The sequence below is a fragment of the Stigmatopora nigra genome, chromosome 8 (genome assembly GCF_051989575.1).
Source record: "Stigmatopora nigra isolate UIUO_SnigA chromosome 8, RoL_Snig_1.1, whole genome shotgun sequence".
NCBI classification, from domain to species: Eukaryota; Metazoa; Chordata; class Actinopteri; order Syngnathiformes; family Syngnathidae; genus Stigmatopora; species Stigmatopora nigra.
In genome coordinates, this window is record NC_135515.1 from 9210155 (window position 1) to 9474659 (window position 264505).

The 264505-nt window shown below is 37.3% G+C and overlaps 6 protein-coding genes and 2 long non-coding RNA genes across 15 annotated transcripts; 4 read left to right on the top strand and 4 right to left on the bottom strand.

Annotated features, from left to right (window-relative positions):
* The first annotated feature begins 21509 nt into the window (after positions 1-21509).
* On the top strand, positions 21510-25548 carry mrps22 (mitochondrial ribosomal protein S22). Its single transcript, XM_077723262.1, has 8 exons — positions 21510-21671; positions 22053-22207; positions 22278-22442; positions 22695-22838; positions 23128-23211; positions 23307-23452; positions 24201-24309; positions 25225-25548. Exons 1-8 carry the CDS (start codon positions 21545-21547, stop codon positions 25315-25317), a joined length of 1023 nt encoding a protein of 340 aa, XP_077579388.1. The 5' UTR covers positions 21510-21544; the 3' UTR covers positions 25318-25548.
* A 187-nt stretch (positions 25549-25735) lies between these two features.
* rbp2a (retinol binding protein 2a, cellular) lies at positions 25736-27897 on the bottom strand. Its single transcript, XM_077723265.1, has 4 exons — positions 27711-27897; positions 26379-26557; positions 26153-26254; positions 25736-25876 (listed from the first exon to the last, which is right to left on the bottom strand). The coding sequence occupies exons 1-4, from the start codon at positions 27781-27783 to the stop codon at positions 25823-25825; spliced, it is 408 nt and encodes a 135-aa protein (XP_077579391.1). The 5' UTR covers positions 27784-27897; the 3' UTR covers positions 25736-25822.
* A 22627-nt stretch (positions 27898-50524) lies between these two features.
* Positions 50525-156069, top strand: LOC144200886 (calsyntenin-2-like). 3 transcript variants are annotated; one of them, XM_077723259.1, is made up of 18 exons: positions 50525-50659; positions 55444-55637; positions 105252-105374; positions 119982-120177; positions 122932-123140; positions 123534-123683; positions 128782-128967; positions 130377-130634; positions 131457-131578; positions 140951-141113; positions 144882-145048; positions 147126-147274; positions 147804-148012; positions 150019-150189; positions 150365-150510; positions 151568-151691; positions 153413-153597; positions 153712-156069. In XM_077723259.1, the coding sequence occupies exons 2-18, from the start codon at positions 55574-55576 to the stop codon at positions 153904-153906; spliced, it is 2817 nt and encodes a 938-aa protein (XP_077579385.1). In that variant the 5' UTR covers positions 50525-50659; positions 55444-55573; the 3' UTR covers positions 153907-156069. The 3 variants fall into 3 exon arrangements, with proteins under 3 accessions (XP_077579385.1, XP_077579387.1, XP_077579386.1); XM_077723260.1 differs by lacking the exon at positions 50525-50659 and adding an exon at positions 55246-55358; XM_077723261.1 differs by lacking the exon at positions 50525-50659 and having other exon boundaries at positions 55235-55637; positions 153721-156069.
* Positions 155872-162326, bottom strand: LOC144200889 (SPRY domain-containing SOCS box protein 4-like). Its single transcript, XM_077723264.1, has 4 exons — positions 162118-162326; positions 161426-161490; positions 157344-158194; positions 155872-156783 (listed from the first exon to the last, which is right to left on the bottom strand). Exons 3-4 carry the CDS (start codon positions 158050-158052, stop codon positions 156656-156658), a joined length of 837 nt encoding a protein of 278 aa, XP_077579390.1. The 5' UTR covers positions 158053-158194; positions 161426-161490; positions 162118-162326; the 3' UTR covers positions 155872-156655.
* Positions 162327-163691: 1365 nt separating this feature from the next.
* LOC144200888 (solute carrier family 25 member 36-A) lies at positions 163692-170577 on the bottom strand. The gene is made up of 7 exons (XM_077723263.1): positions 170122-170577; positions 168610-168774; positions 168318-168395; positions 167337-167437; positions 166070-166136; positions 165427-165716; positions 163692-165331 (listed from the first exon to the last, which is right to left on the bottom strand). Exons 1-7 carry the CDS (start codon positions 170160-170162, stop codon positions 165138-165140), a joined length of 936 nt encoding a protein of 311 aa, XP_077579389.1. The 5' UTR covers positions 170163-170577; the 3' UTR covers positions 163692-165137.
* A 1176-nt stretch (positions 170578-171753) lies between these two features.
* Positions 171754-177361, top strand: pxylp1 (2-phosphoxylose phosphatase 1). 4 transcript variants are annotated; one of them, XM_077723372.1, is made up of 8 exons: positions 171754-171844; positions 171963-172161; positions 172451-172613; positions 172758-172904; positions 174031-174219; positions 174777-174903; positions 175492-175631; positions 175900-177361. In XM_077723372.1, exons 4-8 carry the CDS (start codon positions 172823-172825, stop codon positions 176925-176927), a joined length of 1566 nt encoding a protein of 521 aa, XP_077579498.1. In that variant the 5' UTR covers positions 171754-171844; positions 171963-172161; positions 172451-172613; positions 172758-172822; the 3' UTR covers positions 176928-177361. The 4 variants fall into 4 exon arrangements, with proteins under 4 accessions (XP_077579498.1, XP_077579496.1, XP_077579497.1 ...); XM_077723370.1 differs by having other exon boundaries at positions 171963-172074; XM_077723371.1 differs by having other exon boundaries at positions 171759-171840; positions 171963-172074.
* A 48037-nt stretch (positions 177362-225398) lies between these two features.
* LOC144201070 (uncharacterized) lies at positions 225399-244144 on the bottom strand. Of its 3 annotated transcripts, none has more exons than XR_013327267.1 (5): positions 244020-244144; positions 236960-237026; positions 236771-236867; positions 231989-232088; positions 225399-227427 (listed from the first exon to the last, which is right to left on the bottom strand). It is a non-coding gene; the product is annotated as an uncharacterized LOC144201070 (long non-coding RNA). The 3 variants fall into 3 exon arrangements; XR_013327265.1 differs by having other exon boundaries at positions 225399-227604; XR_013327266.1 differs by lacking the exon at positions 225399-227427 and adding an exon at positions 228901-229716.
* A 170-nt stretch (positions 244145-244314) lies between these two features.
* On the top strand, positions 244315-250346 carry LOC144200589 (uncharacterized). Its single transcript, XR_013327149.1, has 3 exons — positions 244315-244555; positions 246068-246141; positions 249617-250346. It is a non-coding gene; the product is annotated as an uncharacterized LOC144200589 (long non-coding RNA).
* The last annotated feature ends 14159 nt before the right edge of the window (positions 250347-264505 follow it).

Genomic DNA, 264505 nt, shown 5'->3' on the forward strand with positions numbered 1-264505 from the left:
ACTAACTACAAAAATAATGCAGATTTGTATTTGCTATATACAGTAGAGATGTATTTCTCACCTTGTAAGTGCGACAATGTTTTGTCTGCTATGACTGCCCCCTCCTCACACTGAGCCAGAGTGTGATTATTTTCTTAGTGCTCCTGATCACCCATGATGACAGACGACAGACTGTCAAGAGGGTCTCTGATTGCACAAACAATTTCTGCAGGACACTTTCACTTATTGTTAAAATCACATTTTGTATGCTGTTTGACTGTGTGACTACAAGATCTAAAGTCTTTTTTAAAGTTGTTTTTGTTTTCTCTTTTTTTAGAAAACACATGCAGAGTATATATATTATATATATATATATATATATATATATATATATATATATATATATATATATATATATATATATATATATATATATATATATATATATATATATATATATATATATATATATATATATATATATATATATATATATATATATATATATATATATATATATATATATATATATATATATATATATATATATATATATATATATATATATATATATATATATATATATATATATATATATATATATATATATATATATATATATATATATATATATATATATATATATATATATATATATATATATATATATATATATATATATATATATATATATATATATATATATATATATGGATGAAATTTGTTTTAACTTGTCATGTTCAGCTGCTTGTACATGCAGAATGGTACATTTCAAAACATTTTAATGTTGAGAGTTTTGCGAGGCCTTGGGTTGGTTATGAAATACTCTCCTATTATCCAAGGAAGCACGAGTAAATATACAAACAGATTAATACATCGTTGAAAAAAAACAGAATAAATAATAAACCTCCCCAACTAAATTGAAAGCATTTTTCTGTTTCTATTGGAAAATGCATGCAATTACTTTCCATTTATAATTGGAAATTTCTTTGATAGGCTGCTTTATAGTATATAAAGAAGAGGTTAGTTATCTAATATTCACTTGGTTGAGTTAGAAGTGGTGGTCCTCTAGTTCAATTTTATGATTTGACCTTTGTACTTCATGGTGTTGTTTTACACTTAAGGTTAATTGGTATCCCTGTCATTGTGTGTGTGCCAGTATGTAACTGTGTGTGTCGCCTGCCTTTTCTCAGTCTTACATTCAGACAATCCATCAGTCAGACAGACAGTCATTCAGTCAGTCAGTCAGTCAGTCATTGACCCTGTCTGCCTGTCTGTGTGTCTTTCTGTGTGTCTCTTTTTCGCTGTCTCCCTCTTTCTCTTTCTCACCAGGTGCACTACAGCATTAGAGAGCTTTTATCCCAGGCATATCCCTGAGAATGTAGGGAATTTCTTCCAGACCGTGCTGGTCACACTGCCCTGGCAGCTTCTTCTCACTTCCACCCACACCCACACACACACACACATCGAACACACACATGCATCCAACTGCAACACACACGCACCGGTTACACCAGCCCTTGCTCCCGTAACACAATTGATAGACACAGCCCAAAGAGCAGACACCTGGTTTTACATGCACACACACCCACACACACACCCTGGGGAACTGCAGGGATCAGCAGAAACACTCTAGAGAAACAGGAGAAGACAGAAGACACCAGATGCGAGATAGCACTCAACAGAACTGACTGAGTAGGGGCCGAAAAAGGGGTGTGCATTTTGGCGTGGGCAAATTGTGACAGAAACATAGAACTTGAAATGTCATTGTGTTAAAAAGCAAACAGTTTAAATGGTTAACATTGTTTCAATCGTTTGAAGAGGATTTCATCTTTTTTTCTCAAGTTGATGAAATAAACATTATGCAAAGATTATGGCATAAGAAATAAACTACATTTGCAAACATCCCACCCCGAGAGTCAAACCATGAAAGTGTTAACAGTTTATCCATGCTGTCAGCAAAGGCACAGCTTACCTGTCATTCATGAGTTAACACCACCTGAGTGTTCCGTCAGCTTCACTTCCTTTTCTTTCTACTGCTTGCCAATCAAACTCCCACTTAATAACGTGTGTATATTTAACCAGTGTGCATGTTGCATGCTTGTTTTCTGCCACTGATCACGTCACTGAAAAATACATACTATACTAAATCTACACACATTTGAGAACTTACATGCATTTAAATCTGGCACATATTCTCTGTTTCCAATGGTATTGGCAAACTAAATTTTCATTTTCAGGCAGGTTCAATAAATGTATGTTTCTATTGTTGAATACCCCATTAAATATTGGCAATGGAATGAAATAAATCTCTGACTATAATTGTATATGTAAAAATAAAAAAAGCCATTTAGCTGATACATGTAAGCCAATTAATGGTGTAGATGCTCACTCGCTTGCAATCAAGATTGGGATCAATTCCTTGTGGGAGGTTGGTATGATTGGGTGTATGAATGATTGTCTACCGCTAACTGCCGACCAGTCTAGGGTGTAGTCTGCCTTTTGCCGTAAATCTGCTGGGATAGGCTCTAGCAACCAACCAAACCCTTGCAAATATACACAGAATGAAAGTTGAATGAATGAAAAACAATGTGGTTGATAATGCCATGACATTCGGAAGTGTATTTCATTCACCTAAAAAATAAAGAAAAGCCCTAACCATTTTTCAATTGAATTTATTATTGGGGTTGATTTTGGAATTGACTTTTTTTTTTAAATTCCGTCACAACACAATCAGCCTGAATGCATTTAAAATGCATCATCTTGCATGCATGGACAAAGCTAAATCTGTTCAACTATTCTTGGGCAAACATTGCAAAATCTTTTCTCCACAAGATATGCATATGCGGGAGTTGCCTACATAAGATTGACAAACTATAACAACCCCATTAATCTGAATTAATGACTCCCACGGTCTTAGCCTCATATCTAAATAAAAAGTAATTGCGCTGGATAGACTGAATGGAAGCAAGTGTGTATGCGAGCAGGGGTCCTCCTGTCTAGTATTTGCGGAACGCATTTCACTTCCAAGTATCTCGATAGCTGCTGCTTGCTCGTTTTATTTCATTTTTTTATTTCTCCGCTGGCGGCCCGGCTCAGAAAAAAATAACTAAAAAGAAAAACAAGAATTCAAAATGCAACTAAAGAAAATGAACTATTTCAAAAATCACAGTTTAAAAATAATTAATTATCTATAATAAGACCTCTATATCCTTTTGGCATATTAGATTTGAATTAAAAACAACTTCAACAAGATACAGGTATTGGTTGATGTGGAATTTTTAACTTGTTAAATTTCATCAGAAACCTGCCTGCATGGCGGTCTATATGTCATGTGACAATGTCGCTATGCAGCTGTGTGGCGTCTCTGTCAGTCTCCGGTTCTGTATTTCACAGAGAATTCCTCTGTGGCTCACTAATAGACTGAAGAACCGACCGCCCCCTCCCCCATTCGTTTCAACCTTATAATTCTGACTTGCTATTGGTTCTTTGGCGTACTAAATCCTCCTACATATTCACTTAAGGTAGTCATTCAAAAGTGAAAAATGTTGAATGGTTTAAATAAATGTGTGACGCAGAAAATCTGAATGAAAAGTCATCCATCAAACATTTGTTTGTATTTAGCTTGTATTTAGATGTATATAGCCTAATTTGTAAACAGAAAGAAAGGTCAAAGAGTGCATTGAAAATAATGGTTGTATTCTGAACTGGACAATCTGTCATGTTTTATGCAGTGGTCTCATTCTGTGTCTATAATTAGCTCATCTTTCAAAATGGTTCTGCATGTGAAGTTGTTTAAATCCGTGAATAAAAATTATTTAGGGGGAGTATTCTCTTGACCTCGGATACCCCTGTTTAACTGTTCACGCCCCTAAATGACACGTCCAAATTTCTTTCCTAAGTACAAGCCCGGTCAGAAAATTGCAGATTTTGATTTAGACAGTTTACAAAAGCAATGTTTACTTATGTACAGTATTAGTAGCCCAGTTCTTGTATCTATTTTGGCGTGTATCAACATCTCCATCAAATTGTATGGAATTAATACATACTTATTGTCAAGTAAAACACATATAAATAAACATGGATGACTGCTGCCATGTATGTTTTTCCATACCCAAGTGGAATTGCTAAAATATTGTCAAATTGTAATACATCCATCCATCTTCTCCCATTTATCTGAGGTCGAATCAATAATAAGCAACAAGCCAAATCAGGAGAATTAAGTCCCAGATAGAATCAAATCAATATACATTTACAATATACTTTTGCAACTTTGCTACACAACTTCTATTCATCCATTTTCTTTTGCATATCTGAGGCCGAGTCAGGGGGGGCAGCAGCTGCATCAAGGAAGCCAAGGCCCCAGTGACTTCGACCAGTTCCTCCAGGGGGATCCTGAGGTATTTCAAGGCCAGCCCTGGGAGACCTAGTCTCCCTTCGTGTATTGGTCAACCCCGGGGCCTCCTCCCTGGGGGTCTTGCCTGGAACACCTCACCAGATGGAAGACCTCTTGATTCAGAGGAGCAGCAGCCGCGCCACTCTTGGATAACCGAGCTGTTCAGTCTATCCTTAGGGGAACTCATTTAATAAATATACATAAAGAGGAAACATAATATTTATCATTGTAACATGCATTGATATAATATTGTTGTGCCTGTACCTGGCAAGTCATTTCCAGTACACAATGAGGCCTGCTGGTGGTTATTTTGGTCCACGTAAAACAGGAAACCTGTGTTGACCCTTCCATCCCAGCCAGAAGTAATAATGTGACCACCTATAGAAAAATGTTCTGGGACCTCTGTTCTAAATTGTTCTTGAGTGGAAACATTATTCTCTGCAATACGTACATGTTATTGACCAGGGACTATTCCTAGTAAGCTCAAAGTCAGCTAGATCAGGCTCACCTCACTAAAATCTAAAGGTACTTTAAATACAAGTGGCATTGAAAATGGATGATTACATGCTTTGTAGAGTTCCAGAAGAAAGTGAAGAAAGAATGGGTTTGTGGGAGGTTAGAGAATAAAAGACAGTGCTCCATCACATAGATTTTTAATGGCAGCATTCAGACAGGAGCTCTTACAACATGAAGAGAGAAGGGCACACAAGGAAGTCCAAGTCAGCCAATCTAAAGCATCAATCACCTTATGTGGTGCTGACAGTAATTGTTCACAGACAAAGGGATACCAGTTGCTGGATACCAGTGGCATGAGCATTTTGGTTTGGAAGCAAAACTGGGAAATCACAGTAACATAATACTTTCCTTCATTTTCTTCAAAAAAAAATCATTTTATTTCTTTTTTTTCTTTCCTTTATCTCAGATAGGACTAATAACTGCCATGTGAAATCTAAAAAATTCTGAATATGTGAACAGATTTTAATTCACTCTTGAAAATAAACAGGCGGACACATGAACACATTAAGGCAGACATCCTGCTTTGTTGTAACACGTATAATGTTGCTGATCCTACTTAAAAATATGCCTTTGTTAATTCTGTTTTTTGGTTTGTTAAAAAACTATTTTCTACAAGGATGAAAACTGTGACACTCTGATATTTAACTGTAATACACACACATTGAGGGTAATCCGTCATTCATAAATCTCCTGCTCAGCTGATCCTTATTCATTTATTTAAAAAACAAAACTGCATTTTACTGCTACCAATGCTAAAACATCAAGTCAACCTCCCCTGGGATGTAGTTGACTTATATGACTACAGTATTTTACATCTATACTTTATTTTAAGGTTTAGTTTTTACATCTGGTGTAAAATAAACATGCTGCTCATTTTATGAACATATGTGTAGATTACTATATGAAGGCAAGCAATAATGTGTAATACCAAAACAGTAAAAAAACATATATAATTTATCTAAATACATATTAGTATAAAAGTTCAAATTACAGTTTATTTTTACTCTCCCAAAAGGTTCGTTGGAAACCGTTCTACACACACACACACACACACACACACACACACACACACACACACACACACACACACACACACACACACACACACACACACACACACACACACACACAGAAAAAGATTGATGAGAGGAACGGTGGGGTCAAAGAAGGGAGCTCCAGGACTTTGACTCCGCACAGAGTGCTTAACAATATTTCCATCATCATCATGTCATCACTCAATTAAAAGGTTAGGCATGTTTATTCTTTCTATTAGTAAAAATTTCAAAGCATCAACAAGCACCTATTACTGTGACTCATTGCCTACAGGCAGTCCTCATTGATTGTGGCGCTTATGTAACAGTCTGTGTTAGTGGTTTTGCATTCTCTGGAGATTAGACAATTGACATTTTAACTGTTGGTGAAATTAGGAAGGCCCTTGGGGACCTGTTTTAGGATGTAAAAGTGGCGTGGGCGAGAGCACAGTAGAAAATTAATGTAAAATAATGTGACGAACAATAATTTAGTGTTTCAGTGTTAAAATCGTTCATCACACCCAGGCGCCAGTACAAATTTCTTGCACCACTGGTCCTTCCCACCGTCGTGTTCTTGCATGTGTGGGCATATAGTAAAAACAGGCACTCCCTCTATTGTCTCCCATGTTTTATTCTTCACACATGTACATACACAGGCTTCTGTGAGAGTACCCCTGTAATCAAATAATGTGAATTAAAATGATTATAAAGATTGACATAATATAGATTAATTTAAAAAATGTATTTGTAGGTGTGTGTGGGAGTCAAGCAGGATATGAGCCACTCTCAAGCATGATTTTTGCGATAATGGCACGTGTGTGAACTTGCGAGTTCCTTTTCTTTCTGTGTCCATACACGAGTTATATGGGAGGTGGGACTGGGTTCAGTGGTAGGACAATCTCAGCAATGCTGGTATGCGTGAGAGGCTCCCAAATCCTGTGGTGGTATGGGGAGGGCCCACAGAGTGGGATGGTAGTGGCAGGGATGTGATCAAATCTTGGTATTTTATCTCTTCAAGATCAAAATAAGTCTACCGTTGTAATACTCTCACAGGATTGCTTCCACTGCATATTGTTGTACAATATATCCTGTTTATACAGCACTGCATTATTTGAGCACATCTTCAATATATAGAATGGCATAATTTTAATCTTATCTCATCTCATTTTGTGAATGGCTTTATCCTGACTAGGGTCGCGGGGGTGCTGGAGCCTATTCCAGCTGACTTCGGGGCAGAGGCAGGGGACACCCTGAATTGGTGGCCAGTCAAACACAAGGCACAAGGAGACAAACAACCATTCACACACACACTAATACCTCGGGGCAATTTATAGCGACCAATCAGCCTACCATGCATGTCTTTGGAATGTGGGAGGAAACCGGGGACCCGGAGAAAACCCACGTAGGCCCAAGATAACATGCAAAATGCTCACTGCACACAGCTGTGAGCCAACTCGCTAACTACTCGCGCCACAGGGCCAATGTCACAATCTTAATATGGAAATTAATTCCACTGGTTATAGTAATAATGATAAAAATAAGCCGGCTGGAGACTGATTTAGGGTGTCCCCGCCTCTTGCCCGGAGTCAGCTGGGATAGGCTCCATCACCTAATAAGGATAAAGCGTTTCCAAAAATGAATGAATTAATTTACCTTTGACTGAGTGATCCTCATTTGTTGATTTGTGGCAGTATTCATGAGGAGAAGTTGACAGAAGAATGAGCAGGGTAAAAAATAAATATTTTGTCAAAGTAAAGTGGTGGTGTTTAGATTGGCAGAGGCAACCCTGTTTGTCTAAATTGTTTGTCCTTTTCCTGTGTATAAAGTTACTGCAGCTACTAGGTAAAGAGTCTGTTCACGTCTTAGAGATGAAGAAAAAAAATGAGGGCTGGATGTCAAAACAAATACCAAGTAAATAGAAGGTATCACCCGAAGCTCCTATTCTATTGGAAAATGTATTGTTTTAAATAATCAGGTAAATAGAAGTAAGTGTAAGTGTAAATAAAGAGAAGAAAACGGTAAAGTGATAGATAATAAAAAAGAATATGGTTGAATCATTCTTTTCAAATATTTATGTAGCCAAAAATGAAATGAATGAAAAAAAATGGAGTCAGAATATGTAGACTAAGAAAAAAATGAGTCGAAGACACCTAGATGTAAGGATAAGTAGCTGCCAAAAAAATGGAAAGAGGTATAGACGGGCCAAAGATGGTAAGATAACTAACTAATAAGATTTTGAGTGTGAAGAAAGAGACTTTTCTTTACAATTCAGCTTTTAGGTTGTCAACCCAAAACATCACACATGCCAACGGAATGTTGATTCAACATACTATGCGCTACGATCTAAATAGAAGTAAAACTGGGATGAACTTGACAAGTCATTTATATATATATATATATATATATATATATATATATATATATATATATATATATATATATATATATATATATATATATATATATATATATATATATATATATATATATATATATATATATATATATATATATATATATATATATATATATATATATATATATATATATATATATATATATATATATATATATATATATATATATATATATAATTTAGTTATTTATATAGTTATTATTATAATCATGCTTCTTCATAATTTTAATTTCTAGCTCATTTGTCCCCTAAGGGCAAAAATAGAAAGAATAGACCCACCAGTGCAGTCAGCGTTTGATGCCAGGAAGTGTCCATTCTTTGGGGAAGCAGCTTTAAAATATAATAACACACTGCATTGCATTTAGCTGGAAGTGTATTTGGCACGAGACCTCAGGATAACCCCACGTGACCGCGCGAGCCGTTGAACTGCGGCGCCATCAAAACAAGGCCTCACCAGTTGACGCGCTCTTCCCACTTATTTGTTCAGTATGTAGTACAAATTCCCCCATGTTGCAGGCATATTAGGATCAGCAGAGCGAACTGCGCCCAACCTCGGTTTACCTTTTGGAGTGGGTTACAATGCCGTAGAGTTCATGTCTGACAGATCCAATAACTCCTCCTCTGTTGTTCTCGAAGAAATTGCTCCAAGCAACCCACTTTGGGGAAAAAAAAAATAAAACGCTTGCCTTTCCCAACGTTAAAGGTTATGATCGTTATCATAATTAATTCAATAAAGGGGTAATGTGCTGCAAACCCGGCACCCACCCGCCTTGTCCAGTGTTCAGGGCCATATAAGCTTTCAGGTCCAGGTTCTCTCGGTGACTTCAGTGTCAGAGGTAATATGGAGCAGACAGGAGTTAGACAGCGATAGGCATGTCTGCACTGGTGCGCGTAAAGAGCCTTAATTGAATTTGTTTAAGACTTTCAAAAGGTACGTTCAAGGGTTTGTGTTAATAACCTAATAATAATAATAATTGGAAAGCCGATCCATGGTCAACAGTGGAAGGAGGTCATTTCTAATTGGAAAAACTAGAGCAAGCTTCAAATAATTTGTGTGAGATGAACGCACACTAGATTTAAGGGTTGGCACAGCATCAAAGAGACACTTTATTCAGGAACTGAAAAATAATTGGATTGGCATTAAAAGATGATTTTCAATGGAAAATATATAGAACAGTAACTACTGTACATTACAGTGCCTTTTGATTTTTTTCTAAATAGTCGATTCACCACTAAAATAAAAAATTGATGAAAATACTAATACATATGTAACATTTTTAACATGATCTAAAATTTAGTACAGGCCTGATACTCATAGTTGGGTGGGATAGGCGTCAGCACCCCCTGCAACCCTTGTGACCCTTGGAAATGAACACAATTTAAATGCCTCCTGAAAAAGTCTTTCTCCCCGATCAAGACATTTTTTCACATAACACAAGAAATGTTGCTTTAAAATGTATAAATATTGTCAGTAAAAACACAGACCTGGTAATCACAACATTTTAACATAATTGGGGGCACGACCTGGCTTTAGATCAAGCATAATAGCCCCTTGTATATATATTTCATTTATCGCCGGCAAGCCTTTATTATTTCTACAGATATGAGTAACACTTAAACAGTGATGCCATTTTTTTTTGCTATGTAAAAATAAACATGGTCTCATTTTTTATGTGGCATTTTTGTTCGATGAGTAAATACTGGAACATTATTGGAACGTATAGAATACACAGGTAATATATTAACATCACTGTGGATATTTCAAGCAAAGTGTGGTGGAGTTTTTCTTTAATACAGTTTTATTGAAGCCTTTTTCAGTTGTTGATTGTGCATGAAATTAATCTATTCTTTGTAATCTCAGGGCTTATTTATTTTGGTGAATACTATTAACCTCAGCTAGTTCAAGATCAGACCTAAAAAATGTGGTGGTAAAAAATGGACCTTGCTCGTCAGAAAATAAATGAGTGAAAAAACAATTAAATACACACATAAAAATAATAATATATCTCCCACTTAAACCTTTAATGGTAGGAGACTGTAGTATTTTACATTTTAATAAACAATTTTATAAAAGGGAAACATTTCAACAAAAAAGTGGAACAAGTATACAGTCCATTTATAAAATAGCAAAATGTAAAATACAACTCTAAGCGCCTCTCAGTAATCATTCGCTTCTGCTCTATCTTTTTTTAGGACTATCGAGTATATCTTAAGGATTTCCTTAGTAGTCCACATTTGGTGTGATAGAATACTCAGGGATTTCCTTTTAAATCCTAGCTCAGCCAAAAGAGGAAACTGATGGAGATAGCAGCATGCAGCCACTCCAAAATGAACTAAAGAACTTGTACTTGTGTGTTTATGGAGTGACAGTGGTTGTGGTCTCAACTTACTTCTTAGTCAGATCAGGTTAACTGACCAACGTTTGCACCCTCACACCACTCCAACCCTTCCCTCACTCCTAAATTGGATCAAGATGACACCAATAATTGGCTCAAGCTGGGGCCGGTGCGCAGAACCAATGATGCATATCTAACTCCTTTTGTTGCAATGGTGTCCCTTTTCCCGTGCCGTACTCCATTTGGAACGGTTTACCTTGGCTCCCTCACAAGCGTTTTAGCCCAATCCCCCGCTGAACACAACAGCCAACTGACATCATGAGAGCAACGGAAAGGTTACATTTTTCACAGATGTCTGGGAAATTATCGGCATGCTTGGTTTTTGATGGTCACACAATGATTCCCTTTTGTTCAATATCTCATGGGGAGCACACAGAGAGAGAGGATGAGGTGTTTTGGTATAAAATGTCCGGCCTTGATATCAATATCTATGACCTTTGGGGTGAAAATAGACTCAGAACCACATGGAGAATTCTGATGACTAAAAACCATTGACTGGAATTTCTTGCCACATAAACATATTAGAAATGCAAAAATAAACAAGAGATTGCGCCCCATTCTTTTTAAACTATAAAAACATAATCATTTAATTATTGTTTAGAAAAAATTGCTTGCAGTTCAGTCCTTAAAAAAGCGCCTTCATTCATTCCTTCCATGAGGCTAATTTATTGTTTTATGGATATGACAAAGTTAACTGTTTGAAACTTGAATACATTTAAAGTAAATTGTGAGAAAGTGTGGTGTGGAAGATGTTACAAAGTCTAATTAATAATAATATACACATCACGGCATCAGCTAGCAACATGAATTAAATCAAATGGAGATGACATGTTTGTTATGCTTGGACATTCCTGACTACTGGAATCCACTTACAGTCTTCAGGCTGCTGGGTTTCCTGAACACAGAACTGGGTTGGCCTCGATCTTTTCCACACTTTATAAGTAAACTCTAAGAACAGCAAATTGTTTGATATTTGATAGCTACACTCGCAGCACTTTTGCAAAAATCGGACTTTTAATAGTGTGTCAGAATGATAATAACTATTTGACAACTATGCAAATTATCAATAAAAAATCCGAGGTTTTTACCTTTGGCTGCAGCATTAAACTTGGCGCGCTGGTCTAAAAAATAGTCACCCTATCAAATACAAAGGATGCAAAGCCTCATAAATCCGGTCGCTTCGTTACCACGGTTTTTAATCAGATTTCCGCCTAGTAGAGTGCACAAAGGATTTTCTGATCAAACGCTGCGACTTGACCAAAGCGGCTGGTCGGATTCATTATCTAACATGTTTTCTATGTACGTGGGGTCAAGCACAGTGTAAAGCTCAGAGAGAAACACTACACCTATCTTTGGGGAGCAAGCTGTGGGTAAAGCCACTAGTTGGATAAAAGGCAAGAAATTGATCTCAAGAGGGTCAAAGTCAGGACTCAGCCTAGTTTTGAAAACTCACATCAGGGGACAAATGCAACGTTATCCTGAAATTTATTAAGGTCTGGTTCAATTTGATGAATCTAAAGTGAGCTGCTTCCTTTGTCAAAACAGGTTGAGTAGGTTCATAATACGATATTAATTGTGAGTAGGAATTATGATTATCTGCTTTGATTGCTTGCGCTGACACATTGATAATTATGCTTATGCAGTAGTTGATCAATTTAGGGCTAGAAGTGTGGCTTTAATACCGTCAAAGAGGGCTACAGTAATGCTTTCAGGCAGAGTGAAGCCAATCACTTGCTCCTCTGTTTATTGACACACAACTGACCTTGGAACCCAGGTTGTGCGTGCCAAGATGTACGATATTAGTCATGGTAAGAAAGTGTGCACGTGTCTGTGTGTGTCTGTGTGTGTGTTCTTGTGCAATGGTGAATATAGAGGACATTTGTGTGCTTGGTAAGTTGGCTGAAAAATACTGGTCAAAGCCAATACCGCACAAATTCCCCATATGATAGTTTTAAGTGGTATAAACAAGCAGAAACTAAACTGTTACACATTTTTAGCGTCATAAGAAAAAATATTTATTTAACTTACAGAATTTGCTTGATAAAATTTGGCTGCTGACCTACTGTTGATTAGTGGAGTAGTCAAATAACCACAAGTGATTAATTTGATAAGTAAATAAACATAATTATTTTTGTGATTTTTCTCTTGTAATACTATCAGAAGCTTACTGCTATGGCATAGGTTACTACAAGCTGTATAATATATCATATGGAATTAAATTGATTGGACAATTATGTATTAATGTCTTTATATAGATATAAGGACCATCTGAGGGAAACCATGAATTTGTGAGGACAGGAGAAATAGAGAATGGAACTGACAAGGTTTTTAATTTATTTATAATGGCTTGACCTGGTGGACATTCCTTGTCTTAATAGTGCTAACATCATCATTTATCAAAAGGTGTAGCTTGGTAATTGAAAAATGTGTTAAAGGGCCATGCAAACCACATTGATGTTGCAAAATCTCTGTTCATGGAAAGAGGATTGAGAGAAAAATGCAGCCAAATTGTTGGGATGGAATCGAAGAATGAGACATAGCTTGTTGAGTAGTGCGAGTTAGACTGATTCTATTTCACTTAATGTAACCATGGAGTGCTCAGAGGCCCAGTGCTGCCCGCTCAGGGCTCTTTAATGTAAATAGCCGTCACTGGCCCAACGTTCAGACACATGTGAATGCACCTTAGCCGTGTTATATGACTCTGTCTAACCAAACAGCACTCACAGACACAAAAATTCTTGCTCCTGCTCCTTTCCCATCACCGCCACAGAGGTGGAAAGAAGGGAGGCAGACAGGGACAGAACGAGAGAGAGAGATTATGGTGGTGAAGGAGGAAGAAGTTCTTTGGCATGGAGCAAAATGCAATTACTAGGGAGACAGACTTTTCCAAGACAGAAAAAATCCCAAAACAATTTTTGGGAGCAGACAAGGAAGCAAAGATCTCCTGGGGTGAAAGGTTCACTATTATGCTTCTACATAGAGTTTAGTGCTCCCACAGGGTTCTGAAATGCCACTATTTGATTGGCTGGAGTCCTGAGATTAAGGCTCTTAATTGGCCATCACACATCCCTTAATATGTCCCAGGTCAAATGCCATTTTTAATAATGTACTGTATCAGTGTATACATATACTGTAAGTCATTTAGAACATACTAGTTTAGTGGTGGCCTCCCTTTAAAGCATTTTATTTTTAATTTCATTCACATAATAGTTACTATTATAATTGCTTTTTCCATTATTATAATAAAAAAACAATGTATAGATAGAATTTAAAAGTTCAAGTTAATGGCTCAAAATCCCGTCAGTCATCGACATAATCACGTGACCATGACGTTTGCCTCTTGTAGTTCCCGCACTCCTACAAGTTAAAACAATAGACACATCCTTCCATTGTGTACTGATGCCGAAGCATCAGAGTAACAGGGCCCCCAGTAATGTGGGCATCTATGTGGGTGCCCATCCTGTCGCCAGGCGTTATGCCTAGCCACGTGTGTCTACCTCCGCTGGACCTACCGTTAAGGGAAGTGGACGTTCACACATGCAAGCATAAGAGGGAATCCATTAAGTTGAATGATAAACAAACGCAAAGCGTGCCACTTCCTTTTCCTATAATAGAGATTTTTTATTTACTTTGGCCAAAAGCTAACAGCGAGAGGCCCTGAGGCAGTGCATTGAGTTGAAAGAGAGGCCAAAGACTGTAGGGTGAGAGGTCAAATATAATTCAAACGATCATGCTTGTTAAAACGATGTGCCTGTGAAGGGAGATTCAGTGCCTCTTCCTACCAAAAAATATTAAACTACAATAATCCGAATTGTATCTAATGTCTTCTGTCTGACATTAGTCATGTCCTTTTGTTTGTATTAATTCAGTTATGGAGTTTTTTTCGCAGTTAATACAAAAAAAACCCCTTCCAAAACCCCAAATATCAGACATTGTCGCTTATGCTGAAAAACTGGCAGACCACCAAAAGTAACTTTTCAAATGGAGGAAGGCCGACTACAGAGGTGAATCCATGTAACAACGTCTCCAGAAAGAATGACATCTGGGGTCACTTTCTGTCAACCTTTGCTTAACAAAAGGTTATTCTTCACTTGAAATTATGATGAGAATCGGAAGAGCTTCAGTACACCCTTCTGCAAATGGAAACAAATAAAAAGCTAAAAGAAATGAAATGCTTTCCACCACACACTCCAATAAATACTTCAACCCACCAGTGCAAACATCCCCATCACACAATCAAGTGCACATTGCACAAGTGGATATTATTCATAACAGTAACAGCAGGCCCAGCCTCTGCAGTGCAGTAAACTGAGCAAGAAATTTCCAAAACTTTTATGTCTCTTATCTGTATTTAGACTCCCGCTCTTCGTTTTATAGACACGCATCTGAAATGGTCAAATGGATCATATTACGATTGCATGTCATTCGATCAACCACATTAACACACCATTTAAAACAGATTTTTCCTTCCCGATTTCAACCCCCCCACCCTACACACACACTCGCACAAACACACGCACACACACACACCCCCAGTGTGGTTCTAGTGCTGTCTCCATCGAAACTTGAGACTGGAAAGGACTTTTCAAAGGAAAGCAGCTCAAAGCTAAGTGAGAGCAGCTGATGTTGCATCATACTTCAAACATTCTTCAATTTAACAATATGTCAAAGGCTATGGAGTGTTCCTTGGGGTGCAAGCATGCATTCACACGCACACACACACACACGCGCACACAACCTTTAAGATCTCATTTAAGATTAGAAATAACCCTGCCACCTTTACAAATACATTCACTCTGTGCATCAAGAGTATTGATTCCGGTGAAGGATTTGCACAAAAGACATATGAAATATTCAGATGAAAAAAAAATAAAAAAATAAAAAAGGTGTTCTTTCCGTATTGCTAACCAATTCTGTTATCACAGGGGTATGTTCTTAAGCAGCAGGGGGGAAGATTCTCACCAGTGGTGGACATTGCAGATGTTTCTGGGATCTTCTGAAGCCATCTGTTGCACTGTTTTTCAGACCACATGAAGAGGCAAGGCCAACATCAGTAACAACTGCCCCACTGTGTCACGTGACCCACTTCATGTGACCAACGAAAGACTGTATGATGACCGTCATTGCAGCGGTCATCTCAACCGGGTCGGCCCACGCGGGCCCGGGCCACTGATCTGAGGCGAGTTAGGGAGAGGAGGCAACTGTCAGCAACATCAAACATATGAAACCTCCCACTCACAAAGCATTATGCTGGCCTGCAGATACTGCACAGATTCAGGTCATCTGCACAACTGGACATGATATAACAACATGGCTGTATCAATGCATGTACACCGGATTCAACCTGCCGAATAGTTAAGTCTTGTTTTGCACAATGTATTTACATATTTATGAGTTACCTCATGAGTGCGTCTTTCGCTCTGTCTGATCCGTATCATGGCTACCTAGCATTTATAGGTGACCAAAAGGTTGTAAGTATGAGTAACATATATTTATTTCACTATTTTAAAAACTTTTCCTTGGACCAATCATTTTCCAGGAACTAAATATATGTGTATATGTATATATATCGAACCCAGACTTTCTGCACCAAAGGCAACCAAGCGGAAGAAACACTGCACCATCAGGTGGCATTAAATAAGCCCTTCATCTTAAAAATATTTATTTATTCTAAAACATGCACTGTTAATTTGAAGTGCATATTAAGTAATCCCTTAATCATAATTCATACCACTACAAAAACCAATACCTGGCAGTTAATGTCATCATGACAAATAACAATTTGATTAAACATAAATTACATACATTGGTACAACATACTTTCCAATCTCTTTTGTCAAGTGGCAGTTAATGGGTAGATGGGTGATTCTGCGAATATTTCAGAACAAACACACAGTTGAGACGCATTTTCCGGCAAATTTTCAAAACAATCGCTTTTAGCATCTCGCGTGTAACTGAATTTCCTCCTTTGCATCAGCACCACAGCATCTTCCGTCTTGTGCGTAATTCTGCCGTGACAACCATGACAGTTATAAATGACCTTTTCTTCCGCTAGTTTCCTTCTGGTGAGAGGATGTAAAGCTGGGGCCCTCTGACTAAACATGGAGACTGGCTCAATCAACAGCCTAATTAGGAAGCTAGAATGTGTGTGTGTGTGTGTGTGTTTGTGGAGGGAGCGGGGTGGTCGTGAATGTGTGTGTGCGTAAGGACTACTGTGTTTCTGTGCAGCATTTCCTCTAATGGGGCAAGGCAATGTTAAAAAAAATGCCCTCCCCTTGTTTTAGGGTATTTATGCCGATATAAACACATTATATAATTGCAGCATCCTTATCCCTCCCAATAATTACGGCTTCTGAAAACATCCCAAGCATTCCCCAGTGGAGCAAATGTGACCTTTAACCTTCTAGAAAGCAGTGTATTAGTTTTCTTATCAGTGCCACGCTCCTCCTGTCACTTCATCCCTTGGTCCAAGCAATCTTAAATTATAAAAATAACAAAGTTAGCAGTAGGGAGGGGTCCTTGGGCTGGCAGCCAGCCTCTCGTGTTGCATGCAAACCTGTTAATTCAGCCAATTGTGAGTTTAGCTGGAAGCAAATACAATGTTGAGATTTTTCTGTTGTGGGCTCTTCCATGATGGTGTGATTTCCAGTTTGCAACAAGGGTGAGCATAAGGTCCGCTTATTGTGTGGGTTTTCATGGTTTGCGATTATTTAATAGCAAATATGGAGGAGAAACTCACATACTAAAGCTGCCCCCAGAAACACAATATGGTGCAAAATCTGATGGAACATAATTTATATTTAGTTAGTTTTCCACAACAGATTAAAATCCAAATTATGTTACGCTCACAAAGACCAGAAATAAATAGATTTTTTTTATTACTGCAAAATTTAAAGGCTAAAGGGTACAGATAAGACAAATAATATGAAAAAGAAAGACTCAAGCTCAAACCATCTCAAGTTGGCCACTTACTGGTTCTTAACTGAACTCCACCAAGCATACAATTTATAAATACACTTTTCAACTCTATTCATTTGAATTCGTCGTGGTTTACTACAGATTTTTGTCGCACGGCCACTTCCCGTCTTTGTCACCCTACATTATACTCTAAAATGCCAATGTGCTAATAATGAAATGCCCTCAGAAGGATCTTTTGGCGGGCAGATGTACTATACAGTAATGTCACTGTGCCCCATGGTACACCCATACTATCACCCCGCTCTCCCCCTCACTGCTTCTATCATTGTGCCTCCTCTAACCTTCAGTCTGCTCCTTCCCCATCCTCATTCTTCCTCCTCTATGGGGGAGGAGGAGGTTGGGAAAATGACTGGCCTTGAATGTTCACTCCCAAGCCACAACTTCTCACATGCAGGTGCACACACGCACACACACACACACACACACACACACACACACACACACACACACACACACACACACACACACACACACACACACACACACACTTTTCAACTTATATACCCGCGTTACAACTAGTGGCAAAAGCAAGACTTAATCACTGCTCACTGTCACAGTCCCTCAGTGAAACCACACCTCCATGGATGAGAGACATCAACATATTATGAAATGCTCTTCCACATAAAATGCATTCCATCCTCCAAGCATGTATAGCAGGTTAATTAATGACTCAAATTTGTCTCTAGGGTTTGGATGCAAGTTTACCACTTGCACCCTGTGATTGGCTGGCAAACAGTTCACACGGGACAGAAGATGAATGAATGGAAATGCTTATTGTTCTATTTTTAAATGATTTATTTCAAAATGGAGAACTGTTCTTAACCACACATGTCTCTGGGGAGTCAAACTTACAAGGCATTGATATTTTCATATTGCACGTTATATCTATTTGTTTCATTAGTTGGGCTTACAATTTATTTGGAAGTTCACTGTATTGTTTTGAGTAACTTTGTTGCTTTCCCTCTAAAAACACAATTTTACCACCTTAAATATTATAAGTATTCCTCTACTCAACTGGTTTGTTTGAGGAATAGTTGAAATGAGTGATGAATCCAATCCCATTTGGCACCTTATGCACAATTTTCTCATCCAATTCATTTTCCTCTCTTTCTTGTTCTCTCCCTTTATTCCTCATCCTTCTCTCTCTCAAGCACACACACACACAGGCGCACCCTCACGCACACGCAAATACACACGACACCTTTCCGTTTCACCCCTTTCTGAACCTGTTCTCTGTTCAAGATGAAGAAAGCTAAATAAACAAAGGAGCTGAGTCAATGCCCCGCTACCACCACTGCCGTTGACTGGGCTGCCTGCCCACCTACATCCACTCCCTTCCTTCTATGTTCCCTGGACCCCCATCCACTCTCTTCAACACCCAGATTTCACCTATCACCTCCCTGGCGCTCCTAGTAATGTTAACACATGCATTTTCCCTCTGTTCTGCAGCACACGCGGCTATGTAGTATGTATACCATAAGGATTATCATTCTATTTTTTAATCCTAGAGTCAATATACAGCCCACAGTTGTATCTAGATTAACCTGTCATAACAATAACCTTATTGTATTACATTTCCCTGTTTTCCCATTAATTTTCTGAGTCGCTTATCCCCACGAGAGTCGAGGGGGGTGCTAGAGACTATCTCAACTGACTTCGAGCACACTACTTAATTTGTGGCCAGCCAAACGCAGGCGCTTTTGCCACCATATATATATATATATATATATATATATATATATATATATATATATATATATATATATATATATATATATATATATATATATATATATATATATATATATATATATATATATATATATATATATATATATATATATATATATATATATATATATATATATATATATATATATATATATATATATATATATATATATATAAACATGTTGGTGGCAAAAGCGCCTGCGTTTGGCTGTTAATTTAGTATGTTCGCGCTTGCTATTTAATTTTTATAATAGATTTTAGACATCAATATTTAAAGGGATCTCCATTGATGAGGGTGATATATGCAGATTACACACATATTCAGTGCTTCATCCTGTTGGAATTTATAAGAATTCAGAGTGTTATTGCTTCAGTCATAATTATTATCAGTCATGTATTATTATTATTTACAAATGGAATACAGTATAGCATCCTGCTACATCTAGTGTGAGTCTTTATGTCCTTGGTTTTGATTAATATTTGAGCACAGTTAATAAGTACTTAACACAATTAAAAACTAAAAAGAGACTGTTGCTACTTTACCCCAGAGTTAAAAAAAATTCTTGGTCATTTTTAAAATATATGGAAACAAATAGAAAAAAAACAAGAGTCAGCTTCTTAACATCTGTTTTTTACTTTGTCAATCGTAATATTCAGTCAATGAATATGCCAGTGTCATCAAAATTCAACTCTTTTTGTGGCATGCTGTATAAAACTGCCAATTTACTCTGTAAACTTTATGGAATATTTGCTCACCTTAGATCATTTAAAATCTTATCTGAGAAATTTTGCAAAGCCAATGAAATACATATTAACAAATTCTGATTACAAATTCTATTTTTGGGTAGCTATTTTGTCTTGCCACATTTTTTCATCACTTGCAACGAAAAGACAAAATATCCCCCCTAGTAGTAAATAGTAAAACTTAATGTAAAAATTAAGTCATTTAAAAATGTCCATCCCGTCAATAGCAGTGTTAAAACATATATTTATATTTTCATGTCATTTGTCAATGGATATTTTATTAAACAAATCAGTAATATACATTGTCAATGTGGTTTAAAAAAACATCAACAACAAGCGAAACAAGTTGAAATAAAAATCATAATAACAAAAGGAATAAACACACGAGTTCCAAAGACAGACAAACTGATTTTGGGGTCACATGATTACTTGTCTTCTTCCATCAACAGTGTGACAGCTGCTTGCATCTGGTAGTGTAGTAGGGGCCTCTTGCAGGTCAATCAACACATTATTGCACTGGTGTCTATACTGGTCTTACTCCCACAAACTATTCACCTCATTAACCACAAAAACCATACATTCATCTGTCACATTAATGTACAATTCTCAAGGTCAATGAAGTAATGAAGAGTAGTTATCATTTTTAGGAGTAACATAATTCTCGAAAATGAACCCTATCCCTAGTTTTTTTCAATGCTGCATAAATTTGATGTTAGATTCTATAATTGTCACGGCTTACAAAAACATGAAAATATTTTTGTTTAAATTCAGATAAGTGCTCACTCACTCATGCATCCACTCACTGCCTATTCACCTGCTGCCATTCAGACAGCAGAAGTTATTTATTCATTCATTTTCTGTTCTGTTTATCCTCACAAGGGTCGCAGGAGGTGCTGGAGCCTATCCCAGCCGCTTTGGGCACAAGGTAGGGGACATCAAGAATAGGTGGCCGGCCAATCACAGGGCAAATGATAATGTGAAAATGTATTCACCAGTAAGTGATGGATAACTCTAGGAAGATATAACTAATTGAACATTCAAATATAGTATGTAGTACTACAATATTTAGCTGTTATGCCCAGCCGTAACATCATACTGCCCTCCTGTGGATAGAGTAAAAAGAATTGGGGTTCATTCGGTGTTTTGGTAAGTAAGTTTAAATATAATTTGTTTATTTTCCATATGATCTTTTATTTACTTGTTTATCATTTCATTTTTAAACATCTTTTGTTTCCATGAATCAAAGTCTACACAGTTGTTCTGCTCCACAACAGAAGGTGACAGTGATGGTTTCTCATTCATGTTTAAGAAACATCAGCGAAGAAGAAGATAAACGTTCGAAGAAGAAAGAAAAAACATGGCAGCGCTCGGCAGGGCACGGTGCTTACTTCGAGGATTCTCCTGGCTACAAAACGTTCAAATAAATAAAAACGGGCTTGTAAAATGTAGCGTTAGGACATTTTGCAGCGATGTCCAAGACACAGGTATGTGCATCACTATGATCTCTATATAAATTGAAAAAATCCATATCAAGCTGACCTTGTGTTGCGTTGCAAGTAGAAATCCTTCCCATTTTGATTATTTCTACTAATTATTTTGTTTCCGCCAACATCTTCTGCCATAGTGTCTGTTGAAAATTATACGCTGTTAAATAGGGATGCATCTTTTTACAGCATCTTTACTGTGTACGCGTTTACAAGAAAATTAAAAGACAAAACAATTCTAAGGGTACTGCTGCAATTATGATGATGATGATGCCTGGAAATAAACACTGATCAGATTAGATTTAAAAGTTCTTTAAATGAAATATCACTTTGGCTTGTCAGTATGTGACGAAATAATAGTTCCTATTTTATTCTCTTCAGTGCAAAACAATACAAAGCCGCAGTTCACAGATCCAGTCGTGCAGGACATCCTTACCAGGATAACAGGCCTGAACTTGAAGAAGATTTTCCAACCACTTAAACAAGAACTGAAGCCGCCAGTGTACAAACTCATGACTGACGAACAACTAGAGCAGGTGCCTTTAGTCACAATGACCCTTCTCTCAAGCAAACTATTAAATGATGTGTTACTCAATGTGCTTCTAGGCGGTGAATTTGGCCAAACAGAAGGCTCAGAAACTGTTGCAGATGCCCCCTATTTTACCTGAAAGGAAGCCCATCAGTGATGTAATCTCTGTCGACAAGATTCTGGATGGCATGGAAACAGCCAAATATGTTTTCACAGACATTACCTACAACACTCCACACCGGGTAAGTTGTCTTAATTAGGTAGACCAGGAGTCTCCAAACTGGTCCTCAAGAGCCACTGTGGGTCATGTTTTTTGTTCCAAGCAATCCGGCAGAGATAAACAAATCAGGTTTCTGCTTAAATAAGCAGCAGTGACATTTGTATTTCCCTATTATTAAAGAAAGAGATTTGTCAGTGTTATTAAATTGCGTAAAATGTATTTTCTTTTTCACATTGTCTTGACTCAGTGTGAATATTCTGTTTATTTCCCTCAGGAAAGGTTCATTGTTGTTAGGGAGACTGACGGCACTCTGAGAAAAGCAAACTGGGAGGAAAGAGATCGGCTTATTCAGGTGTACTTCCCAAAGGATGGTCGGAAAATCACACCACCTCTTCTCTTCAAAGAGGAAAACCTTAAGGTATGTGGCGGCTACATTAAATATCAGTTTGGTTTCTAGTCTTTACTGTGGCTGCTACTGGCTATTTAGACAACAAAGCAATACATAGTACAGTCTTTAAAAAAATCAATCTTTTAGCATTTTTGTTTCTGGTAAGAAGTAAAACAATTACAAATAACTCTGTCCATTACTTTTATTTTCATATTTGCCGCATTAAATTTGTCTTTTTTTTCTGAAAATGTTTGTGATAATTAAACATCACTTTTAGTCTCTTGCTTTAATTTGATGTTTTAATGCATTTTTTCATTAGATGGTGTTCTCACAAGACCGTCATGAGGATGCATTGGACCTTTGTCTGGTCCAATTTGAACCTGACTCCTCCCAGTATATCAAGGTAAGATGAGTTGTTCTGCTGACTAACTAGTATTAAGTAAAGTTAATTAGGGTTGTTGAGATTAATTGCTTGGCTTTATCCAACATTTTTGTCAGGTTCATATTGCCACTTATGAGGATCTGGACAAACATGGGAAATATGAACTTCTTCGTTCTAGCCGACACTTTGGAGGCATGGCTTGGTACTTAGTCGGTGCCCGCAGGATTGATGGCCTCATTGTGGACATGTTGAAGAAAGATTTGTAAGTACATACACTCCAAATTAGTGTTGATTCAAGAAATTCTGTGATGACAAAAGTCTTGATAAAATGGCAATAACAATGCTGAAAAATATCAAATATTTCCTTTGTATTAACAGAACTTCTTATAGCACACATTAGTATAGAACACCTTTATTTTTATACAGTAATATTATACTGCAATGTAAAGAGGCTGAATTTGATTAATACCCGTCAAAATAATTGTAATGTACACCATTTAAAAAAAAATACTCCTCCTTGTACTCTTCTTCAATATTTTTATTTCTTCTTAAATTATAGCTTGTGTAGGCATTGCTGAAGGTCAATATTCAATCTGTTCCAGACTTTGTCTCCGTAGCCAGATAAAAAATACAAAACAAGTTTTTCATTGTTGTCCTTGAAAACTTTGTCCTGAAATGTCGTACTCTGCATTTACTTTATACGTATCTTCTTTCCCTGAAAATACAATTTTGACAATGCCCACCAGTATGTTTTTTTCTTGCTTAATACGATAATTGTCTGAATTATTCCATCAGCTTAAACTATTTTCATATTGCCGAAAGATTGCATTTGTTCGTTCAAGGTCTCCCAAAGTCTGCTCTTGTAAATTGTTTTTTTCCATCATGAACAGAGGTTGCAGATTTAATGTGAAACCCCTTATAGCTTATTGTAGTTATTGTTCACAGGCAAATGTGAGCCTTTACACAATGTTACAGATACACACTAAGACAAGCACATTTCTGTGATTCAGGGTACAGGATGCAGTAAGTCTTGTGACCCTCTTCCACCTGGTTCACCCTCACAGCGATTCGGCCCTGGAGGCTTCAAGACAACAGGCCACAGACACTGACCTTCTCAAGGTGAGTACACTGACACAGTGAGTAATCATAGTGAAGTGCATATTTAGCACTCCTTTCCAAGGTCATATTTATATACACTGTGGATAGTAAAATTGTTGGAACCTTAGTAAAAGCATTTTGGCTTTTTAATGTAATAACCTCCTCGGACACAAGCTCTTGCAAATCATGCATTTTTATTTTCTCTTTGGTATTTAGATTAATTGGGACCTGATGAGTTTAAAAACAAATAATTATCTTTTTAAATGATGTAGTTTGCGAGAAAAAATATGTCCACATCATAAGGGGACACCTTGTAGTCCAAAATTTGATGTCCACACATGAGGACACCAGGTCAATGGAGGTTAAAGTTCATTTCAGCGTAATCATTTTTAAGTCAGAAGTGTGCTGACATAGATAAAAGTGGACATTGTGAAGGAAGCTGCAATATACTGTGATGATTCACATCTTCGTGGCTTCAGTGCATCGCATTTTTTTATATTCAGTATAAAAAAATCGGAAAAATGTCAAAATCACGCTGAAACTCGCAAATGGAAGACGGGATAAAAAATGGCGGAAGTTGGGGCACTGCTTCTTCTTCGGGCCTGGGATGAATGGCACTCAGAGCAGAAGAAGAAGCGAAATTTCACCGTAGAAGAATGACGCGCTGAATAATACAAACAGCCAAGAACGACATCGCCTTGCCTTTTCCTGTTTTCTCCGGATTTCTTTGGATTTTGGAACGCCATTCAAAATGTTCCCAAGTCTCCTGCGTTATTCATCTATGGCATCAAATGAGCCCAAGAAAAAACGAAGCATGATGACCGAAAAAGTGAAGTTGCTAGATTTACAGAAGTCAGGAAAAAAATGCCCATGTAGCCCACCACCATGTATGAACATAAATTAATGTTATATACATATATCCACCTGTCTCATCAGATCTATGCCCAGAAGGAATCCCAAAGGTCTGGCTATATCGAGTTGGCCTTGCAGGCATATGAACAGACTGTTTCTGACAGCACATCTGCATAATCGACCAATACTTGGAAGTCTACAAATCGCCAGAGAAAGAAAACTGCAAGCTAATGGGCAAGCCAAATAGTGCACCACTTAGAGGGAAACTGTGTGATATTTCTGTCGAGTAAATTGCTTTGTAAATGTTCAATTTTATGCCGAAAAAATGTATGAAATTGTGTTAAAAAATCCCAACATAATTGTGAACACAAATTAAACTAATCTCTAATAGTAAAATGTCACAATTTGTCAATTATTTATGCACTTTTGTTCAAAGTGTCGCTCTTTTGTTACCGACATTTTGTAAATGGGTTAGAGTGAAGACTTGCATTATTAAATGTGATTTATTTCTCTTCTACTCAACTCAAACACCAAACATAAATACAAAAAAAATGCAATGTTATTAATGGATGAAATAAGGACTTATAAAGAAAAGTTTTACATAAGTAAAAGTTTATTACAAGAGTACATTATAAATAGGCTGCATCTTACAACAGTGCACAACTTGAGGTTTTGGCTCATCTTACTCAGCCTTCTTGAATACTTGGTGGCAGACTTTGTCCAACACGTGGATCTCCTAAAAGAAAGGACACCGACCTTTAGATATCAATGTAATATATTGCAATGATATTTCTCTTGCAAAACCAAGCAGATCTTTATCCACTATATTCTGATAACATATCTGCGTTTTATTGTTATTTCATCATACACAGAGTAACATGTGTTAAGAAAGAATGCATCCAATGAATTGAGGGTGTTTTTTGTCTTTCGTATTCCGATGCTGAGTTCTCAGGACATTTCTATATTTTATATTTTTCCTGGGTTTGGAGCACTTGAAATCTCTTCCTCTTACCAGATGGAGAAGATCTCCCTCGAGCCACTGTTTCCAACCACGATTTGCCTTTTCTCCTTTCTGAACACACACCAGTTTGTCCCCATCCCAGGTGACCAGGGTCTGAGACATTGCATATATAAAAATATAAGCAACCATTAGTATAACATTGTTTTGCATACTCTAAGCAACAATCAGTAGTACTTGTTTACAAAAGCTTTCTCGGTTAAAATCAGCAAACTTTTACCATGACTTTTCGGTTGTCAAGACCTTTAGTCTGCTCCTCAAATTCCACCCCAACTGTAAAGTTGACTTCATAATCTCTGAAGCTGCTCTTTGTCTTAGTTTCAAACTTGTCTCCATCTTGAACAATTATTTTTGTCTGGTGCAGATGGGATGCAATCTTTCTGGTGGCAAAGTCAATATCTGCATGCATGAATGAAAAAGAAAATTCAATGTCAGAGTATTTATTCAGGTGATGTAAGTTTATTACTTCAATGACAGTGTAGTAATCTATCTATACAATAGGGTATGGGTTCATTTTCCTGAAGTTCCTCTGGTATTTTTGTTAAATTTGCAAAGGATAGGCCTGTATGGACACTTTTATAAGTAATGAATGATTATTGATGGAAAATAACAGTTTTAGATATACTAATTGTTACAATAGGAGGTGAACACAGCTGGACTCAAATGCAAGAGGGTAGACAGAAGGTTTTATTGACCAGGAGGGCACCTCAGGTCATTTCAAGCAGAATTACAAAATTCACCCATTTTCCAGTGGGTCCTGCAGGCAGGAACCCACCAAAATAAAACAAATGACTAGTTCTGCTGAACATGAGATGCAACACTAATGTCATCATAACCTTATCAACCAGCAGCTGTGGTTAATATTTGTGGGAATCAGAGTGTGAGAGTAGAGTTCACGGAGATTTATGCCTTTGATGAGGCTTAACCAGAGGCGGATAAAATGTCAGTAAGCTAGTGCATACCACCTAAAAATTTATGTTCCATTATAAATACTGCTGTGGCCCATTTTGCACCAAGGAGGAGTTACAGAGCTTTGTTTTATGGAATGCAATTATTAAAGTGTTTATTAGCCAGAGCAATGTCTTCTTAACCTTCAACGATGGTTAAAAAGTCACAGAGGACCCATATTTTATTGGCGTGTTAAGAAAACGCATCAGCTCTCAAAAGAGGCCTCTACTGTGTTATACATTTTGGACAATAAACCACAGGTATCTACAATTGATTATTGAATATTCGGTCATGTTCAAAACATACTTTTCAGTCATTTAGATTAAAATAAATATAGTTTGTTAGCCATTGAAAACAACCTGATAACCCCACTAGACTAAAAGCTGTACTAAAGTTCAAAGAACAAGAAGTAGCGGCTTATAGTTAGAAAATTAAGTTTTTTATCGCTCTTCAATTCAATGTGTACCATGACAAATCTTTTGCTCAGCCATTCTACTTGTCCGGATACATTTAAGAATGTTAATTTTATTTTTCAATTATTATTCCTCTCATTTTTTTCCTCATTGTGACTCTCTATAATTCTATTTCCATTCACTGTACTTACCGATGGCTTTCATGACATCCTCAAAATTGTCATTGCTCACAATCTCCCAACGTCCATTGAAGTCTGCTGGCATCTTTAATATTTTGTGTCCAGATAACAGAGATTCTTGGAGTTAGCTGTCAAACCGAGACACAATTATTCATCGCAAACCTTTTTATAGAGAGTGTTTGCGTGGGTGGATGTGTGTGTATGTTTGTCTCCAGCATAGGACAGGGTCCACCTGATAAGTGCCTAGAGTCAGTTCAAGTACATCAAGATCTAAAGGCCATACACAGTGGACACTATTCTACTACATACACTTCACATGCCACTTAAATATATGTGAGATGTACTTGCTGGTGAATTTTCTTGCTGTTCAGTGACCCTGAAATTCAACAGAAAAACCATAATGCAAGGTATAATCTACAAAAAAAGGACTAGAATGCAGGTAGACCATTATCTCTCCATGATAACTCGGAGAATTTCTGCTGAGGCAAGAACCTTTTATATGCATTGCCAGATATGATGGGATGCAGAACTGATCTGCAGTTATGATTTCACACACATGTAATGACAACATAAACCTAACAAAGTTCTACCGGACACATTCTGTGGAACATAATCAACAAAATTGTGTCATTTCTCTTATAAGAATTTCTTCAAATTCTTATAAAACACGTTATCGCATATAACACAGTCTCCTTTTCAATTAGTTTTATTGGCAGGAGACAATAACCAGTCAATACTTCCAAAACAAGGCACAAAATATAAACTTAAAGGTTAGATTACATCAGATAAAACACCCTTAACAATAATAATTAAAAACTATCTTCGATTCAGGTGTTTTTTTTAATTTTAGATTATTTTTTTTATCATTTTATCCTTTACACAAATTGGGGGACCGCTTAGCATGACCACCTCCCATACCAATAATGATCAGTTTTTTTACAAGGGCTTCTGTATTCCTATGAGGTTTTTGCACGTTCCTATTATGCTTGAATAATTTTTACCCCAAGGTGCACAGCTTCTTCCCATATTTCCCCAGAACACTAATTGCCTCCCAAATATCCCATACTGCAAAGTTAGTTAAGATCAGATCCAGCTCACCATTCGTAATGAAGGCAAAACGGATGGATTGATGAGTCACTAAGGCATCGTTCTGCCTCTCTCCGTCTGTTGTTCAACCTCCATGTGCCAGGTAGTAACCTACTCACTAATGAGCAGATGGACAAACAAATGCAAATTGAATCGCCAACAAATTTTCACCTTTATTAGTGGTTTAGCTATTGAGGGAGGGGGCAGATTAACCCTGCAACAAATAGCAAATTGGAAAAAATTAAATGGGAGCCCTGAAATTAAGGAGGGAAATACATGCCCCCTTCGCACAAACGATTGAAAAGGTTTCTCGTGGCCTAAATAAAACACTTGAATATAATAAGAGGTTACTATACTGGTAATGGGCATTTTTTTGCTTATGGCCTTCTGAATATTTTATTCTCCTTGGCCCACATTCTCAAATGACAGTGTAGAATGTTTTCTCATATTACCACACGAGGGCAATGTTGTGACACATGAGAAAAGCCACATGTTATTCTGTGATAAATGTTCTTACGACATTGAATTGCCAACCTAGGACCAATATGTCTGAAATCTGTTCACTGAGATGTGATGTTATGTGGTCAGGTTAGTGGAGTCACTTTCTTGTGGTGACTTCTCTAGTGTGGCAAAACTACTCCCAAAAAATAATAATAATAGAATATAAAAACAAAACTAGGGATATCCCGATTACCTGGGAATTACCCAGGACATTTTTTTAGTTTGCTTGTAGCAGTCACCAGATTTTGAGTATCACTTTAAAAAATGGCTGGTGCCGCAGTGAAATTGCATTACTATGAATATTATTATCTTTTGAGCTTTCTTATGTTGTAATAAATGTTATCTCTCCCAAATGCCACAGCAAGTGCTCATTTTGCACACATTGCAAGTCCTTCGTAGTGGACTCTCTCCTCTTTAAGAGAGGACTTGAGGGGCTGCGAAAATGAATTACATTGATAATTGACTAATGACAATTTTTTTGCAATGTTGGCTCATTGCACTAATAACATATTATGCTAATAAGTAACCTGCTGTTATACATATATACATGTACTATGTATGTATGAAAATATGTTTAATCATCACTAACTTTCCACTCTAACTATGATAGCACACTAAATAAATACAATTAATTTCAGAGTTAAACTTTTAAGCATGTGCCAGTATTTCTGACATTATGATATTCTGCACTTAGTTTTTTTAAAGAAAATATATTATTTTTGCACTGTAACTGTATTAAACTGCAAAATTCTGTCACCAACTCTTCTTTTCCAATTTTGCAATCACTGTTATTATTGTGACATCAAACAAATTAGTAGTTGCAGAATGCTGCTGGGGTCAGTGAAATAGTATCAGCTCAGTAGCTTGGTGTTAAGATATGCTTTTAAAAGCTTGTCCATTACTGGCTCATTGGTTTTTGTGTGTCTTTCCTTTTCCTTTTCACAAGGTAATAATTTTTTAGTTGAAGTCTAAGAGTGAACTGGTTGTCCACTGTGAAACACACATAGGAGTCTATATGTGCAATGGTGAAATGCAAAAGATGTGGAAAGGGGAAGTGATTTCCCGCTAGTTCCTTAGAAAATGAATTGAATGCGAGCGACGTAGCCTCCCCTGTGTCTCGTCCATTAGTCTTATCTCACAACAACCTCTATAGCATTCTCCTACCTACCCACGGCACAATTTAAGATCAAGTGATCGGCCCAGGGATTTTTTTTAATGAAAAGCATCCTGGGTTGTGTTGAGAAATGATCATCTAATGTTAAATATTTTCAACCTTGTACTGGCTGTCCATCTCCCACTTATATGAAGTCGGGTTACACAAGCAGTAGCTTTCGCAAGCAAGCCCAGATCTGCCTCAGAGTCTGCTTTGCCGTGGGAAATTGTGCTGATGAAGTCGAAGAGGTTAAAGAGGTCTTTGACGTACTATTTAGCCCACCAACACTGAACATCCGAATTGCGGTCACGGCGCCATATCTTCACTATACACCGTGTTGATAGGGTACTGCTTTTCCCTCCTAAAACACCAGATGGTAGACTAGAATTTCTCCAAACTCCTCCCAAAACACCTTCTATTCACAGGATTTAGCTTCATTGACCACCAGAGCCGTGTCCACAAGAATAAGGGTCTAATTGGACTCTTTTTTTTCAGTTTGAACGCATCTTTTACCGACAGTGTCCACCACAGCTGCATTGATATCACAATGCATGTGCATTTTCAGGTCCATTCTTATTCAGGCTACAAAAAAAATCTTTAAACATTTCCATTTGTAATCAGGGCACTCCATTTGTAATTAGGACACTCTTACATATATTGAATTTTGTCAAACAGGCTTCCAACAGCACATCCTACACATCAAAATCTTTCCTACCCCCTGATTGGATATAATACACTTTATAACCTGGTCTTCAAAGCTGTGCATGACAAATTTGCACGTTTGCATCTCCTCTCAAATCTGAATGTGGCCTTGTCGTATCTTGTATCTTATTTTTGTTTCAAAACATCAAAACACTCACAAGGAGAAAAATGGGTGAGAGGCCTGCTCTTTGTTGTGAAAGTGTACCAGTGAACCTTCAGCAGTGTTTCAGTATAATATTGTCATGTATTTTAATCCCATTCATGGACAGTACTGGAGCACCACTAAGGTTTGTTGTATACTTTGATGTCTCTTCAAGAACAGAAAGGGCCTTAGTATATCCGCAGAATTTAATGGCACTGCCTTTTATCTTCATTTTAGAAGCTAGTTTAGGGAGAAATACACAGTGGTATTATGAAGCAGCACTAGAGGAGAGGTTGATATAGCATATGTTCTGCAAATGTGACCACAGAACATTACTGCCACTTTACAGGCACTTTTGTCATTTCAAACAGGACAAAACTTGAACTGATGTTTTGGAACTATTTTTTCACCATACTGTGGAAACAGTGTTGATTTGAGAAAAGTTGGCAAATATTTGTATGTTCATAAAAGTTTTAAGGTTACACATGGTAAAGGTATTGACAAATAATGCTTCTCGCAGGAGGTGACTTGTCATCAAAAATCTTTATTTTAATGACTTTTTATGGAATTAATTCAGATTACCTTATGTTTTTTGCCATTATATTCTAGGATAATGTATTAATTAATTAATTAATTAATTTTAATACACTTTTCACTGATGGTGAAATAGTTCATTTGCCTGATTTGTAATCTAGTCATAAGACGATTTTGTGAATCATGTAATTATGCAGTTTTTTCTCATTAGGGTTTAGGGATTTTCTGTCATTCCTCCTCACATAAAATTTTGTAATTTCCGTTGGGAAGAATGTTAACTATTTTTGTGTTGTTTTGAAATTCAATTTCTGCATTCATTGCAACTTTGAAGATACAGTATGTCCTATGCATTTCTTCATGAATATTTATGGATGTGCCACATGTTATTGGACTCAGTTGACTGTCACTTATGACTGTTAAATGTCTGGGCTAGCCTGACCATCATCTCACAGCAATATAGGTTCTTTGATCAAACCTTTACCAGCTGCCATCTGAGCCCTCTCTTCTCACAACTTATAAGCAGGACAAACCACTTCTCCACATGCCAATCTATTCCCTCAGGATGAATGTTGCTATCTTAACCTCCACTCATTCATTTAATGTGCTTACCTAATAGTACCATTCTCAGAGAGTAACAACATCCTCATAGTCTTATAAATACAAGCATGACATAAACACTGTGACATTTTATGTGCCCCTCCCCTGCGCACACTTTGGGGAAGTGTGAGATGGCGTATGCAGTGTGAGACCATGCTAAATATTTCATGTTTTCTTCTTGGTAATTCTATTTGGTCGCAATGAGGACTTTTTCTTTAATAGAAACCATGGAACTGGTTGTAGGAACCTGGGAAGAGTTTCTCTATTTTTGTGCTTTTCTGCTCTAAAATTGCCCTGGATACTGATGCATTATGCATGGGGTTTCCTATGTGGAGCAGGAAAGAGCTGTGGGTCCTGAGGGATCCGCCCAGGAAAGGGTGCCCAGATTCCTGGTCTGCAATGTGCAGGAGACATGTACATCGATGAAAAAAGCTGGAAGAGAGATTACGTTACTGTTCAGCTCTTGCTTTCATAATTTAGTGTTGGGAGGCAATGGAGTAGCATGATATTTTGATATTTTAGAAAAGGTGAAATTAGGAAAGTGCAGTATTGCATATTCTGGGCATCAGATTGATTTTCCTAAGAACATTTCTGGAGATGGTTGTCTCTAAATAAATCATTATTCTTGGATCAAAACAACATTTATGATGCTACCGTCTGGTTTTCGTAAACTTCACTCGAAAGAGACAGCCTTACTGAAGATGTCCAAAGACATTTTAGCCAGTCCCAGAAACCATTGATCACAAGATCTTTGTGGGAAGACCGAGGGGAAGTAGGATTCTCCAAGTCTGTTCTACAGTGGGAATTTTTTCATATCTGGTTGCAGCTTTAGTGTCACAGTTAACCAAATTATTATTATGGTCACCAATTTAGGGTGTGCCTCGCCTGGTGCCAACAGTTGGTTGGGACAGGCTCCAGCATCCCTCGTGACCCTTGTGAGGACACACGGGATGTGCATTAAGACAGATGACCCCCTGAGGCTAAATTCCATAATGAACTGCTTGATGGAAATAAACTAATGATGAAGTGGTAAGACCTTATAGCTAAAAGTGGACAGATCAGAGACCCTGGTTATTGTGCCTGACGACTTCATTTCTGGGTTCATCCAGTACAAGTATTCTGACCTGCTTGAATAGGAGGCCTCATCATTACTTACCAGTGCCTTCGCGGATCATTTTTTAAAATGTTTGTTTTAACATTTAGAGCTTTACATTGTCAGGCACCATCATATATGTAGTATATTTCTGTGATCTGATCTACCATTACACCCCGTCTCGGGCCCTGGGGTCTGTGGATCAGTATTTACTCATGGTTCCCTGCACTTGACTTTGAAACAGAGGACTGATCATTCCAGGCTGTTGCTCCCAGGCTTTGGAATTTTCTTCTTTGCTCTCTTGTTGAAAGGAGATTGTTGACTCTTTCAAAAAGCACCTTAAGTCATATTGGTTTGTCCAGACCTTTTCTTAATTGTTTTTGGGGTGTTATGATTTTTACAACTTTCATTTTCAATTTATTGTGTCTTTTTTAGCCAGTTTTATTGTGTTCAAATTGTTAAAATGAGAAAACACACTGTATAAATGAAGCATACTTACAAATGAGCGACACAGTGTCAACAAAAATGCTCACTTTTATTTTTTTTAATTGCTGGGTTTCCTGGCGTTTGTTAAACTTATTTATGACCCAGAAAACAGTTCTATAAATCTGCATTGATGCCTTTAATTTGTCCAGTGTGTGGGTGTCTCGTTGTGAGTGATGCAGCCACTGGTTTGACGACAGCCATTGTGATAACAGTATCAAGACTGAAAACACATGTTCATCTGATTTGATGATTTTACTTACTAGAATTGATCTAGCTATATGATGGAAAAAAGATAAAATAAGGCTTTTTTTAACATTACTGTAGATATTTTAAATGGTTTGTAAGCACAGAATATCATTGGGTTACAAGACATACCTTTAGTTAATAGTGCACTGTATTTAATTAACAAGTACCACATATGGTTATATATATTTTTGTAAACAAATTGAATAAATGTCAGTAAACAAAGAAAGACAAATAGATAGAAATAAACGTTAAAAAAAAAGATATTTCGCAAAATTAGACAGACATGATAAGACCAAGAAAAATAGACTGTTTCTCCGTAATGGATGTGAACATTATAAGCACCAGTGATGTGAAGTGTGGGAGTTGAATGAGGAAACTCTGGTTCAGGTTCACGTCTAATTTTTCTTATTTGGCCTTTCCGCTTGCAAAGCTTTCAATCTTCCAAGCCTTTAGGGGGTCCAGATGATCTCTTTCGTTTGCAAGAAAATGAGCTGTGCTGAAAGCTACATTACCCCAGCCTTATGTGAGCTCATTTTTTCCTCACACCACTATTAGCTCACTAAAGCCATTTGGAGATGCGCAGTCAAGTGTCTACATGTTCATCAGAGTGTCTGGCATTCCTTCAGTCAATTACCATCCAAATGGTCTCTAGGTGTTTATTCGTTCCCCAGGCGTGTGTCTCTGCACCACAATGAGTATACAACACAAATTTGTGTGGCTTTTGAGTATATATTTTCAGTTATAGGGTCATTAAATGAGTTTCTTGACCGGAACCTTGGTTCGCTTTCATAGTTTTATTGAAATCAGACTCAGGTGGAAATTAATAAAGATAAAGTTTTGTCATTGGTCGCAAAATACACTATGTATTTCAACTACATCTAAATATATGTTGCTTGTCTAGGCTGTGTGACTATAAATAAAATCATACATATTTGAACAACTCAGGATTGATTTAATTAGTAATTCTCTGATATTTCATGATGGAGCACATTATAAGGAATATATTAATAGCTTGTATATGTCTTGAGATTTTAACACATTTTTGGTGAAAAGGTTTGAGGATTCAGATTACCCTGTGACATTTGTGAGGATAAAGTAGTTCAGAGAATGAGATGAGAATTTGGCGCAGAATGTTTTTCTTGCCTTCACTATATTTTTAGTGATCCTTTAAAATTCCACCAGTTTTAAAATGCTCTCATTATTGTGTTTTTAAAAAAGGGTGCCAACATTATTTTGTACATCCAGTCTTTTGTCCAGTATTTTAGCCTCTTAAATTTACTTCTTAACCTTTCTCTTGTGGTTGTCCCTTGCCCAGCCTGCACTGTCTCGGCTAACATTTATTGCCAGTTATGGACTCTATGAATAATTGATCCTGAATCTATTTAAGAACCTGACTAGGACAAATGGTACAGGGCAGCACTGGCCAAATATCTCTCCCTCTACTGCACAAATAGGGGTCCTATATATCAGCACTACTGCGGTTAGTTCCCCTGCAATTATATATTCTTGTAAACTCATCTTGCCACTCTGTTTCCTTTCCTTCATCACATTTTAACGTATTCCAGTTGCCTGACACTATTTTAAGAAAACCTTTTCAGTGCGCATGTCAAGTATTTTAGTAGTGTTCTCACTTCATGCCTAACAAACTACATCTTCACATTATTTGAAGGACAACAAGTATTATATGTGAGCAAAAACATCAGTTTATAAATAAAACCATCTAAGGTTATTTCCAAAGTCTGAATTATCACATAAAATGTGTGCTTCAATTACTTGTATTTAATGGATAATACCAAACACGGAAGCGTGTATGTGTAATACAAGTACCTACATGCTATTTGCAGAGTATTGCATGGATGACAGTACCGCATAGTACCTTTTAATAATTTATTGACCATTGAGTCATGTCTACCACTGTCAATTGAAGACATCGTGCAACTGATGTGTAGGACAAAACATATTTGATTGGCTTCTTTCTCCTCATCAGTGGAATCTGTTGTAGTAATATAAATCAAGCACACTTGTTTGCGAAATGGAAATTCATCATGCAATATTATGGGGTGCGGCGTAGTACTTAGTCAAAATGATCGTTTTGCGTCATTAATCTTCTACAGATGATTACTTTCACTGTATTGTTTTGAATAAGTTTAATGTCAAAATAGAAGAAAACAATATGCTGCAAAGCTCCTTTTTCAGAAGCGAATCACTTGTTTCTGCTTGGATTTGTTTTTAATGTTGTTTGGGCCTCAATACAAACATTGGCCTGACAAAGCTCTTATTTGTTTACTGTTTGTACTCTGTAGTACTGCGTAGTGAAATTGCCTTGATGGCTGAGTGAGTGAGAGGAGTTATAACAATGGCACAATCATTTAATTTATATCATCAAGTTATATTCAACTGCACACAATTCATAGCAGGCTACCCCTGAAATCAATTTGCCAAATGACCTGCAGTGTTTTTATTCTTAGAATGAACACAGCTCATTCGTATATGGTGACTAAATCTAGCCTGATTTTCTTTGGTGCAAATGTGATCTTATTCAACTGATAAACTAACACATTTACCCGGGGTTTATCACGCCAGTAGTGCTTTTCAATCACAGCCCTGTGCCCCAAAACTAGGTCGCCAAGATTAAAAAAATGTAGACAAATGGAGGGTTACCGTTCACAAAGGGCTGTCCTGGCTTCTTTTACAAAAGACGCATACTCTTCATGACGTTGTGGTGCTGTCTTAACTTGTCTTTGTTATCATGGTATGAGATGCATACTTTATCATGAGCAATTGGAGGGATCCAGACGAGATACATTACAATCAAGAAGCTATCGTTACCAGCTCAATACCAAGCCTAACATTTCAAATGTGATGCCCGTCTCCCAGTCCAGTCTTGCAGCTGTCGACATGTAGATGTCACGGTGTCAACGCTGCATGCAATTCAATCATTCGGGACGATGAGATTATGTCTCAGAACATTTCAATGCAGGGGCAGACGCTCATGTTCTCCCACGGCGACCTGCTGGATGTGACCCGCAAACATAGGGCCCCCGTGCCGCCGACGTGACAAGCATTTGATGGGGAGAGAGCTCCCTTCCTTTTCACCTTATTTTGCAGTTGTGTTGCACATATCAATGATTTATTCTCTAAAACACGTGAAAATTTTTGATATATTCTTGGATCTTAAAAACAAATGTGACTCAAAGGTGTGTGAATATTTTTGAGACAATTCCCTCCACATAACTGGCCAATGCTAGCTCAGGCAAACTGCACAAACCAGACAGGGCATCAAATTAACAAAAAAAAGCATAGAACCAGGACACAGTTTTTGATAAACTGTGTTAAGGAATATTTTTACAAAGTGAACCTCTTCCCTGAGGGTACTTTAAACAGGCATCCATCCATTTTCTCTTCTACTTGTTTGAACCCAATTTGTACTCTCAACTAAAATCATAGAAAAAAAATGAGTGTTTTGATGTTGTAGTGTGATGTTGAAGTTCATTATGACTTTTTAATTTTTAACGAGGTCAACTATGATTTTGAATAATGAAAAGAAAATGCTGGGACATGGCTGAATTATGACTGTGTTCTTTTTTTGCATGTCAAGAAAATGCAGCAATTAAATCTGAACTGTCAGAAAAAAAATGCTTGTGAGCACTTTATAACGAGAGTATCCTTGTTAAGGGTTGTGCCTCTTTCGGAGCTCGTACTTTGAAACAAGAGGATTAAGTATGGCTACTGCTACGTTACAATTTATTTTTTAGTTTTTTACTAGATTTAGTTGATCCAGATGCCAGTCACTTCCATGAATAGTGTTGAGGTGTCATTGGGCTACACACTTGGCCACTTCCTACTCATGCTAGAGAGCACCATAATTGTGGGATTACCTCATGCCTCCTGAAACCACTTTTTTCATCTCTTCTTGTCTGTGCTCTAGATGTCTTTTTAGTGGGCAACATAGTATAAAATGAACCATGCCATAGACATCGCAACATGGCAATGGTTTCAACAACCAGAGCTTATGGCTCATAACACTGATAAAGCTATGACAATGCAATGACAATTTGTCCAAAAACCCCCCATTAGAGTCCCTAAAAATCTGTTTGTAGCAAGTGGGACCTGAAACACAACTGATGTGTTCCCCATATCACAAATGGGAACTCTGGACGGCAGAAAATTGGAATCCTCAATTGGGATTTTCTTAACAGGTGACCAAATGAAATAAAATAATCACTCGGTGATACACTGAACTTTTATTTAACCAGATGCAGCAACTGGGAGCAGATTTTCACTTATATTGCCAACCTGACAGCAGGTACAATCACAAACAAAATCTGTCACAAAATACACCACAGTTCTATTCGCATTGGCACCGATATACAGATGGAGCAGAATTGTGTATAGCCTTTTGGGCATTATGCTTAAAGTTGATGAAAAGTAGAAATAGACAAAACAAGATCAAACCCTCATTGGACCAACAAGAGGGCTGCTGGATCAAAAACAAAATTGAAATTGTCAAAAGCTCTTCTGTGTACTCACACATTCATTAGTTCAATCTTTCTAATCAATTTCCTTCTAACTTTGCAGCTTTGTTTTACTTTCTCCTACTCACAGGATGCAAATGTAATATTGGGGTGTAGGTCAAACAAAAAATAATAATTCTGCGACCCTAGTGAAGATAAGCAGAATGGAAAATGACTGACTAATGTCCCATCTCAGTTGCCAAAGCTCGGTCACTCCTACTTCTGTCATTTCTGTCTTTTATCTAGATGCAATTTAGTTTGATTTAATGTAGTGTCCTTTTTTCCTATCCATCTTTCATGCCTTGTCTACTTCTGGATGAGTATTTCTTACCCACGTACTCTCACCGGTCTCTTCCCTTTGGTTATCTAATCAGCCAGCTATACCTGTAAACTTTTATATTCATATTAGTATACATAGTATATGTACTACAACTTGCATCAACAGTCAAACACATCAGCAAAATGCAATTATGTTCATGCTTCTTATACAGCAATTTATTACCGAAGACTCATGAGTCACATTTCATTGTGCGAGGGAATACATTTTATGTGTGTGAGATTTAAAAAAACACAAACTCATATAAAATTCTCTTAGGCTTACCTTAACATTAGGAGCACAGCCATCTGCTTTAATTTTTTTTCACGTAGGTTCAACTGAATTGGTTTATTTATAGAGCCATCTGTTTAGACATACTGCTTCTATGTTCTGCAATCCAACTTTTGAGCCCTGTGTTCTAATAGGGCTGGATTCAAAATATCAGAATAATTTGAGTTGAGTTATGACAAGTATCTTTGCTTGTCAGTCTTTGTGAGAATGTGCCTGTGTGTCTGATTGAATGTTAATACATGAGTACATGTGTGAATTTGATGAAAATTAATGGGCAGAGACAAGATGGTGGGTGAGGAGATCACTTGCAGTATGGGCCTATGTAATTGACAATCTAGTTTAAAATGTGCTCCCTATAATTGACATTTTTAAAACCAGCAATAAAAAAAATAAAAGGAGGTAGTAGGTCAGAGAAACCACTCTGGTCTGATAATTTAAAAATGGAAAATTTGAATATTATGAGAACTAAACAATCAAATAAGGCATACCTGCCGATATAGGTCATAAACCCTTTCGGAGATTAGAGGTACTTGTGTTTTAATTATTGTAAGGGGCAAAAAGTTTGATACAGACTTTTTAAATAACACATTTGGTCAAATGATCTTTTATAATGTTATTTAGAAATATAAATGTGCTGATCAGGTCAATGATTTTCTTTACGTTTACGAGACAAATAGCTTTCAATATGTGGTGTTACTTTATTTCATTTTACTACCTTTGACAGTGTTTATCTTTTTCATGATCAACTTTCTTAAGATGGAACTTTACTTGACAAAGTAGAACTTTAAAATGTGAAAAACATTTCTTTCCGCAAATTAACTTAATCGACAAAACATTTTAGAGAATAAGACAATCTTATATTACACTGCTATCTTATACTATAAACTAGGAATGCACTAAAATGTGTGGCTGAAAATGTCCCCCTGAAATGTGACTAAAATAGTTTTCCAGGTTTCTCTCCGAAATAATTAATCTAAATAAATGGGCCAAATTAGAATTTCATGACAGGCAAAATTGCAAACTCTGTCAAGCCAGCTCACTCCTCTTTCTCACTTGTCTGTTATGATGCAAAACTCGCTGTACGCCAGATGTCATATTGGCCAGCAAGCTAGCACTCTGGGCAGGAGGGATGTTTCTGGGGCATTCAGACCGCTGATCTCAGTGTTGATTTTAGCTAGCACACGGGCTGGTGGCAGAGTGGCAGGTAATCCTGTTCCCTGTTGATAAGACCACCCGACCAGAATGCACATTTGCTAGTCAACACAACGTCTCCACATTGCTGAAAAGGTGCAAAGTTCTCGTGCATAACATTTAAGCATCAATTTGAATCTGTACACTAGTTCAGGTATTTGAATTTTTTAAGATGGAAATCGCACTCCCTTTATTACTTGACCGAATATATAGGTCCTCTGAGGTGACACTGCCATCTGTGGGCATCTCTTCCGTCTTCCTACAGCCAACTAACTTTAGAGAACATAGTGTAATTGAGTTCAGAGGATGAAACTATTTTCTTAATGTCACTTTTCCCCCCCCTTGTTTTCTTTCTTTATTTTTTAAATAAGTATGCATGAAGCATGTGTATATGTGCACACACCGTATACATATTGCTTTTTTGTAAAAGGTAAAGCAATTATGTAAAGCAATTTGTGCTGCGATTTCCATGCATATCAAGTGCTATAAAATGTCCTAAGAAGCAATAATGGAGCTCACATTGAATGGATAAAATGATCCAGATGATAATTACTATCTATACAATTTTCAAAAAGTATTATAATGTATTGCACTGTTTTAGTTTTCCTCATTTTAGGATTTTGTTTATAGGCAACAATTTTTGTTTTGCTACATCCCCAACTATATTCTTATTTAAATGAGTCATTAAAAGATGTTAAGCAAAATTACAAATTACATTGCTTTTTTCTAATGGTCAAACAATATTTCATTTGACAATTAAAATTGCAGTTCTGGTCATAACCTGGTTATTCAAAGCTGCAAGAACACCATTAAAACCCCAAATTTGCTCATATTTTTGGAAACACGTTACTGCCCCAGGGTTCACCCTTTTTCAGATGAATATTTGACAATATAACTCATTATTTGGGTAGCCGCCCAGAAAGTAGCATTTTTTTTTGAAATATTGGTCAGTGAGTATGAGTTAAGTAGTAGTTATTGCTGGATAAGACGTGCCACAAAAATGCAAAATCAATTTTGAGTGGCTGAAATGAACAATACATTTTATGTTGGTGATAGAAAGTAGTGAGATAGCAACAAACAAGCAAAAAGTTATGAATTTGCTGGGTTTAGTGGAATGCCGAAATGATGCATTATGCGTCATGACATTTTCTGTGCGTGATAATGTTGAAGTGTATCATTAAGGATTAGCTGAAATGTTGGTTGCTCGTCACATACGTTCATATCAGTTCATATTTACTTTGGAGCTACCTCACTTTTAATAATTTGTTATTCTGTTTTATGCAGTACTTAACCTCATCAGTCATGACTGTTCTTCCTCTCACTCCCAATTCCCAGTTCCCTCTATCACACTGACAGGCTCAGCTCCTGAAATGTCAGCATTTCTACTCACTCTTTAGTCTAACTCATCACACTAGGAACCATTTGGCCTTTCCATGCATTACTATTTGTGCAGTTCTGTTCTACAGTGGATGCGGTAAAATGTCTATGCACCACTTTTCAAATGTCAGGCTTTTGTGATATTTCAAAAAGTAGGAACCAAGAAGAATTGTTTCTTTAAAAAAATACACCATTAGATATGAATATGAGTATGAATAAAAATATACCAATTGTATCATTACACAATATGGTCGTGTTAAAACAAGATGATATAAAGCAAAGCTTAGTTGTTTGAATTATTGCCAACTAGTAAAAGAATCAATGTTTTGAGATAAAATTGCTTTTTTTGTACTGTTAATAGTTCAAAGTAGACCAGTAAACACCAAACTATTTATTAAAGAACACCATTCATATAGTCCCTTTCAATAATACCCCTTAAATATACATAAAGTACTTTCTAAGTAGGCCTTGGGTTTGAATCAAATTTCATAGATTGGAAATGAAACTGTTTTTTTTTTACACATATTTGAGTGGTCTAGTTACTTGACTTCAAAAGAAAATATATGATGAAGCGTTAAGAGTTATTTACACACAAATTTATACACTGAAAGCATCATAGTTGACATGGGAAAAGTGAAAGGGACTCATTTAGACTCCCAAGCCAAAATTTGTTAATTTCATCAGAAAAAAGATGAAACATTCTTGTTCGTCAGGGTAATTTGATGGATACACCCATCAAAGGACATAGTTTAAATATGTCTAAGCCACTTCAAAAACAAATGCAAAAAATGTTTTTAATCACAGTGTCCAAAAGGCGTGACGGTGTTTCAAATTTTCACACACACCTTCATACACCAATGGGTAGTGCTACTGCCATGCAGTCTTTACAATGCCCAGTGGGCAGAGTTTACTGCTCAGTGTAATTCCAAGCACAGTCTAACAGTTGGAGAGTGGACAGCCAGAATTTGAACAGCTAAACCTGCGACCACAAAAGTTGCGCTACCAATAGCTACACGAAAATGATATTAAAAAAAAAAAAAAAAAAAAAAAAAAAAAAAAATCAGACATAGGCATTGTCGTCATCATTGACTTGACAAAAAAGCCTAGTAGTCATCATACCCTCAGCTGCGTATGACGAAATTGTATAGTGCTTCTCCACTGGTCCGCCATCCCAGGCAAGACCCCTTAACTGACATATTCAGACTTGTTAGCACTCCGCCACGATGGAAACATCGCATCACCTCTTGTTGCCTCACCGATGCTAACAAGAATAAAATGTATCACTTACCTCTCACTGTCTTCTTACTTACCCTCCCTCAGTTCGCCTGTAGAAGGCAGATCCACGCCAAAAATTGTGGGCAATGGATCGGGCGTTTGTCAAAAAGATACTAGGAAGCGGGGCTCGGAGTGGTTGTTGTCGTAGCCCAACCGCAATGGCCGCCCGACATCCGCTCCCCTGCCTCCTTTCTCTTCGCCGTCTACGGCGTACTTTGGGGGGGTTGGATATCCTCGGAGATCCTGGAGGTCTCCGGATGTTCTTAGGGATATCGACAGTCAGTCCGTAGTAAAAGTAAAAGTAGACATTATAGCATGAAAGGTCTTTTTAAGCTTTGAAAGAATATACAATAATAGAACAAAGAAAACTCCATCCATCTATTCATCCGTCCATCCATCCATTCATCCATCTATCCACCAAACCATCCAAATCCACCCAGCCATCCATCCATCCATTTATCCACTAATTATTGTCCTAGAGTTCCCAATGTGCTGGACCATATTCCAACTGACTTCAGCCTGACCAGCGGGGTGGGCTACTTTATGGACTGGTCGGCAGCCAATTGCACTAATAAAAGGCATCTGGATTTTAATTAAAGCTTTAAACTGGCCATTCCAAATCACCTAATTAAAGTGGACATTATTTAGACATTCCTTTCGGACAACACAGATAGCGGTTGATATCTTTCTTTTTTTTTTAATTCGCTGTTTGTACTTTAACCTTTTGATTAAGGTTATGTTTCCGATCTGAAAATAATCGATTCCAAAACCCTTTTCTCTTATTTTCTACCATGACTTTGTTTCCAAATCCATGGAGGAATGTTGTCACTAGAAAAATATATAATAAATTCATCCTTATCTGGGTAAACATGCATATACGACAGAACACAAAAAAGTAATTGTGCAATGCTGTGTATTGTTAAATAAATCTGGCGTAAAAAAAAAAAAACTGTTCTGCCAAAGTTCCATCTCAGTTTCTTTCCAAATTCAGGCCAAAGTCTAACACAAATCTTTCATTTATAAATGACGGCCACTTTGTGCCGTTGCAGCATTAAATTTCTCTAGAGTATTCTTTATCTTTGATAGACCAAGCAAGATATAGCCACACCGCTACACTCTCCATTGTTGAACTAATTTACCTCTGTTGACAGCTTTATCACAGCCTTTGAAACATTTGCATAAGTAATCAGCTCACTGGTTCAGAACCTGTTTAGATTTAAGATGGCAGTAACTAATTGGAAAAGGAAAGGCAATAAATAGTGCTTTTTGAGGTTGAGTCCTCAACTTTTTACACTTTATTTGAGACTGATAAAGTAGAATAACTTATTTGTTTATGGTAGGAACATTTCCTCCTTGCCAAAGCTACCGATATGAGCGATTTCTGAAATTTTGTATGATAAAGCAACAGAAAAGTATTAAGAAAATGACAGGTAGTGAAAGTGACTGACTGCATGTTGCCTTACTGTGATTTCAATACCGATTTGTTCCAAAATGAATAGGCAGCAGGGGGAGAAAATAATGTGTTTGTCCATATTCATAACAATTTATGATCATCAATACTTCCTGCTGGATGCTCACAACTGTCGTGCAGGCCGATGTTAATTGATTTTGGACACAAACACACACAACCACAACATTGCTGCTTAACGGGTGTCAAGGAACACAACAATGTGAGCCACCCGCAGGTTAACAAATGGACATTTTAATGAAGTGTGCATAGCTAAGGATACACTGTCACCCTTTCTGAAGCAAAAATCATACATTGGTCACACTCCTTCAAAATGCCAGATTGATTTCTAAAAAATAGAAAAACAAATACTCTCTTAAATCTTCCGGGCATCTAACTCTCCTAGTGTGAATCAATATTATGCCAACAGGGCCGCTCCTGGGAAATTTGGTATCCTAATTAACATATTTGCTGGTGGAAAAGGTGATTTTTTTTTTCCATGAATGAAGGTATTTTAATGAATTAATAACGATATTCCATCCCCCCAAAAATGAATTTCCAAGCAGCCTTAACCTGCAACACAATTCCGTTATACTACTTGTTATGAGGACAAATATATATTCCATTTCATTCCATTCAATTCCATTAATGACATATTTAATGAGAACCGCTTATATTTAGATCAATGGCAATTTTAGTCATCCATATCAAATTACTGTGAAATAATTAATTGCTGATTTAATAGTGTTATTTATTTCAATATTCTTGGCACATTAAGGCAAGTCAAATTTGTATAGCACAATTTAACACAACATAAAAGTGCTTCACATCACATTAACTTCAGCAAGACAATTTTAATTCTCCATATCCCTTGAGTTTTTCCAATTTTCTCTAAAATGGGATAGAGAGTAACTTTAATTGATACTAATCCACAACTGGCTGAACACCTACTGAAAATATGGCGAAAACAACATGCTTGGCAAATGATACAATAATTTAACATTAACTGTTTTCCATGAAAAATAATTGCTATCTTGTGATTGTAGTAAAACATGTTTCTTTTTACCCGTCACAACAAACCACTGTCTCATTCTCGCTTACCCCTATTTCCCCCTTTTTTTTTCTTCTGAAATACAACCCGGGGGTGTTTTGTTTAGTTTCATGATAACATTTGGTTTAGCAACTGTTGCTCGTGTCAATTGCAAAAGGAAGGCAGCCTAAAAATAACACTTTCAGGCCTGCGGGGGTTAGATTAGGGATTGTGGTGAAATTATAGCACCTTGCAGTGTAGGGACATTTTTTGGGGGGTAAAAGCACATTAGAGTGTGATGTAATTAGTATTATTAAAATACATAACTATATATAGTATGTGCTGTTGTTATTTTGTATTGTTCCCTGTATAATTTTAAAAAATCTGTTATCATCAAATGTTATTTGAACATTTTCTTCTTGCCCCCTGGCCCTTTCGTGTGCACCCTTAGCATCTGCTTAACTGGCCATATGGGCTTGCATGCAAAGAAAATGGGTGAATAAAACCTCATTTGACCTAAATTTCTCCAGGCTCTGCACCTTTCTTTTTCTTTTTTAATGAATAGCTCAGTATCATCTTCCTGTAGTTTTAATAGACCCTTATATAAATGGACAATTTTGAAACTTTTCAATGCAAACTCAAATTTTTATTTAGAGATTATAAACAACAGCCTGAAATTGCAGCTTGTGGGAAAATGATCAGTGTCATTTAATTTTACAGCTGTACATTGAATGCAAAATTGCAACATAGGGGCACATTTTTAATGGTGTTGTTTGTATTATGCAGTGATAAATTTAAAGAAACAGCGGTTAATATATTGGTGACAGTGATTTTCTTTGTGTACACATTTAGAATAGAAAGATGCTGAATTATTTTTGAAACGATAAATGTACATCATACCAAAAGTGAGGTGTGTAATAAAAAGGCAGTTTATCATTCAACTGTAGCTTCTAAGTTTGACACAGCAGTGCTTGCCCATAACCGGTCTTTATAGAGGTTGGTTTATTTCTCACTTGAGCAGAAGAGTGGCTCAGTCTTCTTTGTAATATATCCTGAAATTAAAGGACAACACCTTTGTCATGAGTATAATATCAGCGAAAAATGTTGAATTATTAGGAAAAAACTGAGAATTGCATTTTTCTGATGTGTATTTGTGGAGGAAAACACCATTAGAAATCAATATTTCCCTCCAGTAGTAATCGTAATTAAATGCATGTGCTGTATTAGGTTGCGTTCAGAATGTAGGCATATTTGATTGCAATCTGTTTAATCCTTATATACGATAGCTGTCAATTGGAATAGTGCCTGTTCAGACTGGGACACTCTATTGAACCATGTGACAGGTTGCTTTGGCAGCATCTAGTCTTTGACATGGTAGGAAACCAACATTTTTATACCATTATATTAGATAGTATGAGGTAGTTTACCAAGCTAACAAATGTATTCCATTTTTGCACTCCAGCATGCTCCATTAGTGCTCTTAGCCACATTCAGACTTCCATCATACATCAACATTGGTAATTTGCATAACATGATGTTTTAAGCCTGTGTTCTAAATGTCAATCAATCTATCTATCACCTTGCAGAAGAGCAGTCTTTTTCTTTTCCATTATTTTACATGTAGTGTAGTGTATTTTCTTTGTCATTGCTTGGTTTCTTGTTGGAAAGCGATTTGAATGTGATAAGATTAGAGCAACACAGTGATCTAAATTCAAATTGTTGGCAATTGACACCAGGTAAGACCTCCACAGTGTGTGCAGCACATTGAGTCTACTCTAATATACGGTCTGGCAGATACCCCCATTAACTTTTTATGCAGTTAGAATTATTTAGGGTTTGCTGTAGCTGGTGCATGTCTCAAGGCAGACAACATCCTGAACTGGTCGCCAATCAGTCACTGGTAATTCTTGGTGAGAGAGGATCTTGTAGCCCCTTCACTCGCAAACAGTTGCTCTATTATTCTGCCTTTTGCCAGCTTTAGTCAGAGAAGTATATGTCTTGTTACATAGCATCAATGGCATAAACGGCACCAGTGTGGTCATTTAGCATGAAGGTTAACCTTATAGATGTTGCCATCTAAGCTCAACAGCATTGAATTATCCACCTTCTTTACAGTATGACACACAATGAAAATGTTAATTGATGCAAAAACAACTTAGACAAGTAAAACACCCTCTCATTCAGTTGCAAACAGCCCACACATGGGTTAGGGTTCCTATTAGAGTATGTAAAAAATGACTGGAGTAAGGAATTCTCATTCCGACTGACATTCACTATTTAAACGTCTTGGCAGGAAAAAAAATGCCTCAGCACAATTAATTCTGGAAACAAGTTCCCTGCTCCGTAAGCTATCTTTCAAGTATATTGTTCCAGATGTGTTTGAGATCATCAAAATTAATCTTCTCTCCCCACCCCTCTTCATCAAGCGAGTACATTCTGGCACAGAAGTGCCTTCCAGTCTATGCCCTTCTGTTAGAACATGGTTACATTTACAGGCTATAAACTTCATTTACTATAAACAATTGTATAAATAAACCTCTAAAGTACACAGGTTGCTCAATCTTCAACATGGGTTCACTTTTAACAAAGCTCAGCAGTTACTATGTCTGCTGATGCCAGTAAAAACACAAAGTAAAGTAGGCAGGTAGTAATCTTGCTTGGACACACGATGGTGCTGTTTCCCCAGCTCAAGTCCCATATCAAATTTGATTTATTTTGATGGGTTGGCTTGATTGATATGAACTGCTGTCTATCTGTACATTTTGCTTGATTGGTTTGAAGTGCTGAACATCTATATCATACCTTTACATAATTATATACACGTTTGCTGTGCTATGCATGTAACTGAAATTTTCCTTTCGAATCAAACCCATTTTTCATTTTTTTTATAGCGCAACAGCTGTCTTTTGGTTCTAAACAATCAGATGGGAGCGGCAAAACTATTATTTAGCACTTACAGTGGAATAGACATTCACTTCCCACCCTTAAATCATCTGTCTTTTACCTCACTTTGATGAGCCCTAAAAAGTGTGACAACTCATTCATTCATATTCAACTCATACCAATAGTTACTGTTTCTCCTATTGTGTCCTTAGCCCCTGTTCTTTCTAAAAATGGTTACACTTTCACTGTGTATATGACAGTGTAGCTATCTTTAGAGAACATAAAAAAAGTAGTCCTAAGGTCACTTTATACTTTGAAAACTGCTGATCTATAAGGTTCCACGTAGACAGATTATTCTTCATTGTTATGACCTGGGTTTTCTTTCATTGCCCAAATTATAGTTTAGTTATGTGGCCAAAAATTGTTCAGCCTGTACCAAAGTTTCCTCCCACCTTCCAAAACAATGAATGGTCGGCTGATTAGACACTCGAAATTGCCCTTAGGTATGGGTGCAATTGTGCATAATTGTCCATCTCCTTGTGCCCTGCGATTGGCTGGCCACCAATTCAGGTTGTCCCTTGCCTCTAGCCCGGATTCGGCTGGGATAGGCTCTAGCACCCCCCGCAACCCTAATGAGGATAAAACGATTCAGAAAATGAGATGAGATTATTTGTTTCATGTGGTTACAGATTTAATACTCTTTGGACTATTTATATTTTAATAAAAGTCTTGTCAATAGACAGCTAATCACACTATTTTCCTTTTCTTCCAGTGAGTAATTAATTAGATGTTGTGGTGTTTAATTAGTTTGAGGTACCTGTTTAGCACAGATCTTAAGCACTCAATACAATGGATAAACACTACACTAATTCGACAAAATAAATGTTCTGGATCTTAAATGGATGTATTGTCTTGTCTGACTAGTTCAGGAGAAGTGGGGCTTTTCTTCATGTCAGTATGTTTGCTTGACACCACTTGAAACCAGACTATGGGAGGTAAAGCAATAAACTCATTGAGACAGATCAGAGCAGAGTAGGTTGCTTTTTTAATTTAGTTGTCATAATGAAATTCTTATTTCTTCAGGTTCAGCCATTTGGCGGTTGTACCTGGATGATGCCTTGAAAGATGGCTGCATTTTTTTCCTCTATGCCCCTCTGCTGCCCATACTTAGACATTTGACAGGTTACTGTTTAAAGAAAAATGTGTGGGGGGAAAAAAAGTTGTGACATTTCTTATAGTATCTGCTCTTGTTGAAGTTCAGGCTTTGCTTTTTCACCTTGTCCCTGAAAAACATGGCATCTTGATTTCAATCCATTTTTATGTGCTTACACCGTCATTGGCCTTTGCCTTGAGTGTCTTCCAATGGCTTGAAATCCCAACAGATGCTGTGGTCATTTGGCTGTGGTTGTGTAGTGAATAAGACAACCTGCTTTGAATTTCATGGGCTTGGACTGCATCAATCAGTGTTTTTCTTTTTTCTGGCTTAGATTAGTGTTTACTTGGCTTGCATTTAATGCAGTGTCCATTTCCTCAGGTTCATGTACTCAGTGAAAAGATCTGAGCGACACTTTGAGGATTAACAACAAGGTAAATGTTATAGTGTTTGTTGGCTACATTTGCAGATTTTCACCTTGCTTTTCAGTCTATATAAAATAGCAACAAAGCTTAAAGGGGGTTAGGGTTGGTTGGTTTTGTGATGCTTTTTTTTCCCCTGTGTGTCCTGACCAAGTGATTGCCCGTTGTGTCCACCTGTCTTTTCTCCTCCCCTTGTGTATTCCCTGCTTGCTCCCTCTTGTGTTACCCAGGTGTTCCTAATTGTCAGCCCTTGGTCAGATTGTCTGCCTTGCTGCATTCCCTTTTGCAGGCTCCATGGTAATGCTCATTTTCCCATGTCTTTGCAGTCAGGGTTTAGTTTACTGTTTGATTTGCAAGTTTTTTTTTAATTTTCTAAAGATCCTGCCTTAGTTATTAAAGTTTTTTTTTTTTGAGCATTCAACTCATCCATTGCATGCTTCCCTGAATTTGGATCTACTCCACCTTCCATGCTTGACATAACATTAGGTCTTGGTCACAGTTAAGGGTTCCAACAGGACAACAGTAAGTGCTTGTTTTTTTTCTTTGTCTCAAAGAAACATTAGTTCCAATCACTTGTCAATAATATATACTCTATCAGAGAAAATCTGAGTTGTAGAAATTACAGCAAGATCTGCCAAGCCATGACATTGTATACTTTTGCTAGTGTACTATGTAAACATTTGACCACAATTGCATACACATTTATGAAACTTATTTGTTTTATGTTTAATTGCCAAGTAATCTTTGGAAACTTTAAAGATGAAATAATACCCATTAATGCAATCCATTATATTGTTTGTGAATATTTAACACTGTACTTTTAAAAATGGTATAATTCCCCAAAATTTGAGCTTTAATGCACATCGCATGAGCTCCTGGTGCGCGATTCAGTCCCCACGGCGAGAAATTGTCGACAAAGACTGAAGCCTGTCAAAACACAAAACACTGTCATGCTGTGTGTATCTCTTCTGTTTTGCTATATTCATATGCTACTGATTTAGAAGTAACAAACTGCCACTACAAAGCTTAAGTAACAGCAGTCACAAAACAAGTCTAATACATTGAAAATAAAAAGTAGTGAAGACGAAGTTGAGTGGCATCAGAACAAGGGGTGTCGAAAAGAGTGGTACTCTGCAACATGTATTTCTCTCATCTCATTTTTTGAACTGCTTTATCCTCATTAGTGTCGTGGGGGGTGCTGGAGCCTATCCCTGCTGACTTTGGGCCAGAGGCGGGGGACACCCTGAATCGGTGGCCAGCCGTTTGCAGGGCACAAGGAGATAGTCAACCATGCACACACATACCCATATCTAGGGGCAATTTAGAGTGTCAAATCAACCTACCATGCATGTCTTTGGAATTTGGGAGGAAACTGGAGTACCCTGAGGAAACCCACACAGGCCCGGGGAGAGCATGCCAATATGTATTTCTATTTATAATTTCCCTCTACTGCTGTGTGAACAGTGTGAGATGGCTCGGGAAAAGAAGCATTCGCTTTGCATGAAAGTCAACAGCTATATAACTGGGGACCCAGCAATGACATCAACAAAAAACTAAAGGAATAATATGGAGAGATACATAATGTTAAACAATATTAGTTTATCACTGTAGATTATCCATCCAAATTGTTATAGTGAATAGGAGGAGTGTCACTTATTGAAAGCCCACTTCTACATTGCATGGTCCACCACAATTATATACACATTTGGTCCCACATGGTGGTCTTACATATTTTTCCTGAAACAATATTTTTAAGATTCCATTTACAGTGTGATCCCGTGCAGAGACGTTGAGGTTGCATTTAATGCTGATATCAAGCCAAAACACCCATTTTTAAGTTGAAATACAGCAGCGATTGCAAGCCAGGAGACCCTCTTTTGAGTCAAACACCAGGGACATTTGATATGATAAATACCCTACTGGATTCATTCTTTTTCAATCTGACAGTCAGAAGGAGTGGAAGGTTTTCTGTTGTTGGCTTTATGTATATGATTTTTTTTTATATACATACTATGCAGTATCTTTAGAGTGTTAAGCATTGGATTTTATGACCACTTCATGATGCAGGCATCACCAAAGTGGCACCACCCACACTTCTCTAAGGAGAGCTGGGGGGCAAACACCAGGTGGATAATGTCTCTGCGTCTTTCTCCTTCCTTTCATCCGACCTCTCTCCCTTCGGCTTGGGCCAGCTGTCAGTGGGAGTATCCTGAGTCACTGCACTTTGTCACACACACTAACTAGAATGTAGCGTTGAAGAGGGACTGATAGAGAGATGTGGATGCAGTGACAATAGAGTGATTAAGCCATGTGTCCACTGCAGGAAAAGGCAGACACTGGGTAGAGAGATTCAGGGAAAAAACTGTGGAGCAAACGGCAATGGTAACTGGAGAGCTCTTGAAAAAAAAAAGACATTTTGTGTTGGAGGGATATCTGAAGGGCTAAGGAAGGTTTTAAAGATGGAAGATGGGGCTAAGAGAGAGTGACCAGGAGAATGGGTTGACAAGAACCAATTTCAGCAGTAAAAGCAGAGAAACGTGACTTTGACGATAAACTAAAGTTGATTTAATTTTCAAGCTATCTGCAGAAGCTGTGTAAAATGCCTAGAAAAGACCACGCAATGCAGCCAAAACTAACTGTATTGTTAGGCAGTGTGTGGCATTTGGCAAATGATTTTGTCAGTCCAAAGTTTTGAATAGCTTGTAAATGCCATCACAGCGTTGCAGATATTGTACAAAAATGTCAAAAAAGACGGCAAGCAGAGACGGGAGAAGATTGTTAAAAAAGGCGGCATTAATGAGGTGCTAGTTACAAGATTTTGAAGCAATTTTTTTAGAATAAATCTGCAATCATTCTTTTGGGCTTTGTGTACATACATACTTCTTGAACACCATATACTATATACAGTGTTCAACAAAAAATACGTTTAAATTATGAAATATGGTAAAATTTAAATCATTTGGCCTTGCAATTCAAGAAAAGCTGTGGAAGTTGTATTTTTGAATATGTAACAAGTCCACATATTCTGTTCTAACTTATATAAAACAACCCTATAGAAAAACACTTGTCTGTATGCTGTATGTATTAACTGTAGTTAATAACAAATTCCCTTTTATAGAAGTCTTCACTTGTTACAAAATCTAATATTTTTGTTGAGACTGGACTTGAAACATGATCCAGGTCCAGCTTTCTTAGAATAAAATGCCTTTATTTTAAGGTCCTCTTTCTAAGTTGAGAAGCAGACAATGATCCAAAATCACACCATGGAAGAAAAACAAACTTTCATAAAACTAAAACTATCTCACTGAGTAGGACAGAAACAATGACAAAAATCAATGGAGCAAACAAATTTTAGGTATCTTACATAGTCTCCCTATATTGATCTGTTTCTATGTTGTACAATGGATGTTGTTGTGAAAGTAATGCTGGCTTTGGAGGGAAACACTGATTATTTATACAGATAAGATAATGGGACACAGTAGGAAACAATAGGTGATCAAGGATGACATGAGAAAAACCAAGTGGTATGAAATGAGGTGGGTAATATTTTCAAAATGAATCAGGAAAAGAAACCTGACAACTTTGCCACGGTGTTAGAATTTTCTTCATTTTGCATCTTACATAAAATTGTATTCATACAAAATATCTGCATTCATTGTTCTTTTCCCCTTGAATGAGTTTGCTAAATGTTTCCCTCAACCTACCATAATACTTCTTTACCTGCTGAGAGGAAAATATTTTTTCCACTGCACTTGAAAGTTAAGAAATATAATGTATTTTTAATCTTTCTGAGTGCGGTTGGATTGTGCTTATACTCCCACACGCATGCCAGTACAAGCCTACACACATTTAATGTTGAAAAACGTCATCATTTATTAATGTGATTGCATAGTTTAGAAAGCAATGACATGGTCTAAATGAAGAAAGCATTTTAAGGTTGAAACTGTTATATTATTGGATGATTCTGGCTAAAACAGCAATGTTAATTCCAGGGTTATATTTAGTTTTTTTTGTTTTTTTTTTTTGCAAGATTTTCCTGTCCTAAAGATATTGTTCATAAACAGGTGAGTGTGTGTTTGTAGTTTGAAGTAATGCAAATTCATACCTTTTTAAAAGAATTGAATAAATATAGTGTTTGAGTTAAGGGCAAAATGTGTGCTTTGCAAAAAGTGGTTTCAACAAAGAGGGCTTGTTTTTTTCAAAATAGTATGACATACTTCAACTATTTTTGATCAGCAATGCATACTACCACTGCATTAGTAGACCATTGCAATGATAAAACTATAACAAAATGACAAACAACGGACTAAGCCTGCTATTATTCTCTGTGGCTCATTCATTTCAATTTCCATAATGCTGAGATACTTTTCATTGACGTGATTGCAAATTAGTGTATCCATTACATAGATGTGTCTGTGTGAGAATTTGATGAGGTAAGTGTGCAATCTACATATTGTTTTATAACTCTGGGTAACAACCTCAGTTTTTCTGTATCAGGTGAAGATTCCTCTCCACAGGTGACCTAATGTATCTTGTTTCTACATTCAGACATCCATCCATATCATTTTATCAAAACATCCATTTTCAACACTGCTTATTCTTGTCTGGGTCGTGGGGTGCTGCACACTGAGACAGACAAGCATTCACACTCGCAATCAGACCGCCACTGTGTGGGAATTGACCCCGCAGTGCTGGGATAGGCTCCAGCACCCTCTGCGACCCTAATGAGGATAAACTCGTTCAGAAAATGAATGAAAAAACCCCAAAGTTAAAACTATAAAAAAATAATTACAAGTAGGCCCTCTCTTCCCCACAAAAAAACAACTGCTAAAATTATCTACATAGAAAAACATAATTATTTAAAAAAACAACAACCTCAAGGATAAATTAATGTAATAAATGAACAGGGCTCTTTTATTCTTTTAAGTGAATGCAATGTGGAGTTCTTTGTGTGGACGAATAGTTACTAGTACTAAATTCAAGTGTGTCGGAATGTGTACATGCGTGAGCAGATGGAAAGAAGGTGGAAGATAAGGAGGGTGGGCTTTGCGTGTCGATAGGTGCTGGAAAGGAGAGGAAAAAAAATAATAAAACCTCATCCCTCTCCTCCCTGTGACGTGTGCACCGGCAGAGTCCCGGGCTACTGTCGGTTTCTGGTCCCGTTTGAGCAGAAAACCTCACCATCCTCCACTTGTACTTCATTTCCACCGACGCGCACGGGGTACCGCGGATCCGTCTTTCAAAACGCGCTTGCAAGCCTTGTCCCGAATCTATTCACCGACGTGTTGTTCTCGTACTACTCGCAGGGTGTGAGGAGTGACCGACAAGAGTAAGAAAAGACCAGGAGGGAACGAAGGAAGGAAGGAAAGAGCTGAAGATAAATAAATATAAAACAAGCAAAGAAGAAGAGAAAGGAAGGAGGTCTTCACCGAGAGGATGCTGACAGCGACCGGTCTGTTGGCTGTGGTCGCTCTGGGCTTGAGCGCCGCTCACTCCAAAGGTAGGAAATACTATAAGTAACAGTACTACTGCATGTAAAAAGCCATTGCGAATACAGCACCGTGGGACGGTAAGTCCATAGAGCAAATGTTGAGACCGAGATGCCCTTCTGATGCAGATAACTATTTGCTGCAAGGGGGTTAGCTCATCTGTCATTTCATCTAACTGCATCTAAATGGATTTATTTCAGGATGATAAAAGTGCACTGGTCTGAATCTTGGGGTCACTTGCCAAATTTAATGTATTATGTACTTAATTATTCACTCAAGTTTGACTTCACTGTTATTGTTTTAAGAGTAGTGAAAACATAGCCCACAATAATTTGATGATAATTATATTCATCATAATAATAAGCACAGATGAACATTTTTTTGTGGTTTATTGAGTTCAAAATACATAAAGCTACTACCGCCCTCATACTTATATTGTTAGATTTTATAATTAATAACATAAGGATGTCAGATTTTACATACAGCTGTTAAATTTTATTTCTTTAGATTCTTCAGGTGTACATAAAGTGTCTGTTTTGACATACAAAGCTTTAATGCATCAGTCGTAAGATTAACATTCATCCATTTTATAATAAAATATATTACATTTTTCTGCTCTTCGGTGGATATACTAGTTCAGGGGTGGCGAACATGTGGATCTCGAGCCGCATGCGGCTCCTGACCAAAATGAAAGCGGCTCTTTGCGTCTTATCATATTTTGTATATACTGTGTTTCTTTGCCTTGTTTCATGTTTCTCTTATTTTTAATCTCTCTTAAAACACACTCATCAAGGCTGATTAAAGACAAATAATTTATATTTAAAAATAATTTGGCAAATTGGATTTTTGCTGCTTCCGACGTAAGGAGTGGCTAATTTGACTCTCATAATATAAAATATTTGCTTTTTGTGTCTGACTTGTTCGCCACTCTTGTACTAGTTACTTACAATATTACTTATTTAAATATCCATATCTAATTCACTGCATTTTGGTACCTTTTAATGTCTTTAAAATCATTTGACGTATACAGTTGTGCTATTTTTCTGCCTGATCACGTGTTTGCTTGTTAACAATAACTGAGTGGGGGAAATATAGTTAGTTATTATTATTTTAGACATTAATCCGGATTATTTCTGTGATTATTTATTTCTAGTTCATGATTGAATCATCAGTGCTTCAGCTCATAACCTAAACAAATGGAACTGCTTAGATTGTATTAGTTACGACTTGTATTTTTTTAATTTCAGTCCATAATGTCTATCATTCACTTTTAATTATGAAGCTCGTATTTTTCTAAAAATGTTAATTTAGTCATGTATTATATCCACCATAAAGACAATATTAATGATGCAGTGATGTATACGTATCATCAACATACTAATTCAATATACAGCTGCAAAAGCCTATTAGAATATCAAAACATATGACAAATACCCTAAACCACAGATATGTGATAATGACACCCAGATGTCATAAATATGTGCCATGCTGTTGGCAGTCGCGCTTCATCGCTGAGCTAATTTTAGGCGTACCAGTGTCCCCGATGCAGCATGTCTGCTCAATTCTCTCATGAGCTTGGCATTGTGCCGTGGGTAAATGTGGCAACAGGTTCTTTGCTAATCAACTCCCTGCAGACTGAGCTTGGCTTTTGCACGGGAGAAAAACAAGGTGACACCTGTCAGTTTGGCCTAGCTGTTCTGACACACGTGTGTGTATGTGTGTGTAAAGATGTCATCCTTGGTGCCATATGACACAGGGAAGAAAAGTCTGTTGGTCCATGGCAAGCTCCGATTAAAAACATGCAGGCCTTGACCTGGCCTCCAGTTTAAGCTTTGACCTTATATCTATTGAACAAGCAACTTTAGAGTGATGTGTACACATTACCGTTGAAATCCCTACGTGTACTTTCGTCAGTGATTGTATGACCTTGACGGTTGAAGGGAAAAATTATTCATTTCTAAGTGATACAAGTTTACTTCTCTTTTCAGCCATATATTAATATATTATACATGATGTATATGATATATTTTACCAATTTCCCTCAGGCATAAACAAAGTGCAAAAATGTTAGAAAGTTCACTTTAAAAGCTGTGTGCACAATGATTAACAAGCAATGTGTGATTGATTCCCCTGTCCATATGTATTTATTTGACGCTTGGCATAATCATATACGTACTAGTTAGGGCAAGGCTGTCCAATGTGTGTGCCAGGGGGATTTGTAACTCACTGATATTGTACGTACATAATTAAATGCTTTTATTTTTTCAATAAGGGCGCCGCAAAACTAGATGTTTGCAAGTTTTGTGATCAAGTGCGTGCACTTCTGCACTTTGCATAATTTCCTGCTATTGTTAATGATAGATGTCCAATTTACTTGAAATTGGGCCAAAAATATACTGGTCTGGTCCACATGAAATCTAGTTGCCTTTAATGCCAAAACCGAGTTTGACATCCCTAAGTTAGTTTGTAAAGACTGTTTTTTGTTGTGTTTTTTCAGTCATATTTGAAGTAACAGCAACAAACAACACTTTGCAAGAATGGTTTAAACCTAACGGCTCTTATAATTCATGAAGTCTAACTCCAAATTGTTCTTTAATGTTATATGTAGTGGAGGATCCCCCCTTTGTAGCGCTGGTATGCAATGCTGTTTTCATACCTGTCAACTGGTACGTTCTCGCCGTAATTGGTACAACTGAAAGCCCATTTTTATATTGGTACGCTGTACACATGAAAATGGTACGCTAAACGGTGATTTTGAGAAAAATAAATAAATTAAGGCACTTTCTAGCCATTTTTCACCATCCGCCATTGTTTCTTCCCGGAAACGCATGTCTGCCAAGTGATATATGTACCGGCGCCTCTGATTGGCTAAAAAAAAAAGATCATGATAAACATTTCGTTTTGTAACACTTTCACCATGTGATTTCCGTTTCCTGTTCCCTTGTTTATGTTTACTTTCATTTTCTACTTGTTGTTCGTGATTTTTTACAAAAAAGTAAAGTGGTAAGATTTTCCATGTATTTATACATATATGTAAGGGCGAAAACAAAATTTGGTAAGATCACAAATGGTTCGAGGTTGACAGGTATGTGTTTTCCAGATAACTTTGAAGAGCCGCTACTCCTGTCATTTTCTATTTAGCCACCGATTTGTTCCAGGAAAGCGTGGACGTTCATTCTCCTTTAACTGGTGTCACCCCTCGAGTCATCCTTTTTAAGTTGGCGCGTGTGTCTAAATGTGTGTGTATCCACTTAGTATGTGCTTCAGAGTTGTCAGCAATCAGGATTTAAAGAGCTAACATTTCGTGCTGTGCATTCAAGTGTGTTTAGGTGTGTTTGGACACGGACATATGAGAGCGTGACATATTGCAGCCAACATGTTGACAGCCACAAAATATGCAGAAAAGATGTTGGTTCAAACTAAAATATTGCCCTGCAGATACATTCAATGACTCAAATGCGTTCACCAGAACTGACCGTGTCGCCGCTCAACATGGGGAATCATCAGGCAGTCAAGTGAAAAAGCTGCCGAAATTCGGCTCGTGCTGCCTACAGCCATGCTTTTCTGTAATTCCGAGCAATATAAACTCTGAATTTAGATAGCTCATTATCCACACAGTATATTTTAATTCAGATTTCCACTCCTACTCTTTGTTGAGTTAAGATTGTTCCTGCTTCATTATGTCCAGATAAAAATACAGCACACTTCTACTGTCAGACTACATACAAGAAACCAGTTTGAAAAAGCTTTAGTGGTGTCTCGAGATATTTGGTTTCGTTGGCATGGGGTTCCATAATTCAGAATTTAAATCATGTGTTTCAGTATGTGTGTGTTTGTGTGTTGTATTGTGTTTATGCAACATGAAAAAGGGTAGGAAGCAAAACAAGGACATTTATCTTTGCTTATTGGAGTGGGAACGTGTATTAGGGGGCATGCTATAAATCCTCCAACAAGGCCTTGACAAGAGGTGGGCCAAATCCAAGCTGGTCTACTGCAGTCAGGCAGCAAGGCTCAGCAATAGGGAGGGAAATCACACATATTTATAACAGTGTTTTGCCTTGTGGTTTAATGCAATAGCCTCTCTCATTTCTGGTCCAGACGGTTGCTTTGTGGTGATGTACTGTTGGCAGAGGCAGGTGAAGCTGAAAGAAAAAAATGTAATAAAAGTTTTATTTATACCAGTCGTTATATTTGAAGAGACATGTTTTGTCACTGAAGAATATTCATTTCATTGACTAATATTATTATTTACATATGTTTTTATTTACTTTCAAGACGGTTAAAACAATTTAAATAGTATTTGTCTTGATATTATAGAACAATGGCTTTGACCACTTTGAAATAATAGTGAACAAGTGCTCTCAGCACTATTTCTATATCTATCATTTTAGGATTAATACATGCAGGTATGAAAAATGCATTGCTATTGGAATCGATATATACTATATTAAGTGGTGGTGTTTTTGTTATGGTCTATTGTTTGGGTTTTTGTCATTTGCTAAATTTTCATATATAGCTGGTTAACTGCTTTACATGTTTTGACAAAAATTGAGTTTGCTTTTCCATTCTTCAGGCCAATACCTGTTTCAGATGAGTCTTTCTTGTCTACTTGAATATTAGTGTCCATTTCCTCCTTGCAAATTCTCAGTCTTCATTAGCAGTCCAGTCACAAGACCCAGACAAAAAACATAATCGCTGTGTATTTGTTTAATCTTTCGCAAGGTTGATGATTATCCACAGGTACTGGCAGCCTGCACAAACATATTAATCAAGCGTTCATTGTTTCCCTTTCACATGGAATTAGTGCACATACACACACATTCACACGCACTCACGCATGCATGTAGCGCCTATAAACACAGACATGACCCTGCTGTGATTTTTCATGATGTTAAATGCTCATACAATCCGGAATCTGTTCTGTTTCAACAAATCCATCCATTCAGGTAATTGTTGCCGTCAAATTTGTAAGCTACCTAGAAAAAAACTGATGTACTTGCACAGCACACGTAATCGCAAACATTTTTGTGGCACATGCACACAAAAACATAATTTGAATAAAACGTTAAAGAACATAAATCACTGAAAAGGGCTAAGTCAGCAGTTACATTTTATTAGTCAAGTTATGCATTAAAATGATAAAAAAATAAATAAAAAAACGTTCTTTGGTCACAGTGGTAGTACATCTTATCAGTGTCTGTGCGCCTGGCAGTGATCCAGCCAGCAAGTAGACAGTCTGTTACAGTAGCTGATGATAGCAATTTTTAATGTTTATTCATATGCATTTGTGATTCCTAAATGACACACAAACATACACAATCTTATTTATATATGTATATATTTTCTTTCTTTAGATAACCATGTTACAATCGAAATAGCATGCATGTGAATTATAGCCAAGCAGCACTGTGGAACGCTGTCCATGGTGCTGAAACACAGCAGAAAATAGCAATGGCACAATTCATTGTCCAAGCATAGGTAACTTTACCGGGTGCATCCATGTGTACTTGCAATTGTGTGCAAAATGATTGGAAGGGTGGAGATAAGTGAGAAAACACTCAGGACTAGACAGACTGTCACAGATATGATCAGCTTCAGCAGTGATTGATGAGTGACAGATTGGCAGGCATAAATGGTTGGGGAGTTTTCAGCATTTCAATGATGAAATGCATTTATTTCTAAGAGAGGGAAAACACATGGTAATTGTTCTGAATCAGGGATCATAAATTATATTTTGGGTGGCTGCATTGCATTTCTCAGGGTAAAGGTCTGGATCATTTATGTCTATATTTCTATATAATGTAAATAAAGGTGAAGGCATTACAATAAATTGATTTTTCCTGAAACAACTACACATCTAAACCCATAAATCAATTCACATTTTATTAAAAAATTAATATACTCTTAGGTACATTTATTTTTATCTTATGTGAAGGTTATTTAATTGACGTAGTCAAGATTGTATTATACCCTCTCTGTAGGTAGTAGAACAGAAGCTATACAAAGGTCAAGTACAAATCCTCACATTTTAGTAGATAATTTAAAAGCAATTTTGTAGGAATAATTTGGTCCAGTTATTAGATATTTAGCTTGCCCCCTTTTTATTCCCGGGATCTGGTAGTTCTTCAGGCTGAGTTGTATGTCCCTTCATCCTGCTATATGGCGCTTAAACTCTACCACTATGCTAACATGCAAGAATATCTGGGTCATGGTGTACCTGCTCCTCCCACTACTTTTTATCAATTCATTCCATTCATTTACACTTTATACAGTCATTGCATAATCTATGAATGTTCTTTTTCTGTCTTTGTCTGTGATATAAAGCCTATAAAGAATCTAATCTCCTTCTTCATCTTTGGCGATCATCTCTGTCTCTCTCTTTCTCGGTCTCGCTTGCTCTCGCTCGCTCTCTCACTCGCTCTCTCTCTCTCGCTCGCCCCCCCCCCTCTCACTCGCTCTCTCTCTCTCTCTCTCTCTCGCTTGCCCCCCCCCTCTCTCTCTCTTTTGCTCTCTTTCTCTCTTGGTTTCTTAGAGGAGCATTAGTAAGGAGGCAATTACAGGGAGGAAGAGTATAACCCAGGTCTTATCGTCATTGCTCTCTTCCCCTAGGATGTAGTATCTCACTCTCCCTTCATCTGCACTTTCACTTTCAGCCCTTCCCTGAGAATTCAGTGATATTCTCAAATTGGAAAGGTTTGGGCAAAGATGACTTTAGAGATTTTAATGTTTTTAATCTGACTTCTGCCTTCATCTTCCCCCCTCAAAGGAGGTACATTTGGATTTGTTTTCCCCCTCTCTTTTGAACGGATGTGAAACAAGGCTAAATCTGTGTACTCTGCGAACGAGGCATGTTGACAGTCTCGTGCAAGTGAATGCTCAATATCCATCCACACGTCCAAGCAAATCCTTGCTGTTTACATTATTCATCATGAAAACCGCAAACTCAAACATTTGCCGAGAATATCTAACAGCATGTTCAAATGAATAGGGCTTCATGATTCCCTCAACCGTGAATACTCGTGTATTAGTGGAGCCTTGCTGCAAAAATGTTATAATTAACACGGTATAGGAAGATGTAAAAATGGACAGCCACGAGACAGGTACACACACTCTGACAGAACTCATCTTGTGCTGTTTGCATATCATTACACGAGCATACCCGGCTGTTAATTTGCCTGTATTATCTAACGTGTGTGTGTGTGTGTGTGTGTGTGTGTGTGTCTGGTATATGTCACCAGTTCTTTGAGTAGTGGCATGATGTTTTTGGCCGATCCGTGTCTTTGCATGCGTGCTTGCGATAGCTACCTTGGGCTCTCATTATAAGGAGGGTGAGCTGGCTAGCTGGGCTGTATATTTTGTGAATTTAGGGGCCCGACACTAAGACCGCTGAGAGAAGTACTTTTGATTCATATTAACTTAGAAGACTGTAGTTTTTGACAAAGACACGTTCATCCATCTAATGCAAATACATTCCAAATCGACTTTTCTTTTTTTGTTTTGTTTTGAGTATACCATATTCTCACTGTCACTGTTTTCTGTATTGGCTGTTTAGATCCAATATCATTGGTCTTGCTCTTCTACTCAACATGTAAAATATATACATATATTTCACATTGCAGTGTTAGTACGCGTACTAGTTTGCTGATTCAGCCCCCTCACCTCCATTTACCCAACCCAGGAGACCCCCCCCCAAAAAAAGCATCAAGAATTCTTAAAATTGAATAATTTTTACATTTCAGGTAAACATTTCTCTGCAACTTGTGTTCCTGTTTAGAAATATCGTTTTCACATTCATTCACACCCAAAAGTATTTTCTTTGAAATTTTTAAATCTGAAAACCTAGTGATAAAAGTGTTGATATTGAGCAGCATAAATAGAATGTAAACATTTTCAAATTTAAATCTATTTATCTAGCAAGGGTAGATAGATACCCATGGCATTATAACATTTAATTAATTCCTATATTCACATTTTTTTTCCAAAATAAAACATGTAATGTAGTTTTCAATATGTCAATAATTAAGTTTTTGTGTGGATGATACTTAAATGGTCAAATTATGCAAAACTGTTATTGCTTAATAAAATTAATGCTATGTTTTTTTTGTTCCAATAGCCCCTCCTGGGCTGGCTGTTAAAAGCAATAAAACATGAAGTTGAAGAAAGCTCTTTAAGTGTCATAAAGAGGCTTCCATCTGTTGTTTGTGTAGCCTCTGGTTATAATAACATTACCATGTCAAATGAGGTGTATTCCCTCCACTTGAATAACAGGATGACACAAAAATTAACTATTTAAAAATCCAGTTAAACCAAGAAAGGAAAATACTTTATTTATTGTAATTTAAACCTAAATGCCAATATTCTCTTATTATTTAATATGTTGCTTAAGTGTATTCTTGAAATCTGCTGGTGAGAGTCCATATTGATTGCTGCATGATTTCAATTTCAACCTGAATTCACTAGGGCCACTAAAATGACGTAGTGTTTACTTTCTCAAGGTCTGCCAATACACTCTTCAAAAATTCCCGTTCTTTGGGATCACTCTGTCTTTAATCTCTGTGTAAAGTGTGATTATAAAATAAAATTCAAGCAAGGAATTTGTTTTACCGCATTCTGTACGTGCCTGATGCTTTTGCAACACTTGATATGTTGCAGAAGTCTTTAATGTGACAATTACACAGGCACTTATAATAGTCACGGTGGAATTACCCTGATTTTTCTTCTCAAATTGCACTCTCAATTCATTTAAAAGCAAATGACAGGGCATAATTGGGAAAATGTTCTCATGCTAAATCGTCTATGAAACTTCTTTCAGTTAGTTGAGATCCATTTAAAGCCGTGTTTTAGATGCAAGATGTACCATTTTCAAAAGTCACTTTTATAATCTTTTTGTCAACCTCTCACAGTTGGCTAGAAAACCCACAGCTGTCACCACATAAGCCTCACCATTCACACAAACCTGCACCACTGAAATATCAATGACCACTCTTTTTATGGCATCCTATGTGTCCAAGATCATTGATTTTAACTTGCTGTTATTTGACATTATCATGCTGGGATTTTGAAAAACTCTAAACAGATGATATACATATTGCTTTCAATCTTTTATTTATGAGTTTACGGTCAGTGTGTGATGATGAGGTGCTCGTTTTGTGTCTTTCATTAGGGAAAATCTATCTTCACATACCTAATACATCAGTTTGCTAAAAGCCGTTTGCTTCCCTGTGATGAAAATCCTACTTCAGTGAGCTCTGTATAAAAGGCATTGGGTGATAAGTTCAGACTTGACTATATATCTCTCAAGGGTCAATTTTGCAGAGACTCTATGGGTCATCGATGTTTGCTTGTGTTTTGCTGTTTTCCATTCAGTCCTTTTTTTTCTTTCACCATGGCCTGGTGTTTATTTTTCTTTTTGGTATTGAAGCTTTAATCCACGGCTTCATGTAAATGAAATGACATTGTCATCATGCATTCCTTCATCCTATTTGCAGCACTGCAGGGTAACAACCTTTATGCATATGGAAGAGAAAATAGATGACAATCTGTGATGGTTTCAAGAGGATATAAGAGGCGATGGAATTGTTGAGATTGACTGACAGGTTGAAAATGAAGGAAAGTGAGAAAAAACACAGGGTTATAAAAACCTTGTTTTGAGCATCAACAAATTGGAGCCAGATTTATCTGAATTACTTTAAAAGATTCTATCTTTTGAATTTTCATATAAATAGCCACTTCTGAATAAACAGAAGATAGCTTTTCTGCTTCGCCTGCCGACTACCATTTGCACATTGAATGAATATTATGGTTTGTAGAACAGCACATATGACCTCACTGTTCTAAGTGCACCCAAGAGTATTTACTGTATTTTCCAGACTATAAGTCAGTGTTTTAATATTTATTTACAATTTCCGTAGAAAATCGCCTGTAGCTTAAAACTGAGTAGTACTTGTTTTGCCCCCCCCCAAAAAAGATGTATATATTAAGCCTGTTTTTGTCATTGTTATTCTTATTTTTACCATTATTTTAACTGGTTTCCAAAATGATACCTGTGCTTTGGTTTGGATTTCATCAGATAAAAATTCCCCCCAAAAAGGCAACTTTTATACATTTTTTCCTTTTTATTATGCATTCTTTGGTCAGTTTGAAATATCCCGGTACGACTTATAGTTATACAAAAGAGAGTGATCTTAAACTCCCATTTAGTTTAACATCTCTATTTGTAAATTACAAAGATGTAACTCACAGATGCAAAAACATTGGAATGAAAACTGCCCCAAGGCAATATTTCAAGCAAAAGTCAGAGAAGCTCTTCTTTTTTTTTTGGAGCATGTGTTATTCCAATTCCTAGAAAACAACTCAATACACCATAGTTTAATTAATCATTAGGCTTCCTAGGAGAAAAACACCTCAAGATACTTATGGTGTATGTGAATAAACATAAGTTTGAAAAAAAAAATCTTACACATAGAATCTTGTTAAAATGAGACGTGTCACACGTTTGTTTCGTGAGTTGTGCAACAGAAGACTTCACAATGGGAATTAGCTTGTGGTTCAAGAGCTACTACAGCTGCTGTCAATGAACCTTTAGTATATTTTGCCACTGTTATTCATTTGTTTTTGTCAGTCCTGCAATCCCTTAAGTCTCTGAAGCCCCACAATGAAATATAGAGGTGACTTTGGCAGTGTCAAGGAAACAACGCAGAGGAATACTGTTGCTATAAAAGCAGAGTGATGCAATCAAGAACCCATGAGAATTCATTGTAAACAAAATGTTAAAAGCCAAAGCCAAACTGCTTTATAACGCCTTATATCTTCTCGCTCATCTATGTGGTTTCGCAGCCTATATACATACACTGCAAATTGGTCATTTTTATTATAGCCATAAACTTAATACAACATCAACCACACTGGCCTTTAGTTACAGATGTACTCCTACACTTTGGTTACTCTACAGAGGAACATTGCAATCGATTCGGGTACCTATATAACATAAAAGTAGAACTCATCCTGCTGATTTCTTCTCTAATGTCATCACTATATAAAAGAAACCCAATTTAAATGGCAGCCACACATGCCTATTAGCCTAGGGAATTGTTTGTGATCAATTAAATACATTACTTTGTAAACTAGCCTGAATATCATATAAGCAGAAATGCTTATAATGTGTACTTCTTGTCCAGAGTTAGTTGGAGCAGACTAAACTGCTGCAAATAGACAGAATATCAGAATGCAACTGCCAGAGACAGTTTTATGGTGACATTTCTAATGTAAAAATAACCCAATTAACACTATAGATACACTCTCACAGTTGTCCATGCCACAGTGGCTTTTGACTCAATGTGAATCATTTTTTTTTCTTCATTTGGGTTGTCACTGGGCAACTGTTATGCTTCAGTACCTATGAGCCACGAAAGCACCACATCCAACAACGATTGCCAGGGCCAACAGTCAGGCTCTGTTGAATTGGAATGCAGCTTATCATCTGTATGTGTGTGGGTGGATAGCGTGAAATTATTTGGCTTGTTTACAGTTTACAGTTCACATTGTGAGTCCTGTAAATCCATAAAAAATGACTGCCCTTAACCGTGTTAGATCCGGAACCTCCCATTTATTTGGATTATTGTAGGTTTTAGCAGTCTATCTTTGTCTTGCTCAGTGTGCATTAACCGAAATTATAATGTGAGAAAAATGCCACCATCAAACATATCCGCTTCCCCACGTTGTGAGATGCACACATACATCTGAGGCCTGTTGGACTTTGATTATTGCTGAGGGAAATTGATATTGATCAGTTTAATGGAAGGTATGGCTCCTCCATTGGTGTGATGTCACAGGATCGTTGACACAAACACGTTCAATCGGGCCTGTCTGAAGAAGACACAGCTATAATCAATCCATCACTTTGATGTCACTTCTTCCACCATCGATCAGCCACCTTAAGCTAGGACAATGACCTGCAAAAGATCTGAAATAGAAGACGAGCTTAGAAAGACACCGTTAAGCCAGCCTGCTAAAATATTGTCCTTTCTGTCCCCAAGCAAATTGAGGGGTCATGGAGAGATCAGGTTTGTTGACATTAAGTGACGAAAACCTGTTGACATTACGTTTACTGAATACAATCTTGCCACAGTGTTGGCGCCAAACAAAGAATCAATGGTTTTCCCTTTTGGATAAAATGTATTTAAAAGCATTCCTGTTCTACAGGCGCATCTATTAATCTTTTAGCAGTCCACAGCCCTCTTTTATCTCTCTATGGTGAATTTTAAGTAGATTTACCAACAAAAATCAAGCAGTAGAAAACCTACCTCCTAATGCTCATGTTTTGTCTCCAACCGTAAGCAGCTCCATCGCTTACAGTTTTACGTTTTTCTTGTCAATAAGCTATAAGTTCTGTTATTTTGTAAGTCAGTTTTTCATTATTTTGTATCACCAACAAATCCCAACTTACAATTGTATGCATAAGATTTGCCAAAATCAGTCCGCAACATGGTATAGGTTTAATATTGATTGGTTTGTCAATTGTATGTTGTAGTCTTTAATTGGCAAATCACTTACAAAAAGTCATTGTGACATAAAAAATTCAATTCATTATAAAGACTAGTCAACATCATGAGTCACCTCCTTAACTTTGCTGATAGGTGCCAATAACTGATAAACCTATTAAGGAGGCTAAAGTCTGAAAATTACTGTAACAATTATAGTATATCGGAAGTACCTTAGGATGAATTAAGGATACTTTCTGTCTCTGTTTCTAAAATGGGTTTGAATGACTGCTTTGCACCTTTAGGTGAATGGGAGTGAGTTGACAATGTTGAACAGGCAATGCCAATATTTATAAATTGTAAACAGAGTGAGAAGCTAGAGGAGACTCATGCTCAGCAGGTTCGTGGCCCTCTTGAGGCATTTCTCTAACATGTGGAATTTATCCATTTATGAAGGGGTTTATTAGTAGTGGGAGCAAGGATAACTCGCTTCAATTGGGGGTAGTGACATGAGGGATTTTCTCAGCAAATGACAGGTAGCTCCCACTCTGCCATGAAATAATCCCGCAAGAGAAAAATTCCTGACAGCCTTGATGGAGAAAATTCCATGTTTACTAGATATAAAATATTTTTCTGTAATTCATGTTCAGAATCTTTAGACAACTACAAAAAATCTCTGACCTTATTTAACCTTTTAACTATGATTGTTACAGTCAAGAGGAAAAGGAAAAACATAGAAATTTCAATAACATATTCCAGAAATAGGAAGGCACTTATGAAGGGGTGTTCGCATGTTCACCTCACAGTTCTGAGATCAAGGCTTGGGTTCTGTCCTTCCTGTGTGAATTTTGCATGTTCTACCCATATGTGAGGGGGGTTTTCTCTTGATACTGTGGTTTCCTCACACATTCCCAAAAACCTTGATGGTAGACTGAGTGAATACTCCAAATTGCCCTTAGGTATGAGTCTGTGCATGGTTTTACGTCTCCATGTGCCCTTTAATTGGCTGGCAACCAGTTCAGGATGTATGTACCCTGCCTACTGCCCGTCGTTGGCTGGGAATGGCTCCAACTCTTCTGCAACCCTCATGAGGCTGAGCGATTCAGTTGATGAATGAATTACAGAAACAGTAAAGGACCTCCAACCAAATATCAGAACACAGATGTAAGCTTACACTCCACGCATCAAATTTATTTGTAAAAATGTTGGTGTTTTTATTGTACAAAATCAAATACTTGTATCCTCAGTGTAATGTTTGAAAACTAAAATACTGGGTCAGAGGTACGCCAGTGAAAAGCAATAATTGTGAAGAGTATTTGCAAAAACACAAAGATGAATTTAAGCAAACCTCAAGCTTCATTATCTTTTGAAGTTCATCACATAAGAGTATATATTTTTCTTCACCGTATCGCCCACTTTTGCCTACTGCATTTCATCTTTGGAGGTCAAGCAGAACTGTCTTATGTTAGGTCAGTCTAGTTTGATTTATTTCATGTTATTTCCAATAGGAAAAGATTAGTAGTTTATAAAATGTGTAAGTGCAAGTTCAAGTTTTATGACCTGACATTAATGGCAACAACTAGCTGGAGACATACCATCTTCCAGTTAATAATAATACATTAAGATGATATGCATGTGTGGGAACAATTCAGCTATGTCATAAATGATAGTCCCAACAAGTGTAATATATTATGTAATTTATGATGAATACTCTGTGCTGTAATGTAATATCTAATGTTTAAAGGACATCATTTTGTGAGTGACAGTAGAACAGATAGCAAAGTTATCGTGCTTCTGACCTCAATTGCTGTAGTTTTTGTCAGCAGCTTAGTTTGGCCCTCTTTTAGACAATCATGCAATGTTACAAACAATATTCCGTTCAAACATTAAACACTTGCCTGAACACAGAAACAGAGTGTGTTCTGAGTCATAAGGGATTCATCCTCATTGATTGGACGCAAAGAGAATTGTTCCTTGTGATGTAGCTTTTGTCAGATTAAAGCTGGCACAAGTAATTCGGCAGGATAATACATTCTTTATGATGATATGATGTTATAACCTGAAACAAGTTTCTTGTTCTCATACCCGCCATCTCAGAGGATAAATAGCATGAATATGTGTGAAAAGACATACGAAACATCTAGTTTGTTGTTAAGATCTGTGTTCATATTTTCAAGTCCAACTATTCCAAATAAAAGTTGGGAACAAAAACCTGAAGGTTAAAGTTGACGCCCATATGGACCGTTTTAAAAGTTCCTCTACCTAATTCCGCTAAATTAAATGATTCATAGTTTTACTGCTTTAATAATAGGCAGCATCAGAAGTCAGCTTCGTAAATTGTGTCTCTTCTACGAAAAGATTCTTGTCATTCTAGTGTCTGTGTCTCACCAACCTCCAGTTCCTTTCTTTTCCTTGTTTCTTCCTCCTTTTTGTACGCTGCGTGTAGCCACATCAGAGAACTCACAGGAGGTTATATAAGGATTGTTTTGTTGTTTCCTGTGAATACAATTTACAGTGAATGCTAGTTCTACACAGTATAAGATTGTTGCACGTTGTTTAGCTGAGTTGTTAAAAAATATGCATGCCGTAGTGTTTCTGAGTGCCTCGATATCATCGTGGGCAAATTTTGGCAGGGAGCCTGGTGTTTTCTATTTGGCATTTACTTCTGTTTACTTCTGTTTTTGTTTCAGAGACTAATCTAGTCTTTTCTGTGCCCTTCTGTGTAAAAGGGCTACATTCAAAAAGAACTTAGCCAGGGCATTGACAATACTATCTACATTTAATGCTCTTGTCTACATATCATTGTGAACGAGAGCTCTGTAGTCACAAACTGTACAACATTTAAGCCTCTTGTCGAGGACACGGAGGAAAGCTGGAATGGCTGCTTCAAGCAGGATTCAACCAGAGCTTGCCAGCAGGCTAAAACCATCAGCATCTGGACTGGTGTAATGTTTACAGAGTCTATTACAGTGATAAGCATCATTACACTGAATTCATAATGGAATCTGCCACCTCCAATGACATCTATTTGGGGCCATTGTGACTTCTGCCTCTACTGGCTCATGTGACTCTCTTGTGTGTCGTTTTTAGTGTAGTGCAGACACTTATTTATTTCCACTGGCATTGCTTTTCAGACTTTCAGCAACAGAGTGTTACGTTGGTTCAATGTCCTGTGACAAATGCATTTACCATTGGTAAACAACATACTGTATAGAAATAGTAGATGGCATTTGTATATGGGAAAGTTTTTGCGCTTTCAGATTTTCTGCTTGTGCTTGCAAAGCTTCGTGGTGTAGAGGTTCACCCGCCTGAGTTGGGTGTGCGCTCGATTCCCACTGGTGGTGGTATGATTGGCAGTGCAGATAGTCGTTTGTCTTTCTGTGTGCCCTACGACTGACTGGCGACCAGTCTAGGCTGTAGTCTGCCTTTTGGCCCAAGACAGCTGGGTTAGGCTCCAGTAACACCTGCAGCCCTTTCGAGGATGGGCGGTATGGAAGATGAATGAATGAATAAATGCTTGTAAAGCTTCTCTCTGGGTCCACTGGTTTCCTTTCTACTGCCGAGCTCCTGCTTTATGCCTTTATTAATTAAGTGAGACAATAGGTAGTTATGATGCGATTAGTGGCCAAGCTTGGAAAAAAAAATTAAAAAATGATATCAGATGCCCTATCATAATCAACAAGTTTCCAACGTACCCACTTATAGCAGGTTTCATTTTTAACATCTGCCCGCCCCACTGCTGATTACTCTACATTACCCTCTTCTTTTAAGAAAATCTCACCACAGGTTGTCTTTAAAAATGTTTTTGTGTAAGAGCAAGATTCAGACTGCCATTTGCCTGAAGCAATAGCACTTGCACATCCAGACTTTTTGATGTAGTTACATTGTTCCCCTTGGAGCAACTTCCAGCTTGCTAATGTCACTGTTTTAGTAAGCCTAATTGTTTACTTGGAGAAAATGCCCACACACGCTTTAATATAAAAAAAATGTGTAGGTGTGACCTTTTAAACAAATATTCCTTCATAAATACTTAATGTTGATGTAATTCTTACTAATATGGGTTTAAATAACACAAATTGAGTCCTTTGCTTTTATTGTTTGTTTCTTATGAGATACATACATCATTTCAAAACTGCATCTGTTACTATGTTTAAATCATTCAAAGTATTCAGTACATAGAGCACACAAATATATGCATCAAATTATTCACTCCAACGCAATACATGAAGCATAATTTTAAAGTTATATATGATACATACTCATCTCATCTCATTTTCTGAACTGCTTCATCCTCATTAGAGTTGCAAGGGGCCACTCGCACCACTGGGCTGCCAGATAATACATACTATCACATTTTGACAAAATATAGTAAGGGGAATTGAGTGTTTTATGTTGCAATGACCCTGGTAATTATTCTCACCATTGAATAGATAACCAAAGAATCTTAAAAAGAAGAATACTGGGGAATTCTGTCCCACTCCAGTACTTATCAACACTTTACAGTAATGGGCATACAAACCCAAAAACTTAAAGTGTAATCAGAGTGTCACGTTTAAAGGTCCCATGTGGAAAAATGTACACAACAACTCATTGTTAGAGAAATTGATTGAATCTTGAACTCGGTTACGGAATATTAATAATGTACACCAGAGCAGTCTTAACAGAATAATAAACAGGGGGTATTCTTTTGTGATGTTAATTATATTATTATTATATTATATATACAATTAGTTTTGCGGTTCAACACTTATGCCGTTATATACTGCCCAAACAGAGGATGAAGAATCTGTGACGTTATGTTTAACCGTGCAGGTGTACAAAATGAATTTAGTTTTATTTTCGATTTTTATATCGCAGAATTTCATAGCTGTTCCAATGTTTTCTTTCTCATTTACATATTTGTGGCATTGTTGACAACTAAAATTCACAGTTCCAATGTTATTCATTCCACTTGGGCGGTTGATGACGGGCTATTACCGCAACAAAGCTAGGGACAATGAACAAGTACGCACACCAGCATTTTCCTTCAAGTACTTGAACACCCATGAGATGCTATCAGAGTCCTCAGAGGATAGGCTGTGATTAGCATGGTTACTATGATTGCTATCATCTTGGTCCATCACGGTCGTTATCAGCAGAGCATTTCCCAATGCGCTCCTTTCAGCTCAGTGATGTTTCCCCTAATGTGAGCCGGGGGGAACATTACAGTGAGGCATCTTCCATAAACACCTTGTTATCGCTCAGTCCTTCTCTAATTTTCTCGCTATTCAATCACTGTAATTCATTCCCCCATGTCTCAATGAGCTGCGTCTGGCTGTTCGGTACATAGGGGGAACTGCAAAAGAACGTGGGTTGTATAGAAATGTTGTTTTTTCTATGCTTAGAAAGTAGCTGACAATACTGTAATATATCACTATCAACTTTCTGCTTGGTGGGTCATGTGGTTGTCATGTCTACTTCACAGTGAATTATTCTCTAAGAGATTGACTATTACCAGCAAAGATTTCCCTAAATTCCAAAATCGTTCATCCCAGGTTAATTTCAGACTCTGAATTGCCCATTGCTGCACTGTACTTGTACAGTTTTCACAACTCTAACTCCTATAATCTCTATTTTTATCTATCTATCAATCTTGGCAATTAATACAGATTTCCATTTTTCATTTGTTTAGTTTTTTTTTCATATACTATGTTAAATATTCCTGATCAACATGCAGATTGTTTCCCATTTTCAGTTAGTATCATTTCAGTTTAGAAAAGTATAGCCACCCGTGGTGTGTGAATGTGTGGGTAGGTTTGAAATCTGTTGTGACATTTCATCATGTTTCTACCCTGTTATCCACTTGTCACACCATGATGATGTGATAGAACTCTTGAGAGAAACATGTGTAAGATTATGTGACAGTTTCATTTCTAAGTGTGACATTTTTTGATGTCGCAGACAAAGTCTGTTTTTTGTCACCTCACGTTGTTTTAGCACCGAGCTCTGGTTCTCTCACACATGAACACAAGCACATATGCACACAGATGTACACTACCCATCCTTTCTTGTGTTAAGCTTTTATCAGTAATTTCTTTCTGATTATCTCAGCCATCAGTCATATCCAATTGTCCTCAAATTCTCCTCCTAAAGATGAAGAGAGGATTAGATGTATACATAAGAAGAAACAAGCAGACTGGAAAATAGAAAATGGGCTTTTTAATTAAGATTACAATCGACAGGAACTCTTTTTGAGATGAAATTTTCCCCATCTCTTTTTGGGATTATCTTGATCCCGATTCTTCCAACCCAGCCTGGGTTCCTATATTTTCTTCTTGATTCCAGAGCTCTAAAGCATTGAGTTATTACGCCTCTTTGGCACATGGAAGTAATAAATGACAATTGATTTTTAATTACTAGTTGCCTCTTACACGAATTTGATGAGACTTAAGGTACTTTGTTACTTTTATTGTGAAAAAAGTGTATTGCAAAATGATGGTGATCATATCCCTGAATGTTCTCATCCATATTTTCCCTTTTTAGATGTTATAAGCAAATATCAGGTCTACAAGTTAATTATTTGGGAGACCATTTGTTCTTAGTAGTTAAAAATTTAGTTGAGGCCTAATTGCCATTCATTGTGGCTTTTGTTTGCAGTTTTGAGGTGCACAAAGGCCATTGCAGAGAACATTTCAGCTCGATACTCTATGTATAGGAAAACATATTGGAAACAACACTAAGTCATATTTCAACGTCACTGGAAACAGCATCAAAATTGGGTTAAATAATTGTTTAAAAAAACAACAACTGGAAAACAAAAACCTTTTATACTGTTTGGACAGAGAAAATACTCACACTAAATATGCAGTTTAAATAGTACCTTTTTGAAGTACAGCCTTCTGGTTTCTTTCAAATGTTTGACAGCCTGGTGCTTAGAAATATTTGTTGTTCATGTAAATCTGTTTAAAAGTAGTGTGTTGCTTTAAAATAAATTGACATTTGAAATAAAACAAAAAACCAATTGCTGATACCTTTCAACCATAGTCTGTTGTCAGGTAACAAAATAATTCTATACAATGACAAATATTATTTGCATCTATCACCATTGGGCTTCCCTTTTATATTGGTTACTATCGATGCTACTTATCTTCTACTGTTTTCCCATTGTTTTTTTTCCCCTTTTATCAAAATACTACAGTTTGAAGCAGCATTACTGTAATGTAGATTTCTTAACCATTCACGAAAAATTTGATGCCAGCAGGGTAATATCAGTAGTATGCATAGTAATAACTCCTTGAAGTCACATTTCATCTAGTTTAAAAAAAATGGATACATGAGCAGAATTATAGCTCATGGTGAGACCAGCATGGCTTCTTATTTTACTAGAAGGTACACCATAACTCTGTAAATGAAGTAATCGTCATCACATGCACTGTCATATTTCATCCTTCCAATTAACAAGGCTTCTTGACATCAAAGGCATTTAATATCAGAATCTGAATTTCAATCTGACATTGTCCGGAACATAAAGGATGACTTGCTGTACCTCCAATATTCATCAAAGACTGGTATGATGAGGATCTCTGACTTCGGCTTAACAGAACTATTCTCTTTTTGTAGCTATAATGGCAAAATACAGTGCAAATGTCATCTTGGGCAGTCATATTGATATTGTGAGACTAAAGTAGTAGAATGCTTGGTGTTCGGTTTCTTTTACATGTGTTGAATAAAGCTTTTGAGACAGATTCCTGGTATTGCTTAAGGCTTTTGAAATTATGTCAATTCCATAGTCACTGGAATTGCTCTGTACGTATTGTATTTGCTGATGAAAACATTTCTTTTATTATCACAATTATTAAGCTACGCTTCTGAAGCTTTTAGCTATTTGCAAATTTTCTTCGTCAGCAGGGATTTTGACAGGAAAACAGAAAAGCTTCTTTTCCTGAGACCTCAATCACTCATGAAGTCGTCAGAAAGTTTTTGTACCAGGGCACAATCTCTTAAAGCTTTGCTATTTTCAGTGCAGGGACTGGGTGAATGCAATCTCTTTTTTTGACAGAAGAACAAGTTAATCAGCTTACTTTTACCATTGTGGATTGACACTGTGATGGAATAGAAGCAGGTGATAAACTAAAAGGGAAGAAATTCATTTGACTTTCGTCACTGTTTCTTGCACTCCTTCTCTTGTGCTACTTACTATAGCTGTTGGAGGATTAGCGTGACGCTCTCCATCTCGCTGCTTTCTTTTTCCCTCTGCTTTGGCTGGGGTCGGAAATGATCCCCTACTTCTAGACCTGCTAGAGAAGGCCCTGCCAAATCTTCTGCCAGCCCACAAATCTGTGGGGGGTAGATAGAGGTATTGTGTCTGTACATGTGCCCTGCTGTTTTCTTTTTGCTGATACAAATGGCAATTTTTAGGAATAACATACTGGAAAACTTAGCCCATCCACTTTGAGAAAATTACAGGTCCTTCAAAACCCTGAATAATCTCATCTCATTGTCTGAACCGCTTTATACTCATTAGGGTCGCAGGGATGCTGGAGCCTATACCAGCTGACATTGGGCCAGAGGCACAGTTTTATAGCTCTCTAGCTTTTGATGCACTTCCAAAGAAACGGTAGTTTAAGTGCACTACAACTATTCAGAGCAACATATTGTAAATACACAATATGTTCATAATAGAAATTACAGGAATTTTTTTATTCAATCATCTACAAAGGTGGGAAAGTGATTTGTCATGAATACGATTTAGAGCGTTCAAAAAATTGTTTTTGTGAACTGCCGCACTGCAGACAAAATATTTCCCTTCCGATGCGAACAAGTAGGTTTTAATCTAGAGTTCTTTTTTCGGTCATTATTAAAAGTGCATTTATCTGCTAGAGTAAACATATTCCCTGTGCTGTGCAAATTATGAATGGTGCCATAAAATCCACTTTAGCAAAGAACAACAGCAGGGCAGTGGCTTTATTATGTAAACATTGTTTTATCTATACGGTAATCACAGGAATAACAGAATATCTAGTCCATAACCACTCAAATGGCCAACAAAAATGAATAGAAAACAAGAGGCTACATTATTATAAAGAAATAGTCATCCATCGAATACAAAGTGAGGCAGGAAGCTGTAGTTTTTGTTTCATTTGCCATTAAGAAGCTAGATGGTAAAATTGTGCCGATTTTAGGAATTTGCTACAGTGCCTTCTAAATTCATGTGGCTGTGATAAGTCATTTTCCACAAGACATCACCAAATTATCCACCTATTCATTTTATAAAGCTCTACGTTTTGTGGTGCTGGTTGGTCGCACATTTAGTGGATTTACACTGATACAAAATCTCAACACATGCAATAAGAGATAGTGGTGATGTAATTCCATATTGACTAAATCAAAAAGTTTTGGAAGAGTTCTACATTTGAAACAATGGGAAAAGAAAGAAAAAAGAACAGGGTGGAATACATAATTTACTTATTCATGCTGACCCTGAAAAGAATAAAAGTGATGAAATAGGTTGAATGCACATTTAGAGTGGAATTGAATATAATGTAATTGTATAAAATTGAATTGAATATATAGAGTAAAATAGAAATAATACCAGTGACCGAGATGATCCAGATTAGACCCGAAATGGTTAAAACGAGATCGTTTTTTACAAAATGTATCATATTTACAATATGATGTAACTTTTCGGCAAGATCTGATTGTTGGCTCTCAGTTTCTTACCTGTAGCCAGGCCATCATTGCTTATCGGTTTTTTAGCTGCATAGGGAATTTCCTATTTGGTCTGAGCGACACTGCTGCCCTTACCGGCGTAACCTGTAGGCTGGAACCAGTCTGGCTTTTCGCATATGGAATAATAACAAGTGTATATGATTGAGGAACTTTGTCACTAGGCAAAGGCATAGGCATCATATTGCACTCAACTGCAGAAGTCCAGCTGCTTTCTGTTGTTCATTTATGAATATATGACTTAATTGTTTTTGCTTTCTTTTTGTTCTTGCGTCGTGTGTTGTCATCTCAACCTGTAAAAAAGGACAAAACTGATGTTTTCTGTTCAGTTACAACCAAATTGCATTTAAGCAGGGCCTCTCTATGACACAAAGAAAAGAAAGAGAAAAACACAAATTACACTAATAATAGCTATGACAGTTTAAAAGCTTTTTAAACACACAGCTTAAAAGAAACCGACACAATTCCTTTCAAGTGCTATTCTTCTTTAATAACAACCTTGTCAGAAAAGAATACGTCTCTTACAGCTTTGAACATATTCCTCAAGATAATGTATGTATTTTGTCTTGCGCAAGTGAAAATAAAATTTGGCCAAATAAAATACAATTACATTTATATTTACTGCTCCACATTTAAAGGAGGGGTTTTAAGTCTTGACCCGATGTATAATGCCGAGCATGAGGCACAAGCAGATTAGCAGCTCAGCTCTCATGTGATTCATGAATATGGGTACGGCCTACATCCAACACTGGATCATTCCAAAATCACCCCACTGGCAACAAGACATTCGGGAATGGAGGTGAGGGAGGGGTCCACACATTGATGCCAGTAACTGAAAAAAAGAGATTTACAAGTGCATTTGTAACAGTGCAGCTCTCATTGACCCAATTAATGTGGTATTTTCGGCAAATCTGCTGTACTTTGGTATGTGTTCATACTAAATGCGAAACAATGTCACAAATCCATTTTGCTACCATTAGGCTTGTGCCTCGCCACAAATATATCAAAATGGGTTCTGAAAAAACACCCCAACGACTAGCACACACTTGCGGTCGTCTGAAACTGGATTAAGAAACATAACTTTGTGACTTCACAAATCTATGGAATGGTAGAATAAGAAAATATTAAAACTTTTACATGGCTCGTTGCTTCTACGATAACTACATGCCTGTATGCAACCAATACCAGGACTCAAACACTGAGAAGCAAAATAATTTTTCAGTGATATTTTTTCCTTGCATTCTGTCCTCTAGTGAGGCGTATTATTCCTTGTTGATAGTATTACTGAGACCATTTCTATTGTAGACCCAATGATGGCTAGCTCCCAACTTTTATGATAGACCGGCACAGTTTGTGTTACATCATGCAATCATTTCCCCCCCCCCCCCACTGGTTTTTCATGTCACAGCTGACTTTGGGCAAAAGGAAGGATATACAAATTACCATTCACTCTCACATTCACACAGAAACAGTTTTAGTCTTCATTCAACCCAGTGCTTCTCAATCTATTGTTGTTCCAACCTAGAAAGAGGAAACTCGTGTGTATGCTCTTTGAATAAAAACCCTACACAGAGCTAATGCACCCTGCGCAAGCTCTAAAAGGGAGAGTCTAACAAAAATGTACTTTGTGCAATTACCTTAACAATACAAAAACAAGAAAGAGTACCCAATTGTATTGCATTGCACCACTGGTGCTTGCACCTATATATATTTTTTTTAAAAAGGACTGAATTGTCCTAACATAATGTGGAAAGAAGCTAGAGTAAACACACTGACTCATGGATTAGAACCCAGAACCTCACAACTGTGAGCTAACCACAGTAAATTCAGCAAATATTTATTTGTTTGTTGGACGATTAAAACCAATCAATGAATAAACAAGTGAAATTCTTATTAGAGTGAACTTTAAAATGTTCTTATATAATGAAAAATATGACATGGTCAGGTGAAATATCAAATTAAATTATGTCAATACTTAGCTTCGGGCTAAAACATTCAACCTCACAATATTCTTTTTATATAATTAAATAATGCCAGGAAAACCATTGACAGTGTGCGATTTTTTAATTCATCCTTAAAGGTTTAAGAATTGACTTCTTACATTCTTCTTCTTTCCTGGCTCAAACATACCTACTTCCAGTAAACAAGAAAGCTAAAAATACCATAGGCTGTGAAGAGGGGGCAAGCATGTCATCTTTTCTTTTCAATATTAGACATTGGGCTACACTTAAGTTGGAATCTGCCAATACTCCCAAACGTCACACATCCTATTTGCACTAACCATGGTGTGTGAACACTAATGTGCATAATAGTGTTACACATATTTGGGAATACAGAAAAATTGAATATTAAAATACAGCCTGCAGGGAAAATGACACGTAAATACACTTACTGTATGCCCTCAAGGTCAAACGTAACACACACAGTATGACACTCTTGAGTCTCTCCTCTCATAAATGCATCTTGAAACCTTGAGGGCCTTTTCTGTTAATGCTCCCTATTACCTCTCCCAGCCTGCTGTAGATGAAATTCTGTCAGCATACACTCTCCCGTGTGGGGCATTTTGGGCTAAGTAGTTTGAATACTATAGCCTTAAAAGCCTTGAGATCAGCTTTTACAGCTTGCTTGTACCTTCTGGCCACTTGCCTTCTCTTTTTCCAGGCCACTTCAAGCCTTTTATTCATGTAGGAGGCTCTCTCCCTTCATGCATTGAAGTGCATGTTAATCCTGTAGATGGGAGTGGTAAATGGAGTGTCTACAGTTATTTTGGGAGTTGTAATGTATGTTTTTTTCCAAAAGCACTAAAGAAAAGAAGCCATTGTGTTTATACATACAATATATGTAGACCGACTGTGGGTTGATCATTGGAAAGACACACAAAACAAACATACAAACGTATTTGACGTGAGGATTATTCATGGATAAGCAGAGTATTGACACAAATAATGAAACATATAAAAAACTAAGCCCTATTTTCTACCAATTGTGTTGTGTAGTACTGTGTTTTTTTAACAATTAGATTTCCAGAGAGAGCCTCAAGGTTGTCTATCCTCACAATGTTTCTCTTTTTACTTCTTGTTCTCTCTTTGTATCACTGGCCTTGCGCTGCTCCTAGACTATGTTCAGAATTTAAACAAATGTGAATCCAGTGTGTTTTATTACCCTCCTCCAATTTTCAGGGCTGGCTATTTGTACTTTTTTTTTATTCGCAGTGTCCAAAGTGTCCAAATCGGAATCAGGCTTGTTCAGGCTGGGTCACATTACTATTGATTCATTTTATAGGTTACAAATGCATCATCCAGCGCATGTATGGTTTGACGTGGTAGAGAACCAAGGTTACCATACTATTATATTAGCCAGTATGCAGCAGTTTACCTAGCTAAACAACAGTGACATTACTTACCTACATTGCCATTGTTTATCTGCCCCTCCTCACCGGTTTTGGAAAGTAAACGTTGGCCTTTGCCCAAGGAATGTCGTCCAATAATTCATAAAAAGGGTACTGGCCAACATTTGTTGTTGCCATCCTTAATTTCATTGTATCTTGTCTTTGTCACATTATTTATATTTATTTATGTATAAACACACGTGAGACAAACTATGTGCAAACGTGATTATTTTATTATATGATACTCTACAACAGTTTTGTACATCATCTTGTAAACCATTGGTCCATTCGTGTAGAATGCAGGCAACATTCAAAACTGACCAAATTTGTCTAACTTTCAGTTTTTTTCTGGGGCAATACCTTTGCTCTTTCTTTCATTGCACCCGAAGTACTTACTTATATCGTCTTGTTTCAACACATGCTGCCGACAGATTAATAAGGATATACGTTATCTCCTCTCTCATCTGCCTGCTCTTTTGAATCACTCTGCACTTTGATTGGCGCTCTTTGGCACACTCACTTTTCCGTCATGCGATGTCACGTCACTGACTGTCAAATCCCATTTGAGGTGTTCATACTGAGAAGCGTCTTGTCCATATCAGATATGAAGCTACCTCTCACTTTTGGTTTCAATCTGTCCGGCAGAAATCAAAATTCTGTGCCCTATGCCTGTTAAGACTACTAAAGAGCCATCCATTTTCAGCCTTGGATGGCTGAAAATTTTGACTTTGGCTGCCCGTCTAAAGAAGGCATTAAAGTTGGAAAGCTACATACTGTAATAGAAAGAGGTATATGCTAATTACAAATATAGTTCACTTACCTACTTTCTTCTGCCTGTTTTTACTTGGGGTGTTGACACTGACATTCTGTATTTTAATCTATGGGAACATTTTAAAAGTTTATTAGGTTCGATGCTGATGTAGTAATTTTTTTCTCCTCTCAATTTAGTCTCTCAACCTAGTCTGCCCCAGACCCACAAGGTTAAAAACTCCAGTTCGAAGGGGATTTTAATTTGATTTTATGATCACATCATCATGTTATCCCCTCTTTAAGCTCATTTGCGTTTTCACCCTTGGCTCTCTAAGGTTGCCAAACCGCCAGTTAGATTTTAATAGGTGGTGTGAGCAGTTTCACATTTGAGAAATAGACTATTTCTATTCTTAATGTAATACAAATCTCTTGTGTCACATACGTTTGTGCCTGAATGTTTTTTTTAATCCTCGTAGACACAGTGATGCACCTATTTTTGATGTAAAACATTTACATATTTACTGACATTGTGCATGTGTTTTCTCAGTGTTGCGGCGTTTCTATATGATTGTGTTTTATGTCTAAAACTATAGTGATTTTGAATTGTGCTGAATCAAATATTTGTCGGACATGATTCGTCAACAAGCCCCAAAGAAGCATACACAGTTTGAAATGAGTTATTATTGCTTTATCTTGGCTCAGTGTCAAGACTGTCACAACATATCTCTGCTGCACTCAATCAAGTGCCAGCAAGGTTGCTATGGATGCAAATTGCAAATGAGTTTTGTGAAACATTCATTCATTCCTTTTCCATACTACTTATCCTCATAAGGGTTGTGGGCAGTGCTGGAGGCAACTATGGGTACCAGGGACCCTCTGAATTGGTGGCCAGCCAATCACAAGGCACTAAGAGACAGCCATTCATGCACACGCTTATACCTATAGGCAATTTAGAGTGACAACAAGTATATGTTTATGCAAGCCTGCTTTTAGCAAAATCGGATATTGTCTTTTAAAGTAAAGTCAATTTATAAGTTAAAATGTAATACAAACTACCACTTATATCTCTGATACACAGGAGAGGCATCCCAATTACCATGGATAGTAGGCTGGTTGAACACTTTGAATTGTCCCTAGTTATAAGTGTGAGCGGGACTGTTTGTTCATCTTCTTGGCCCTGCAAATGCTTAGCCACCAATTGAGTCCCCCGCCTCCCGCCTGCAGTTAGTTGGGATAGGCTTCAGCACACCCTGTGACTCTTTTGAAGATAAGTGGTACGGAATATGAATGAATGCACACTTTCTGTAGTTATGGATCTGTGTTAGGTTTTTTTTTTCTTAAATATTCTTTGAAAAGACGTGGTAGTGGGATATTTTTAAATGCTGTGTAGATTTTTTTCGTATTGAAATCATATTTTTGCTTGCATATGTCACTATACATCTAATCTTCCCAGAGCCTTCAGGAAAAAAAAAGTGCTGGCATCTGCCACATATAAATCATGAAATGAAAATTCAACACTCAGGACATTTGCAAATCCTCTGAGTCTCTTTATCTTCATTTTTTCTATTCAAAACTACCAGGAACACCAGGGAAGACGTCAGTTGGATATAATAAAAATGTCATTTTTAGATTAAATCAGGCAAGACCCGATACTGTTTGACTTATTTCAACTAGGCAAAGGATTAATTTGATAATTTCTGGGAGCCAACAGCTATGAATATCCCACTCCGTATGTAGGAAATCATTATGCAGTTTATCGAACCAAAAGGTTAATTGTGTCTTTACGTTTTAGGCATATTACAAAAAATAGTTTGAACTGCTAACTGTTTTGGTCACTACTGGGGCTTTATTCCCCTGCCTTGCTCACCATTTGATATTTGACAGGGGCCATTGTGTTTTTTTTTTTTGTTTTTTTGTCCATTCTGAAGCTAAAACAACTCATTATTTCTGGTGAGAATTTACATGATGATTTTCGGGTGGAAAGGCATGCTAATCATGTCATAAACTGTACCGCGTCATGACCTGAAGTCAAGCGCAAGTGAAAGGATGGCTTTAAGGTCTCAGAAAAAAGTGTTATGTTAGCATTATGCGAGAACTGGGAAGAATGAAACAACTAAATAACAAATGGTGTAATATAATTATATTGATATATTGCCCTCTCCAACAAAAACCTGTAATAATGAATAATTCATTTTGTGTGTTTGGGGGTGGGGGTGATTCAGGGAAAGTGTATGTCCATATTACATGGCCCTCCTCTGGAGTTTTTGGTATACCACATTCTATACAGCTGCTGCTGCTGTTGGAGTAATTATTTTAGATGTTGTCATTTTTTAATATTATATTATTTTGACTGACTGAAGAATTGAGGCTTATTTGAATAATGTTGAAGCATTAGATTGGTGTCATGTCAAGAATTGTAATTATGCTCTTAACATTCATCATACCTGACCCATCATAATCTTTCTAAAACATTTTCTGCTGTCCAAGGTAATTAGCTGAATCAAATCCCAAATGAGAAAACATTAGTAAATGTCAAAGTATAGCATTATCTTATTAAAATAAAACTGCAATGTATGTTTATGCTTGTAAACTATATTAATGAATCCAACCTAGACCTTGAGAACTTTCTCATGAATTGACAAAAAAAAAAAAAGAAAGCGACATAAAATTTAACGGCTACACTGTCATCACTTTAGAAAAGGAATAGGAGTATATATACTGTTGGTGGTTGTGAAGGTTAAATTGGGGTAAAAAAAGTAAATTGGTGATACATTCCCTTTCATAATATAAATTACTTTAATAGGTATCTTGACTTGTCTAGTGTGATGACCTTTCTAGTTAATAAGGATTTAAACCATTTTCCCAATACCCTTAATTTGAAGGAGTTGCATATACACTGGTACTGACTGATATTGGTCTACATAATCTCTACTGACGTAATTAGTTGTAGATCCTGTAACTGCATAAACAGCTACTAGGAGTGATCAGGTCCTGACTATAGTCTTCAATACCCACAGACTCCACTTACTGCAGTGGAAGGAGATCTCCAAATTCATACACTCTCTCTTTATTTAAGATGGGGAAAGGGTGAAAAGACTTAAAAGGGAAAGTAAAGAAGCTTCCTTATTGATGTAACTATGGTTCCTTCCTCTTATAAGCACATTATACCCTCTTTTGAATGTGCGTGCTTGCACTTCTCCACAAAATGAACAAAATATTTAAATTTTCACTTTTGCCATTTATTTCTATCTAAACCCGGCAAAGAGAAACTTTCGTTTCTTACATCGTACCTTGCAGTGTCCTTTTTTCAACATCAAAATCTAAACCAGTCATAGTGTGTATAAGTGCGAAATGCAATGTAAGTCCTAACTTGAAAATCAAACTAAAATGCGTGCTGTATATTCGTATTTATGTTACTTTGGAATGGAGTTTATTCTCTAGACTGAGGAGTGTCAAAATCAGTCGTGGGGGGGACATTTTTGTTCAGGGAAAAAAAAAGACTGAGCAGACATTTTTTTAAAGAATCGAAACGGCAAGGATACAATGTTATTCCAAATCCTAACAAGGACTTTGACATTTAGCTGTGAAAACATAGAATACACTTCTGTTACTTTTAGATAAGAAAGCCTGCCCACAACTATACCCTTCAATGTACACAAGAGACTATGAGGGCTGATGCCAGCTTTCCCAACACAGCTATTATTCTGTTATCTCACTCAGTTGTAACATTATTCTGACAGGCAAACCATGACTGCTACAATAGGAGAGAAAGCGAAACTATAACGCTGTTGTGATAAGTAAAGTGGATATATTCCCAGACTTGGGTGACCTACGCATCAAGCCTTCAGTGAAATTGCAAGTAAATATTTGTGTTTGTTTGGCTGGACAATAGATGGGGAAATCAATGTTGTAAAATGTCAGCATTTTATTTAGCCCTAGTTTAATGTATCCTTTTCTTTGTCATTGCTTCTATGAGCTTCGTGGTTCCATTCATATAAATAAGGAGTTATTTTACTTGTCACAGTAATATAGATAGGATTGTTATATGCATGGCCTTGCCCATGTTACATTGCATTCAAATGTAGACTAACTAATGGATGAATATGTCATATTTACTGCATTAATCTGTTTGGTTTACTATGTTATCTGGATGAAATTGAAGAAACAGTTTGGTCTTGGCATTAGTCAGCAATAAATGATACATGTTAGAGTGCTTAGAGATAGATGGGGATGCTCATGCAGACATTACCACACCATTTTGGATGCTGAGTACAAAGGTGGGGGTGGTTACAGGACAAAATGTGTGTTTGTTATATAGTGTAGATAGGCAACGTAATTACTGTTGAACTCGGAGGTCAGACAACAGGGAAGAGCTTCCTCATCACTCTCCCATTGCTCCCTGCCTAGGCGCTCTTATTTTTAACCTATCCATCCCCCAACACCATGTAGCATGTGTATGTATATATGTGTGTGTGTGTGTGTGTATATGTGTATGTATGTATATAAGTATACATACATTCATACACACACATATGTGTATATATATATATATATATATATATATATGTATATATATATATATATATATATATATATATATATATATATATATATATATATATATATATATATATATATATATATATATATATATATATATATATATATATATATATATATATATATATATATATATATATATATATATATATATATATATATATATATATATATATATATATATATATATATATATATATATATATATATATATATATATATATATATATATATATATATATATATATATATATATATATATATATATATATATATATATATATATATATATATATATATATATATATATATATATATATATATATATATATATATATATATATATATATATATATACATACACACATACACACATACACACACATACATTTATTTATATATTTGTGTGTGTGTACGTGTATACATATACACTATATAAAGTTGTGATTTCAATCAGAAAGTATTGAAAGACCAGAAGATATTGAAGTTCACAGGTGGTCAGAAAGTGAATCATACTTTGGTCCTGTCATGTTTGATTGGAGATGCACAGCTTGAATTGTCTGCCTGAAACACTTAGAGGCTGAAATCCATTTTCCATCTCTCTGCCTCTCAGTTTTAGCCCCCTTCTGTCATAACTGCTTGTCATCATCCAATCAGTTTCTAAATACAATTATTTATTGCATCCGACTGAGTGTGGGGGGGGGGGGGAACTAAAATAATAAACTAAAAACAAAGAAACAAAACCAGTAAACCGTAGCGAGACTTGTTAGATGCAGATTTTCTTTGTTCGATGTGAGGGATATTGATCAGGGGTGATAAACTGTTGTTTATATGATTACTGGTGGGACACAATGGATGAAATGCCTAGAAATAATAGAACTACAGATGTTTCAACACAAGGAAAAAAATGGTGAATTTTGAAGCAAACTGAATGGCTCAGGGTAGAGTTTTCTGCCTCTGGCTGAATATGTCAAGCATAAGTGATGATGCTCGAGTAGGCCACTAAACATTATGGAATCTAACGTAGCCTGGAGTTCCTATTTGAAGGCGCCTATATAAAAACAAAGAATGATAAGCACACACGAGCAAGTGTGATTTTTCTGAAATGAAGTCTTGAAGTGTTGTGAATTCTCTTAATCTGATTCAAGAATACAATTTACCTATACTGTATCTTTATTTAGTAATTTAATAATTTAAAGGGAATTTACAGTGACGCAATATTTTAATGATGATTTGCTGACCTTTTTATCAATTAATTTTGATAAACATATTTTACATGCACCAGCTACCACCCAGGAGTGAACATACATTAAACACGCACTTAATAAATGTTTCCAATGCCCTGCATCTAGCACACAAGCAATGCATTGCTAAAAGAAAACCCTGTTAGTCCCTTATTCTACTTATACTCAGTACTTATATGTACTTCCGCTTATTTAAAATATGTTCATCTTTGCGTTCTTTCTCTATGGTCTTTGATAACAATTTACACCCCAGAAATCTAGGTCTTTACATTGTAAGCCTGTTTATATCTGCTTTGGTGTTTTAACCTGACAGAAATCAATTTTCGAGCCAGAGCAATACGGACCATGTTGTTTTACATATGAGGTCCCTACACCCCGAATAGTGCACATAAAATTTCCGATGCAGTGAGCAGTGTTACTAAAATATTTAGCCCGTCTGAAAATGGTGTTGAAAGCCTAATTCAAGACCCCACATGCACATTTTAATCACACAGAAAAACCAATAGTCAAACATATTGCTGCATATTTTTTCATGATGTGGTTTGTGATTTTTTTTTTTGCCCGAAAAAGGATATATTCTTGAACTATGACCCATGATGGAGAGAGGTAGATCAATCCTCGGGTGAATATGGTGCCCCCATTCTATAATCACCATCTACAGTCCTGTCCTTGTTCTGATGGATGACCACTCTCGCATGCACTCTCTCTTTCTTACCTATAGGTACTCAACAGACATGTAGGTCACACACACATACACAAACATATACTCCCACATACTCTTATGTACAACAACTTCACGTCACTATAAATCAGATCAACACACAAATAGTCCTTGGTCACCTCCTTGAGCATCAATTTTCATGCGTGTAATATGTAGTATATTGAGGAATCACGGTGGGGTTGTCGATTGTCTTTCCGTCAAAAGTTTGAGCATATTGAGTCTCATTAATGACATGAATCATTCTGCATCTGCTGGAGTTGCAGTGGCCTCTATGCTCACGGGATCCATCTGTATAAGTCATTATTTTCAGAGCCTGACTGAGGTTTATGAGGGAAAACGAAAAGCTTGGATTATATTACCCTGACTTGATCTGCAGCTACTTCAAAGGTTGGATAAATGTAGAAATACTCCAGAAAAGGAGTATACAGAGAACAAAACATGTTGGAATAAAAAAAAAAAAGAAAAAAAATATAAATAAAGATTTAAATTTAGTGTAAGGTTAGATTAAACTTATTTTTAAGTGTTTCTGCATCCTAATCCAAGTTCATTTAAACTTGTTTATGTTATATTACGTTACACTCGGCACAATATGGAGATTTAAGAACAGTTTTCCATCATTCTTTTTCTTTATCAAAAATACTTCCAATTGCAATACTTGCTAGAATTACGACGAACTCGGGTTATGCTCTGATGTTTTCTCAAACACACTTTTAGTAATGAAAAACAAACACATGTCAGTAAGTTAATTGCCCGTAGCTCATTGGTTGAATGGTTAATCAATAATCTTCTTACAAGGGCACTAAAAGCTTAGATCAGCAAACCTCAGAAATGAAACTTCTAATTTCATTAGTGAGAGCATTAGTCTACATTTGTGAATATAGTATATATTTTAAAATTTAGCTAAAAAAGAAATGAATTAACAACTGTCGTGTTCATGACAAACTGCATGTTCAAACATAAACCTATATATACATATATATGTATCTATATCTATATCTATTTATATATCTATATATAAACATTATTGATTAAACATTCATGAAGAATATTATAATTTATGTTTTGAAGCTTTAACAGGGAAATTCTAGTTTCAGAAATGTCAGGTTATGTGTTGATCAGAACCTTCCCTTATATAGATGCAAAACATGGACATACTGCATTAGCAAACCGATTGATGCCTCACTATTGGCTCCTGACAGATTGAAGCCAAATGTGTGCGCGCGCATGCGTGAGTCTGGTGAGGCTTTCCGAAGTCATCTGATTAACTCTCTGGAGCTCAGCGATGCAAACCACAATCAATAACTGGCCTCCAAACCATCCTTCATGTACTCGACTCCATCTGAGGCATAACCCTTTTTTCTTTTTGCCTTGCAATTTTATTCTCTTTTTACAAGAGCACTGGTATCATAAACATGTTCCCTCAGATGAGCAGTTAATTGGAAAGTTTCTTTTATTTCTTTTATCATTTTATCATATGCTATGCTACATTATTTTACATTTCGCTGTCTCTCCTTATTATTTTTTTTTCTTTCTCTCCGTAGTCACCTATTACTGATGAGTCGATTTCACGAGCCATTGGTGCAGAGAGGGTACAGTAGAATATGTTTTATGCAGGTATGAATAGCAATAGCTATGCCTCATAGAAGGAACAGTAATTACATTCATTGGCTCAAAGTTCAAATCTATAGTGCTAAAAAAGTGTCACTATTTGAGCTGAAAGGAAAATATTTCGCTCTCATTCTGAATCATTCATTTAGAATAATCACAGAAAAAGTAACTCTTAAATGAAACTTTTTGTTGCCAAATTCTTTTGTTTGCGTACAACCCTGGTTGAGCATTTGGTTCAGACTGAATCTAGATTTATGTTTAGACTGTTGTTGCCAATGCAGTTTCATGCTACCACACTGGTGAAAGTGCACCAAGATGGAAACATGCCTTAAGCTGTCGTCTTTAAACAAATTGAGATGCATACTGCAAATTTGACTCTTTGTAAAATGTTTTTTAATATTAGACTTGGTAGCACATTGCGGTCATTAAGCAATAACAGATCACACTGTTTACCAACACCGTAATCTTTACTGGTTGCTGCTTTGTAAAGACAGCAAGGAAACAAATAATTGTTTAGACCAAGACTAATCTCTCTCTAAATCCCATCGCCACTGCATCTAAATTCTACTGAAACTCACTAATGCCATATTGTCTCTCCTAATTGGAGATAATGGCTCTGCCATTGCTAATAGATTTTATGGTATGTGTCTTTTTTTAGGAGACTAACGCTGTTGCCATCAAGTATACCTTTTTCTTTTTATTTAGAATTCTATATTTGAAAAAAAGACAATTCACAGGCGATGTTCTAATTAAGGCTGCATATCACTCATTTCGTTTCCATTCTAACTTCAAATTGTTCCGTACATTCATCAAAATTAATCTAACTTTCGAGCAAAAAAAGCGGTTTCCAGTGTTGTTAGAGCAAAATTGAAATTGTATTGTGGTTCACTACAACCAGGTTTGCTTTTTTACGACAAAAAGTTCACTTATACAGTCGCATACATCGACCCATCAAAATTCCACAAATTATTATACGACATTAATGAGTTTTTAGCTTTCCCTGTAAAATGGGTGTTGTTTGAGGGATGAGCCAACAAAGGGAAGAAAAACACTAGGCTAATTCACAGTATATATAAGCAGGCCACAATGCTGAAATTTGGGAATCTTCCAAATACGGCACTTCTGTGTCGAGAATTAAAAAAAAAAATACTGAGGTGCGTGAGCTTTCCCGCTGATCCACGAAGGTTACGACCCCCCACACAGTCCAACAAACATGACATGTGACTTGTGTGCATGCACACATTAGTGTGCATACTATTGCTCATGTGACTTTTGCTGAGTCCACAGCTTCATCATCATTAGGCTGCTACAGTGATAAGACAAAGTGATAAAGGCCAAAAGGGATGAGGGGGATGGCGTGGGTGCAGAGAGAATCCTGATGTGCTTCTGCTGGTGAGACATCAAGGGGATTATCTACATTACTCCCACCTACTTAATGGGTTCTCTCACTAGGTTTGATGAAAGACGGCTATTTTTTTAATTATCACTTGACAACATGATCCAGGAAAGTTTTGATGAGGGAAAATAAAAGTTGAGTCTGTTTTGGAGATTTTCTTGCATCACATTGCTCAGCTGGATTAGTGATAGCTACAGGAAGAGTTTAAAAGTACATAGCAAATACACGGAATTAGTCTGTCTTTTCTCAGCAGGTTCCAAACTCTTAAAAGACTTTCATAAAAAACATGACAGAGAAGATGTGCTGCTGTTTTTGTGTTTGCATGAGGAACATGTTAAGAACTTTACCCAGAAAGTTAAAAAGTTGTAAATCATAGCATGATAAGGTATTACACACTGTCCTTTTGTGCAGTTTGTCTAAAAAAATGTAGCCGGAACATAGCAACTTCACTAGGTAGGTATAAGTGGCCATACCCCCCCTTTGTGGGGCTCAATGTAGTTTGTATTTTGGAGAGAAGCTTAAGAATCAACCCCTGACAGCAAGTTTCAGGTAGGATGATAATAGGTTATTTGCAATTTCCATTTTTTCCAGAGTAAGTCACTTGCATGACAGTAAGTAAGCTTTTCAAACTCTGTGGCAGCAGTGTCAACATGCCGTCTAGGTGCCAATCAAGGCAGCCGCATAAATAAACAAAATCACATACTGTAGAACAAAGGAATACCTTACAACCAAATAGAGAAAAAAAACTCAAAAAAGAATCAATATGAGATTCGTTATCAGCTCCTTACTTATATGTAAGATAGAGAGACAGACAGACACAGAGGAAGCGGGTGGAGGAAAAAGAACCTGTATTACCATATTCATCAAGGTTCCTTTCAGCATCGATTCGGTTCTACTGTCATTTGGAAGATCCATCTTCTAGCCTTTGGCAAAGACCACACTGTCTCCGTTTGTGCTAAGCAGGAGTTCACCTATTTCATGCAAGGAAGAACAGGCACTCATAGAGATAATGTTTGGACATGCCATCACAAAGCTGATTGGTTGTGCTACTTGACAATGATTGGATTTTAATTGATTAGTGTCATGCTATTTGGTGGATAGACTCCAGCTTGATGAAAGTAGAAGACTGTGAAGCCTTCACTTGAAGCAGTAGAATCAATGGTTAAAATGGTTACATTTCTGGCCGGAACACCAAGGGAATGCTGCACGTGCAGAATTATTTACTTAAACTAATTATTTTCCTTGGAGCTAAAAAATATTTGAGTTGCATATTGTCACATTGTCTAACCATGATTGAATATTTTAATTTTAAAGTAATCATTGTAAAATAATAGATAAGGAAATAAAATGCATTTGTATGCATATGTATATGTACCTGTGCTTTTAGGTTGCAACCATGTTTATGCGCCATGTCCATGTCAGATGTTAATAAAACTTTCATTCAAGATCTCTAGTGGGATTGGAATGGGCCAAAGTGATGGGGGATCCAGGCCCAAATACTTTTGGGCTGGCTGCTTGTCCTCACACACAAGGCCTGTTTAATGGGCACTGATCAAAACATAAATACAATTGTTAGAATTACTTCCTGGCAATGAAAAATGTCAAAATTGAGCAAAAACCAAAGAACATTACTTGTTCTGCTTTTATTCGGCTCCCACTTGACCGGTCATACCCATCTTCCAACTTCGTTTTCTTTCTCCAAGAGGAGATTAGTGTCCCCTCTATGAAGTACATCTTGACCTTAACCCTCCCTCATTTTCTTCCACATCACATCAACCACTCCCCTTATCACCATTTGATGTAAATGCAAATGATTCATTATCCTTCCGGGATACTGTATGAACAGTCTGTGACTGTAAAGGTGGAAAATGGCTTTTCATGAAGTGAGTCTCCTTTCTGGTGAGTATTTCACTTTGAGACTTTGGCATCATGGGCTGTAATGTAATTATAGTACTACCTGCAATGAGTTATTGATGTACATCAATTTCAATTACATTAAAGCAAACTCCTAAAAATCAGCAAATTACTGAATTAATTGTATGAATCATAACATGAATAATAGGATATCTCATCAATCCTTTGGATTTCACTGTGCCAATGTTTTTATTTACCGGGACTCTTCCCCCCAAGCAAGCATTCTATCTGTTATCAGTCATCAGCTGAGTGCTGCCACACTTGGGTGAAAAAGGGCTAACGCTGTGAGATCTCTACTGAGGACATTAGAAAGTTTACAGGGATTTATAGCAGATCTAAATATGCAGATGAGGTGAAGATATTGCATTTAATGCAAGACTGATTTCAATGCAACATAACTATTGATGAACTGTTCTCATTGGTTTGGAACTTCTATAGCTGTAGCACGCTAGTCAGGGTCCAGCAGTTTTTTCTCCAGCAAAATAGTAATTATTCTACACCATCATGCTGATCTTACACAAAGCGATGTTAAGTTTGTCTTTGCACCTCACTGACTGTATATCCCTTGGTGACTTGCATGTAAGCTGAGCAATGATTAGACTACCTAAAACTCCACTGTATACCTCCCTCCACACACGTTTTATTTGACTAGTGATCAAGATCCCCCTACTCCATAAGGAATTGTATAATGCAAAGTGGATACAGAGTTCACAATGCCTGCAGAATATAAAGTGGAGGGCAAATACAATTCAAGCAGCAAATGAACTCTATGTATGCAATGCCTCAAAGTATAGGGGATGAAATATAGGCAGGCTGAATTCGTGGGGAGTGGATCTCACCCATTTAATGCATCTCATTAATAAGAAACAAGAGCTGTTGTAATATTTAACTAGGAATGGGTGAAAGGAGGGGTTGGGGTGGTGAAAAATACATGTGTGGAAGGTGGTAGTGGGTAATCATGCTTTAATTACTTCATTTTTTCTGTAAATTTACACTGAGGTGTGCCCACAAGCACAATATGAAATAGGAGGACTTATGTGGTTATGTGTAGAATATATTCTCATTCTACGATCTTCAATCTCAAAATCAGCCATCGCTTATTTATTTAAAAAATAATTCTTTGTACCGTATATCCTTGCAAGTATCTGACGGCCCTAACATAAAATAATTCATCAAAAACAACACTACTTCTTAACACACCATACAAGAGAACTCCGCCAACTTTTGTTTTTCTTTCTAAATATGCATTATAAAGTATGTCTATTCTAAAAGCTAAATATTTTCAAGTAGGCATTCACTGTGTTATTTGAAAGATTGGTTTGTGCCTTCCAGCTCTGCTATGGTTCATGCGCTTTGAAAAATATTCAACAATGAACAAGTAATTTTATAAGGAATGCACGCAAAATGCTGCAGCATTTATGGGGCTTTCAAACTTTTCATTTTTATTAGACAATATTATATAGTGTAGGCATTTGTGCATTATTAGCATTATTGCACAGTACCCCTTCACTCTTATGATGAATAATTAATTTAAAAATGCTCAACTATATCAGTGGCATCTGAAGGGCATGACCTGATAAATGATCAGTTCTGCTTTCTGAGAGACCATGACTGACATCATCCTGACAGTACATGCTCAATGGACTGGATAATATACGGTTGATGCATATGCTCTGCAGTGCTGACATTGGACTTATCATATAATGCACATGCCACAATGGATCCTGTTGTTAACGAAATTGGATCATGCGAACAGTCCACTCAGTCTGTCTTCTTCTCGCTCGATCCATAAGCATAGATTCCTGAAGTCAGTATATGGCTCACTTGAATGAAATGTTGTGCTGGAGTAGCTACAGTAATATATTTGAATTAAAATTTTAAGTGGAAAGCACCTGTGTTGATTAAAACGGACTGCACTTCTCTTTTCCACATCTACCTCTCCGTAGATCAGACAAGTGCCATATGGCCATTTCTTACATTATTCTCGCACACAGAAAGGAAATATCACATATGTGAAATGTAACTGCACCAACATAAAATATTTGAGTCTTATTTCAGCAAGTGTGGTTTTAAAAAAAAATCAATGTATGCAATGTTTTATTTTCCCCACCCAAAAACATATTACTGAGATTTATTTGGTGAAGCTGCAGAAAAGAGAATAGAACACAGAAGACACGGATGGAAATTTGACCTTTCTTTAATCAACCTTGTGTATGTGTGTGTGTGTTTGAATTTGATATGAGCATTTGCCTGCATACATTACTAAGAATAAGCCAAGCTGTTAGCTTCTAACCAGGGGCAGACACACTGATATTTATCCATTTCAACAGATGAAGAGTGTTGTACTGGAATGAGGAAATGGCTGACTTTGATCATTGTTTCTATTAACCAGAATGACCTGTACTGACGAAGAGAAAAACGTAAAAGTGATTGATGGGTACACACAAGGCCAAAAATGTCTTTGCTGACGCTTGATAAATCCTTATAAAATGCCACTAAATTACAGACCCGTTTTGTTATTTGTACTCATTGAAGCTTGTGCATGTTTCATTTAACTTCATGTCAGGGAAAAGTATTATGAAATAGGGGAGGTTTGATTGCCAACTGGGATTTTCCTGCATCTATTTGCTTTTCAACCTGCCATTGTACTAACACATTATTTCTTTTGATGCTAAGGGGCCTTTGTGCCACTGTCAAAGGCACTACTACTCTAGGTGGCAATTTGCTAATCATGTCAAATATTCATGAGCACCAGGCCATACCTGGAATACCGATTGAGTCCTTCAGAAGTGTCATACTAAGAAGGCACATACTACTTCATGCGAACTTCATGTGAACTATGTTAGTATGTGGCCCGGGACAAAATGCTAACATAGCAGCCAGTAGAATGCCTTATATGATTTTATTTCAGTTTATGATTGATACAGGCACGATGCCCAAGGATATCTCTTTGGATCCCTGAAGGTCATCTGTCTGGCTCAGCATTATGCGGGGTGACAATAATATTTTTTTATATTGCATTTTGTAAGGTGATATATATATATATATATATATATATATATATATATATATATATATATATATATATATATATATATATATATATATATATATATATATATATATATATATATATATATATATATATATATATATATATATATATATATATATATATATATATATATATATATATATATATATATATATATATATATATATATATATATATATATATATATATATATATATATATATATATATATATATATATATATATATATATATATATATATATATATATATATATATATATATATATATATATATATATATATATAAGAATTTGTAAAAATGAAAAAGTGCTAAAAGTAAAATGTTAAAGTGTATACTTAGTGTCGAATACCCTCTAAACTGGTATGGAGGCAAATGAATAGTGGTCTCACAACTGGAGCACATTTCAAATTGACATGAAATAGCTCTCTAATAATAAGGTCTATTTGATTAAAATTGCCCTTCTTTGTGGTGAAAATGGTTCTCAAAAGCCATCTGCTATAATTGCCTTTGTTGACCTGTCGCTGCCTATTGAAAATTAATAGAGCCAAGTTGTAATGGGTGCAACCTAAAGTGAAGCCACGGTGTCACTTATTTGGCAGTTGGGGCACTACAATGACGTTACACAGTTTAAGATGAAGACATTCCTTGGCTGAATACCAAAGCTGTAAAAATAAGTTTTATCAGGACAACGATGTGGTGTGCAACCACAGTATTTTGTGCAAATAGTCTTAGTTAGACTGTCTGCTTCTGCTTCGATTCAATGTTTGTTTTTTAAATGGCCTGCAGGGAACTTTCAAGTTATCAATGACTTTTTTTTCTTGTTGTTGTGGCTGCCGCTTAACTATAATTGATACCCCTGTTTTGTCCCTGCACTAATCAGAATTAATAATTTGTAAGTACTCTATATTCAAGGCACGTATACGCATTGATTCTGGGTTGCGGATTTAGATTTTTTTTGCCTGATTGCTCATTACTTAGATTAATTAATTGCAAATTTCATAGTATTGCTATACATGGCGGCCTAGTGGGCGAGTAGTTAGTGTGCTACCCCCACAGTACTGAGATCCAGGGTGAATTAATATTACTCCACGACCATTGTTTGCGGGGGGCTTAGTATGTAAATTGGCAGGTATATGTTACATACCCTGACCCTATACACATTGATCACCAGAGGTCTTTGTTATATATTTTCTCTGTCAAGGTTTTAATGAATTAAATTAATTAATTGTAGAATTAATTTTGCTACTTTGGCTGCTATTTGTAGACATATTCCAATACTTTTAGATACAAGTATTCTAGAGCTGTATCCTTATCATACCCATCAATCCTCAAAGCACCATTTATATTATTTTATTTGTCTCAGGGCTGTTTCTATACATTAATTTACTTAATCAATTTCAGACTCATGGTTGGTGTGAGATTGAGAGTTTGGTAAACAGGGTGTGTTATTGCTATGTGTTGTTATAATTATCTTAATCACTTGAATGTTATTGTTGTATGTATAGTCTATTTTCTTGGCCCCTGATAAAATGAAATTGCCTGTAATTTCGCTTTTTTTGCTGGTACAATTTAAAGTCTGGGACAAAAAAATGGTGCAAATGTGTACCACAACAAATAGTACAGCACACTATCTTATCAGTAACATGTAGGATATATTTTTTGTTGTTTTGTGGGGAATTATAGGGCATTGATTAACATATTAGAGAGTTGTACAAAGACTTATTTTTTGACATGTTTTGAATGTCTTCTTTCCAATCCATTTAGAACTGCACAGTGTTGAAAACATTTCAATTTCACTGCAACTGCAAAGTTTTCCATTTCTTATCTCTCATGCATTTCTGGATTTTTATTTACTAGGTTCACTGATAAAAATCCACAGTGCTACTTTAAAGCTTAGCAAGATGGAAAGGTCAGATTTATAATGTGCCTGCATTTGAATGACATGCTGTTCTCGCCTCACTTTAGAATGTTTTACAATGCATTACAGCTGTCTTTTCACAGTGGGAACAACACATTCCCCACAAGGTAGTGTCAGGTTGAATTCATTAAATGGGATGCTCTATTTTCATTTTTCCCAAGACATATTCATGGTAGCATCCACTTGAACTTCTATGAGGATCCTTATTGTGAGGCTCAGCTGTGGCTAGAGGAAAAGGCTTTGGGGGCAACAAGGTTCAAAGAACTGCGTGAGCAAGATAACGTGCAGCTTTTATTAGACTCCACAAGACCTGTGTCCATTTTCACAATTACTCACGCAAACAAGTCAAAGGGCTGCCAAAGGCACACCAGAAGCAGACCTACCTGCCAACTTTGCTGCTCATGCTTTGACGACAGTAGATGCGTACAATATAACATCAGCATATTTAGTACATAATATAGTGAGAAATCGATATGTGGTTAGAACAAGAAAATAGAAAACCAAAGTATCTCTTGTCTAAAATATTGATATCTTTCTGCTTTTTCATTTGTTAGTAGTTTTCTGTTCTCTAGCTGTATTCTATCTTACACTATGGTAGATTGTGGATGAAAAATTGCAGCTCGGCGAAAATGCCAAATCAGAAATTGCTCATATAATGGACTGTGATGATTGTTCTAAAATTGACACACGGAGGGTGACCGAAGTCATATTTTATGAATACGGGTCATGGCAGCTGGTGGTAATGGCATCCAAAGAATATTTTCAGCTTACATACCTACTTTTGTCCATTTGTAAATATTGTTTTAGATTTTTCTTTGTTTGCTCACAAACAATCACACTGTTTTCACCTTCTTTGCTTCCTGCATACATTACTTGATAGCTAAGAACTGTAACACAGCCACACACACAGCCAGAAGGATCACACTTTTTTTTTATTTTTTTTATTCCTGTCAAAAAGGTTGGACTACAGCCCGAGAGCACATGGTAAATGTCTGATGCTTATGGTAACTGACCTTTATCTAAGCTTCTCATCTTCCTGCAGCAATAGTGTTTTGAGGTTGGATGGAGAAAAGAATGGAAAAGCAAAATGCCAAGAAGAGAAATGTCTTTTATTTCATCTAAGGAGTAGGACTACTTTTGTCTCCATGCTTTTTGATAGCTTGACATGTTCACGACAATCATTCTGCATATTATTGTGTTGTATGTATTTGGGAAGGTCTGACTTTGGCTTCACAGGTCTGCAAAGTGTTTTAACAAGATTGACTAAACTTGTTTTACCCCTATTTTGAAATGCTAACAAACATACAGATATATAAGGGCTACAAATAACTAAAAGTCAAGAAAAACACATTTCAAACTTGCATTCATGAATCATTTTCTTTATCAATGCTCCACTACACAATTTATAGATTTTGAACAATTCTTCAGCACTAACTGTAATATCCGAGATAATGCATAATTCATTTTGTGCAGAATACATCAGAACGGAACCTCGGTATGTTTCCTACCCCTGAATAATTATTAGTAACCACTACATAGCAGACTTAAAACAAATCCAAATTTCACAACCTTAATCAATAAAGTTGACTATAATTGATGGTCAAGTATTTTTCCTTTTTTTTCCTGTTTGTGTGTCCATTAGATTACATTACAATCTACATTTTATGATTTTGCGCACATATTTTAACAAGAAGTGGGAATATTGAGGGTAAGGGGGAAGCAAGTTCATTTTACAGTCAGTCCATTTTTGTTAAAACATTTAACATGCCTGTGGTATATTCCAAATTTTCAGGAGCTTGTCCTTTCGTGCTTCACGAAGTCTGTACTCACATGGGCTCTCTGCTGCTTGAGACATGCACTTACCAGCTTTTGGGGCCATTTTCTTGATAGCACTCTAGGGTTTCGTTAGGGATTGGTTGTGTTATGTTTTTTCCCCTGTGTGACCTGTCCATGTGATTGCCCATTGAGTTCACCTGTCATCTCCCCGGGCCTGGTGTATCTCCTGCTTGCTGCCTCTTGTGTGACCCGAGTGTTTCTGATTGTCTCATCAACCCATGTCTGTCTATTTAAACCCTGTGTGTTGGTCAGTCCTTGATGGATTGTCTGTGTTGTCATGCCCATGTCCCGTGATCCTCGTTTCACTTACGTCAGGTTTAATTCTCAAATTTGATGCCAAACTCTTTATTATTTTTGGAGAACCTTCCCAATATTTTTAGTACACTCTATTCCCTGTACTTGCCTACCACCCCACGTTAGGGTCCTTCTACGCCCCGCACATACTGCACAAAATTGTGACAGATTTTTAATGTTTCCTTCTGGACTCTGGACTTCACGCTTGCTAGTTTTTAACCTTCCTCATTCTGCTTTCTGCAAAATATCAGGCTGGTGGATTTTGAGTGAAACCTTCCATGCATAGTGAGGTGCTTTCGGTTCATTTCTTTTTTTTTTCTGGTTTTATACTGGCACTTACATTTATTTTAAGTTCATGTACAAATCACTCACTCCATCGATATAAAACAATGACAGGAAATTGAATATCCAAGTTGCTGAATCTGAACAATACATCTAACTTGAAGTTTTTGTATTTTATAAAGCTAGTTCAGGAACATTCTCTTTTTTTCTCTACAAAGCCAGAACGGTGAGGGTGCAGATGATTAAAGTTCACGAAAATCTCAGAGGTTCAAGCAATCCATTGATCATTGAGTAGATGAGGGGTTTTAAAATCCTTGTGTAATAACTTGGTGTGGTCTATTGATTGACAGCTAAGGGCTACCAGCTTTTTGTCCCTTTAATTACGTGTGTTGCTGTGTTGTGGCTGACTGCGTCTACTGTGTATACGTTTCATTGTGCATTTGTTGATGTATTCATCAAACCACATTTGTTGACCTTTTCAATCTGCATTTCATTTCCGACCGATTTTCTTTTTTAATTACAACTGTTTCTTTTCCTTCTTTGTCCCCTTGCACATGTTCAGATTGCTTCACAAATCTCTAAGGATGATACCCAGCGGCACCGTTGTGGTGACATATTGTGGTCCGGGTCAAAGATTAATCAGTCGCCATAGCACCTCTGCCATGCTTAGAGCCTCCAGTCAAATTTGTGACTCACACTGTAATTGGTTAAGAAATGGTAAAGGGAAATACTTCTGCTGACTGTCAGCAAAAGGCGGCTGACCTCCAACATTTGCCTTTTGTATATTGCAAATCCTTATTATATTAGCATGTATTGGTTTAATAACTGTTTGGGTGAATTTAATGGAGCAACAATAATGATTTAGTGGCCTTTATTCATTCATTTTCTGAACCGTTTATCCTCATAAGAGTCTGGCATAGTCCTAACTAACTGCAGCCATAAGGCCGGGGATACCCTGAATTAGTGGGCAATCACAGTCAGTGGTCTTCAAATCTACCTTATTTGTGAAAAGAATTATAGGTAAAGCTTGTGTATGAATCACTTTTATTTTGTTAGTTCGCTACATAATTGATTAAGTATTTTAGGCCATGTACTTTGTACAATAACTACAAACACTGAATTGTCATTGTTAAAACCGAAATGCTTGATTCTTTATTTGAATGCTTCTTGTGACAGTGTCAAAGCACTCCCTTTATCATGACAGCATTTCTGTCATTAATATTAATTAATGCTTATGACTGGTCATTAAAGGTCATAAAATAGACACTGTTCCAAATGTCTGCGTTGGGAAATTTTCATAAGCATTAATTGATGTTCATGATGGGTGCATTTAAAGTCTTACCACATAATTTATTGTCTTTATGTGCATAATGCGTGGATAGTGGATTTAGCTTTAGATAAATTCAAGCAACTGCTTAGGGTTTTACGTGTCAAGGCACCCCCAAAAGTTTCAGTCATTGTCGTTTAAGGCTAAATATACTTTGAGTTTAGGAATCATCTTTCAACACTGGTTTTAGAGGTACCTCTTTCTTACTCATGGGACCCCCCTGTTGCTAGTCCATCATCCATCTTGATTCAGAAAACCTTCATGCTATTCTGCAAGGAAAATTAAAATGAATTATCCCAGCAGAGTGAAGAAGAGAAAATTAAAGGAAAATGGCTTTGATTAAAACTACTAAAAATTGCAGCCATATTCATAGAAACAGCAGGAGGGGGGTAATGTTCAATCAAGATTTTAAGAAGTTTTTCTAGCCCAGGGAATTTATATATATGTATATATTTTGTTTTACTTTTTAAATCACCCTTTTTATTTGATGAAAGACATACAAAATATTTGCAATACACAAAAGTGACTGCACCATGAATGAATTTTGGCCTTGGTCCTCTAAATGTCCATATGTATGCATGTGTGTGTTTGTGAGGGACAAAGAGAGTGAATAATCATTGATTATTCCTATGGTTTTCCTTTTGCTTTTTTCCTCTTTGGAAGGTCAGTCTTTACTTCAGTTTTTAAATGAAAACAACAAATGTTGTTTGATAACAGTCCTTTACTTATCAGCAGATGAAAATGCAAATGTTGTGACTACCAATGTCCTTTCATCAAATGCCCTTTATGCACTTACAGTAATGTGTTACCTGCATGCCAGTTACTGGTCAATTTTAAGTACCATTTGATATTGTTTGCTTTTAAAGATCCGAATGACTTGGACTATAGCAGAGGTGCATTTTTCTTGGCTAAAATCTATCAGCATATATCCTATTTGAGCCCTGTGGAGCTTCAAGGCTGCACTGTAGATGAGCAGTGGCGGGTTCAATCCAAATGTCTAAAAGACAAATATTCCTGTTGGGGTGGGCCATTTGCAAAGAAATGCTTGGCTTTTAGCTTTGAGAACTACTGCAAAAGTTATTGTTATTGTTTTTAGCTTTCTGTTGGACATATTCCCCATACCTTTTCCAACAGTAGTAACCTTTTTTTTTATCATTGCTAGATAGTTGCTGTCACACGAATCCAATTGTTAGGATCAATGCTGTCTTCAAATCTACCAATTGTTAAGGGTGTTTGATAACATCTCACTGGGTAATGGTTGAAAGTTGAGGTCAGACGACTCCCTCATGCACTGAGAGATCAATATGTGAAACTAGAAATGGAAAGATTCAACTCAAGATTCCGTCTTGGCAAGAAGGTGCAATAATTCCCCTGGGAACCTTGAAGTTGATTGATTGTTGTTTTCATTTTGTAAAGCCAAAGCATAGGCTGTGGAGGACTGAATTATACTGCACCAATACTGGACCGTGACTGTCAAGTCCAAGGCTTCTTTCTATATGTGCTGTGATATCAATCCAATAATCCCATTATGCGCAGATAGATGATATATTTTATTTTATTACTGTGAAGGAATGAGGATGATATCCAATTGAGACACAGCAGAAAATAGGCCATCTAAACAAATGATTATTTATGAGGCAGGAGGGGGAGGACAACACGTCAGAGATACAGGTCAAATATACATCTGTGCTTGAGTCATCATTAAACTGTTACTACTTTTCTGGTCTGAGCTAAACATGAATGATGTGGATATCATATAAATGCCAGTAGAAAGAAGTTATTATTTTAATATCATTAAAGAAGTTAGTAAATTGTTATCTTTCGATTCTGCCATTTTTATTGTGGTCCATGGCTGGATTGGAGCTTTCAATGCATCACAACAACTATCCTGGGCAATACTGTGATTTTCTGATGGATTTTTAATACCCCACCTTTGTTGGCTCTTTTGTGGCTCTTTTGTGTAATAGAGGTTTGTTCATAAAATTATAAATATATTTGGAGTCTCCTACCTGCTCCCTTGCCTGTTTGCTATTCTGCAAATGGCTCAGACTGCTATATTCCTAGTTCATTCGGTGAATGACATGACATGAGTAGCTAAAAATGTATTCCCAATCGCCAAAATGTTCAGGTCATCTTCAGGCAGCCTGGCCAGCCAACCCACAAGTTGTTAGGTCAGGAATTCATAAAAATTCATTAGGGCTTCAACATTTGACTGAACATTAAAGTCCTCAAAGCCCCAGGCGTCACATTAGTTGTCACGCATTGTGATCCAATCCACATATCTTGTTTGCACAAAATGATCCCCAAGGCTGCCTCATAACCGCTTTGTCTTCCTGGGAGTTTTGGAGAAACAATGCGTAACAATTCCCCAAAACATTGTTGCAATGAAGCAGAAATTTAATTAATTCCTAAATTACAAGGCTTGGCCTTTCGAATGAAAACAAATATTAGTATCATTTTACCACTTACTTTTTTGTAGCAAACTCATGCATATTCATCCTATCATAAAACTATATACTAAAGTGTATACATTTTTAATTGTACCTAATGATTGCTTTAATTAAAAAAATACAAAAAGACAAACTTCATATTTTTGTGTTGAAGGACAGAAGAGCCTAGTTCTGAATTTAAATTATAGCATTGAACAATTATTTCACAATGTTTTCTTTCAGGCGTCTAGAAAATAAAATGACCTTTTGTACAATGATGTTAATTTACAGAACTCTTATTTCATTACTTGTACTACAACAGTACATACATTATAAATTACCTTTTTGGTTTATTGCTTTGTTTAATCATTATATTTATGTTGTTTTTTCAACATGCATTGCAGTTCAATGCTACTATAGGGCCTTTTAGGTCTCAAGTAATACCCTTAGCATGGAATTTTTTTTTTTAACATTGCCTTCAATCATACCTGGACTGCCAAGAATGCATGGAAAAATAACTGGAATGGGGATAAGTAAAATTAGAAGTCTTGCAGTTAGAAAAAAAGAAACTGGAAGAAAATCAAAATATATGAATGTTTTCTGGGGCATGTCGATTTTGCTCAACTTTCAAAATTGGTGCTTACTCCTTTCCCAAATGTGTCTTGCCATTTCTGTTACACTCTGAATTACTCATTCTTCATTCGTTGTCTCCCACAGTGAATAAACACAAGCCATGGATTGAGACGTCATATCATGGGGTAATCACCGAAAACACTGATGTTGTTCTGCTTGATCCTCCGCTGGTGGCCCTTGACAAGGATGCACCCATCCCTTACGCAGGTAGGAATTCATTAAATACATCTATTAATTATCAGGGTGGCTGAGAGTTCTTATATACGTAGAATGCAATGAAAGTAATGTAATATCTATGAATAGTGCATTGAAATTGTACATTGGTTTTGTATTTGTATAGTGAATGCATAATATCTGATTTATTCTGGTTGATTATGGGCGAGAGCTGAGTACACTGTGAACTGGTCGGCAGCCAATCATTGGGTACAAATAGACAGCCATTGACATTTATATTTAATCACCAGTTGCTCAAAGTTAACTTTCATCGGTCAAGAATGCAAAAAAAACAAAACTATCCTGTCTATTGCAAACTTGAGTTCAGCCCATTAATGCTTGAAAACCCTTTTAAACACAATGTAAACATTTTTTGAGAGAAACGAATTACGCTGAGTCGCCAGGCCTCAATCTTATAATGAATTTTAACAGATAACACATTTTCATTTTAGTAATTACATTTTATAGAGAGAAACATTCCAACATTATATACTACTGACTGATTGAACCATCAGCCCTTTAAAAAACTTTGCGGAATATTCTTTTGCCAATAGCAGAGTTTATTGGTTTATGCAGATAATGTAACATTCCATAATGTTTCCCCCTTGTTTTACCAAATTACTAGGTCCCAAGCCAAGCCATTTCTTAATGTTCCCAAACTTTAGAATCATATCTATTGATGGACAAATAGAGCACGTTCATCTTTGACATTTTAATCCTACGCCGCCTAAAAATGCTTTAATTTAATGACCATAATAATGATGGGCTCCCTGATATGAGAGCTCATCTTTAATTGACACTGAGAGGCCATGAAATCTTACGATCCTCTCTTGTGTGCTCGTCCAACTAGCTGTGAAGTCTCCTCCCTTGCCCCAGGCAATTGGGAAATATGTTTGATACGGAGCCCTGTGAATATACTTCATACCAAATTTACTTTGTCACGGAAATCAGTCTTGGTGGGAAACGGGAAACACAAGGAGAAGAAGAGATGATATGACTAGATTAAAGTATAGCCACTTTGTGATGCTTCCAGCTTGTCCAAGAGGTGCCAGCTCTTGTGGGTAGGTGTTAGTTCCTGCCAGACTGCAAATGCAACCCTTTCATATGTTTGGAACCCAGTCAAGGCTCTCAAGCTGGGCGCCATTGATGTGTAACCACAAGTATATTTCCGTGTATGTGTGTGTGTGTGTGTGTGCGTGTGTGTGTGCGTGCATGTGTTTGTGCGTGTGTGTATGTTTGTATGGGTGTGCGTGTGTGTGTGTGTGTTTGTGTGTGTGGTCCAGTACACAGTTGGACAGAACTGTATGATGCCCTAAGGAGGCTCCCTGCAAAATAAATATTAGGTAGAAACTGTCAGGTAGAAAAGAGGCAAATGATGAAAGAAATATTAAAGGTCAGCTAGCTGACCAATTTATGACACATCTAGATAGAGTGACAATAAAACAAAAAATATAAGGTAACCTTTATGGTTCCAACAAAAGGGGTTATTATGTGCTGGTATTAGTATGTGAGGCTTCAGCTTTACACATAAAACACTTTTATGTCTGTGAACATGTTGATTTAACAATTTGGAGTTACGTAATTGAATGATTATCAAAATTATTCATGGACAACAACCTTGGACTTAGGATTTATTCTAAAACAGTGATGAGCGTTATCGCATTTGCAATTACTGTGAATACAGCACAGCTAATGTACTCTATATATTAAAAATATACAGGCAATTTAATTGTGGCTGTCTTATTACTGGCCAAAGAAGTATGAGTTAAAGAGAGAACATCTTTCCCATTGTTATTGTTCACATACTCCATTATTAATAGTGTACTGAAATACAATCTATTTCCTTACTGAGCCACGCAGATGAAGCAAATAGACTTTGTAATGAGATTTTTCAGGGCTTTTACATTTTTTTCTTTTGATGGGTAATAAAATCAACGGAGAAAGGCAATCTTAGTTGTTCTTCAAGAGCAAGAGAAATTAATGTACTAGGTTTGCCATTATCTCTTTATTCAAGTTTAAGTGGGGAGGTTTTAACAAATGATTTGCCTTATCTTTTCTTAGATTAGATTAGATTAAAATTTATTCATCCCGTACTCAGGAAATTCACTTTGTTGCAGTATCAAGAAGGTGAAAACTGAGACACAGGAAAAGACATTGCAGACCTAATAGAATAGATAATAAATAAATGCATGTGTTATATGAATTTACATATATATGTGTATGTATGTATATATGTATGCAAAAGTGTGCTTAGATGTAAAATTACTTGTTTGGCAAACTATTGTTTGATTAGGTAAATTGAAGAAATAAATAACACAAGTGCCAAGCAAGGCTCCCATTAAGTAATGCTGATTTATATTATTAAAAGAAAATAAATACAATTGGTTGAACGTAAATATGTAGCGCTGTGAAGAATTATGGGGAAACACAATGCCTATCTGAATGTTGTTGAGTACAGTCTTGTTGGTGTCATGTTGCAAAATCCTGTTGTCAGACACTTGAAAGATTACTGTACAAGACCGGCCACCTAAATCCAATCTACTCACATAGCCCATGTAATTTTGTAATCTTGGGAACTTGTGACAGTCCAATTAAGTACAACTGCATATCGGGAAGCTTAAATTATTGTCATCCAACGGAGCATAAAATTGAGGGGCATCCTGGGAGAAGTGAGCATAGATCTGCACATGCGCGATTGACACGCATGATTGAGAACTGTGCGCTTGTGCATGTGTGTGTGCTATAACTGTAAAAGAAAGGGAATATTTCAGTTACATGCAGGAACCCATAAAATCAAGCCTGCACCACTTTCGCAGATTATAATATGGCTAACATTTTTTTTAAAAAGAACTCACAAAAACTAAAAATTTGATTTTTTTTCTTGTATTTACTAAATATAGTTATAGACTAGATTGTCAAATCAGCTTTTGAGTCTGTCTAGATATTGAATAACTGTTGAATCACATTTATGTAAGGTGAATCAGTAATGCTTTTTGAAAATTATATCTATAACAGTAAAAGTAAATCTTCATTTATTTATTTTCCGTACTGCTTATCCTCAAAACTGTTGTGAAGCTGCTGGAAGCTCTCTCATCTCATCTCATTTTCTGAACCGCTTTATCCTCATTCGGGTCACGGCTGCTGGAACTTATCCCAGCCTATTGTGGCCAGTAGATGGGGAGACCCTGGTTTGGTATAGCAGGGCACATTGAGATTGACAAACATTCATGCTCACACTCCTACCTAGCGGCAATTTATAGCTTTAAACCAGTCTGTCATGCATGCTTTGGGGATGAGGGAGAAAACTGGAGAAAAAAAACTCCACAGGCATGAGAAAAGTGTGCAAACATCACAAACGGAGATAGAATCCCAATCTCAAAACTGTGGGGCAGACATCCTAACCACTCCCTCTGACAATAATTAAAATAATTAAAATGCATTTGAATTGAATTGGATTCCTTTATTATAAGCATAATGACATTTAAAGCTTCACCATAAAGTGCACACATAGATAATTAGTCATAAAAGGATTTGTATAAAATAAAAATGAAGTTGGGTAAAAAAAAAGTGAGTACAGTGGTTAGATAGCGGTGGTGTTTTAGTGCAAGTATCAAAGTGCAAGATAAAAATTTGCAGTGCTAAGACTTATGTAAAAGTCTGAGAACATTACTTATTGATATGCATCTGGCAGTTATGACATTTTAAAGTGCAGTGACAGTACCTAATTGAATTTAGATTAGGTCCTTGGTGCACTTCCGTTGGAAGTCCGGGATGAGTTCCCTTGTTTGGAAATGTTCAGTGCCAAGTTGTTGAGGGTGCATCACTTGCTTAGTCCAAGGACCTCATAACTGTGCCTTCCTTTTCCTTTCCTCTTTTGCACCTGTTGTGATGGCTTAAGATGGGGATTCAGCTTGGTGGAATGTAGCAGGGGGTCAAGCATATGACAAATATTTTATTTTGTAGCTAGATAAAGATTTTGCTACCACTTGTGCTGCCTTAAGCCCGATTGAAGTATTTTCTTGCGTAATCTGGGAAAATTGAAGCCTTTGCAAATGTTCTTTACTGCTGGAGCAGCAATGCGACAGAGATGCAATGTAAATTTGGGCTGTGATTGACATTGATTAGAATGGTGTCGAATTTGATCTGCCTGCCACTCACTGGAGGATCAGTATGACTCAGAGTTGCACAAAAAAACAAGTACACCACAACCAAGCAGACAAAGTAATTTATGCATAACATAACACAGAAGATTGATAAAGACGCTTACTGCAGCAGAGATTCAGTGTGGGATGGTGACATTTGGGGTCCTGAGGCTATATAGTATGTTCTAAACTGTACACATGCCAATGTATGGTTTTAGTATTTCATTCACCCTCCATTTTCATCACATAATCAAGCGCTCCCATTTTGTTTAGTTGATATACAATATTAATAGATGTATATCCTTCATCAGACGAAATTGTTTAATAGTAAAGCATCACCATTAAATAGCATGATGCCAAAGCTTTCTCTGTTAAAGTTATGCAAATTTAAAGGGACTCGTTGCTATGTTAGACTTTTATACACCCTAGGTAAAATGGAGATCAAGACCATACAAGTGCCGTAAAACAGCTGCCTTCGGGTGTATTGATTCTATTGTCTGCTTTTTTTCCCAGCACCTTCATTAGCTTGTGTATTTAGTTATAAATTCTGTTCTCTCATTTTGTTCTTTTGTCTTCCTGCTAACATAAAAGTATCCCCCCCCCCAAAGGTATAAAATACGCTTGTTGTTGGTGGTTTAGAATGTAACAATCACAGCTAATATAAATATGCATCAGGGGATTACTTTTTCCACTTGCCTTTCTGTCTTTGGCATTATTCAGTTTTACTACATTAAAGCATAGGCTTTCATTGAAAACCTCTGTTACAGGCTGCTGATTCCTTAATCATTATAATGCCCCGTGACAGTGTAAAGGCATTGTTTCTCTTGAGGAAACAATGCAGTCCTAATATCAAATCCTGTTTTCGTTAGTTCTTCAGTTTAGCATAAATGTATGCCAAAAGTACACTGGCTCTACGTATATGACAACACAGAAACAATAGAAACTCATTGAATAAAGTCTGAAATTGTATATCATTAATTAACACGAAACAGAAGCAGACTAAGCCATGAGCGAGTGCAGCATTTCAGATGTCCAATTTCAATTAAATTCTAAGGATTAATAAGTGGCAGCTTTCTCCTCATAAACTATTGCCAGGCAAGTTAGATACCATAAGTAGTTTTTTTTACTATCAGCAATAAGTGAATAGACCCTTGGTCAAAACTTTTTATATTTATTCTTATTCAACGTAATTGTGAAAAGTCTTAACATTAATAACTATTGACTGTATAGTATATTAGGATATAGCCTTAGATGACAAACAATTGTTACACCTCTGTTGTTGCCCACCAGTGTCCTTTCCATGCCCTTAACTATTCCCTGCCATTCCAATCTTGCCAGTTTCCTTTTTAGATACAGACAGTTACACACTTTGGCAGAGTAAGACATATAGTAAACGCTCGGTTTTCTGCTCTCTTTCATTGATGATGCCATACGTCATTGATATGAAAAAACCCAAGGGGAAGCATAAGAAGCTGAGCCAAAAGAAGGATAAAGAGGTAAAAATGAGCTAGCGAGGGGAATAAAGGGCTGTCTTGTTTATCATCATCTGCTCAGCACTGAAGAAAAGTGACAAGCAGTGGTGACAAGAGAAGTATAGAAAGTGATATATGTGGCTTGAGTATAAAGTTTAACGGCCAAACCTCGAAAGGGAGCAATTTGCCAAAATTTAATTAACTGTAACGTCATCAATCAGGCTGCTAAACGATGGAGTCCTTCGAAGCGGGGGAGGTCGCTAGGATCTCCTTCTATTGCTCATTTTACCTTCACTAAGCAACAAAGAAATGCAGCAAATACAGTAGCTCTTTGAAGAGTATGGGAAATATTGCCTTTTCCCCTCTGTATATAGGTTTAGAATCGCAATAGATTAAATACATGTTGTCGATCTAAACTTTAGATGGACAACATGTATTTAATCTGATCAGTGTATTTTGATGTCACAGACATGCACTGTAAAGATACTCGGTTCCAAAATGTGGGAAAAAAGGTTCTTTGACATGCACTGATCAAATTGTAAATCGAACTAAAAAGCCTCTCATTTGAATCGGAATAGTCATAATAGTCCAAATATTTTCTTCTCTGTCCATTCCATAACTTACACCTTTTGTTTTTGAACAACTGTTCAAGTATTTTTTTGTGCGCGTAAAATACATGGGTTTGATTTGATCCACTGTCAGGTGACGTGTACACAAAAGGCTTAAGGTATTCTAGTTTAATGTTTTTGTACAAACTTACATAGAGTTGCAATTTGGTGTAAGAGTGGCGATTAAATATATCCAATTACTGCAACTATAACCCCTTTCCTGGGAGTGGCAAAAAAAACAAACTACAAGATTCCTTTTTTTGAAGAATTGTTCTCTACTTGCCAAACTGCTGCTTGAAAAACTAGTAAACGGCCCATTTGGGATCAAGACAGAGTGCTTGGTTGTTCAGGAAGAAAGGCATGAAGCAGGTCCCATTGGAGCTGCAGACCCAAGGTCAGGGTCTTCAAATATGTGTTAAAAGAAAGGCTATGTGAAAGGGGAAAAAAACTATCAGAAAGGACACTGGGAAGACAAGGAAACATAGGTACAAGAGATGGAAGAGACAAGAGACTAGGGAGGGTGGGGATGGTGCTGGAGCATACCAAGTGAATATGAGCGGAAGGCAGAGTACAACCTGGTTTGATTGCCAACCAAACACGGGCATGTGTAGAACAATAATAACAGTTCACAATCAAATCTATGGACAATACATGTTTTTGAGATGTGGGTGCAAACCCGGAATCCCGTGATCTCGGAAATGTGAGGTTGACCATTTTTTTGCTGTGGTTTTATATTTTTCACTGTACATGGCATGTTGACTTGTGACTTGATGCAACAGCCTTATGACTTGGTTTGTCTTGACCCAAAACATGTTTCTTGGCCGTACTCCGGTTTAAAAACTTGACTTGGCTTGACTCTGTTTGACAACGGTGTGACTAACCTTGTGTCTCAACTTGAATTAACTTAACTTTGTGACTTAATTTAACTTGATTAGCCCACAACAGGAAAGACTCGTGACTTGCTTGCAACAAATGACAAGCAACTCACTTGTGATTCAGAGTAGAGGGACTTGTACAATTGTCTCTTTATTACTCGTCTAGCCTGAGTGTCCTCCTGAACACATATCAATAACTTGACTCTAAATCACTTCCCCTCTGCACGCATAAACTCAGATCCCCATACACACACCCTATTACCTGTGCCAACACAACAAACACTATAGTAAGTGACTCATCACCACTGATCCCTTTCTTGCGTTAATCACAGAAACTTGATCGATAACCTCCACTAAATGATGACTCGACGTGTGTGGAAAGCTCTCGAAGGATAAGTGCAGTCTATGCACCGGCATGATGGATGTTGTGAGTGTTCTTACCATCAATACTGTTTTACAGGCATTGAGTTGTGGTCACTCTGTGCCTGTGTCAAATCGCTCAGTAAGCTGTTGCCTCTCTGGCCTGGAAGCATCTGGAATGATGATATGACAGCAATAGTCACAATACTGACTAAATTATGTTTACTCTTACATTAATCATTATATAATATACTATATATATCAAGTAATCCTTGGTTCAAGAGTAGTAGGTCACTTTTATTTTCATTTCTTGTTAAAATATAGGTCAGACAAAGCAGAGCATTATTTCTCTATTGCGTTTAAATCAAGTGTATTTAAAAGTGTTTATTAAAATATTTGTATCTATTTATTTGTGAAATTGAATGCATGTGGCACTAGGTGTGCCACAAACATAGATGGGACTTTTTGGGGTTGTGCTGTTTATATCATTAAATCTGTTTGATTTGGGATAAGTGGCTTATTCTGGAACAAAGAGAGTGGAAATTAGTAATTTGTTATCTCCCCAGATGCATATTTCTGTATACTTTTCTCGAATATTTTTCAGGGACATTCCCATACAACCTTGAAGCCTTATTGTTGTTTAGATGCAAATGAATTGATTCCTGGATAAATGAACTCATGATGCTACGTGGCGCCTGTTTAATTTCATATTGATGAATGAGTGCCATGGCAAGAGCTCAGAATAATGGTTTCTAATGAGATAAACACTAATTGTATAACCATTGATTGTCTGTTAAAGCATTCATTCTCTCAAGGTCTGTATTGGAACAGTTAAAGAGCTGTTTATTAAGAAATACTATTGAGGAGAGGTGATCAATGTACAGCCTGCAAAATATTTCAGGTCTAATTATTATTTGACAATAGAGGTTTTGCTTGACAAAGGTCCCACAAAATTGACAGACTGTGGCAAAAGTAATTGACCTCACTGGTCTATTACATTTTTTTTTTTTTTTAAATAATGATTATTTTTATACTGTTTCATTAAAAACCTCTGCATATTAAAACTGCAAACAATTCCTTCAAACAATATAGTTGTTCTTCCAACAAACATCAGCTATCTTAATGCTAATAAAAAATTGAAAACCAAAGCAAGCAAGCAAACATAAATGAATCCAGATTTTTCAGAAATTAAAAACCTTCAAACTATAACAAGGTCTGCCTCTTGTGTCAGAAGAGAAGTTGAGACTGAATTTTACCTACAGGATCTTTGGTGCCTCCTTTTTCTTCCTTTTGAATCTGTACTTAAAGACATATAGTGACATGCAAAATTTGAATTAGCAGTATTCTTCAATATTAACATTAATCATCTGTGGTACCATAGAGTTGTTTTCCTCACCTAATGGTCAACATAAAATAATAGATCTAAAGAACAAAATATATACCAAAACTGTTTTGTTTTGCTCCAGAAGCTCACAGTGAATACAGATGACACAACGTGTGTAGTTATAGAGTTTGCACGTGTAGATCTCTAGGGATTACCGTTCAGTGCGCAGGCAGCGTGTGAAAACAGACACACACATGCGTTTGCGCTGCACGAGTAGATACTGAAGGGCAAGATATCCTAATTGGCTACTGTGATAATGTCCTCAGAGGAAAACGATTAAAAATGACAGGAGTGACATTTGCTCAGCCTTGCCCATATTAAACATCCTCATGATTATATTATCTCTGAAGATGGGTTTCCAGGCTCTGAATATAACAATAGATGCTATGTGGATGCTGTAGTCTGATGTGAATAAAGAGTAGCCATACAAAAATCATGTCATTTGTATACAGTTACCCAAGTACATGGACACTAAATTCATTAATTTTGAAAATTTGGGGGAAATTTTGGAATATGGGAGGAACACAGTGCATTCAGAAATCATACAAACTCCAGCGATGGGGGCCCTTTCTTTAACCACAACCTCTCAAATGTAGGGCAGGTGTTCAAACCAGTCATCCACAGTGCTCGTCTGCTCAAATCATAAGAGGAGTCAGACAACCATTCATCCTCACACTCATACCTTAGGGCAATTTAGAGTATCCAACCAGCCTAACATGCATGTCTTTGCCATGTGGGACGAAACCGGATTACCCGGAGGAAACACAAAAATGCCCGGGGAGAACATGCAAACTCCACACAGGTAGACTGAGCTGGGTTCAAACCCAGGACCCTTGATGTGTGAGGCCGACACGCTAATCATTATTCCGCTAGGTTGCATGATCAGAAATAATAAGCCATTCATTATAATGACCTCCGTCCCTAAAAGGGTTAAACCAGCATGAATGCTCTAAGCTTATGGGGTGTTTGAGAGCAGGTTTTGCTAATTTTGTGTGCAGGTGAAAACGTGCTTAGGAAATAGAGCAGTATAAATTAGTCATTGGTAGTATGAATACAGCCAACACTTTCACATCATTGAGTGGGGTTTTCAACTTTCCCATTATAAAATTGGCACATTTCTTTGCACCATTCCTCCTCTACCTGACAAAAAGAGAAACCGGTCTGCTTAGCAGAAGGTTAATGTGACCCCTGCTTGGTATGATGAAGTACTAGCAGATCTAATGGGCAGATCACAGGGCCTTGGCTAGGGAGATCACCCAGAGTGAAATGGGCACTTTCAGAACACCTTTTCCTCCACACTCTTATATCGCCGTGCAGCACCATTATATTCAAACTTGGCTGATGGGATGTTTGTATGTGTTAAAAAAAAAACATTTCCTACTAATTTCAGAGGCTTCCATGCTTGATGGTCACATATTAATCAATGCAAAACATTGATCTTCTTTCTGACATGCCAGTGGAGATGAGAAACTGTTCTTCTGCATCTCAAAAACCCCCCTTCTGGTGAATATAATAAATGGAAGCCTAGTCTAATCATTTTTAAGAGCATGTGAATGTATTTCAACTTGTAACAACATTGGCAGTATTGGGAATTTATACGTATACTTTATAAATCTACAGTATTTAGTGTACTGTATGTAGCACAGCTGTGAAAGGAGAAAGAAAAGAAGACAAATGATAGATGACTATAATACATGTTTTGTGCTTCATTTCACCGAGACAAATTGCTTGCACTTAGGCTGGTCCTTGTTACTTTTCCAATTTATCTTCTGATGATCATTAATGAAATATGCACAAATGGAGCTGCACATGAGTCATTTTAAATTTCACTGAGAGAAATGCTCTTCGTTTCACCTCATTTTAGGTTTCTGGACACCCTAAATTGCCCCTAGCTATGTTTGTTTGCATGCGTGGTTGTCTGACTCCTTGTGCCCTGTGAAAGGATGGCCAGCAATTCATGGTGTCCTCTATCTGGTGCGCATTTTTGGCTTCGTTAGGCTCCAGCAACTCCGCAACCCTTGTGAGAATATGCGGTACGGAAAATGAATGAATGAAAAAAATAAGTTATAATACAGGTAAACTGGTCTAATTACACAAAACTACAAGACAACCTTTTAGGATTAGGTAGTTAGTTGCTTTTTTTTGCCCCTGTACCCTTGTAGAATGAGACACTTCTTTACATATGTCATGCGTCGCAAGTAGCTTAGAAAAATAGTATTCTTTTTCTGGTTTTGTGAATCACGTGGTGTCGATTCTGTACACCCACTTATTTTTTTTTTTAAAGATCAATATTCTTTACCTATATTTCAGTTACTATATTATAATTGAATTTTGAGAGACAAATAACTCATCTGATAGAAACCAGGTCACCTCATGCATATACAGATTCTGGTTTCCCTTTATAGATGCCTTGATCCTTGGTACAAATATGAAGTTATTCTATTTGTCTGTCCTGAAGGCATTTCCCAGATAGAAATTATATTTTCTCTAAGGCTGTTCACTATCAAACCCTTGCTTGACTTCCCTACATTCTCTTCACCTACTCCACCATCTTTCTGTTCCTCTCGACTTTCTCCCTCAAGATACAATCTGCCAGTAGCAGCAGTAGAAATGTCACCAGAGGACATTGTTTTTTCATAGCCTGCGGCATCTGCCACACATCGGTCTCGCTTACCCTCCTGGCTTAGTTAGACCCCTTACTTAACAATATCTCTGCAATATAACAAGATTTAATTTATGCAACATTAACTAGAGTGGGCCATGTTAAGAAGAAATTAAACCGCTTAATTATTATATAGTATATAGGACTTCTAGTTAGTTGCCTGTTTTATCATGGTGACACAGCAGTTTTAAAACGAATCCGGAACTACAGTAACTTTTATAGCTATTTTATTTATATACCTGCACAATAATCTTGCAATTTGAATCCACGAGTAAGTGCTTTTATAGCGGACATGACACATTCGATGGTTTACAGCATGGGTTCCACCTGGTCAGACCAAAAATTAATCCAGGTGGTTCAACAACATATTTTTTTAAATCATGCATTACACATGTTTTTGACCTGCAATTTATGAAACTGAAGGTTAAACTATTAACTTAGTCCTCATTTGAGACATCTGCTCAACTGTGACGTGATTGACAAGCGTACAAGCTACAATCTGCACAGAGAAAATAGCATCATTAAATTTGTGCGTAGACCCTTTAATGTAATTAAGTGATGAGAGGAAGGGAAGGAGATTGACAGGGTCAGCAAGCATGAGTAAACCATCACATTTGCATACACGGACTTTAAATGCAGAAAAATAGTCCTTTTAATTAAAAATTCACTTACACACAAACACACTACACATAATGTTATCACTCACAGCATGCCAGCTTAATTAGATGTTAGCATATCTTTGGGAAGGACAGCCTCTCAATTTTCTTCTCCTTTTGGTAAGCTAATTTGAAGAGCGTAATGAAAGTACGTATTTGCCATTTTGTCACAATTCAGGAATTTACTCGTCTTGACAGCCTATCTCTGCACTGCAGTACAAAGTGTTGACATCTCTGTCAAGTGATTGCATATCTCTGGATCCACGGTCGCTTGTTGTGAGTAAAATGTAAAGGGTTTCATTATTTGGCTGAGTTAACTGCTTGCTGAATTCATATATGGAAAAAGTTAATTCATGAGAACTGGAAAGTACTGGCAATAAAGCAGATTTCAAATTGGGGTCGTGAGATGCTGGAGCCAAGCCTGGCTGACCTCTTGCAAAGGTGGACTACAGGTACACCCTAAACTGGTCGACAAGTTAGATGTAAGCAGTCTAAATCCTGGACTGATTGCCAGTCAGTCGTAGGGCACACATGGAGACCGACTACCAAAATGGCACATTTTAACATGATTTAAAGATAGTACTATTATCTGGTACGTAATTTATTTTCTAAGAACAGTCTGATTTTCTCTTCTGTTTAGCTGTATGCCAGCAGGAGGAAGATTAAAGGAATAATAACTCGAATTGGAGTTGCCAAACTGGCACATTTTATGTGCCTCCACGCCTTTGCCTTGGTCACCTTCCAAAATACAGGGAGATCAGATCTGGTTAGAGGCAAGGTCCGTTTCCAATCCTCCCTCTTTTCCTCATTTTCTTTCCCTTGCTTCCCTTTCCTCTCATTCTAAGGCCTACATAACTGCTGCGATTGCAGTGTAATCTGCACTTATTTGCAAGAGCGACACTTCAGCAAAGAAAAGCAGCTTACGCATGTGTATATAGCAGTGCTGGCGGCTCATCATCGATGGTCTGTCAAGTTTGATAATAACTTGGGGCCTAGAGGTTCTGTGGCTCTGAATACGTTGTCACGTTGTCTTGCTACTCTGCAAACACCGTTGCCAGTAAAGCACTGCTGCCTTGGCTGATAATGAGCTCAGTGTCCTCTCAGACACTCTGGTGTGGACGGGTGCCAGATTCCCAGGAGGTGTCAAGCGCCACATGACATCAACTCAACTTGAGCACACATTTCCAATAACTAATATATGTGGGCATTCATTTCGATGTGATTAAATGAAAATAATGATGCCCAAAGGGTAGTAGACTTGATGGCACCCAGACAGGTAATTACCACATCAAAGAATAAGCGGGATAGAGGACATTTCATCTGAAAAGTCAACTGAGTTATTAGTAAAGTTTTTGTGTGCGCTGGTGATAACACAAATTAGTACATTGCTGCCAAAGTGATCAATAAGTAGTAACACAAAATCCATATCCATTGATATGCATCCGTTAGTTTTGCATGGCCAGGCTTCAAACAGACACATTTATGCCATAAATTCACCGTTTAAAAGCCTAATGTGACTGGAAAACATATTTTGACAACACTGTTAACAAAGCCTCTAGTTTGCAAGTTCTCTGTCTTGTCTTTGCCAAGTGCAGACATCTGTTGTTCAGCTTAGGCAGCTAGGGGGGCAACACTAAAAACACCCTATCTACCGCAGAGCCCTCATCAGGTATGAAATTAAGTGATGCTATGTGAACTAGGCAAAATTCGCTAGGTTTGTGTTCAGTTGTTTTTGTCTCCATCCTAGATTGGGAAAGTACACCTCTTGCAACCAGTGTAACTCACCTTGACCCATCCCTCTTTCACCACTCTTGTCCATTACAATTGCTTAATGAAGGGGCCTTTGAGGACTGCTCTTTGTTACCTGTATATTGACATCATCACTGCACCTTGGATCTTATTACATTTTTAAAAATTCAGCAACCTGTTGATAATTCTTAGATGGATGTGATATATTCGCATATTTCATCCCAGAACTGTCCTTAGTCACAATTCTTATCTCAGAGGTGTTCTTGTCACACAACAAGGGTCACACCATGATGACGTATAGTTAATGTATATCTTAATGTGCTATTCGATGTTCTGCTTTAGGAAAGCTAACATAATCTGAATTATTTTATGGACCGAGTTGCAAGGAAACCAGCGTGTAATTCATCTTCTTCAACTTAAATTACAGTACACCCAAGAAACATAAGGCGGTGACACTGGGGTAAGATATGATCGCTATCACATATCACTACCTCGATTCCTTAGCTGAGAAACAGAGAAAAGAAGGAAGATTAACACACTCAAATGCCAGGTGGCAAAATGGTAGCAGAATGGGTTCACAACATGAGAATGGACAGTGCAGGGTTGCCACTGTTAAATATTTATAGGAGTGATAAGTGTACTATGAATGAATTCAACCTTTCAGCTGACATTGATTCACTCTTTCATCTCCAGGGGAGATCTGCGCATTCAACATCCATGGGTTGGAGGCTCCTTTTGAGGCAGTGGTGCTGAACGGTACATCTGGGGAGGGCCAAGTGCGGGCCCGTGGCCTGGTGGACTGCGAGCTGCAAAAGGAGTACACCTTCATCATCCAGGCTCATGACTGTGGTTCAGGTCCAGGGGGCACAGATGGCAAAAAGTCTCACAAGTGAGTAAAAAAAAAGCATTAAGTTGGTCACAACACATATAAGGCTATTCATAAATACACAAATAGACAGAACATGATAGTTAAAGAATTCATGAAAGATAAAATATGAACCCATTGTTCACAAAAACATTTTAAATGAAGTCTTTAAGTATTTATTCAAGTGTACAAGTAGGCAATTTACCGAGGCCTCATATCTTCAAATATTACTCAGCGGAATATTTAGATTTCCTTTCTCCATTAAGCGGTCCAAATGCATAATGCAGTCGGCAACATATCTTCTTCAACTCGCCGCTTTGTGAAAAAGTTTGTGTCTTTAACGCCAGTCTTTTGGAGAGTTTGTCAGTTCCCTATCAAATTATTTCATTTTAGTCATATCATAGAAAATATTTACAAAAGAGAAGAAGAAATGACTAGAAAAGTGCAGAGGATCACATCATTAGTTAAAATCTTTCTCTGTGTTATCTTCTTTACTGCTCCACTTGCCAATCGTCTGTTGCTCTACTTCTGCCTCTTTTTGTTCCTCTTTCTGGCTGGATGCAGCTGTCTGAGCTTGTTCTCCTTCATAGCTGTCTCTGTCACGGTTGCCAATATATTAATATTTCATATCACCACCTTGTATGTAATAACAAATGAATACTTCTTCCTTCCGATGTGTACAAATCTATCTCGAGGTTTGGTTGACAACATTTTTCCTCAGATTTCCCCCTTATAAAGATTGATTGATGAACTTTTATACAGTGCACATTGTAAACATTGTGTTAGTAACACTGTCAATGTACTGAAAGAGAGAAGGAAGGAGCTACCTTGAATGTCAAAGCTTCATTTTTTCTTTTTTTAATATAGAAAACCCTGGAAATTCATACCGCTTATGATTTTGGAAAAATCTTAAAATTGCTGAACCATTTTGTGGTTATTGGATTCCAAAATGTTCAGATTTGTTGACAGTGACGTATAAATGTAGGTTAATGAGGGTAGAAAAAAAATAAAATGTGGGATTTAAAGCTATTATTGGCAACAATTGTGCATCTGTCCATCTGGCAGAGAGGCTAATTGGCTCACCTGACAATTAGCTGAATGCCAGCTATGATGATACGCCATCCAAGCGCTAGCACGCACGCACAAAATCACACAGTTTCAGACTATATTACTATATTAAGGCTATTATGGTTTCTACGAAACTACAGGGGTATAGATAAACTATAGATGTTGAATGAAGAAGCCTGTGAATTTTACACAATGTACATTCACAGACTAGACCTACATTGTCTTAGATCATCTCATGGAATAGATGCTTGTGCAGTTATCTATTATTAATATTACAATACTACTACAATGTATTTGGGTAGGATTGGATAACTTTATTCTTTATTTGAGAAATTACCAAACCAGATGATGCTTTATTTAATAATGAGGTGACAATTCGCTTGTCCGTACATAATCAATATACCAGTCACATTATTTTGACAAATTTAAACGAAATATTAGTTACTGAAGGCGTAGACGTTAATTTGTCTGACTTCGGTGTGGCCAGCGTGGGATCAATTCCCAATTAGTGGCAGTGTGATTGTATGTGTGAATGGTTGTCTGAATTCACTTTCAGCATTTGTGCACTGATATTTGAAATAAATAAAATATCCTCATCAAGCTAAAGTGAATTAATTGCGGCAGAACAAAAAAGACAGATTCTCAGCTATTGAAGAAGAAAGTGTGTTGGTAGGGTAAGATTGTATTTTTACGTGTTGGAAACTGGCCCATAATATTGGGCAGGCACATAAAGTAGTATGACTCCAAATGCCACACGTAGTACCCCTGCCTATAAACATACCACACCAGATAATAGCCCTCGGCTATTTTCCATCCTTAGAATGCACAGACTGTGAAACTCTAGACCATGTATACTTTTAATTATTCATAAAATAAATGTTTTGCATTTGATTTGAACTTCTTTTCTTTCTTAATTACATGCAAAACACTTGTGATTAAATGTATGAGGAGTAATATTTTTTTTAAATCATATTCTTTAATTTCAAAAGTCAGATCCCTGCAACATTATGATTAAAATGTGCCTAATCAAATAGTTTGACTTCCCTGTTCAGTTTTTGTTTGTTTGTCTGTTTTGTTTTTCTTGGCACATTTTCACAGGAAGATGTAGTACTCATTTGCTTTTTCTTGCCTGCATTGTGGTGACTCACATTTTCATAAGAGAGTGTAGTTATGACTCATTATAACCGTTAATTTACTTGCAACGCCTTCATGATAATCCCATAATCCATAGTCATTTCAGCCTTTGTTGCTAGAAATATTATTCTCAAACTCCCAAAAATATACTTCTTTTTCTTGCTTCACAAGGATATACGACTATTTAACAATTTTAACAGTAATCTTTTTTTCTGTTGGCTATCTCCTAAATATTTTGAGGTTTTGTTATCGCTGTTGTTGTTGTTTTACTGTTTTTCATATTTTACTTATACTATGTGGCTCCTCTAAATGTATGAGCCTCAATATACCCAAATGCAGACATTAATAAGCCTAAACTAAATCTTTTTCCTCCTTACACTTTTTGTTTTAGTGTATATTTTTAATAACATAGTAAAATCATTTTCAGCCAGTGGTGAATGAATATGAAAATACCGCCTGTTTGTTGTTTTGTTTTAAAATATGGTATTTTTCCAATAGAAAAACTTACCATACTGTACATCCATGACACATTTATGCAGATGATCCATTTACATTTCTGATCCCTCTTGTGTGTAGGGCAGTGGTCCATATTCAAGTCAACGATGTCAATGAATTTGCCCCGGTGTTCCGAGAGCCTCAGTACCAGGCTGCAGTGACAGAAGGCAAAATTTATGACAACATCCTTCAGGTGGAAGCCACTGATCAGGACTGTTCACCTCAATACAGCCAGATCTGCAACTACCAGATCACCACAACAAACATACCGTTTGCAATAGACCGCAATGGTAAGTGGATGATGGAAAAAGAGCTCCAGCATTTGGCAATTTAGCACTTTAAAATATAATTGTTGATGACAAAAATGTTTTACATTTGTATGCATTTATCCTTATAAGACTATAGTTTACATGTGACTAATTTGCAACTCCCCAATAAAAGCAAACAATATTTTTTTTTTTTATGTATTTCAGTAGAAACCATTACCAAGTACGTTCAGATACATTTTAGAAGGGGATTTTGGTGGCCTTACAATTTTTTTGTATCATTGGACAGTTTTAATTTCAGTTACTGCTCACAACTGTTCCAACTTCATGATAGGTTTTTATATTTATTTTAAGATCAAAAGTATTTATGTTGCTTGGTCCATTTACTACTCTTTTACCTCTGTTTCTTCCAACCAGGTAACATCCGAAACACAGAGAAGCTGATCTATGACGAAAAACAGCAGTATGAGATCCAGGTGACGGCTTGGGATTGCGGCCAAAAGAGAGCTTTGCACAGTGTCCTCGTCCGAATTGACGTCAAGCCTGTTTGCAAGCCTGGTTGGCAAGGTAAACTGCTTTTGGCCCCCTGTTTGTGTGCGCTAGTGCACAATAATGGTGGATGTCTGTGCATGCAGAAGTGCAGATGCCTTTGTTTGTTTGAGAAATTTGGTTTTGTGTGCAAGTGGTTGTTTGTTGTCTATTTTAAATGTATGTGGAGAATCGCTGCACAAACAGTATGAGCTGTCTGTGCTCTTTTTATCATTGCAGAAACACCAATGAGAAAATTTACATTATTGTGTGTTTGTCTGAATGCGGGTGCTGAAGTAAGCATGGCTCATTTTTCGCAATTCCTAATCCCTTTGCTGTCTTCCATCCTCCTGTTTTTGTTCTGGTAGAACCGCACATTTTCTCTCTTATAGCTCCCTTCGTCTTTCCTAAAGATTTGTCATGTGACGTTTCTCTTCTGTAATCAAGAGCACTTTAGAAAGCCTAACCTGACACAGTCTAGGTATTTCTTAGCACATCACAAATATGCCATGACAGCTCTAACAATGGTAATGCAAATGTCTCTTTTGAGTGCCACAACATTAAACACACACCACAACTTCAGATGTAATGGAATAGCAGAACATGCAATTCAATGCAACTCAAATATGAAGTTATTTTCTCACTGTGTGAAGGATTTTCTTTTACTTTCTGGTTAAGCACGTTTTGGATCAAATAATTTGTTCCCAGTTCTGGGATTCAATCCCAGGTTGGTCCTCCTGTGTGGACTTTGCATGTTTTTCCCAGGCTCGTGTGGGTTTTCTCTGGGCACTCCGGTTTCATCTCACATTCCAAAAACATACATGATAGGCTGATTGGACACTTTAAATTTCCCCTCGGGTATGAATGTGAAAGTGAATGGTTGTCCGTCTCCTCGTACCCTTCTATTGGCTGACCACTAATTCAGGTTGTCCCCCGCCTGGTGCCCGAAATCAGCTGGGATAGGCTCCAGCACCCCCACGACCTTTGTAAGGATAACCAGTTGAGAAAATGAATTAACTAATATGAATACAATTGGGGAGCCCTGTCCTTGAGCTTTAGGGTAAACATGCATGAGAATAGTCCAGTGGAGAGCAAAAGCTCTGCGGCATACATGCTGAAGGGGATTACAGTTTATATCCCAACAAGCGTTGGATTTCCCCTGGTTATCTCCTGAGTAGACAGAATAAAACATGCCAAGTACTCCGCTCAGTGTACTTCCCTTATGATTAGAATGTAGAAACAAAAACAGAATTTGTAATCTAAAAAGTTTGCAGTTCATGTGCTTTGTATCAAAGTACACAATCAGGATTAAATGTAGGCTGTGTTTTCACTCTTAAGTAGAACTAAAGCGTTTTAATGAGACAATATGACTTCTTTTAACTGCTTTCTTAATGCAAAACAGTATTTAATAGGGAATGATCAAATTACAGGCTATATAATGCTGCTCCACTTAGTGTTGAAAGAATGTATTACCTGAAGTCACATAGATAGTGCATCAGGCTTCGGCTCATCTGTATTGTGACACATCTCTTAATTAAGGGACTATTATAACAGTCTGATTCTTGGCATCTTACTTAGATTGTTATTATCTCTACTTTACTGTTAAGAATGTCATGTTTTAAATTCTTCCCTAACACAAATGGATAGCCATACAGGCATATTTTCTGTTATTTTGTAGTGGTGTGTATGAAACTAAATTATCATAGTTTTACCATTGAAAGTAAAATTCATTGGAGAATTGTTGAGATAAAATGAAGTTCTTATGAATGAAAATAAATTCCATTTAGCGCGGTAGAAAATGGGGCTGCATAATTTTAAATGAAAACTTTCTCTCCTACTGTTGGTCAAAGATAATGGCAACCTTTCATTGTATAGACAGCATGATGTCTGTGAACACACACTGTGCAAAATGAGGCCGTTCATTCAGCCAGTGAAAGTGAGGCAACGTCATGAACAGTTTTTTTCTTATTCTCACTCTAAATCAAACTTATTCTAGAGTGAGTATGGATGGTTGTTTGTCTTTCTGTGTGCCCTATGGCTGACAGGCGACCTAGTCATCTGGGATAGCCTCTGCCAACCCCCACAACCCTTAGAATGCGCGGTACGGAAGATGAATGTATTTGGATCAAGATGATTCGCACTTAAATTAAAACTTTTGTTTGTACTGTGCTCAATGGGTCCTTTAGAAAGTTGGCGGGATAGCTTTTCAGCAACAACATGGGTTTTACCATTCTAAATATGTGAAAGATTCTTTTACTTAAAGTTACGATTAAGCACATAAAAGTAGAACACATGCAAAAGCTTCAATGATAGCCTCTATTCGTATAGTGAAAAATTATGTCGTTGTGACACCACAGGAGTGTTTTCATGTCTGCCTCGCTTCCTCGCCTTCCAATCTTTTCTCTTTTACAAAGAGAAAATTTAAGGGTATGCTTTGTGAATTTCATGAAGTCTCCTGAGGGCAAGCACCCAACGCAGTAGAAAGCAAAATGCATCCTATTAAAACAACTCTGTGGTTCACTTGACATAATGGGTATCATTACCTGATAGCATGTGGTAAAGTCCACTGCCTTCTCACTCAAATATATACTTGTAATTATCATATATAGGACTTGCTACTTTCAAAGTCACTTTCCGGTATTTGGCACTCTTTCTTGTATAAGTTGGGTCGAAACTTGAGTGGGCTCTGGTTGAAGTGTATATTCAATGTATTTATATATATATATATATATATATTTATTTGATTGCAGTCATATTAATAAGTGATTTCTCTCTATAAACCACATCAAGTAAAATTGCCCATGGACCATTTGATACTGTTTCACCAACAACACATTTTGCAGTACATCTTATCATTTGTATTTATTTATTTTAGGAGCTTTTGGATCTTATTCTGTAAAACCACTGTTTTGCTTGCTGATTCACTTGACTCTGTTGCATCATTTCACATATTAGCTAACCACAAATTTAATTTTAAACAAGAAAAATGGGCAGAAAAGATTGCAGAGGTGTCCCAGATTGCTGGCAAAAAGAAACGTTCTAGGTTCATGATGAACAGCTAAGTTATGAATGATGCAATGAACCCCTTAAAAATGTCTTAAATTTATTTTTTAAACAATGAAAGGTCAGAATTCTGAGATAAGAATCTTGGCCTCCATTTTTTTATTCAGTGGTCCTAATCCTTTTCTGTAAGAAACTGATTCTGCCTGCTATGAGGGACATTTGCTGTGAACCTTTGCTGTGAAATGAGGTGAAAAAAGGAGCAAATGTCCTCCTTTCAGCTATGACTATAAAAGGAAGAATTGATGAAATAGCAAAGGACATTGAGGCATAGTTGTTGGGGAGTATAAAGGATTCCCCACGGTACGAAATTCAAGTGGAGAACTCTACTGATGTTGACTACAAGGCAATTTTGCTCATTTTTGTGTGATACATCTTCCAGGAGGATGTTCACTGGGATTTATCGTGTACATTAATTTTGTTAACCAACAACATTGGTGCTAGTAGTGGGCAAACAATTCCAGGGCTCCCATTGACTGACGGTAAATTGTTGGCATGCAAATGTGGTAAAATGTAATTCAATGTTACACAAATTCACATGAACAAAACCATTTCTCTGCAACTTAAAAACACAAATAGTATAGGCATCAGGTTAATAAAAGCATTTTATTTTTAATTCATTATTAAAAAGATAAAGTTGCAGTTATAAATCCACAAATGTGAAATGTTAATTTTGGTTTACTAGATTGTATGAATTTGTTATGCCTTAGCGACTAACTCAGTATTGATGACAGATCTCTGAGATTGTGTCATCGAGGAAAGTCAAATGCAGTTGACGTGTGCTATTGATCCAGGAAGTAAATTGTGATGGCATCCCAAGTGTCACAGTAGCCACCTGTCAGTCAATCCAATATAATAACACATCTAAACCAGCAGTCCCCAAACTTTTTCTCACTGCAGACGGTAAAGATCTTCCTAAATTCTCGCTGACAGCCGTATGCGGAGTGCGACAACTTAAGACAGAAGTGTGGAGGTGAAGGGGGCTGTATGTTCCACGGACAATGTGGAAGACCAAGTGTCAGTGTCAATTATAAGTAGTTGTAGGGACATAATAATGAGAATTAATATTATCTGAGCCACACCTGCTTCGCAGTCCAGACGCGTGTGTTCAATATATGCACATGAATCTGTCTGGCTGTTTCTCACATTCAAAGGTAAAACTCCTCTTTCATCTTAAGACATCATACTTATGTGATATCTCAACTGCAACATTGATAAGGACAAGTGGCATATTGAAATTAGTTCATTAATAATCTTATTTTTATATTCCTACCATTTTGTTCCCTTTTAGAGTGTAGACGTCTTCCGTTCAGCATAAGTCTTGTTTCCATCTCACAGATAAGGTTATAGCCTTCAGTAATCCCAGTCAGCAAATATTAAATCAAAGTAAAAGACAGGTGCAGCCAATGAGGTGAATGTTTGAAGTTGTGAACATGGCAGATTCAACAGAATGACGACCATCAACTCTTCTTCCTCTCCACACTCAGCACTGTTTGATGTCCCTCTTTCAGCTTGGAAGTGGTAACACTCTCCATTGCTGGGTGGATGAGTTGTTATTCATTTAGGTGTTCTTATGTTAGGGGGAGCAAAAACAAAGAGGCGGACCAAACCAGTGTTGGATTTGAGGTTGAAATCTCCAGCGAGATGAGCAGAATCCAGGCTCTTGAGCCAAGATACTTTTCCATTTTATCCGTTTGTTGTTGTTCATGGAGAGGCTAAGCTGACAATCACAAAAGCTGGAATAAAAACAGAATGAAAGGATAAGCAAAAACATCAGTACAACAGAGGATAACACCATGACAAGAGGAAAAAAAAACACAGTTGAATAGGCCCCATCTTACTCAGAATCCCAATGACAATAAGTGGTTTAGAAAATGATAAAGTATTTCAGAGAGCATTTCACTGAAAGGTCTACTCCAGCTGACTTGTTGTCGCCAACCCACACACACAAACTTGTACTATTTTATTAACAGACATACAATTTCATCAAAGAGTCACAAAGCCAATTTTACTTTGAATCTAAAACAAATAATTATATGTTTGGTGTTAGATGTTAACAGTGCCTTTCTTTTCACAGGTTGGAACAAACGAGTTGACTATGAACCAGGAACAGGAAGTAAACCATTGTTTCCTAAAATGCATCTGGAGACTTGTGGAGGGCCGCTGTCATCTCTGCGAACTACAGTGGATCTGTTGACCAGTCACATTAGGAAAGGATGTGATCGTGAGACCTACACTGAGAAATCCATGCAGAAACTTTGTGGTTAGTTCGACTGTCTCTCTTTGTTTACAAAGTACAGTGCAGGTTTAACTGAAATATATTTAACATTAAGTTAGTTTTACGGACCTTTTCCCAGCTAAAATCGAATTGTGTAATCCAACAATGTTTGATTTGACTGGTCCTGCTGTGCCTTGGTTATATAATCTGAAAAGGGGCTAATCTGCTGTGAAATGGATCTAAAGGCAACATCTGTGCAGAGCATAGAATTGAAATCCATGGTACCCTTATTGATTACAAAATGCAATGGGAAAGGTTTTGCTGTGATCACCATTTACAGATTCATTTGTAGGTTTATTAGATGACAGTATAACCAATGGTGTATTGGTTGGGTACATGGATCAAGTAGGCATTATGAAATAAGGTTGATGTTTATTACAATCGCCACTCTCATTGAACCACTCACTGTGCGACAATTGACCAATATGTTTAAAAAAAAGGTAGGAAAACAAAAAAGATAAAATTCCGCTGAATGTGTAACAGCTGCTGCAGTCTTTTCCCTGGCTGCCCAGTGCATGCATGGTTTACCACTAAATAATCATTAGCAGACATCTAATAATATGAGTGCAAGAAAATACTTTGTAATTGCCATTTCATTGGCTAATCAATTTTAGATTATGTACAACAACATCGGGGGGAAAAAGCTGTAGTAGTGTGCTGGGAAAGTCAATGCAGATAAAAATTTAAGAGTCTAATTAGCAGAGTTTGAATATTGAGGTTTGTCTCACATAAGACATGATACACATAGCAGGCAAGTAAATCATCAAATGTGGTGTTTTTTTTCCCAGCTAAAATGATCCGATCTGTAAGAATTGTTTTATCATAGTTTGGCAGACATGGTGTGTTTACATTCAAATACTCGGAGGGCATGGCACAAATAATGTTTGACAAGGTGACACATGCAAAGACTTTTCCAGACTCAGCATATTGAGGTTATTGTCTAATGTATGCCGATGATAGAGTTACTTTTTTAAAGGGAATATTTAAATGGAGTTTGACTCAATAGAATGCAGTGATGATGAGCACTTACGGGGATATATAAAGGTCATGCAACCAAAGTAAACAATTTATGTGATTGGATGCTTCATCCTGTCCTTGCTGCATGTCTTTTGTCTAACTTTACAACCCATAAACAGAGTGATGCAGTCTCTCATTACAGTGGTTGACTCAGACCTCTCCTTTCAAAAGTCATTTTCATTCGCCATGAATCAATAGTCACATTCTCTATCAATCCCACACCATTGATTGTATATTAAGCTGTGCCATCTGCTTTACTCAGTAAAGTAATCATACCCAAGGTTGGGATAATAAACGGCAGATCTATTGGGATTCTTTATGACACTTCTCATCTGTTCTTCTGCTAAATCTCTCTTTTCCAATGGCAATCATCGCAGGGGCTTCATCGGGTAGCACTGACCTTCTGCCGGCTCCCTCCGCTGCCACTAACTGGACAACTTCACTGATGACGGATAGTGGGAAAGACAGCGACTTGATATTCAAGTTTGATGGTCATCAGGCAGCTAAAATTCCAGACTGGGTGGTGCCCCAGAAGTTGATGGACCAGTTTACAATAGCAACATGGATGAAGCATGGGCCAAGTCCTGGTCTCAGGGCTGAAAAAGAGACCCTTCTTTGTAATTCTGACAAAACAGGTATGTTTAACACATGAAATCATCTCACATGGAGAAAACATATACACAGTATAAAGACATTTTTTTCTGCCATTATCTTATGGTTGCATTCTCAGTGAAGAATTTATAGTGTTCCCTGTATTCATCACATTTGCACATTTCTAGTCATGAACAAAACATAAAACTTTATTGTGGGCTCTTGCTACTGTTAAAAATGTCTGCAAATTTCATGATCACAGCTGTTTTGCTGTATTAACATTGTTTATGACAACTGCTCCAACATATATAGAACATAAATAGCTTTCACAATTTATACATTTAAATAACAATTGAAGATGACAACATAATACTGAATACGGCCCATCGGATGAGTGGTTAGGGCCTCAGTCTCACAGTGGGGGAACTGAGTTCAAATCCACGCCGGTCCACCTTTGTGGAGTTTGCATGTTCTCCTCGGGCCTTAGTGGGTTTTTTTTCGGGTCCTCCGGTTCCCTCCTACATCACAAAGACATGCATTCAGGCATGCTTATTGGACATTCTAAATTGTCCCTAGGTAAGAGTGTGAGCCTGATTGGTTGTTTTTCTCTTTTTTCTTTGTCTCTAATTTAATTGTAAATTTTAACTATAAAGAAATTAGTTCTGCTGTATGTTTTACCACTTTCCTGAGACACTATGTATAGTGTTGTTAATTTGTTTGATTATGTATTTGGAATGGGGCTGTATGACAGTCAGCAACAAAACCTCAAACATTGCTCCAGGCAAGATTTTCTGTAGGATTTCTGTTCCAATGGTGAGCAAATGTGTTGACATTTTCCAATCTCATCATTTTTTTCTTTCCTACAGAGATGAATCGTCATCACTACTCACTATATGTCCACAATTGCCGACTAGTGTTTCTCCTAAGGAGGGACTTTACTCAGATGGACACTTTTAGACCTGCCGAATTCCACTGGAAATTGGACCAGGTAAGAAGCGTTCAGTCATAAAAAATAATTTGTAGGCCACAAATACACTCAATATACAATAATGTCTATGAACTATACATACTGCATTAGTGTAGTCATGACAAGTTGGATCATTCCTGTAAATGCTCTATTAGGGTCTTAATGGCTGTGACTTAAATGGCCTCTGTAATGCCACAAACATTGGCAAGGGAAAACAACTACTTAGTACGTATTGTTTTTGTTAGTTTTTCAATTAAGTATTGATCTTTTAAAAACACTCATATTTTCCTTTTACAAAGGAAGTATATGATGTCAGCACTTAAGGAACAGAGGAGGTTTTCCTCCATAAATATCCATTGAATGTTATCCTCTTTGTGTGTGTGCGTGTGTTGGTGTGTGTTTATACATATGCTATACACCGTGGAACACACCTCTTGACTGTTTTAATCAGTCCGTGTTTGTGAAGGAACTCAGCCCATTTTCTTGTTCGGTGGACCATGTGACGGTGCCTGTAAGTGTAAACTTAATTTCCCGCTATACTCATGCCACAGTCAAATGTTTCACTAATTTGTAAATTAGCAACCACTGGTGTGGGCGTGCATTGATATGACTTCTGCTTGATATGAGTGGTGCTTTTAATAAACAAATTGCACTCCAATAACATTTCAAGTTTTCAAAGGTTGGAGTGTCGCCGAGCACAAGCATTTTTAACTCAACTTTGATGTAGAGACTTTCAGTTGACTACAGAAGATGTTGTTCAAAAAGCACATTTAATATATCAGTGATTATTTATAAATTGGACCAAAATAGAGTGATAATTTTGAAAGTTAATTAAACTTGTATTTTCTTCTCCAAAAATGACGCACAGTGAGCTTATGATTTAGTAATAGACCACCTCCATAAGTTCAGCAAATTTAGCTCTTTTAAGAGAGTTTTCAATTACAGTTAATTGAGAATTAATTTGTTTAGTTTTATTCAGACTCTAATGAGCCAATTGAAATGCATTGAGTGAGTGAAACACACAAATTGAAACTTTGCAAGACATCAACAACAACCTCACATTACTGTATTTAAACAGTCACAAGATAGTCCATGCAGTTTCCTCGTTGATTTAGAATGAATTCCAATTGACTATAGAGGCTGCAAAATTGTGCCTGTATTCTTTTTGTTCGAAAACACTGCGTTGCAAAGACACCTATGGAGCAGGAGGTGGTTGTATGAATGCCCTTATGTTTGTGTTGAGTGGACAGCAGCTGCCTGTTGATCAAAGATTCCCCCTGAAACTCAGATAGGTCACCGCAACACACCAAAATGAGGATATCAGTTCCGAAGGGAGATGCACAGCTGAGCCTAAACATCCAGGTGCAACACCCACGGCTAATTTTATCAGATAGATCACTTCAAAGATCCGACACTCGCTTGCCAACTGTGCATGCATATAGTTAGTTTCTCATTAGGAACCTAATCTAATTTCACACAAAGAAACGTCATCATTTCTATTATTTCGCCAAAGGTTCAAGTAGTTCTTAACAAATCAACAAACTTCTACAAATTTCAATTGTGAGAGCTGAAATTTAATGCAGCTTTACAAAGCGATTTACTGCTAAATGGGCAGGAGGTTTGTCTGTGGTACTGTCAGTGTCGCCACAATTACGTGTAGAAAGTAAAGTTGTGAATTTAGTTAGAATGAGGGTACTATTGCAGCAAAACTATCTGAAAATGCGTGCCGAGATTCTAAAATACTTAGCATGAGTCACAAAAGGGTAACTCGAGTCACAGATGAAAACGTCGGGTTAAAAATGTCGAGTCGCAAATGTATATAACTCGTGTCGCACAACTATAATCACAAATGTGCAGCTTGTTCATTCATTCATTCACTTTCTGAACCGTTTATCCTCGCACCATATATTATAACAATATTAACCTATATTACTATTACTACTATATGCTTATTTTAAAATACTGTACTGTATTGTTCTGCACTATCAGCCGATACTCTTTCACCTGCTTTAAACCGCGTGCCTCATTTCTAACCTAGCATATTTTTATAGAGTTTTGATTAAAGTTTATAGTGCAATGAGCCATTGCTGATGACGCAATAATGACTATTATGATGTAAAAGTCCTGGTTGCACATATTAGTTTGACCTGCTGGAAATTGCTATGTTGTATCTTTTAATGGCAGTAGTTTAAGGTAGCACAGCAAAGTGTCTAAAGGCCCATTGTATTTACCATGATTCACTGCTTTTTATAGCTTGCTTTCTTTGCTCTGGGCATTATAGCCAGAATTTTATTGAACTGCTTAAGCTTTTGCGTTCGTATTGACTCTATGCTTGGGGCTCACCCAAAGTCTCAGTCTTTAAATGCATAATTCCTTTCAAGCAACTCAAAGAACTGGCTGTTCACTTGTTGTTGGCAAATGCAATTGCACACACTGTGGAAAATTTGGTTTAGTTTGCTGATTTTGAAATCAAGCAGCCTGGTAGACTGGTGGTTAGCACATCGGCCTCACTGTTTTGGGTTCGAGGGTTCGATCCCAGGTGGGTCCTCACTGTGTAGAGTTTGAATGTTCTCCTGGGTGGGTTTTCTCCAGCTACTCCGGTGTCCTCCCACGTCCCAAAAACGTGCATGGCATGCTGATTGAACACTCTAAATTGCCCCTAGGTATGAGTGTCTGTGTTCTTGTGCTCTGCGATTGGTTGGCCACCAATTTGGGGTGTCTCCTACCTGGTGCCCATAGTTGGCAGGGATAGTCTCCAGCACCCCCCAAGACCATTGAGAGGATAAGATGGCAAAGTGAAATTGTTTTCTTGACAACCTTGTGACTCGGCTTGTTTCGACACAAAAAAAAATGTCACTTGACCCAACTCGGCTTGACAAACTTGTGATGCGGCTTCATTTGACATAAACTCGTGACTCTCCTTGACTCAACTTGAGTCGACTTGACCAAAACAGAAAAGCTTTGGGGCTTTGCTGGAGAGGCAAACAAATTGATTTGCAACTCGCTTGTGACTCTGATCAATTGTCTTGTGCAATTGTATGCAACTGAAGGTGCTTGACATAGTAGAAGGCAGAAAAGATGATTGGGTTTTTCATTTTTCTACTGCAATATCCATTTGATGCCTTGTCACTTGTATTATGAAGAAATTATGTGCCACCTTTTATCATTTTTTCCTTAAAATAAAGATTAGTGCTGTGATTATTTGCTTTTTAAATAATTTAGTACATTTTCTAAAACTGACTTAATTTATTTGGTTCAAGATGAACCATGGCCAATTTGACAAATATAAATGTTGTCAAGCAGTTAAAATGAGGCTTCAAAATAGTGGTAAAAAACAACCCAACGTATTGGTCTCAAATGCCATAAAAGCCTCTACACACCGCATGAGAACTACTTCAAAACGATACTGTCTGAAAGGTATTGGTGGCTGGAATAGAGTCTTTCCCAGCGTGGCGTCACAGCCCATGCACTACAATGACAAGAGCACAAATGAACTCAATAGCAAACACTACTAGGATTTGTAACAAAATAGGTCACATAAAATAATGCACTCATTTTCCTGTGATGTAAGTGAAAGAGTGTAATTGTATGCTAATTTAGCCCCAACCAATATGTATCTGGATAACTGAAATGTTTATAAATATGTTTACTACAATAGCTTGGTAACTTAATACTGACTACTTAATTCTCAGTCTTGGAATAATTTCTTATCAGTTATCTCCAAAGATCTACATTATGTATGAGGAAACATATTTCTGGATACACTTTTTACATTTTTAATTAAAATAAATATGATGTTGACATGAATAAAATCAACTGCAGAAAGCAAATGCATTGTAAAATATATTCCTACCATATTTCGTAGTATTGAGTAAACAAACAATGAGAAACTGCTGTTATTTGCAATTTTTCATGTTAATCTGAAACAAATGCATCTCCTTTTATTAATTTACATTCTCTTCTATAGCACTGGTTCTTTGTCTTTTCTTTCCCATGCATTTGTCTTACTTTTGGGTCAAATGACAGTTTTAAACTGCCATTCTAGACTTCCCTTTCCACTCAAATAGTTTTTACCGAGAAAAGTTGAAGTGCAGCTCAAGTTGTGTTTCCAAATGGCTGAAGCACTTCCTGGAGGGCTGCTGTCAAACGTGTGCAGTGAAGATTTATTGTGCACATCCCACCCTGACCTTAAGCGTGGTCTGAAAAAAGGATAAGAACAGTTGAGTGGAAGGCTGTTGAATATGGTGGAAGAGTACCAGAGGTGCATGTGTTGTCAGCGCTTAGGTAATCAAGAGCGGGCGTGTGATGGATGCTACATGTCAGTAGGCAAGTTTGCACAATGTTTATCTGAGAGTCTGTCTCGTTCTATCTCTTTGCTTCAGGTTGGGCGTTGCAAGCCAGGAATCATGTTGTCTTGTTGTTCCATAGTCTCTCAAACGCATTGAAGATGGTTAAATCTGAATGTTGAATGTTTTTAACGGACTAGGCATGAATAAATAATGAAATTGGACCATAATATACTCATTTTGTGCTTTCAAACGGTGATTGCGGTCAATCAAATGGCTTAGATGATAAACTTAAACTACGTATACCACCCATTTAAAACTGAATTCTACGCAAGATCATCTTTAATAAAGACAGCACAACTGGATGGTTGGTATGTGATTTGATACCCGCATTGTGATTACCTAAAACTGAATTATATATCACTGTTTAAAATTCATAGATGTGTGGCTACCAGAGAGTTAATTATTGTACAACCGGCAAGTTCAACAGGGCACAAAGACAAACTGACCACTGGATGTGGCGGTTTTTGCAACATATACAGTTGATATGTGGATTTGATTCATTAATTCTAAGTTTGTATTAAGATAATTTGGCTATTAACTCCTGTAGCAGCTTTGAGTGGCTATATAATTGTTATACTAATGAGTCTGTTTTACAAGCTGCTAATTCATAGTCACCTTCAAGTATAGCTCTCTGAAATAAGCAGAGAAAGATAGAGACACAGCAGAAATGGCTGCTCTCCTATTACTCTCATTTAAATGTTTCTTCTATTTTCATACACTGCACACTTGGTTAATTAGGATTCCTTATTAAAGTTGGTCTGTTAATTCCTTGCAAAAAATGTTTTATTAAGATACTTCTCATGTTTTCCCCCCAAATTTTATCAAAGAATGGTATAACTCATTCCTTATTTAAATCTCACGCATTATATTAATTAAAATTATACCATGGGTTTGTTGTGTCTTGTCAATCATATTGTATTGTCTTCAGATTTTTTAACATACAGTACATTGAAAAAGTAGTTTTTCGTATTTTTTTTATTTGTTGTTGTCTAAATTTGATTTCCCCCCCTCCCAGCTCCCACTTCTTTCATTTTTCATCTGCACTCTACCCCTATTTGTCTCTGCCATCTCTCTGGGCACAACCTTTTCATCTCAGACCACCTTATCTATTTTTCTTCTTCTATCTATCTCTCTCTCTCTCCATCTCTCCTCTTTAAGATAGCAGGATGAGTGCAGATATACTTTGAACTCCAAAGGATATGAGGCAACCACTGCCACAGTCAGGTTCTAATAGACAGACAAGAATTGAGGAAAGGGGAGCAGATAAACGAAAAAGAGTGAGATGAATGTGGGCAGATAGCATTTTCTGTTTTCTTCTCGCTGCCAAGTGCCTCGAGAGATGATGAAAAATCTTTGATGTGCCACGCTTTTGTTCCCTCTTGCTCTCGTTCACTTTTTGGTTTGTCCTCTGATTGTTACCGCTTCTTATTCTCCGTTGCTTGCAGGAATATTTATTTTGTTTGCCCTTTTCGTCAGTGGATTTGCATCAGGCAGAGACATGGGGGATAATCAGGGAATACAAACGTTTTTGCTTTCGTTAGATATATGATTCACATCTGCACTACTGAACAGCTACTTTGGATTTGAAAATGTTTTGCTCACAATTAATGCTGCTCAGTTGATGTTTATGTTTAAGAACAACTGTGTTTGAGCACAAACATACTCATCAAATCTGCTTTTGTGATATACCTTTTTTTTAAAACAAACATAAACCAAACACTCTAACAGTGATCAATTGATTTTAGCAAATGAATATGGCTTTCAACAACTCTACATTTTTGTGATATTTGAATATGTTGTGCAGGATAATGGTTTTCCCGTTTGTTCCCATTTTATCCTACATTCCTTCCCAGCATGCACACCTGTAGTTGCAAGACATTTTTCCTCATTAAGTTGAGATTTCTTAGCTTACTGTAGTACATTTTGGCAGTAACACATACCTTCTGTATGTCCTTTTTGTAATTTTTTACATTGGTGAATATATACTTACATATATCTGAAATTACATTTGCTATTGTGATATTGTGACTTTATAATCATTTCAGATGTGCCAAATGCATAAACAGAGAATTGTGGGAATTTTTTAAGACGATTTATCAATGTTTAATTTTTACTAACTGAAGGCTAGTCGAGGCTCCTGTTGTTGTGGTTGTGTAAACTATTTGCTTTTTTTAAAGTGTATTCCTTAATTTTTTATGGATGAATTAAGATTTTTACAGTTGTTATATTCCAGGTATGCATATGCATTAATGCACGTGGCCCCATTTAGTATTTTGGCTGACTTATTGTTCCCTGCAGTTTAGTAGTCACGTGGTAGAGGGAATGTGTGCTCATTGGCTTTCAGCCTGTAGTAACACATTTGTGCTTGTTTTCATCCGAAACTAAATTTTAGCAGCAGTTTGTCGAATTTTTGTATCAACAATATGGTAGGGTGTCTCTCTTCCACTTTTTACCATCTTGTTACATGAAAGTTGCTGGTGCAGGTTAAAAGGTTGAAGGACTCGCTGTGAATTTACCATCTTGCGAGGTAATATAAGAGGTGTAACTGCCAGAGTATGAAATTTACCACCCGAGACTTACTGCCCTCTTCCCTGCACGTTAAAAGCAATTATCACCACTAATTTAATAATCTCATTCCACCTGTGAAAAGTCTAATTTCTGCAACGTTCCACTTCCATGAGCTTTTCCTAAAAAAAGACAGAAAAATAGATCAACACTGAAATATTGTTATGCCTATTATCATAGTCATAACAATATTTCAGTGTTGATCTATTTTTCTGTCTTTTGACCAAGGAGTGCTTGCCAGTATGAAAATGACTGTACACATGGGAAGGATTGGCCTTGTGTTGAACCACTAAACAAAAAAATCATAAATCTGGTGAACGAGTGTTTTGCACGTCAGATTCACAGTTCTTGAGTTGAATTTGACATCACCTAGACTTTGACATAACAAAAACTGAACAAACAAAGGAGGAGGCTGTGACACAATGAACTATTTCAAGGACAAGACAAAAAAAAAGGCAGACCTGACGAAAAACACAACAAAACATGATACCAAAATCGCAAATACATGCTACATGGTAGGGTACTTGAACACTCTAAATTTCCCCAAAGTATGACTGCGATTTCGAATGGTTGTCCGTCTCCATGTGCCCAGCAATTCAGGGTGTTATCTACCATTCCCTCGAGATCCTTGTGAGGATAAGTTTTTTGCAAAATGAATGAATTAATTTTATAAACTCCAATTTCATCATGTAGATCATGGAGAGTTGAAAGTTTTTTTCCTCAAACAACAATACCAACTTTATTGATTAGCACTCACATCTGTTTTGCCAGCATGAGCTTAGCCTGAGATCACTGCAGTTCAAGTGTTGAAAGACTGACCCATATTGAATGAGAGGAGCTGACAGGATGAGGTGAATCACAGCTCAATTAGTATTGACATTGCTGTGGCAAAACAGAAAACAAAATTATGCAAAACAGAAATTACAAGCATGAGTGTGCTTGTGAAATCAGTTTCATGGTGAAAAAAAAATAATGGTCAAGGATGCTGAAGAGTGGCAAAGTCAAGCTTCACTCAGCAGAGGGTCGAATGCTAATCTACTGCAATTAGCATCATCTTTTCATCACATGGCTCCAAGTCTATGTCTGCTACTATTTTCCTGGTGTTAATATTTGCGTTGTGTATATGCACATTGCTGTGGCTACTGTGGCTGATGACGTACCATTACACAAAATAAGTAATGGATAGCTGGTTCTTAAAAAAAGTATATTTATATAAAAGCATATTTTAAAAGTTTATGGTTAATTCCATGCATCCTTGAGCTCAAGAGCAATTGAACTTAGCTAGGCCAAGTTGTCCGCCGAATGTAAAACAGGAATTCACTCTTAAATCAGCTTTAAAACTTCTTCCATTTATGGATGATGGAGGCCATTGCACTTGCTGGAACCTTTAAAGAACCATAAATCTTTCTGCATCCTTCCCCAGATTTTCCTTTGACTCCATGCATGGTGTTTGCACACTGACATGCACTATCAACTGGTTGACCTTATATAGACTGATCTGCACCTTTACAAACTATGTCCAATAAACAAAATGGACCTTAAATTCAACTGTATAAACACCTAAAGAATTATCAGTGGAAACGAAATGAAACAAAGCGCTCTTTTTGAAATTCATAGCAAAAGATGTGAATACTCATCTAGAAATTACTTTTGTAGTTCTTTAATTTTAATAAATTAAGCCCTGCAAAGAAAAACATACATGCTGTCATAATGGGTCATATTGTGTAGTATATTTTGGCATGTTAATAAACATTTTGATAATGCTGTAACATAATAAAATCTTGAAAAAGTGAAGTGCTATGAATACTTTCTGGATGTACTGTATTTCGTAGCTTCAAGGAAGGAGAAGAAAGAGAAAACAATGCATGTACAGCAATAATGGCAGTGCTCTGTAATCTTTGGTTGCAGACCCTTTGGCAGTGATGACTCCTTATATTTCTTATAGCTTCTACAAGAACTTTGATGAAGATGCTGTCTTCTCACACTTTTTCTTTGAAATAATTCACTTCTTGAATGTTTGGAGGTTTTTAAGATGACAAACTTCAGCTCTCAGCAAAGATTTTCAAATTGTCTGGAATCATTTTGATTTGTTTGATTCCATTTGTCTTATTGGAGAACCAATGATCTTTGATTTTTTTTATCACTGCATATGCCATGTTGCTCTAGATCGTGATACTTTTTGGACTTCATCATTACTGTAATATGATCAAGGTTACTACTACCAGATATTGCAAAGCATCCTATTAGCACTATGGATCTTCTACTATTCTGAACCGAGTAGAGGGTGTTCTTTTCTCTTGTACATTTCAATGCACTGTCCAAAAACAAACAGTTGGTGTACCTTGCCAAATACCACTATTTTCGTTTCATCTTTCCTCAGAACGTTTTTCCAGAACATTTATATATATGTTACATAATATACTTTAACTTCATGGGTGTGAGATTGTTTGTAATGTCTACTTTTTGCATTCTCTTCCAGATCTGCGACAAGGAATGGCATTACTACGTCGTAAACGTGGAGTTTCCAGCTGTGACACTTTATGTTGATGGAGTGACATTTGACCCCTACTTGGTGACAGACGACTGGCCCATTCACCCTTCACAAATTGATGTGCAACTAACAGTTGGCGCCTGCTGGCAAGGTGATCACAAATGCTCTAGATCCATTTCAACACTTTAATTTTTGGGAAAAAGAACAACACATTGTTTATTGTTAAATATATTTAAAGTCAGCTAACATATGGTTAACACTCCTAATCAGCATTGTGAGGAGTACTAAAAGAAACTTCCAAGAATGCATAAGAAATAAGGGTTTCAATATGGGGGGTTTTAAATATAATGACTAATTGCAGGCTGAGGCCAGAGTACATAATCATTAACAGGATGTAAGATGAAAAAAATGTAAGTAATTTACATTCCCTTCACCTTCAATGTGATAGAACCAATTCTTGAAGACTTTGAAAGGCTTATATCATAGCAAAAAGACTGGTTAAATCTGTTTTAGAGTGGGCACAACTTCCTGACCTCTCAGCATGAAGTTGCCCCACTTAAATGCCCAACACGTTGGATATTATTATTACAAAAATATTAATAACTGAATTATAAAATGAGAAATAACTGAATTTAAAAAGAAACTCATCTTGCAAAGAAACAGGGCACCACACAATACTGTATCTACTGGAACATTAATCCATGATAGAGAGGTTGTGTTGCATAAGTCATCAGTTATTAAAGCCAATCAGATATAGGCGCGACGTACTAGCATGCAGGGAGTAAATTATGTATTTTTCTCCTCTCTTTTCATTCCATTTCTTTTCTTTTTTCTTATTTTCGACCCCAGAACTTTGAGGCCAAAATGCTAAATTTACATTCTAAATGACTGATTCAAAAATACTCAAAACATTACAAGCTCGACTAAAACTACTAAAAAATATTCAGCCATGTATTTTCCAAGCTGCTTATCCTTAAAAAGAGCTGTGGGGGTGCTGGAGCCCATCACCGCTATCAATCTGCAATAGAAATGAGCAAACAGTAACAGTGGAACTAAATAAGCAATATTGTCAACAGTGAGCCAACATGAAATAGAGTTCATACTCTTTGATAAACATGTCCTTCACCATAATATACCTAGCCAGACTGTAACATCTATGAAAAGGAAGGAAGGTCTCTGAATTGCGTCATGAGTGTTCAAAATAGCATCGAGATCTGAAGGTCAACAACTGGTTTTGAGTGCACCACACTTAGTCTGGTGGACAAAAAGCGGCAGTTTTCATGTTAGTTGATGGTCTCTTCATTGAAATTATGAATCATGAATGATGAACAAAACAACAGAGAAAATGTGTTGTTGTTTGGCATACAACCTGTTCAATATATAAATTAAGTATTTGTAATGTTAAAGCGTAAGTGTGATTTTAAAATTTCTTTCAAATTGACTTTTTAGTTAGGCCTTAAAGGAAAACCTTTCAGATGGAGTTATTGTATACAATGGTGGAACATAGATCAACTTAATAGGTCATAAATGGTGCTTTTTTTTCTTAGTTTTTGGCAGTTCAAGATCAGACAGCTGGTAAAAAGCAGACTTATCCGAGAAAAAATTGGCTTGTCAGATGGTTAAGTCTTCAAATCCGCAGTCTATGGCTGCCAATGACTTACAAAAATGAATTAAAATATACAAAATATTAATATATTTACATGACTAAGTCCTCTGATGAACATAAATCAATGCAGAAATCACCAATTCCGGTCGTCGAGGGCACGTATCCACTCTGTTTGCCATGTTTGAACAAACACGGATTCAAATGATTTATATTTACATCTCTAGTCATAATGTATGTTTGCCATTGTGATGTAAATCACAAAATTGCATTTTCATTAATAGTTAATGCTAATGAAAATGTTGGCCTACTTTCACTTTGAAATGTATGCTCATAAATCCAATACCTTCCCTAAGTTTTAATTAAAATTAGAATGTAAAACTGGCAATTAATGTAGCATTACTTTTTTATTTCAGAGCAAGAACAAAGACATGACTATATTTTTGATACCTCATTGTTAAGGGAGTAAGTGAGGCATTTGCTCAATAGTTTTAAATGAACAGCTATAAAATATACTTAGCCTCTTTTTGAGAACTAATTGAACAATCTGAATAAAGTTATACAATTAAACTGTCCTCTAAACTCATAGTTGACACTAATCACATTAGGGTAATATAAATGATACGTTTACAACAAGAGTACAGTTGATTTCATATCCCAAGTAAGGCCTCATGGTGATCCCTCACCTCAAATAAAATACAGATTAGGTGTCCTTTGTCTCTTTCAACTGCAGCAATGGTCCTCCTTGCATCATTCTCTCCAAAAAAAGGTGTGAATGAAAATTGAAAGTCTTAATTAAGAAGGATTAAATATATGTTTTGGAGTTGAATCTCACAAAATTCTAGTTCTAAAGCAATACTGACATTTTAACAAAAGACATGAGCCACCTAAGATTCCCTTTTCAAAGCACTTTACTTTATATTTGTTAATGGCACTCCAACTTGTAGCTACAGAATGTAGTTCATCAGCAGCAAAATAAATTAATACATAAAACAGAGAGCTCCCACCATGGAAATATGTAACCAGCATAATAATTTCCTAAAGTAAAATAATATCACAATGTAGTGAATTATGCAATAGTTAATATTTGACAAGGCTATTGTAAAGCATTCCAAAATAATTGGCTTTTCTCGATCATGTTTTATCATTCAAGTCGTCAAACAAACGAAAAAAGGAGAAAGTGCCAACTACCACCGTAACAATCATGAAAAAGCCATTAGTAGTGTATTGAATTGAATGCCTTTATTGGCCTTATCCGAGTGCAAAAAAAATGTAATGCGTCTTCATAAAGTGCCCACATAAATTAGTAGTCATAAAGAGATGAATATACAATAAAAATAAGGTGAGATTTTGGGGAAAAAAGCATCTGATCAAGGTAGATATGATGTTTCAAAGTACAAGTTTAAATTTGCAATGCTAAGACCAAAGTAAAAGTCTGAGAACATTACTTTTTGATATGCATCTGGCAGTATTATGGCGTTTTACACATAGTGCAGTGACAGTTATATGACAGTATAGGAATCAGGGGAACACTAGTGTGTAGTTTAGTCCCTGGTTGTTTAAAAAATCGAGAAAAAATGACTTTTACTTTATTTGTTGACAGGAGTACAAATAGGAAAGCATGATAAGACAAATGATGGTTGCAAGATGAGCAGAAAAGAAAATGTCAATTTAAAACAAGCTTGCTTTTTTTGCAGCTGTGACATTTTAATTATATATCTTGATGCAATTTCATGCCTCATAAGCATTAACTGGCCAGTCAGCATTGTTTGATGTGAATAGTTTCTGTCATGACCACATCAAGTAAATGTAATTGAAAATTATCACATTCCTCAGATGTATACTATGAAACTTTCAGCTTGCTGGAACAAAACCATAGCCTTTCATTAGATGGTGATTAAATCTGTATCAACCCACCATTAGAAGCTGAGAACAAGCATTAATCAGTTGTACATGAATGTAAATGTGAAATAATGGCCTGCATTAAATTATTTTTTTCTGCTGATGAAAATGAATAGCATTCATCACTAAACTTGGCTTAGTCAAATATACTAATATACCAACATTATATAGCAGCATTCACATGAATTATGAGTCTTTTCTCCCAGAGGATTTAAGTAACTTGCAATGCACATGAACTAGATTAGAAATAGGAATACTCAATTATATTAATTTACCAGTCAATACATGTAATATCACTTATCCTGCTTCTTGTGCGTGTGTACAGATATTTTCTTAAGCGCAAATGAAAGTGTGACAAACAGATTTTAATATTGACTGTCGACTTTACATTTTTGTCTATTTGTTCACGTGCAGGTGGCGAGGTTACCAAGCCAAGGTTTACTCAGTACTTCAGGGGCAGTTTATCTGGAATGACCATCCGACCAGGAAAAATTGAGAGTCAAAAAGTAATTTCCTGTCTGCAGGCTTGCAAAGAAGGCCTGGACATCAACTCCCTTGAAAGCCTGGATAAGAGCATCAAGGTATGCATTACGGGGGTAACACAGCAGTATGAATGTTAATTGGAACTGGTTAATTTTGTTAAGTCACTATACTAATTTTGAAACATTGGATTAAATGGCTGGGCCCCCTGTTCTTGACTGCCAGGTTCGGTTGGTTGGCTATTTCTAAGAGACGTATTTATCACTTTACTTACAGATCAGCTAGAAGAGTTATCTTGCTATCCAGCTATCTGTAATTTCTTCTTTTTATCCTTCTATATAGTGTATCTTTTACACATTGCCTCAGGTGTTAAAGACAAAAGATGGACAAAACAGGGCTATTAGGGAGAGAGAAAAACAACTAACAAACTTGTTTACGATGTGTTACTTAAATTTAACCAGCTTAAGTATGTCATTTGAATCAGGGGTCCCCAACCACCGGGGCGGGGACCGGTACTGGTCCGCGAGTCACCTGGTGTCGATCCATCAGATAATTAAATACTAACGTTTTCAATCCCACACTTCTACTCAAAATGAAAAAGCTGTTATAATAATCATAATAATGCTAGGGATTTATTTTTTGCCTTCGAGGATGCCATCTGTGGAACATACAACCTCCTCCACCTCTGTCTTTAGTTGTCATCCTCTACATACATCGGTCCGCGAGAAAATAGGAAGAGCTTTACCGGTCCGCGGTGACAAAAAGTTTGGGGACCACAAATTTTGTATAACCTGGAATAGTGACGAGCAAAGCACCATGAGAGAAAAAAGAAACACTAAATGAGGGACTACAAGGATGTAACGAGCATCTGCAGGAGTATATATATGTCATGATGGGGAAAAAAGAAAAGTTTGAAGGGGAAATAACGGGCATGATAGAATTTGAAGACCCTTATGGTGCTTTTAAGTGCCAAAAATCAGCAGACCAGCAAAACACCTTTCAAGGAAGATTGGACACAAACAACTATGTTCAAATTGCACATGCAGCAGACCCAACAAAACTGTCTATCTTTTTCGTTGGTCTACTTTTTTTGTTTGTGGAAATCTGTGCACACTGACAAAAAAGTGCATGAAACCCTCCATTTGTCAACGTAGTATGCCTGTAAGTGTTTAGGTGGTAGCACCAACAACACCTGATTTTTGTATGTAGCGTTTTCCTAGATTGAGTGTGTTCCTGCTTAGAGGGCTATTTTCAAATACTCAGGGTGATAGACAAATGCATTGGAAAAAAACTGGGATTAGTTTGATGAATCATATCTTGGAAGGTAAGCTCTTCTAATGTGAGCTGCTTTTTTTTATTGAACTGGTGGATTATATGATGTGCTTGCGTCATAGGCTGTTTTTCCCATTTTATAAGCCTGGAGAGATGCCACCAAAACTCCACTCGTTTCCACAAGTTTTCATTTTTCGTGATTACAGTCCTCCAAAACACCATCAGTGTCTGAATATCTGGGAAGAAAATTGCCCTTTGTGTTGTAGATGTTGTCCATTTCTTTGTACATTTCAGGTTTGCCATCAGTCTTTGAATTCTCAATTCCCGCTGAATATTTCAAGAGACAATTTCAACCATCCATTTTCTAGGTCTATACTATGTAGAATACCCACATCTAGAGTTATATGTCCCAAATTCACCTGTTTTTGATCTGGTCAGGTTAATGTCGTTTGTGAATTGAACTCATCCATGCTGCTCAAAAGTCACTAATGCAAGCTATTATGCTTTAGTAGTAATGGCCTTTCAACATTTTAAATTGATATGTCAAAAAAGGCACATTTCATTTCTCTTAGCCATGATTTTCATCTCGTTAGCTGACAAAGCGTTGTGTTCTTCCTAACGGTGATTTATAAAGGCACACATTTTGAGACACTTATTGAGTGTCTTGAAGGTAAATGTGTATACCACTTTAAACATATAAAAATTGCTGCATGTCTCCCTTATCTTTATCCTTCAGATGCATTTGAAGATCGCAGCTGTGTTTTGCACCATGAAATTTAAAAGCTAAACATTTCTATCTGAAATGGGTTTCAGCTTTCCTCCTTATTTCCATATTGTAAATGTATACAAATACTGTATTCATTTTTGCACCAATACTCAGCATATCTTACTGTTTTGTTTTTCTAGTTTCACTTCAATCCAGCTCAGTCCAAACTGGTAATGGAGGGAGAAGACTTAGAAAACATGAACACTGCAATGAAGAAGGTCTCCTACATAAACTCTCGTCAGTTTCCCACTCCGGGAGTGCGACATCTTCGTATCTCTACTACTGTTCAGTATGTACAAAATGTACAAACTTCTTTTTTCCTTTCACTTTTAATCATCTAACATGCCACCCTTACCAATAAATACCTATAAGTGTAGTTCTCAGGATCTCAAAATACATAGAAACTAAAGAAACTGAAACATTAGGATATGTTTAAGTGATGGGCAGTTGGTAGGAACTATCATTTCTTTCATTCTTTATTTTTTCATCCAGTTTAGTGTATAAAATGCATAATACCATTGGCACGTCATGGTGACTGTCATTCAGTCTTGGTCCGTCTCTGCACAATAGCATAACAGTAACAAAGCAAATACATGATTTAATAGTTCAGTTTGGAGTATAATTTTATGTTCAGTATCACTGAAATTAAAATATTAAAACATGTAGTGGTTGTAATTCATATTTTTATTGCTGTAAGTTTAAAGTACTGTACTCTATGTTAATCTTTTGTTTTATTTTTTATGATTTCTTATCAGCTGATTCATGGATTTTGCCATCCATCTGCTTTAATTAAACTTATCCCCTATGCTCATTTTTAGATGTTTTGGTGAAGATACGTGTATCACTATCCCTGATATTGAGGCAGTAGTAATGGTGCTGCAGCCCAGCGAGCCCAGGATAACCATCACTGGAATGGAAAGACAGAGTCATCCTGCTTCTGACCTCAGGGCACAAGGTGTTGCTCTTTTCCGGCAGCTCCACATCATCAGCTCGGTCAACACGGGAGATACTGCGGCCCACAGTACAGGTAAAATAACAGGAAATATCATAAATATGGTAGTTTTGTACACAGCAGCTTCCAACTAACAAGTGTCCTATTATGTATGTATAATGTCATTTCCAGTGTTTATTGGGCCAGTCAATTTTCAAACCACATTTTTCTTTCGTTCACCTTCTGTACCGTTTATCCTCACGAGGGTCAGCTAACATAAAGACAGACAACCATTCACGCCCACACTCATACCTAGGGGCAATTTTGGGATGGGGTAGAAAACTGGAGTGCCCAGGGAGAACATGCAAACTCCACATAGGAGGACCGACCTGGATTCGAACCCAGGACTCTGGAACTGTGAGGCTCACACGGTATCCACTAATCCGCCAGGCTTCCCAGTAAACTACAGTTTATGCTAAAACACATATTGGAGAATTTAAATCTGCTTGCCTTGCCTTTATATTCAGTCACTCTTGCAGAAGCACTTTACAGGGCTTACCCTTGGGGGATATAGGTTAGTCTTGTTGAGCTCCCCCACTTTTAGTACATGATACACCCGCCCACTCGCTGATATCAGTTTAGCATGAGACCTGCAATGACCAGCTACAGAATTCACTCACCTGAACCATTGAAAAATGAGTATTAAAATCCTCTTGTCTTCCATGTCCTGTGGCAGAAACATCCTGATTTTGCATGGCCCAGAGCTAATTAGGAGGAGATAAGAGGGTGGGAGGCCTGCCCTTCCATTGTGAATAAATCAGCCGAGGAAGCAGAAGGAAAAAGGAGCACTGCTACAGTGCTTCAGGAGTTGGTAGAGCTCTTTCTCTGTGAAATAGAACCAACAGCTGGGGAGAAGTGATTAGCTGCAAGCCAAAGAAAAAAAAAGTGTTGGAACAAAAGTGAGTGAAGCAGAGAGAATGTGTTAGGGACTCACAAGTTGAAGTTCCCTAATGAGAAGATCTTCTGTTCTTATGAGGTTTGGGGATTTGGAAAAAAAAAATTCAGGCTGAGTAATACATTTCTTTTAGACCCATTTAATCATTCATTCTACTCTTGGTTGCATTCCATGTCATCCATTTACTGCAGGCTTGGTGCTGATTCATTTCCCTTTTCCATCTCTGAATAGCTCTTCGAGGCTTAGTCTGATATGGTTTCTCAAGGCCAGGCAAGGTCCTCAATTCATTGGTGAACTCATAATTGTAGTCAACATATAGCCGTTCTTCATAACCTTGTCTCAAAGTCTTTCAGTAGCCTACAATGTTACTTCGACTCCCATCACTTTCCCAAGCTTAGGAAGTTTTGTGCGACTTAATACCAGTGGGGAGTTTGTATGTTTTCCCTGGGCTTTCGTGGGTTTTCACTGTGTACTACAGTTTCCTCACACATCCCAAAATCATGCAGGGTAGGCTGGTTAAACACTCTAATTTGCCCCTAGGTAGGAGTGTGAGCATAAATGGTTGTTTGTCTCATTGTGCCCTGCAATTGGCTGGCCACTGGTTCAGGGTGTCCCCCGCCGGGTGGCCATATTTAGCTGGGATAATAAAATGTAAAATGTCCAATTGGCATCTAAGTGACACAAAAGGCTTCTGTCAGAAATTCTGTATCAGAATTCTCTGTTGCTTACTCATCTTTTTCTTTTCATGACTTTGGCTGACCCTATTAAACACACAAATATATATTGCCATGGGATGCTGTAGTTACATGTCTAAGTACTTGCATCATAATCCAGGACCCTTTCACACTGTTCCCTCCCCAGAGTAAGAAACCGATATGCACATTTAAATCTTTCGAGATACTTGTAGTGTGCGTGCAAGCTAGTAATTCATGTGGACAACTAGTTGAACGTATTTCAGTTTGTGTTTTTGGTTGTTCAGTGTGTGTGCATGGGATTCTTACCAGAAAACCTCGATGCAGCATGATGGAATAACAAAAAATGTGCAAATAGTCTTGCCTTCAAGAATTTTTTCTATTTTATAGCAGCAGCCGTTGCTTCCCGAGGTCATGATTTAATAACTGTGTGTCTTTGCACATTGTGTTCGAAGACAAAAGACAAGGAATTCTGGAGGAAATCATTCACAATTTGGACTACTGTGATATCCTGGTTTTGGGGGAGGAGTTAAGGCCAGACCAGGAGTCCCTCCAACTGCAGCGCAGCATTCTGCACGGAAAACACCTTGATGCAACGAATTCCACTTCTGGAATGTCCATATATGGTTAGTCACTGTGTCTTTTGCACTGTAAGGAAGGAAAAATCTAAACAATATGTTGGTTAGACCACCCAAACCAGACACTTCTGGCCAAAATTAATGTTTTATATATTTTCTATCAATTGAAATAAAATATCCACCTGATAAATTTTACTTTATATAATTTCCCGATTTTCTACAGGTGTGGACTCCATGGCCAACTACGAAGAAGTGATCCGGGAGGTGCACTACTACAATTTGCGACCAGAAGACCTCACCGAGAGAAGGTTCCGTCTCACGTGCTCGGAGCTCAATGGACGCTACACCAGTAATGAGTTTAACTCAGAGGTCAGTATAATGACAGCGAGTCTTATCATTAACAAGCCAGAGGGGCCTTTTTTGCCTGCACAGTGAAGTCGTAAAACTAACATGAAGGTAAAAATCGATGACACTTTATCTTAAAATGTAAACGACTATGCCATAAATGTACTAATTGGGTTCTCAGGTCTAATTCTACTTAAATTTGCACAATGCTTTATAGCTGGTGTATTGAAACCATTTTCTTTCCAGGAAACATTTGCATTCAGGATGGCCTCAAATGCTTGTTAATGTGGAACTATTAATACAATATTCTGCATGCTTTGCTCATCATGTTAGTACATTATTCCCACAGCTTTTGCTTTTGATTGATTGCAGCAGAATATCACTTAAAGCTATTGCTATATAAATACAGCAAATGTATTTTTTTCTTCTTCTTTTTTCAATGTCATCATTCAATTTTCATTCTGCTTATCCTCACAAGAGTCACGGGGCTGCTGGAGCCTATCCCAGCCAAGTTTAGGCAGTAGATTGACTGCCAGCCAATAACCGAGCACAATGAGGTAAGCTAAGGAAGATTTAGTGTTCTACAAGCCTACCATGCTGATTTTTTAGATATGGGAGGAAACTACAGGCACAGGGAGAACATGCAACCCCGACACAGGTCATACATAACCCACTGGGGATTGAACCCTCAATTTCAAAACTATGAGCTATACATACTAACCACTCGGTCCCTGTGCCACCCTAATACTTTTTTAATGATCACATTTAAAATAGAACAATGGTTGATTTAAAACTGTGAAATGACACAGTTGGAAAATCAATGTGTAAAAATATAAGAATAGCAATTGGTTTCTATTTCATGTTTTAAGAATATACAGAAAGAACATACTTCTTTTGGTCAGTATTGTGACCTAGTGAATTGGACTAATAGTGGAGGAGTCAAGCAGATATGGCACATGCTGGAGGAAAAGAAATATACAAGGGATGACTGTGTACTGTACATATTTGATACTTTCCGGAGGGAAATCTCTTGACATGCTTGTAGTATGTGATCTTTATTCTTTTTCCTGTATTTTTACAGGTGAGCATCCTTCACAATTCGGAGGTCAGAGCACATGTCAGTCAGTCTGTGGCTGCACCACAGCACATGCAGTTAGTCCACCATCCGTACATGATTGATGAACTGTACCCTGAGCATCCCTCAGGTAGGGGAAATTCTTTTTTTTTTTTTTATGAAATGCTGTGCATGTCCAAACGTGTCTTGTCTTTATTTAGCTTGATCTATGTGTCATGGGCATGTCTATGGCATTAAAGGTTTTAGGCAGATTAGTGACATTGCAAAACTATTAAATTCTCTTTATAAACCTAGTTCAGAAATAATTGAAAGTGCACTACCTATTTTTATAGGCCTTTATTTCAAAAGAATTGGGAACAACTTAAGGACCAATGTAAATATTTCAGCTATTTTGTTTTCTCAAAACACTGAGCTTTTACAGTAAAAATATGTTCTGTTGATATTTTTTAAATGTTGTTTATTCCTACATAGTTAAATCTGTTTGACTTTCTAGTTCCTTGCCAAACTGTTCACCAGATTGCTACTCTCTGGCATGGAAAGGCACATCCAAGTACTCTTTAGTCAAGAGAACATAGCGAGACATCAGTCTTATGCTACCACATGAGCTTTAATTATTCATCAGATTCCAATGGATTCTACTTAGAACTGCAGATATCAGAGTGCTGTGTGTGTGTGTCGGTCCATCCCAGTGTGTGTGTGTGTGTCAGAGGTAGGAATGTAAGAGAAAAGAAGGTCACAGTAGGCAGGAGCTGGTTGATAAGTGAACTATGTGGAGAAAATAGAACGTAGTTAGTGGTTGATTAGTAGTTTCAGCATGATCATGATACTACCTAATGTGACACTTTCAGGAGGAAGGAAGTACAGATTCATATTTCAAACCCACACTTTTAAAGGCATGGGTTGAGTGCATTTTTTTGTACAATTAATTGAAATGGAATAAACTTATTCCATTACATAGCACCTATTTTAACCTAGAATTCTGAAGAGGGCATGATTGGTCTTATTTTCAACGCATGTTTCAAGTGGCTCTATTCAAATGCCAGAAATGGCATTGTGGAGAAAAAATAAAAGATTTGCATAAGATATTGGCCTATGTAAAGGTAGAAAACCCAAAAATCGGCTATAAATGTTAGATTAAATTTTTCAAACCCTATAATTGGTGTGCATTCTCACATGCATCTTAAACTAGAAATTAACACAAAACTGAAAAAAACACTGAATCCATTCATCTAAAAATTAAAGCACCAGCACAATAAACATGTATAGATTCTCAATATGGGCCATTAGTGGTACAACATCATTAAATATGCAAAGTAATTGCCAGTAGAATGCTGTGGTTAACCTAATTTAAATCATTTGGTGAAAGACTCATCCTGAGCTATCTTTAAAATCGGATATTTCAGAAGCAGGCACATACTGTATGGGTTTGTAAATCCAGCAAAATGTGCGTCTGCTCATGCAAAAAAAATGTCTGTTACATGCCCTACAGATGCTGCACCAAGTGTAGTGGATGAAAGTCAATTTGTTTTAGATTGGACTTCACAAGAAAGTCAAGTAAATAATCATCTGAGGAGTGCTTTAAGTGTGTGACTCTGAATGAACACACACAGCAAGAGCAGCAAGACGATCGCGGCCAGACTCCTAAATGTTGTGCTCTCTCAGAAGGATAAAGATTAGAGTATGAGAAATAAACATTTTAGATCAACAGACCTCTGTTGTTGTTGTTAGTTCCAATTCTGCTCCCGAGAGATTTAAATGTTTTAGTGACTGATGTTAAAGGTAGAATAAAGGTGGACAGATGACAGTCTGTCATCATGTTACAGTTGTATTTACCATTGTTGACATTTTTAGGTGTGCCAAGTATCGCCACAATGGTGATTGTGATGTGCATCGCTTCCCTGGTAGTGGTGGTGGTGTTAGGCATCTACCGCATCCATCTCACCCACCAGCAAGAAGTCAAACTGTCTGCAACGAGCAATGAGCAAGATGGGAACTGGGATGACTCAGCCCTCACCATTACTGTCAACCCAATGGAGGTAAAGAAGTCAATGACAATGATGTTGACACAAATGACCATGTCATTTGATTTTGACATCATCATTGGACAAAAACTAAACTTCTCAATTGTCATAATAACCTAATCTGGTCAGAATGTGCAGTATGCCCAGGCCACAGAGGAAGTGGTAACCAGCGAGGAAGAGAATGAAGAGGAGGATGAGGACGAGGATGAGGACGAGGATGACATCACCAGTGCGGAGTCGGATGATAGTGAGGAAGAAGTGGATGTCCAGCTGCCCACTGTTCAAGGAACAAAGCGCCTCAACTGGCAAAAAACAACTTATTGAAACTTTCGATAACAAACATACGACACTCCCCATGATCTTCACGTCTGTAATACAACATCAAATATGATGGTTGACACACAATAACAACATCTAGCAGACATACACAGTTGAGTCATTGAAAAATGATGTAACATCTCCCCCTACTGGATTATATGAAACATTGTATTTAAAAACAGTGGTTAAAAAAATACATCCTCTTACAGCTTATCCTTGTCAGGGTCACGGGGTGCTGGAGCCCATCCCAGCTAAGTTGTAAAATTACACCATTGGCAACTCGGTAAAAACCCAAATTTAGCAATACATTTAAAAATAAACAAAAAAATTACTGTCATAGGCAATAGTGAATACCCACTATCTTGCCAAAATATTATAAATGAAAACAATTGACAAATGGGGTAAATTAAATTTCTATTACTATGATTTGTATACACTCTGTCACATATTCATCTTTATTCCAGCCCATGAGGTATGTGATCAAACTGCAATTCTTTCAATAGAGTGATGGGAGAGCCTAATTTTCACCAAGAGCTAAAAATAAGAATAATATGTAACCTAAAAATATGAGGGAGAAAAAAACAGATGTCATTTTAAACTCAATAAGTGGTTCGAGCTTTGTGTTTTTTTGGAGGGGGGGGGATAGACATAAATTCTCCTTGTACATTTTTATATACTATATTGTAAAGAGAGTATAGTATGTGATCCCGCACCCAATCTTTTCCATCCTTGCCGCGCACTGACGCACTACCCGAACTCTTCCCTCCAGTTGTAGACAACACATCGTGTTTCTCTGTCCATGCTTGAGAATATTTATTCTGCAGAAATAGTTGGTGATTCAACTGTCCCTTCATATTTGTTTCACCTCAGTGTCCGGTTGACTTGGGTATGTTTGTTTTGGATGTGTTAACATCTCCATGGATACCATGACAGTTCACCAAGTCCAGAAGTCGAGCTGTACATATTTTCCAAAAGCGGTCTTGAGTGCAAATGTCCATCACTACAAAGCAAAGGATTTAACCAATATGCTGTTGTTATTGTTGTTGTTGTTGTTTCTAATGCAATCATATGATTTGTACAGGTACGTGCTGCACACCAACACAAATCTGAGCTAAACATGTTCAATGTCTTTTATACTTTCAAACTATCATACTGTCTAAAAGCAGTGGTACAAGTTTTGGTTGACAATTCAGCTGTCAGCTTGCCAGCACAGAACAACTAGAAGGATTCCATGAAATGTGATATTTTTAGTTGATTATGAAGGTAGCACACTTGCCACATTAAGGGACATTTGACAAAAAAATGGCACAAAATTATTGGTAGCTCCTGTGGTCAGTTATAACACGCCCACATAGCAGAATTAAAAATAAGATAGTGACTCCTACAATGGTGGACCATCAGGGCCTGCAAGGCCTTCTCTGCTGGCTTAAAAAATATCTGAATCACAGACTGATGTCAATTATATTTTGGCCATGAATACTTATTAAATAATTCCAAATTGTCTATAAGATTCCTTTCATTGCTTTTCCCCAGGTTGTGCTGCTTCCAGATGTATGTTTTCATATTTAAGCATTTAACCAATCAAATTTCACCCATTATTTGTGTTTCAGTTCCTCAGCAAGCACAGACTTTTGGGAAACATCAAGAACGTAACCAGAAAGGAGCACATTGTCAACACCATAAGGAGCTGTTTGTCAGCAAAGTGAGTCATTTTAAAAAAATACTAGTTTCTATTTTCTCTATCCGCATAGGCGCCACACAATTACACTTAGTATTTGGTCATCGAGTGTTGCTCTTGGTGTGCTAGTCACGATTGGATATTTGATATGGATTTGAGTATTTATAGATATAAAAGGATTCATTGTCCTTTTCAAGAGCACACTGTAAGATGAATCATAAATAAGATCTTGAATCGTATGTTTGTGTGAAATTGTGTCATGATATTGAGAGAGCACACATGGCAAAGAGGTGTGAGTTTGACCTAGTTTATTCTTATTCACACAAAGGATCTGTGTCCCAAGTCACCCGAGCTCAGCGAGACATTCTGTCCTACAGACAAATCCCAAAATACATTGAAAAAGGGCAAAAAAAAAGTAAAATGTAACCTACCAAAAAACAAATGTAAAACTACATAATGGAAAAAAGCAGCGTTTAAAAACAAAAACAAAACATGGCAAGGACTCAGGTGCCTATCCATGTTTTTAAAAGTTAACTTAAAAGGCACGTTAGATCTCGAGCTCATTCAAATCAGGCATTGAGCACTATCCAGTCTGAAAGCTGCTCAGAATGAGCCAATGTAAACAATTGCACATTGGGGAGACTAATTAGAATTTAAAATAAAAAGCAATATTTGTCTGCCTGCAGAGAAGTACAGCTGTAATACATGAAAATACCTGAATGAATTCCAAATGTATCTACTAAAATGTACGTGACTTAAAAACAAATGTCCTCTAAATGGGCTTTTTGAGCACCAAGTCTTCTCACTCAATATCACTAGAATACAATTAGAGCGGCTTAATGTTATTCTTGTCGAATGAAACTTTCCTATCACTTAAGGCATCGCGGTCAATCTCTGTGGAATTGTTAACCTGCTACAGTAAAATAATGTCCAAGAAGGGGGGGAAAAAACAGGACCTTAAAACATAGCAAGTATCATATGTAACCAGCCAGTAGGCAATATCTATGTTAACACCATTGGCAGATACTTCGTCTTTAAAATTGAACGTCGTTTGGAATGGCGGTAATGTGCAGATTGTCACTGGTATTGGAGGTAGTTCTTCATAGTTTGAGGCAGCGGCAGCATGTCAATGTGACGTATACGCTCTCTTCCCAAAGTCAGGCGAGCCACTCTTCTGCATAAATCCACAAGGGGGAGGGGTTCCGCTGTAAAAGGATGAAAAATAGTTAGGGTCACATGATGATGGACCCCAAACTGTACATATGTGACTTTAACCAAAGAAGGTCTGTCCACCAATGTCTGCTTTATCACTTAACGATTATAATGATAATGATAAATTCATATTATCACTGTCCATCATGTGTATGGCTATTGATTTGTGCTTGAATATACAAAAAGACTGAAAGGTAAATAATTAAGAAATCATCTAATGGCAGCTGCTTTTCCATGTACAACTATAATACAAACTATAATGATCATAATGTGCAAGCGTATAATTTACTCAGGGCTCAACATTAACCACTTCCTGATTGCCTGTGGCAACTAATCAAGACTAAGTAGTCTAATTATATACCAATTAGACAATTAAAATTAGAAATTCGACAGATATTATTGCCTAAAATGCCTAAACAAGGCAAGCCCAGGTTTGCCACAGAAAGTAAAGGTTTTAGGGCTCTTAGTCAACTCTTGAAGCACCAGTATACCAGAAATATAGCAATGACTCATCTTTAAAACAATGTGATTGTGTAAGAGTTATTAAACTTACGATCTAGTCCGTTGACGTAGTGAATAGTCACTTCACAGTGTCCCCACACGGCGCTGACGATGGGATACAGACTCTTGCCTTTTAAGCCACGAAACGCCACTCCCAGATACTGTCCATCTACCATGAAGCTCAGTGAGCCCTCATCCGAATCAAGTATTACTGCCAGGGTGTCCGGCAGAACAAATGATTCATCTGACTCGAGGAAACTGGGGTATGTGGGCGCTGTCGAAGAATCCGGACGATTTTTTTCATCGTGGTACAGTCTGTTTCGACCCAGGTCCCAGCCCCAGGACTCTGTATCTGATCCCACTAAAGCAGTGTACCCCACTGAATGTAAAGGCGCTTCAATCGTGGCCACTCCAACAACAGCATGGGTCCCTCTCTGTCGAGCTGGCCAATGAATTTCCCACACATGGAGACCCTTGGTGTAACCCATTTTGCCTCGGATACAGTCTGTACTCTGTGCTACAGGGTGTCGGTGGAATGTCAGCTTCTCGTCTTCTTTAACAAAGACATTTAGAGACCGATCATCAGGGTTCCAGGCATGGCATAGCTGAGTCTCAGGACTGGCTGAAGGCATATCCAGCAATAAATCCAGTCTAGGTGGTCGGCAGAAATCGGATCCTTCCAAGTCATGTTGCAATGGCCTGAATGAAGGCACTCCAGGTACATCCTCTGTCTTAATGCTCACTGCTATCTTCTGGCCCATAGTGAGGTGGTTGAATGACAAAGGGAAAAAGGAGGATGGATGCACTGTAGACCTTAGTGAGGAAGTGGTAAATCCTGAGGTTAACTCATTGGCAAAGATGCACTTGAACACTCATGCTCCACTACCAGAGAGAATGTGACCCCTGAAACACAGTGCAGAAAATGATAAAAAGCAATTAATATAATATTATACTTTTCACGACTGTAAGGCGCACATAAAGGTCTTAAATTTTCAGAGCGCCTTATAATCCAGTGCACTTTATATATGGACCAAAACTACAACACTAACCCTTAAAAAATGACCATATGATGTAAGGCTTTCTAAAAAAAATATCACCATGTATAATATGGCTTTGTTTTTAAAATGACCATGTATAATAAGGCTATTTTTTAAAGACCTTTCTATACATTTGTAGTCAAGACCTTCCAATAATGAACAAAATAAAGTGTGACTGATTCGTGGTGTAGAGGTTAACTTGCGTGATTCCCATGTGAGAGGCTGGGGTTTGATTCCCAGATGGGAAACATTTTCCCTTAGTTGTTTCTATATAGTTGTAGTCAAGACCTCCCATTAATGACAAAAGAAAGTGTGGCCAAATTGTGGCGTAGAGGTTAAGTCACTTGACTCCCATGTGGGAGACCTGGGTTCAAATCCCGGTTGGGAAACATTTTCACTTAGTTGTTTCTGTGTTCTTGCAATCAAGACACTCAAATGATTACATAGGAAAGTGTAGTCACTTGGTTGGCGCAGAGGTTAGATCACTTGACTCCCGTCTGGGAGACCTAGGTTCAATTCCCGGTTGGGACACTTTTTCACTTAGTTGTTTCGGTGGACTTCTTCTTAAGACACTCAAATGATTACAAAGAAAAGTGTAGTCACTTGGTTGGCGCAGAGGTTAGATCACTCGACTTCTGTCTGGGAGACCTGGGTTCAATTCCCGGTTGGGACACTTTTTCACTTAGTTGTTTCGGTGGACTTCTTCTTAAAACACTCAAATGATTACAAAGAAAAGTGTAGTCACTTGGTTGGCGCAGAGGTTAGATCACTCGACTCCCGTCTGGGAGACCTGGGTTCAATTCCCGGTTGGGACACTTTTTCACTTAGTTGTTTCTGTGGACTTCCTCTAAAAATACTCAAATGATTACAAAGAAAAGTGTAGTCACTTGGTTGGCGCAGAGGTTAGATCACTGGACTCCCGTGTGGGAGACCTGGGTTCGATTCCCGCTGCCGTCGTTTGGCTGAAAATAACTGAAAAGAAGAATTGATCAATGGAATAAGAAGAAGGAAAAAAAAAAAGAAAAAACTTTTTAATTTATATTAAACACTTAGTCATACTTTTCAGCAAAAGGTTATATTCCGAACTGCCTTCGGCAGTTCGGAAGAATGTTGAAGGACCTGTCTGTGCGAAAGGCGTTCTCGGGTCGGCCTTCGGCCGACCCTCGACCGCTTGCTTGGTCAGTGAACCGCCGACACCGGGAAGCGAACTCACGTTCTCTCCGTGCAAAGGCGAGTGTGCAACCCACTACACCAACTCGTGCCCCACTTATACATAGGTGTTGAAACGTTTTATCCAAGGAAATGGGGTGAAACACTTAGTCATTTTTTGGATAAAATGCTTCATCCACCACTCAATACTTATACACTTAAACACTTAGGCATTTTAACTTATTCTTTTAACTGAATATTTGGAAAATCTTTGCCGGCACTGGGAATTGAACCCAGGACCACACCGGTGGTAGACAGATGACTTAGCCACTGGGCTACCAACACATGAGAGAAAGCAGTAGTACTTATAGTTTTATCCAAGGAAATGGGGTTAAACACTTAGTAATTTTTTGACTAAATGTTTCATCCACCACTAAATACTTATACACTTAAACACTTAGGCATTTTAACTTATTCTTTTAACTGAATATTTGTGGAAAAATCATTGCATGCACTGGGAATTGAACCAAGGACCAAAGAGTTTGCAGACTGATGACTTAGCCACTGGGCCACCACCCTCACACATATACATGGTTGTTGAAACGTTTTATCCAAGGAAATGGGTAAAACACTTAGTCATTTTTTGAACAAAATGCTTCATCCACCACTGAAAACTTATTCAGTTAGACACTTAGCCATTAGAACTTATTCTTTTAACTGAATAATATTTGGAAAATATTTACAGGCACTGGGATTTGAACCCAGGACCACAGAGGTGGCAGACTGACAACTTAACCACTGATCCACCACCCTTTGAGAGTATGTGGTAGTATCTGCACTTTTACCTCTTTCATTTACCTGAATAATAGTGGGAAAATCTTTGCAAGCACTAGGATTCGAACCCAAGACCAAAGAGGAGGAAGACTGATGACTGATCCACTGGGCCACCACTCTACAGGATTATGCAGTAGTATTTGTTGTTTTGTCTCTTACCACTCCCAGATCTTACTTAGTACTTTATAACATGAATTTCACTCTCTCTACCCATATTCTATATGGTGTACTGTATACAGGGGGTAAAAAATAATAATAATAATTGGAATTTAATTCAAATTAAGCATTTTTGAAGGGGAATCCCTACTTCGCGGCAATTCACTTATCGCGGGTGGTCCCGGTCCCCATTCAACCACGATAACAGAGGGAACACTGTACTTGGTCCTCAGTCCAAAGAGAGGCCAGTAAACAGTTAACATCAGACGATTGTGGAATAGGACAGACACAGTAAAGAGTTATTGTGTGCGTGTGTGGTGAGTCAGTAAGTTCCAGCTTGTGACGTAAAGGAGGAAAAACAGCCGAGTGTCCCAGATAACACAAGAAAACAGCGGCTAGGAGCCTGGCAGTGAACAAAGCAAGAAGGGAGGATAAAGAGCAATCTTAAAAGCATCCAATGGTACAAAGACTTGAAGGCGCTAATAAGCCACAATTGTTCTCTTGTACTAAAATGAATGAAACAAATGAATGCCACAGATTTAAAAATATATAATTTGTAGTACATATTTTGACCACTAGAGGATGCCTTGTTTTACGTGCGCAACGCACGCTGGGCCTGATGACGCAATTTGGTTGCTCTTGGTAGAATTGCCATGCTTGATAGCATGTTTTGGGGGGTGGGAGGGGAAACCTGGGAACCCAGATAAAAGCAACGCAGACACGGGGCAGCATGGCTGCATCTGAGCCGAATTAACCCAGTTTTAAATGGATTTCCTCAAGGCAAATACTGATAAGTCAAATTGCCAAATATACTACCAACCTTCATCGATACACACTTTTAAATTGTTTTCATGAGGATACTATATTCCTAATGTCTCTAAATTTTAATTCGGAGATGTTGATATTTACTGCCGCAAACATACCACACACATGATGAACAGTTGATGAAACAAAATACCTTTATGTTTGCCAGTAGAATCTCAGGTCGAGTTCTGAATCCATTGCGCCAGGATAGTCAATCACCTTGAAACAGAGGAAAAGATTGCAAATTGGATCCTTTTACATTCCTGTAATATCTGAAACTCCGTAGGTATTGGCAAATTATCAAAATGAAGTAACTCAGACTCGCAACTTAAAATATATGATCGGGACATCCATGATGTTAAATTGAAACGATTAGATAAAAGAAATTTGGGATTTTTTTTCCTTTAATAAATGCTTATCAAACAAAAAACCTATATCGTAATCGTTTATTATGTACATTATGTACATTGCAAGCCTGTAATTGAGATTGTTACTCACGACCAAAACTTCCTGCTCGGCTCAAGCAAACCAAAACACGCTTAACTGGTATCTAAACAAACAACGCTTTCTTTTGTACATCGCGTTTGTATGGATCAGGTTTGTGTTTCGGAAAACATTTCTGCTTTGGTTGAGTTTTCGTATTTTTCACAGCAAACGCGAAAACACGAGGTGATCATCAATGGAATTAATTTGGAAAGGACACAAACTCCGTCCCATCTTAAAAAAACAGCGCTGGCCACCGTAGACAATCAATAGCACGTTTAGGAATCGACTTATTCCCGCAAATAACTTTAAAATATTACACATTTGATGCATCGGCGTGTAAAGTTAAGTCCCTTAACTTACCGTAGTTAGACGCTTCCTAGCGAGTCCGACACAAACTGAAACACAGCAGGTTTGAGAAGTCGTTACAAAGCAGAGTTGCCCAACAACAACACAAGTTTCAACACGCCCAAGAAAAGTAGAGAATCATGAAAATCAAACATAAAAGACGCTTGATAAAACGCCCGCTGATCAAACAGGCGTGCTATGGTAATCAAACGGTTTTCTTTGTTTCCAACCGTCCTCGCGTCGTCAGTGGACGTGGATATCACCGTCCGTCCATGTGCGTGCCTCACTACCGCTGATTGGCTGCAGGTTGCGGTATAAAGCCAGTTCTCATCTCGCTATATATTTCCAACGATTTAAACATTATTAATGTAAAATTATTTTTTTATCAATGTTGTTGCGTGGGCTATCCTACATAATATGAAGCACATTTTATTACTACTGAATTGATTGTGCTAAATATTTCGCAATAAATCCGCTTTTGTTTTGTAAATGTGCGTCAGCAACTTCCCGTTTGCGCCATACAGTGGTAATAATTGTACATTTCGAACATTACCTATGACAAAGCCCTATTATAAACACACAAAACATGAAACATGTTATTTTATAATGCCAAATCAGTAAAAGCTGTCACTTGAAAGGGGCTGCTAAGCGTGCAATATTTTGAAATTAGTAGAAAAAAATCCCACCACACATGGGGTACAGAGGATAAAACACATCTCGATTCAAAAGCCACATTTATATGATATAAAAAAGTAATTTGACCATGATATATGTATGTATTATATGTATAATGACAATAAAAACATTTAATTCAATTCAATATGGTCTTATTGGTATTTTCTACCATGAAAGTGATGACCCACATTTTTGTTCTTTTGCTGATAAACAGTATTCTGTGTATCCTAAACATAGCTTTTTTGATTGTGCCCAAAAAAAATAAGCATTGGAGTCATTCATTCATTTTCTGTCCCATTTATCCTCACAAAGGTCAGTGGGTTCAGTCCTTCTTGTGTTGCCATGATGAAATAATCCGCTTCTCATTGAATGAGAGAACTGAAGTAAATGGTAAACATTGTTTTAAAATAAAGTCAGGGGTTAACAGTGGGACTTGAATCCAGGAGAACATTTCCCCCCTTATTGCTTGAGTGCAAGATCTTAACCACTAAACAGCTCTGGCACATGTGTGCAAGTGAAACTACATAACAGGTTTAACAATGTAAAGGTTTCGACACGCTTGTGAAATTTGCATGAAAACAAAATAATACCCTCATGGGTGTGGAATCTGGATGATATTTTTCCTACAAACGAATTGGTGTGGACATAAGATGTTTTTCTTTTTCTTGTGGAGGGTTCAAAACACTGGTACATGTGGGCAAGAAATAAAGGCATCATATCACAAGATTTCCAACTAATCAGGAATTGGGTAACAAGGCTTTTAAACGTGAATACTTAGTAGCCATTTTTACCAATTTTCTCCCAACATTTTTATATTTAGATGTATGAACTCTGGACAATTGCTACCACCTAGTGGTTAAAATGCCTTATAACAAAACTAAATTCCCATTAAAATATGGCTTCAAAATATGTCATTAGATTTTTCCCAGTTTATTTGCTTGTTTGACCAAACATGGTATGACAGAATGCATAGACAGAGCCACACTTCAAACAGGCTCAACAACAACAATATGGAACAAGGTCAGCAGGAAAAGGCAACAATTTATTTAAAAAGATAAAAACCTGCAGTTCCTTATCATAGTGCATTCATAATTCCTTGTCTCATAGGCTAAAGACATGACTGAATGACTCTAAATTGTCATTTAGGCCAGCGGTTGCTCACATACGCACGCACAATGAAAACATAGGTACAAAACAACAACCGTTGGACGAAGAGAATATTGGATGAGGCTCAGGGCATGCATGCTGTAGAATATATTTGAACAAGATGCATACTGTACTGATATTTGCATTTTCTGTTTATGTCATTGATGATAATAAAAGGTAATTCTTCTCCTTGTGGCACTGAGCAATAAAGATAATTTGAAATTGTGATTTTTGAGACCTCGAACATCTTTTGTATTTGAATGACCCAGCCAACGTTTGGAGATTTTGTTGAAATTAAATTAGCCATTGAATCTTATATCCTTTTGTTTGAGTGATGAACCTTAAATTAATTTCAAATAGAGCCACCTAACGTATTGGTACTACATATTACTTTCACATAAATCAACAGACTTAACCCTCAAAATTTCCAGAGGAAGACAGAGGATTGTCCTGAACTACAAAAAAAGCAAGGAAAATGTATATTCACAAATGTAGAGCAAAAGTTTGCTCCATTTAAGATGTATGGATGGTTTGAATTTGCCTTACAAGTCAAACAAATATACTAATATTGTTAGAAACAAATTATATAAATATTAGAATTTGTTAAAACGAATTAGTCTGGATATTTATTACGAAACAGGGGTCAGTTTTTTTACTTCTGTACACCTCGATATATACATTCCAGTAGTTATAAAGTAGGAAAGTAATGTAGTTTTGTGTGTAATTTCAACTGTGCAACTACATAACTTCAAATTTTGCCCAATTTTGTTAAAACAGATCTTAACACTCTCCTACACGCATTAGACATGTATTTGAAATTAACATTTTGTTTCTACAACAAGGGACATTCCTCACAGTCTACAATTTGCATCATTTTGAATTTGACAGAATGCATCATGAATTGAAACTTCTGATTAAAAATGTGCGTGCGTCAGTTAAGTGCATCTAAAAAGTTTGTACTAAGGGAGCAGCATAACAGCAATGAATGACGCAAACCTAATTCTTCCTCTTTCCGAGCAGGTTCTGACTCAATCTTCCCTGTACCTTAGTGATAAATAAAAACTTGCCGTTTAAAATTAATACTCTGAGATGGTTGAGGTGCTTTCCTCATCTGGATAATCTTTTGTATAACAGCAGTTTACTATTTTTTTCCCCAAATCTAACCCGGAACAAGGGCGAGATTAAAAGGATTCACAGAAAAGAAGGGGAAGACATTAACCATTGAATACGTAGACCACCAACTCGTAGGTGCACATCATGATAGCGGTGTTGGGGATCTGTCGTACTAAGTGTGTTGTGAGCCCGCGGTATAGGGCACGAAAGCCCTCCTCTTTGGGAACTTGTAATAAAGTCTGAAAGAAAGAACGATACCTGGTGCCCTCCTCACGTAGCCGAGTGCGTATCACTTCTGCAAAGATAAGCACAAAATAAATGTGATAGGACATCCTTAGGGAAAAAAATTAGATCATATGTGTCAGTTGTATTTGAATCGATTGCACTAACCATGAGGATAAGCAATGGATGTGGCACATGTCTTGGAAGTGGCAGCAGCAAGCATCATCCCAACAAAGTCTGAGGCATCCTTGGATACTTCTTCTTGGTCGTCCATGTTCTGGGCGGTTTTAGCCTCCAAGATACGCCTTTTTATGTTTTCATAGATCACAAAGTGGATCACAGTCTCTGAGATGCCAGCATAAGATGCTGACATCCCCCTGTAAAACCCTCTAAGGCCATCTGATTGATACACCCTGCGTACGCATTCAAATGCACTCATCCTGTGCTCGCCTCGGTTTCTGGAAGAAGAAAAAAAAAGAAAAACCCCAGGATAGATTACCACTCAAAAGATTTTGACGACCCCACAAAAAAATGAGATAAGAACTGTCAATAGTGATGTGGAGAAATAAAAAATGTTTTTTTACTTTAAACTCTGAAGAATTCAACCAGCTCAGTCTAATTATCAACCTTTAATATTCTGAAATATAGGTTAAAAACATTTTTCTCCAAGCCATATAGTCGTTTTCAGTGGTTAGGTTGAATACTGTGTTAATGTCCATTACTTCCTTTTGATTCCTAAGTGATGGTTTAGATATCTTTGACACAAGACAAGGTGATTTTTTTAACCAACCTACAAATAGGGACACTTTACCTGGCATCCAGTTGCAGGCGTGTCTTTATAAGCCATACTGGATTGGTTGCTGTGATGGCTGTAAATCCTACAAAGCAGGGGGAAAATTAAAAAGTTTTAGAAGAATTACAGGATCATATGTAGAAGGCCCACTAGTAAACTTTAATAAAAACAATTCTCAAAAGAATCATTCAGAAACCAGGAAGATATAGATATTGGATTTCATTCCACAGGTTAAAATTACCCAACTACAATTGAATGACAGTCAATCCAAATGTACTTGCCTAAAAGTACACATACTTATATTAAATGGGTTTGAGTTCAGCCTAACCATAATAAAAAAAAAATATATCTATAAAAAAAGGAGACTTTTGTAGGCCACTCTGGTCTCATATTGTAGTTCTTTGTCTGAAGGTTTTTCAGCAGGGACTAAGTGTGATGAATGCTAACCTTGTCTGCAAAGATCTGAGTCATGCTGAGCTAAAAATGGTACTGTAGTGTACCTGTGAGATTCAACTTTACACATGCAAATGCCATTCGGTCTCGAGCTCCAGTGGCATGAATGACCCACATTACAAGTGCAGTTGAGCAGATAATATTTCATTGACATATCACAAAGAAAGTGGCATGCACATAATTTCCAAATAAAATATATGTTGAAAAGAAATGCATGTTATATCTGATAAGGTAATTTTTATTTGTCTTTAAATGGGTCACTGCTTAAATTACAACCATAAGAAAATGGTAGTTAAAATATAGTTTCCCTCCACTCTGTGATATATATGTTGCAAAAGATAAACCGTGTCACGTAAATACTAATACTTTACCTCGGAGAAAATAATAAAACAGCTATCTGCCTGTTTTGTTGCCATTCCCTTTAGCGCAGTACCGTCTAATGGGTGTATATTAACGTAACTCCAGCCTCTACTGTAGCGCCTTATAATGAATGCGGTGCGCCTTATAGTGTGGAAAATACGGAAGTATATGTGCACATCAAGATTACCAGCCTCACAAGCTATTTTCATGCCTTTCAGCAGCACATCATACCTATGTGCTTTAAGATAAATACAGTATGCATTCCTGTTACACAAGGTACAGGTTGGCAGATTTGCTGTATTCAGGCCTGATCTTAATCTTGAAGATTTCTGACTTTACTCACATGCTACTAGTACACTGTTGACGGCATTTCTTCACATTTCATTTTTGATTTGTATTCTGGAAACGAACACAGTGTTGAAATATATTGAAAAGCATTACCAAGAGGGAATGAGCGAGTTTGCACATATACCTGCCAGTCCAGCCGAGACCATGTGAACATGTGTGGAGTCGGGTTCCAGTACATTGTTCAACTTCTCTTTGGCTGTAGAATAAGCAGCAAAGTAGATTGCTCTGTTGACATAAGATAAAAAGATTGATTTAATTCATTCGTGTTCTGAACCTCTTATCCTCACAAGTTTTGCAGGGGGTGCTGGAGCCTATCCCACCTAACTATGGGCACCAAGCATTGGACACTCATAACTAAAATTGGCATAGCTGTTTACTGACATTTTTTTCAGAAAAGGGCTTTCACATACACAATACAAAGATCCAAATATTTGTATATAACATATTATTGTTTAATTTTACATGATACTATATGTCCTCGACTTAACTATACTGCATTTATTAAAAATCAGGCAGTTGCCAAATTTTGTTTAACGGTAAAGATCCAGTAGGCCACTGGTTGAGAGTGGTTTATCTAAAAATCTATTTTTAACATCTATAATATCAAGTAGCTATCAATCAAGTTCTTTTATGCAAAATTAATAGAATTATTCATTAAACTGGACCAGTTGCATAAGCAAAAAAAAAGTCAGACTGTCAAACCATTGCCACAAATGGAAAACACCTTGGCAAACGGTGCAGCGTGCATTTAATACTTTCAATGTTTGCTAGTGCAGTTAACGCAAGCCACTGTGCAGCCATTTGTTGGTTCATGCCAAGTAAACACTCTATGAATGCTTAGCAATAGAACCTGCAGCCTCCTGTCATTAGCCACCACTTTCCTCCTAGACTAATGATAATAAATCGGCACGGATGATGCTCAGTGATTTGTGGTGGTTGCAAAACACTTTTACCAGGTTTACACATAACACGTTTAAAAAAAAAAAACACGATGCAATCTAAATATATAGTATATGTATTACAATTTAAATAGTTAAAGTTTTACTTTTTTCTGCTTAGCTTAGCTACAAATAAAAGGAAAAATATGTTCTTTTTATATACTCACCTGGAGGGTGCCACACCCACTAAATTGGGTCCCAAGCCTCTGAAGAGTGAGCGGGGTCCTTCTTTTTCTAATATTAATCTATAAACAACAAGAAAAATAAAAAAGAAGACATGTCACTGCCACTAAAAATAGTTTTAAAAGTGAGAAATTGGACTCACTGGACAGAACAAGTCATTTAAGTTGGAAAAATAGGCCTCAAATGGAGCCAGTTATTGGCTCAACTCATCGATGCAAGATGGATTAACCTATACAATAAATTTATAGCTGACATGGTGAATGATTAAGGACTCACTTGAGGCAGTGTAGTGGACCTGGAGGAGACATCCGGGCCACGCTGGCTCCATTTACCGTACTTAATTGAACCTCAGAAACATAGAAGCTGATAGATGAGGACTGCAGACGTGTTTTCACTACTTCGAGTGGGCAAGTCAGTATGGCTCCTACCGTGCCTCCACATCTAGAGTAAAAAACAGGTCAAAAGAAAAAGATTTTACATTATGCAATTGCTAAACAACATGTAGTTTCACTAGATTGGACTATAACCTTTTTTAACATGAGAATAAAACTTATCTAGTCATGCAATTTTTAGTCTGCTTGGTTTAATTAGAGTCACAACTGAGTCTATTCCTTTTCAGGCTTTAGCCACACTAGACTTGACAAATGTGTAAATTTAGCCTTTAACTCATGCCATCTACTTTCACCTAATTTAAGAATCCCCTCCGCAGATTTTTTTTGTGCACAGTGCAAAAAAGTGTGACGCTAATTCTTGAATAGAAAGAGTCCTGTATTATTCACATTGTAAGCATTATATTATTGCTCATTTCAACATAGTTAATTCATGTCTATTTGTATCATTTCATCCATTTGTTCATCAGCTGATATTTATAATTTCTATGTCTTGACCAATAGAAAAACAAGCCCATCGCCAGAAAACGATGGAAAACTAAATTTGACATTTTTTAGTGTTTATTCTATAGTATTAATTTAAAAACCTGGCGAATCGTTTTACATAAAAAATGTTACATCCAGTTTTCCTAGCTTTGCATAGTTATAGTAAACCATCAGAAAAGAATACGATGAAGTATTGGGTCATGCTGTACCACTGTAAAAACTTGTGGCTATCTTAAGAGGTCATTTACAAATGCAAAAATTAAGATAATCATTGTCAACAAAGTTTTTTTTGTATGAGGTATTTAGTAGTTATGCTACAACATTAAACAAAAAGCAAAATATCCCCATGTTTATTTATTTAAATATAGAGGAAATTATGTTTTGTTTTTGTTTTGCTTCAACAGCTATATAAAAGCCACCTCTTTCTACTCAAAAATAAATATTCAAAGACAAGGTTTGATATATGATTATTATCAGCAGTTAACAAATGATTTTTGTAACTTTCATTTGAAAAAGAATAGCGATTGTCTCTGTTGCAGCGGTTTTACATCAGTCCCATACCATCTCCATCTTTTTGAAAAGCGTACGGCACACGCAACAATAAGATCACTTTACAAATATATATATAAACGAGTCTTTCGTGTGACGTGAAAGGGTCTGCAAGGGTAAGCTGACTCAAAAACCCCTTACAGCTGGCGTCACATCGAAACATTGGAATGTCATTGAAGCTTAAGGCATGACAGAGGCAATTCCACATCATGGCCGAGAGAAACAAGTTGACATATTGTGAACATAATATGAAAATCCAAGCCAACCATGTGAAATAATTTGGATCCAAAGAGGGCAGACGAATGATGTGGAGCTAGGTGCTAGCTCTCGTTCTAACTGACATGAGAATACTGTATATACTCACCCTCCTGCAAACAGATGAACTAGGGTATCTCTTTGACTCATTGTATCTCATATTCGGGAACCGTCACCGATCAGTCACGCGGGGACAACTGGAGAGGTGGGCCAGTGAAGCCCACTACCAAAGGACGCACAATACGTCTGCGTGTTGTTGTTTTTGTTGTTGTTGTTGTTGTAGAGGTCAGTGGCTGTGCAAAATGATGGAATGCAATAGCTACCCTGCCTAGCTGACTAGCTAAAATGCAATGCTATCACTCTCTTCCGGTTGAAAAAATCGATGACAGAAAGATAGCCGTGCGTTGCCACTTTTACAAATAGTAAAATAACAATAACTCTTTGCCTAAAATGTTCATGGTTATCGCTAGCCACCAGCGCGAGTAGCCACCGGTGATCATAACACGCTTGGCTGAGACTCGTGGGTGAAGTCTTACTGTTTATCGTTGCGAAACATGAATATGGACGCGGTGATTGGTTGAGGGCTTGACTGGCCCCGCCCTGTCACCTTGTCTTCGCGTGAAATGCTTTCATTTTGTAGGGCAAAGAGCGACTGTCAATGCCAAAGAGCGGTTGCCGTCTGTTGATCAAGTGAATGTATTTTTCTTCTTGTTTTTAGTGTGGCTGTAGATGTTTCCAAAATACCCAGCAAACATGCACATGTTTCCTCATTCCTTGGTTTATGGTCAAAATAACTGTACAATGCATTTAGTTTTCTCATTAATAAATCAGTGATGGTAATTTTGCTAAATGATGAAACTGAAATAATGAGAGCAATGTTATCACTTACAGTTTTGAATCAGACATACGCAGGCACACATGCTCACACACCAAGTGGGAATTGAACCCAGACTGCCCTGACTGGTCAGGTGGAAGAACCACTCTGTCATTAGCGAGCTTGTATTTAAGTTTGAGTTTAAAATAACTCACAAATCAAGAGTGATGAGATAAAAGGTCACAGTGATAAGAAAATACAATGGTTATGTTTTTGAAAAATGTCAACACCAAAGGTTAAAACACAATGCACTCTCATGAGTGTGTGAAAAGTCACTTAGAACCATAGGTGTGCCCTAATAAAAGGGATGTTCTTGCACGAACTGCTACACTTTTGTTAGGTTGAAGATTTTAAAGGAGCCCACATGGATATATATAGTAATTTATTCAAAGAGAAGGATTTCTCAGCCTTTCCTGGCTTTGAATGAAAATTAAAGGCTTGTGGCGGGGTGCAGTCAAGGTAAGAAGGCATGTTTGCAAATATGGTCTTCTCTACAAAGACTGACAACTCACGAGCCACGTGCTCCAACATGAACTCAATGCCTTTGAAATAGTCAATCTTTAACTGGTGTTTTCTCTTAGAGATGTGTGTATGTGTGTGTGTGTGTGTGTGTGTGTATTTGTGTTTGTGTGTGTGCGTTCGAGTGTGGCGCGCGTTTGTGCGTGCGTTTGGTTGTGCGTGCGTGTGTGGCGCGCGTTTGTGCGTGCGTTTGTTTGTGCGTTTGTCTGTGCGTGCGTGCGCGGGGTACCATTTAAGGTCAATTTTGCATAATGTTTTAACTGAGAAGACCCCGATGCAAGATGGCCGATAGTTTTTGTTGCCGCCTTCTCGGGCATTACGTGTCTAAGTAAACATATACATATAAGATTATAGCACACAGTCGATTGGTTAGAGAAATGTCTATACGTTACAATACTTCGCGTTTCTTCTGTGTGGCGAAGACTGTCATTTTCTGTAGGTAAAGTGCAAATTGTCTTTATTCTCTTCAATGTTGTTCAAGGCTTGTTTTTAGGTTCGTCTCCTGCAGTGAGCGCATAGATGATTTAATCTCATTTTCTGAACCGCTATATCCTTAGGGTCCCGAGGGATGCTGGAGACTTAAGCAGGGCGACATCCTGAATCAGTGGCCAGCCGATCACAACGCACAAGGAGACGGACATCCATGCACCCTCACACGCATACCTAAGGGTAATTAGTGTCCAATCAGCTACCATGCATGTTCTTGGAATGTGAGAGGAAACCGGAGTACCCGGAGGGAAACCCACACAGGCCCGGGTAGAACATACAAACTCCATACACATGGTCATTTTAACCCAGGACCCCAGATTTATGTGCTTGATACAATAATTAAAGTAATGGTTTATGCTTTTAATTATTTCGTTGTGACAGAAAAAACATAATAATAATAACTTTAACGTGAACCTTTAGTTCAACTCAACTGAAGTACATTGCTCACATAGCCAGTGCATTATTTTTTCTTACATTCCTATTTTATTACAATGACAAATCCACCCTATTTTCACTCATGCTTTTTTTTTCATTTTAACTGCTTTATCCTCACTAGGGTCGCAAGGGGTGCCGGAGCCTATCGCAGCTGACTTTGGGCCAGAGACTGGGGACACACTGAATTGGTGGCCAGCAAATCGCAAGGCACAAGAAGACATGCAACCATTCACGCCCACACTTATACCTGGGGGCAATTTAGAGTGTCACCATGCATGTCTTTGGTATGTAACTTTGTTATATAGCCTGGTAACTTAGGCTGCTACCCCTGCAAATCCCGCACACATGGCGCTGGCCAATTGCATTGATTTCCCTGGGTACTCCAATGCACCCCCAATTGATTTGATCTCATTCAATTATTTTTACAGATTCCCGGTACTGACTGGAGGCTGCATTGCTAAGAAAGAGGAGCGTTGAGCAATCACACAACACTATGTTGGCTCGTAACTGTTTCCTCTTCCTGGTGGTGGTGAGTGGAGCAGCACTTGCCATCATCTGTTTCAGCCTTCAGTTCTGTAAGTATGCTCTTTTTATAGTTTAGAGATGCAACCAGGAAAAAAATATGGGTTTTCCTCCCATACAAAGTTTTCCTGGGGTTATTTGGTCACCGTAATTAGCCTTCAACACAGTGGTAAAATTCCATTTATATCCACCATTGGTGATGTGGCAAATAGCAAGAATGCACTGTGGAACTCATGAACAAAATGTTGATTTTAACTCAAAACTTTGTCATAACTTCCTAAACTCAACCTTTCAAAACAACTGCCTTCCATTTTTGTCCTAATTTGTGTTATTTTTGTCCTAATTTGTGTTTTTTTTTGTCCTAATTTGTGTTTTTTTTTGTCCTAATTTGTGTTTTTTTTGTCCTAATTTGTGTTTTTTTTGTCCTAATTTGTGTTTTTTTTGTCCTAATTTGTGTTTTTTGTCCTAATTTGTGTTTTTTGTCCTAATTTGTGTGTGATATGTTTTTGTGGGGGAGATTTGTTCAACTTTTACAAAAGCCCTCTTGTCTATGTGCCGCGTCAGAGCCGTTTTCAAAAGTTTTAGTGTGTCAATTGGTAGGCGGGGGTGACAGTGTATGGGGCATAGGATGTAGTGAGACTGGTTGTGGTTCTGAATGGACGATAGTGTGTGTGTGTGTTTGGGGGTGTTTGTGTGTATGACTGGGCCTCAAGTGTTGACAAAATGGTCTCCGTGGTTGCAGCACACTTTTCCTTCTTTCTCGTCATGGGTAAGTTTGAAGAAAACAGTCTTTCTGAATTACTAATTTGTAGAAAAGCAGTGCTATGTATTTAATTCAACTTTTGTAAATATCGAAGGATTTATTAACAAAGATTGAGTTCTTTTGTATACATGGACTTTATATTCGTCGCGTCATGTGTTGACATGATTATTTTATAATTTGGGGAATTCTGTGGACATGCTGCAGCAACATGAATGTATTAACAAGAAATGTTTTTCTTTTGCATTTTATGCTTCACCATTTTCCCCGGCATTTCAACAAGTGGAATACTTTTCTTTATTAAGTTAATTATTTCCCATGGAATCACAGGAGTACCCAAATTTAAACAAAAAATATATATACATAAACACAAAGAGAAATAAATGAAATATTCTGTCTTTTGTGTGCCTTTTTTGCAGTCAATCTAATCCCCACCACTCCTCTTGTGGAGGAAAAACTTTTACAAGATGCAGATGGAGCTGTTCATATGACTCGGGGAAAGAGCAGAAAAAGGGTGTTACCAGTTCCACAGACCCAGAAATCAAACCCCTTATCTGAAGCCTACGGCTACTGCAACACTCCCAGCCACACTGAACAAGCCTGGGAAGGTACTCACTGTTTCTAACAAGCTGACAGTTATGTGTTCTGGCTCATTAAAATAGTAATTTCAACTATTTACCGAAATAATTGATCTCTCCATACCTGTGTTGGATTTTAAATTAGATGATGGTAAATTAATCCTTGTTATGCTCAATTTTGGTTTGCTGCTTTCTTGTATCACCTTAATTGAGAGACCTAAATTAATTTTCTGTATTTGCATCTGCATTTGTACTCTGCTACAGCTTAGGTACCAATATTTTCAGACATTTACTGAAATATGCATAAATCCTTAAAGTGATGAATATTTTTGATAAATATTTTGAGTTGTCTGGTTTACAGGAGAAGTTTTTAGTTTGCAATTCACAACCAAGGATATAATCTGCTAATTTAACTATACTGGATGGTCTTGTTGACTGGTTATTGCTAAAATAGTGTTTGTGGAATTGAGTTATTTAATACATCATGCCAAATAGAATAAAAATTTAAACGTACAGATGTATATTTTACCCGAATTTTGGTTCATTTGATCAAAGTGCACTGTGTATTGTTGTCTACCAACTTGCAGGTCATATTCCAGCAGACTACACACTGTTGTCAGTCCAGGTGATGATTCGCCATGGGGACCGTTACCCACTCTACGCTATACCCAGGACCAAAAGGCCAGCCATCAACTGCACACTCTCCATTAGCAGGTACTTCACTAAGCTATATGTCATTTTAATTGAGATACAATAGACAAGGAATGTCAAACCAATTCCACAAGGGGCCAAGAGGGTCCTGGATTTAGTTCCAACCAATTTAGAGCAGACAGTTAACCAATGAATTTTCTGCTGAAACAAGCAGCGCCTGACTACGAACTACTGGTTATCCTTTTTAGATGCCAGATTGGTGAAAATGTGTCCTCATCATTCTAATCCTAATGTAATATTGCTTACGGTTTGACCTTTGTTTTGATCCTACGTACCAGTACAGATGGCCTCCTACTGGAGAGACACCTTGTGGTAGAGACAAACGAATGACTATAGTAGTACAGACACCTTTTTTTACCCCATAAACGCTGCAAAAAAGTATTTTGATTTCATAAAGCAATGTCGGCAGGTGATGCAAATGCATAATGCTATGAATTCTTTCCACTCATATTATTGACCGACTCAGAAAGACACATTAGTTTGCATGTGTGAGTATCTAAAATTATTTGATATAATTATAAGTGATGTTGGCGGTTCTGGAGAACAGTATATCAGAAAGTGACAACTGCATTTCTGTATTACACACCCTAGGAATCCCTCACACCCCCTGTTAAGAGCCTTCATAAGTCACATGGCCCTTGGAGGACAGGGGCACTGGGAATCTCCTTTGGCCTCTATCCCTCGAATACCAAACCACAATACTTGCGAAATGGGAGAGCTCACACAAACTGGTAAGCATGATATTTTCTCTTTTGGTTCCAGAAATCTTACTGTTTTTTTTTTTTTTAGAATTAGGAGAAGATTCAAAATTCAAATTAATATACTCTTTCTGTTTGTTCTACATGCTAGTTACTTAAAGAGAAATGTGCAATTTTGCTAATATTAATTGTAATCTCTGTTAAGGACTATCGATTGCACTACTTCCATAATGATTGATTGATGCATTTACTTAAAACTTAAAAAACTGCTTAAAACTTCAAAATGCATGCTTCATTTTAGGTGTTGTGCAGCAACTACACAATGGAAAAATCCTCCGTCAGGCCTACCGGCCACACAACCTCATCCCTACCGACTGGTCACCTCAACAGGTATGGGTTGAAACCACAGGGAAAAGCCGCACACTTCAGAGCGGACTGGCTTTTCTCTATGGGTTCCTCCCAAAATTTGATTGGAAGAAGCTGACGGTACATTCTCAGTGGAGTACATTGTTTTGCGGCTCTGCTTGCGATTGCCCTGCCAGGAACCGATACCTAGAAGAAGACCAGAGGAGGCAATATCGTCTCCGATTGGCTGATAAAGAACTAGAAAGAACTTATGCTGACATGGCTACCACCTTAAATATTCCAACACGCAAAATCCGGGCCGCAAACCCAATAGACTCTCTGCTCTGCCACCTCTGCCACAACATTTCTTTCCCATGCGTGTTCTCAAAAGACAGAAGCACCAAGAGGTGTCTGAGTACAACGCAGTTTGCTGTGATTCGCCGACAACAGCTAGATGATGAAATAGATCGGACAAAAGTGGGATTTTATCGTAAATTTGCAATCCTGGCAATGTATCCTTACCTCAACCGAACTGCCAACAAAATGGAGCGAGTAGCCAAGGTTGCCGCAGGTACCTGGAAGCCAAGAGCTGGAGGCGAAGAGGTGTTTACCCTGTCTTCTGCTCATGATGTAACCATGGCACCTTTGTTGAGTGCCCTGGGGTTGGAGAAGGCCAGGTTCCCACCTTTTGCAGCAAGACTAGTATTTGAAATGTGGGAAAGCACTTCCGTGAAGCAAGGACAGTTGGACCAGAAGGCTGGAAAAGGAGAAAGGTCAAAACTAAAAGATGGACCATTTTTTATCAGGCTACTGTACAATCAAGAGGATGTAACATATCAGACCGCATTCTGCAGCTCTTCATTCCGCAGCACCAGTCAGCCTCTCTGCTCTCTGAAAAAGTTTCTTTCTTTTGTTAGGAGGGACATGTTCAATGTTGTCAATGCTACCTCCTACCGGGAGGCATGTTATAGTCATACTGTATAACAGAAAGTAAAAGAGGGAATTTGTTTTTTTTTTTTCATTTGAAATTAAGAGTATAGCAAAGTGAAATATTGTTATGGTTTCCCTCAGATATCATTCCACTTATTAATATTACCATTGTATTTGGAGGGAAAACTTTTTTAATGTTTGATAATCTTTTTCACGACTTATTGAATTATTTTAATTACATTAAACTGACAACGATGTTATAATCTTGAAGTTACTAGTTTATACAGGAACTTACTTTAGTTGTTACTTAGCAATAAAAACCTCTAGATTTATGTCACAAATATTTCTTGTTCTATGGGAACTAACAGATCACTAAGACACTTTAATCTTACATTCCAGACATGGAACCAGAAAGCAAACTGTCATATTATAACATGTAAATGTTTGAATACCATATTGTATGCTGGAATAAACACATCTAGAATGTTTGTGTTTTTGTGCATTCTTGTAGAGTTTTTACAATTAATTTCGATCTTGAAAAGTTAATCCTGCATCTAAAAATACCATATTCATGCAGAAATTTAACTGGTTCTAGAAGTGACTGTGCAGAGTGTGTTTTATCCAAAGCACCTCTGTTTGGTACTTTATAAACCTGGAACTCAATAACAATTATCATACAAGGATGCACATCTCTGAACCTCTTTGCCAATAATTTTAAAGTCTGGCTTTAAAATTGGACAACATTGTGATCACAACGCTGCCTAGACCTTCTCATTTATATCCCATTTTTTCTTCAAACTGCATAAGGGACTGAAGATGGAAATTAGCCTTCAGCTATAATCTTACATTTTTACATTATTATCATAAACATGCAACTTTTCTTTAATATGCATTCTCCCTTTATGAAATAAATCAAACACACATGGTTAATGCTGTAGCTATAAACTGGATTTGATATATTGCAGACTCTACCAAGAAAACTTTTCACATACAACCAATTAAAATGTAGCAACCCCTATCTAAGCCTTTGGGTCTTAATATCTATGGAATTAAATGAATGATAAATCATTCGCCAATAGTTGGTAGCACTTCTTACAAGCTACCAGTAGATGGCACTCGAATTCCATGTTGTTTCAGGTCATATAAACCCATCTGCTGTTTACTAGTTTTCTATGTTCACAACTGTGCCACTACAACCAAAAACTAGTGGTATCATTTCTATTTATGGGAAGAATCCAACCTCTTTGTAAACAGTATATTTACTGGCCCACTCCATTTGGGTAGCATGCTTTTGAATTGCAATTCTGATTTAGTCGATATTCCCACACAAAACAACTTATAAATGAGACAATTTAATAGTATAGTTCTAGGTAATTATTAATAGATTTTCTTTTTACAATGACACTAGGATTAAAAAAATAATGATGGTGCATAACACAAAACAAATTAACATGGATTTTCAAGGATTATATATCTTAAATTTATAGGCAAATATTCAGGCCAGTGGAAGAGTGTTGTGCAGATCCAAATCAGTTTTGAGATCAAGATTTTCTCTAGGTACACCAGTTTCCTCCCACATCCCCTAAACATGCATGATAAGTTGCTTGGACACTCAATTGCCACTAGGTATGAGTTGAATCACATTAAATTGTTGTCCGTCCCTTTGTGTCCTGCAATTGGCTACCAACCAATACAGCGTGTCTCCTGCCTACTGCCTGTCGTTGGCTGAAATAGCCTCTATGACCCCCGTGTGAGGATAAGCGGTACAGAAGATGAATTCATAATAGGCAAATATGCAAATGCACCCCAAAACCTTTCCCGTGCTATTTTCTGATGTTAATGATAGTTCTTCACTTCTGGATGACTAAACCTATCCCATAGTTATCCTAGTTTCTCTGACCATCGCCTCCCCCTCTAGACTTAGAATATCCTCTACCACACTTGTGACATCATACTGTCAGAGCAAGGTCGATCCACATTGTTTCACCGTTATTTACTCATTCTTTGATGTTTTTTTCCACTGTGCCTCTGGCTTTGGTTACTGCACTGAGACAAATCAAGGTTAATGTATGGGGTGTGTCTGCTTTTGCTCTTCTGTTTGTTTGGCCCCCAAACCATGTAAACATGAGTCAACTTGGCTGCAAAACAACAATGTTTACACACACCCAGAGTATATAAAACATGGTTCATAAAACAAATCAGCAGATAAATGATGTGTAAGAGGATTTTTGATGCCACATTACAAAAAGCTAGATACTTTTTCAGGTTTTTATATATTTTTTCCATTGGATTTTATGAGGAGGAATGGGAGGAAAAGCATTTCATTGTTCTTCCTGTCACTACAGAAGGAGAAATTGACCAAATAAGTGAAGTTTGTCAATACCTGCGTGAACAAGTGATGTTCTATGACACATTTTAAGAATTACTAGGTTCAAAAGTTTAGAGACGTTTTTTGAAAAACAGAACCAGACATTAAAAAATGAGATCAATCTTGCAAAATTTCTCTCCTGAACACAATCCAAATAGTTTCTGGTCTCAATGTTCCACACTAATTCACAATCAATGAGCTCCTTAGATAATTTGGTTTTGTTGCACAAAACCTTCCAATGTATCATTGTCAGATTGATTTTCAATTCAGTGTTGAAGTTTAATTCAGCAACAGTTTTAAGTAAGTTCGTATCAGGCAGGCAAGATTCAAAACTATGAAAACTAGGAAGGCAGGTGGAGAGTAATCATCAAGACGCGTAAGAAGCATTTTAGAGGGGTGACATGGCACAGGGGGCTATGTATGTAAGGCCTGGGGTCTGCTCTGTGTGTGTATGTGTGTCTCCTGTCTTTCAGTGTCTAGACAATGTTGCTGGTGTGTTTTGCGGAAACAACCAGGTCAACATGAATGTGTGCGTTTGAAGTGGTCTCCCTTACTCGGTCACATAATTAGGTACACATACGTACTCTTAGATTGGATTGGTGAGAAAGCAATGTTCGTTATGCGTATTGGGGGACCCAAATAATAGGAATATTAATGAGACTACGAAGTACTAACTTATTTAGAGAATAAAATTAGTAGATTCTGATCTAAAATCCTACCTGTGTCACAGGTCGCTCCTCTCAAGGCCATAGCAGTCATTTTTATGCTATACTTTTGTCTGATTAAAAGACCTGGTGAGGTTCTTCTGCATCAAAAAGTAAAGAAAGGATACTGAGACACACTCACTGATGTGAGAAAACTGCCACGGGTGTTTATCTTGAAAAGATGAAAGGGTTAATCTTATTTGAGTTGACGCAACACTGATTAATGAATCCAAACCAGCACCTATTCATTTCTTGTGCCGTATTTTTCCCCTAAAGCATGGCCTTATTTGTTTTGCATCCCCAAGAACAAGTCTTCCTCGCCTTCATTGTATTCGCACAACAGGCTGTTGCTTGCCTACTGTTTTTTTGCCTAAGTAAACTCATGTCAAGAACAGAAGCTAATTCATCAGGGGTGTATTTTCCCTGAAGCATTGGTACGTTTAGTGATATCAGGTGGAAGGTTTCCACTTCCTGTCTTTGTGGGCAAGTTCCTGGCCTAAAAGGAACAATCCCTTTATTGGTCCCCCGTGGATGAGCATAAACCTCAAGGGTTACAGTTACAGCACTTGTTGGCGCCATTAATTTATGGGTTTGATAATGTACATTCAGGCACTACACTATATGAACACATCACTTTTGTTTGGACAAACCTGAATCGCATTCTGTAGTGAGGTAATCAGTGATTAGTTGGACAAGGCTTTTTGAAATAACATTCTTTTTAATTTTACCAACACAGAACATTTGTATTCCATTTGTCAAAAGCAATAGGAACGCTTATGTTCCAAAACACACACTAACACACAGGATGTATGCTCCTTGGTAAACGGCAGATTTTAAATTGAATCTCTCTTGTCCACGCTGTGGGTGACCTTCCCTTTCAGGGCTGATGGGTCCACGTGAAAGTCATTGCAGCCTCTGTGATTTCATCCTCACTGAGCCAGACGGTGACAAGCAAGGAGGTACTATATCCGAAGGGACCAGTGTCTGAGAGATCTTTACCATATTCCAAGTGTTGTTGTTTATATCCTCCCAGTGGATGCTTGATGAAAATGAATGTTTTTTTTTTTTCTAGTATGATATTGCAAAATAGGATGGGAAAACCTGTGACCTTTTTAGCTATCATTTACTAATGGGTAACATCAGTTGTCTGAGTTACAAGACTTACTAAGAGAAATGTGAGGGGCATACGATAAAAAGAATTACCCCCAAAAAGGATTTCCATTCTAATAAAATTGCTGCAACGAGATTCCGTATTCAGATCTACATTTTTACAAGTTTGAAACTCCCCTTTATGTCATTGAGAACCAAATAAAAGGTATCCAATTCAGGATGTTGACTTGTCTAGACTCTTTGTTCACCAGCTATAAACAGACTCGATGATTGCTTTATCATATTATCTTAGGTACCTTCACGTCACAAGGGTATTGAATTAATCCTGTCCTGATGCTCTCTGGTGGGTCCCAACACTGTAAATGTAAGAAGACGAAAGGAGAAAACAACACACAAATGGCAAATTGAAAAAAAGGGTAAATGACAGACCCAAGACAAAAGAATTATTGCAACACAACATAGATTGTTTACCCAACCTAAAATTAAATGTGCTGCTCTTTTGTTGCAACCAATGAGAAGCCCTGTGGTTATAAGATCAATAAGTCTCCATTCTACTGTGAGCCTGCTGTTACAGTAAAAAAAATCTATAATGCTGTTTTGAATCATTACAAATCCATTCATCTTGTTTTCCCCTGGTGCCGTAAAAGAGGTGGCAAGGTTGTTTAAACAATGAGAGAAAATCAATGACAACGGCAAACAAAACAAAACACACCCTGTGTAGAGCCTTCCTTCAGTAGGTCAAGTCATGCCACGTAGCATTATGATTAGTACGATACAATATGTCCTCTTTTCTCAAGTCTTCGCAGAGGTTCACACATTCCCATGAGAGGAGGCTGAGAATGAAAACTTATAGAACTATTTTTCAAGAGGTAATGAAGCCCTCATCCACAGTAGGTATGTCTTTTTTTCCATAAACATAAACATTATGAGTCATCAATCTGTCAAGCCTGTACCATACCACAATCTATCCATCACCACTCTCCCATATTTACAGTATAAATGTACCTCTAACAGTGCATCATTGACGAAAATTACAGAAAACTCACCGACATAAAAAAGACCAGAAAAACAAGCAGTCTGTATGTGTCTTAAGCAGTTATCATTTAATAACTTTTTATCAAACATGTAAGATTATATGACAATATCAAACAAGGAACTCAATATTTGTTGGAGACTGCTACAATGAGAAGAACAGGATGCATATAAATTCATTTTCAGTCGTTTTGTTGACAATGTTGTACTAGAAAATGTATCAGAGGGTGAAATATGATTCAATGTCAAAAGAAAACCCACAAGGTTGGACTTGAAAACAACCAGACGAGTCATAAAGAAGTAAGTGAAACATTTCAGTATTAATGGCCAGCACTTTGAAATAAAGGGAGGATCCTGGGAATTCTTGCAAATAGGACAGATGACATCTTTTGTGAGACAGATGCTGTGGTTCTCTGTGTTACCACAATTGTTGAAATTACGCAAAACGAGGACTTTCACACAAAGAAAAACAAGCACGCTCAGAAAAGCTGGAGCTAAATGGAGCAAAATATTTACAAACTATATCACATCCATACTTAGGATACATTTAGGCAGAACTAAATATTAATGCACCCAAATCCAAACATTTGACATTGTACTCTTATGTTCAAATGTACAAGAGCATTTATACAGCCGGGAAACATAAATTCACTAAAGGAGCGCAAGGACACAAAATAAACTGCAAGTAATATAAGAACTGACATGTCGTGTGTGTGAACTAATAATAATGTGTGTCTTCCTCTCACAGGAATAGATATAGTATAGCTTAGTAAGTATTGTATGACTGTAAAGCTACCATTTCTACTAAATGGCGTGTGCCCTTGTGAATAAGCTCTCTAATCCTATTTCCTTTTCTCCAGAGTCCCTGTTTAATTGCGCAAGAACACAAGCGGGGAAGAAAAGACTTCATAAGTTTAGAACACAGAGGTTACACACATGCTTGCCCACTCATTTCCAATGGTTGAACAACCTTTGGCTCTGTGAGCTAAGTACCTTAACAATCGCATGACACAGTATCATGTGGTTTATGTATCTGGCGGGAGGGGCATTTAACTAACTCATGGGTTTAATAGGAAGGTGTAAGGGGTGGGGGTAGTAATGAGTTAAACTATGAACATGAACTACAACCTAAGAGTATACTGTGTGTGTGTTGCTTAACACAAGAAGTCCCCAACTTATTACATTTTGTGTATTTGGGGGGTAATTTAAGCTATATAATAAATAAAAATAAATAAATTCAGTTTGCAGTGCAACAATTATGGTGCATACTGTACGTACATAGACAAATACATTCATAAATATAGTATATTAAAGAAAAGGAAGAAATAAAATTCATACTTTGCAAAGTTCATTGGGAAATTTGTAAGGCAGTCATTTGACACTGATTGGGATACCAACAATAAAAAAAAAACATGATAATGTTGCTTCTATCAACAACAGCACCATCTCCATCATTCCCCAGGCTAGAATTATTAGTCTTCAACTCTAAATACTCAGTCACTCCCTTTGACTTCCACCAGGCTCTAAATGTGTTTGTGCATATGTAGTGTTGGTAAATGTTCAGTGTCTCACTTGACTCCCCCCTTGTCACGTTAGTCGGGAGTGTAAGAGTTGACAGAGTTGGTTTAGTTCTCCAGTAGATCTCCTTTAACATTTGAACAGAACAGCCTTCCTGCCTCATCCCAACTCATATGTGACAGACATTAATTGCTCGTGTATGGAGGTGTTAACATGTCTATAATAACATAATCCCTTTAAAGTATATGAGTACTTCTACTGTTCATGCTTTCCTTCACATTTAACAAGGTTTCCCTATCATTACACCCTTGTTCATACATTCTGCTGAAGTCAGTCAATGGCAGCCGTAGCTTGTCGAATGATCACATTTTTCTCCACAAATCTTTCCATATGAACGTCAGACTGAAAGAAGAAATAAAGCATATTTTTGAGGATAGTCTGTCTTGTCTCACTTGCAATGGGAGTTTATTTACCTTTCACTTTTGATTAGGCAACAGACCGTGTGCTTACCGTGCGGTACTCATTTTGGATCATTGACGAGCCACAATCCACAGAGGCCTCTAATGAGTCAACTAGAGTTTCTGTCAATATTGCACACACTTGCGTCTTCGTTTGCCTCTGTTTAGGATTTTCTTTAAGTGGTATTGAATGCTGACTCGCATTTTGCTGGCCTTGTCTTGAGCCGTTTGTCACTCAAAATTAGTACTTCTTAACAAGCTCTAATGTATTTCATGAACTCAGTTGTTTATGATGCCTTAAGTGCCACTTTGTATGTATATACGATATACTTATCGGATACATTTTATCCTCCTTAACATTTAGTTGTGGCTGGTTCTGTTTTATCTCTTTTGGGAAAACCCACAAACATATTTGATCCTTCATTCTAACATTGGAAGGAGAATCTTGTTTTTCCTCATTAGAAATGGTCAAATTCCATGACGTGTTTGAGCATATTTATTTTATGTGCACAAATGAGTTTGCTTCGAACAGAAATTTGATTCCTATTCGCTATGGGCTGCTATGTTTGGAGCATTTATGTGTGTGTGTTTCTCTCTACAACTTCTGGTTTGTCTCACTCGTTACTCTGTCATAACAAACACCCTTGTGCTGTATGTCAGCTTACATATGCATCGCCAGCAAATACACAGATTTTTTTTCTCACCTCATTAAACTTAACTAAGGAGTGGAGAGCTTGAAGCAAGCTGGAGAAGATGAACATTGTAAGACAACATAGGGTCTTGATATTTCAAGTCCTCCTTACCTGTGAAATAAAAGTGCTCATAAAGATATCTTGGGGAGTGTGAAAGGAAAGGCTGGCAAATGACAAATTATTTTCAAAACCTTTGTGACCCATTATTCATGAATGAATAAAAATGTGAACTTTGGTAAATCTTCCCAGAAGGGTCCTGTCCGCCTACACAAATGACTCAATGAGCACATTCATGACTGAGTTAAGAGCTTTCAAATGAATCCAGAAAAGCATCTGATTGACTTTAGCATTTATGACCAACAATAAAGGTGAGTCCGGGCAAAATTGTCATTAATGGAATACTTTGAAAACAAATACACTTCTGACCAATAGAAGATAAGGCCTAGTATTTCTTGTATTGTTATTTTACGTTCAATACCAGTCACATGGGCGGCCCAGCAGCTGAGTGGTTAGAACACCGGCCTCACAGTGGGGGACCTGGGTTCAAAATCCAGGTCAGTCCACCTATGTGTATGCATGCCCTAGTGAGGATAAAGTGGTTCAGAAAATGAGATACCCTGTCACATATTTGGGAGTAAGAATTTCATCTGGACAGTCATTCATTCTTTTCTTCCATTCCGTTTATCTTCACAATGCCTGCATGGTCATAATGGAGGAACGAGCCTATCATCCATGTTAGAAGGTCAGAACTCCTCCGATTAAATCCTCGATCTCTTTACTTTGAGAGAACATGCTAACCCTTCTTCCATTGTGCCACCCATTATGACATTGTCATACAAAACGAATGGCCTCAACCCCAGACTCATACGATGAATATCACTATGGCAGCTGTGTTACTTCCTGTCAGAGAGATAGTTGTGCTGCTTTGGCAATCCGACAGGGAGCTTGCTAGGCAAGGGATGATGAGTCTCCAGCCTCCAGGTCTGGATACCTATGCAAATGCCATACCTGACTGCTTCACCTCTGGGATTTGCCAACCTGACAGAACCAGTGGGAAAATAACCTATTCTTCACAGCCCACAGCAAGATAGATATATCAATTTCAATCTGATCTAGATTTTGGCAGCAGCAGTGAGAGATATGTCATACTTCACCACTGTCACTCAGAGTGGCTCTGATGAATTATGAACTCACACTGATTAAATGAACTGTTGAGTCATTTGTGATGAGTGGCGCTTTCCTGTTAACCAGGCCCAGAAATAATGAGCTGCTTGACTAAAAGGATGTGTGACAAGGATCTTTTTTTTAGAGTCCAGTTTTTAAATTTACATCAGATTGGATAGTTGTTCTAATTTAGAGCCTATCCCACCTAACTATCATAGGCCAACTATTTGCAAATTTGAAATCCATGTGTGTAGTTTTTCTTTTGTTTATTCATGAAAACCCAAGACCCAAAAAAACCCTAACATTTTTTCTGCACCAGAATAAAAAAAAAACATTAAACTAAATACAACACAACAACTGTTGTCTGAATTGATAAAGAATAATCTAGCAGATCACACAGTCAAAATCAGAGCCAGCCATTTTCACGTTGTCTTATATCTCTGGCCCGTATAGTTGAAAAGGAGGTGATTGGAAGTGACTGCACAGGGTAAAAGGGGTTTCCTCGAACATGAGATGAGGAGTAGCCTGTGTGTGTGTGTGTGTGTGTGTGTGTGTGTGTGTGTGTGTGTGTGTGTGTGTGTGTTTGATCCAAATGGCTAGATTAGATGTGGCTTTCAAAGTGTTGAGGTGGGGTTGTGTCAGTGGCCCCAGCAACCACTACTGGCCATGGAGCAGAGGTGGAGGACCGAACGATATAATGTGGAGCAAGAGTTGACAGTCGGGTCTTTGTATTATCCATGGTGGGTGACTGACCGCAGGTCGAGAGGTCAGAGCTCAGGAGAGGACGACATAGTCGTTTTTTTTTTCTCCCAAATTTGAACTTTTTTCATAATTGGCAAAGAATAATTTATACTTCAAATCATTCCAATGCAACCTGAGTCCCCCACATAAAACATTGCTGTTATAATGGAAACCATGCATGTGTTTTGCGTCCTTATATCCACTCAAGAGAAAAAAAAACTGTCATACTTGTCTGGTTTGTTGCCACGTGTGAAGACTGAATGGTTTTGGCAGAGTAAGGATAGGATTTCGTATAGGCCATGTTGTCAAAATGACCTCATAAAGAAAGTTAGCTATTGATCTTAGCAGCAGACAGCCATATGATATCAGTAATCACTCTGTCACACACACTAAGACCAGCATTTATTCCATTCAGCATGGCATAAATCAATTCTCTGCAGTGGACCACCAATTAATCACTCAGTGTGTCTTGTGTGTGTTCTAAAGACGACCAGACTGTGATTGCATGCTTGTCAATATACTTTTCCCTTCCAGGATCTGTGGACATAAGATCATCCATTAACAAAAAAACAGATTGTCTGCAAAGTGGGACTTCCATTTACTATGTTGTTTCAAATGACAATGTTGTTGCCTTTTTTTGTCATTTAAACCCATGAATTAAAAATAGTGCAATCTAATAATATTACACTCTTTAAATTGGAGAATGCTGATGTTTGAACCAATATAACTACCATTTTTTGTCTTTCTCAACAGACATATAAGCATGTAGCGTGAATGGTCATGCGTAAGAAGACCTGCGTCTTTGAAACATTCCACTACGGTAATATTAATACTGACTGGGATTTGAACCACACCCCAGAGTCTAAATTAACTGACTTAATCTCGAACCTGCCTGTTACCTGCCAAGTGAATGCCTCAGGCAATAGAAAAAAAGAAGGGGCCAGATGATCATGGATTCTCATGAAAAGAAATACATTTGGGATGCACCACACCAGAGTCAAAATGAACAAACGGTAGGTGTTATGAATCTTTTCAATCACAAAAAAATACTGCACTGAAAGAGTGAAAAACAATAACTAGGGCAGGACAAGAACAGCCCCCAAACACAAGAAATATAGAGGACACCCTGAAACTTCTCAAAAGAGATTTATGATAAGATGAAGAACAAAAAACACACAAAACATAATTTAACACTCTGAATCACCATACTTTATCAAATTATTTAATACATATTTATTTCTAAATCATTCCTATGAGTGAAAACATACCCTTTGCACTGTTTAGAATACTTAACCGTGAGCCGGAAACAGACTGTGAATATAATTCATTTGAAAGGAAATATAACTGTGGTATGTATTTTAACCTCTGCACTACTTGCCTTTATGTTTGATTTGAACCCCATGCAGTACATTTTTACTTTGATATTGATATTGAAAGCAATTACTTGAGGTTGATTGGATATCCAGATTTTTTGTACATATTCTTGAGATGTGTACTGGCTTAACTGCTCACTCAGCTATTTGAAGTAATGCTGGCCTCCCTTTATTCTCATAATTTAGAAAATGTAGGTACTCCAAATATCCACATTCCTACTTTTGTACTTTCCTACATAACCTTGGGAATAGACTGGAAGGAGCACAGAAGTAAAGTTCGAGAGGTGGGGGCAAGGAAAGGATAACTGCTTTCCTGTTCTCTGCAATGGTTCATAATTACCAAGTGAACGAAGTGTGTACGTCTGTGTATGTGTTTGAAAGAGTACACCTTGGGGTGGTCTTGTAGCCTTTGTACGGATGAAATGCTGAGGTAGTGTGGAGACAGCTGGGCAGAGTGGAACTCAGGTCATTAAGGTTCTCCTGGCAAGAGGGAAAAACAAGCATCTACACACACTGATTTCCCCCACCTTTCAATGAGCCTTTTACTTTGGAAAACAGGAGACTTTTAAAAAAATGAAAGAATGAAAACTTTGCTGGTGACAGGCTCTCTATGGGGTCTTGGAGTAGAAGGATGAGGGAGACCAGAGAATATGTGAGGAAGAAAGAGTGAGGCGGTTGAGGGGGTGGGGGTTGTCTTGAGAAGCCAGACAGCAACAGGAGTGTGTATTTGGACAAGCGAAAGGTTTTGAGTGGGTCTAAAACAAAGTGGAGGATTATAGGAGATCAGAGGAGACCCTCTGCCACGACACCGGCTGTCCTCTCCCACACCCCAACCCTCTTGTTATCTACCCTGTCAGCATGCATCTCCAGTTCACACCGAGGGTCCCCCGAAAACTATGGGTCTTTGTATTATGCGTGTGCAAGAGAACTTGGTGGAAGAAGCAAAGCAAGTGAGGAGATCTGCAAGTGAGCAGGTCTGGGTTTGCTTCCAAGTGGAGCAGGCTGAGGTACTCTTTATGTGTGTTTCGGACCAAAGCTGAAATCATGCAACTATTCAGTACATGCTTCCGTAGCGACAGTCATTATGGGAAATGTTGTTCGGCTGGCATTATGGAAAATTCTCATACACCTTTTGCAAGGTATGAGGTAATGACCGCAGTTAATTCCACTGTTCCATACATTGCAGATTGTAAAACAACTGCTAGTCTCAGGACTCAGCTCCCTTCTAACTTCAAGGTATATTAGCTCTAGAAGAACAATTCTGAAACCACTGGAAGCAAATATTTTTTTACGCGCACATATGATTAATGGTATGTTTGGAACTTCATCACAGAGTAACTGTGCAATCAATTATTTGAGTTGCATTACTGCAGTGCGCAATTGCTGTCAGCGGCAGTTATATGTTACAACCTAATTTGATAGACACTGCAGTTTTGTTTCTGTTCGTTTGCCGCAGAGGTGCAAGAAGCACTGAGTAAAAGATAAATGAATGAGTTAGAGTGAAGAAAGTATGTGTGAGAAAAACAGAAGGCTTTGGAAGAGCAATTATTGCAGCAGAGGAATCTATCACCCGAAGTACTGCACTGGTCGATTGCCAAATGCACCGAGGAACAGTTTATCATGTAAACACATACTCACACTGTTTGTATATTTAGCTTGCATGTAAGTAACCACAAATAATTTAAAACTGTTCAACTCAAAGAATACTGTTCCTCATTTCCACTATTTATGTATATCCATATGCAGATTGCATCACCATATTGTATGTATCATGTGGAGACTGTTTCTACCCATTGTAGGGTGGATCAAGTCCATTCAGTGAATTAGTCTGGGAGAGATTAAAGCTCACTTAAAAATGATACATAATACAAAATAACTAAATAATAAGTAAAATAAGAAAAAAATTAGGACAACTATACACTCTAACTCAGTCAGTAGTGGAGTCATTAAATACTCATTAAGCATAGTAGTTTATTGCAATGAAGATAACTTTAGTAAATTATAACACCCCAAAAACTCTGTAATACTACCTTTTCAGATACCTAGCTCAGTAGCATTATGAGTTCATTTTCTATAACACAAATAAAATGTTAAAGAGGCTTTTCATCATTAATGTACATGCAAAGCTGCTTTTATCTTTCCATTAAGTGGTTGCTGAAAAATCAATGTATTTTTCAACTTTCTACGGAAGTAATGGAAGGATAAAAAGGATACATTTTACTATAGACTATGACTGAAATAAACCCAAAACTGCAGGAAATGGGAAACACAGAAAGAACCATGTTTCCAAGTAAAAGCCCAAAAACGGACAAAAAGTTTACTTGCTGCTGCTGGCGGTGGTGTCTGAGAAGGATTTATTTCCCATCAGGGGCCAAGGTTGGCAGAAGGAAGACGACAGTGCCGCAGTAGCGCTATGGGGCACAATGCCAGGCATAAATCACCCACCTGGAAAAGCAACAAAGACTGGCATTGGTTGTGGCGCTGAGCCTACCGGCCTGTAAGTCGTTTGTGTGAAATGGGAAAAACAGGTAGTGATAATGGAAAAGAAATCAGATTTAACTTCCCAGATTGTAATAACACTACTGTGCAACATTTTGTAGAGACACAGAGAAAAGTAAAGCCAGAATAGGATAAAAGGGTGCAAGAGAAAGAGCGATTAATGGGACAGAAAAGTGTCAAGTAGAGTATAAAGAAAAAGCTCTCTGGATCTAAAAGTTGTGGGACATAACAGAAAAATCTCACTTATTTTCTGTCAGTAGGATATCGACAAGTGAAAGAATAACTTCACTTTTTTTTAGTTACAAAGCAGGCATGACGAAATCATTTGCAACAACATTGGTCCTAATATCCAGATTTTCATATTGATGCCAGAAAAGTCAGCTAATTTATTACATCTGACCTACATATAGATAATCTCTAAATTCAGTAGAGACCTCTTCTGCACATCAAAAGTACATCGCAATGCATTTTGTAAAAGATGGGAACTGAAACGTTGGCAATAAATATGACAAAAACAACATCAAGGGGGTCAACTTCCAGCTTTTTTTTTTTGATAACAGAAACTGAACCATGTGTTCATTCATTTATAATGAACAGCAAGCATTATTCTGAGATTTAAAAGGTGCAATGCAACGCACCTTCACACTACAAACACGGTTATTAAATGTATTGATTGTGGAGCAGCACCTTATGAAGTGGCCAGGGAGTGTAATCACCAACAAATACTGAGTTAAGTCTTATACTCATTCTGTTTCCTGCAACCCTTCAGGGAAATATATAAGTTCCACACACTCAGCAAGATCCCTCCACTTTTTGCTAACTTTAATATAAACAGCTGCCTCTAAATGCTGTGCAGGCACTTTGCAATCAGTTGTTTTCAGGTCCACACTATTTCCACTATTTGATGAGACCGGTAAGATGTGATTCAATCATGAAATCCATCATCAATGAAATTACACACTTAAAAAGAGAAAATAGAAAAAAACACCTGCCAGTTCTTGATAGAACCCATGTGTTTGTCATGAACTGCCATGCACATTAGCCACTGGCAATAAAGAGTGAATAAAGGCTATTTGGTTTGGTGTAAAAACGTCATAAAAACCATGGTGGCGTGATCTTGACCAAAAAAAAAGATTTGGTAGAGGAGTCAGACAAAGACAGTTTTAATAATTTTTGCATCCGCAAACCTCGATTTTCAGGAATACCAGTGGTTTGTTAAACTAAGAGTTATAGAAAGCAATATTATATTTTGTTTTGTTTGACATTTTGAAGTGTGTGGGTATGAGTGTGTGCATGTGTTTGTGCAAAGAACGAGGCGGCACGATGTCTCAATGAGTGTGAGATGAAAACACATAGTATAGTATTTCTCTCCTAACAAAGTATTTACGTTCGAACAAAATCCATTTGAATAAAAGCAAAATTATTAAGTTTAAGTCACACAAAACTGACTTAGTTACAGTAACAACAGTGAATGTCATTTGTTACCTCCTAGCCTGATAATTACTCAAAATTCCTAAACTTTGGTTTTTAATCCAGTGCCAAATATGCTAATATTTTTTTCATGTCTGTCTCTTGCTATTTTAACTTTCATGCTTAACAAATAAATAGAATACTTTTTTTACACAGTATGTTTAGAGTGTTATGTTTTGAATGTTGAATGTTTTATTCATAATATACTTAGTCTAGGTAAACTAGATTCCTCACAAATTCCCGGAAACATGCTTGCTGTGTGAACAAGACTGTGTATGGTTCCTTACCTTTATTTGTTCTGTGATGGATTGGCAAACAGTAGATGCAAAACCATGTATATTGCTCAATATTGACTAAATAATCCAGATCAGTGGTGACCCTGACATTGGAAATTGGGGAAAAAGATGGATTGATGAAAAATGAATGATATGGAATCCTAATGAGTCGGGTTAAAATTAACAAATATTACATTCACAGTTAATGCATGATTCCACCTTCCCCAATCTTTATATTGGTCTGAATCACACATGCACACCGGTGCATACTCATCTCAAACTCCATCAGCATTCAAGGAGGGTGGCTCAGTGTCAACAGTGCTTTGACATCAAAGAGACAAAGAGAAAGAGGGGTAAAACAGTTCCATGTAGGAAAGAGCCAAAAAAGAGAGGAAGAAAGCAACAATGAGGGATGGAGAAGGATTGATTTCAGAAAGTGAACAGTGGAAGCTTTGATATTTGATGTAAGAGACACAGAGTGACAGGTATAAAGTGAGGGGTGGGAGGGTGGACTGGGGAGGGGCTGAAATATGACATTGGGATATTTCAGAGAATACAAACTTCAACTCCTGGGCATGGCTCTGACAAGCTCAGACTGCTTATCGCTTTTGCTGTTGGCCAGGAATTAATGTCGGCAGAATGTTCCAAATACTAGCAAAATGAGAAAAAAAATAGTCATCAGTGCCATAAGTAACACAAAAAGCTTAAGGTTTCAATGACTGCATTAATGCTTTAAGACTGATTGAACATCGAGGTATTGCCTCACTTAGCTAAGCGAGAAATGTCACAATGGAGACAAAGATTATATAATGTATTTGAGCTTTTAAGTGGTATATGTATAAAACTTCCATGTGTGTGTTTGTCTGTGTGGGTTCTGTGGATGTGTGTCTGTTTTCCAAACATGACACAGATTCAACTCACTTCCTCGGAGGCAGACTCACCGACTCACCCAAATGATGCCACCTGTGTATGTTGTTTGTGTGTGTGTGTGTGTGTGTGTGTGTGTGTGTGTGTGTGTGTGTGTGTGTGTGTGTGCACTTTTGTTTGTACAGGTGATATTAGTCTAGGAAACAGTTGAAGTTGCAGTAGTAATTTTCACAGTGGAGATGTTGGAAAACTCTATTACAGTTTTCCTGGTATGAGGCCCACCTGCTAATACACTACATATATTCTTGCACTATATATTTTTTCTATATATTAACATTCAATGGTTCAATATATATTTATGTATCTTCATCTGGGGTGGGGCTACGATTCTAGGAATGGTTAAATCCTGAGGGTGAGGGTCCAACAAGGATGAACGAGAACACCACTATCTATATCTATTGCTGTATCTATATCTGTATTCTGTAGTTTCACAATAAATAGGTATGGCTCATCAGCAGTTGTTTGTATATACTCACATAGGAATTTTATTTATGGTGACATTGAAATAGATTGCTTTCTCCTAAACTACTTATTCTGCATTTATTTTTGTTACACCGGTCAAATAGAACTATGGCGTCATTAACACACTTTGTCTGGACATCCAGGCTACAGGCTGCTTTCCTGCACATGATGCCAGTCTGGTGAATTCCAGCACTGGACACAGTTCAGAAGCGAGAGCCGTGGCTAACGAGATCCAGGGCTTTTGAGAAATCATCCAGGGCTTCCGCCAAAGTAGGCACCCCCTAGATCACCCAATAATGATCAAGATTATACACTGCAGATGACAGCATCCATCAAACAGCCCATGATTTTGCCAAACTAGTAAAATGCTTTTCCAACAACATCCAGCTTTGCACCTGCTATATATTGTGTTTGCGTGTATATACTACATATGTGTGTGTTACTGATTTTAGTCAAAAGCTTTAGTGTTCATCCAGTATGTCACTCAGACAGCTGCATCTCAGCAGGGATTCACAGACTGACTGGGACAAGGACAAGCAAACACATCAGAAACACAACAGCTACTTCCAGAATGCACAGAATGTCCTTTGACACATTATGTGAAGACAGTTTCTAGGTTGCACAGACGTGTGTGAGTGTCTACTGGTTTGCAGACCAAACAAAAACTCAGCACTGTTGTTTTTCCGTCCCTTTCTTGTGGCAAAGAAGCTGTTAAACTGTGCTCAGTCAACAGAGGGCACTAAGACTCCTTTGTGTGCTCACAGACGTACAGTGCTGTCCTGACACTAGTGATGGACTTTTTTTCATGGAATTGTCTCTGTATTTCCTTGAGATTTATTTCTCTGCAAATTGAACTCTTGGCAGCAGTTTTAAACAAACACATTTGGACATAGGGAAACTGTGATAGGCTACGATGGGTTTTCAACACACATTTCAATTGGCACTGCTGTTCATTCAGTTGACAGTAGCATTTAGTTATCTCACCCTATTTGCACAGGTGGCGATAAGGGCCACAGTTGTTCAATGTAGTTTAGAGACTATAAATAGCAATACATTAGCCTGTGTGCTGTTGAGATCTGGTCAAACAAGGAAACTGTTTGCATTGTTTCTAAAGGGACATACACATACAATTTACTTTCGGGAATAATGGGAATGATTGGGAATATGAATGATGGATATACTACAATGTCTGTTTAGTTTTGTAAACTTGCCCCTTGGGTGTAGGGCTCATTTATCTTTGAGGTTTTGGCAATAAATCATTCATTTTGTCATTTAGGAATACATTTGAGGGTCATAATCACCAGTCTCGCAGTGAGCTATCACCCCTTTATTCTATTATGGTGTTTTTGTGCGTGTTCAAGTGTTTTCCTTAAGACCATGTTCCCATTTCTATTCCTTCCAATTGATTGTGGATGAGAGGATCCTTCTAACTTTTCCTCATCTGCTCTCTCTTACCCCACAGTCCTAATTATCCAGTCGCCCCACTCTCTTACAGCCTTTGAAGTTATTTCAGCGAAAAATCAGCTAAGCTGCACTGCAGACAAAACAGGGTAAAATACTGCATTTAAGGACTACTGGAAAAATGTGTGTGTGGGTGTGCATGGAATAGTAGGACTGCATTGCTTTGTGCAAACTGCATCAGCAGTGTATCTAGTTTCATGTGTGTTTACGTTTTACTGAGTGTGTGTACAGAAAAGCCAACAAAGCAGGTTTGTGCTTGTGTCTGTATTTGAGTGGAATTGGAGTAAAATAGGTTTCCCTGTCCTGGTTAGAGATAAAATCTGTATACTCTGGTATGCGTCTTCATAAGTGGCGTGTCTACGTGCTTCTATGTGAGCATTTCCGAAGCGCATACACTAATGCAAGTCTTTTGAGTGTTTATTCAATGGCCTTCCTCTGATAGAATTGTGTCGGTGTGAATGACAAATAGAAGCAAGACAAACCGTATAAGTAAGGGGTGTCCAACTCATTTTTGTCGTCAGCCACGTCGCATTTACGGTTCCATTCATAAGGCTGTTTTATTTGCTATATAGGCTGCCACAATTCGATTTCAATTAAAACAAAACAACCTGGGAAAAAAGTAAACAGACCATTTCATTATTATTATTTTCTTCTCAAAAAGATTATATACTCTCTATAAGACTATAATCTACTGTCTGATATTTTAACAGTATGTATATAGCAAGCCATGACACAAAATGACAAAATTGTAAAGAGGTGATTTAGTGGTTAGCGCGTCAACCTCACACCTATAGGGTTGAGGGTTTGATCCCAGGACGGTCATCACTGTCTGGTGTTTTCATGTTCTCCCTGGCCTTGTAGGTGTTTTCTCCGGGTAGTCTGGTTTCCTCCTACATTCCAAAAACATGCTGGTTGAACACTCTAAAGTGCGCCTAGGTATGAGTGGGAGTGTGTATGGTTGTCCATCTCCTTATGCCCTGTGATTGGCTGGCCACCAACTCAGGGTGTCTCGGGCCTGCTACCCGTAGTTAGCTGGGATAGGCTCCAACACCCCCCATGTCCCTTGTGAGGATAATCAGTTTGGAAAATGAATGAATGGTCACAGTCATGTAGATAACCCATTTACAGACATCACAGATAAACTCAGAAGTCCATCAAGATAACCATACACTGCTTGGAGGATAAAATTGGAAAAACTCCACTGGTGGGTTTATTGGTGTGATTGTACCTCCATGTACTGTATGTGTGATTCCTTAACTGCTCATAAAATAGTCACCATTGATAAGTCTCTCCTCATCTTTTGATCTAGTGTTATTTCCTAAAGAGTTTTACATGTTTCAATAACGTTTCTTATTAAACTTTTGTTTTTAGAAACTCCAGAGAGAAGATATACCAAGTTGCATACTATCAAAGATAAGAGACACGAGAATACAAGTGCTGAAGGTAAAATAGATATGAATTAAGTGGCCCAAAAAGTCATGAGGGACAAGAGCCACCAGTAGCATAATTAAACACAAGATGAATGATATCTGGATATATGTGACAAGTGCTGATATGGTAGACAAAAATTCTGATCCTCCTTGACCTGCAAACCAGAATCAAATGAGAAACATAAACAATTCCATATGGCACAGAATTTATACAATGGTGCTCACTTTTCAGTCTTGGATTTTTATCCCTGGCATTTTTGCCTCTTTGGCGTCGCTTCAGCACTCTTTTGCACACAAGCCTTGTGGGAAAAAGGAAGTGCTGGTTCACCACACAACATTACATTGCGCACAACCAAGTTGTGCACAGGGTGGGATAATGGGCTGTGACCCACTGTGAGGCAGACACAGTTTCTCTACAACAATTGTTGCTGTGAGACCAAAATGCAGCATCCTGCTGTGCACAGTGACTTACGGAAGTACACATTGATAGACACATTTATGTACAGTGCATACATATTGATCTTGTTTTGTTTTTATTTTTAAACAATATAATTTGCAGCTGTAAAGTTTATTGTCCTTTACAGATAGGGAAAAAATTGCAATTTTAGTACATCATATTTTTATAGTATATAATATGTACTACTACAAACCTTATTACTAGCTTTGTGTCCCAAAATATAGATATATTCTATGTCAAATTTTGGCTATTTTTACATCTGACAATAAATTGATAACCACAACAATTTTCTATTTTCCACAAATATTTTAATTTTGTTTAAAGTGATTTTATGTACCATTTAAATATTAAAAAAAGAATCCGATGGTCAAAAGTTTTGACACATTTTCATATCCTACTGATTATTGAAATGTCTCAAGTCTCTTTTGACTGCGGGTGAATAAATCAATACAGTCATCCATTTTCCGCACCACCGTGTTGTGTTTTTGGTGTCAAATCCACTTATGGTTACATTCAAAGATGAAGCCTTTCATCAATCACACTGCATCCACAGACAAATACCAATTTGTACACAGCCAATGTAAAATCTTCAGTTCAAAAGAGAAGCATGGTTTAGGATAAGAACGTAAAGAAATCTGTGAGCACATTCCACCAATAAATATTTATGAATCATAGTTCCAATTCAATTCATTTGGACATACTGTAATATGTACTGTAGCATAAACCTCACATTGGGTGGTCACTAAGGACCCTAACACTACATTTGTTAACAAATGTTGGGAACCTTTATTCTGTCTTCTGGCATAAACTCTAACTCATCTGCACTAATTAGGATGTATGGGTGGATAAAACAAATACACAATACCACACCATAAGAAAAAAATAAAATACAAATACGTTGGTGGAACTTAAACTGTCTAATAAAGGTCACCCATGGTTTAATAAAGCACATTTTTGGAAAACTACCAAATCATTTTTTGACTTCCCCCTAAAATGTGAGCACGTGTTTAGAAACTGCTGATTTAGAAGAATCAGAGGATTCACGCAGAGGTTTATGTTCAGCCCTAGTTTACGGATGTCAAAAACTCATACATTATGCCAATAAATCTAATCTATCTGGCGAGACGAGACGAGACAGGGCATTGGGTTTCTTTTTCCTCTCTTCTCTCTTATACTCCTTCCTGCTAAATATGCAGATACAGCAGTGCATATGACTGCTTGCCAGTGTGCTGCAAGAATTGGGTCAGTGGCTACATCACAGGAGTTTTAAGACACGCTGACTTCTTGCAGCAGAGACTAACTGTCTGCAGCTGAATTGTGATTCTCAGTCGGGGAGGGTTGATTTTGGCTTGCTGTGCTTTTACTATATTCAAGAAACTCAACGCTATATTAATCACAATGCGTGGGATGTGATGTTTAGCTATGCAATGCACATAAACGTTCACGGATCATACTGTCCCATTACTTTTTAAAAACATACATTTCCTTTAGTAAGAGCAGTAGAAGGATTAATGACATGACACACATCATACCAGCCCACCATCTCATCAGTTGATTGATACGAGACTCAGAGAACTCCCATCGCATGTGGTTCAATTGTTGCTATGAACCAGAGACTGCTGACTTATTCTACTCTCATTTCACTGTATTGATCAGTCATTCTGCAACAAACATTGATTGCCTTGTTGGCACACGTAATTCAAAGTGTTGACTTTCAACATTTATTACAAAGTATAGACTAGTCGCTTCCATGCTTGCATCATTTCAGTCAAAATACAAATAGTGACCAAGTAAGACATCCTTCCAGCTTGATTTGTTGCCACATTTTACTGAATGACCATGCCATTCTGGATATTAGTACATACCAGTTCAGAGAGCAGGTAGTAATATTGCAGCTGATACTATGCACCTCTTGGTCTCAGTGAAAAATATCCTGGTGAAAAGTAAAAATAAATAATGCCATTCTGATAGATATTTGGGCATAATAATGTTACCAATTATTAAACTCACCCAAAAAAACTCCAAACCGGACCAGTTGCAAGGGTTCGTGCTTGATCTGAAGAAAACAGGGACTCAAACTTTTTTTCTCTCTCAAATGTCCCTGTGGATTTAAATTTAAGATACTTTGCTAATGGTTTCACAGTATCAGACAGACTGGGAGATGACATGTAGGAATTTTAAAATTTAAAAAGGGGTTCCTTTCATATCTAGATTATTTTTCCAAGACATAACTGAACTCATTTTAACATGAATATGAGATTAACAATGTTTTCTGATGGTTGATAGATTTAGTTCTTTAGAGATGGCCTTGGCTTTGTTTCAAACTGATCATAGGTCATAATCTTAAAACAGTAACTTCTCTCACTGCACTCTTCATTTGTATAAAATAACCAGACCTTCTGAAGAAAAATTTAAAAGCAAACTTTACTGATGATAAATGAACAAGTAAAGCCTGATCAATCTCAAGTCCCAATTTTGCATGTTTGTAGATGTCTTTTTCATCTAGGACTTATGTGCTTAATTTTGTTTGACTCATAAATACTTTCAATATTATAAATTAGTTTTAAACACGCAACATATGGATTCACAAGCTTGTCTTTGAACCTTTGTGCACAATTCTTACTGATCTTTTAATATGTAAGTAAATATGCCTATTGCAGGAAAGAAAGCAAATGTAGCAAAAACTAAAAATACAACATCCTTCAATTCAAAGCTTCAACCAGCTATACATTATGTGTTTGAACTAAGGCAAAATGAGTTATTGAATGTGACATATTGTTGTCATATGTTGTTTCCCGTTCCTTCTTCCTGCTTGAATAAATATTGGTCCAACAAAAACATGGCTAAGGATGAAGGATACACTAATGAAAAACAACTTTCCCATGCATTCTTGCTGTGTCATAGCAAACATACTGTCAGGGATTTCCACCAGGACTATAAAATATGAATACAGTTACATGTAACCTGTAGCAGACCTTTAAAAGGCAAGTTCTGACACAGAAAAAAAACAAATAAAACCACATTTTTTTCTCATCAAGGTCACAGGGTGCTGGAGCCTATCCCAGCTTACTTTGCAAAGACTCTTTTCCAGGAAATGGAGGCTGCCAGATATGATTTTTGATTCAAAATGTGAATATCGCTGCATTCTGCTCCTCCAATTCCTCAGCATGGCTTGTGCAAAAATCCTCTTATCTTACAAAATGAACTGAAATGAAGGAAAACACAGGTGGCATCGATCTCTTTCAGTGGCTTGAAACCTGGGTTTTGGTGTTTCATTCATGTTACTTTTAAAGGTAAAATAATGGTTTTGTAAGAGGCAATGTGGTTAGTGCTTTCATAGCAAGGATGTTGAAGTGCCTGCTTACATTTCCTTTGGGTTCAACTGCTTCCTCTCGAAAATATGTAACTGCACTTATGAAAATGTGGCGACTTGTACAGATTACACTTGTTTAATGTCAATGTAGGACTGAAAACTTTGACAAATATTCAGCAAGATCCTTACACATCATCTAATAGATTGAAAAATAAAGCAAACCTTTTGCTAGGAAATGAAATCCGACGTGCTGTTAGATATCTAAACAATGCCGTCAAGGAGAACTTAGACTCAGCCTCATTCTGCCTTTAAGGTGTAACGAGATCAGAAAGTCTCACACTGTTTTTTCATAGCCTGCCTCCAGCGCAGCTTAACAGCTCCTACCGCTGCTTAGCACCGGATTTTTCAATCTCATTCACATGAATAATGGATCAGTAAAATATTCCTAGATCTTTTTTTTAGAGTGCAGTAGTTCTGGATTCCGTCTGGATCTACTGAAACAGCCCAAGGAGAACCAGATGGCCCAGTTGGATTTGAGGAGAATTAAATAGGACATGTCCAAGCAGGGCACAACTTTGAAAACTGTATATCAAGATCAATATTCAGAAGCATGATAATAAACAATGACAGATAGAACATATAAGTTGCTTTGAAATATATATATATATATATATATATATATATATATATATATATATATATATATATATATATATATATATATATATATATATATATATATATATATATATATATATATATATATATATATATATATATATATATATATATATATATATATATATATATATATATATATATATATATATATATATATATATATATATATATATAGCACAGCACCAGTCAACCTATTAAATAGTCCTGAAAGGGTTAATTTGATCGCATTGAACAATCTCTACACACAACAAAAAGGCTTTTTTTTAATCTACTATTGATATTACAGACCTTTCTTTATTTTTATGGTTGTGTAAGTGTTTCATTTTAGTTTGCATGTGGGTGCGCATACACATTTCCCTTTTTTGATCCGTTTCTTTGAATGAGGCAGCGTCTCCAAATCTTTGACAATAGTACCTTACATGATCTACTTATGATTGTGTTGCAACAACAAAAGGCCGTATGACATGAAACAAGAAGAGAGCATGAAACAAAATGAAAGAGAAAAATTTCTGTCAGTCGATGAAAGAGACGGAAAAGCCAAGAAGGGGAGACGTAACTGGGGACTCATTTTGATCTGTGTCTCTTAATAAATCTGTCAGAGTGAGACAGAAAGAGAACACGAAAGACATGATGAAGCGAGGGAAACATTTAGTGCAAGGACAGGGAACTAGTCCCATCTATGAGGTCTTCACCTGCTGGTTTAAAGTTCAGAGCCAAACGATTACTCTCCTTCCTTCCCGCTCCCTTGAGTCCAGTGATGTATAACAAATAGTTGTACAACATCCCAGTGTCTGTTTAGAGTTTAGCAATAAAGTACTCTTGATGTTGAATTTCCACTGCATATCCCCAACTTGACGTACCTTGGCTGAATTTCACTAGAAACAGTGTGGCAAGAAATCACTCTTGCATTGAACGTGTTAAATGGAACACTTGTAAACAACCACGCTGGAGAGAACAGTTACTCTGACCCATGTGGTGGCTGTTAGCCACCATTATGAGTCACCTTTTATCCAAGAGCATACTGAGGCTGGGAAAAACCTATACTAAACAGGAGATTCATTCATTCATCGTTCATTTTCCGAACCACTTATCCTTAGAAGGGGAGTATACTATCCCAGTTAACTATGGGCACCAGGTGGGGGACACCCTGAATTGATGGCCAGCCAATCGCAGAGCACAAGGAGACGGACAACTTATACCTTGAGGCAATTTAGACTTGTCAACCTGCATAGCCAGTATGTTTTGGGGATCTGTGAGGAATTCCAGGCTAGGGGAGAACATGCAAACTCCAAACAGTGAGGACGGACCTGGGATCAAACTCACGACCCCAGAACTGTGAGGTTGACGCAGTAACCACTAATCCACCCGGCCACCCAAACAGGAGATTGCTGAATGTAAAACCACCACAATTTATTTCCTGATGTAACATCTTTAAAGTTGTATTTGTGTCATAATGTTGAATCTGTTATACCCATTGGCAACATAGCCCTCTTGCCCTTTTAGAATAAGACATCTCATTGGAATGGAACAAGAATTAAACTTTATATTAATTAAGTTCAGCTCTAAAAATATATTACAATATACTATTTTTCCATCTCCCACACTTCGACAAGAGAATGAGGGAGAAATAAACCATGTGCAAAGGAAAAAGATCCAGAAGCAAAGTTCCTGGCAGAGTTCATGCGTCATCAGCCACAAAAAAATCCCAATACGCTCTAAGCTATGCCAGAGTTGTAGAACAAACTATTTTAATAATACAGTACCACCATCATTTTTACATAATAATTTAATTTGTTAAGAGTGCAATTCATCACTTAACCCCCCCAATATTGGAAATGTGATCACATTAGAAGAACACTTACTGTAAATTAATCCATGCTCCAAATAAGTGAATTACATCAAGGGCTTTATTCTTTGCCTTGAACAAAATGAAAAACATGTTTTTCTTCAAGTAGTCTCTTGTTAATTAGTCTCCAAGCACGCATGTAATCACTGTTGCACTTGCCACATTTCTTCTTCTATTGTACTTGAAAACCATTAATTATTCCTCCCTTAACCCAATAAAATGTCTTTTTCGCTTCACAATATGGTTTTCATGCTCACTTTCTGAATGATTTGTTTTAATTCTTGTAACATATGACTTGTAGTTTATTCACGGTAGTCAGTTAAATGGTTCAACTCAAGTGTGTGTATGTGAATGTCTTAATATGGCACTTCCTATTGGCAGGCCATATAACTCAGGTTAATGCTATTTTATTTTGCAGTGCTCAAAGACAACCACAGGGAGCAGATCATCCAGGGAGCTCTTATTACTTTTCATTAGGCTAATGTCATGTGCTCGGGAATTTATAACAAAGGAGGATAGTGTGCATATATTGTGACACACTTCAACCCAGCCAGATCATTGTGTATTTCGAATTTGATGCAGTCATGAATGCAAGTCACGGATGTAATTTTTGATTAAAGTGTTTTTGGACTAGATTTAGGTATGACTATGACTTCACAAAGAACTGAATTTTGGCTGATCCCATCAAAGGTTGACACAGCGAAACAGTTGATCCGCATGATAGATTTAATTTACCCCAGGTTTTACGCAATTACCTTCGAATGATTAGAGTAGCTGATTGGCGCAGTAAAATGGGCAAATATAGACTGCTTTCTTTTTACATGATCACTTGTGTCTAGACAAGTTGATTTAAAAATATATTTTAAAAAAATCACATTCATCATATTTATTATCATTATTTTATCGGTTCGATGCACCCTGTCGACATATTTATGAATGAATACTGAATAGCTGCATATGTCTGTCGGCACACCATGTGCATGTGCTCAAGACCAGCGGTCAACCTTGCACCGAGTCTTAGGCCCTTTACGTAGTGTAGGAAAAGTGCACCTTTTCCATCCTACAAAGAAATTGTTACTTGTACCGAGTAACACCTAACGAAAGTGGTGTTTTGTTATTAGTTTATTTGTTCTCAATGAAAATCATGGCAATATTTTCTTGTCATTTTTTTATGTGAACTATTTTCGACTCTGCACTTAGACTCTTTTGTCATGCTGTTATTTTTTCTACTTCATTTTAAGGATTTGACTTAGACATACATATTTAAGTTGCTAAATATAGCTGTAAATGTGCAAAAAAGAAATGATGCTAAAAACTTCCGTTTACATTTAGTAGCAATCTATTCGAGACCAAGGCAGAAAACAATAATCTTGTTTTGGTTTAATAATCTTTGTTTTAGAGTCTCTTGTCAGAGGAAATTTTAGCTCCTACTACCAAAAAGTATTTGGATCTGAATGAACCATTTTTCTTTCCTCCGATTAAAGGGTTCCTAACTTGAGCTGCGGCTGCAACGTAGTATCTGCTTTTAGTTTTCCTGTCATCCTTTTTTGGCTAGGGGAAGGTACTCAGTGCTGGCAGCTCTTGTGTAAATTGAAGCAGGAGTGCCTCAAGAAAACTCCATAGACATCCAAACTGGGTTTATGCGAACCACTATATAGCTGATGACATTCCATTAATGCAGAAATAATAAAAGACATATTTCAACTGATTGCAATTGTTAATTTTTCATGTAAGGTCTGTTGAGTAACCTCTCGAGAATGACATCAGTCAAGCGTCAATCGTTGATGATTCTTTGTTATGTGAATGGTGGGGGACATTAAAAAAAAAGCTGCAATCCAGTGTGAAACAACAGTTTAAAAAAAAGTGGATCTTGCGTCTTACCTCACCATCTTGTCGCCATCTGCTCAGCAGTCATCGAGGCCTCTGATGTTTGAGTCCATCATTTCTGTTCTTCCCCCTCTCCTTCAAGTCCTTACAGTAAACACCTGCACACGCCCTGAATGGAAAAACATGATGAATAGCTTTGATGAAAGGCTGCTGTCAGCGATGAAGTGATCCCTTTCACATGCACAAATAGTGAAGAAAAGGGGGCATTTTACTCCACGACATGTATCTGAGAGGTGAGGATAGTAGATACAACTTCAATTTGCATATACACCATCAGATGTTATTGTAACACATTCATGTGAAATCTTTGGCTGAAATTGCCACCTTTCCTTTAAGACAAAATATTGTTTGCTTCTCAGATGGATGCTTTTCAGAAGAGGAAAGTGCTGAAATATTATGCTAACAAATCATAGTGAAATGTTTTCCTTGATGTCAAATTTCCTATTGATGAGTTGTGATAAACATGTCATATAATTGAGGAATGTGTTGTGATAGATATACAAATATTTTTTCTAACAATGATGTTGGTTTAAATGTGCAACAATAATCATATGTATGAAAAAAATTTATTTGAGTCACAAATATTCCTTTTTTTTGACTAATTCTATAATGCTGGTACTATTTCCTAAATAATTCTGTTATTTTGTAATTTCAGCAGATCAAAATATGATAACAAAATCACTCTTTCGCGTCCTGAGTACTGCCAAGGCCTAAAACATTGGCTACATAAGTAAACATATCCAAAATTATTCCAAAATTTATCCAAATTATAAATATTAATGATGAAATGAAACGTTAGGGAAGTCTTAAGGAATGACCTTCATGTGTAGCAACCAAGGTTCCTGCTGTAAGGTAGACAGGGTAACCGCCATGATTAATAAACACCATGCAAACTTAACCAAAAAGTAGGCTTTTGGCAAGTAAATGCTGCATGGAATATCCCTAAAACAAATTGGCCAAAGAAGCCACTGCCAAACATGTTTCTTTGAGCTGGACAGCCAGATGGGGACTTCCCAGTGTGATCATTGAACAGCGCCTGTAAAGTACAAGCAGTATTTTGGCCGAAACACAATGCCGTGCAGAACAATACCATATAGACCCAAAGCTTTTACTATGGTACTCAGATCCCAGAGAGGTTACTAATCTGATTTACAGCTGCTCTCAGTGACACACACAGGTTTCCAATGATATCATGGAACTAATAAATAATATAATATCAAAGCAAGACATTTTTTACAAGCGTAATTGAAAATCAAATTTTGATATATTCATCAGAGGTCAGTTATGGGGTATTAATTTGATATTTAACTAGTAACACCATAGAAGTCAAGTTAAGCTTTAATGACTTGAACATATTGAATATGCACCTGTTAAGGTTTGGTCAAAAGAGAAAGACAATAGACAAATAATAAGGAAAGAATAGGTCATTTCCTGACTATTGCTGATGTTTCTTTGAGAAAGGCAAAACTCCTAATTTGTTCCAGTATATACATCCGTGTGCAACTCCATCATGGTCTCTGCATGTGTGTTTGTGAAGTCATTCAACACTGAGTATTTGCATGTTGTGAAGAAATCAAGAGTGCAAAAGGGCTCTCCATGTGTGGTCCCATTAAAGGCTATCCATCTTTTTATACATAATGTAATACATAATGTTATTTTTACATCACTTATGTTCATCTCCATGATAGGATTTCGAAATGATTATGATACATTTCATCATCTTGCTTCTAACATCAAGAATTATCTTTTGAATGCATTTTTTAATTCAAGTCCAATACAAGTCTTCAAACCAAGATGACAGGAATTCCTCATTCAATTACACATATCCTTTAATCAAAATCCAATACATGAGAAATGTTTGAGTGTTCAATCAGACAATCAAATACTTTGTGTGTGCTTTTTTTCTTTCTTTTTATTTTTGATGACAGCTTGCTGATCACCTAATCCCAAGAGTACTATAGCATAAAACACTTCACTCATATATTGTTCACTCTAATCATACTCTGAGTGCAATTCATCATAATGCCTCTCAGATGTCATTCCCTGTAAATTCTCAGCTGCGCTACATATTGTTCTCATGGCTAGACTAAAAGAGGCATGTCATGTATACTGTACTCTAATAGATTTAGTGTCTCGCTATAATCTGACTTGCCTGACACACTACATTTTAATTTCACATGATTTGATGACCTCAACTGTGCTTTCTTGTTGTTAGTACCTCGTTGCTGGCATGTCACTGCTTAACATCCATCTGCTGATTCCCCTACATCTCTCCAGGGTGTTTCTGGGATATCCTCCCAATGACCTCAGTGGCACCACTGAGCTGCTTAGCACCACCACCTGATGACTGCACTTGGCAAAAAAGGCAATCACTTTACCTGAAGGACATCCAAGATTCTGTGTTCTAATCACTAGTAAATAAACACCCACACACTTTGGACGTGGATCTTTTGCCAAGATTGCTCACATACACAAAGGCTAGATTTAAATGATACACCTGTTTGTGGGTTATAGCTTTAAAAGTACATTCTTTTGCAATGTTCAAGCCTATTGAGAGCAGATGCTAGAATAGCTTCTTCATTTAGGTGGAAAGAGTTTGACATTCTCGCCTGTCTCCAAGGTATAGCTGTCATATTTAGTTTCGGCTCCCAGTGGAGAGAAATGGCAGCGGTGCAGAAAGAGAGCCGGGAATCTCATAAGGCCAAGCTGTCTGCTTGCAATGGGAGGGTGCCTGAGCTAGATACTGTTACACAACTCCCATGGGAGACAAGGTGATATGACCAGAGGGATGGGGAGTCATATGTTGTCATGGAGATGTAGACCGCAATTTGGGATTCCACAAGAACACTAAAAGATTCCAACAGAAACTGTGTCTCCAAAACTATGGAACTCATCCTGGACTACAGACATAACAAGCACACTCCACTCTGCTGACCTCATTTGGGCTACTTATTTATTGATTACTTATTTGTCTGGTTGTTGTTGTTATTTGTGCACTATGTGGTGAAAGCTTTAAATCTCATTATGCTTCTATAATGACAATAAAAGCATTCAATTCAATTCAACTAAATTCACCTTTTCTTTTCTTTGTGAATTATTTTCAGATTTTTTTCCCCCATTGTGCTTCTCTAACAATTTTCTGGAGGCAAACTGTTCCCATGCTCTTTGTCGCCTTTCCAGACTCACCAAGTGTTTGTATAGAACTGGAGAGGCTTCTCGATGATTTGAATGAATAGCATCACTCTTTTCCAACTTTGACATCGTGACATGAAAGATCTTATGAAGAGAGAAGAGGGACATGTGGATGTGGTTCGGTTCGAGAGATGAGAAATGGTGCTTGACATAGTGGAAAGTGTTGAGGAGGTTTTGCTTTCAATGGAGATGAGAGCAGCTTTTAAAATGATTAAAAACATCAACATTCTTTAGCTGCAAATATAGAAAACTTGTGTGTTACCCTATAATATTTGAGCAATTTATCATTTATTTTCTTTGCCATCTGGGTTAGTAAAGTAAAGTGTGAAAATTGAACAAAATCGATAACCATAAGAATCCACAAAGACACCACAAATCAGAAACAGCTTCATCAGGTTGTCGAATTTCACTGGAGCAGAAAACATGATATGACTTGCCATATAGTACAGTTTTAAATACACCGACAAACATAGAAAATATCTATGAGATGACATGTAAAAATTAAACACTCCAAGATACAGTTGCATCTGAAAATATTCTCCCTCTGTTCTTTTATCGGCTCAAAATTTATTTACTATAGAATATAAACAATCTATTTTGTTTAATACCATTCATTTCTAATACTGAAGCCCCTGTAAAGAAAAATTCAAAAACTAAATAGAGCTTCATTACTATTATTTAGTCCAATAGCACACACTGTATTTTTCACATTCTTTCATTTTGTTCTTTGTCTGTAATCACTGCTTGATTTACTGTGCAAATGGGCAGATTCTTCCTAATTGGGGTCAATGCAGTATTGAATTGAGTTGATATAGGTTAATCTACATGTCTATTTTAGTTGACAGGCCAGGGAATAGGGTTTGTGTTCTAATAATCCTTCTGTCAGGTTATATAGTCCTTTCATATTATCTCCAGCACTGTGTTATCATCTCGGGGAGAGATTTCTACTAATCTTACCTGACAAAAAGCACATTTTTCCTCAACTGTGATGCAGATTTTCCTGTCCAAACCTCATTATAATTTTAGTAACCACTAGTTTACCCCTGTTCGATTCCTCATGGAGAAAAAAACATATTGTGGATACATTAAGGGGGTAAAAGCAGCAACAAAAAATATGCCTAATTTTTAAATTATTGGGGAAGAAAGGTGATTTTTCTATTTGAGGTTTGTAATACGATTACACATCTGTTTCGGGATTTCAGCTATATTATCAAGGAGGAGTATGTGTAGAAATGGCATATTGTAAAGGTATAAAATTAAGGATTAGAATTTAAACATATTGTTTTTTTTTTCAAACACAAGGAAGCCATGACAATATTCTAAACTGGTCCTGGTTAAACAGTACTATACGTCAAATTTCCTCTGAAGGTTCTGATGGTAAGATAAATGCAAGGAGGCAAGACACAAAGGCTTTTTGAGAACCAGATGTCCATTGCCCACCTGCCCACAGTCTGTTTATAATTGAGTGTGTGGAAGAGCATTTGGGTGGGATCAATCGATGTTAAAGGATATTCAATGTCAGGGATTCAGCACTTCTTTGAGTCTAGGGAATAATATAAGTGTTAAAGAGCATCTGAATTCCACACTAAGTGTAAAGGATATTAATTGATCAGTTGACTTTGTGTCTGTGTACTGTTCGTTTGGCACTTGGTTGAATTTGTTCAAGTGAATATATACAGGTATTCACTTGCATTGAAAAAAAATGGTTTGTTTCTCTGCTTTTCTTTGGATGTACTTTAATCCATCGCGAAAATCCTAATAACCAATCTTTCGCAAAAGTTTCGGGATTCTTGTGTATGGAAGTTTTACATTATTGTTCGGGCTCTTACACTTATATTTCCTTTTTTTCACTTTTTCTGAAAAATACAAATATTTTTAGCGACATCAATCTCATATTTAAACAGACCATTCTCTTAAAAAAGTATAATCAAAATTTTACTACAAATCCATAATCGTCTTCTTCATTGCACTTTAATTCCCACTCACTTTAACTTCACTGCAAAGAAGCCACTTGCCATCTTGACCACTTAAGAGTGAAAATGACTCATCATTCTCTATTAACAGAGATTGTGTAAGAGTGTACATATGTGTGTGTAAGGATGTGTGTTTTGTGACCAGCTCCTTCACTTGAAGACCAATGACTTCCAGATGTTCATCAATCTCTTTAGGTAGTCCACGATGAATGGTGAACTCTCTCCTGTCTGCCAGGGATGGGCGGCCATCATTCATTCTTATTGCCCTCCAAGTGATGACTGTGACCACACACACACACACACACACACACACACACACACACACACACACACACACACACACACACACACACACACACACACACACACACACACACACACACGCATAGTTCAGCAAACAAGATCCACATGCTAAACTTGGCATTAGCCCATAAACTATTATGAACTTGTAAGTTATATACATGAGACAGCCTGAGCTGGAACACACAAACACAAGCACTGATGCACAAGAGATTTTTACCCACACTGCTCACTTTCCAGGCACACCCTGACACACATGATGGAAGTTTTACTTTGTCACATGGAGAAGTATTCCGTCTTCTCGCCACTCTTTTTTTCCCCTCTGAGCTACCTGAGTCATAAACTTCTTTTATGTGATAATAAGTGAGTGCCAGCAGAGACCAATTCATCAAATTCCTTTTACTGGGCCCCCATGGAGGAAAGAAGGTAAAATCCTGTTGTAACAGTGACCGGAACACTTTTAAATCAAGAAACAACTTGAATTATAGGTTGCAATAATAAAAAAGGAATAGTTATTTTAACATTTATTTATTCTAGTTAGTGGTTTACTTTTCATTTTTCTGCCTTGATTGACTACTTTGCTGGTATTTTCTTTTAATGCTGCTATATTTAAAGAGTTTGGAAAATATTGTTAATAGAATTCATGTTAATTTTGATGAATGAACACAATTAACAGATGAATAAAAGATTATCCGTGGATGATGGAAGAACATTAGCAGGTCTTTTTGACCTCTTTCAACGACCAACAATTCTGAGTGAGGATGCTGAAAAAGAACAGATAATTTCATTGTTTACAATTACAATGTCTGTATAATTTTAGTTGATGGTTAGAATTCTACAACATATCACCAGATAATAAAAAAAGTGTGATCAACTCCCCTTAGAGATGTTTCAAAGGAGCATCGTGTGGAAAGAGTGGTTTCTTATTGAATGTAAATTGCCCCCCCCCCCTCCCTTCAAGTGAGAAATTTACCAGCCAAGTAGCTCTTTTATCTTCCTATTTACTCATTCCATCTGTTTTTGCCGGAGTAAACATCTTCTTATCTAGTAAAAGTTGCCAGATGTAGCACCACTATGCGAACATAATAAAATAGAGGCTTAAAACGATTTGTAAAAAGTCTCAAAATATTGTATAAAACAGTTTCTAAGTTGGCAATACTAATAGCTGAAAACACTGCTACACCAATTCAATAATAACACCATTTTTACATTTTGAAAAGAACTAACCAACCCTATATTCATTACGAAAAAGTAAACAAACATTTTTTTCAGTCAGTTAAAATTCAGCATTACAGTATTCGTCTTTGTCGGGTGCCTGTGTGCATGGGTGTCTCTTCCCAGTGGAGTTTTGAGTGTCACAAAATGACAGATGCTGCATCCGTGGCCCTGGCCAAATGATGGAGTCAAAAACTAATTGCTCAATCACAGGCAATATAATCTGGCCAATCTCATTTTCAATCCCCTCCAACACCACCCCACACCCTGCCACACTGCATCCATTTCCTGACCTATCAACTGAGCATCTGTAAAATGGAATCAAATTACAGCAACGTGGTGGAAAGATAAAGATTGGTCCTGGCGGTGTTAATACTGGTGTGTAGTGGAGTTAATGCAAATATGGATTTACATGAAGTTATATAAATGAGCATTGTTAGGTTTAATTTCTTGTCTTAGAGAAATTTATGTTTTTTTTTACATATATATTTTTTTATATTTTAATATTTAAATAGCAAGTACTTTTATTTTAAAAAAAATCCTACATAAAGTTTATTTTCTAGGTCATGGTTTATTTTTTATGGCACTGATCCTAGAAGATGTTTTTTTTCTAGCCAGAAGCTAGAAAAGATTTTAATTACAACCTAGTAAGTATCACATATAAATGGTGGTGAAGAATACAAAGTCCTGGTGTTTTAATATTCCTGGCTTGCTGTTTTTGCTCAGCAAATACTGATAAATTTTACAACTATGTTGTTTAATCTACAGTTGAACATTTTTTTAATGTTTATTTGAAAGATATTTATTGTAAACTTATTTAATAGTTGGGCTTTAAATATTAATATAAGTAGTTGGTTTTTTCAAAGTGCATTATAAATAATGATGAGCTGATGACTGGTTGATGATTTCACATTTCTAATGGAAATGAGTGAAAGCAGATAGGACGGCCCGGTATCTGAGTGGTTAACGCTTCGGCCTCGCAGATATAGACACCTTCTCAAATTTATATATGTGACACTCCTTGAATGCCACATGACTTGAGTATATCAACGATGTGAAGAGGCGCTATTAATTACATCCTCCACCCTAAATGTTTTTGTGAGTGTGTGTACGACAAATTCCATAGGGTGCCATAGTGTTGATCTGTAATATATCACTCTATCACTCAAGCAGCCATTCAAATAACTCGAGGAGCAGGCTATTAACACTGCTTAACTCATATATTATTTTTGTGGATCTCTCTGAGAATAGTGCCAATGGCATGTTTGAAACTTTTGCAGCAGTGCGCCTAAATGGTTTAGTATATATATTTTTTTGTCATGAGATGACCTTTTCATTTTGCAACTAATCCATAATGTTTTATATGTGAATACAGAACCGGAAAAGCCACTGTTTAGTACATCTGTAATTCAAGATTTCATTTTAGGTTCGACACAACATTTAATAATGTAAATGTGAGTATGAATGGCTATTTATGCCATGGAATTTTTTAATGATTAGTTTTAGGGTCGTACATCATTTCTCAACCCCAAAGCACCCCGCATAACTCTCGTGAGGATAAGCAAGACAGAAAAAGAATAAATAACGGTCTCGATTTTCTTTTATCTTTCAAAATATTTTGAGTTTCATCCAAAAATATAGGTTTCAGCCTCACTTTTGTTTAAGTATAGGACTATATTTCCAGTACACCATATACCATGTTTTTCTGAAACATATATTTGCATCTCCAGTTCATGTTCTGCTACCTTTTTTTTTGGCGATTGTTGTTGTCATCTATAGTGGAGCTACTGTCGATCACTCTCCTTATCGTGGGAAAGACACTGCAGTCTTTTTTTTCCATGCTGGCCTTTAGTCATGGTTTTTGGTTTCGCTCTGTGTTGTTTCTGGAGTACTTCTGTTCGGTCTTTGTAAAATGTTGGCGGCTTGTACTCACTGCGGTTGCTCAGCATCCAATACAAAAGGTAACCGCTTTAAAAGAGCTGGAATTACATCAGTCACAACAGAGACACATTGCAATAAGTTCGAGATGGTCTAGAACTGCTTATCCATTCATTTGCTTCCCAGGAGTAGATGTTCTTCCCACTTGGATTACTGTCTGTAAATTGCAATATGTTGCAAACTAAGGACCATACATGGTTGTCACTCATATTCAAGTGAACCCCTGTTGTGTTCATCTGCAGCTGCTCTCCATGCTCAGATTGGTGTGGGAGAGATGAACGTTTTTGGAATAAAGAAATCCTTGGTGTGTAGCCGGATATTTCGTCTCTGTTTTATGTTTTTTGGACTTTCCTGTTTTCATTTGGCATGTCTGACCACTCTATTCCAAAATCCTATCTACCATCTCCAAACACTGTTCATCACTGTCAAATCTCATCACATCAACTTGCAAGTTGTTGCGGTTATTGTGAGGCTTGTAGACAAGAACCATTCAAAATTCATATCCACACCAATGGCCTATTGAGAATTATCAATCATCAAATGCACACGTTTTAGAATGTGTGGTGATACAAGAGTATCTGGGGACTTCCAAAACTGCACAATGTTAGGCTAATGCTGAAATATGAACTTTAATTTTCAGGTTGAATGTACTTACCACTGCTAGACTTCTCTTAAAACAACAGTTTTGGTATTAGGGTCCAGCATGATTGATAGCAGGACCACTTGTCAATGTTTCATACTAGTGAGGAGGAAATTTTAAGCTATCTTATGATATAGGCTATTTGATCAGGCATTTTTAAAGAAGATTACCATTTATAGACATTTTAAAAAAATACTACTATTAGACTATTGGTAAAAATGTGTTTTCCATTATTTTTTTTATTTGAACATTTCTGAAGTCCCTCTGTATTTTTTATATTCTGGTGCTTCAGATTCTCTAAAGTCATGTTAAATTCACACTCTCATACTTTTCTTCTCTCTGTGTAATTATTATTATTTCCAAGGAAAATTTGGAATAGTTGTCGTTCTTCACTTTTTTCTCGAATTGTTATATAAATAGTCAACAGTACTGTATACATCCGGGGGCCCTTTATCCTCATTTGTTAAGACATATGGGGTCGACAAAGGTGGGCATGTATGTGTGTCATGAGTGTATGTGTAAAAGAAGCAGGAAATACCACAATACACTAGTGAGTGTGGATGATTGGTTGTTTGCTCATTGTGATTCACAATGTCAGTGATTTCATGTACATGTTATCACTGCATGCAAAGTATGAAATTCTGTTTACTGTGGGCTGATTGCAGTTGGGAAAACAAATGGCCTTGCTGAATAATTCAGGCATTGTTTTTCCTTTGACTGATCCTCTGAAAAGACTTTGTGATGTGTCACAACTGTTTATGTTCCATCAGAAACACACATGGCAAATAATGCCATAAATATACATTATCAAGTACACTTTTACAACATATTTTAAAAATGTATATTTTTATTTGGGTTTGTTTTTGTTTTCCTTACCCTACTACGAATGAAGGCATTTTTTTCATGTCTTAAAAGCATTTCCCCTTGCTGACTGGGGTTGAATAGTTTTGTGGTTATATTGGAAATACACAAAAATATTTAAACTATTAATACTCAGTGTCCCACTGTTTATGTTGGGTGTGGTTTTGGATCGGATGTCAAATTTACCTTAATTGTCATTGGTGCCTATTTTTGTTTAGAAAACAGTATTTCCGTCAACATCACAAGCCTCCATCAATCCTGGTGTCTCCTTTCATCTCATTCCTTTTGTCAGTGTCTTTGTTTGGCCCTCTGTTTCACTGACAGAATACCTCTACAACTTCCTGCCTGAACTTTGACCTGCACCTATTTTGGTGTTGACAGAAACCAGGCCTCATTGTCATCTCCGTCATTTAGTATCAGGACAGACACGTGCTAAATGTGAAAGTTTGTAAACAAAGGGGCTAATGTACAGTGTATAAGAAGTGCTCATAATTGTTGACAGCTAGTAAATATATGACATTCACCAATCTAAGTAATGATTGTTTAAGAACACTCCAAGGAATTCTTTTACATTTCACTCTGTAATTATTGAGCAAAAATAACACATTTGTTAAGGACGTCTCATTCTTCAGCTTTTCAAAATTGCTGGATGTGGCTCAACGTCGTTTAAAGAGAATTATGGACTGGCATGCAACTTGTCATTAAAATGTACACAAAGTGCTGATGTTGTACATGATGATGGATTGTGGACTTAAATGGGGCTGCAAGGGTGAAATCTACATGTGAAAGACAGCCAAAGACATACAACACTTGCATATTTAGACTCTGGAATGTCTCCTGTCTGCACCTCACTGTCTGCATCATCTGTCAACCCTTCCAATCAATGTCCTTGCTTTGGACCTACACCCAATGAGTAAACTGATCCCCTGATAACTCTCACTGCCCACCAATAAATTTCATCTGGGTTTGTCGTCATCAGGCTTGATGTAAAAAAATTAAATAAAAAAAGAGCCACTTATTCAAAGCTGATATAAATTTGTGATCTAAGTGTGTGACTGTTGTCTAAGCCTATGAAAACAGATGTGTCTGTAATAAATCACTAAGCTTAATGTACAAAATGTGGACCATTTGTGACATGACTCACTATTTATCAATTATTTGTTGCCTTTATTGTGTAGGATTTTGATGAATATTTTTGTGTATTTCTTTTAAATTGAAGTTGCATAATGCACACCCCAAAAATAAAATTAACCAATCTGAAAATAGTCAAACATTAAACTTAAATTTAACATAAAACAAAATATTCACTCACACATTTTATGATCATTAGAAGGTGTGAAAATTCCCAAGTTATATTTTTAACAGCTGGTTTCAAATGGCTCTTTTTCCAAAATGTTGCCAACCTGATGGAGAAACAGAACTAAACCTTTTGAACTAGAACATAAAGCATGGTGACAGAGTGTGAAAAGGGAAGACCCATTGCACTTAACAGAGGAAATGTGATGACGGCGCCAACGAGCAAAGAAGAGAAGGGGTTTGCAGATTAATAACGTGTCTGGTGGCTCTTGATGTGAAAGACACATTGAGGAGAAGAGAAAAGAAACCAGAGGAAAAAAGTTAAAAAGAGAAAAATCAAAACCATGTGGCTTTTGTGGTGCAACTGCTGAAAATGTTGTCAAAAACTACACGGACTGTTCATCAAAAACTGCTAAATTACTTTTAACAAGGCTGTAAGGTGCTTTATTATGGTGGCCGTATCCACCAATGTCCGATATAAGTATTGGAAGGCTCATTCTTTTTTCTATGGTTTAACTATGTTTGAGAAAAGAATGTGCTCAAGAGTGAACCTAATTGTGTGAACATACCTTTTCTTTTTTTTTTTAATAGCCTATTCTAGTCTCAAGGGAATGTGATACGTGACCCTGTTGTCCATTTAGTGCCAGTGATCCCTTCACACTCTCGGAGCCGCTGCAATTACGCATTGAAGTGCATTTCACACAGGCACATTGACACACAATTTCTCCCCCTTGTATTTTACAATCCTCAATAGAACATCTAGAATTGTGTTTTGGTCAAATATTGAATGATGACAATAATTATGATTAGGAGGAGGAGGAAAATGAACTGACAAAAAGACATGCATTCTACATATTTTGAAAAATATTTAATTTTCTAATTAAGTGATTTTACAACAAAAAGGTAAAATGTTTTTAACTATTGTTGATCAACTATGGTACTATATAAATATATGGTAAAGTTTAGTCTACAGTATAAGTCTTATGACTTTGCAGCCACATCCTTTTGGTATGGACATTAGCTCTAAAGTTAATGGATACTACTGTTGAGTGGAGCAGGTGAGGCTCAGCTCTAACAACTGCAGAAGGAAAAAGTGGAGCACCAGACCCATGAAGACACTCACCAGGCCATTAGAGGAATTGGTGGTTTTTCCTGTCCACCATTTCACCAAGCAGAGTACTACTACTGCTTTTCAAAAAGTCTGCTTATAACCCATTTTGACATTTTGGCACATAACTTCAAGAGAAGTCATTACTGGCAAGAAGACATCTGTTCATCAAAGTCACTAGCTCACATTAAAGGCTCTGCGGAGACGGTGGTATGAAGCTCGTTTGGGGTGGACTTGATTTACAAGGCTGAGTATATTGCCCTTGATTTGGAACTATTCTTTAATAGCCTGCTTGTATTTCTGAGTGGCTGCTAAGTAGTCATTAGTGGACCTGGCCTGTCCACCATCGATAGCAAAATTAAATATGGCACTATTTCCCGAGAGAACTCACACTTTCTTATATCATGTCAGACAAAGCGTGTGCCATATGTTTTTGGGAGGAAACCGGAGTACCCGGAGAAAACCTACACAGGCACAAAGAGAATATCAAGACTTCACAGGGAAAGGCTGGATCCCACCAGGAATTGGACACACAATCTCAGAACTGTGTGGAAAACGTGCAAAACACCACTCCACTGTGCCACCCGTAACCTTAAAACATGCATTTAAGAAACAATTATGGAATTTCCCTTTATTAATTACATCCTATGAATAATACCCACTCGTATTAATGCATTTTCAAAATCTGCTATGCATCACTATCAAGTAAGTAAGAGACAGTGCAGTACACCATGAAAGTGTCACCCGCTACACTCTCCTTTTTTCCACTTTAGCTTTAGTGAGTGTTGAAGCATACATACAAGAAGGAGTGCTTTCTTTTCGGGAAAAAGAAAGTCGTTCAATATCGCTCGTAATTGTCCTCTTCACGTTGCTTTTTTGCAGTCTCTCCTTGGAGGCTGTTTAAGCATGGGATGAATAAAGCTGTCATGGCCTATTCCGCCCCTCATCCTCTAAAGCTGTCACATTGCAGGCAATGTTCCTTCTCTAACATCTTGTAGCACGATGGTGGCTTTGGACAATGACGGATGAAAACCAGTCTTTGGCCAAGGATGAGGTGAAGTGTAATGTATCACCTTTGTTGATTGGCCATAGACAATTTTAATTATTTGGAACCAGGGTGATTGATAGTTCAGGAGTGCTCACTTCTCATCCTTTTGCCAATAGATTCAAAAGGGTCTCTGTGATTTGTCTCTGTGTGTACTCCGGATGTGTAAAGCAGATGATTAATAAGACTGAAGCTTCTCCAGTGATCTGCATTAGAATTTCTCCGGTAAATTGCACTACATTGTCTCTGCAATGCCGGCTCATCGTGTAGAGGTTCACTTGCCTGACTTCGGTGCAGGTAATTGTGGGCTCGATTTCCTCCTGGTGGCGGAATAATTGTGAGAATGGATGGTTGTTTGTCTCTCTCTGTGTCCTGCGGCTGACTGGTGACCAGTCTTGGGTGTACTAGTCTGCCTTCCGCCTTTGTCAGCTGGGATAGGCTCCAGCAACCCCCCGCAAACCTTTCTTGGATGCGCATTATGGAAAATGAATGATGATGGATGTCTTATGTGATGTCTACATGCATCACATAATGGGTAAATACATCTACTCAATCCCAGGATTGGCCTTACCGTCAGAAGTTATGTTAAGATATAAGAAATAATCAAATACTAGGTGAATTTACATTTTAAAGCCGTTCATGAGTTATTTACTTGATATTAACCAATATTACAGTGTTTTGCTTTTTAAATTTGACTGAAGAGGACAGAATTTCAATTCCATTAATGATTCTAATGAGAACAAGCAGTACAAAAATGGATTGCTGAATGGTTGTCTCAAACATATTCCTACATTATTGGTTATCCCGACTTACTATTAATGCTTGTCACCTTATATAATCCTCAACAAGACTTGTATTCCTTCACGTTTATATCCACATGCTTAAAAACTATATTTGGATTCAAATTGAAACCAGATTTTTTTTTCAGCGCCATTAGCAGATCAGAAAGTCTCGATGACATAATGTGGTTAGCTTGGTTATATTCTGGTTTACCAATCTTTTCTCTGTCCCTCATTCCCTTCTCATTCCTCTTGCAGTTGGTTAATGCAGTGAGTGGTTGCGTTCCTGAACCACCCTTTGCAATAACAGCTCAGTGTTTAAAGCAAACTTGCCTTACCACAAAACAGACTCCTCGTTTCCACTCTTACATTGCCTCCTCCTCAAATGTTCATTCCATCATCACATCTGATGTGGGGACCATTTTATTATAAGCTGTAAGTAGGAGTTGCCATGCACACTCTAGATTTCACCACAGCTAAGAAAGGTTGACAACTACTTAGAGTCATCATTCTTTCCATTTACACTCTTCAACATGAACACTTCTAAAAAATACAACCATTAATTCAAAACAGGTCAGGCTATGGTATTCTATATTTAAAAATTTGAATGTTTTGTGTATGAAAAAGTAACTCTTTAAAGATACAGATAAAGATACAGAACTCTCTTTATAGATATCGTCTTATTATGCATATCATTTCGTAAGTTTAATATGTTTTAGTTATTAGATTTAACATACGGAGAAATTGAAAGGTAACCATTTTTTGTAGTAATTTATTTGTTGAATACAAACCTTTAAGGAAATCATCTTGAGAAGAAAGTCTATTGTATGGAGGTTCACCTCAAATTCAATGAATGAAAGTATAAGCCTCTAATTACTCAAGAAACCACATTGACTGATTTCAGAAGTAAAATCCAGCAAATTTTGTTGCGAACTAAAAATGATGCACATAATTATTGATCTGAAAATAAATAACAATCAAAAGAAAACTGGTTTTCCGATAATTTCCCATATATCATGAATTCATTTAGATATATAAAGTTGAAGTGGTGTCTGACACACATTCAAAAATGGATATGCGACCTTCAATTTCTACTTTGTAGAGTAGTGGAGAGCATGGTATGTCTTCAAATACCCCTGCCGTTTTCCCACAAGACATCATCCGCGTGTCTAACTCCCTCCAGATTCTGCAAATACTCGCCCTGTGTGTGCAAGTGTGTCATTATTTTTGTGCACACACTTCAACAGTGTGATTAAGCTCCAAAAATTGAGGACAAATTGCTCTCAGGTGCAGATACTTTGGGATGAGTTGATTTTTTTTTCTGGGCTCTTAGGATCTTCTTTTTCTTTACGCTTCTCCACAATGTTTCATTCTCTCACCTCTCCCCCTACCCCTTCCATCTCCTCTTTCTCAGTGCTCTTTTTCTCCCCTCGTATCCTTTTTCATCCATGCCCTCCATGTGCTCACCCCTTTTCATACCATCACACTCTATTTCCCTCTATTCTTTTTTGAAAGGCTCTCCACTTCAGGTTGAGTGCAGGGCAGGGAAATGGCACTCTGTTTTTGTGCAGAACAGATTGCTTCCAACTGGGCTGGATGGCTACCTCTACAAATGATATCAAAGTCGGCTTCCTTCTTTTGTAGGGGGAGACATAAAGACTCCTTTGTTCATGTATGCGTCTCCATGAGAACGTGCTCTAAATTTGGGGGGATTTAATTCCAAGATTACGAGAAAACATTTTAGTGCATTAGGCATTCTTTGTTTCTTTGCATTTTTGAAAATAGCTGCAATATTATGACAGGGCTATTTTAAAGTCCCTGATGACACAATCATTTGTAAAGTGTGATCCTACCATTGGAAAACAGCAATTTTATTCAATAACTGTTCAAAAATAGTTACAGAGTGGCGGTACTTCATTTTGATGACACTTCTCTCATGAAGAAAATATAGCTGCTGTTGTTTTATGTTTTTGTTATGTAATTTTTACCATCTAAATTATGTAGAAGTCCAGGTAAGTTTCTGGCAATATCTAAGTGAGTTTGTTTACACCAATAGCCCCAACTCATAAGTCATTCATTATGATTTGAATATACAAGTAATGCTGAAACCTTACTTAGATTAGCCTCTAGCCTTTATACAAGAAACCTGTGGTCTTATTTTGTTTCTGAATGACCTTCTATTCCTGAGGTGGAATCCCTGTAGAGATGACTGGACTGAGCTGTGTGGTCTTGTTACCAGAAACATGTGACTTCAACTACTAACCTATGCATTTTTTGTCAATATTTCTCCTTCCATGGTAGTCTACAGGGAAAAATGTGATAAACCAAGAAGACTGGTTCTGATCCATCATTTCCACGTCATTTTTCTATTTCATCACAGCTGTCACGTTCTTCTCTTTGCCTGTTGACCATTGCTTCCTTGTCTTTTTGTCATCTTAACCTTCACTCTCTTGTCTGTCTGTGCTTGTCAGTCTTTCCTCTGCTCTTTACCTTTAGACTTTTCATCACGGCTCTGTTTTGATTGTTGGTGTGTGTTGAGAGTCCTGCATATTGCCCAGCTCTTCGTTAAGTGCTTCTTTTTTCCTTTTACTAACTTATTGCTTCGTCAGTAACTGTTGTTTAGTGTGTTCTTCACAGGCCATTGTTTGATTTTACCCTTTTATGTGTTTTTCTTTTCATGTTAGTGCAGCAAACTGTGCTTTTAGGAACAAAAGTTTATAATTACATGTTAAATTACAGAATATACACACAGTGTGTGCCACCAGCTCTTGTTAACAATGTGATAGCTCCCATATGACTGAGTAGCGGCTTAATAAAGTGGGAGCTCCAAATAGCAAGCAAGCTGTGGCTGATATAGAGCTGACTGGTGCAAAATTCATTGGCCCATAACAAAACATATGCAGCATAGAAATATTTTATTGATGTAGGGAATACATATAGATTGTTGGTGTCCACATTAGTGATGCAAGTTTTCATTTCCCACCATTAAGCTTATATTGGCAAGTTCAAGCTTTAAGAGGAGGTTGGTTTTTTACACAATATTCTCATATTAAGGGGAAAAAATTGTCTTGCAGTTCCAATGTCCATAAACTCTGCTACTCCGATCAATTAAAAGAATTAAATACATTAAAAAATTAAAAAAGGACAAGGAAGTAAGTCCTTATTTTGGCAATCTCCCTGAATTGGGATAAACATGACAACCAACCGACAACTGTACAATAAAAACTCTCATCCATCCAAATATATCATAAGAAGGACTAATAACAAACAATTCTGTTATACAAACAGCAAATGAAAAGGCTCTACTTTTGTTGTGCATGTGATTAACAAAAGATTATATGAATTACTCTTTGTTTTTTAATAGGCTCAAAGAACTAGATTACTAGAACAACTGTAATATGTTGGACTAATAGTCATATGGTCAAATACAACTGTGAAGAAATCAAAGAAGACAATCATTACCATGGCCTTAAAATGGCACAAATACAATTTCATTTTTGTTCAAAGTAAGATGTGGGTGTGTAGACTTTTTACATCCACCAATAATTTGTCTGTGTGAGACTGTTTCGGTAAAAAAACGTGAGTGATGCAGAAGGGAAAATGAAAGTGATTGAAACCTAAAAGCTGAGTGGTTCTCTTCATTCTCCTCCCTTTCCCATCAGTGTCCAGCACAATAATTGAGTTTGGATGGATTTGCAATCGATGGTTGGGAGGCCCCAGAATTGCTCAGTAGTAAAAAAGAATAAAGCCAATTATTTTTTTGTCTGAAAACTCTTATCCCTGCGAGATCACTCGCTCAATTAAGAAAATTAAAAAGCAATGACAGTATAGTCATTTTAAACAAGGTTTCTTTCGACAGAAGGTGTGTGGTACTGAAGATATTTTTTCTTTTTTTTAATCTTGTTGATATATAAGAGGCTTACCTCTAGCAGAGGATGCAATTTTTGTTCTTTATCTTTGAAATCCCTGCAACACCTGGCTTGCCATGGATCGCAAAAAGTCCTACACAAGCTTTTATTTAAACACATAAAGAAATAAACTAAACAAAACAAAAAAGATCATTGTTAAACTCAAGTGTCTCTTTCATGTGGTAAAGTTAGTTTCAATAGCCAAATTAAATCGCTTGGTAAACATTCTTATTTGTCATTCTTAATTTATTTAATAATTTACTAGAAATTTCACAACTTCATACTACAACTGGTTAAATTGTAAATTACTGGGTTTCTGTTTTATATTATATTTAACTAAAAGAGAACATGAGATAAAACAACAATGCATGCCAATTATCTAACATACCACCACAAATTCAGTTTATAGCTCGACAACCTTAAACAAAACTAGCAAATTATGTTGTAGGAAAAAAAGTTGAATGGATGCAGGGAGCTGAGGTCGGAGTAATATGCTACAAGGTGATTTACATTGAAAAAAACAGATAGTATTTGAAATGAGGTGTCAGTCCTTGAACATTTCTGACACTTCATATTTGTGAGTGTTGTTGAACACTTTGTAATTGCCCTCATTCCATTGCTCGATTCTTTTAAAAACTCTTCCCTGTAACTCAAGATCTCATCTTTTGGGTCTCACACTTATTACTGACCACCCATCAGTTCATTTCTCTTTATTAGTTGAACTTTGTATGACAATTTGCTTTGCATGTGTAGATAAAAGATTCACAATATTTGAGTTTGGATGTTATTATATATTTTTTTAAATTAAAGACCACATGTATACACAAATAAACACATTGATTCCTATGAGTTGTGATGGAAACCTGACACTAATTTAGCCCTGCTGTATTTATGGACAATCAACTGCAATCACAAGCGGATTTGGATGAACAGGCTCAAAAGAAAATATAGATATCACTTTTGTTATGTAGATAATCGCCCTTTAAACGGCAGCTTTGCGGGTGTGATGGCATGACATAGATCACAGTATATTGAACACATCATAAAATCGTGTAGATTGAATACTAAGGTCAGAGGTCAGGGTTTATGGCGTGTTAAGACTGACCTCTACGGATGTTCTTTTTGATGTCCAATGGATAAGTAAAACAGAGCAAAACAGGATTTTAGTTTAGCCTGTAGGTGACCCCAGGTTTAATGTTGTGGGTCAAACTTGGAATTAGAATAAATGTTGGCTTGGGTTGGGTTTTCTCACATGCGCTTAATATTTTAACAACAATCTGTTTTTTTTTCTTTTCTTTTCTTTTTTTTATAGCAACTATTTATTCTAACTTTTGAGTGTTGCAGTTTTGCAGTGTGCAAATGTAAGCAGCAGCAATGACAGAAAAGGATTAACAGAAAGATTATTTCATACGCTTCTGGGTATGATGACAATTAGGCTTTTGTTGAGTCAATGATGATGACAAAGCCTATGTCTGATTATTATAAGCAAAAGAGTAAAACAAATATTATCAGAAGCCACTGAAAATGACGGCAATCATAAAACACACCTTATTAAATAAGCAACTAACTAACTGTGCCAAATAAAATTGAACATGATCGATAAAAAATCCTATATTTCTGATACAGTTCTTACAATGGATATCATTTTACGGGTCTCATACGTACCATTAGTAATTAATTAAAGCACCATGCCTTTAACATGAACATCTTGGATGCCATATTGCATTTTCTTCTTTACAATGCTGAAACAAAAGCCATATGGTTTAATGATAGTTACAGTGGATACTAACAAAAACACACTGTAAAATACCTCCTGATATTTTGCCAGCGCACAGTATTTGTATTATTTAAGTACATTGTCAACATTTTATAAAGTCACTGAAAAAGAATCAGTGAGCAAAATGTTTATATGGATGCTCATAAAACAGATAATTAAATGCTTTTCATGTAGAATTCCAGTTTAAAGGCTCACTAAACTTTTCATTGGTTTGCATGTGAACTGCTTGCTCTTGAATGTCAACCGTGCACCTAATTGACTTCTTGACCACCCTCCACTTCCTCATTTTTCCTTTTTAGTAGGATCCAGGGGAAATGCTATTGCAGACCAGAGGTTGTGTTGACAGAGGCCCAGACAGCACCAAGCACAAGGCCGCCCTTTCACCTTTCACCCCCTACAGAACCCCCCACCCTATTCTAGAAACACAGGAAGAAAAGCAAGGTCGACAAGAAGAGAGTGTCTGTCAACATACAGAGGGAATTGAAAGTTGGCTCAGTGTTGGGAGGGGGGAATGCAATGTCAGGAAATCGGAGGGAACAATCAGAAAAAAAAAGCCAGGCTAAAACATGAGCTTACTGACATTTTCAGGTTTTATTGCCAAAAAAAAAGCATTTCCTTTACCAATTTAAAAGCATGTGGGATGAATCAAGATTGCAGTTTCCTGGGAGAGATCATCTCCCTCTTTTTATTCAACATGTGAAAGAGCAGTCAAGGGTGAGACAGACAGTTTATTTAATTCATATTGAGCTTCATATTACACACATGCCCAACAATATAAGCGAGAATCTGCATTTGATAGACCCAAGTTCTCTGCTTCCCATTAAAGTTTGCAAAATTGTCTTGTTTTAATTTGAGTGGTTCTGTCCCTCTAACTTTGCTACCGGTTGCTTTATCTTTTCCCTTGAAACCATGTGGTACAGACTCATTGATTTCCTTCCAACAAACAGTCAGTTTTTCTTTAAGTAGAATGCAACCATATGTTTTATAGATATATAGACTTGAGGAATCAAGATCCAATGTGAATTTAAAAAACTGTGGGTTTTGTACTTCTAAGCAAAAACATTGACCCAGGGAGATTATTTTTCAATCTTTTCGGGGGCAAAAACAGCTTTCTTATTACTTAAATTGTGTGGTGAATTTGCATCTACAAACATCTCCTTTTTTGAGGCATAAAAAGGCAGAAAATCAAGTTTGTCTAATCATTAGTATTGTAGTAAAAAGAGCATAACATCTTTGACACTTTACCTGTTTATTGTTCAATAATTTAGAAAAATAACATGTTGACTGGCTAATACTGTTAATTACCTAAATTTTCTGACTTTAGAGTGCTACTTTTTCCCCCCGTTTTGCTTACAGGATAATGAGCTGTATGTCTGAATGTAAATATCACATAATGAAAAAGAAAATTGCATTTCAATTCTTCTTATCAGGGCTGTTTACGACATCATATTCATAACATCTTCCAATAGTCGGCATCGTGCATTTTTCTTTTAAACTCCTTCTAACTCTACACCACATGTAGGATAATATTTTTTCTTCGTCATCATTATATGTCAGTTCAAATCGATAGGCTTTGACGCCAAACTATTCTCACTGAAAAGTGCTCTCCTCCACAACATCTCTCTCATCTTCATTTAATTATATTTCCTCTGAAAGGGCTAAAATGTCCACTGATCCATGATCGGATTGTGATGCTGCATTGGTGTTCAGTCAGCCAATCATTGTTGTGTTGGGGATGTTGGAGGAAAGTCATGTAAGAAAGAGAAAACATGCAAGCTCCATTGCATGGCTGAAATGTTTCTGTGAGGAGTATCTATTTTTTTTCTCCGTTAGACTGTGTAGACGTTAATATACAGGAATGCTCTATTGACTTTAAAAGACAAATCTACTCTATATATTCTCTACTATCCCTCCCACTATATGCCCACGTCTAAGTAGTGTGCCATTATGTGTTTATAGAGTGTGATTTTTCACGGTCTTGTCAAAGAAACCCAGCCTTTTTGAATTCTTCAAAGAAAAGAAGGGGGCTTTAAAAGAGGTTACGCAACCGTATGTGGACAGAAACTTGTCTTAGTCACATACAGAGAGATCAAATGGTGCCTAGGTTGTACTGAAGCTTTGCTGCTTTTTCTCTTTGTGATTTTCAGACAGCCAACAACTCTCTTGCTAGAAGGCCTCACAATGTCATCAATTTCTCATATGCCTCCATGTCTACATTTCCATTTTTTTTCCCGAGCAAGCAACTTTGTTATCCAACAAAAAAAAATTGCTTGTCATCACTGGACTCTTATCACTTTTGTGTTTAATGAGGGTCCTCTAATGACCTTCAATAATCTTCAATTTCTATATTACACTTTTTTCATTTATCTTTTAAAGTAAATCAGTCAATTAATCAAGTCTTATGTTTGAATGGCTGTTAAGAAAATTAAAATATTTGCCCATGTAGTTAGAAAAAAGCTTTCATGATACCACATCTTATCCATATATTTTCCACTGTTCTCCTGTGGGACCTTGCGGGAGGTTATTCTCCAGGAAAAGGCTTGCTCATAGTTGAGACTAATTGCAGTTTCTCTTCAGTGTCCATGTTTTCCACTTTGCTGCAGTGAAAAAGATACTACGAGCGCTGTGACCTTCGATCTCTCATAGGTAATGTCCTGGGGAGGGGTGGAGGGCAGAATGAAGGTGAGGTCATACTTCAACATGTGGTTGCCTCATTCAGGGCAGCCAAACGTTTTTTCTTTAATTGGCCGTGCGAACAACCCCAGCTGGAATGTATTAGATGGAGAGGACACTTTGCTTAAGAGGGCAAATGGAGGTTGGCGTACAGCAGACTAGGAGAATGAGGACAAAGATAAAGTCAAACATTATCTAGCACAACTAAAAAGACACTTTGTGGCAGAAAGCACAGTCTTAAAAAGTGATGCTCACAGTAATGTAAGAGTCGTCATAAAGTGCATTTCTCTGGCTATGATTTGTTGGACTGTCAAATCCATAGTTCTCCTTGATATCAATTATTCTTTTAAGCATGTTTTATAGTTAAAAAAAGAAAAAAATGACATTAAACCATTATTTCAGGCAAAAGATGATTTCCATATGACAATATGACCAACATAATACATTTAATATATTTATAAAGGATACTTTAATACAATCATCGTGCTTTTAACAACCAAAAGGTGGTAGTAGTAGAAGACACTAATTAATTTTTAATTATTGTTACCGTTGGACTATTATGCACTACCTACTAGATGCATTTCTTATCAGACAAAGAACAGAGACCGGTGTAAAATATTTTACATTTAATCAGTGTAATATTTGTCATATTGTCCCTAAACTTTTTTTTTTCCTCAGCAAAACACTAGTACACTAGCAAATGTAATTGTTTTAGATAATAGGATTTTTTCCCCTCCCTTTATCCTCCATTCTCCTCTGAGCAATAGCAATGTTAAGCACTCCACTAATAAGCCACTTTATGTCGAATTCTTAACTTCAATTAGGATAGGTAGCAGTATAATGGCTTCCTGGGTTTTATCCCATATCTATTCATATTTAATCCCTGGCTCGAGTTCCACAAAGCTCTCAGAGGACTGGGCTGCCATTCATAACCCCAGCGACATCCATTAGAGACTGGTGGGATAATCCATAGATTTCCGTGGCAAATTCTTGAAGCTGTGTTCCTCAAGATACTGTACTTGCCCCCTTGTCGCTTCACCACAACTCCCTACTTCCCTCTATTAGGATTTAATGTTCTTTCTCAACACTGTAGAGACAGAGTCATTTACATAGTCTTCATAATCTTCCCTAGATCCCTGCTTTGGAAAGAAAGTCAGACCCTGATAGAATTTTCCTTGAGGATAAAAATTTCAGACTGAAGAACTGTCAGCAAAGTAAATATTTCAGTTGAGATTTGATTACTCCGGAGCACTTATAGAATAAAATAAACAGGAATCCCACCGTGAAACTATCCAAATAAAGTGGATAGAGCATCAATATTATGAGAGCACACACAAAGTGAGGAGAGCAGAGTTCCTTGTATATTTTTAAGGACTCCACTAAAGGTTTGGAGGTTCACTGGAAATGACTAAGATGAGAGCTTTCAAACTTGACAAAAAAAAAATCAACCACAATTAGACATGCGGCCATTCATGTATTTGCCATTGGAACATGTAAAATGGAGACGTTGGTTCATAATTCGAAAAATATTGGTTTGGACATTGGACAATTTTTGTGGTTTAAATTGTGACCGAGTTCAAGACAATCACACATCTTTTTACATTCATTCATTTTCTTATCTTCATGACCATCACATGGGTTCAGGCCCATCTCAACTGACTTTGGGTATGAGACATGTTACGGCCTAAAATCTTTGCCATCAAGGCCACATTGAGACAAACACACATTCCTCCTTGGAGACAATTTTGAGCGTCCACCCCACCTACGACGGTGTCTTTTTGGAATGTGGAAGGAAACCACAGTGCCTCCAAAAAACCTTTGCTTGTTGTAACAAATCAGATGAAAGGGGCTCCAGTTACTAACGACCCATACAAGGATAAGTGGTATAGCAAATTAATAGATGATTACCTTGATTTCGTGGTGAAACAATTGTTTTGATTTGGCATGTTCTCATTTTCTTTCCTCCTATATCCCCAAAATTTTATTTCAAAATGCCTTTGAAGAACAAATACCTTACAGTATAAAATTGATTTGTGAATATGTTTGAGTGTTGAGAATGTCAATGTTGTTGGTCCAGATGCAATGAACAGCTCATACATTTTTATCCTTTTTTTAAACAGGAAAACTGAGGATGTGGTTCAGTAATAGTCACATTTGTGTCTTTGTTATTGAAAAAAAAAACATTCAAAGGTTATTCTCTTGGTTGAAGACCCGCTGTGAATACTAGGGCACTAATGGAGGTGTAATAGCAACGGATGTACTGCTTCACCCTGCACATGAATGAAAAAAGAACACCAGAACAAAGAGCACTTTAGTGCAATTTGAGAAAAGCTTAGGTAAAATATAAAAACATACACCACACAACATTGAGAAGTCTTTCTTACTAGTAGAACAGTTTTTTTATGATTAGATTTTAACATCTTGCGCGTCTATATATCTTACCCTATCCTCAAAGTTGTATTTATTTCTCCATTACTGTATACCTTTTATTGTTTAAATGAATTATGTGAATTGAGTGAGTGCAAATGAAGTGAATATTGCTGCTGTGACAGTATAATCTCCCTCAAATGATCTTTTAATCCCTCCATGTTTAAAAAAAGAAAAGAAAGTAGTAATTTTTTTTGTAACATGTTAATTATGTATGTCTATTCTCAGCAGTGTGTATAAAAATTGTCACTGAGTTAGTTATATTATACCACAGCATATAAAAAAGAAACATACGTAAGGAAATGCTGTGTCAGCTTCCATTCACACAAACCTTTTTTTTCTTCACGGACCCGTCAATCTTTTCCTAAGTGAAGAAATTACGCAGCAGAATATACACAGATGAGCTCAAACATAAACAAACACAAACAGCTGAAGAGAAATATTATATTGTGTAGCTTTTGAAAACCATCATACATTGACCCTGCCAACATGGGTGTCATTATACAGCCCTGTTTGCAGAAAATTTAAAGGAATTCAAACAAATGATCGCCTGTATAGTTGGATGGAAGCTAGCCAGGTGTAGTACTTGTGAACTGTTCAAAAACATTCTCATTTTGTAGCCATATGCATGGAGAGTGTGTATTTAATCTTCTCACCACACCTATAAACTTTGACTACATTTCTAAAAATAATAGTTCCATATGAAATATACACTACACAGATGCTGTGGTACTGCTGGACTGTACCTTTCCTCCTTCTTTTTTGTATCCTCCTTCTTTCAATGCAAATTTTGTCCTGGGCATTCCGTCATAGCCTTTTTGGGGCTCCTTGAGATTTAATGGTAATGGAGGATATATTATTTCCACCCTTCTTTTGAACTGCCTATTCCCCTTATTTATATGAATTTCATATAATAGTGATTGGCCGGCCTTTGATTAAAAGTTGGCCAAGCTCTCTAAAAAGAAAAAAAAATAGAACTTAAAGTAGACGAGGGAATGTGTAATATACAATTATTGTTTGAAAATTAGTATTTTGTTAAATATCACAGAGGTAAAATTCTAATAGTATTTTTTGGGGTAAAATAGTAATGATAACAATCATATACATAATTCACATAGTACTTACAGCTTTAAACAAAATTGTTTTACATGGAGCAAAATGATTATAAAATGATCCCAACAATATTTCAAAATACTGCGTTGCATATGATGTAAAGAAAAACTTTGCCTTAGAGGGGAATCGGAAGGAGACTTCAAGACTATGGATAGGGTAAACGTGTCCTTTGCAATCACATTGCCAATCACAAGTGAACACCAAATAGTTTTTCTCAATACTTTATACGATAAGAGCTCAAGAGAAGTGGATAAGCCCACCCTGCAGGTTGTCCAATTCTACTACCACAGAAGAAAAGATTCTTATCGCAAGAAAACGATAAGTTTATCCACAATGTGACCTTTGCTTCCCTACAAAAGAATTGCAACAGTAAGACCAATTCCCCATTATTCTGCTGCAAATGGAAAACATTAAGATTTCACATTGAAGATGAAGAGAAAACATGAGCTCAATGTTTCTCCTATAGGATTGTACTATATGATTGAAAAGTTCCACTTTTGCATGATCCCAACCTACTTGAAGCCTGCGAACATTAAAGCCAGATTGCTTGACTTATGTGCACCAACATGGAAACCAGAGAATAGTCTTCAATTGAAAAGCAGTTCTGGATTTGTAAGATAGTCATTCAGTTATCCAAAAATATGCAAATATAAATTTACACCCATACCAATACGACAGTTTGTGGAACTTAGACCCTTCTTGCATTTCTGCTCATACTATCAAAATAGTCACATTAATAGAGGACCATAATGCTAATGTTGCCAAGGTTTTACGTTAAACAAAAGGTGAATCATTGTGATACTCATTTAAGTGAGACATTAAAAAACAGGCACTTTATCCTAACCCTCAATGGTTCTCGCTGTTGCCTCTGTTCCCTTTGTTCTTTTTCCTCTTATGAGTGCACATTCAGACTTTCTAACTGTGAATTCTAACAAGGCTTTTAGTCACACTGAATTAATGTATCCACTGCATTTGACTAATATGCATCCTTTCAAATGTCACCTTTTATGTTGCCGCTCTGAATACATCAGCTCCTCTGCATCCATTTTGATGTCATTCAGCTCAAATTGCAGTTGCACTTTCAAGGTTCATCCATGGATTCCTGTGAGCAGGACATTGTGGGGAAGGTTAAAATGATCAAAATAAATAAATAAAACAGGACCTTTTTTTTGAGAATTTTTAAAATATATACTCTAGTTATAAGTAAGCAGTATGTATGCATATATATATAAATAAAACAAATTAAATATGATGATTTCAATGGTCTAACTTTAGTAGTACGAGAGTATAAGTGTCATAGGTGAGGATTTAGCCCTTAAGAATTACACTATGATTTCATTTCACATGCTCAGAAAAAGACCACATTGAGGCTGTAATAGGACTGGTGAAAATGAGATGTTGATATAAGCTACAAATTTCACCACAGGGGTAAAGGCTAGGAGACCGTAAATGAGATGTAGAAATGATGAAAAATCTAATAGAATAAATCTTTTGATCCTTCTATTAGATCTGGTATATAGAAATTTCGCCAAAACACACACATGCACACATCAGTCTCATTATCAGCAAATGCTAAGACACTAGGTAAATAGCACCGTCGGTGAGGAGTTGCAAAATCAACATCATGGTGAGGCTGTGGATAATGAACTATGTTGAGCTTTTGTGGATATGCATAAATGGACCTGCCGAGTTGAATGCAATGATCTAGTTTGAATTATTCTTTCGTTAATCCTGAGTCAAAACATTGTGTCCAAACACACAAACGCAGATGGATATGATCAACTAATTCTCTATATACCTCCTCAAGTTGAAAGTGGTAGAGAGTTGGCAACCATCCCTGCTGACTTCAGTGAAAATGAGTCTACACAATTGCTAATAAGTCACAGATCATATCGTGATGCAAATATACTCACATTTGCATGGCCTGCATTAATTATTGTCATTGATCAATCTAATGATATCCAATAATATTACATCAAAGCATTTACTTTTCCCCGTTTTGACTAATTCACAAAGGCTGTCAAGGAAGCTCTCACTGGTCTCACAATCAACACGATTCAAAGATGAATTATGAATTTTCATTGTGGATTTCAAGGTGGGCCAGACGAGTAACTACATCATGTCTCCAAAAAGGTGTTTCAGGGTCAAAGAAACGGAAAAGGTTGATGGTAAAAATATCCTGGAGCGACTTTTAGCATATTTTTCCTGTTCACAACAGTTCTTGTGACCAATTTAGAGTGTTCAACCAGTCTACCATAGGTGTTTTTGCGATGTGGAAGGAAACAGGAGTCCCTGGAGAAACCCCACACAGCCATGAGGAGAAAATGTAAACTCCACAAAAGAAGGTTGGAACCTACTGGGGATTGAACCTTGATCTCAGAACTGTGAGGCAGACATACTACTCTTCCAGTGTGCTCATATTATTGTTCGGGAATTTTCTGTGTGACTGAATCCATTTAAGCAAGTTTGAAAGTTTCTCCTCAATTAAAAATAATTTGGCATTTTAGTTTGTCGTGTATTAAACCAAAAATTACTTTTTGGCGTAATAGCTTTTCTCCAACATCTGAACAATTTACATTCCATTTGTTTTTGTTGCCTCCTTCAAAGCCCTACTCAATTGCATCAGTATCTTATATATTATTATAGTTGCATCAAAACAACCCCTAAAAACCTTCTAATTTTAAGAAATCTCGATTATACTCCCTTACAAGTCAGCCATTGTATTTGTGACGCAGTGACAAGCGACATTCATGTCAACACAAACAATATGGCTATGGATCATTATGTCTGACCACAGGCTTGGTCAAAGGGGAAAAGTCAGAGGTCAGAGCACGATTGCCATTAGAGGAGCCTCCTCTGTCAACACGTTTGTATATTCAATATCTTTCCCCATCAGCACTTATCACCAGTTCATTGTGTCATTTAGTGATGACATTAATCATGTTGTGGGAAATTACAGGACACTGAAGTAACATGTTGATAGAAATACAGTCCAGTGGTTATTTTATTGTGTAAAGCTTTCTGAACAAAATATTGGGGCACAAGGTAGCTCAAAATCAATGATCAATTGGGGTTACATAGTTAGAGAAGGGGTTTTACAAATCACTTTTTGGACAACTTTCAAAACGGTAAGTGAGATGAAGCCTTTAATAATTTACAACAATGTTGCTCTTCATAGGAAGCTAGATGAGGTGCAGTGCATTTCAAAATCAATATGATTCAGTTTAATTCAAGAGACAGAGAGTATTTATCTGTGCCCCCTAACAAACAATGTTATATTCACAAAGTCAAAGTTTCATTTTGGGTATGGGTCATTAAAGTGTTGCAGGGGTAGTTACTGTTAAAAATGTTGTATTAAAAGACATATTTTGAGTTCGGACTTTATGCAGTGTGGATGAATCAAAGATCCTCCTTTGGATTTTTATAGGGGATTTCTCCAGGAATTTAGTGCTCCTCCCTTGAAAAATGGCATGAATGGTTGTATTTCTTTGTAGATTTGTTCCATCTGGCAAACTAAGCTTCTGTATTTGTATCCCTGTATGCAAGGTTTTGATGCGTGTGTTAGAGGTTGAGCTGGAAATTTTCCAGTTCTGTCATCGGATAAGAATTGGAACAAAGAGAGAACACTGCTAAAAAGAAAATATAAAGTCAAACACGCACTGTGATTGGGTATACTACACCTTTCACTCTCAGTCAACTGAGATTGTCTCCAGTTTCAGTGGATGGGTGAATTGATGGGTGTCTATTGTGTTTTTTTGTATTATTTTGGAAAGGTAATATACAGAAAGAATCGTGGAATAGTTTGCCCACTTCTGGTTTAGACTAAGAATTTCTATCCAGGCACTGACCAATAGTATGCAATTTGAGGAAAAAGTTGCTGAGAGAACATTATTAAAAAATGACGAACAATTCTTTGAAGGGAGTGAGAGTAACAGAAATTGAATTATTGTAGAATAGTTGGACTTAAACTTAGAATCTTGTGCACTGGAAGAGAAGAGAGGAAGTGAAATGATAACCTTGTCTCTCATTCATTTTTTTTCTTTGCTCAGGGATTAAATTTGGTTACACCGTCACACCTGAGCTGAAACTCATCCATCACACGTACTGCAAGATCCCTGCATATTCTGTTCTTTCCCCCCCTTTGCATGCTTCATTTCACCGTTCTCTTTTATTTCTGTTTCACAATATAATTGTTTTTCCTGTTTTTTCTTCTATCCAAAAGAGCTTCTTCAGTGAGGTTTTTGTAATTTATAGCACAATTCTGCCAGAACATTATGCTAATAAATCCTGTCAAAATTTCCCAAAAATATACTAACATAATTTTCTGTTTGTTGATTAGCCTTGATTGTAATCCATATCCACTCAAATGAGAGAAAAATAGCAATTCTGTGCATCTCTTGGAATAACCAATGTCCATTTTGTAACATGAGATATTTCCACAGTAAATATTTGAATATATATTTTTAAATGTCTTTAGCAATTAAAATGACAAAAATATAGTAAAGAGCTGCCCAGTCAACACACACCCATACACTTTCACAAGTCCATCTGGTTCATTAACAAGTAAGCTAACACCACAAAATTACATAACTGAAACAACAAGTAACTATTATTAAGAAGTTCTGCTAAGTCAAACTGAAAATATCCTCTTTTTAATGAGTCAAAAAATCCATTGATATACTTAAAATATTTTGTGTAGTGGTCTCTGAGCCTTCCCTTATCAAGTTGGCATGCAAATGCCTTATGTTAAAAAGCTCTGGTAGTTAATTTAGTTTTTTCTCGAATGTTCATCAAGTGTCTGAGAGTGCCCTCCATCAACTAGACAAATTCCTACAGGAATGAATCAACGTTTGAGAAATGTCAGAGTGTTAAAACAGAAACCCCCCACACGGTGAGCTCTTGCATCGTTCTGTGTTGTATTCAGTAGGTCCTCGTATTCTTCTCCGAAAATCTGCCGTAATGTCACATTGGTACAGTCCACTGAGCATCCAGTAGACCACCTAACTCCGCTAAGGCCAAACTAATCAACGCATCCAGCGGGGAACATAGGAACCCTGCTGGCTTACCATAGAAAGCATCCGTACGCACCTGAGCACAGCCAAGTGAGCATGGGTCAAAGTTAGAAGTGCACAAAGACTTCCACCAAAACATGTAGAACATCTTTGGTGAGCAATAGATTCATATGAGATGTTTTTAGTGTGAGTGGGGGTCTGTACATCAATTATGCAGTGCATTGTGCTAAGCCCAAACACAATTTAAGTTCCAAGTCTCGATGGAGCATCGGAATCAAGTGTTGGCAATTAATCCACAAAGGGCTGCTGTGGATCCTTTTTTTTTTTTTTTTTTGCGACCAAACCAGCACAAACAGATTAACTAATGAGGTTTCTGTTGAAACAAGTAGACCCTGACTGCAATCAACTAAATACACTTTTAAAGCATCTGATTGATAAGTTGTCCTAATATTCCTATATTCCAGCTACTCAAAGCTTGCAAAAGGTTAAACACTACATGCATCATCACACACTACATACTTTTAAATTATGTATGTAATAAAAATTGCAGTAATATACCATACTCACCCTTTAGTTTATATGCTTTTTTTGTGTCATTACTGTAACTGCAATCTATCCCCCAAAATGATTACCTGTGTGCCAGCAACGATTATCCAAATGTTCTTTTCACTTAAGAAGAGCGGGGGCTGTGTGAATTGCAAAGAGGAATAAAACCTCTCATACTAATTTCCTGTAGGCAGTAATTCTATTGAAAGTACAATGGCAGTCTTACCGCTTTCTGATATGCAGACTTTTTTTTTCACATTTCTTTTATGTCCTTCTTCTGTCAACATAGCCAGTGGCAACCTGAGCAGGTGGGCACATAAAACCTAGAGATGTGTACAGCGATAGTGTTGATTAGAGGGAGGACAAAAGTCATAATGATTACCAGCGGGACAATTAGACTACTATGGCTACTCACATGTCAAGGGCGAAATATGGAAGGTGAAAGGTCTGCAACCCTGATGAAAGGAACGACTGGGTGTGAGCTAAAAAAAAAAAACAGGAGTGGAAAAATATATGAGGGGGAGCAGAGTATTGACATATTGTGAATGACACCAAAAGTTTTTCTCCTTGAACGTTTGACTTGAATTAATTAATATACACTTTGATAAAATACACAATAAAAATGGTAACAATAGTATATTCATTTGGTATTCATAACATTTTTTAGAATATTAATATGAGTATTTACATAACGTTGGAATGCAGCTACAGATTCATGTTGTGATGGTAATATCATTTTGTCCTCTTAAAATACACAAAATGCAGTGTTTATACCAAAGTGTGCAGACTTATTTATGTTTTCTCAACTTGCACAGAAACATTTTAGTTCCACACAACAGTCCAATATTTTGCTTCCTTATGATAATCAATTTGGCCATGGGAAGTCACACACAGAGAGACAAATAATGCCTAAAACTATTTAGACTCCAAACAAACATTTTGAGGTCGAGGCGTAGGGAACACTTTGGCTATTTATATTTTATACTGCAAAATGCATTTGTGTCTGCCTGTGTGGTGGTCCGAACAGAGAAGATCCTGAAGTGGATTAAACAATGTAACACTTTTTAGTTAGAAAGTCTCAACGCTTGGACTGTCAGTCAAGAAAAAATGTTTTTGGCCTTTCACATGAGTAAATACTTGACATCAGTCTGTGTAAAGGGACAAACTATTCTTACAAATCCACTCAATCAAAAAAATGTGTAAAATGCATGGCCTGTAGACTTGAAACATCCCTCCAGAGAGTCTAATTCAGTTGTACTGTTTGAAAAGCCTGTTTTACTTCATTCACACAATATGGACGAATACATTCATTCCTTTTCCATAACGCTTATTCACGCAGAGGTGGTTAGGGATGCTGGACCCAATCCCAGCCAACCACGGGCAGCAGGCGGGATAAACCCCAAATTGACTGCCAGCCAATTGTAGGGCACAACAAAACAGACAACCACTCACGCTCAAAATCACACCGCCAACAAATGGGAATCGAGCCCAGACTGCCCGCACCAAAGGCAGGCAAACCACTGCACTATTGGGTGGTTGGACAAAATCCCATGCTTTTATTTTGACATGGACACTTTGAGCATAGACAAATTGAGTGTGCTCCTGCAGGAGCAATGCCTGCATATCATCTATCATAATCATTCAAAATTGGTTATCAAACATGATTTAATACCACTATTTTGGTATTGGTGTTCACAACAATTCTTTAGATCAAGAACCATTTTGTACACAGAATTGAGACAACAACAAATTCAATAAAATCTCACGTTAAGATTAAAAGAAAATCTTATTTTTCTTAATTAGAATCTCCCAGGGGGCAGACTATGCAGGTGAGTGCAAGTTTGGAGCAAGTCAGTGTCTTTCACAGTCGATTGTTGTTGATAAAGGAAATAAAGCACAAAATGTGTCATCATTCTCACTTTGCTTCCTCCCACAGGCCGCCACACTAAACTGAGGAGACAGCTTCGTCATAAAACAGTCTTTAAAATTTTGTAAAGTTGACTCATACAACAATTTTAAAAAAATGAATGAAATGAAAGACTAATCACTCTCCTGTTTAAACCCTAAAAATGTAATGAATATAAGCAATTTCATGTCTCTTTTCCAGATACCTTGGCTTTTATGGTGACTCAATCAGAAATTAAATACTATCTAGAGTTAAGCAAACATCTTTTTGCGCTTGAAATGTCAATCTACCTTCTATTATTCTGATTTACTTGAAAGTTATATTTTCTATGCATTTTCCCTGAGACTAAAAATGTATTAGGCTTGTGGAAGGTTTGCTGTCCTTTCTTTTTGATTTGTATTTGATTATTGGTAAAGGATATTTTATTAATACTATTATGTATGTATAAAAGGAATGTTTTTACCATTTGTGTCTGTGTTAGTGTACACAGTGTGTGTTTGTGTGTCTGCCTGTGTATGTTCTCATGTTGAGAACAGACCGCCACAATCCAAGGACGACGAATGGGGGAATGTGAGACCGGAATGCTAACTTTCACATAATCATCTCTTGATGCTAATGTAAACACTGAATCTGATTTCAGCTAATTGGGTTTGTAGGTAAGGTAAATAATGTAAAGAGAAACCACTTGTCCATTTTGTAAAATCTTTCTCAATTACTGTTCACCCATGCTGCACTTTTATTTTATTACTGCATTTTACCAAGTAAAATCAAACTCCAGGATTTCGTTGCACTTTAATCTACTTTCAAGAAATAGCTTTTCTAGTAAGGACTCATATTTTTAAAGAGCCTCTCAATCAGTTTCCTGGCTCAGTTTTGACACATTTCAAATTTGTGGTTATGGATCTTTTACCCCTGTTTGGCATTCACATGGAGACTCTAGAAAAGTTTTTACCATTTATCTTGTCACTCACATGTCCCCTTCTGTCCCATTCTGATCATACACCGTAATTTTGTCTTTCTGATTACATTCCATCCACTAATCTAATTCTCCTCGTATACCCGCCTCCTTGGAGTGGCTCCACATCACATCACCCCCACCATGACAGCACATTCTAACTTTGGACTGAAAACACACGTAAGTCCTGCTTGCCTAACCACAGTGATCACATTACCACCAGCACAAAACAATCCCCTCTTTAACTAACGACTTAGTTGATATTATATAGCCACAATACCAGTTGGCTATGATGAGTCATAAAAAAAAGAAACCCTTACAAATCTTTAGCCTACATTTAAAATAAGATAAATCCACAGTCTACTGTCTCATTAATTTAAATGCAATAAATATATAATACAATAAGAATAAACATCATAAGCAACCTCAATATAACATCAAAGTTAATATGCTGAATTTTGAATGTTGCCTTTAAAAGATGCTACATATGGTCTGATTTTAAAAAGAACTCTGTATAAGTTAGCCTAAATAGGTCTCTTTGAAATACAGTCTGACAAAGAAAAGGAGATAATCAGATTTGAGATGTAATTTTCAGTCATTCATTTTTGGAATACCTTATCCTCACTAGGGTCATGGGTGTGCAGGAACCCAGCCCAGCTTAACTATAGGCACCAGGCAAGGGAAACCATGAATCGGTGGTCAGCCAATCGCAGATATAAATTTCAATCTGATCTCATTTAAAGGTGATTTACTAAGAGAATGGGTCAAAGGTTACTAATTATAGTAACTATGTCAATGTTTTGAATGTAGCTGCTTAGGTTGAAGTATGAGCGCTCAGGTTGCTGTTAATGTTTTTCTGGTCGCTGTTATCATTAAAGTGGGCCATCTCAGAGGAATTGAGTATATATCCTAAAGTTGTGTCAGTTCTAAAGTATATACTGTTATAAACCCCAAAAGGCAACCAGTATATACTCCAGCCCTTGTTACTTTCAACCAGATAAACTGTCAAGCATCAATGCATGATTAAATTAATGTTGACATTTACTCTGCATGTTTTGAGCAGCAGCCAACAAACCTTTAAACCAAAATCTGTGATTACAGTGGCTGTAGGTAAAGCAAACAGTGACAACTCAGTTAATTAAATTTGCATTATTAGTGTTTATTTGTGTAGAGTGTTTCACTTGCATACTAAGAGCAAAAAGGCAATGACATTGTAAAAAATAGGTCAGACTTTTGGGGTAATAATAGTTATAGTATTTGTGTTTTTGCCCTGGAGTTTTTTTTTTGTGTATGTGGGAAAAAATGTATTGGCTGAATGCCATTTTTTATGGCCAACTGATGCCACAGGTGACTGTGTGTTTACTGAAGTGTGTGTCACTACACCTGTCTTCTCCTCAGGGAGGTACTGGCCATAGCCAGCTGGCAAAGAAACATGAGGACAAAAGATTGGACAGATTGGCTAAGCTGTGGGACATCAGGGCGAGCTTTAGACATGACTGAAGGTGAAGGTAAAAATAGAGACAGAAAAAAGTAATATGGTAGGAAAGGTATAACTTGGGATTTACTTTAGTATTAACTATATAGTATATCCATTGCTATATGTATAGGAGATCGTTGTTTCTTCTATAAGAGTAAGTGGCCCAACAGTCGAACAAAAAACAAGCAAACGAATATTTTAATGTCATAATACTAAGTTTTCTCCCTCACAAAAGGCGAACTGCAGTGTTATACTGCAGCCCCGATCCTTACGAGGTCAAGATGATCTGTCCTCGGTTGGAACTAGAATGTAAAATAGTTAAGCTCCTTCACTTATTTTCTCCCAAAATGTGCCCGTGAGCAATTTAGCTTTAAATCAGAATGTCTAAAGTTTAGCTGAGGTGCTGACCATTGGTCCACTAGGCTGCCTGTATATTGTACATGAGTTACTGAAAAAAATATAAAGCATCAAGAACCAACTCGTCATTTTAGCCGGGCCTCCTTTTAATTAAATAAATCAATATACTGGTATATTCAAAATGTTATTCAAACATGCTGACCACCATGTCAAAAAGGAATATCAGCATGGCAATGAAGCAATTTAATGCATCAAATATGATGAGTTGCCCTGAAGGAATTTCAGAGTTGACAAATTAACTCCATCATGCTAAATGGGGCTATACGCCATTTTCACTCAAATTGAGTGCATTTTCATGATAACATCAGATGCACAGTTCACAGCTTACTTTGTATCTAATATTTATCTTCATGTTCTTTGGCTTTTAAGATAATTTTATTTTCTGTAACTTCATCTCTGTTTTATCAACAGTCCCATGAGTCTAGTTAGTCTTTTGCATGTGTGTGTGTGTGTGTGTGTGTGTGTGTTGGGGGTCTCTGTATAACCCTCTCTGCTACCTCCAGGCTAAAGTTTCAGACAAGTTAGTGAGATATCTTTCTCCCTCCTAATTAGAGCTGTTACTTGCAAAATAGTCTGTTGATGACAGCCCAACACAGTCAAACAAGGTTGTTCTTGTTGATACCTATCTAATGTATTTTATACAGATATTACAGGCATTATTATTATTATATATTAGGTTTAGGTGGCCCGGTGACCAAGTGGTTAACTCGCCGGCCTCAAAGTTTTGGGGTCATTCAGTATAATAGTTAAAGTAAAATAATTTGCATAATTATAGTAAAGAACATGCTGAAATTGTCGTCTCTGTAGGCTACACAATAGTGAGTTACAGTCATCTAATTATTTTCATCCTCCTAAAGTGCACATTGCCATGGAGAAAGCAATATAGTCACAAACAATCATCAGTACTCTCTTTGTTCGGCTCTCCGTCTGATTTTGTTTAAATGTGATAGAAGCAGACTCAAAGCGGGTTGGACACAGTATAGCAGGAAGAGGCAGTAGTCTGACTCGCCGGAAAAGCGGAATACATTGGAACCAAAACCAGACGTGCCTATGAGAGAAATTGGGGGAGGGTGCTAGAATTTGCTCTCTGAAAGCCATTCACGCTTTGAAAAACATCAGGGCTGGCTTAATTTCCCTGCGTTAAAACCTGCTGCTTTGGCAGAGTGCACACATGCGCACACACTTATCCTGGCGTCTTCATGCTGCGTATGGTTTGCATTTGTTCTGCTGCTGGCCTTTGTAAACAGAGCTAACTGGTTGTGCATGCCAAAGTCTAGCACATTTTCAGACCCCCGAATGAAAGGCTAAATATCTCTTCGTGTCCCTCTGTTTCTGACATTGTTTTGCACTCTATTCCCCTCTGACCTGCCTTCGACCATGACCTGTCCCAAGCATATGCTCCTGCCACACATCTTTAGGCAAGTTTGTTGACATGTGATCTATGCAGATCAATATTTATAATCCACACATCCCCAACTGTCTAATACAGTACCAGTATGGATTTAACATGAATGTTTGTACTTGGCAGTGTCTTGGCGGTCATACAGTCAGTTAATAATTGCAATTTTGAATGGGATGCAATAAATCCTATGGCTGTTGCAACTTCCGTTGTTGTTTTAAAAAAAACAAAACCTTGTTGCTATCATTTAACTTCATGCTCAAGATCAGCTTTGCAACTTTAAACTAATAATATATTGTAAACTGTCTCTGGCATGTATTTCCATATTGGTATTGTATTGGTGCAGGAACACCAGTCTATACCACCCCCTAATAACCAACCAAAGAAAACAAACTATTTTATATTTGTAGTCATTTTGGGTTATTATCTACTACATTTGCAACTGAATGAAAGAAAACAACGCATTTTCTTAAAACATAGTTATGTAATAGCCATCATCAAAGTTTGTTGTTGTACATTGTTTGGTCCACCACCCAGCACTTGTTTGCACTTGGCGACTGCACATAAAGCCCCCAGGATTATTTGGACACAAAAACCACACCATCCATAATATCTGTTAAATGCTTAATATTACTAAACATATTTTTCAAGTACCCACCTACAAACATAAAACTTGGTCCGAGCACATACACACATAGATCATCTGCTATACTATCATGATCTTTATTCATTTGCAATAAACTTTAACACAACAAATGATTATGGAGTAGAATGAGTGGTTTTATTCATGAAGATGAACTCACATCTTGACTATATTAAGACAGAAACCATATACTTGTCTTACCTTCACCCCCATTCAGAGAAAGTGAGATCATGAGAGAGAGAAAGAGTGAGAGAGAGAGAGGGAGAGAAAGTGAGAGAGAAGAGAGAGAGAAAGAGGTGAGAGAGAGAGAAAGAGGGGATGTAGATATGAGTGTGGGTTTGGATGCGTCTCCCTACCCTCAGGTGTCTCTTTTCTCCAGAAGATTAGGTTTCAGCCTTCACTGAAGCTTGCTAATTAATGTCATAACCTGCTAGCTGTGTCAGCACCAATTTAACACACACACGCGTACACGCACGTACACATTCACACAGAGAAAATATCAACCTTCTTTCTTTCCTGTCACAATGAATGTCATACTCTGGCCTCTGATTTTGACATTTTCTTTTTCATGTTTGCTTTCCTTGTGTCAATCTATCTGGTAAAAAAAAACAAGAGAACTGTTCTGTTTTGTTATCAATGAGAATCTTTCTTATTGTCTTATCACTAACTATTTCCTACCTTTTAGTGTTTCATAGTTGCTCAAACTTTCCCTTTCTTGAACTGACTTTGAAGTCATACAAAGTTTCAATATATCACACAAGACTTGAGCATATACAGCAAGGGTGGGTAAACCAGTTCTAACCAACCTAACACAGACAATTTAACCAATGTGGTTTCTGCAGAAACAAGAATCAGCTGACTGCAATCCACTGATTGCACTTGGAGGACATCCGATTGGTGGAAAGTCCTCTTGATAGGTGGAAACCAAAATCTGCACCCGCCCTTTGTGCAGTAATCTAAAAAAAGCCTCTATTTTCTATCTGCAGGTTTTGCCAATCTTCAATCAACATGTTTTGAGGATGTAGTGGGAAGATTTTCTTTCCAGTGATTGTTTCAATTCCTTTCCCTCCTCTGAAATAATTGAAAATGTACGTTTTGCTTTTGCTGAAGATAATATGATTTACTATAATGTAATCTACAATATTCCAGAGCTTGTTCAAGACAGTTCTGTTTATTTGTGACCTTGTGTTTGACTACAGCACTCCTCCAATCAGGTAATCAATAATTTCTCATCTGTCAAAGCAGTTGGGCTCTCATTTTGTGTTGGTTAAAATGTCTTTGTCACCGGGTGCGTGTGTCATGATGCGCATACATGTTAATGTGTTTGCCTTTTTCATTAGCTCAAATGATTGACAATGTCCTCCCACTTCCACCGCTCCCACCCCTCTCTGCTTCCTTTCCTTATTGACCCTCCTGTCAGCAGCTTGTCACCATGACTTCCTCTTGTCATCAATTGCAGGACTTTATCTAGATGGACAGTTACCTTCTCTCATGTTCTTATTGCTTATCTTGGATACTGTAACTGGCAGAGAGATTAATTAAGTTGGTAAATATTGTTGTATTATGTCTTTCCAACCATTCTCTGCACCAGGGGTCTCCAAACTATTCCAGAAAGGGCCGTAGTGGCTGTGGATTTTCTTCCAACCAAATGAGGAAACCTTTCCACAAATCTGGTATCTTAAAAGTGCAATTATTCAGGTTGCAGTCAGGGACTTTTTGTTTTAGGAGAAAACCCCATTGGTTATACTTTCAGTGCTGGATTGGTTGGGGAAAAAAACACTTGCACCCCCGCAACCACTATAGGGGGAAGATGAATGAATGAATTGTTGTCAAGTCATTCAACATATGAATCCTGTACAAAGCCCTTAGAATCAGTATTATTGGCTAATGCAACTAAAACAAAAACTAAATCTGATGTCTGTGGCTTTTGTTCTGTTCTCTTGTTTTGTTGTATATAAATACATATAATATAATGTTGATAGTTACTCTTAGTGTTTTCCCCACCATAATATTTATTTGCAAATACCGTTCAGCATATCATAACTCACGATAAGAACCATGAAGCCATCTTCTAAATAAAATTTTATTGAGACAAATAGCAAATCACTTTTGATGTCTCACAAAGAGTAGAAATTCTATGATACTATGTCAGAGAGTCGGTGAGTCTGATTTCAACCGTGTGTCACATGCTGTCTGTCTAAGTTGGACAGTAGAAAGCAAATAAGAGGAGAAACAGTCAAAGTCAAAATGTTAGCAATACTACTGACTCATTAATAGATTTATTTTTTCACTAGATCTGTCTCCTTCTTTGCACAAATCTGTTTGTTTTGTGTTTAACTTTGCATGCAGTGTGTGTCTGAGTATTGACGTGGTGCCAATATTTACCTTGCGTGTGGACTCGACATGACCAGAGGGGACACTCATGCACCTGCCAATATTCCCTCTGTCCATATACTCGTAATTCCTGTCATCATTCTCTATATCGACCCAACCAATGTGTCTGTATCAGTGAGTGTCTGTTTTCATATTTGTTTTAGTTGCGTCACATGTTGACTCAAGATCACAGGGTGATTTGTCCTCAAATGTTATTACCCATCCTTGTTTGTGCATATTCCCAACAGGGTTAGGATTTGGCAAATGTTGACGTATAAAATACATTGTGAAATGAGTGCGCACATGAATCATGTTGCTGCTATTAATATTTTCTTCATACTTTCTTTTCCTAGCTTCAATCATCCTTCTGCTCGTACTTCTTGCACATCCTGTTTCTCTGGTTTTGGCTCTGAAGTCCAGAGCTAAGGTGAGAGGTCACAAGGAACAGGTGCGACTAAACTGGCAAGGACTGCTGGACTTGGGACGGTACCATTGTCTCTCCTACTGTTATCCTGGCAGTGTCTAAACACATTTTCTTCTGAGATCTGTTAAATTGTCATCCCATTGATCTGTCCCTATCTACTTCTCTATCTTCCTAAAACCAACCCTAATTGAATTTGGGGTACAATGAGGATGATCCCTGTCACGTTGACAAACTATTGAGCAGTCAATGTGTAATGTACTTTAATAATTTTATCAGAGATTATATGGTTTGGTAATTAGCAGTAATGCATGGACATAATCCATTAGCCTCAGTGTTTTTCCATCTTTTATCAGTGAATAAACATTGTACAAAACAATATAATTATGATTATAATTGACCATTGCATTATAACATTTCAACATTAGTCAAGCTGACCAAGCGATTTAGATGAGCAGAAATATTTATGTAAAATTGGCAATCTACAACTAAGTTGTTAAAAAATGGATGACACAAGTACTGCCACTTTTTACCAAAATTCAGCACCTGATGTTTTGAAAATAGAATCTTTTTTTTCCAGTTTTACAATCAACATGTCGAGCATATACCCACTGCTGTTCTCAAACTGCTCTCAGTCATCTTTAATCAACTGAAGTGGATTATGAAAACATCAGGGATGAATGTTAGAGTAAATTTTATCTGGGGAGGATGGAGCGTATATGTTGCTGATTAAAATTATCTTAAGGGAATGATCTGGGAAATTTAAGGGGAGGAAGTTAATGAACAGAGACATACAATGTGAAACTAATTAAAAGTTAAATACAGTGCAGATCAGAATACAGGTTGAAATGACAATTCTAATGGGACCTATAACCTGTTTATGTCAGTGATTGCTATTCATTCATTCATCATCCAAACCACGTCTCCTCAAAAGGGGATTCTGGAGCCTCTCCCAACTGACTGTGGCAGACTAAACCTAAAAGATATCAATATATGCAGTATGCTATGCATTTTCAGATATTGTTATTTCCCATGTTGGAAATTAATCCCACTGTGAACTTGAAGAGGATATGTGAAAATATTACTATTCTAACAATAATCCCTGTTATTTTATATTGAAAACCTCTTACACCCTGGGGTAAATCTTTCATCTAATTTACTTTAGACCTCATGCTCTCAGGAATTACTCTAAATTCTCCCAATAAACTACAGTACAAAAACTAAAGTGCAAATATTCCTTCATGAAGTCCGCCATGTTACTTTCAATAGCCTCCATTTCCACTCTACAATTGGCTCCTTGCATTGTTTCTTTCCTACTTCAACTTAACCTATCTCAATTAATCTAGGAAGTCCCAGTGTGATAAGGGATCTGCTCCATCTTGGCAGCCAGTTGTCACTCTCCTGACGAATCCACTCACCTGGTTGGCTAGATTGCAATCAGAGGTGCTTGATTGAAAGCCAAGGACACAAAAGGACAAAGACAAAATCACTTAGGCAGCCTATTAGCCCCTTGAATTGGCTGCCATCAACGATACAGTAACCTCTGATATACTCTTTGGTAAAGAAGAAAGTGTGTGTGCGCACACCCATATATGGCTGTGTGTGTACTGGTGTCCTTATACATTATGAATTATTCTGTAATTTTATCCGCAGCCAAGATCAGTTTGACACTGAAATTACCATAATGCAGTTCGGCAACACATTTATGTCAAGGAAAATGTACTCTAGTTTACTTAACCAAAACTTTACTGAACTTTTACTGTTAAAAAATCTTACATTACTTCTTAACTTCCCTTTGTCCAAAATTTTCCTCTAATTATCAAATGTGCCCTTCACCACAGCAGGTAAAATTAGCGTATCAACAATTCAGGGTATCCCAGGTAACCTCGGCTGGAAGGTGGCCATTACACAAAACTAGTCTATAGTCAGTTGAACGGTAACTATCCTTCATTCCATTATTTTAGACAAATACATATCCTTGTCCTTATTTGCCGGAATGAATGGACTGACTGGTGGACAGATAACGTGATCTTCCCTGGATTTTTATCCAACAGCCAAAAAGCTTTGATTTCTGAAATCTCAGTGTAACAAGAATTTTTTTCCCAGCATCCTGCTAAATTAGTATATCACAGCATTTTCGACATAGCAACAATGTGTGTGATTGTCCTTTGTTAGGCAGTACATGCATGACTACACTAGAGCGACAAGTGAGGCAGTGGAGCATTGAAGACCACCCGTGCGTGGTCAGTATCTATGTCTTATATCATCTCTAAAATCTTTCTAACCCCCTTTGCAAGCACAGTGAGTTGTAAAACTTGTGTCGCCGCCCAATTACCCAAAGGCATCGGGTGTAGTATTGGCCATTCATTACCTGTTAATAGCTGTCAATCACATTTCTTTGACTTCCTTCTTTTGTCTTACTTTCCTTTTGGGTTCAGCTTTCAGGTTTAGTTACTCTCCATATTATTTTCTTTATCAATCATTCCCCAGTTCATCGGTTCCATTAATATCTCATCCCGATCTATTTGCACAGCATGCACTTTAATTATTAGTTTACTTCAGTTCTAATTGCCTTAGCATTCAAAAATCAATTTGTTTTATTTCGGTAATAATTGAGGCGTGCAAGTTAGTTTTCTCATTTTAAAATAGTCTCTTGGATTATAAGGTGTTTATATTGTTTAAATTTGGCTGTGATGTTGGGCACAGCCCAAGAATAGTGCAAATATAGTAACAAAATATGACAATTTATGCCATCTTTTCATTGTCTTAGATTTTTCTGTACAATTTTTGTAGTCTTCTGTCTCTTTGTTCTCTTATGATGCCTTTCTTTTTTCATACTTGACTTGCAATTGCATGCCATGCTATGTCATTCTTTTCTCTTTGGGATCGAAGGTAATTAGAGCGATGTAGGTTAATGACGGCTGAGACTTGTGTTGGATACAATGTCTGGTGCATATAAACGCAGCAGGAATCTAAAAAAGACATCTGACACTTTCAGATAAAACCAGGAGTCATGCCAGCTAAACCAGAAGCAAGAACTCCACAATTTATTATCATATTGCCAAGGAATTCATGTGGCGAAAGTGGGTCACATAAGTCAGGGCAACTTATTACCAACTGCATGAGAACTGCAAGTCTAAAATCATGACAGGTTCTGCTTGAGATGTGCATACTACCTAGCCCATACAACAGTAAAGTTCATAAGAGGGCTTTAATCAGACTGCTTTTGCTCACAACAGACACCCCCCTGAAACTCCAAACAAGTTCTCACACTGTTATTTATTAATGTCCAACCCACCCTGCTGAGATGGCACAAAAACCTCCTTTGTCTAATTGGCCCCTTAAGATTAGAATCTCCCTGGTGGCAGTAGAAAGGCAATGGCTATAGTATGTCCCGCTGAGTTGTGACAGGCCACTGTTTACTAAAACTCTCCCCTCTGTCATTATTGCTTTCTTTGCATGTGATTCTCCCACACAAAAGGAGTCTGCTCAGAGCAGTGTGGAAGCCCCAAGGCAAACAGAGACCCAGGCACAGGACAGGACAGAGGGCCATTGATGACCGATGTTTTGACAGGGATGCGGAAAGACACCTCTACTAGCTGGGTTGAAAAGGACAGCTGGAGGAAACTGGGATGGGAGTAAACTGCATGTGAATGTGTTTATCAGGGTCCCAAAATATTTGCTTATAGACTGAAATTTCTGGGAACTAAATACTCAGTCAAGCAAGACTCTGATTGTTGATTTTGCCTCAGCATGAGCATATATATATATGTGTCATTTCTATTTACTTGCTTGTCCATCACACATGATTAAAATGTTAATGTAATCAGCAACATATTGAACTAAGTTAAATGTGTCAAGGAATTTTTGTCTAACCATTCAAAGAAGCAAATCACATGATAACTTACTTGGACAAAGGTAAAATTGCACACAACTGCAATGGTATAAAGTAATGGCTGTTTTCAAAATGGTTATTGGCCACACAAACTTTTATTTCCAAGTAAATATTGTGGAACCTAGTTATAAACGTAGATTGCACGTTATACAAATGTATGTGTGATAGTGCACAGATTTATAATATTAGGTTAGGTAAAGGCAGGTGGCTGGCAGGTTGGGATGGACAAAAATCCATCAATTGCAGATACATATGTGGAAGCATTTTCCAGTATTTTCCATCCCACTTGTTGAATTTCATATCTGTCTTTTCAGTCTTCCTCTGGGGCAGATTGGAGGTATTATCTGTTCAGAAAATAACTCGTAATCTACTCATTATCCGGACAATTATCCGGCACTAATAGCGTGCTTAATCTGTCTCATTTTATCAGTTATTACCTTTTAAGGAAGTGAGTGGCAGATAATGTGCATTAGCAGTTTGGTGAATGATTTGGTAGATAAAAAGTAAGCTGTTTAGTCTGTAGAATTGGTGTGCTTTGTGTAATTAATTGCATGTGTGTGCATGTTCGTGTGTGTGTGTGCGCATGCACAGTTGAGCATGAACTGTACTTTTAACGGCAGCTGCTTTTGAGTACAACGTTGTCCCCCGGAGATAAGAGGCTGCTGTCACAAATGCAAGGCATATCAAAATGGACCATGCACCATTACACAGCTATTCTGACACAGTAAACCCACTTTTACGTACTTAAATTGTACACACACCAACCAAAAAAAACACTCACACATTATGTACATTTGCATGCATGCTTGGATGAATTCATACAACCACAAATCTAATGCACATGCGCTAAAGAAAGGTTAAAACCTGGTTCTGACAATAACAAAGTCACTGAAATAACAAATTGACACCCTGTATTTTCCAAGAAGCTTCCCTGTCATTGCCCATGAATGCCAAGAAAAAATGCCCTCAAGGGCAAAAATAGGACACTGTATCATTTTAAGGAGGTGTTGAATGTGTGTGTGTGTTCTGATAGTGAACAGAGGGCGGGATTGGAGGAGCATTAATTACCTGTGTGCTTCTCCTGCTGTCAGAGGAACAAAGGTCATCCCCACCGAGGGGCTAATTATTAGGAAAAGAGCTTTCTAATTTACCGCTGTCTACTGGCATTCCAACCAGGAAAAAGAACCGTGTCGTAGTGATCGTGCTTGCAAAAGGTACGTTTAAGCTCTGTAACGATACAACATGCTTGAACAGGTGGGTTTCCTCTTGGACCCTGACCTATAAAGATAGCCTAACAATAATGCTAGTGCGCTGGCTGTGTTTTGTTGGTTTTAATCGCCAACGTGCTTTCCAAGATTCTACATATGTCACGGTATTGCAATAAGCGAGAGCATTACATTGTGATGTGTTAAAGCAAATTCTTGTCCAATTGCTATTCTGAGCAGTTTGGTCATTTAAGTTTAAACATGAATATTTGAACCAGAGGTGGGCAATTATCCCACAAAGGGTCGGGTCGCATTGGGTCCTGGTCTTTGTTCCAATTGATGCACCAGACACAGTTTAACGAATGTTCTTTCTCACAAAACAAGCACCGTCGTACTCTAATCAAATGAGCATACTTGTAAGACACTGGATTGATGAAAAGGTGCCGTATTGTTCAGTTGGACTAAGAACCTTCACCTGTAGCAGCCTAATTTCCTTTCAGACTAAATGGCAGCAACTTTTCAAACCCCAAAGTGCACAAAACCAGAAGAATGGGATCATTTAAACTGTTCCCATGTGAGAAAACTGGCATGTGACAAGAACAGCGATTAAACTGCCAGGGCTTTTTCATATCGATTTTAGAAGTTTTTTTATGGTATTGTTCAAAGTGCTGACACCATGTTTTACCGCCTCATTTTAGTGCATGGATAATAGATTACTACAAAGCACACTTTCATACACATACATGTTAAACTGTCCCTTTATTATCTGACAGTCTTTAAGATGCACAGCTGCACCCACACGGCAGGGGGGTTAAAGCGAGAGATCAGTGGATTTTTTAATCAGCTGCACTCCAATGAGATTGTCCTCTGACTGCAGTATTTTGACAAATTGTTCCCTCCCAGCATTACTCCATCTGTCCGCCTTCACCAAAAGGTAAAAGTCTGAGGCCGACCACTCGACTGCACTCCATTCTGTTAACCACACTATTTCTGCCTGCATACCAGCATGTAGTCTCAGTCAACTGACATGTAGTGATTTCTCAATCTGAGTGGAATTAATCCATTTTATCTTGACCGTGGGGTTCCTGTGTTAGAGTCTTTATTACCTCTTACCTTCACGCTCACACCCATTACCTTTCCCACACCCTGTACTGCTCTCACCCTCAAGTCTCATGATATTGCATGAGTGGATTTAAGAGGCAGCCGGCCTAAAAGTATCAGCACATGCCTGGCTAAGTCGTTTCTATCAGACCTTTGATTAAACCAGGTCAATCAGAACATCTGCTAGTTGGATTGTTGTTCTTGGAGTGCATAATCAACAAATGGTATCTTGTAGTTTAGGTATTGTTGTAGTGCACTCACTTCGCCTTTTTACTCTTTTTATAAGCAGGTCTATTTAGGTGAAGAATAAAAGACACTAATGCTTGTTTTATATATATATTTAATCAATTCAAGCATCACATAATTATACAGGCTTATACATATATAATCATGGTTGAATATTGCTGAGGCCTATTTTATCCAAGTAGTCAAAAGGCAGTGAATGTCTCAATTTAATGAAAAATCTGGTTTACCTATTACAATTACAATATCCAGCACATAGTTCATAATGTTGTGTTTCATGGTGGAGGTATACTGCCATAATGAACCATTTGGTTCCAGCAAACTAGCACGCACACACACAAACATACTGAAAATTGGAAGATGGGCAACTGTTGCTATGGAAACCAGCTGCCAAATCCCAAGTGAGATGTATTTAAATGTAAATCTCCACCCCCTCCCTTCAAGCCCAAACAGAAATCCAGATTCATCTCAGGCATTCTGTTTCGCTCCTCCTCACTCCCCCTCATCTCGGTACATTAGCTCTTGGTTGGTCACATTGCATAGACAGACCCGATTTTTTTTTAGGAAGATTATATATTTGTTGTTTTTTTTCATGTAAAACATTTCAGGAAGAGATTAACAAATTATTTGACTCGGTTTTTATTCCAATTTGTAAGAGACATTGCAGTTTAGTATAGTTTTTAACAATTATGTTGAGGATTTTGGCATGGTGGTTGGGAAGTTCTGCATGTCTTGAAAATACACATATATTAAATGATTCAATGAAATTAATGAATTGCATTTCAATGAGAAAAGATAAAATATTTGTGTGGGTGTTCACTTGATCACACTACTTGGTAATTCCCTCAATAGTAGGAGTAAAAGATGGTAGTAGACACTGTTAACTTGTCCCATTTATGTGAGAGAAGGCTCGGTACTGAGTATGATTGCTCATGTTTTACAAGCTTCACCACCCCACACCCTTGGTTTTTAGTGTTTATCTCTATGTTCCACTGACAGGAAGAACAAATTAATCAGCCGCCGCTCGGTTGCACTGCAAGTAATGTGCTTTTTGTAAATTATGGTAGTTTCAGGTGAGTTTGTACATGCACATTTCTCTAGTTTTGTGGTGTGTTCACGTGTGTGTGTATGTGTTTATGAAGACATTTGTTCATATGTTTAAATTGAATTTACTACACTCCCATGGGCCAAGGAAACTGCTGTTCCTTTGGCAGTAATAATAGATCATTCTACTGGCGGTTACAGCTGCTTTGGCCTACATTAATAGCCTAGTATGTTTTTAAAATTTTAATAGGCATCATTTAGATGGCCTATACTATAGAACATCCTGTGGCTTGTGAGTATTTAGACATTATATCTCACCAATTTGCAGAGTAGATAATGTGTAGATTGTGGCTATATGCTTTTGTTCAAGAAATGTTAAACTAACCTAATGCATATAATTCTGCTCCACTTTGACTTTATTGACTTGACCTTGATGATCATGACTTGTCTTTGAAATACATTGCTTGAGAAATTTGCATTTTATACAGGATTTATGGCAAGAGATACTGTCATCAAGTGTGGAACATTGCAGAGCTCATTATACAGGCATCTTGCAATCAAATAAGAATAAATTTGCATACATTCAAAGAATACTATGCTATATGACCCGTCGTCAAAGCACCTTCAAGTGGGCAGGTGGGGAAACATTTTCCCTTGGTTGTTTCTATATATTTGTAGTCAAGACCTTCCAATAATGACAATGTGAAGTGTGGCCAATTTGTGGCGTAGAAGTTAACCTACCTGTCTCTAATGTAGGCAGGTGGGGTTTGAATCCTGGCTGTGAAACATTTCCCTTAGTTGTTTCTATATATTTGTAGTCGAGACCTTCCAATACTGACAAAATGACGTGTGGCCAATTTGTGGCGTAGAGGTTCGTTCACCTGACTACTGTGTGGGCAGCTGGGGTTTGAATCTCGCTGTCGTTTGACTGATCTTTACACCAAGTAGTTCAGTAAATGGATAATCCTTTTTGATTAAAATAAAGACTTGGTAATTTTTTTCAGCAAAGCAAGCCCAATTTGTCCGCATATAAGGCCTACCCTTCAGTACCCTTCAGTCATTATTTCTTTGAGAGACAAATACGACGTATATGTGAGAAAATATGGTAAATTCAAAAAGTAGTTTGTGAAATGTATGCAGTGTTTGCTCTTGAGAAATGCCGTAAGCTGTCACAATGAATGAAGGTGTATTGTTGTATTAACATTGACTGTGTAATCAGCTATATCATGTACTATACATTTTATGAATGCAAGGACTGTATTACTGCTTTGTGTCTACATTCTTAAGCGTGGCTAGCAAGCTCAGCACAATAGGGAGCAATAATAATGAATCAAGGGACAGGTAGACACAGAGGTGCACGTTGGGCTGATGGTCGCACTTTCAGATGTCATATGAATTGAGCAGCGACCGGAACAGCTCAAGGAGACAGCAATGCATTCAGAAAAGGACCTTGACTGCCAAGATGAGCCATTGGGACCAAATCAGTTTTTTTTTTAGTAAGAGCTAGAAAAACATGACACATGGACAGGAAAGTACACAAAACATCTTAATGGGCTGCGGTTGGATTAACTGTTGTTAATGCTATGCAAAATGGACATCATACCACTATAAATATTGTCAAAGATTAAACAAGGAGGAAGAATGAGACAGTTAACAATGCTGCATCAAAACATTTTATGTTTTTAGTTTTACACATTTTAGTCAGAGTACAATTGTGCGATAGGTAAGATATGTCAACACTAAATATGTCAACGTAAAGAACATCAATTGCTGCTTTCTTTTACAATTATATTATAAGGAAAAAGACAATTCCGATTTTATTTTTCGTTGTCTAAAAGTAGGCCATTTTATGTTTTTTTTCTAGCAATTGTTATAAGACCATTCCGCTCCAAGGAGGAAGGCAAGAAGTGGTTGAGTGATTGCAGTAGTGAAGACTGTTTCATTGTCCTTATGGGAAATGGAATACTGTCAGGACATTCTTGGAGGAAAATGCGCACCTTGTCTTTTCAATCAGGCCGAGACGACACCGCTGCAAATGAACTGGCAGTCATCCACAGTTGCATTGGAAAGCAGAAAAGAGCACATCATGAGCGTAAAACAGCTCAGTTAGTTGCATGACATACAGCCAAGTGTCCTGCAGCCACCAAAATCTCCCAGTTGCCTTGTCTGCTTGAACACCTGGTTGTTATTGGCTCTCTTTAGGATGTTAATGTGTTGCACCTGTGCTTCTCAGCCACAGTGGGGCAATCAGAATTCAAAGTTCTAAAACTCAACCTATAAGGAACATGGTTATAAAAGTCCATCAAACATGAAAGCTGGCCCAAGATTGTAGGAGAAGAGTGCTTGCTCCCCGAAATGATTGGTTGGGTTTATTTCTGTAGATAGAAAATATGCTATTTAAAAAAAAAAAAGAATAGAAATAATAACATTGCATATTATAAATATATTCTCGACAGATTATTTATTTTTCTACTCGTTTAAATGTGTTCTGGCATGTTTCTATTCTTTCTTTCTGTGGTCAGGCAATTTTAGGGGGATATAGAATACAAACACAGGAATTTCTCATTATCATACTTTCGTAGATTCCCACATCTCTACAAACATATTTCGACTCGCATACATACTCATGAGCAGATGCAGAAGAAACTGTGACAGTGCAGAGTTCTGGTTCTTTTCCTACTACTCCCTGTTTCCAATCTCCTCTCAAGGCAGGTTCATTGTAAGGGCAGATGGGACATATAGAGAATCGGGTGATGCAGAAAATGTTATGTATAGCAGTAAAGGCAGATGGCTGCAAAAATTCGGACTGGCCCCCAATTTACAGACCACCACCGTGTTTGTACCAATGTCAGCCCTCTAATTGTCTCTAGTACTAGATCCAATATCTTAAGGCAAGATTTTGCATTCCTCTTTCCTCACATACAGTGGGGCAAATAAGTATTTAGTCAAGTTAGATTAGGAGATAAAACAAAAACTACAAACTTATTCTAGGTGTTGAAGAATAAATTTGCTGATTTTTCCCAAGCCTGTTTCTGATTAAATGAAAGAAGAACATCGCAGACAGAAAATATAACAATCGTTAATTTGATTTTAAGTTTCTACTCAAGTTATGTTTTCAAAACAGTTTCAAGGAGAGTCAGATTCTCCTGACTGTGTAGCCTTGAAAGAATTCTATTCTTCTCCAAGGGACCTGAAAAGAAAAATAAATATCGAAAATATGATCTACACCATCATGATTTAAAAGCAACACTGAAGCTGATTCTGCATATTTTATTGTCAAAATGTGAAGCACGGCTTAGACGCAAAGAAAAAAGTAGGTATGAAAGGTGAAGGGATTTGAGATCCGGTGATGTCAAATAAAACAAAAGCCATTTATATTATATTCCTACAAGCTTTTCAAAGTTAAATAGAAGCATTACATATGATAGTGAACAAAGATATATGCAAGTGTGAAGTTTAGTTTTAAAGCTTTTGTATTTTATTGTAATTTCAATAACTGCTGGGGAATCTATTTAGATACGATACTAAAACAAAAGACCGATAACCATAAAAGTTAAGCGTAAGTGCAATTAAAGTGATTATGTTTTATAAGTGACTCTTTGGTACTTGGATAAACATCTTGATAAGATGTGTAGATAAAGTAGAGTGTGATAAATATTTTCTTGAGCGACCATCCGATACGCACATAAAGCACAAGAATCTGTATGTGTGTGCGAGTAGGGGTGGGTGGGTTTATGGCAGGATAGACATTGAGTAACCATAGTGTCACATTCAATGTTTTTTTTTTTCATATTCAGGTTTCAGGTCAGTAATAGAGTCTACACATATGTGCATAGTTGTTACCATAACATAACTGGGGGGTTAGCACATCGGCCTCACAGTTCTGGGGTCGAGGGTCCAATCAATGGTTGGTTATCGCAGTGTGGAGTTTGCTAGCAAGTTGTTCCAAAAACCTTCAACAACTTCTGCTGCTTACATCATTCATGAATTTGTTGCGAATAAGCCTTTGCCTGTTTACTTCTGCACTTCATCTGTTCAAGAGTTACTGGAATATAACTAGCTGACAGGCACAAACTGACCATAGGAAAAACTGGAAGTATTCCAAAAGTGATGGCCTGAGAGTGGGATTTGCCTCTCTCTTCTTTATTTATTTATTATTATTGACATTCTGCAGGTGCGCTGATGTTGCGACTATCTGAATTTGTTCTAAAACAGGAAGACAGGCTTTGGCAATCAGTAAAATACCCGAATGATTAAAAAAAATGGTTGTTTGGTTCTATGTTGTGAAGGTCTCGTGACTGATGCTCTGTCCTTCCTTTCTGTTGGTGTGGATAGATGAGCATGTAGGGCACAGTCAAGGCCAATGCTGCTATCATCAATCCTCTCTTTTACCCACCCTATCCAACCACCCACCACTTCTGCACATCCCATATTTCAACCTTTATCCATATTCTTATTGGTTGGCTTTTTCAAATTTCTTGTCCTACTTTAACGCAGAGACAAGTTGAGTGGTCCACGTCAAAAACCAATGTTCATCCTGCTTGAAATTTGAGTTTTTTCTTTGCTCCACCTCAACTCTAAATCAATAAATTCATACATAATAGCAGTTGTTTTGTATTTTATTATGGGAAAATGGACCAGACTCACAGGAATACCATGATGACCAATGGATTGGAAGATAACTATATTGGGTATGACATGAACATACACATGATGTGTATCTCATGCGAAAGCACCAGAGCCTTGCCTTCAGAATTCGTATTACTGTAAAAGGTCCTTCTTTACCTTGACAAGCCAATTCATCAAATGCACACGAATCATACTGCAATTTTAGAAATCCCTCTTGTGAGTCTCCAATTAAGTTGATTTAAGATCCGATGCTCGATGCACTAACTCATGTTGCTTTGACTCAAATTACTCACATACCTAATTGTAAACTATGACTGGTTGCAAAGCTATACATATCGAAAACACATACATTGACAACTTATCCTCACTTACTAATGATGACTTTGCACTGAAACAACAGAGCAAAGAATCCCCCTTTTACATATCTGACATAGCAGTTTAGTATTTTTATCTTTCTGCAGTCCACCGGAAAAATAAACATAACTCAAGCACCCTCTCCATTCTGGAGCACAAAGGCGGAGGTGGAAAGGGAGAAAGGCGAGTGGCTGTTTTATGACTTGGTGTGGGAAGTAAATTTTCATAGACAGTCAAGCAGGAACGCTTGACTATTGAAGGCTTTGGTGTTGTGGGGGTGGGTAGAACTAACAAAAGGAACACTCAACACACATGCTCACAAACACATAAACATGATATAAATCCAATAAGAATGTATCAAAGTAGTTCTAGACTTCATACAAGCTCTACCTTTGAATGAAGGCATGCCTAACTAACGATGCTCCAGGGCAAAGAATTGAGAGAGCGTTACTTGCTGACGAGCAAAGTGGGAGTATTTATGGTTCTGTCATAGATCGACATGAATTATACATGAGCCCTCATTTTTGTACAGGAGTACTGAATATAAATCGATAGGTGTTCACCACTGCTATCTTTCCTAAGCACTCAATCTTTGGCTCACAATTTTTATGTTGTATTATTATAATTTTCCAAGATGCACATGCGAATATAAGCATAACCCTGTTTTCCATTTTTTTCTTTTTCCTTTCCTTTCTTCTTCACAACTACGAAATTATAATCAATCTGAGTTGGCCCATATACTCAGCTTTACTTACCTCTGCTCTCAGTCAATCTCACCTCTCTGACAAAAATACGGACAAGGTCTATTTTCTGCTCCATCAATCACAGGTCAGATCACGTCTTAGAGTTTAGCATGCACCAAACAGGTCACCAGCTCCGGTATCAGAAGAAGATACTGAGCTAAAACCCCAATCTGGCAGCCCACCCACAAGCAGTTTCATCATATTTCAAGGAGTGAAGTTTTACTAACATCATTCAAACCCAGTTTCCTTACTTTCAGAATTCGTTTAATATTTTTTTTTTTCACCACATTGATTGGGTTTACTTTTTGCACATTTCTAGAGCTTTGTTTTAACTTAAGCCTTTGGTTGTCTTCTGTCTGGGATTTCTTCTTAACACATTTTCTATCTGTATTTTATTTCCTTTTATTCCATATGACCCTGTCAATTACATACATTAGGGAGCAGCGTGACACTGGTTTGCACTGCTTCTCCTCTGCCTGATGGGAAGCAAAAATGGTTTGCCCATTTAATGCCCAGTTTTGAAATAAATTATCTCAAAACAGTAGTCGACCCAATGTTGTATTTAACCACCTGTTAAGTAGTGTAATGCGTTGGTACTAAAAGGGCTCCTTTCATCTGCCAAATTATCACTTACAGGACATAACTTTGCCACGCCAATTCGCCAATTTGGCGTACAGCATGTTCTTTACTGACACGACAATCCACTTATGTTGTGTTTTATGTTAAAGAGCACTTATAGGGCTGCATAGATATTCTATTTCTAATACTAACCCTGGTATGATGTAACTGAGCTTGGAATGCTTAAACAAGGTATCATTCTATACACTTATGCCTTAATATTGATCTAAATGAGTTCATACCAGAAGCTGACAATGCAGTTTTGATTTACAGACATTTTCAATGTTTAGATGCTGCTTATATAAAATACCTCACTTGGACAAATTAAGTGGATTGAGTAGATTATAACTATATGTGGATGCTTCATTAAAATTTTGAACATCTGCTTGAGCTCCTTGAGTTGGATTAGAGTGTGGTAGCTGTTGAGCTTGAGGCATCCTCTGAAGTGGAGCTCCTCCAGATGAAAGTGGTGCTTTGTTTGGCTCCCAGTAATCTTGACCATTCTGTACTTAATCTCTCAGTAATGAATGAACTCATGCAGTGAATGGTATTTTCCCTTCATTTAGTTCTTTGTTCTCATGGCTTTGGCATGAAATGAGTTAAATGAAACACGCTCTAATCGACTGAATAGGTAAAAAAAAAATGTCGACCTGATTCCTTTGTTCTATATATTTTAGTTTTTACGCAATTTAACCTTATTGAAATTTTAGAGGAAGATCTGTTCTTCAGTGGTTAAGTCATCAGTCTCCCACCTCTGTGGTCCTGTGTTCAAGTCCTAGTGCTTGCAAAGATTTTCCCACTATTATTCAGGTAAATGAAAGAGGTAAAACTGCAGATACTACCAAATACTCTAAGAGGGTAGTGGATCAGTGGTTAAGTCATCAGTATGTCACCTCTGTGTTCCTGGGTTCAAATCCCAGTGCCTGCAAAGATTTTCCAAATATTATTCAGTTAAAAGAATAAGTTCTAATGGTTAAGTGTCTAACTGAATAAGTTTTCAGTGGTGGATGAAGTATTTTGTCAAAAAAAATGACTAAGTGTTTCACCCATTACCTTGGATAAAACGTTTCAACAACCATGTATTTGTGTGAGGGTGGTGGCCCAGTGGCTAAGTCATCGGTCTGCCAACTCTTTGGTCCTTGGTTCAATTCCCAGTGCATGCAATGATTTTTCCACAATTGTTCAGGTAAAAGAATAAGTTCTAATGTCTAAGTGTCTAACTGAATAAGTCTTCAGTGGTGGATGAAGCATTTTGCCAAAAAATGACTGTGTTTCACCCCATTTCCTTGGATAAAACGTTTCAACAACCATGTATTTGTGTGAGGGTGGTGGCCCAGTGGCTAAGTCATCAGTCTGCCAACTCATTGGTCCTTGGTTCAATTCCCAGTGCATGCAATGATTTTTCCACAAATATTTAGTTAAAAGAATAAGTTAAAATGCCTAAGTGTTTAAGTGTATAAGTATTCAGTGGTGGATGAAACATTTAGTCAAAAAATAACTAAGTGTTTAACCCCATTTCCTTGGATAAAACTATAAGTACTACTGCTTTCTCCCACAGGTTGGTAGCCCAGTGGCTAAGTCATCAGTCTACCACCGGTGTGGTCCTGGGTTCAATTCCCAGTGCCGGCAAATATTTTCCAAATATTCAGTTAAAACAATAAGTTAAAATGCCTAAGTGTATAAGTATTCAGTGGTGGATTAAGCATTTTGTCCAAAAAATGACTAAGTGTTTCACCCCATTTCCTTGGATAAAACGTTTCAACACCTATGTATAAGTGGGGCACGAGTTGGTGTAGTGGGTTGCACACTCGCCTTTGAACGGAGAGAACGTGAGTTCGCTTCCCGGTGTCGGCGGTTCACTGACCAAGCAAGCGGTCTCGGGTCGGCCGAAGGCCGACCCGAGAACGCCTTTCGCATAGACAGGTCCTTCAACTGTCTTCCGAACTGCCGAAGGCAGTTCGGAATATAACCTTTTGCTGAAAAGTATGACTAAGTGTTTAATATAAATTAAAAAGCTTTTTCTTTTTTTTTTTTCCTCCTTCTTATTCCTTGTGACCAATTCTTCTTTCCAAGTATTTTCAGCCAAACGACGGCAGCGGGAATCGAACCCAGGTCTCCCAGACGGGAGTCCAGTGATCTAACCTCTGCGCCAACCAAGTGACTACACTTTTCTTTGTAATCATTTGAGTGTCTTTCCAAGAAGTACACAGAAACAACTAAGTGAAAAAGTGTCCCAACCGAGAATCGAACCAAGGTCTCCCAGGCGGGAGTCCAGTGAACTATCCTCTGCGCCATCAAGCAGGTACACTCTCCCTTGTCATCATTTGAGTTTCTTGACAAGAAGTACACAGAAACAATTAAGTGAAAAAGTGTCCAAACCAGGAATCGAACCCAGGTCTCCCAGACGGGAGTCCAGGACTCTAACCTCTGCGCCAATCAAGTGACTACACTTTCCTGTATCTTCATTTGAGTGTCTTGAGAAGTCCACAGAAAGAACTAAGTGAAAAAGTGTCCCAACCGGGACTTGAACCCAGGTCTCCCAGGCGAGAGACAGGTGAGTTAACCACTACGCCACCAAGTGATTACACTTTCCTCTGTAATCATTTGTGTCTTGACAAGAAATACACAGAAACAACTAAGTGAAAATGTGTCCCAACCGGGATTTGAACCCAGGTCTCTCGGATGGGAGTCAGGTGACTTAACCTCTACGCCACAACTTGGCCACACCTTCTTTTGTCATTAATGGAAGGTCTTGACTACAACTATATAGAAACAACTTTTGGGAAAATGTTTCCCATCTGGGAATCGAACCCCAGCCTCTCACATGAGAATCACGCGTGTTAACCTCTACACCACGAATCAGTCACACTTTATTCTGTTCATTATTGGAAGGTCTTGACTACAAATATACAAAAGGTCTTAAAAAAAACATTATACATGGTCATTTTAAAAACAAAGCCATATTATACATGGTCATTTTAAAAACAAAGCCATATTATACATGGTCATTTTAAAAACAAAGCCATATTATACATGGTGATATTTTTTAAAGCCTTACATGGCTTTTTAAAATTGAAAAAAAGAAAAACATAACACAATCAACAAACATAATAAAAAAAACATTAAAATTATTCACCTACAAGTACAAGCTTGTTTTTGTTTTTTTCCCCAGCATTTTATAGTGTCTCCTGGGCTGATTGTTTATGCACATGCCAACATGATGCAACCCACCGGCTAATCAGCTTTGCTTTTCTTTGGGCTCCGGAGGCCAGTTAGCAAAGGCTAGCATCAATCATTTTGCTGGTGGAGAGAGGCTCAGTCAATGAGGTTGTATAAAGGTGAAGATCTTGGATCAGTACCGCAATCTTTCATTCCAAAGGGAGGAGAAGGAGCCAGAATGACTGTGGGGGCCCGATTCCAGAGAGTGAAGGATATCTTGAATAGGATGCAAGGAAGCAAGCTCAGCAAAGTTGACCCGTGAGGCTGCAAATAAATAAGACGGTAAATACCAGTTTCTTCAACTAGCTTATTTAAAAAACTTCACTGAAAACTCAAAGTTTACAGTGCAAAACACATACTGTTTTACTAGAAAATCACATTTCTGCTTTATATCTGAGGGATCACTTCTTATTCTGGTCATTTTTTATACTTTCATACAAGCCAATTATAATTATCCTCTGCTTTCTTAAAGTTGATTTGTATGTCAGTTTTTTTTTAATACAAATTAGACATAAATGGTCATTCCTCAGAGTAGTTTACACTAGAACAATGTATACATATTGAAGGGGTTTCTTGATTAACAATCATACCACTGTGGAAGCCAATCCACCCCTTTATGCTCCTTTAAGAAAAGTTAGTTCTTCAGGAATCAGAGAGTGCGAGAGGCTTGGAAATTTAAGAATGGCCCTTTTGCATGCTTTTTCTTGAGCTTAACATGTTTATATATGTATTTGTCTATAGGTTCATGCAGCAGCAAGGTCAGAGGTCATTCTATCAGGTTGGTCTAACAGAATGGTCAAGAGATCTGGTTGAGAAGCAATTAAGTGGTCTAGTAGGTGACCTTTTGTAGCCTTCATTTGGAGAAAGGCAACCCACTGGTACTCTTCAACCCAGAGGTGAGATTAGTCTGGCGGGGCTGATAAAGCTCCACGTTCTTCCAACAGAGAAACACTCAAAGGGGGATTATGCTCCTGAAGAGAAGCGCTTCACACACAAAGCAGGTGGGTAGACGAGAAAACGTCTTTAACTTTGGAGCGACTAGTAATGTTGGTTTGGTCCGAGGATCCTGGGGCTTAAGCACACAAATTTAGATGTGCTACAGACAATAGGTGGTATTTGGACAGAAAAACAGCTGGGGTAGTCATTGGCTGTTTGTCTGTTCAGCAATAGTCACATAGTTCGGCCAGTAATTCCATTGGTTCTCTAAGATTTGTGGTTCTAAACTTTAGACAGTTGTCGAGGCCGTCAAATATTTGGAAATGGACATGTTTTATAAGGAGCAGAGTAGACAGTTCATAAAGTCAGCAGAACAAAATATC

Bases quoted from the DNA above. Each gene is read 5' to 3' on its own strand.
- LOC144200889 (XM_077723264.1), bottom strand. From the start codon at position 158,052: ATGGGCCAGAAGATAGCAGTGAGCATTAAGACAGAGGATGTACCTGGA. The intron at 156,784-157,343 runs GTAAGTTTAATA...ATCCTTTTACAG, and splicing joins CTACGTCAACGGACTAGATC to CGGAACCCCTCCCCCTTGTG.
- pxylp1 (XM_077723372.1), top strand. From the start codon at position 172,823: ATGTTGGCTCGTAACTGTTTCCTCTTCCTGGTGGTGGTGAGTGGAGCA. The intron at 172,905-174,030 runs GTAAGTATGCTC...CCTTTTTTGCAG, and splicing joins CTGTTTCAGCCTTCAGTTCT to TCAATCTAATCCCCACCACT. The intron at 174,904-175,491 runs GTACTTCACTAA...TACACACCCTAG, and splicing joins TGCACACTCTCCATTAGCAG to GAATCCCTCACACCCCCTGT.
- rbp2a (XM_077723265.1), bottom strand. From the start codon at position 27,783: ATGCCAGCAGACTTCAATGGACGTTGGGAGATTGTGAGCAATGACAAT. The intron at 26,558-27,710 runs GTAAGTACAGTG...TCATGCATGCAG, and splicing joins GGATGTCATGAAAGCCATCG to ATATTGACTTTGCCACCAGA. The intron at 26,255-26,378 runs GTAAAAGTTTGC...GCAATGTCTCAG, and splicing joins TTGACAACCGAAAAGTCATG to ACCCTGGTCACCTGGGATGG.
- LOC144200888 (XM_077723263.1), bottom strand. From the start codon at position 170,162: ATGAGTCAAAGAGATACCCTAGTTCATCTGTTTGCAGGAGG. The intron at 168,396-168,609 runs GTGAGTCCTTAA...TGTTGTTTATAG, and splicing joins GGTCCACTACACTGCCTCAA to ATTAATATTAGAAAAAGAAG. The intron at 166,137-167,336 runs GTATATGTGCAA...CCTGCTTTGTAG, and splicing joins GGTCTCGGCTGGACTGGCAG to GATTTACAGCCATCACAGCA.
- mrps22 (XM_077723262.1), top strand. From the start codon at position 21,545: ATGGCAGCGCTCGGCAGGGCACGGTGCTTACTTCGAGGATTCTCCTGG. The intron at 21,672-22,052 runs GTATGTGCATCA...TATTCTCTTCAG, and splicing joins CAGCGATGTCCAAGACACAG to TGCAAAACAATACAAAGCCG. The intron at 23,453-24,200 runs GTAAGTACATAC...TCTGTGATTCAG, and splicing joins GACATGTTGAAGAAAGATTT to GGTACAGGATGCAGTAAGTC.
- LOC144200886 (XM_077723259.1), top strand. From the start codon at position 55,574: ATGCTGACAGCGACCGGTCTGTTGGCTGTGGTCGCTCTGGGCTTGAGC. The intron at 55,638-105,251 runs GTAGGAAATACT...TGTCTCCCACAG, and splicing joins GAGCGCCGCTCACTCCAAAG to TGAATAAACACAAGCCATGG. The intron at 105,375-119,981 runs GTAGGAATTCAT...TTTCATCTCCAG, and splicing joins TGCACCCATCCCTTACGCAG to GGGAGATCTGCGCATTCAAC.